At 51.2% G+C, this 282,144-nt stretch overlaps 7 protein-coding genes and 1 pseudogene across 14 annotated transcripts; 5 read left to right on the top strand and 3 right to left on the bottom strand.

Annotated features, from left to right (window-relative positions):
• The first annotated feature begins 11,999 nt into the window (after positions 1–11,999).
• RHBDD2 (rhomboid domain containing 2) lies at positions 12,000–23,042 on the top strand. The gene is made up of 4 exons (XM_082671415.1): positions 12,000–12,241; positions 14,313–14,720; positions 19,452–19,602; positions 22,068–23,042. The coding sequence occupies exons 1-4, from the start codon at positions 12,064–12,066 to the stop codon at positions 22,423–22,425; spliced, it is 1,095 nt and encodes a 364-aa protein (XP_082527541.1). The 5' UTR covers positions 12,000–12,063; the 3' UTR covers positions 22,426–23,042.
• Positions 23,043–43,084: 20,042 nt separating this feature from the next.
• POR (cytochrome p450 oxidoreductase) lies at positions 43,085–110,187 on the top strand. 4 transcript variants are annotated; one of them, XM_082670931.1, is made up of 16 exons: positions 51,811–51,833; positions 82,262–82,453; positions 97,790–97,838; positions 101,474–101,602; positions 103,154–103,303; positions 103,785–103,909; positions 104,307–104,396; positions 104,774–104,872; positions 105,902–106,018; positions 106,125–106,243; positions 108,079–108,257; positions 108,414–108,563; positions 108,912–109,182; positions 109,270–109,415; positions 109,491–109,576; positions 109,677–110,187. In XM_082670931.1, exons 2-16 carry the CDS (start codon positions 82,275–82,277, stop codon positions 109,819–109,821), a joined length of 2,034 nt encoding a protein of 677 aa, XP_082527057.1. In that variant the 5' UTR covers positions 51,811–51,833; positions 82,262–82,274; the 3' UTR covers positions 109,822–110,187. The 4 variants fall into 4 exon arrangements, with proteins under 4 accessions (XP_082527059.1, XP_082527057.1, XP_082527056.1 ...); XM_082670930.1 differs by having other exon boundaries at positions 108,076–108,257; XM_082670933.1 differs by lacking the exons at positions 51,811–51,833; positions 82,262–82,453 and adding an exon at positions 43,085–43,107 and having other exon boundaries at positions 108,076–108,257.
• Positions 62,300–79,795, bottom strand: LOC309832204 (large ribosomal subunit protein uL6-like; annotated as a pseudogene). Its single transcript has 5 exons — positions 79,785–79,795; positions 79,296–79,516; positions 78,271–78,275; positions 62,580–63,080; positions 62,300–62,361 (listed from the first exon to the last, which is right to left on the bottom strand). The product of its transcript is annotated as a large ribosomal subunit protein uL6-like (transcript).
• A 144-nt stretch (positions 110,188–110,331) lies between the features above and the next one.
• On the bottom strand, positions 110,332–116,202 carry TMEM120A (transmembrane protein 120A). 2 transcript variants are annotated; one of them, XM_082669557.1, is made up of 12 exons: positions 116,017–116,202; positions 114,277–114,395; positions 113,903–114,019; positions 112,204–112,263; positions 111,892–111,987; positions 111,725–111,814; positions 111,450–111,515; positions 111,290–111,351; positions 111,091–111,183; positions 110,903–110,967; positions 110,742–110,810; positions 110,332–110,592 (listed from the first exon to the last, which is right to left on the bottom strand). In XM_082669557.1, exons 1-12 carry the CDS (start codon positions 116,095–116,097, stop codon positions 110,554–110,556), a joined length of 957 nt encoding a protein of 318 aa, XP_082525683.1. In that variant the 5' UTR covers positions 116,098–116,202; the 3' UTR covers positions 110,332–110,553. The 2 variants fall into 2 exon arrangements, with proteins under 2 accessions (XP_082525683.1, XP_082525682.1); XM_082669556.1 differs by having other exon boundaries at positions 110,338–110,667.
• A 1,392-nt stretch (positions 116,203–117,594) lies between these two features.
• On the bottom strand, positions 117,595–181,038 carry STYXL1 (serine/threonine/tyrosine interacting like 1). 3 transcript variants are annotated; one of them, XM_082669917.1, is made up of 9 exons: positions 181,000–181,038; positions 170,283–170,386; positions 150,871–150,932; positions 147,156–147,297; positions 143,315–143,460; positions 137,181–137,326; positions 128,706–128,803; positions 126,991–127,103; positions 117,595–117,809 (listed from the first exon to the last, which is right to left on the bottom strand). In XM_082669917.1, the coding sequence occupies exons 2-9, from the start codon at positions 170,383–170,385 to the stop codon at positions 117,678–117,680; spliced, it is 942 nt and encodes a 313-aa protein (XP_082526043.1). In that variant the 5' UTR covers position 170,386; positions 181,000–181,038; the 3' UTR covers positions 117,595–117,677. The 3 variants fall into 3 exon arrangements, with proteins under 3 accessions (XP_082526043.1, XP_082526042.1, XP_082526044.1); XM_082669916.1 differs by lacking the exon at positions 181,000–181,038 and adding an exon at positions 171,530–171,550; XM_082669918.1 differs by lacking the exons at positions 147,156–147,297; positions 150,871–150,932; positions 170,283–170,386; positions 181,000–181,038 and adding an exon at positions 150,155–150,198.
• A 60-nt stretch (positions 181,039–181,098) lies between these two features.
• Positions 181,099–194,724, top strand: MDH2 (malate dehydrogenase 2). Its single transcript, XM_082669915.1, has 9 exons — positions 181,099–181,288; positions 185,066–185,234; positions 186,766–186,849; positions 187,343–187,452; positions 188,832–188,957; positions 191,579–191,656; positions 192,491–192,590; positions 192,932–193,083; positions 194,409–194,724. Exons 1-9 carry the CDS (start codon positions 181,223–181,225, stop codon positions 194,538–194,540), a joined length of 1,017 nt encoding a protein of 338 aa, XP_082526041.1. The 5' UTR covers positions 181,099–181,222; the 3' UTR covers positions 194,541–194,724.
• Positions 194,725–232,003: 37,279 nt separating this feature from the next.
• SRRM3 (serine/arginine repetitive matrix 3) lies at positions 232,004–267,364 on the top strand (the record flags this gene model as incomplete). Its single annotated transcript, XM_082670523.1, is given in 16 exon segments — positions 232,004–232,236; positions 240,069–240,170; positions 248,039–248,167; positions 248,262–248,342; positions 248,825–248,854; positions 249,310–249,372; positions 249,502–249,537; positions 251,408–251,458; positions 252,036–252,140; positions 252,489–252,666; positions 262,141–262,511; positions 263,036–263,260; positions 263,341–263,478; positions 263,864–263,909; positions 263,911–263,943; positions 265,070–267,364. Coding segments are annotated over 16 exon segments (2,157 nt in total). The 3' UTR covers positions 265,406–267,364.
• Positions 267,365–274,669: 7,305 nt separating this feature from the next.
• Positions 274,670–276,338, top strand: HSPB1 (heat shock protein family B (small) member 1). The gene is made up of 3 exons (XM_082670387.1): positions 274,670–275,179; positions 275,870–275,933; positions 276,024–276,338. Exons 1-3 carry the CDS (start codon positions 274,828–274,830, stop codon positions 276,211–276,213), a joined length of 606 nt encoding a protein of 201 aa, XP_082526513.1. The 5' UTR covers positions 274,670–274,827; the 3' UTR covers positions 276,214–276,338.
• Positions 276,339–282,144: the final 5,806 nt, after the last annotated feature.

The raw sequence follows: 282,144 nt of genomic DNA, 5'->3' as shown, positions 1-282,144 counted from the left end.
TTAAGCCAGGTCCCCAGCTGGTGAGTGGCAAAACCAGGATTCAACCCCACTTCTACTTGGCTCCAGCATCTGTGTCCTCTCCAGAGGGGAAGCTCCTGGGGAAAATGGAGACCTAACTGAGGACAGCACAGTGGGAATTTAGTGCATGTGGAGGGGGCAAGATGTAAGTCCTCGGGAATGCAGTCTGGGTTGGCTGGTGATCCTCAGGAGGGACACACAGGGGAGGGGTGTAACTCCAGTAAATTATTTTTGGATAGCACGTTATAAAACTCTTCCACAAATATTAACTTGTTTGTTGCTCTTCACAGATTTGAGAAGTAAATCCTATTATCCCCTTAAATTCAGGTATTCTGATTCAAAAGCTGATGCGTGTATTCCCACCTTCTCACCCTCCCACCCACTACCAGCAGCACAAACTCTAGGGAATAAACTCCTATAAAGGAGATTTGACTCTTAGCTGTGGTGTAATTTTGGGTAAGAGCAGTGGCAGCTATAACAGGGTGGGCAGGATATTTTCCATCCCCCCAGACACACCCTCCACCCTTCTCCATCCTTCTCTGTGGAGTAGGCTGACCTTTATGCGTCATATCAGGGGGCTCCGTGGCCATCTGGCTTCAGGGGCGTTGACCAATGCGGGGCACCAGGAAGTTAGCTCATCCGTCTCCTGGTACAGCTGCCCTCATCAGGCCCAGGAATGACACCCTCCTCTTACCCCTCAGGCCCCGGAGGTGTAATGACTCTTAGTCATTCCCAGCCCTGGGGTACCTACCAGCCTACCTGGCCCACACCTTTACAAAGAGTCCCTTTACTAAGTTTCCCTCAAGGACCCCATTTTGAGTGCGTCTACCATCCTTTTACTCCAGGGCCTTAATAAGAAAGATAGACCTGCAAATCTCAGTGGCTTGACCCAATGAAAGGTTATTTCTTGATCATGTCACAATCCATTGCGGGGCTGTGTATGTGTACACATGTATAGGAACTCTGGGAAGGAGATGGAGGAAGTTGGGTTAGACAGTATAGAAGAAAAGTTGTGGGTGGAGGGTTTGTTTCTCTGGAAGGCTTAGGGCATGCTGACCCAACTTGACATCTGGCAATAGCTCAGAAAGTGAGTTTGCAGGTCAATGTGCGTTCACTGGAATGAAGGTTTGTCAATCACAGAGAAATAGGAACCTCTTGTCAGCATTAAGCTGTGGAAATGAAAGAGTAATTGCCCTAAAGGTGCCGATGTTTGCTCAAAGAAAATAACTTTGATTTAATAATCATTTACTTTAATCTGCAACTTCTAAGCATAAAGCAATGTACTCACCTCTCTGGGAATTATCAATTTGATGCAGACATAGGGTCTACCCTCAAGAAACTTGAAGTTTCTTCACACTTAAAATTTATTTTTAAATTTACACAAAGGAAAATTCATTCTTTTTGGCCTACAATCCCATCAGGTTTTTAGTTTATTTTAAAATTTGTATTCTTTTGCACATATTTCCATTGCAATATAATTCACATACCATAAAATTCACCACTTTATAAATTTATTTATTTATCCATTTCTTGGCTGCGTTGGGTCTTCGCCGCTGCACACGAGCCCTCACCAGCTGCGGCGAGCGGGGGCCACTCCTCGCCGCGGTACACGGGCTTCTCACTGCGGTGTCCTCTCCCGTTGCGGAGCACGGGCCCCAGGCCCGTAGTTGTGGCTCCTGGCTCCAGAGCGCAGGCCCAGCTGCTGTGGCACAAGGGCCCAGCCGCTCCGCGGCATGTGGGATCCTCCCGGACCAGGGCTCAAACCCCTGTCCCCTGCATTGGCAGGCGGACCCCCAACCACTGCACCACCAGGGAAGTCCCAAATTCACCATTTTAAAGTACCCGGTTCAGTCATTTTTATTTTGTAATTATTTTAATTTTTATTTTTTTGGCTGCGCTGTGTGGCTTGTAATCTTAGTTCCCTGACCAGGGCTAGAACCCGGGCCCACAGCAGTGAAAGCACAGAGTCCTAACCACTGGACCACCAGGGAACTCCCTCAGTCATTTTTAGTATATTTGGAGTTAGGCAACCATCACCACTAGTTCTAGAACATTTTTATCATCCCCAAAAAGAGACACCATGCCTGTTAGTACTCACTCTCCATTCCCTTCCGCCTCCGCCACCCCTTTGCAACCTCTAGTGTATTTTCTGTCTCTGGATTTGCCTACTTTGGGCTTTTCATAAAAATGGAATCATACAATATGTCCTCCTTTTGGACTTGTTTCTTTCACTCAGCGTTATGTTTTCAAGGTTCATCCATGTTATAGCATGTTTCAGTACTTCATTCTTTTTTTTTTTTTTTTTTGCTGTGTTGGGTCTTCATTGCTGCACACGGGCTTTCTCTAGTTGCGGCAAACGGGAGCTACTCTTCATTGAGGTGCGCGGGCTTCTCGTTGCGGTGGCTTCTCTTGTTGTGGAGCACAGGCTCTAGGTGCGCGGGCTTCAGTGGTTGGGACATGTGGGCTCAGTAGTTGTGGCACACAGGCTTCGTTGCTCCGTGGCATGTGGGATCTTCCCAGACCAGGACTTGAACCTGTGTCCCCTGCATTGGCAGGCAGAGTCTCAACCACTGCGCCACCAGGGAAGTCCCAATACTTCATTCTTTTTTATGGCTGAATATTTCACTGTGTATATACACCACATTTTGTCTATCCATCCATCAGTTGATGGACATTTGGGTTGTTTCCACTTTTTAGCTATTATGAATAATGCTGCTATATACATTCCTGTGCAAGTTCTTGTTTGAACGCCGGTTTTTCAATTCTCTCAGGTTTGTACATAGGATTAGAATTTCTGAGTCATATGGTAATTCTACGTGTAGCTTTTTGAAAAACTACTGCTGTTTTCCACAGTGGCTTCAGTATTTTACATTTTCCCCAGCAGTGTATGAGGGTTCTGACTTCACATCCCCACTAACACTGTGATTTCCTCTTTTTTCTTTTCTTTTTTTTTTTAAATTATAACCATCTTGGGGAGTGTAAAGTGGTATCTCATTATGGTTTTGATTTGCATTTCCCAAATGGTTAATGATGTTAAGCATTTTCTTATCATCCATTTGTATTCTTCTTTGGAGAAATGTCCATTCAGACACTTTGCCCAGTTTTTTAATTGGGTTTTCTTTTATTGTTGAGTTATTTATATATTCTGGATACTAGACCCTTGTCAGATATGTGGTTTACAAACATTTTTTTCCCATTCTGTGTATTGTCATTTCATTTTCTTGATGGTGTCCTTTGACACATAAAAGTTCTTAGTTTTGGACTTCCCTTGTGGCGCAGTGGTAAAGAATCCTCCTGCCAATGCAGGGGACACGGGTTCGAGCCCTGGTCCGGGAAGATCCCACACGCTGCGGAGCAACTAAGCCCGTGCGCCACAGCTACTGAGCCTGTGCTCTAGAGCCCGCGAGCCGCAACTACTGAGCCTACATGCCACAACTACTGAAACCCACGGGCCTAGAGTCTGTGCTCCGCAACAAGAGAAGCCACCGCAATGAGAAGCCTGTGCTCCACAACGAAGAGTAGTCCCCGCTCACTGCAGCTAGAGAAAGCCTGCACACAGCAATGAAGACCCAATGCAGCCAAAAATAAATAAATTAATTAATTAATTAATTTTAAATAAAAGTTCTTAGTTTTGATGACTTTCAACTTATCTATATTTTCTTTGGTTGCTTGTGCTTTTGATATGAAAACTAAGAAATTAGTGCCAAATCAAAGGTCTCAAAGATTTACACCTATATTTCCTTCAAAGAGTTTTCTCCCATTCTGTGGGCTGTCTTTTCACTCTCTTTACAGTGTCCTTTGTTGCACAAAAGTTTTATATTTTGATGAGGTTCAGCGTATCTATTTTTTTTTTTTTTGCCTGTGCTTTTGGTGCCATATCCAAAAATAACTGCCAAATCCAATGTCATGAAGATTTCCCCCGTGTTTTCTTCTAAGAGTTTTGTAGTTTTAGGGTTTTAACCCAGTTTGGGTTAACTTTTGGATATGGTTTTTTGTATAAGGATCCAACTTCATTCTTTTGCACGTGACATCCAGCTTTCCCAGCATTATTTGTTGAAAAGATTATTCTTTCCCCATTGAATGGCATTGGCACTCTGTCAAAAATCAGTTGACCGCATATCTGAGGGTTTATCTATTATGGGATCTCTGTTTTACACCACTTGTCCACATGCCTGTCCTTATGCCGTACCCTAGTCTTCTTCTCGGTGAAGGCCTCACTCTGTAACCGAACGCAGGTTCAGCCCCTCGCGTCACTAAACAGCCAATTAATCGAGGGACAAGCTTTGGTAGAGAAGAAAGGTACTTTATTCAGAAAAGCCGGCAATCTGGGGAGACGGTGGACTTAATGTTGAGAGACCAACTCTGAAGGTTCTGCTCAGCCATGACAAGTTTTGAAGGGAAAAAGGGGAACGATCTCAATTAATCATTAAGGCAAAAGGTCAGACTCTTTGTCATCTTTCCATTGCGTGCAGACCTGCTGACTTCTCTTGGTCTTACTTGGGATGCGGTCTTGTTCACGTGGTCTGCCTGCAAGTTTACTGAGGGTAAGCTAGGGGCAGAGGGTCAGTCATTCTTTAACTGCTTAATTCTTTATTCTTACTCCTTCTAATTCAGGAAAGGACTCAACAGGTTCCTTTCAGGAAACAGGAAAAGTGTTATATATATATTTTTTCTTTTGGCCACGCTGCATGGCTTGTGGGATCTTAGGTCCCCAACCAGGGATTGACCCTGGGCCACAGCCGTGAAAGGGCCGAGTCCTAACCACTGGACTGCCTAAAATGTTGTATATACCCAGTAAAGCAGAAGTCAGGAGCTAAATTAAATGTTTTCTAATGCTCTCATCTCCTTGATTAATGTCTAAAGAAAACAGGGATGATCAAACAGAAAAGAGGCAAAGGAGCTGCTTACAAGTCGACCCCTGGGCAGTTTGAAGCTGCCATGATCCTTCAGAACTGTCACAAGTTGGGGTGCGGGATGCACCTTTATGCTCCCAGTTTATGTCATTGAATGTGGGCCACCCAGGAAAGTGTTGTGACCTCAAGCAAGGCAGCTCTCTTTAGCTGAGCCAATCTCCATAGAGCACCCGTAGTGGAGGGCTTTCTGCAGGTAGCATCCTAGCAGCTGGGAAAATAGGCCTTCGTTTCTAAAGGGCGATCTGAACGGTGCATCACTGTGTCCACCACATACACCTGTCCTCCACTCCTAGATATAAATACCCAGTGCAGATGTATACACACACACACACACACAAATCATGTATAAGAATGTGCATTGACGCTTCATTTATAATAACCAAAGGAAAAGAACAAAAAAAAAAAGGAAAACAACCAAATGTTAATCAACAGGAACATGGAAACATAAATTATGATTTATTTATACAACCCAATATTACACACAGCAGTAATAATAACAACAGGACAAACTACTGCTACTTAGAACAATGTCAATGAATCTCATAGATAATATATTGAATGACGGAAGCCATACATAAAAGCATACTACTATATGATTCCATTTTCATGAAGTTCAAGAATGGTCGAAATGAATTCATGGTAACAGCTGTCAGAATAAAGGTTATGGTGGGGGTAGGAGGGAGAGGAATGGCTTGGCGTTGGGCAAGGTGGAAACTGAGAAAGGGCAGGAGAGGACCTGAAGGGATGCTAGAAATTCTCTTCATCTGGGTGAAAGTCACATGAGAGATATACATACATATATATGTGTGTTAAACTTGCCAATTATACTTAAGATTAACTTTTTACTGTAAGTTAGAGATGCTTTCATAAAAAAATAATTGAGTAAAAACATTTCCTTAATTTTATTTACTTTTTAAAATAGTATTACTTGCACATATGTCTTCGTCCATTTGGGCTGCTGTAACAAAATACCATACACCATGGGGCTTAAACAACAAACACTTCATGGGACTTCCCTGGAGGTCCAGCGGTTAAGATTCCATGCTTTGAATGCAGGGGGCGCGAGTTCAATCCCTGGTCAGGGAACTAAGATCCCACATCCCTTGGGGTGCGCCCAAAAACAAACAAACAAAAAACCCCAGACACTTCTTTCTTAAAGTTCTAGAGGCTGGGGAGTCCAATATCAAATTGCTGGCAGATTTGGTTCCTGGTGAGGACTCTCTTCCTGGCTTGCAGAAGGCCACCTTCTTGCTAAGTCTTCACATGATTCTGGTCTCTTCCTCTTTTTATAACAGTAATCCCATTATGGGGTGACGACTCTCATGACCTAATATAAACCTAATTACCTCCCAAATGTCCCACCTCCGAATACCATCACCTTGGGGGTTAGGGCTTTAACATATGGATTTGGGAGGGACACAAACATTCAGGCCATAACAAAATTTTAAATGTACAAAAGAGATTACGAAAGAGCAAGCCTTCCCAGACCTACTCCCCAGTCACTCAGTTCCTCTCCCTGGAAGCCTCAGAATTATTCCGCACAGAGTAATGTATTATTTTCTCCCCACCTCTTTATATTTATTGTAGCACACTATATCCACTGACAATAACCTTGCTTCTCCACTCAACAAAATATTTTAGGTATCATTCCATATTGATACAGAGCTTTCTCAGTTTTTTGTTTCTTTTTATGACTGTGGAGTATTCCTTTGAAGGGATGTACCATCATTTATTAATCAACCCCACAATGACGGACACCTGGGCTGTTTCCAGTATTTACTATTGCAATCAACACTGCAATAAATAGCTTTTTACATAAGACATTTTCCACAGATGCAAGTATGTCAGTAGGTTAAAATCCTAGAAGTAGGATTGCTGCCTCAAAGATATGTGCAGTAGTCATTTTGACAGATGTTGCCAAACTTCCTTCTACAGAAATTGTACCAATATTCAGTCCTCTCAGCAATGTCTGAGGGCGCTCATTTCCTCCACTTTCGAAACCATAAATGGTTGATGACACTCTGGCATAAGCCCTCTTTCCACTTTCTTGGAATAACATCTGCATTCCTCACCACAGCCTGCAAGGGCTTCCACTGTTTGGCCACTGCCACCCTTTCTCCCCAGGCCCCACTGAAGCCAAGTGTTGGGGGAGATCCAAGGAGGATCATTGTAGAAAATGGGATGCCAGCCAGAAGGGTCAGGGAACCGGCATTCCTTTCCCTGGGGGATGTGTGTTTAGGCAGCGAGCTTGCTGCCGTGCACCCCACGCTACGAGTGTGGGAAAAGAGAGCTGGGGCGAGATGGCATGGCACCCGAATGCCACGGAGGACTGAAGTTACATTGCTCTGGGGGTAGCCATCCAGGATTTTGGACCTACTCAGCTGTCCCCGAATTAAAACCATCCGTCTAGATGTGGGCTGCTTCCCAGGACAGCCAGCAGGGGAGCAGTATTCTGCTCTGGGACGTGGCCTCTTCGCCAACAGACTAGAGGAACCCTACACAGGGTTGTCCACCAGGGGCCAGTAAGGACGTGCCTTGGAGGCTCCACAGCAGCTTATTGAAGCTGGAGTTGGGAACTAGTTAAGAAACGTCATTCTGCACCGCTGCCATCCTCGGTGGAAATGAGGAGGAAAGAGAGGGACTTACGGGTCAGGAAGGAGAAGCGCTGCTCAGTGGGGTCCGCCCAAGAGGAACCTGCTCTTCTGCGCCTCTGGAACTGCCCTTGGGGATGGATGAGGTCCAGTCCCCACCCTACCTCTAGCCCCCCAGAGCCCTTTGGTCATTCTGTACCTTCTGCAGATGTGCACTGGGGGTGGGGGCGGTAAATCCAGGAACACCCCTGCCCCATCAAGTTGGGTGGTTGGCACTGGTCCCAGTGCTGCCTCAGCCGTGCGAAGTGCGACAGCTGGTGTTTGTTTAGCACCTCCTCGAACCCTCCACAGCCTTTCCTTCCCCACACCAGAGACGCCAGCTGTGGAGAGCAGGGACTAAACAAGTATTTCTGGGTACCAACTGTGTGCCAGGCTCTATCCTAAGTGCTGGGATATGGCAGGTCCCTGCCCTCAGGGAGCTTGTAGTCTAGTAAGAGTGACAGTTAGATAAGTAAAGACACAAACAGGGGAGTGCACTGAAAGAAGTAACAGGAAGAGGTGACCTGGGAAGGCCCTTATGAGGAGCAGCATCTGAGCTGGAGACCTGATGGCTAAGAACATGGCCACTATACTAAGAGCCAGGAGAGCATTTCAGCAGATGAAAGAGCATGTGCAAAGGCCCTGAAGTGAGAACAACTTTGGCTTGTTTGGAAAACAGAGACCAGTGTAGTGAGTGAGGGAATGAATTCATTTCTTATCGTTGCCATAACAAATTACTACAAATTTAGTGGTTTCAACAATGAGAAGCCCGCACACCGCAACGAGGAATGGCCCCCCCTCACCGCAACTAGAGAAAGCCCACGCAAAGCAATGAAGGCCCAACGCAGCCAAAAATCAATCAATCAATAAATAAAATAAAAAAAAAAACTTAGTGGCTTAACACAATACAAATTACCACTTTGCACCCATTAGGATGGTTACTATCCAAGAAATAGAAAATAACAAGTGTTGACAAAGATGTGGAGAAATTGGAACCCTTGTACATTGTTGGATGGAATGTAAAATGGTGCAGCCACTGTAAAACAGTATGGAGGCTCCTAAAAAAATTAAAAATAGCATGACCATATGATCCAGCAATCTTACTTCTGGGTATATACCCCAAAGAATTGAAGGCTAAGTCTCAAAGAGCAGCATTATTCACAATAGCTAAAAGGTGGAAACAACCCAAGTGTCCATCAACAGATGAATGGATAAAGAACGTGTGGTCCATCCATACAATGGAATATTATGCAGCCTTAAAAAGGAAGCACATTGTGACACCTGCTACAACATGGATAAGCCTTGAGGGCATTATGCTAAGTGAAAGAAGCCAGTCACAAAAAGCCAAATACTGCATGATTCCACTTATATGGGGTACCTAGAGTGGTCAAATTCATAGAGACAGAAAGACACATAGTGGTTGCCAGGGACTGGGACGAGTAGGGAGTGGGGAGTTATCATTTGATGTGTACAAGATCCAAAGAATTACAGAGATGGCTGGTGTTGATGGTTGCACAACATTATGAATGTACTTAACACTACTGAACTGTACACTTAAAAATGGTTAAGATAGTAAATGTGGTGTGTACTTTCCCACAATGAAAAAACATTGGGGAAAAAACCCACATACATTTACAATCTTACAGTTCTGGAGGTTAGAAGTCTGAAATGGGCTTTGCAGGGCTACTTCAAGGTGTCAGCAGAACTGTGTTCCTTCTGGAGGATCTAGGGGAGAATCTGTTTCCTCACCTTTTCCAGCTTTTAGCGGTACCCTCATTCCTTGACTCGTGGCCCCCACCTCCGCTTTCAAGCCTCATAGCTCCACCCTCTGCTTCTGTCATCACATTGCCGTCTCTCCCTCTGACCCTCCTGTTGCTTTAAAAGGACCTTCACAATTCCATTAGGCCCACTCAGATAATCCAGGATAATCTTCCCGTCTCAAAATCTTTAGCTTAATCATACCCACAAAGTCCCTTTTGCTACATAAGGTAGCATATACATAGAATCTGGGGATTTGGACGTGGACAGCATTGCTCGTGGGTTTCATCTAGAAATGTCCACACTGGTATGTGTGCCCCCTGAGAAGTCACCCGTCCCCCAGCCTCCAAGTCTGGCACGTGGAAAACTAGACACTCTCCAAGGAGGAGGATGCTTGGTGGAACCGTAAACAAAGGCAACTCCAGGTAGCACATTTGAGGCCTGGAAATGTTTGCAGACCAAGAGTGAAAAGACAGGACAAAAAAGATTCATGGTACTGGGTTGCCCCCTCCCTGCGCCCATCTGCTGAAGAAGGCTCTGCTTTGCTCGTGACAGTCCTCTGTCACCTGAGCTGAAGAGAAGGTCTTGGGGTTTTCTGGGGGCATAATTGGAAAAAATGAGAAGAGGGAGGCAGAATCAGAGAGAAGGGAAACCATTGGGTGCTCCCTGCGTTAGACTACACAGCCCTTGGCTGTAGGATATGTGATGTCACCACAACTCTCATCCTGCCAGGAATCCAAATGCAATTATCCCCAACCCCCCGGTAAGTGGCGAATGTATCAACACTCCATATATGTTTGTTTGTTTATGGAGTCTTAGAACTGAAGGTCCAAAAAGATTTTCAAAGGCATCTAGTTCCACCTCCAAACTGATGCTTGAATCACTTCAGTTTTCTCATCAAGTCCCCAGATTGCCTCTGCTTGCACACTGTAGTCACAGGGAGCTCACTACCTATTAAGGCAGCTCATGCCACGGATAGACAATCCAAACTGTCAGAAAGTTCTTTCTTTTTTAAAAAAATTTACTTATCTATTTATTATTTTTTGGCTGCATTGGGTCTTCGTTGCTGCACACGGGCTTTCTCTCTAGTTGCGGTGAGCAGGGGCTAGTCTTTGTTGTGGTGCACGGGCTTCTTATTGCAGTGGCTTCTCTTGCTGCGGTGCGTGGGCTTCAGTAGTTGTGGCACTCAGGCTCAGTAGTTGCGGCTCACAGGCTCTAGAGCACAGGCTCAGTAGTTGTGGTGCACAGGCTTAGTTGCTCTGCGGCATGTGGGATCTTCTGGACCAGGACTCGAACCCTTGTCCTGTGCATCAGCAGGCAGATTCTTAACCACTGCACCACCAGGGAAGTCAGAAAGTTCTTTCTTCAGTCAAGTGTGTCACCCTATCATTTCCAGGTCTCCCCTCTGGAGTAACACAGGATAAGTCTACTCCCCCTCTTCAGGAAAGCCCTTCACATAGTTAGAGCCAGTGGTCTGGACCACTGAAGCTTCTCCACGGAAGTCTCCCTGGTCCCTTTAATTGTCCCTCATCAAGATATGATTTGAAATTTCCCCCTTTCCTCCCAGTCCTAGCCACTTTGTGTTGGACAAGCTCTAATTTTCTACATCCTTTTTCAGAATATATGTCTGAAAGTAGACCCAGAACTCCTGGAGTGGTCTGATGGGCACAGAGGAGATGGGACCATCACCCCCTTCCTCTTTCCAAGGCCCAGACTTTGGTTCCAGCAGCCCAAGTCCCCACTCGCTATTTTTAGCTGCTCCACCACACTTCTGATTCCCGTTTTGCTTCCTGTTGAGTAAAACCTTAATTTTCATGCCCACTGCTGCGTCGTGAGCAGCATTAGTTTAAATATACATAGCATTCATTGAAATATGTCCCATTGCTGTATATTTATATCCAGAAAATTATATGGTTATATTTTAGTACTAAACACAAAAGACGAAAAGAATCTTAGGTTCTCTTCCTGAGGTTCATGGGCGCACAGATATTGCCAGAACTACTGAGGGGGGCAGACTAGGGCTGGGAACGGATCTGAATGTCCAGCACAGACAGTGAAGCATTTGTTTATTTTTCAGTAGTCGAATTTACATACATGTAGCAGTAGGCAGGATATTAGAGGGAAGTAGTGAAAAGGGAAGAAAATCGGGGCCTAGCAAATAGGAATTCAGATCCTAGTCCTACTGCTTCCCACTTGTGACCTTGGGCAAGTCACCTTCCAAAGTATCTGTAATCAGGGGAACCATGTTCCAGTTGGCTACTTTAAATAGCTGTTCTCTGGTGAAGGTGCTTTTCAGACTTTAAGGGCTGAAATAGACCTTGGTTATCACTGTTGCTTCATTACATCCCTTCGGGGACTTCAGTAGAATCCCTCCTTCCTCTCTCACCCCTGTTTCTCTAACCCAGGCACCTTGCCAGTAGCCAATTCCAGGCCATAGCACCTGGGGGGAACCTGAGTTCTAACTGTCTTTGCCATTTAACTGCATTACCCTGACACCAGTTTCTTCATTGGTATAATGGGGGTAAACACAGAAAAGGGGGGTGCTGCCGCCAGAGGGCGCTGTCCTACGCTCGGGGGAGACTGGCCAGCGCGACCGGATTGGGCAACTCTGCACGGGGCGGGGCGTCGGGGAGGCGGGGCTTCCGGCCACCTCCTCCGCTGTTGCCATGGGAGACAGCCGCAAGGAGGCGGAAGGAGCCGAGAACCTGCCGGAGTCGCCTAGGGGAGCGGGAGCTTTGGCGGCCATGGCGGTCTCGGAGCCCGGGTACCGGAGCTGGTCCTTGTGGCCCGAGGTGCCATCCGCCACCTTCTTCACCGCGCTGCTCTCGCTGCTGGTGTCTGGGCCTCGCCTGTTCCTGTTGCAGCCTCCCCTGGCGCCCTCGGGCCTCTCGCTGCGGTCCGAGGCTCTGCGCAACTGGCAAGGTGAGCAGGGCGGGGCCGGACCCCGGGTGCCAGCCCTTTTCCTCCGACCTCGCCAGGCCCTGGGCTCTGGCCTCCCAGCATCCGCGTCACCCCGCCTCCGTCCGCATCATCATTCTGCCCACCTGGAAGACCAGCCCCATATTCCACGTCTTTGTGCAGAGCCCCATCTTCGTCACCACTGTAATGCTTCCCTACCCAGATTTGTTCCCTTACCTGTCTCCATCCGACTGGTCAAGGCCCCCATATCCATTCGTAGCAAATAGGTTTCATTCACCCCTGCTCCATCACCAAGGAGGATTTTTCTGTTCCCCTCCCTTGTCACATTCACACCTACGTCTGCTTTAAGGGCCCAACCCCCCACTGAAAAATTTTTTTCTTTCGCCTTCGTCAAGACACTTGAACTTTATCTGTGGCCACCCCTATAAGATCCTGGCTTCCTGGGGTTTAGAATTTATTGTGCTTCTTCGTTTTAATCTTAATCCACTCCGATTCCCTGCTCATGGCGCGAGGGGGTATCTTCTACCTTTGGGAGAGGTGTTTGTTTTCTCGGGGAGGGTGAGAGATTTTGCAGACCAATTAAGTATAAACATCTGCTCATAAAAGATGTTCTTAGTCTCTGTTTCTTACCCATTCTTTTATAGGGAGGAAAATGGGAAATTTGTATGACTTGTTTTCCAAAGCACATTCACATGCATTAATCTCGTTTAATACTCACGGTGATCCCATGACGTAATGTAGGCTTTATTGTTGCGCATTATTTAGATGAAACTGAGGCTTAATGCGAAGACTCGCAGAGCTATTGAGTTATATAATTGACACAGGAACCCAGATTTTTCTTTTTATCGTGTGATGTGTTGGGACTGGAACCTTGGGGTTTATGATCCCCAAATTATATAGAATTGCTTCTAGAACCTTCACATTTATACTTGGGATTTCAGTGTCAGAAGTACTCAGCAAGCAGTGACGTACTCTTCAGATAATGAAGCCTTACAGAGATGGCCTGACTGAGGTACATGGTTCATAGCCTGCCTCCCTGCTCAAATCTAAAACTGGTCCCTCCCAACCTCACCTGAGATACACACAGCACATCTGTCTTCAGAGGCAGATGGAAAATGCCAGCCTAAACTGAGCTCCCTTTTTTTTCTTTACTTCACGGCTTCTCTGAGGCTCACAGGCAATGTGAGTATTAAACATGTAAGAGACCTTTGAGGGCCTCGAGTGTATGCCTGTTATTATACAAAGAGAGAACTGAAGCCGATAGGGCCTGTGACTTGACTGAGCTCAACCGGCCTGGATGTGATAGAGCCAAGATTCCACTCCAAGCCTTTAGGCTCCCAAGTCCACTGTTACTGCCACTTCACCAGTCCCCCTCCTTCAGTTTAGTATTTTGGCCTGTGGGGATGTAAAAGTACATAAGAGAGAGGACTGGTTCTAGAAAAATAAAAGTGAGATTCTTTGCTGTCTTATTGCATATAAAGCATGGCTCTGCCTCGAAGACTAGATCAGCACTTTCAAGAAAGACTTCTGAGTTCTGTATCTACATTATCAGTGATAGTTTTCTAATCTTTACAGGTGCAAAATAATTCATGGTCCCTTTTTTCTTCCTCTGAACAGCCACTATGGAAGGAGAGGTCAGGATTACAGCCGAGGAGACGGGCACAAAGAGTGTTAAGTGACACCCACTCAATCCACCTGAAGCCGTTACAATTAATTAACCCTCAAACTGCCCGGTGAGATAGGTCAGTATTAAAACCTAAAAAAGGATTATAAAACACATTGCAAATTTAAAGACCATCCCACGCTAAAAAGTGTTATTTTTTTCCCCACGTGGAAGCCAGTCACAGATAAGACTTGCTCCAGGTCTGGGAAAGAGCGAAGATTAGACATCCACGCCTCTACTTTGAGTCCTGGGTATTTCGTTGTTGCCTCCCTCTGCTTATCCCACTGGCTCCGGGCTGATTTTCACTGGCAATGAGAGCCAGCTGCTCCCCGTTTCCTAGGTGGGTTGTAACCTGGCTTTCCCTTCTTGGAACAACCCACCGTTGGGCCTCTAACTCAGTTCCCTCTGCAGTTTACAGGCTGGTGACTTACATCTTTGTCTACGAGAACCCAGTCTCCCTGCTGTGCGGTGCCATCATCATCTGGCGCTTTGCTGGCAATTTTGAGAGAACCGTGGGCACCGTCCGTCACTGCTTCTTCACCGTGATCTTCGCCATCATCTGCGCCATCATCTTCCTGTCTTTTGAAGCTGTGTCATCGCTGTCAAAGCTGGGGGAGGTAGAGGATGCCAGAGGTTTCACCCCAGTGGCTTTTGCCATGCTGGGAGTCAATTCTGTCCGCTCTCGGATGAGGAGGGCCCTGGTGTTTGGCATGGTTGTGCCCTCAATGCTGGTGCCGTGGCTTCTGCTCTGTGCCTCCTGGCTCATTCCCCAGACCTCTTTCCTCAGTAACGTCTGTGGACTTGGAATTGGGCTAACATGTATCCTTCCTAGAAGGTAACTGTAGAACAATGACATGCCAAAGGGTGAACCAAGTTGTGGGGCCTGGGGGTGTCAAGTAGATAGAGCTGTGAGCTCAGATGTAGGTAATCTGTGTGCTAGCTTCAGCTTTGAAAACCGTGTGGCCTCGGGCAGGTCACTTCCCTTCTTTAGGCCAGAGTTTTCTCATCTGGAAAAGATCACCATAGCTTACTCCTCACACTGGCTCAGCACTGCCAGTTAGTAAAATATTCTGTATTGATTTTTTCCAAGGTGTAAACCTACATTTGACTAATTTTTTTTATTGGAGGAACCTGAACTACCCATGGGCTGGAGATGTTCCATGAAAGGAATAGGAAACAGGTTTGTTTGTTTTTGTTTGGCTTAATCTTTTTCTCAGAAGAAAAAAAAAATTTTTTTTTATGGTAGGCTTTTACCATATGGGTAGTTAAAAACTTAGGATAAGCCTCATATTCCTTGTATAAATATTCTGGCAATTAGGGGAAAGTATTCTAAAATACAAAGTGGTTCTTTTTTAAACATCAGAATGGTAGTGTTTGGAGTTGGACAAGGTGCATTCCTGACATATCTTACAATTTGTGATTCTGTGAGCTGTTAGTGTGGGTAGTGTATAAATCCACATTGATAACATTGTTCTTATGTATCTTATTTTTAAATTCTAGTTTAATTTCATTGGTTTTAAACTTTTTTTCCTAACATGAAAATTTAAAGCTATACACTCCCCATGTAAGCACTACTTTAGCTGTATCCCACAAATTTTGATATGTTGTGTTTTCATTATCCCTCAGTTAAAAGTATTTTCTAATTTTCCTTGGGATTTCTTTTTTGATCCAAGGGTTATGTATAAGGGAGTTGCTTAATTTCTAAATATTTGGTGATTTCCCAGATTTCTTTTTGTTATTGATTTCTTATTTCATGTGGTCAGAGAAAATTCTTTGTAAGATTACAGTCCTTTTAAATTATTTCTGGCCCAGCATTTGTTACATCTGGGTGAGTATTCTGTGTGTACTTGAAAGGAATGTGCATTCTGCAATTGGTGGGTATAGTGTTCAGTATATGTCAGTTAGGTCAAGGTATTGTATTGTTCAAATCTTCTATATCCTTATAGTTATTCTATTTATTACTGGGAGAAGACTGTTGACATCTCCAGCTAATACTGTAGATCTCTCTTTTTTGCTTTCAGTTCTTATCAGTTTTTGGCTTCAAGTGTTTTTGAAGTTCTGTTTATTGGATACATACACATTTGGGATTGTTATATCATCTTAATGAATTTACCCTTTACTGTTATGAAATTGACCCTTTAAATCTCTGGTAATATTCTTTGCCCTAAATTCTTCATTGTCTGATATTAATTTACTTATTCCAGCTTTCTCCTTTCTTAGAATTAGGATTTACAAGGTATATATTTTCCCATCCTTATATTTTTAACATGTTTATGTCTACATTTAAAGCATCTTTCTTGTAGATGGAATATAGGTGGTTCTCTGTCTGACAGTCTGCCTTTTAAAGGCTTGTTTAACCCATTTGCATTTAGTGTAATTATTGATATAGTGGGGTTAAGTCTACCAGCTTGCTTTTTGTGTTCTTTTTGTCTCAAATGTTCTTTGTTCCTTTTTACCTCTTTTCCTGCCTTCAATTGCATATTTTCTTAGTATTTCATTTTATCTTCTTTGCTTATTAACCATGCCTCTTTGTTTTCTTTTTTAGTGGTTGCTCTAGAGTTTAAATATGCATTTTTAGTTTATCACAGGCTACATTTAGATAATATACCACTTTGTATGTAAGAATCTTATTCCATTGTATTTCTGTTTTCCTTCTTTCCATCCTTTGTGTTATTGTTGTTCTATGTTTTACTTCTACATATGTTATAAACCTCATAATACATTGCTGCTTCTCTTGCTACTCTTAAACAGTCAATTATATTTTTTTAAAAAGCAACATTTACTCACATATTTATCATCTCTATTTTTCTTCATTCTTTTGTGTAGATCCAAATTCCCACCTGGTATCATTTTCCTTTAGCCGAAAGAACTTCCTTTAACATTACAGTAGGTATGCTGGTGAAAAATTCTCTCCATCTTTGGTTCTTTGAAAATGCTTTTAGTTCACTAAATATAGAATTCTAGCCTTCTCTGATATCCTTTCACTTCTAAAGATGTCCTTGCATTACTTCTGGTTTGTATTGTTTCTGATAAGAAATCAGTAATCATTTTTATTGTTTCCCCATATAATTCATTGTTTTTCTCTGGCTCATTTCACAATTTTTTCTTTATCATTGGTTTTTAGCTATTATCTTGTGCCTTGAGGTGGTGTTTTTGTGTTTACCTTACTTGGAGTTTGTTGATCTTGGATGTGTGAGTTTAGAATTTTCATCAAGTCTAAAAAAATTATCGTCATTATGCCTTGAAGTATTTTTTTTCTATCCTCTTTTCTCTTCTCCAATTATATATATATAAGCTACATGGTATTGTTCAGTGGGTCACTAAGGCTGTTGTATTTTTTTTTAATTTTTGCCTTTTTTACCCTCTACATTTCAGTTTGGATAATTTCTGTCACACTGCCTTCAAGTTCAGCAATCTCATCTTCCGCAGCGTCTACTCTGCTGTTAAACCTACCCAGTTAGTTTTTTATTCCTTGTGTTGTATATTTCAGTTCAAGAGGTTCTTCTTTATGGTTTTCATTTCTGCATTGCGATTCTTTATCTGTTTGTTATGTTTATGTTTTCCTTTAAACACATTCACTTACACATTTATAATAGCTGTTTTAGAATACTTGTCTCTTAATACCATCATCTTTGTCCTTTCTGGACCTGTTTCTTTTGACTGCTTTTCCTCTTGATTATGGACCCTATTTTCTTGCTTTGTCCCTTGTCTTGTAATTTTTTATTTTTTGATAAACATTGTGAATACTGTGTTATCAAGGGCTGAATATTGTTGTCTTCCTTTAAAGAGTATTTATTTTCCTAATAGGTAGTTAATTTACTTGTTAAGGCATTGCCTTTTGGGGGTCTCTTCTGAATGTCCTGGGTGTTCAGTGAAGTCTCTTTACTCTGGTTAGAACTTGAGCGTGTCCCTGTCCTGTGGGAGCTCCAGGAGTTGTTAATCTTACAGCTCTTTGATAGTTGTTGTTTCTTCAGTAGCTGTTCTTTGCCTGACTGGAGGAGTCTCAGCCTATGTACGTCTACATTAGTGTTTAGCTAAAGACTCGGGGAACCTCTTCGGGCCCAAGGGACTTGTGGCCCCATCCAGAAGAAGAGGAGGAGCTTCTTCTGCCTCCTCTCCATTACTGACCTGTAAATCGCAGGCATTTTTTCCTCCCTGAACTCTTTGTCTCTCCAGCTCAGGAGCACTGTACTCTGCTTGGATTCCCCGTGCTTGCTTTGGCCGCACGTATACTAAAGTTGGAGTGATACTTGGATTGTGCTGTGGTTTAGAAAGTGCCTCCGGGCAGAAAGCCAGCTTGATCTTGAGGCTCACTTACTTTGTGTCCCTTTTCTTAGGTATCACAGTTTGGTAGTGTTTGTGGTCCAAAGTCTGAAAGCAATTGTGTGAAATGTTGTATCCTGGTTTATAGTTATAATTGTGGGAGGACTAGTCTAGTATTGTTACCTCATCAGAGTCAGAAGCAGAACAGATTCTTGAGATCATTCTGAAGTCATCAGCCATGACACCTTTTGACTTCCTTACAGCATTGCTTACCACCTGGAATCAGTATTTGGAAGCATACTGTCATCCCTGAAAGAATTTAGACATAGCAAGGGTGTGTTTGTTTATCACAATGACTAGGTACTACCACCATTTGGTGGCTGGTGGCCAGGAATGCTAAATGTCCTATAATGAGTGGAACAGTCTAGCCCAGCAGAGAATTATCTCGCCAGTAGTAGTCTAGTTAAGAACACTGCCGCAAGGAACAGTGCTCTTTTGGTGCTTCTGTACAGTCTTCTCTCTGCCAGCACCCCTCTTCTAGCCAGCACCCCTCACAATTTAGGCTTCAACATCCTCATCACATCCTTAGAGAAAAATTTCTCAGACCTACCTAGGCTAGCTTACGGTCCCCAGCGTGGTCATCCATAGATAAGCTTTTGCTTGTGGCCACTTATTCTACCCCAGTACTTGGTACATACTAGATGTTCAATGAATATTTGTCGAGAGGACGGATGGATGGTGGGATAAAGGCTGACTCTTTTTGGCTGTCTAGGCAGTGATGGGCTGACACAGGTCGGATGACCAGAGTACCATCACATCCCTGGGACCTCCCAGGGCTGCCACAGAGGCCCACAGGAAGCTCAGTTGGTCACACTGAGACAAGGTTCCTCCTATTTGGGACAAAGTACAAGAAGATGTCAGTCCTCCCAGAGGGTATTAGGATAGCCTCCTGCTTCATCCCACTGGAAAGACAGAGATGTGTGCTGGCTTCTGACTGTGATTGAAGGGGCCAGAGGGGCTCAGGAGACAGGATGGGTGTGTCTAGGGGAAGGTGAAATGTTAGCACCTGTCTGCCCTCTCCTGTTGCTGGGTCATGTTCCCTCTGAGGTACAGGGGATAGAAACTCAACTCTTGGTTTCCCCTGAGCTTGAAACTCCAGTCAGATATTATGGTGGAATAAGCACTTACTTCCCCTGTACAATCAATGTGGGCACCTGTGTCCTCTGGGGAGTGTTCAGCCCGCCTCCCTTTAGCTGCCTCCAGTTTTCCTTAATATGCCAACCTCAGATGGCTTCACCTACTGCTACTCCATCGACCTCCCAGAGCGAGTTGCACTGAAGCTCGACCAGAAGTTCCCCTTCAGCCTGATGAGGAAGATTTCGATGTTCAAGTACATCTCCGGCTCTTCAGCTGAAAGAAGGGCAGCCCAAAGCCGGAAGTAAGTTATAGAACTCTGTGCTTTATTCCTAAAGCAATTCCTGGGCCTCTAGGGGGTGTGACTCGTTCACTGTCCTGGGGAATAGGCAAGAGGGTGTGGGCAGCCTGGGCCCAAAAAAATCTGTGCACAAATTTCTCCCGAGCACCCTAGATTCTGCCCAGCTGCATCTGAAGTAGGGCCCGAGCAGGAAGGGGCTCTTGTGCATAATCCCGAGTGACTTGTGGCCCCATCCAGTGGCATTAACAGCCCTCAGCGCCGACAAGCACCCTGTGCAGGTGGGATTGGGCTCCTGCGTGTGACGCTGGTAAGAGGCACAGTCCACGCAACGGACTGGGAGCCTTAGGAGGTGGCATGGCCCGAACCTGAGAGGGTTTTCTTGGCCACCTGGCAGGAGAAGGCGAAGCTTACTGTTTTCCAGTCTAGGCACGTTAACTCTCAATGGAAAGTCCTGGGCAAGCCGCCAGAGCTCACGTAGCCTGACTCCCTCCTTTCAGAGAGAGGGCCCAAAGGGGACAAGAGTCTGTCTCCAGGTAACACAGAGTCAGAAGAGCCCAGTCTAGAGCCAGGGGCTCCTGCTTCCGGGTCCTACTGACTCCCTGTCGCTGGGGCACACACTGCCGGCCTCAGGTGGCCTTCACTGGTTTTTGCCGATGCTGAGAGTTCACAATGGAGGAGGTTTCCTTTCCTTCAAGTCCCTCCCAAAGAACGGATTCAGTACAAAGTCAAGGTGCTTTGTCAGTGGCCCTTTTCTGCTTCAGCTGTGCAGTACATCTTGCCCCCGCGCTGCCCTGGAGGCAGGACTTCGGCTGAATTGGAGTCTGCTCCTTGTACTTTATTTTAGGAGGTGGACACTCCAGCCTTCAGCAGCTCAGAGCCCTCTGACCATTTCTTTTTTATTTTTATTTTTTTCACCAGGCTGCATGGCTTGCAGGATGATCTTAGTTCTCTGACCAGGGATCGAACCCAGATCCCCACAGTGAAAGCGCTGAGTCCTAACCACTGGACCGCCAGGGAATTCCCCACTCTGACCATTTCTTAAAGGCAGGGACAGGTACTGGGAAAAATAGAAATGCACACTCACCCATTTTGTTTCAGGCAAGTAATTCCTGGAGTCTAAATGGGTGGGAGGTGTTTAAATCTAGAATTAGGTGTATTGTAGCTTTTTGGCTCTTAATTGCTGTTCTCACAGAATCTAGAGAGAACTTAAGGGTCCACGTTTGCAAATGCTCTCTCCCCCGCCCTCTCCCGTGAAGGAATCCCCTCTAAGACAGCTGCCGATGTTCACCCCTGGCGGCTGGGGGCTGGCTCTCCAAGGCAGCCCCTAATGAGAAAGGTCTTCCATGCTGAATCGCAGTTACTTCTCTGTAACTGTGACACCGTGGTGCCGGGTGATCCTGCTTCACCATGACGCGCTGATCTGGCCAGGGGCCATGGTGACCCTCTCAGCTCCTTCTGTGTCCCTTGCATGGCGTGGTGTTCGATCCCTCATTATCCTGGCCTGCTGTAGGCACCCGGAACAGAACGTGATGTTTTGGATGACCTGACAACGGGACACAGGTAGTATTAGAACACGCGTGTTTGTTTCGGCAGCGGACCTGACTGCCCGGACAGCCTTGCCTCCCTGGAGGCTCTTGTCAAGCTTCTTATCGGCCAAAACCTCTATATTTTTAAAATGCCGGAAGTGCTGTTAAGCGTCCTGTATCTGTACTTAAGCAGCTGATGTGTAAGCTTAGGTTTGGACTGAAATGTATACAGGTTTAGTCTAGTTGCCTAACACGGGTATCAGTGGTGTTGACACTTGTTCTTCATATTTGGAACTCTGCACGAAGGTCACAGGCTAAAACCCTTAGAATGTGTCCCCCTTTGTGGCCCCAGCCGCACGCGTCTGTGGTGGGGTCTCCAACCTCAGCACAGACAGCTCCCCGCGTCTGTCATGTCGGTTCCTGCCTGCCAGGACTTGGAGTTGTGAGTCTTTATTCCTGAAGACGTGGGTAGAATATCTCCCAGCAGACAAGGCCTGGGCCCAAGCTCTGTGTTACCCGTTAGAGCCTTCCCCTCCTCCCTCCCACAGAGGGGGATCCATTCTCTCTGGGTCCAGTTGCTGAGCCGACCACAAACACTGACTGCTGTGATCTGTCCCCATCTCCATCCGGTCCATCCAGTTTGCAAGCTGCTCTTACACCTCAGCGTGTCTCAGGCATGGGCCTGATACCCCTTCTTCCTGCTGACTTACTGCAGGACCGTGAGTGGGCCCTGCCCCCTCTGGGCATATGTTTTCTGTCCAGTTGAGATTGACCTTCCTCCCCGCTTGGCACTTTTGCAGCTGGTTATGGGAACCGTCCACAGCACGTTGTAATAGAAAGCAGTATAGCGACCCACGCTTCGCGCCTGCGGATCGCCCGCTGGGCTGCTGTGTGCCCCGGCATGAGTGGCTGAGCGACCGTTTTCTCTCTGTTCCTTTCCAGGCTGAACCCTGTGCCTGGCTCCTACCCCACACAGAGCGGCCACCCTCACCTGGCCCCGAACCACCCTGTGGCCCAGATGCAGCACACCAGTGGCCAGAAACTGGCCCCCTGGCCGTCCTGGGTCCCTGGGCACACGGCCAGCCTGCCTCCGTACCAGCCCACGTCCGGCCTGTGTTATGTGCAGAACCATTTTGGCACAGTTCCCAGCTCCTCTGGTGTCTACCCGGCTTCTGCGGGTGCCTCCCTGGGGGTCCAGCCCCCCGCCCCCCTCAACTGCCCCGGCACAGTGCATTCCGGGGCCCTGGCCAGTTCAGCGACTACAGGCTCTAAGGAGTGCTCAAGGGTCCTGATCCCCTGAGAGAGAGTTTCCAGGGAAGCGATCTCCCATCTCGGCCTTCTGAGGAAGGTCCTTTCTGAGCTGAGATGTTCTTGACAAAAAGTTACTTACTGAACACCTCTATGTGCCAGGCTCTGTGTTGAGTATTTTGATATGTGTCTCTATTTCATTCTCATTCATCCTCGTGACAACTTGGTGAAGTACAGCTTGTCGTCCCCAGTTTACAGATGCAGAAAGCGTGCAGTGAGGTCACGTGGCCTTGTAGTGGCACAGCTGGGGCACTTGGCTCCAGGCCCAGGCCCTGCCCACCCACTGTCCCGCCCCCCACAGGACACCTGGGAGAAGAGGGCATTGGTGGTCAGTGGCTCGTTTCAGCTCTCCATTCCCTTCCTGTCCTCGTACGTCATGCTCGTGGTTATGCCGTGTTCGTGTGACTGCGTGTGCCCTTTGGGAGCTCCCGGCTGGTGTGCTCGCCAGTCCCCAGGCCTGTGCGGTGTTCCTCCCTTGCGGTGACCCCCCAGCCCCACACCCAGACTTCTGCCCCGGAAGTGGTGCGACGGGCCAGCGTGAGCCGCAGCCGCATGCTTCTGGATCCATAGTGCTGATTACCTTTGTATAAAGAAACAGCCTCCAGCCTGCCCTCGGTGTGTGGTGTCTTTGTGGTCAAGTCAGGCAGACGACTCCCAGCGGGCATCTGGCGTGAGGGCGTGAGTTGAGAAGGTCCCCAGAGAGCTGAAAGGACAAACGGGAGAGTTTGGCAACCCTGAGATTGGCAACAGCGGGGAGCCGCTGTGGTGTTCCCAGGGCCCCAGGCTGGGTCACCACAAGAAGGACTGCCTGCGGGACCTTACGCCAGGGAGTGACACAGGCACCGGCCGCGGTGGCCTCTGAAGCAAGAGGCGGGGAGGAGAGCCCTGGCGGCTTTGTCGCCTGATCTACCCGCAGGGTCTCCTGTGGGCCATATTAACCAGGTAACCTTTGGCAAGTGAGCCCGGGAAATGTAGTTTGCAGAGGTCAGGCCCCCCACACACCACGCAGGGCGGGACAGGGACAGGGATGTGACTGAGCCTACGGGCGCCCGACCAGGCCGAGGGGAGCTCCTGGCTCCTGATCAGCCTTCAGCTGAGCTCTTTGAAGTGGGCTCACGTTGAGAAGACACGCCACATGCAGGTGTCCTCAGAGACACCAGCACACGCGGCCTTCGTTTACTCCTGGAGCTGCATGGCCTGCTCGGGGCTGGCTTTTTGGGAGGCCCTGGGTATTGGAGGTGGATAAGACACACCCACAAATCTGCAGCAGTGGACAGGGCAGTGAGTGGCCTGCACTGGGGCGGGGGGCAGGGCATGAAGCTGAGACAGTGGCTCCTGAGCGGGATTGTGAAGAGGATTCACCAGCCGAGGAGCTGGGGCCCAGGCTGCAGCTGAGCCCTGTCTGCAGTCCCAGAGCCTGGTGTCTCCAGCCACACCCAGCATCTTTCCCATCATGTTCACTCGCTGAGTGCAGGCTGCTGTGTGTCCCTTGGACATTTTCCCTCCAGTCCCAGCCTGTATCCAGAGGCAGGTGAGGTGGCCACCTGCTCCCAGTGTGGCACAGTCACCTCCCTCACGTCTGGCCTTCCTGCTGGGCTGTCTGGCTGGAGCTGTGGAGGCTTTGGGCCCTCATGCGACCCCGAGTAGAAAGCCGAAGGGCCCTCAGGGGTCATTCTGTTCAGCCGTCTCCCCCACCCCTGCTTTCCTGAACGGAGTTCAGGGAGGCAGGGTGGGTCTGGCAGAGCAGCTGACAGCAGCGGCTGCCTGGGCTGCGGCCACAGCTGCTGCGCTGAGACTGGCCCTTAGTCCGTTCCCCTGGACTTTGCTTGGGCCACAGCAGGCAGCCTGGAGCCAGGTCAGAGGGGGCATTTCTCCCCTGAACACGCATATGAGAGGACCTGGAGGGGCTCCCAAGCCCCTCCCCAACTTGCTGTTGAATGATCCGCCAGTGTGCCCCCTTCCGCAAACACCAAGTGTGTGTCAAGCCTCAGGCTGGGCCTGGAAACGGAAAGGTGAGCTCCGTGGGGGCAGAGAACCCCCTACCCCCCTGACACGCGGTAAAGATCTGTTGAGCAATTGAATGAACTGGGATCCCTGCCCTTGGGGAGCTCAGTCTGGGGGTGGGGGGAGTGGATGATTAAAGAACTGTAATTCAGCAATGCTGTTCAGGCGCTCCCAGGAGGCGCCCAGACCAGCCTGGAGAGCTGGGGGTCGGTCTCGGATACCCAGCACACACCCTTCCACGGGGGCGAAGGGGTGACTTTGGAGGGAGGGAAAGAGGAAGACCCTAACCACTGGCTGTTAGGAGGATGAAGAATACAGCAGGTTTGGCAAAGGGAAGGCCATTATTCCCCGCGCACCAGAAACCTCTCTCTTATCCCCAGGCCAGGAGGGAGCCACTGTAGCCAGAGAAGCTTCCAGACTTCATCCAGTTTCCCCTTTTTCGTCAGCAGGGGGCAGCAGAGAAGCAGCCCCTTGGCTGCCTCTGAAACCTTCCCTGGGGCCGGCACTGGGGGAACAGGAGGAAGAGGGATCGCTCCCGTCCTCTGAGGAGGCCCCTCCCGGGAGGGAACCAGCTTTGTGGTTAACCGCGACTCAAGTTAAGGGCCTTGAGAGGCATGGCCGCCCTGCCCTGCGAGGCGTCCCTCCTTCACACACCTGCTCCTTCATTCTTCCATTTAACAAACGCTTCGTGAGCAACTGCTGAGTTCCAGGCCTGTGCTTGGCTCTGGGGACGTGAAGATGGAGAAGAACGAGTTGAGCCTTCAATGCACTCACAGTCCATTAAGGGAGACGTGCTCTATGGAGTGAGAGAGAGCAGCCAGGTGCAGAGGTGAGGTGAGCCCACCTTGCGGCGAGGGTGTCAGAGAGGAGACTTCCAGGAGGAGAGAGTTACCCAGCAAGGGCAGGGCCCGGAGGACGCAGGGTGACGGTGTGAGCCAAGACAGGAAGGCGGGGATCCAGTAGGCAGGGTGGAGACGTGAGCCTGGAGGCTGGGAGGGCAGGTAGGAAAGAGTTGGACGTGATGAGAGCCCGTCCTGAGGCCCTGGCCGAGGGGTGGGACAGGCAGAAACAGCCTAGAACGCAAAGTGACTTTCCGGGGTCACACCAAGCGTGTGGCCGAGCTGAGAGCGTGTGCACAGCTCTCCCATCCGAAGTCCAGAGCTCCTGCCCTGCCTGAAGGTGCCCGCTCGCCCTCAGGTGGTGGGATGGGGGAGGGCCCCGGGAAGGGGTGGAGGCAGGACAATCCTGTAGGATGAGGTTCCCCCAAGCGTGGAATGAGGGGACTGGGGAAGGGCAGAGCTGGCCTCGGAGTTGGGTACTGGACCTTGGACTCCTGAGACCCGCAGGGGCACCTCCCCTAGTCTGCATCCCAGGATGCTCCCTGGCCTCTGCTCTGCCCATCTGTGCCTGGACAACCGCCAGCTGCAGGAGCCGCGTCCCCCCACCTGGACCCAAAGCTCGGCTCCTGAGGCGCCTCCACACCATCTCCAGATCCCAGGCCACCCAGGATCTTGCTCTGTTTTGAGCCTGGAGCCCCTCCCCAAGAAAGCTTGCCTGTCCAAGTCACATCCCAAGGCTGCTTCCTTAACGGAACTCCTCCTGGGGGCCTGTCTTCAGCACCCCCAGAGCCAAGGATCAGGTGGGCTACCCATAGAGGCGACACTGGGACAGCTCAGGCCTTCCCAGGGCCTGGGGCAGTTGGGACACAGAGGGCCCACACAAATACACACACACACACAAACACACACACATACCAACACAGGCACGTGTAAACACGGACACGACACTTGGAACTCACAAACCTGGGCCCTTACCCACACATAAATTCAAGTTCAATTAGGTAGGTACCCACCCACAAAAATGCACACATATGTGGTTAAGTCACACACCTATGTGTATTTGCACACGTACACGCACAAAATTGTGCATAGGCTGGTCTGTGCCCCAGTACATGCTGTACATACATGCATGTGCACCTGACACGTCACAGAGCAAGGCAAGCCCTTGGGTGGGAACCCCTAACCCCCCCTCCTCGACCTTACCTGACGTGACCCTAGCCTCCCTCCCCAATCTCATCTCCCACCACCCTCCTGCTTTCCCCAAACAGACTGCTGCTGGCACGACGTGAGATGACCAGACAGCTGGCAGGAAGCTTCTGGAGATGAGTGAAATCTTTAGCAGCAGGGCAGCAGGAAAAGCCCAGCGGGCTGAACCTCCCTTCCAAGCGCCCATCACACACTGCCCGGAATTCCACCATCAAAGCCATTCCTGTGGGTTAGGCTCCTCTGACATTGAGGTAACCCTGGAAAAGATCCGGAGTCCAGCCCTCACATTGCACTTGGGAACGTGAGGCCCAGAGAGGGGAAGTTACCTGGCTAAGGACACCCAGTGAATCCATGACAGGGCCAGCACCGAACCCGGGTCTCCTCACTCCTGTTTGCTCCGCTGTTCTGGTCGGTGGGTGGAATGGGCTGGCAGGCAGCTGGGATCACAGGCAGGCCCAGGCAGCGGCTCTCACCTGGCCCAGCTGAGCCCACTCGGCTGTGCTGACGCCAGGAGTGGTGGCAGGGGGTCTCGGTCCTCACAGGGTGTCCTGAAGCCCCCTTCAATCAGACTCTGCTGCCGAGGCGGGGTGGCCTCGGTGTACGAGAGCTCTCCGAACCCTTCCAGGACAGTGGCACCTCTCCGGAGAGATCAGGCGCTCAGAAGAGCAGGTGAGACCCCTTCTCCCATCAGGCTGGGCCAGGCCATGGAGGCAGGACACGCAGGACCCCTTCCCAGCCTCATCTGCAGCCTGGGGTCTCCCTGGGGAGAGGAGAGCAGAGAGTCCCCACCCGCCCCTACCAGGGCTGGACGGGACGGACCTCCACCTCTCCTGCAATCTCATCCGCACCTCTAGGGGATTCCCTGGCGGTCCAGTGGTTAGGACTTGGTGCTTACACTGCCACAGGCCTGGGTTCAATCCCTGGTTGGGGGACTAAGATCCCGCAAGCCGCAAAAAAAAAAAAAGCTTACCATCCCCACGTCTAGCTCCCCTCGCCGGGACCACACCCCCGTACACTCATCCTTCTGAAGGGAGATTTCGGGGGAGGCTTTTAGGGCACAGGAGAAACGCTCCCCCCCACGAACCCCAGTGCGGCCCCTTGCCCCCTTACCCTCTGCAGTGGCCAGGCCTCGCTGGGCCTCACCTGGGAAGAAGTGGGTCAGGGTGACGAGGAAAGCCCCCAGCAAGGTGGCGCCCCACAGCACCCACACACGTGGCCACAGCAGCGAGCCCACCACCTGCGCTGCACCCCGGAGCGCAGCTTGGAGAGCGATCGCCCCTCCCCAGGGCTCGCACCTCGGCCCTACCCCGTCGGGGGCAGCAGCCTCCCGGCCCAACTTCGGTCATCCGCAGGGCCTCCCACTCCGTTGCGCACCCTTTGGTTAGGGTCATGGGTTGTAACGTGTCCTCCCCACCAAAATATGTTGAAGTCCTAACCTCGGTACCTGTGAATGTGACATCATTTGGAAATAGGGTCTTTGCAGATGTAATTAGTTAAGATGAGGCCATACTGGATTCAGGCGGGTCCTAAACCCAACGACTGTTGTCCTTATAAGAAGGCCACGTAAAGACACAGGGACACAGAGACCCACAGGGAGAAGACAGCCGTGTGAAGACGGAGGCGGAGAGGGGGTGGATTTGTCTATCAGCCAGGGGGCGTCAAAGATCACTGGAAGCCACCAGAAGCTGAGAAGATGGGAGAAAGTGTTCCTTCCTAGAGCATTCAGGGGAAGCATGGCCCCCTGGACACCTTGATTTTGGACTTCCAGTCTCCAGAACTGTGAAAGAAAAATGTCTGTTGTTTGAAGCCACCCAGTTTGGGGCATTTTGTTACAGGCCCTAGGAAGCTAATACGGGCAAGGTCGTCTCCCCAGACGGCTACATTCAGTACATCACCATCCCGCTCAGAATCCCAGGAGCCCATCACAGCCGGCTCCCCCACCCCTACCCGGGCCCCCGGACCCCGCCCCTCGCCATCTCTCCACCAACAACGTGGTCAGTTCCACAACATCCTGTGCTCATTCGGTGGCAAGGAACGGGGGGAGGTGAGTAGAAGAGAAATGACATTTTGAACTCAGGTGACTGAGTCCCTACTGGAAATAGGGAGGCCGGAAGAGGGAGGTGGACTGCAGGCAGGGGTGCGAGTGGGTGTGCCATTTAGGGCCGTGTGATTTTGCGGTCACGAGGTCACGAGGCAGAGACTGCTTGAGGCCTTGGAAAGAGATGGTGCTAGAACCCAGATTCTGAAGAATATAGACTTCAGCCCCGGGCCCCAGGGAGAGGGAAGGGAAAGCTGGAATTATAAATTGAGCCCAAGGAAGGAGCTCTGATCAGAAGGCAGAGGGGGGCCTCCAGGCTCCAGCTGCCTCTCCTGGCTATGAGGCCTTGGGCAAGTCACCTGCCTTCCCTGAGCTCAGGGAGACTTGCCTGCGCCACACAGGGAGATTATATAGGTAATAAAGAGGGAGGGGGGTTCAAACCATGCTTCTTTCTAGTGTTTGACCTGGGGGCAAGGCACGCATCCTCACCTGAGCTTCCTTCCCTCACCTGCCAAGTGGAAACAGTCATCCCTATCTTCAGGGAGGTTGTCAGAGGCACCTGACATGATGTGAATGCAGCTTCGAGGGGTGGGGGAAAGGCTTTTATCAACTGTGGCAAATTGCACCAATTCAGGTGGCCTTCTCCAAGCAGGTGCCTGTGTATTGCACCTCAGACTCCGTGAAAACGGGAGCTGTCTGGCTTGGGCTCTCATCCCCAAAGTCTGCATTCACTCATTCACTGAACATCTACTGAGTACCTACTAGGTGCCAGGCTCTATTCCAGGTGTGGAGATGCAGCAGAGAGCAAGGTAGCCAAACGCCTGCCTTCAAAGAGTTTAATAATCTGTGTGTCAGGGACAGGGAGGAAGAGAAAGACAATTAGCAAACAAAAATAAACAGAAAATAGTAGCTAGTGATAGGGTGGTGCAGAGCATTAAGACAGGACAATGAGGCATAGAGAGGGGTAACCTTAGATCAGGGAAGGCCTCCTGGAGGAGGTGACTTTTCTGCTGAGACTTGATGGAATCCAAGGAGCAGCCATGAGAGGATCAGGGTGCAAGCATTCCAGGTGGACAGAGGGACAAGAGCAGAGGGCCAGGTGGGAAGGGTGGAGCATGGAGGAGAATGGCCTGGGGTGATGCACACCGTACGCGCTCAATCGATGCTGGTTGCCCTGGGAATCTGCATGTGGGCATCCTGGGCTGGGGAGGCCACACCCATGCTCACGGCTTGGTTCTCTGAGCCCAGATGACCTGTCCACCTGGCCCACAGAGAGCTCATTGTCAAGGGCCATAGATCCTGGGAGCCTGAGCCTTCACAGTGCCCACCCTCACTCATTTGTTTCATTCATTCATTCATTCATTCCCTTACCAAATAGTTACTGAGCATCTGCTACATCCTGGGCCTCATCCCAGGGGCTGGGGCACAAAGAGGACCACGGTCCGCTCCCATCGAGGTCTGATGAGGGAGACAGAAACCACAGTAACCCCGGGAGGCCCCAGCTCTGGGAGAGACATCTGCTCACCCCTGGCAGAGCACAGACAAGGGAGCAGCCAGCCCTACAGCACCCAGGGAAGGTGTCCCAGAGGAGGTGATCCCCGAACCTGGCCTGGAGGGCAGGACTCCCCAGAAGAGAATGTGGAGAAGGACATTCCAGGAGGAGAGGACAGCCTGGGACCAGATACTTGGCCAGCCCAGAAAGTGTGGTATGGAAGGGCCCATGGGGCCAGCACCGAGAGATCGATGTGGAGAGGCCGTGGTGGCCAGGGTGAGAAGGGCCCTGAGGGCCAGCCTAAGGAGTCTGGACTGGATCCTGTGGGTGGTGGAAACCTCCGTGGGTTTCCCTGCTCGGGTCACTGTGGGGGGGTCTGAAGGGAGCTGCACACATTCACGTGGCTGAAGCCGGCTTCTCCCCTGGGGCTGCCCCTGCCTTCCTCGTGTACCCGGGGCTCATGGGGCTGGAGGAGGACATTTAAGTGTGGGCAGAGCTGGCCCTTCCATGTGCCTGAGCTCTCTGCCGAAGCCGGCTCTCGGGATCTCCCTGGCCATGTGATGGGGCGGCCCCTCCCCCGTCCCACCCCCCACGCCGTCTGGGCATTCCTGTGGCTGGCAGAGAAGAAATCTAAAACCCCTGAGCCTTCTCGTCTGTTCTTTGTTGTTCACTCCCAGCTGTGGTCCCTCTTCTGTTAACTCCCAGGGCTCCAGGTGCACAGAAGTGTTACCTGCCATTACAGGTGAGGTAGGGCAGAGCTGAACTCCCCACATGGAAGGATGGAGCCCAGGTGTCCCACTCCGCAGATCCCACCTGCCCCCAGTTCCTCCTCTCTCCGCTGTCTGAGGAAGTGGGCAAGTGGAGAAAAGGAGGGTTTTTCAGCCTCACTTCCTGAGGGCTCTGCCAGGGTGAGGCAAACTCTCCGCCATCCTGGCCGTGGCTGCTGGGACAGCCCCGAGCCCACGTCCCTCGAGAAATCAGCTGGCCTCAACTGCAGGTGTCAAATCCTGCTAACCCAGTATCCCTTCTCCTTATCTGGGATGTGAGGAGGGACAGGAGAGACCAGGACCTCCCCTGGGGCCTGAGGGAGCGGGCGGTAGCCCCAGTAGCAGCATCCCGTCCCCGTCACTCTTCCTTCCCTGGAGGAACCCAGGGATGGGCGGAGGAGCAACGGAGTGTGTGTATGAGTATGGCGGCTTGGGCAGCTGGAAGGTGGATGCATCGTTGTGTGTGTTCAACGTGGGAGCAGGTGGGTAAGTTTGAAGGTGCGGGTGACACTGCCTATTAGACATTTCTCCAGTGGAAAAGGTCCTTTCCCAGGCTGGTTCGGCCTAGGGGCACTGATGGCTGTGCGGGAAAGGCCCTTAGATCCCCTCTGGTCCTGAGAGGAAAGAACCCTTTCCCAGGGCTGCACAGGGAGTAGAGGCAAATCCCACACCCCAGCATCCCATTCATCCCCAGAGACTTTCTCCCATGAGTGAAAACTGCCCGGGTCCTGCCCTGCCCTGCGTCGGCCTCCACCCAGTCCTCTCCAGTCAGTGTGGCTCAGTCCCCCTTGGTGTTCAGCCAGCCCTCTGGGATGTTTGAGGTGGAACTCTCTGCTTGGAGTCTAGCCTTAAGCCTTCATGCTGCAGTCCCAAGTCCTGATGGAAGAAGCCCGGGTCTCTCCGTAGGGCCTTGACCCCTCCCTTCTCAAGGGTGCCAGGCCCTTCTGGTGGCTTCTGCACCTGGGAGAGGGTCAGTTTTCCTGAGAACCAAGGTCTGATGGGGTCAGGTTCCGACTTTCACTGGGAGGCTCCGGGTGGTATTAGGTAACAGTTCCAGCCCTCTCCAGCCTTCGGGAGCCGGCCCATCCCCCTTCACCTGTCCCGAGAGGCTGAGCTAGGTCAGAATGAGGGCAGAGGATGGTGAGACCTGGCTTCTTTTCCCCCCACCGCCCTGCAGGGCCCCTGAGCCTGGCACCCCACACTGGGAGGCAGGGACTCTCACTCCCATTTTATGGATGAGCACATCGAGGCTCTGGGAAGGAAGCCACTTGGCCAGTAAAAGCAGAGTCTTGCTGAGCCCCCAGGTCTTCAGCCCACTGATCCTGCCCTGCTCACAGCCAGGAAGGGGGCTTGCAGAGAGGGTGGCCACAATGCCTGCTGGATGTGGCAGAACGGACCTGGGTCTTCTCAGAGCTCTGTGTGTGTGTATGTGCAGGCATGCGTCTGCATGTACGCGTGTTTCTGTGTGCATTTGTGTACATGTGTGTATGCGTGTGAATGGGGTGGGGGACCAGATTCCTCCATGAACCCCTCCCCTGCATGGAGCCCACTCTCCCCCTTCCCCTCACAGAAACTCGCTCCGCCACCCCGTCAGAGAACTCCCTCCCCTCCCCCGCTCAGGAGCCCCTCCCTTGCACAGAACCCCTTCCCAACATATATATAAAGTTCCATGAGGGACTTCTCTGGTGGTCCAGTGGTTAGGACTCTGTGCTTTCACTGCCAAGGGCGTGGGTTCCATCTCTGGTTGGGGAACTAAGATCCCGTAAGCTGTGCAACATAGCCAAAAAACAACAACAAAAAAAATTAAGTTCCATGAGATCAGAGCCTTGGTTTCATTCACAGCGTTATCCCCCGTGCCCAGAACTGTTCTTGTTCTGCCAGTCCTGGCACACGGCAGGCACTCAACAAATATTTGCTGGATAAAGGTAGTAACTCGTTTAATCATTGCAACGATCCTATGAGGTAGGAATGACTCATCGCTGTCGTCATATAGTAAAACCGACACGCAGAGAAGTAAAGTAAATCATCACAAGTCATACCATTAAGAAGCGAGGATTGAACCCAGGAGACAGATGCCAAAGCTCTGGGTTCTAACCTCCGTGCCAGCCCGCTGGGTACAGCCGAGGTCCGCTCGGCTGCAACGTGGCGGCGCTGGGAGTGTCGTCATCAGCTGGGGACACAATTCCTGGCCGGTGCCCAGCCTGCTGAGCCTCTCTTGCGGGTCCGTGGGCCCCTCCTGGTCTCACCCCTCCTCTGCAGCGAGAGCCTAGCTGTGCTCCCCCTTAGAGTGGATAGGGCTGCGCCCAGATGGGGACACAGAGAGACAAAAGGAAAAGTCCTGGGGAGAAGTCCAGAAGGTTCCTCGCAAGCCTGTGGAAGGCAAAGGGCCAGCTTCTAGTACAGGACAGGGAGAACCAGAAAGGTAGGCCAGGGTGTCTGCTCCTTCCGCAGCAGAACTTGGTGCTGGAAGTGTGTGTGTGTCTTCTGTTGGGAGAGGTGGAGGAGGGGCTGCCCAGGCGGGGCTGAGCTCTGGAGAGGGAGGGACCACAGGGGTGCTGCCCGTTCTCTCGGGTGTGGGGGGCACCGGCATGGCCATCAGGAGGCCGGCTTCACTGTGTGCCCTTGGCCTCCCAGTTCAGGTCACTCAACTGCAAAACGAAGGTCATGTTGCCCACCGCGGAGCCTGCTCTGGGAGCTGCGTGGACTGGTACAGCGGCCGGGGGGCCCAGCTGAGGATGAACCGGCTGCCTTGGAAGACGGTGAGGTCCCGTCACCGAGGTGAGCGGACAAGGGGTGCTGTGAAGGCTGAATCTGATGTGCTGTAGGGTCCTGAAGACCATTGACTCTCTGAGAATTTGGGCAGAATTGGGGCAGATCACAGGCTACCTGGGCCTCGTCCACATAATGCTCGGCTTCTGTCTATACCCTACTGTGTGAACTACACCTAGAGCCAGGCTGTCTCTCCTCTCCTCCCTCCCCGCCCCACACCCGATGTGGTGTGCTCCAAGGACAAAGAACAAGATAAACTCAAGGGGCCAGTATTGCCTGAACAAAGATTTCCAGGACTCCTATCACTGTGTCACAGTGTGACCACTGCCATGTCCCAGAGCCCTCCCAAGCAGCATGCCCTGTCCCTTTCCCATCCCATATAAGGAAAGACATTTGCCATGTTTTTCTCCCGCTCAGCACACTGAAAGTATACATACTCTGCCTAGTCAGCAGATGACTTGCAGGTTCCCTGGCTATAAAGCCAGACCAGCAACCCATGCTCACTGTCGACCTTCCCTGGCTACCAGAAAGTCGGCCCGCTGTTCTTGCAGCGACGCTTCTCTTTAATAAACTCTATCTTCCTTACATTCTGCCTTGTGCCTGGAAACTCTTTTCCAACCCCCGCTGGGACAACGACACCCGAGTCATCCTTTGCGGGCTGTACTCCCTGAGGGCTCTGGGAGGGTGGTAGGTAATGGGGGCAGTGGTGTCAACAGACCTCACCTCTCCTGGGGTCTGGATCACTGCTCGGAAGCAAACACAGCTGCAAGGTGCCACCCTTCTTCAGGCTCTGGTCCCTTGTTCAGGGCTTTGCTGGGAATTGCTGGGTCTCTGAGGATGGAGAGTGGGCCCCACCCTGGACCCGCCGGTGCAGTGAGAAAGCTGTGTACACAGGAAGAAGGCCCACTCGAAAACCATGCTGTCCCTTTCTCGGCCGCCTTTGCCCCAAGCTGGCCGGGGAGGGGGCGGCTGCGTGTTACCATCCTCTTCCTGCAAGGAAGAAGCCAGATGCCCAGAGATGAGAAACACCAGGGGGGAATCAGATCTCTTTTTGCCTCATTGGGGGCCCACCCGTACTGGTCTGGGGTCCTCAGAGGCAGAACCAAAGACCCGAAAGTATCCTATCTGGTCTCCCCTTTCCAGCCTGCCTGTACCTCATCCCCCATTCCTGTCCCCTCTGATCAGTGGACAATGGAGTGACCAGAACACAAGGAAACAAGCCACAGCTCTTCCCAGCTCTCACCCCTTTGATGCCGCCCCTCCCCCTCCCCCCTCCCCCCCCCCCCCCCCCCGCCATCACACACGTTACCCTTTGTTCATCAGCTCATTCAACAGATGTTTAGGAAGGGTCTGCTATGTGCCAGGCGCAGGTGCACAGGATCAGCTTACAGGCTGGAGGGGAGAAAGCCAGTAATCACACAGCCACACAAATGAATATCTAATTACCAACCGCGGCAAGTGCTCTGGGGTAAATGAACATGGTTCAGTGGGGGGTTTAAACCGAGGACCCTGGCTGGCCAGGTAGAGGAGCAGGAGTTCACAGAAGACCCTGAGCAGGACATGAGGAAGAGAGCACGAGAGGGTCACAAGCCACAGAAGGCGAGGGTGGAGGGGCATTCAAAGGGGCCAAATGCCGCTGAGACATTGAGTAAGATGACAGAAAACTGTTCTTGGGGTAAAGCACAAACTTCTTAGTATGGCCATCAAGACCCTTCAGGATGGCCTCACTGAGAGCTCCACCCACCCCTGGCCGCAGCAGTCACCATGCCTACCTTGCAGTTATTTGCACTGTCCTCCCTGCCTGGAATTCCCTTCTCCTCCTGGCAAATGCCTAATGATCCCACAAGTCTCAGCTCAAAAGCCACCTCCTCCGTGAAGCCTTCCCTGACTACCACCCCTCTGGTAGAGCATGTCACTACATCCTTGGGTGTTCCCTTAGCACTTAGTGCAAACCTCTGTTGGAACACATGGCAGACCAGTTGGGCCTGCCCAATGCCCTCTCCCCTCATCTTCCTGCGGGGAAGCAATGGTCCCAGCCCCAGCAGTACATTGGGATGGATCTAATCTGATTATGATAATCCTATGGTCTACTTTTCCAGCCTCCCTTGCAGTTAGAGGTGGCCGTATGACCCAGTTCTGCCCAATAAGACATGAATATAAATCTATTGCAGCAGGCAGGGTTGGAAAACCTTTGCCTTCCACTCTTTATTCCATCTTGAACACAGCTATGATGGCTGGAGCCATGGCAGCCATCTTGAGGCCATGAGGGAAAAGTCAAGGACATTACAGAAATCTTGGTTCTGATACTATTGAACTGCTGAGCCAAAGCTAGCAGCAGACATACTTGGACTTCTTGTTTTGTGTGAGAAACAAAGCCTTCTTCATTTAAGCCATTGTTGATTGGGTTTTTGGTTGCTGGCAGCTGAGTGCCTCCCTAATAGCCAGTACTTTACAATTTATTTGGTTGCATGTCTCCTTTCCCTACTTGAGAGAAGGGATCCTGCCCCATTTGTCTTCAGGGCCTTCCAATTTAGCAGGGTGTTTGGCAGTGAGTCGGGGCCCAGTAAGGGTCCATTAACTTAAGATTTCTGAGGACCAAGGCCACTCCCAGGTGGAGGTGGAAACAGCAGTAACTTCAGAGTCTTAGTACTAGAGTTGCCAGGTAAAATACAGGATACTCAGTTAAACTGAATTTCAGATAAATCATGAATAATTTTTAAGTATAAGTAAGTCCCTTGTAATATTTGTGATATACTAAAAGCTATTTATTGTTTATCTAAAATTCACATTTAACTGAGTAGCCTGTATTTTTATTTGCTAAATCTACTTGGGGCTATTTTCCACAAAGCACCCTCACCTGTGTTCAGGGGCTCTTCAGTGGGCGTGGGTGGCAGGGCCTTATCCACAAGGGGAGAGGCTATTCCTGGGGCCAGAGCTTGGACAAAATGGGATGAGATGACTCTGGGAGCCTCACCGGCTCTCTGGCTGCAGAATGTGTAAGAGTGAGGCTGGAGAGAAGCCCCACTGTGAGTAACAGCCATCACCAGGAGGACTAGTGGGATATATGGAGATGTTGGGAACAATGGATCAGACTTTCCAGAAGGGCAGTGCTGAGACCAAGCCCTTCATGTCCCCTGGCAGAGGCAAGCACGGAGCCCTCCCCACACTGGCCTGTGGGTTGGAAGTACTGACGAGTTGGCGTCGGGTCCACCCTGCTTCTCCCACTCCAGGGCCTCTCATACAACCCACAGCACCTCCTGTCCTGCTTGGCAGGCTGCCGGGTGTCTGCCTGTCTCCCTGTGTACCGGCCAGTCCCTTGAGGGTTCTTTCTTCATGGCCCCCCATCTGGTGTAAAATAAAGGGCTCCGTGATGAAATGTGGAACTTGAGGCCAAGGCAAGGGATGCAGTGCCAGCTGCCTTCAGCCCCAGCTGAGGATGCTCCTGGGCTCCCTCCCTGACTCCTTCATTGCTCACGCGGTTCTCAAAGGGTGCGACCAGCCCCTCAGTCCCTGGCCTCAAGGGCTCCTAGGCCTGGAGCGGAGTCTCAGAAAGGAGAGGAAGCTGGGTTCCTTGAAGAGCCACCTAATAATACAGGGGTTGCCATCTGACCCAGGCAGGCCTTCCAAGATCATTGTAAATGCCAGGGCTACCACTAACAGAGCCACCATCCTGGAAATGTCCTGGGAGGCTGGAGCAGCTCCCTCAGCGCAGGCTCCTGTGGCTGGGCTCTCCAGCCTTTTCACCTGGCCAGCCAGGTCCCAGGCTGTGCTGAGGGCCTACTGTGTGCTCACTGTTGACCAAAAGAAAAACACACAACCTAAGAGTTATAAGTTTCAGTTTTTATTCAGGGGGCTTACTGAAGACTATAGCCCGGGAAACAGCCTCTCAGTAGTTTTGAGGAGACTGCTCTGAACGGGTAGTGGGGAAGAAGCCAGGATACGTGTATATATGATTTCGACTGCAGAATACATACAATCAAGTATACCTTTTGGTAAAAGGTCACTGCTAGTCACAAGAAACAGGTATCTCAGTTAATGGTTTTAGTGCTTTTTCTATGTCTGGGAACGTGCAAGAATCTGGGTCCATTAAAATTCTTCCTGAGATGTATCTAACTATCTAAGTGGCCTGTTTTTTCAAAGAACAGAGTGCCTCATCCTGTTCTTGGTGTTGAATTCCTTTTGGGCTGCACTGTAGGTCAGCGACTGCAGTGGCTAATGACTTGATCCTTGAAGAACTGGATGGTGGGCAACATTCTTTGTTTTACATCAGGTAGGATGTGGATCCGCTTAGAGCCTGGGAACAGACCTGGTTCTGGTCCAGGCCCTGCCACTGACAACCTGTATAATCTTCAGCAAGTCACTGCAACTCTCTGAGCCTCAGTTTCCCCCTCTGTAAAACAGGGATTATAACTACCTCCTGGGGTTGGTTGCCACAGTGAAAGGTTTGCTCATGTAAAAATAGTCTGTAAGCTGTAAAGAGAGGTGGATGAAGGCGTGGACCATGTGGGCTGGGGAGTGCCTCTCCCATTGATAATAATAGTCTTCCCTCACTCTAGGAAGGACAGGTAGGAAAATAAGATCTCGATGGCTTAAGTCCCAATATTATCTATTGCTGTATAACAAATTACTCCCAGATCTAGCAGCTTAAAATAACAAATATTTATTATCTCACAGTTTTTGTGGGTCAGAAATTTGGGAGCAACTTCACAGTGCGGTTCTGCTTAAGGCCTCCCTTGAGGTTATAGCCAAGGTGTCATCTGAAGGTTTGACTGGGGCTGGAGGATCTGTTTCCATTTCCCACTCACATGGCTGTTGGTGGGAGAGCCCAGTGCCTTGCTGGCTGTTGGCAGAGGGCTCCATCCCGTAGCACACAGGTCTCTCCATGAGGCTGCTTGAACGTACCCACAATGTGCCGGCTGGCTTTTCCCCCAGAGCTGGTGATGGAAGAGAGAGTAAGGCAGAAGCTATGATGTCTTTTATGACCCAGTTTTGGGAGTCACAAATCATTCTTTCTGCATATTCTACTGGTCACGTAGGCCAGTCCTGGTACAGTGTAGGTGGGGACTACACGATGACATGAATATCAGGACGCTGGATCATTGGGGGCCATCCTGGAGACTGGCTACCACAGTCCCCTGCTCCAAGATTTATACAACCACCCCTTCTCCCTCGTATACCAGGAATCTGGCCATCACGTTCCCCTCCCCCTTCACCCTCACTCTCTCCTTCAGTCACCAAAGCCCAGGATTGGGCCTCTACAATACCTCTTTCACCAGTTTCCCCATTTCTCCCCTCTGTTCCCACCCAGGTAAGATCCTTGTCACTTCGATCCTGAACACCCAGGCTCTTCTAATCCAAAATGTACATATTGCATAAAACTTTTGTTGGCTCCCCAGGATACACAGATTCCTGGGCGAGACACTCAGCCTCTGCTCACCACTCCTCAATGGACCTAACTTGAGCTTCACCAATGTTCTCTAAGCAAAGTTGTACCCCTTCATTGACCTTGTTAGCTCTGCCTGGAACACATTCTTTTTGTCTGTCTGTAAAACCCCTAGGCATCCTTCAAAACCCATATCCCATAACCCTTCTCTAACTTCCCCGGACAGTTAGTCTGTCCCTCCCCAGATACCCTCAGCCTCTGCTCACAAGCTTGCAACCATCTATTGATAATTACCTGCCAGGCTCTCCCTTCACAACTATGAGCTTCCCCAGGGGAGGCACAGAGTCTGGCTCATCTCAGGGTCCTTACAACAAAGCCCAGGACTGGGCACATCTGCTGACTAGTGCTGGGAATGATGCAGGTAGGGGCTGGAGAGAAGATCAGACAGGACACGTTTAGCTGTGAGTAAGAAAACCCAACTCAAATTGGCTTAACAAATGAGGACCTTCATTATCTCACACAGAGAGAAGTCCAGAGGCAGGTGGGCAGTTGGTGTGGTATGACCAGCAGTTCAGGAACTCTCTGCTGTACGATCCCCATCCGTGGCTTTGTCCTCGGGCCAGTTCCCCTCATGGCCATAAGAAGGCTGCACGAGTTCCTATGTCACCAGTGGACATGACTATATCCGGAGGCAGAAAGGGGCCATTTCCTCTAGTATCTTTCTCTTGGGAGCCAGGAACTCCCTCCCTGCAGCCTCCCAAAAGACCTCCCCTCCTGCTTCATTGGCCAGAGCCAGGTCATGTGTCACTCCTAAGCCAGTTGCCATCAGGGAAACCACCTGGGCACAGGGGCTATTGGGAGGCAACCAGCCAGAGCGAGAGGGAGTCACAGCCTGACCATGAGAGGATGTGGGGGACGGTTACGGATGGAGCTGGGAAATGGGGAGAGACTTCGGGATGTTTAGATCAAGCAAGGTGAGAGGTTGAGGAAATAAAGTTGCTAGGGATGGGTCTCCAGACCCCTCCCAACCTAGTCATCTTTCTATTCATTCATTCATTCCTTCAAATAGTGATTGAGTAGCTATGTGCTAGGTCCTGGGTCAATCCTATGAAGTGAGTATTATTATTTCTATCTTAGAGTGAAGAAACTGGGCCCAGAGATGGCATAATTTGTTCAAGTTCCCAGAGTATGTGGGAATTGTCATATCTGTCTGGCCCCTGATGCAAAGGTCTGAGTCCCCCGAAGACAGGACCGCAGGGGGCTGGGGAGGGTGTGTGTCCCGAATGGGCCTCACTCCCCGGGGCCCTGACCAGCCCCCCAGGAAGCCCGGGCCTGGCTGGATGGGGCTTCTATGCTGTTTGTAAGGGGCCAGGGCCTCAGCCAGGGCAGAAGCTGTCTGGGAATCAGCTCCAGCCTCAGCTGCTCCTCACAGGGGCACTTGGCAGGGGCGGGGTGGGGGGCATTTCTCAGATACGATACAGATACACCAGGCTCCACCCCTAATCCCTCACGGCATACCTCTCTGTCCCATAAAAGGCCACCATGGGCTCAAGCCCTGGGAAGGCAGGACGGTCCTCAGCCCAGGACCTGCCCCAGGTGGTTGGCCCTGCCCAGGGCGCCCACACCTCCAGCTGCCCAGGTAGGTGCTTTCTCAGCATGGGGCAGGGTAGGGTGGAGGGGGAGGGGGCCAGAGGCTAAGCGCCGGAGGCGGCAGTCTTGCTGCTCCACCCCTCCTTGGCCCTCCTGGGAAGCCAGGTTCAGGGCAAGGAAGGCAGAGAGCAGGCTGCCTGCTCCTGGAAGGTCCACCAAAACTGCGAGTGAGAGCGGCTAAAGGCAGGAGGCGTTGAGGATGCAGAGCCGCTGGCTGGGCTCTGCCCTGCCCTCTGTCCTGTCCCAGTCTGGGGGTGGGGGGCCTATGCCCCACGCGTGTCCAGACCTAGGGGTGCAGCAGGGAACGTCCTGGATACGGATGCTGAACCGAAGGCTCTAGTCACAGCCCTGCCATTCATTTACTCTGTGACCTTGGGCAAGTGCTTCAACCTCTCTGGGCTGAGTTTTCTCATCTGTACCATGGGGAGGGTGCCTGTGATGATCCTGAAGGCTCTTCAGGGCTGACCATCTCTGCTTTAAGTTCGTGGTGGGACTGGGTGTGGGTGGCCCGCCCTCCTCCACCTTCTGCCCCATCTGCTCTCACCCTCATCCCATCCTGCAGCCATTTCTGACTTCCAGCCTTGGGCCTCCAGGCCAAGGACTGGAGACTCTGGATAACTTTTCAGGGCCTTGTGGGGCCCAGATCTTCATGGTCATCTTCTCTCTTCCCCGGAGGCAGGCTGAGCAGGCATTTTTATCGGAGAGAAGGGGAGCGGAATGCCCAAGGCTGCACGGCTGGGGAGGCAGAGGACTGGCCTGTGAAGGGCGTGGAGCTGAGTCCCTGGAGAACCACCCCAAATTTCTCTAGCTCTGTGCTTCCTGGACCACCAGCAGCATGCAGATATGTGCACCTGCCCAGCGCCTGGCCTCCTGAATGGGACTCCTTGGCATGCACGGTGCCTGGGGGATTCCTCTGCCGAATAGCTTGGAAGCCACTGCTCTGGAAGACCCAGGAAGGGGTAGGTAGTGAGACTGAGTCTCCTTTGCAAGCAGCCCTACAGAGATGGATGGGGGTGCCACTTGCAGCCTGGGAGGCTCCTGGACTCTCTGGGAGGTGGGCACCAGCAGTGTCTGGAACTGGGGGCCCCCAGGTACCCGGCTTAGGCCAGGAGTTAGGGTGTTCTCTGGAGACCTTTCAAAAAGGGGAGGAGGGAACTTCCCTGGAGGTCCAGCGGTTAAATCTCCGCGCTTCCACTGCAAGGGGCGCAGGTTCAATCCCTAGTGGAGAAACTAAGATCCCGCACGCTGCGTGGCATGGCCGAAGGAAAAACTATTTTTAAAATAAAAATAAAGGGGAATAAGTCCTCAATAAATATTGATCGAAAAAGATAAATAAATAGAAAATAAAGGTGGGGGGAGGATGACCTCGACAAAGGAGGCACCCTCTGCAAAGCAGAGCCAGTGGCCACGTGCAGGCTGGGCAGCCCAAGGCGAGGAGGGAGTTTCTAGGGCTCCTTCCTTCTCCTGCTAGACACTCATCCCTCTTGAAAAACACGTTCTGGGGAATGAGGCCAGAGTTGTTTTAATTTCCTGACCTACCACATCCTTTTCTCTTGGCAGACTTGGCAGAGCCAGTGTTGCTAAAATGATTAAAATAATCCTGTTATCATACCCCTGGCTCCGCACAAGAGGCTTTCCTTCCTTGTGAGACACTACCCACCAGAAGCGAAGGGTCTCTCACAGGCCCCGGAGAGCTACCTCTGGGGTCGAAAAGTCTCTCTGATACCAAATGTGGGCAAATCCCCTCACCCAAGAAATTGCATTGAGGCCCATTTTGCAAAGAATCCTGTGAAAAATAAGCCTGAAAAGCAAAACCCAAAAACAGTGATGGGCGACAAGGGGATTGTTCCATTGGCTTTTTCTAGAGAGCTGTCCTCCAAACTCACTGGTTCTACTGGTTCTGCCCCAGAGCTCCAGCTGGGGTCTCCCCCAGGCAGAATGCTAAGCTGGGATTCACTTCTGCCCCTCTCCGCCTCAATAGAAACAATCAACCAGTTTCCCTCATACCCAGACTCCAAGCATTCATCTTCAGAAATCAGAGAACATAATAATATCTCAACAGATGATTTCCCCTCCCATTAGCTTGTTTAATTCTCGGACCCACTTTGGAAGGTGGCTAGGTTCACCCCCATTTTACAGATGAGAAACTGAGGCCCAGAGTCAGAGGCAGATTTCCACGAAGCTAAGTCGCTTAACTTTCAAGATTCCCCATTTGCTGAAAACAGTAATATATGTGAAATGATCACGGAAGATGCACTAAGTGAGTTTTACCTTTCTGTCATTACAAACCATCCAACTGTGAATTTATTCAACAAAAGAAACAAGTTCTGGAAAATCGTATTCTTTTTCTTGAAGGGGACTCCTGTGAAAACTGCTGAGGTCCTGCCAGTGTCTCTTGGGGAGGAAGTGGCAAGACGGAGGCTCCACGTCAGCGATCTTTCCCTCCACCACCTCCTGTCCTTCCTCCTGCCCCTTTCTACTTTCACCTCATCTTGTTGTTCCTACTGTTTTCAAGGCAATGGGTTGGTATGTTCTACTTGCCTTGTTTATCCGCAAAGGTGGGTGGTAGATTCATGGGAAATAATTGGGATAGATATTCTTACTTTAAAATAAGCCTGTAATCTCTGTTACGGGGGATTAGACTAACTCATATTGTAAAAGGTGGAAATTACACGGGGATGGATGTCAGCTCATTCAAAGGGAAACTTAAGCCCATCAGAGCTTTCACAGATGGATGGGCTGCCTGAAAAGGCAGTGAGTGCCCAGTCACGGAATGTGGGCAAAGAGAGGCTGGAAGTCATTCGTTGCTGAAGAGGTGATTGCAAATTTAGGGAGGCAGGTGTTCAGGCAGATGCTGTGTAAGAGGGGACCCTGAGAGTCTGCAGGGGGCAAAAGCGAGGAAAGAAACCAACCTAGCGTGCAGGTGAGTGAACACAGGAGAGGAGGTCTCAGGATTGGGGTCGGGCTTAGAAGCCTGGATGGCCTCGGCTGGGGGGCATTATGTCAGCCCAGTGTCCCCACATTTGGGGCAGGTGGTTGTCGCCAGGGCTGCTGCTCTTTCTGACTTTACTCCCAGCTCTTCTCTGCTCCCGTTGTAAGGTTTTCATTTCTGTCTGCATCGTCACTCTACCCCGACCCTGCCGGACACAGTGTAAGATACCTCTATGTTTCTCCAGCCAGGATCCAGGAAAAAGTATATCTGCTCATTACCTTATCACAGGTGCTACACAGGTAGAATTTGACACCGGGAGGGACCTGATAATCCAAACCCTTCATAAGCTCTCAGCTAGTCTGCACACAGAGCAGGACAGAGCCTCCGTTCCCTCATCTGTGATACAGGAACAATAGACCCCAGCTCTTGGGATTGGGTGAGGTTTTAATTAGATCTGTGGTCCTCAGACTTCAGCCTGCGTCAGCATCACCTGGGGGGCTTTTGTTAAAAGCCAGATTTCAGGATCCCCTCTCCCCCAGAATTTCTGATTCAGTAGACTTTGGAAGGAGCCTGAAATGTGGCATTTTGAACAAATTCAAAGGTAATACTGATGCTCCTGGTTTGGGGACCATACTTTGAGAATCATTCAACTAGACCAGTAGATTCTCTGTCTTGGCCAGGAGACCACCAGCCCCTTAAAGCCAGGGACCAGCTCTAACTTATTTCCATTTCTGCTAAGGCCCATGGTAGGTGCTCTCAGGAAGTGCTGTTGCACTGAATGTAGATGGAAGCCAAGCAGGCTCCTCCTCAGAGGCTCTTTCTCAATGGCTGTCCCTGGGTTCTGGTTGCTGTGTCAACAGCTGGAGCAGCAGGCAGGCGATATGGGGAACGTAGTCACGCGGATCTTTGCAATAGTGAGGAGGGGGCGGAGGGCCTGACCTAGCAGCACGTGGACAAGAATGCGGAGGTAGGCAGGGAAGACGTGGCTTCCAAAACCTCCCATTACAGAGCCACCCTCCCATTGGCTTTGCAGCGGCCCCAAACCCAGGAATAATTTAAACTTTCGTTGCATAACAGAGAAAGGAACAAAGGGAAGGGGGCTGGGCGGGGGAGGGGCTCATATGTAGGAAACAGGAAAGAGGAAGGAACCCTGGTCCCTGAGAACCAACAGACGCTTGGCTACTTCATGCCCATTAACTCATTTAATCCTCACCCAGACCCCAAGGGGCCGCATTACAAGGACCCACAGTACCCGTCCAAGGTTACACAGCTGTCTGGGCCTTGGCGGTGTCCAGATTGGAAATCCAATCTGCTGTTGCCAAGGGATATGTTTGTTCTTTCATTTCAGGGCTGCCTCTTTGAAACTGTTGAACTTTGGACGAGGTTAGAGCACTAGGAGTGTGGGGTGGCAGGGAGGCTGTGAGGAAGGTCTGGGGACATTTTAACACCCTGGGGGGGCCAGGCCAGTCATCATCTGAGCTTCTCCTTCAAAGCAACCACCCCCTCCTCTTTATCTGTTTTTGTGTTTGGATCCACCTGAGGTGTGCCTTGCCGTGGACATGACACCCTCACCCCTATTCTGGCCAAGTTAACCCCATAAGGCAGTGGTTCTCATATTCCAGTGTGGATAAGAGTGAAGCTTGTTTAAAATGTCAGTTTCTGCCTTGCCTCTGGAGAGTCTGGTCCAACGGCTGGGGGTAGGGATGACCTAGGAATTGGCAGTTTTAATAGGCCCCAGGATGATTCTGATGTAGGGGACCCGTGAACTGCCCTTTGAGACATCCAGCCAGGGCCTCCGCTATCTCCTGTACTTTCACTGTCCCTTCTGGAAGGCCCCAGGTTTCAGTGACTTCTCGTTCTAGCTCCCCGCTGCCCCTGCCCTCTCGTCCTCTCAGCTGTTCCCTGGGAACAATTCACGTTGTCGCCAGACACTGTCTCCAGACAGGATATCCACAGCTGCCCCCCCGCTGGCCAGCTCACCCTGCAGCCAGCAGGCCCCCACGCACCCAACTGGCTTAGTAAGCCCCGCAGCCAGGGCCTCTGCTCTTTCTCATAAGGACCTGGCTCCTGACCAGCCGGGGAGCCTTTGGGCAGACTGAGCCAGCTGCCCCTGACATCAGAGGGAACTAGGACGTCTGCCCTTTGTAAAAGAGGTTTGGGCGGAGAACCATCCCATCAATGGAGAAAGAACAGACTTTGGGTGCACCAGCCAGATGGAGCTGCTTTATTTCGCTGCCTTAGTTTCCTCATCTGTAAAATGGGGGCAAGACCAAGTGCTCATCGGAGAACTTCAGGAGGTTCAGAGTCCCCCTAGGCACGAGATCAGGCATGAGATTTGGCCAGAGCTTAGAGGTTGGGGAAGTGCGTCTTCAGGCTCCCTCCCTCTGCTCCTCTCTGACAATAAGTCTCACCTGGGTCCTTGCCTTCGGCCCTGCCGTCACAAATACATCCTTTGGTCATCACCACGAACCTCAGAACACCTGGGAGAAGGGGGGCGGGACAGGGTTTTTCTCCCCATTTTGCTGATAAGGAAACTGATTTCTTATCCAGGGAGGCCATGCATCTGGTTAGCAGTCAAAGCAGAATTTGGCTCCTGATTTCCAGATGGAGGTTCTGTGCTCTGTGACTCTGTGCTCTGGTGACTGCCGCATCCCTGGCTCTATAAGTAGACAGGGCAGCCCCTTTCAACACACCTGGAGTGAGTTCCTGCTCAAGGCAAGGGGTTTTGAAGCAGATCTTGGAGACTGTGCACCTGAGAAGGAGGAAGCCGGAGTCAGAGGGAGCAGGGAAGAGTCAGGCTGACTGGGACAGGGGCCCTGAGAGGCTGAACCCTCCAAGGCAGCACTGCCCTGGGTGGGGCTGGGGGGAGCCTCCACCAGCATGAGAAATGGTACCACTCCGAAGCAAGAGTGGCACAAAGCCCCCCTCCTAGGCTGGGTGAGTCCTCCTGGGGGAAAGGACGGCTCCCAGGGTTGGGGTGAAGTGGGAAGGGTTTGGATGTGCTTGACACGCTGACCGGTGGGTACCAGGCCCCAGTCACAGTTTAAACACTTACTAGTTGTGGGATCTTGGGGAGCTTGGGACACATCTCCTCACTTCTCTGAGCCTCTGTTTACTCATCTGTCAAATGGGAATCATAGAATATACTTTTGAGAGAAGATTTGCAGTAACACCTGTAGACTGCTTAGTACAGCGCTCGGGATCTAGTTGGTGCTCAGTAAATGGTAATTAGCTCCTCCCTTCTGTCCCATAGCAAGTGGGAGCCCATTGCAAGTGCTCAGTGAACGTTTGGTTCTATAGAGCAAGGAGAGGCTTCAAGGGATCATGGCAATCAAGAGGTACGGATACAGGGTACAGTCCTTAGCTTTGTGGGATGTTATATGTGTAAAAGCTTCTGCTGTGGAGAGGAGCTTTGCTTTAGGGGTCAGTTTCTGGCCCCCCAGCCCCTGAGCTTTCTGTCTGTTGTAGGTGCTCTGAGCTTTCAGGCTGTTCACATTCAGAAGAACCTTGTGGGAAGAGGGTGCGGGATGGCAGAGAAAGGCCCTATCCTGATGGCCCCCATCCCTCCCTTAGAAGACTACATCTTCCTGATGAGCCCTTAATGCAGTGGTACCCGCACCTTCACCTGGACAAACCTTCTTCCATTCTGTTCAGTGGAAGGACACAGCCCTTCCAAAAGCAACAAAGCAGTGGCCTGGACAAGTCACAAAGTCCTTGTTCTGCCCAGACCACAGTCCATTTCCCTTCTCTCCCTCTCATTCCAGCCCTGGCTCTGGCATCCCTGCCCCTTGGACCCTCATTCTCGTTCACCCAAGCCCAAGCCCCTCGACTCCAGGCTGCCTTTCCTGAATCCTCTGTGGCTCATCCCGCAAATGCCTCCATGCTGCCTGCATCTGGCAGAACCTGGGGCTTGGGAGGCAGAGAGAGAAGAGGCTTCTGAGACAGACCTGCCCCGGAGACACTTAAGACTGACGAGACATGATTTAAAGTAGGAAATACTCTGGGCCTTGGAGAGCTGGACAGTAGTGAGGGAGCCATCACTTCTGGAGGGATCAGGGCATCTTCCAGAGGTGGAAGCATTGGTAGGAGATGGACATATAAACATGGAAGAGAACAACATTCCTAGTGGCTCAGAGGAATAAAAATGCACAGCGTGTACAAAACTGGATTCATCCAGTCTTGCTACAGTGTAGAATTTGTGGAAGAAGGTTATAAAGATCGAGCTGGAAAGATACATGGGGGCCAGATTTTGAACGCTCTTCCTGCATTCCAGACTAAGGCAATCCACTCATTCCACAAACTGCTGTGCCCCTTTATGAGACCCGAAACACAGATAGGAATCAGCCTCGTCCTTTATAGTAACCAGTGTGGATGGGGGTGGGGTGCGCCTGAGAACCTTGGAGGGAGTCTCAGGAAAAAAGCTTGATACACCAGATCCCTGGAGAGATTGAGGATCTGTTTCTTTTAAATTGTGCCGGGGGGAAAAAAATGAACTTTCAGAAAGAGGACACACAGCACGAGCCCTGTACTCATAGGGGTGGTTGGTTTGGTTGTGCATCCCCTGTACAATGTGACAACAGTCGGTGCTGCTTGACAGCTGGACTTCTAGGCTCAAGGGACAAAGCAAAGAGCATATGTACAATGCAAATGTTGTCAAGCTCAATAATGAAAATATGGAAGTTCAGACAGCTAAGTGGGGAGACAGAGGCTGGGGGACAGAGCAAAGGGAAGGGCAAGGATGCTGAGAGCTTCATGGTATGGCGTGAAAAGATACTGCTTGCAGTGGATGGCTCAAGAAATAAAGGTCCAAGGCTATTATTTCAATTATAAAAATGACTAACAGAGGAAGTAAAATAGGTATATAAATAATTATGTTGACATGTGGGCAGGGGAGGAGGGCTGTGGTTTTAATAACCTAACTCATCATTAGCAGGACTCTAGAGGTAACTCTACAGGTAAAATTTCGGACAACAGGCAGCCACACAAACATTTCTTTACCAGCATGGAAATAAGGACCAGAAGCAAGTGCAAAACGAGGTAAGAAGTGATTCTTTCCCGGCAGTGAAGACGAGGCGTAACCGAGGGGAGTTGGCAGGAAACTGTTGTCTGTAACCCCACACGTGCTGAATTTTGATTTAAGAAAAATGAAGCGGATAGTCACTGTTCTTTACCTATTGGGAGCCAGTAAAAGAGTTGGTTCTTTGGCCAGCGACAAGGTTGTTTGAGTATTTTTAAAAGTATTTACGTATTTGACTTAGAATAAATAAAACATTCATAAGGCACAAAATGTGAAAGATACAAAGGGTGTACAGTGACGCTTCCTTTGCCCTTGGTCCCAGTTCTCCCAGTCCTCTAGAGACAACCAATGCTATCTCTTTTTTTCTTTCCACAGAGGTCACACACATACAACCAAATATATATACACAGTATGTACATTGTTTCCACCACTTTCCCCCACTGCAATGCTTTTAAAAACACCAACAGTAGCATTCTCTGCCTTGTATTGGCCATCGCCTTGTACTTTTAGTTCATCAATTTATCTGAGAGATTGTTCTGTATCAGCAATGAGCTTCCTTATTTGTCTTCTTTATAGCTGGATGATATTCATGTTTGGATGGGGAAACAATGAATGACAGTGTCTTTTTCCACACAGCTCCACCGACCCTGTGTCATCAGATTTTGTCATCATTGTAGGTGAAAACCAGTATCTTGGTCAACTTTTTTTTTTTTTTGCGGTACGCGGGCCTCTCACTGTTGTGGCCTCTCCCGTTGCGGAGCACAGCCTCCGGACGCGCAGGCTCAGCGGCCATGGCTCACGGGCCCAGCCGCTCCGTGGCATGTGGGATCTTCCCGGACCGGGGCACGAACCCGTGTCCCCTGCATCGGCAGGCGGACTCTCAACCAGTGCGCCACCAGGGAAGCCCTTGGTCAACTTTTAATTTGCATTTTTTCTACGTGTGGGGTTGAATAACTTTTCATATGGTTAAGAGCCATTTGTATTTTTTCTTCTGTGAACTGATGATTCCTATCTTTTGCCCCTTTATATTAATGTCTTTTTCTTATTAATTAGTAGAGGCTGTTTATTAGGCAAATATTTCCTCCTGGGTTTGTCCTTTGCCTTTGGACTTTGCCTGTAGATCTTTGTCACACATCAAGTTTTTTTTTTTTTTTTTACACATCAAGTTTTGATTTTTAATCAGTTTACCTTTTAAAAAAAATTTTGGCCGCTTTGGGTCTTCGTTGCTGTGCGCAAGCTTTCTCTAGTTGTGGTGAGCGGGGGCTATCCTTTGTTGCAGTGTGCAGGCTTCTCATCGCGGTGGCTTCTCTTGTTGTGGTGCACAGGCTTCTAGGCACGTGGGCTTCAGTAGTTGTGGCACGCAGGCTCAGTAGTTGTGGCATGTGGGCTCTAGAGCTCAGGCTCAGTAGTTGTGGCACACGGGCTTAGTTGCTCTGCGGCATGTGGGATCTTCCCGGACCAGGGATCGAACCCTTGTCCCCTGCATTGGCAGGCGGATTCTTAACCACTGTGCCACCAGGAAAGTCCCAAGTTTTGATTTTTATGTAGTGGTTTTCTCAGTCATTTATGGCTTCTGGGGTTTGTAGTAGTTTTCTGTCATTTATGGCTTCTAACTCAGAAAGTCCTCTTGGAGATTAACACAATTCTCCCATGGTTTCTTGTAGGACTTTTCCTTTTTCTTCTCTTTTTAAAAATTGTTTACATCTTTTATCTATCAGGAGTTTATATTAATGTAAGGTGTGAGATGTGTCTCCAACTTACATTTTTTTTCCCCAGCTGGCTAGTGAGAATATGTTTTGAGGAGGAAAGCTTAAGGGACAGGAAGGTAGGGCACTGAGCAGAGCAGTATAAGAGGAAGTTTCCCTGGTATAGGTATAGAAGAAACTGGAGGTGGCATTCGAGTCAGGAACTGCTGAGATCAGCCAGGTGAAAGGTGAACCCAGGTAGGCCTAAACTAGGGTAGGGAGAGCAAGAAAGATGAGAAAGGGGGAGGGTGGTCCTGGAGACAGAATCCCTAGTACTCAGCTACTGGTTTAATGGTAAAAAGTAAAAGAAGATGCCTGTCTCCTGCCTCAGAGGTGCTATTAGCAGAGAGAGAGAATTCAGTGGTATGTGTTCTGGCTTCACAGAAGCAGGGTGCAAGGATTCAGAGGCAAAGTTTGAAGCCTCTCTGGGACACGCAGGGAAGATTGTTCAGCAAGGTGGTGAAAAGGTGACAGGGAGTATCAGAGATCTGGGGGATGAATTTCCCTACTGCTCTCTTGAGGGCCTAGCATAGGAGTTACACATTCAGTCGCTTAGTTAGACAGGGGTACGCCCCACCCTGAGGGCTACTGCATTCATCCAACCTGTTGGAGGGACTGATTCAATGGGGTGAATCAGACATGTTCCTGACAGACTGGAACGATGGAACCCTAAAACTGGGGCCATGGGAATAATCCTCTCCTTATATAGGCCTTTAGTATTTTCAAAGTAATTTGTTGTCGTTGGTGGGTCCCATTTTTAAAGATGGAGAACGGGTTCTGAACGAAGTGAGTTGCCCACTGTTCCAAAAGGAATTCGCAGCAGAGCCTGTAATAATAATAACAACAACAACAACAACTTACATTTCTAGAGCACTTACTATCGCACTGAGCTAAATTATTTATGAACATGAGTTATATCATCTAATCCTCATAATCCTGTAATATAGGAACCACGGCAGGAGGAAAAGGTGAGCTTCTTACCCCCGACCAACACAGCCTATCTTTCCAAACCTGAAGTGCCTTCTGCCCCCTCCTGCCTCTTCGGTCCAGTCCTTGTCCCCTGCCTGCTCACTTCCTGCCCCCCGACCCAAGCAGGCCAGCATTCCAGTCCCAGGCTGGAGGGACCCCGACACTCTGTTCATGCAGGTTCGCCATTTTCAGGCGAGGGCACTGAGGATCGTGGAGGAGCAAGAGTCGCGAACACACGCGAGCGGCGGCCGGCAGCAGGAGGCCAGAAGCCGCGGCTCACGGCTACTGCCCCCACGGAACTGTCAAAAGCGTGAGGGCACTCCCGCCCCCTCCGGGACTAAGCGCGGAGCTCCGGGGTCCCTCTGCTGAGCTGGGACGCTAAGGGGGCGTGGCCTTCAGGGCCGTACCAAGAGCGCGGATTCGCAGGGGGGAAGCCTGGCCCCAGAAACAAGCGCACGGCCGGGTTAGGCGGAGCGGCGCCGCCGTCGGCCACGCTCCCACCCCCGCAGCCGGCGCGGGCGGTGGTAGCGCCTCAGTGGTGTGGGCCTGCGTCCTGCTCAGGTGTCCGTACTGCAGCCGGCCGACCGTGGTGAGTACGTGCGTTCGCTGGTGCTGGGTTGGCGGGGTCCGGTCGCCAGGACTTTGGGTGCCCGGGCTCCGGGGCCCGACGCCTTCTGGCCGCCTCGGCCGCCCTGGCCCTCGGCATGGGGGCGGGCTCTTGGACCGGGTCACTGCCCAATTCGCCAGACGCGGAAAGCGCGGCTCCCATTTCGGCCCTTCTTAGGGTGGCCCTTCCCCTCGAGCTGACCTCTCGCGGAGGCTTGAGGGTCGTCGTTTCCACAGCCGAAGGCGCCCTACCGGCCCTTCGGCGGAGGCTCGGGTCTCGGCGTGAGAGGGCTCCAGACCCCACGCCGCCACCCTTGGGCTAAGCCACTTTTCCTCTCCGAGCCTCAGGTTCCCCGTCTGTACAGTGGGCCTCAGGAGGCGGCCACTTATTGGGTTCACTCACGTAGGACGCGCTCGATGAGTGTGGGTGGGACCCGAATCTGATCTCGCAGCATCAGGTGGGTTCAGTCGAGCCCGCCAGCCCGGCCTCTCCTGGGAAACGTTCTGCGTGTCGGCGGCATCCCTGGGGGATAGTGCTCCTCGCGGGCAGGTGCCTTGGCAGGTGCTCTGCCGGGCTCTGCTGGGCAACCGTGACACCCTTAGCTCGTGGGAGCAATTGGGAAAGAGGTGGAGGTCTTCTGGGCGGCGGGGGCACTTGACCTCGACTTTTTGCTTTTCATTTCTCGATGAGAGTCACCATTGCGTGAGCCGGTGACCAGTACTGAGAAGTTTGGGGCCATTTCAAAGAACGTGGCTGCCTCCTCTCTTAGACCGACAAAATACAGCCTTCCTTCTGAGCTTGGCCGAAGTAGGGAATAGTGCTAAGACCAAGGGAGACAGGTCTGGAATGGGTAGTCCTCGGTTGGAACGTTGGCATCTTGGCAGGACACAACTTCTTGGAGCCTCTGTTTCCTACTCAGTAGCCCAGATGGTGATAACAGCCCACCCTGTAGGCCCCCACAGGGTTGAGGTTCAGAGGTTCAGAAGAGAGGGTCTCGGAGGGTGACATTGAGAACTGTGACATTCCACGTAAGCTGAGCAGTTAACTAACCCTCTGGGATCCAGTGTCCTCACTGTGCAATGCTGTAATTCACAGGCCTGCCTGTTTGGGGAGAAAGCATTGATTCATCAACCACTGACAAGTTCTGTCTACACAAGTCCCCTTTGAGTGGTTGTGGGCTTGGCTTGATCAGGAAAAAAGTCCAAACGTCCCGGTTAGTAAAGCAGTGCACCCAGAAGAAACCACTTTCTTTTCTTTGTGTCCCTCTACGGAGTTCTCATTTTCCTTTCGAGAGAATGGTCAGTTCTGGAGCTTCTCATGACTTTCATACCACCTAGTTTAATCAAGTCTAAAAACGTGGTCTGCATTTCAGAGAACAGAATATTGGCTTCCAGTTGGGTTGTAGTGTTGAAAACTTCAGAGTGATCGTAACTCTCCCAAATCCTTCGTGTCTAGCACTTGAAAACGTTACAGGTAGGTTTGAGGTGAAAGGAATGTACTTCAGCACCTGGAAGTAGCAACCTTGACTGCAGTCAGCATGAGTAAGGCAGGCGAAACTCCTGAGTGGCATGAGTTTGTAAACAATTCATGAGATGTATGAGGTGCTTGTTGCCAGACAAGCCTTACATTTTAGGACATGCCGGTGACTCTGAATTGATCCTTCCTTAACCCTTTGAACATTAGGATCCGAGTTCAATAAAGTTCACGCGTACTTAGGAGATAGACTATTTGAAATCAGAACTGCTTGGCAAATCCAGAACATTTACTTGTTAAACTCATGGAACATTTCAAGTTCATAAAAATGTAGCTCTTAAGCAACTTTTTTTTTCCCCCCTAATAGAGGCTTCTGTAATTGTGGGACTTTTCATGGTTCCAGAGGGCCCAGCTGCCCTGGCAACATCTGCTTCCTCATGCTTTAGGAAGGAGGAGAGCCCTGGATGGGGTGGAGGGTGTGGTGTCAGGGGCCCTGAGTCCCAGCTCAGGCACTAGCACTGTGTGCCTTTCACCAAGGCACCCCAGGCCCAGGGACCTCAGGTTAGTGCTGTGGGATTTAACTTACATGTCAGACTCATTTAAAAATTAAAATGAGAAAAAAGTGAAATGGAGAAATGACTTTTTATAAAAATAGATTTTATTCTGTTTACAAAATTACTAAGTGCTCATTATTTTAAAAAATACTCTTATATCAGAAGGAGAAAAACAGATACCGTATGCTAACACATATATATGGAATCTAAAAAAAAAAAAATGCTTCTGAAGAACCTAGGGGCAGGACAGGAATAAAGACACAGACGTAGAGAATGGACTTGAGGACACGGGGAGGGGGAAGGGTAAGCTGGGATGAAGTGAGAGAGTGGCATGGACATATATACACTATCAAATGTAAAATAGATAGCTAGTGGGAGGCAGCTGCGTGGCACAGGGAGATCAGCTCGGTGCTTTGTGACCACCTAGAGAGCTGGGATAAGGAGGGTGGGAGGGAGACACAAGAGGGAGGGGATATGGGGATACATGTATACGTATAGCTGATTCACTTTGTTATACAGCAGAAACTAACACAACATTGTAAAGCAATTATACTTCAATAGAGATGTTAAAAAAAAAACTCTTATAGAAATACTCAATATAATAGTGAACATTCCTCATAGCCTTACACTGAGACAAAAAAATTACTGCTAGTGGTGTAGTATATATTCTCCAGATATTTTTCTTCACATATAAAAACATTTATTACCTAGATTTTTTTTTTTTTTACTTAAAATAGCAGGAATTTTTTACTATTTAAATTTAAAACACAGAATTAAGATGAAACTAGTCATGTTGTTCTGAGTCTTGCTTTTTATAACTTAACATGATGTCTTTCTATAGCACTATGTAAAGATCTACCTCATTCCTTTTTTAAAACCTCATTCTTTTTAAAAATGACAATACCCCAGTATCCAATATTATTGAAAAAAAATTGTGTTGTTTGCAGCCTTTTACTGTTTTGAATTCCGCTGCAATGATTAGCCTTGTTCTTTATCTTTCAGCGATTAGACAAATATTTTTGCATAATGAATTCTTAGAAGTGGAAGAACTGGAACATTTTTGAGCTTTTAAATGTATTCATTTAACAGATGTTGATTACCTGTGATATATCAGGCACTATTTGAGGTGTTAGGCCTATAGCAGTGAACATAACACACAAGTCCTCCATGGCTCTGACACATGGTTTGTCAAATGATGATATAATTTTAGATTTAACTTTTTACTATATGTCAGATTCATTTGAAAATTGAAATGGAGAAATGACTGTTTTTTATAAAAATGTATTTTTTCTGTTTACAAAATTATTAAATGCTCATTATAAAAAGTCTCTTACAGAAATGTGCAATATAGACAGCGAATGTCCTTCATAGCCTTACACTGAGACAGTTTCCAGATGGAGAAAAATAGTACAGAGGAGTATGTGTGTTTGTAAAAATGGGGTGACTTTAAATGTCAATAGATATTGCCAGACTTCCCTCCAAAAATGATAATCTTGTTATGTTCCCACCAGCAGAGACTCATCATTTTTTTAAAATTAATTAATTTTATTTTATTTTTGGCTGTGTTGGGTCTTCGTTGCTGCACGCAGGCTTTCTCTAGTTGCGGCAAGTGGGGGCTACTCTTTGTTGCGGTGCATGGGCTTCTCGTTGCGGTGGCTTCTCTTGTTGCAGAGCACTAGCTCTAGGTGCGCGGGCTTCAGTAGTTGTGGCTCGCGGGCTTAGTTGCTCCACAGCATGTGGGATCTTCCCAGACCAGGCCTTGAACCCGTGTCCCTTGCATCGACAGGTGGGTTCTTAACCACTGCACCACCAGGGAAGCCCAAGACTCATCATTTTTTAATTCATAATTCTAGGGCCAGTTGCTAACTGCTAAGGGCAGAGATGCTTTTTGTTTTTTGGCCGCACCATGAGTGCCATGTGACCTTAGTTCCTGGACCAGGGAATCGAACCCTCACCCCCTGCAGTGGAAGCACAGAGTCTTAACCACTGGACTGCAAGGGAAGCCCAGAGATGCTTTTATTTCAGGAAAATTTATGTGAGACTCTGTAAGTTTGTATTAGGTATATATATATATATGGCACAGAACAGTGTATTCTTTTCTTAGGTTTTCGGACTTTCTTACTTCTCTCTGGATGAATTCATCATTTAGGAATCTTACTCTGCCTAAATCTGTGTCATACCATTTTAGAACTCTACATCCTAAAAGTGTTTTTCCTTCCCCAACCCCCTCCCCAAGTGAGGTGTTTACATTGGTTGTGCGCCTGCTGGGATGTGTGTGTGTGAAGGTGGCGGAGGAGGCCCATGGCGCAAACCATGGCTCTTTGCGGACTGGTGGCTCCTGTTGATTGGGTCCACTGGAGCCAAATTCATCAGCCTGTGTTATGCCTGTTGCTCATTGGCATGGCAACACGCTCGGGGATGTTGTGAACAAAGCAGCTGGGGGACCTGGTCCTTCTTCTGGGTGGCTTAAGGAGAAAGCTGCTGACATAGGGGCTTACTTGTTTTACTTACAAAGAGGTGATGTGGTGGGGGAACATCTAAGAATTATCCTTTAATTGGAGTGCTGGAGGGTGAGGCATTCTGGTCTGTACGCAGCTGAGAGAATAGTACACGTGCTTCCCTGAAATTAATGTTTCAAAGCTAAACTAGAATAAAATGATGAGCCAGACTGTGGTGCCATCAGCCGTAGACTGTTTCTCAGAGAACTGGATTCTTTGGGAGTGACCTGTAGTAGGAAAATAGGACGGAAAAAGCTGAGTTTTGTCCCCTGGTTGTAATCACGGAGAAGATGGACTCTGTGAGGATACTCTGATGTGGGGTTGTGTAATCTGCTTCTAGGTGAACATCAAGAATGATGTTTAGTCATTTTTTTAAAAAATCTCCCTTAGTTTTTTGTCTTCAGTGCCTTTTTCTGTGGCCCTGTGTACCCCATTCCTTTTGCCAGAGCAGCCTTTCATATCACTTCTTCCTTTGACGCTTAGGTAAGAGCACTGTGACTGAGATAACTTTGATCCTCACGGCACACACCGTCACTGCGCCGGGTAGGCTGGGTCTGTACAAAGGTTGGAGGACTGGGTAGGAACACACGAACTCATGCTCAACTTCCCTGAACCCGATGTGCTGACTCTGTATCTACAGGTCACTTGGGGTCTGTTTTCAACACTGAAAACAGGGCTTGCAGTTCTTGAAAACACAGGAAAATGGATCAGCCAGTTGTGCCCGGCTTCTTTCAAAAGTGGGGTTTCGGGTGGGACTGTGGTCTTTTGAAGAAGGGCGTTTGTTGGTTTCAGAACCTTTGCGGTTAAGAAACCACATGGCATTACCTGGACATGTTGGACACCGTCCCTTATGTAATGTGATTTGCAAACTCTAAAAGGTCATTGAGCAAGACCGTCCGGCCTATCTGAAACCCCCACCAGCAAGGTCTCTGCCCCTGCTAGTGACCTTGCCGTCCCCTGGTCCCCGAAGCTCTAAGGACAAAAGACATTTTCCACTTTCCCCTTGTCTTCACGCTGGGGTGCCTCCACCACACAGTCCCAACAGTGTTTAGTCTTTGAATCTCCTTCCACTGCTGTGGTCTTATTGTGGCCCCTGTCATTTTCTGCTGTGCCAGCTCTCGAATTGGCCTCCCTGAGTCCAAAATTCTCCCTCCCTGCCCCACCCCATCACTTCTTGTGATCTGTCCATGGTACCATTGCTCATGAAGCCCAACTCTTATCAACCCTCCTTTGCTGAAGAATTTACAGTCGGGCTTCCCCGGTGGTGCAGTGGTTGAGAGTCCGCCTACCGCTGCAGGGGACGCAGGTTCGTGCCTCAGTCCGGGAAGGTCCCACATGCCGCGGAGCGTCTGGGCCTGTGAGCCATGGCCACTGAGCCTGCGCGTCCGGAGCCTGTGCTCCGCAGTGGGAGAGGCCACAGCAGTGAGAGGCCCGCGTACCACAAAAAAAGAAAAAAAAAAAAGAATTTACAGTCACTCTTACTGTTTTCTGTTTATTTTTCCTCCTTCTCCGTCTGCTTCCACCCAGAATATGGAAGTGGCTTATAATAAAATGAGTCTTATTCTCCCCATCTCTAATGGCAATATGGGGGTTGGAGAGGAATGTGGATTCGTTGAGAACAGAGAAGTCCCTTCATTTCTGCGAGTGTAGGCCAGCACATAGAATAGTGCCGGGCAGGAAGCAGGCCCTCAGAAACACTAGCTGGATGAGTGGCGCGTGGGTGCTTATGGCTTCTTCTCCCAGGTGTACTGCCCAGCTTTCTCCTGCATATTGACTGAGGTGCCAATATCGGGTCTGATCTATGTTTTTAAAGATTATTCTAAGATACAATATGAACTTTTTGTAGGATTTTAGTTTCCATCTAGGTGTGAAATTTTAAATGTTTCAAGTTCCTCCTGCCACTGATAGTTTATTCAATAATTATTTTTTAATTGAAGGAGAGAAAGAACTTGTGTACTGCCCTTCCATCATAGTATACTATGTCTTTCTGGATATTTCTAGATCAGGTACCTGGATGCCAAAAGCATGAATAAATTTGTTTATTTAAAAAATTCTCATGAAATGAATAAAAGGGATCTAATCTGACCTTTGAGTGTCTGTTGTATGTCAGGTGTTTCATATCTCATGTGGTGATCATATAACAATGTGAGAGGATGGTCAGCAAGGAGACCGAGGCAGAGTAAGCGACGTGCCCAGGGTCCCGTGGTGTGGAGGTGGCACATCTGGGGTTTGAACCAAGGTCTGTCTACCTACAAGGCCCATGTTCTTTTCATGGCTCAACTGGGTTTTATTTTAGGTTGGTTGAATTTCAAGGCCCACACCCTCCTCAGCAAAACCAAGAACCTAGTAATTGAGAGAAGGCCCCAGGAGGCAGGTAGTTTTACCAAAAGACAGTCAAGGGAAGTCATTGTGATGGAGCACAGAATTCATCTCAGAGCCTCGTGGAAGGCAAGGAAAGAAGGACAGGATTCACAGCAAACGTGATGGAAAAAAGGAAGCACTTTTCCTTGGGGCTTCGTATAACGGTCACTGAGTAAGGCACCGGACAGCAGCCTCCGTACTCAGCAGGCGTTTGAAGAGCCCCTCGTGTGTACCAGGCCCCCTGTGAGGTGCTGGGACTGCACTGTGTGTGGACAAGGTCGACAGGATTAGATAGGTGGCTTAGGCCAGGGTGGAGGGAATGTTCTAAAGAACAGAGGAGTGTGACCACAAGTCACCCTTTCTGGAACCCACTGTGGTAAAGGCAGCGAACTTCAGACTCCCTTATAATAGTGTCAGGGCAGCTCTTTGGAGATGGGAGCCAGAGAATAGACCCAGAGTGGTCTATTTTATCAGGCAGGGGTAGAGCAGAGGAGTCTGGGAGAGCGAGCGCGGAGAGACCCTTTGCCAGAGGTGGAAGGCAGGCAGTCCACAGTGGAGGCCCCGAGGCTCTCAGCGCATCCTCCACGCTGTGTCCTCCAGCTATTTTGCCGTGAAAGTTGGAAAGCCTGGCTTGGCTTCTTGCCCCTGATCGGGTGACTGTAGGCAGAGCCGGGAGTTCTCAGAAGGCAGCACTGGTTATGGTTCAGTGCTCCCAGCCAGCATTCTGTACCACCGAGTGGGGAGCAAGAGAGATCCTGGAGCTTTTGTGGATTCAGTCGTGCAGCAGGTACATGGTGAGCACTGTGTCATGCCAGGCCTCCTGAGCATGAGGGCTACTGAAATGCAGGGCAGCCCCAGCCAGACACCAGCCCAGCAATGCTGTCACCTGATGGTATAGTCAGGATCTTAAACTGCCAGATGAATCCCAGGCCAGGCAGTGAGGCGGCTTCTGTCTACAGCTTGGCCTTGTTCTAAAAAGGTGGTGAAGGGCATGCAAATGGATGATTGAGTGGCTCTGACGCCAGTGGGTCTGGGTTTGAATCCTGCTTCTAACGCCTATCAGCTCCCTGACTTTGGACAAGGCACTCTAATCTCTGTGCTAATTACAGCTCCTGTGCCTCAGAGCGTTGCTGTAAGGAGAACATTAAGTAGTAGAAAGTCATAGTGTGAATGCTTCATACCTGGTAACGGCTGTTACAATTAGTATTTATTTAGAAAAAAGTAGATACGATGGCAGGTGGGGACCTAGGGATAAGATAGCATATGGCTGCTCAAGGCTGTTTGGATTTGTCCCGAGTTTCCTGATGTCCAGAGCAAAGAGGGGGTGGGGCACATCAGGGGTGGGAGTGGCTGCTGATGGGTACAGAGATTTCCTTTGGGGGGCGGGGGTGATGAAAATGTCCTGGGGTTAGCTAATTGTGCTGCTTGTGCAATGGGTGAACATAGTGAAAACCACTGAATCGTGCACTTTAAAATGGTGAATTTGGGGTGGGGGGGGCATGAATTATATCTCGATTTTTTTTTAATATTTATTTTTTTGGCTGCATTGGGTCTTCATTGCTGCGCACGGGCTTTCTCTAGTTGCGGCGAGCAGGGGCTACTCTTCGTTGCAGTGCACAGGCTTCTCATTTGGGTGGCTTCTCTTGTTGCGGAGCACGGGCTCTAGACGTGCAGGCTTCAGTAGTTGTGGCACGCTGGCTCAGTAGTTGTGGCTCGTGGGCTCTAGAGCGCAGGCTCAGTAGTTGTGGCACACGGGCTCTGTTGCTCTGTGGCACGTGGGATCTTCCCGGACCAGGGCTCGAACCTGTGTCCCCTGCCTTGGCAGGCGGATTCTTAACCACTGTGCCCCCAGGGAATTCCCAATATATCTCGATTTTTTAAAATCAGGTTTATCGGTCTCAAGTCCTTGAGCAGCTAGACTCTCACTAGTTCTGCTACTGAGTCCCCATCACCTCGAGCAAGTTGTGCACACCTGCGGCAGACACATTCACTGCTCACGGCGTATTTCTGTCCCCACCCTCCCATCCCTTAGCCCTCTGGAAGTTAACCTCAGCTAACGCCCTGTGAGTGGGAGCATGGTGTGTCCCCTCTGCCCTGAAGCGTTTAAGGTCTGGGACCAATCCCTCCCAGTCTTCTCCTCATCACAGAAGCCCTGCAAGTTACATGTTGAGTTGGTGGCATCACAAGGAAAAAGCTGCTTGAAGCACCAAGTCCCCTTAACGAGGCCAAGAGCCTGGCAGAGACACCTGGCCTCCACTGGACATCGTGTAAACTTATGCATTACATCACTTGGGGCATAAGGCAGGGCTGGGAGGAAGACACCTTTCCCCGGTGCTGTGGCCCATGTCCTCATAGCCCCTCCCTCATGCGTGCTGTGTGATGTGGGTCTTTTCTAATCGAAGCCACAGCCGATGCACTGGGACCCGAGTGTGTCCCCACTGCTGGCTGCAGCCGAGTTCACAGCCCTGTCTGTCAGCGAGAGCATTAAACTCAGCCTCTGGGAGCATGTCGAGTGATTGAGTGTACCTGCCTCAAGTGACAGCGTGGTGTAATGTCAGGCCAGCATTTTGTCTTCCTCCCCCCCTAAGAGAACATGGTCAGGCAATCAAAAGCTCTCAGCAGCTCCTGGTTTAGTGTGGGTGGCGTAATAATCGTGGACACTTTTACAGACGCCATGAGACAGTCCTCTATCCCCATGGGGTCTGGTTCTTACCGACTCGCTCATGCTGTTCTGTTGTGAACTTCGATAACCCCACTGCCCACATCCTACCGTTGAAAAGCATGGTGTGACTCGGCAGGCAGAGATCGCGGAGATGACCTTCAGTTGGTGCTCAGACACACTTGACTGACACCAGCCTTTAACGCATGGCAGTGACCTAATGTCAAGGCGAAATGCAGGCAGAGCTGGGGATCAAAACAGTGCCATCCAAGGCCCAAGCCTGACGGCAGTCTGGCCTGACCGCATGATAAAAGCTGGCCCCTGGGAAGTGCGTGGCCACGTGTCTCTCTGCCGTCCTCCGTCAGCGCCTCCATCACTGTGTGTAGCTGCTGGCTGCAGCAGCCTTGTGCGGCTCCTGTCCTCACCACCCCCCCCCCGCCATCCCATCCCCCCACCCCCGGCAGAGACTCCATCTTCGCTGAAGGGCACCTACTCCTGCTGGCCAAACCTGGGGTGACAGGCCAGCCTGGGAACCAACCGGGACGATGATGAGCCAGGAGTTGGGCCACCCCGTTGCTCGTCTGCAGGTAGACGATGACTAGAGCTGTGACAGGAAGTGACAGAGAGGGTCTCGTATGACCCTTAAATCTCCCTCTTTGAGTTGCTGGCTGTGGGACTTTCAGTGATTTTCTGGTTCCTTAGGTCTTCGAGTACGTGTCTGTAAAAATGGGTGAAATATTTATCTAAACAGACTAATCAGTAGATCAGTAGATCTACTGGACTTGCCAGCCTGCAGAACTATATTAAGTGTCTGTTGTATAAGCTACATAGTCTGTGGTGTTTGTTATGGCAGCCTGAGCTTAGACACAGACTTGTTGTTTCTGTAGCTGGATAACTTAGATCCTATTCATCAGTCTGCTGAACTGTTCCTTTTTCAGAAACATAGATACCATCCAAAAATTTTTCTGATATCCTTGTTTTTTTTGGTTTTTGGTTTTTGATTGTGGTACGCGGGCCTCTCACTGTGTGGCCTCTCCCATTGCGGAGCACAGGCTCTGGACGCACAGGCTCAGCGGCCACGGCTCACGGGCCCAGCCGCTCCGCGGCACGTGGGATCTTCCCAGACCGGGGCACGAACCCGTGTCCCCTGCATCGGCAGGCGGACTCTCAACCACTGCGCCACCAGGGAAGCCCATGGTATCCTTGTTTTTAACTGTTGTGGCTCGTGAATCCAAGCAGCTGAGTTTGATACATGTTCACTGCCACTTCCTTCAAGAACTAGCTCATCTTCCTGGGCTTGAGGTAGTGAACATGCAACGCCTGGCCTCATCCGAACCCTGCGGATATATTTTTTGCCCAAGAAAATTTGGATTTCAACGAGAAGACTATTCTTTTGAATGATAGTGTGGACGGGGAAGTGAGAGTTCAGAGACCACACCTTGTAACGGGAGCCCCGTGTGACACCCGTGATCGTGTTCTGTATGTGACTACGGATAGTGCCAACGATAGCCAGGTCCTTTCTGTTTCCCCACCATTCGTCACCCCGGAGCCTCTTTCTCTTTCCAAGGAGGCCGAGTTCTACATTAATGTGATTGAAGACCCTCCACAGGGTGCCCCTGGGGCCCTTCACAATAACCGTGTGTCCCTTCAGAGTGATGTCCACGTTTTCTGGAGTGTTAATAGTCTGCTAAAACTGGGCTTCATCCCCACAGTAGATGCAGAGAGGACACAGCTTTTTTTTGGCCACACCACACAGCTTGTGAGATCTTAATTCCCCAACCAGGGATTGAACCCAGGCCCTCGGCAGTGAGAGCACGGAGTCCTAACCACTGGACCGCCAGGGAAGTCCTGACATGGCTTATTTTAACCTGCTTCTGCCCTGAAGAATACGAATGGGAGAGAGAAGTAATCCACCAAGGTTCTTTGAGCGCCTACCATGCATTCTGTGCAGTTTTACCCATATTATCCTCCCAGTAGCCCTTTCAGAGTTATCAGTGATGATGATTCTCCATTTTAGATAGGAAAGCAGCTGAGGGAAGTTGAGTTTTGCCCAAAGTCATAGAACTGTAAGTGGCAGAGCAATTTTGAACTCGTTTTTATTTTTCTTTAGACCTGTGCCCCCATTTTCCCTTTAGGCTCTTCTGGATCCTCTTCTCCCCCCGCCCGCCCCCATCTCTGCCATTTTGCACCCTCTCCCATCAAGAAGCCATCCTAAGCCAGCCTCTGCCCAACCGTGAGCTGTACTGTTCATTTTGGCAAGGAAGTAACTGTGTGTCTCGTCTCTTTCCATAGAAGGGCAGGGGACATCCCCTGACCTAGTTTGTCTTCGCCCGTTTAGGTGGCAGGGTGCTGGGCACGTGACCTACCTGATGAACGTGGAAGAGCCACTCTTGATATGAGTGGAGTGTTTCTCCTCAAGGCGATTTCACTTTGGACAGTTGTGTTCAAATCAACATCACCATCAGTATTTCTAGGATACTTTGCGGAATGCTTCCACAAGCATCATTTGTGCAAAGGCCAAACAGGGATTAAAAGCCCACCTTGTTGGCTGAGGCTCAGTGAGAAGTAATTTGCTAAGGTGGTGGTCAAGCCGGTCCCCAAGTTCGGTTCTCTGAACTGCTGCCAAGTCCCACACCCTTTTCACTATGTCCCCCTGCTCCAGGTTTTCTGTTTTATAATCCAGTGGAGTGGAGAGAAATCAAAGAAAAGATGGGGCTCTTTGGTTCCCCTCAATGTTATGGTCCCTTCTCTGTGAAACCACTTCTAGTTAGAAAACTCATGATTTTTAGTTGAAATTTGAATATTACTTTCGGAAAGTGGTCTTGGTTTCCTATGATATGACTGAAAAGTAGAGTCACATTTCCAGAGTCAACAGATGATTAAAAAAAAAAAAAAGTAGTCACTCCCTTTCTCTAGGGGATACTAAATGGAGGCGTTTGGAAATTTGAAATTTGATGTAATACTATCATTGTGAAGGAATAAATAAATAAAGGTAGGTAGGTTTTTATTTATTTTGTTTTGTTTTATTTTCCTGTTAAGATGGTTTGGAACAAGGACAGGTTACTCTTCATGCCAGAGCAGACAGGTGAGTTTGGATAGAGGGGCCATCACCTTTCCATTCTGGCCGGTGGAAGTTGACAAAGACTGAGCTGACCTTGTCTGCTGATGGTAGAAAAATGCGGACAGAGGCGCACTGGGGTTTGGCAGGGGTTCCAAGTCCTAACCTGTGTGTTCTTAAAGCCCAGAAGATCTGTTGCTGTGCCTTTTTGAGTCATTTCAGACCTTCCGAGCTCTCTTCTGACCTGCCCTCTGCCAGGCATCGTCTCCTGTCTCCTCTCAGTAGCTTCTGGGGCCTGTGTCCACCCCCCGACCTTCCATCCCTTTAGTTAGAGGACTTGTATTGCATCAGGTATAAGGACCCAGATGTAAGTCAAGGTGAGCCCATCAAGAATGGTTGAAAGGTGATGAATTGAAACTCAACGTGCTCCTGTTGGCAGGGGCTGGGGGCAGGGCAGTGGGGGAGGGAGGGGTGGTGGTCCTTCCACTGCAGCTCAGCCTGAGGCAGGTCTCTGGATGAGTCCTCTGATGGCTCAGGTTCCCTGAAAGGCGGGATGGGACAGACTCTGGGAGCTCTAGACGTCAGAACCCAGATGCTTACTTTCCTCTCCGTAAAGGCCGGGTTTCTCCAGAGCCTTTGGGTGTCTCCAGACCATATTTCTCTAAACTCTTAAGGAAATCTAGGAGTTTCTGGGAGTCACCCAGACTGCTTTCCCAGGACTCTGGTTCTTTCTTTCCGAGTCACCCACTGCTCTGCCTTGATGGTCTCCCCTCCAGCCATCACACCGCGGCAGGCTCAGGGGACTAAGGAGCAGGTGATGAGTAACTCACAGCAGGAGGAGAGCTGAGAGGTGGAACTAGTGTGTCTCCAGGCTGTGGTCCCCAGGTTGGTGTGTGGTTGTGACCCTGGGCCAGCACCTCCCGCTGCACACCTTTCCCACTTATTACCACAGAGGGTCTCCTTTACTGGGTATGGTTTCCGTGGCGGAGAGGGCCCATCTTTTTTTTTTTTTAAGAACAGGAACCCGTAGGCAGTTTCCTTTTTTTTAAAATTAATTAATTAATTTATTTTTGGCTGCGTTGGGTCTTCATTTCTGCGCGAGGGCTCTCTCCAGTCGGGGCAAGTGGGAACTACTCTTAATTGCGGTGTGCGGGCCCGTCACCGCTGCGGCCCCTCCCGTTGCAGGGCACAGGCTCCAGACGCGCAGGCTCAGTAGTTGTGGCTCACGGACCCAGTCGCTCCGCGGCATGTGGGATCCTCCCAGACCAGGGCTCAAACCCGTGTCCCCTGCATTGGCAGGCAGACTCTCAACCACTGCGCCACCAGGGAAGCCCAAGAGGGCCCATCTTGTCTATACATCCATCTCTCCAGTTTCTTCTCTTTGCCCGTCCTTCTGGGGCACAGGTGTTCTGGCCTCCCTGGAGTGCTTATTGATTCTTATATGTAGGGGTTTTTCTGTTTTCGTTTTTTAAAGAATCGATTTTATTTATTTTTGGTTGTGTTGGGTCTTTGTTGCTGCGCGCGGGCTTTCTCTAGTTGCGGTGAGCAGGGGCTTCTCTTCGTTGCGGTGCGCGGGCTTCTCATTGCAGTGGCTTCTCTTGTTGTGGAGCACAGGCTCTAGGCGCACGGGCTTCAGTAGTTGTGGCACATGGGCTCTAGAGCACAGGCTTAGTAGTTGTGGCGCACGGGCTTAGCTGCTCCGCGGCATGTGGGATCTTCCCGGACCAGGGCTCAAACCGTGTCCCCGGCATCGACAGGTGGATTCTTAACCACTGCACCACCAGGGAAGTCCCCATGTTTTTGTTTTTTTACCTTGCTTCCCTCCCAGGCTTCTGGGGATGCAGTGATTTGTGGGTTACTCTCACCTCCCCAGGTTAGCAATATGTCTTGCAGAGGGAAGGCTGCAGAGAAACGTTGAAAATAAATTGCTTTTTGGAAAATAATTTGACAGTGAGTCAAGAATCCTAAAAATATTTATTCCCTTTGATTCGGAAATATTTCTAAGATATATTCAGAAACTCAATAATCAGAGGTGCACAAAGATTTATCTTGAAAAGATATCAGTCATCTTGTTTATGGTGGTGTTGTTTACAATAGTGAAAATATCCAGTAAGGTGCTCTATATTCGTAGGCTGGAAGAACATTTGAGATTTTTTAAGCTTCGCAATTTAATAAATGAAAAAAGCAGGACAAGATTATATGTAGTATAAAACCAATAATGTTAAAAATAAATATATTTTACAATATACACGTAAAAATGGGTGGGACAAAAACAAATAGGTGTTTGGGTTATGTTTTCTTTAACTTTATGGTTTTAAATTTAGCATATTTTCTTCAGTAAGCATGTATTTATTTATTTTTAAATTTATTTATTTTATTTATTTATTTTTGTCTGCGTTGGGTCTTTGTTGCTGTGCGTGGGCTTTTTCTAGTTGGAGCGAGCGGGCGCTACTCTTTGTTGCAGTGTGCCGGCTTCTCATTGCAGTGGCTTCTCTTGTTGCGGAGCACAGGCTCTAGGCGTGGGGCTTCAGTAGTTGTGGCACGTGGGCTCAGTACTTATGGCTCGCGGGCTCAGTACTTGTGGCTCGTGGGCTTAGTTGCTCTGCGGCATATGGGATCTTCCCGGACCAGGGCTCGAACCCGTGTCCCCTGCATTGGCAAGCGGATCCTTAACCACTGCGCCACCAGGGAAGCCCGACATGTATTTATTTTTAACTTTTTTATTTTGAAATAGTCTCAGATTCACAGAGAAGTTACAAAAAATAGTGCAAAGAATTTTTGAATACTCTTTATGCAGATTCCCCAAATATTACCATTTTACCTTATACTCTCTCTCTCTGTCTTTTAAAATTGAAGTGTAATTGACCTATAGGTGTATATTAGTTCCAGGTGCATGACATATTCTATACATTACATAATATTTCTATACATTACAAAATGATCATCATGATAAGTCTAATTGCCATCTGTCGCCGTGCAAAGACATCACAGTGTTATTGGCTCTGCTCCGCATGCTGTGCATTTCGTCCCCGTGACTAGTTAATTTTGTAACTGGAAGTTTGCTCCTCTTAATTTCCCTCAGCTATTTCATTCATCCCCCCTCCACCCACCCTCTCCTCTGGCAGCCACCTGTTTGTTCTCGGAATCTGAGTCAATTTCTGTTTTGTTTTTTAGATTCCACATATAAGTGAGATCATATGGTACTTGTTTCTCTGTCTGACTTATTTCCCTTGGCACAGTGTCCTCTAGGTCCATCCATGGCAAGATTTCATTCTTTCTGATGGCTGAGTAATGTCCATTTTATACATATACCGTCTCTTCTTTATCCATTCATCTATGGATGGGCACTTAGGTTGCTCCCGTATATTGGCTGTTGTAAAAAATGCTACAGTGAACAGAGGGGTGCATATATTTTTTAAAATTAGTGTTTTTATTTTCTTTGGGAAAATACCCAGTAGTGGGATTGCTGGATCATATGGTAGTCCTATTTTTAGTTTTTTAAGGAACCTCCGTAGTGTTTTACACAGCGGCAGCACCAGTTTACATTCCCACCAACAGTGCACGAGGGTTCTCTTTTCTCCACATCCTCGCCAATGCGTGTCTCTCTCTCTTTTTATCATGTCTTGTCCTGACCTTTTTGAGAATAAGTTGTACATATGGACATAGGGATTACTCTTAAGTACTTCAGTGTTTCTTTTCTAAAATTCAAGGGCACTTTCTTACATAGCCACAGTATAATAATCAATATCAGGAAATTAACATTGATATACTATGTTGTCTAATCATAGCAGTTATTCAGATTTCCCATTAATGTGTCTTATAGCAAAAAAAAAAAAAATCTTTTTATTTTTCCCTTGGTCCAAGATTGCACTGAACTGTAACCACTTTTCAGTTTCCTTTGATCTGGAGCAGTGCCTCCGTCTTTTTTTATCTTTCATGACCTTGACATTTTTCAAAAAGTCAGGCCATCTCTTTATAGAATGTCCCTCAGTGTGGATTTGTCTGATGTTTCCACATGATAAGATTCAGATTATATGTTTTTTAGGGAATATCACAGAAATGGTATTTTGTCCTTGTCCCAGTATTGGACTTTGATCCCTTGGTTATGGTGGTGTTAGCCAGGCTCTCCACCAGGAAGTTCTGGTTTTTTTCGGATGGAATCAATAGCTTCTCGTCAGACTTTTACCCACAGGTTTTAGCACTCATGATTCTTGTCTGAAAGTTATTACTATGGTGGTTGCCAACTGGTGATTTTCTAAGCCCTTCATTCTTTCTGCATTTGTTAGCTCACTTTCTACTCTAAGGAAGAACTTTCCTTTCTCACCGATGTGTTTATTTATTCATTTATGTGTTTATAGCAGTATTGACTCTTGCATTATTCTTCTATCCTTTGGGTTATAGTCTGTTGCTGACGGTGTTTATTTTAATGCTCAAGTTGTCCCAGATTTCCCAGTGGGAACCCCCTCATGTAGACTCTTATGTTCTTTAGCCATGTACCTGTCATTCTTCAAGCCCTTCCTTACCCTTTGGTGCACAGCAAGGTGATCCAGGTTCATCCACTACTTTTCCTGCCCTTATTCTCCAGTCAGCCATCTCTCCAAAGAGCCCTGGTTTCTTTGGATGGAGAATGATGTTTAGAAACCAAGATTTGGGTGCTTGATGGCTCCTTGCTCTTAGGGTATCATTACTTCTATGCCCTCTCAGCAGACAAAACTAGGAAATACACACAAAACATATGCATTTCTATGTCCATCTTTATATATTAAGAGACCATTGTGTATTCTGATATCTGCAGTTTCAGTCCAGCCCCACAGCGTTCATTCCCCAGTCTCTCTTCCCATATTTGTACCTCCCTCCTTCAGCAGTAAGAAATCCAGCTCGCATGTATTTAACTTCAGAAGTAACACATGAATACCAACCATCTCCTTATAAAGAACAGACAAAGCAAAGGTCCCTTTAGACACCCCAATCATATTCTAGGTGTTTCCTAGAGGAAATCACTATTGTATATATCTTCCTGGATCATATTTCTGGAGAAATACCTAATTTTTCTTTTATTTCATTAACGGTTTCCTAATGAAAATATAACTTGCTTTTTTATTTAATATATTTTGTCAGTCTTGCAATGAGAGTACCATTAGCTCCACGTAACTATTTTTTAACTGTTGCATAGCATTCCATTACTTGGAATGGAAAACAAAGCATCCAGTTTGGGGCTGGTACAAGCAGTGCTGGGCTCAGTGAGAGGCACAGTTCAAGAAGAGAGTCACCAGACCCAAGGATCTGGGCCTTTTTTTTTCCCCATAAGAAAACAGCTTTAAAGATATTTTTCTGATTAGATAAATAGCCATTATTTTAAAAGAAGCAAGTAATACATTAAAAATAAAATGGGGGGCTTCCCTGGTGGAGCAGTGGCTGAGAATTCGCCTGCCAATGCAGGGGACACGGGTTCAAGCCTTGGTCTGGGAAGATCCCACATGCCGCAGAGCAACTAATCCTGTGTGCCCACAACTACTGAACCTGCGCTCTAGAGACTTTGAGCCACAACTACTGAGCCCACGTGCCACAACTACTGAAGCCCACATGCCTAGAGCCCGTGCTCTGCAGCAAGAGAAGCCACTGCAATGAGAAGCGTGCGCACTGCAATGAAGAGTAGCCCCCGCTCGCCACAAGTAGAGAAAGCCCCGCACACAGCAACGAAGACCCAACACAGCCAAAAATAAATAAATAAATAAATTTATTTATTTTAAAACTAATAATAATAAAATAAAAATAAAGTAGGGGATAAAATTAAAATCTCACCCCTGAGATAATATTTTGGTAATCCTTTCACATATCATCTTATGTATGTACATACATGAATATTTTTACATCATTGGGCCATAGTACCCATGCTGTTGTATTGTGGATACTTATCTTGCAGTGTGACTTACATACAGTGTATATACTTATAGACAGCACGATCTTTAATGATGAATTCTTACGTAGATAAACTCCCCTGTAACTACCACCACAGATAAGGTACTGCACATAATCCAGCATGCCAGAACCTTCCCTTGTACCTCTTCCTCCACTTATGACCCTTGACCCAAAGGTAACTACTGTTCTGACCTCTATCACCGTAGACTTTTTGCCTTTTCTTGAAGTTCAACTATAAATGGAATCCTACAATAAGGTACTCTCCTGTGTTCAGCTTCCCTTGTTCAGTGTTACGTCTGTGAGATTCATCTGTGTTACTGCGTGCAATAGTTCATTCTTTTTCATGTCTATGGGTACTTAATACTTCTTCTTGTTTACTTCTTGTTGTTCAAAGAATTTTTCATAGTAGTAACAGCTACATTTATTACAGCACATACTCTGTGCTAGGCACTGTTCTAAACCCTTTACAAGTTCAGCTTGTTTAATCCTCACAATAACCCAGTGAAGTGGGTACTACTATTATTATAATAACATGTCCATGACTCTTTATCAGGTTGATGAAGTTCCCTATTATTCCTAGTTTACTGAATTTTTTCATCATGAATAGATGTTGAATTTCTCCATCCATTGATGATCAGGTGGATTTTTTACAAACCTGTTTATATAGTGAATTACATTGATGTTTGGATATTGAACTAACCTTGTATTCCTGGAGAAAACTCCATTTGATCATGACATAGTATCCTTTTTACATATTGCTGAATTCGATTGACTAATAGTTTAAATTTTTGCATCTGTGTTCACGAAGCATGTTGGTCTGTAGCCTTCTGTTTTGTACTGTTGCTGTCTGGTTTTGGTATCAGAGTAATACATACCTCATAAAAGAGTTGGGAAGTCTTCTATTTTCTGAAAGAATTTGTACAGAATTGGTATAATTTCTTCCTTAAATGTTTAATTTAATTCACCAGTGAAGCTGTCTGCTCCTGGAGTTCACTTTTTTTTTTTTTTTTTGCGGTACATGGGCCTCTCACTGCTGTGGCCTCTCCCGTTGCGGAGCACAGGCTCCGGACGCGCAGGCCCAGCGGCCACGGCTCACGGGCCCAGCCGCTCCGTGGCACGTGGGATCCTCCCGGACCGGGGCACGAACCCGCGCCCCCTGCATCGGCAGGCAGACCCCCAACCACTGGGCCACCAGGGAAGCCCCCTGGAGTTCACTTTTGGTGAAGGTTTTAACTAGTAATTTGAATTCTTTTAGAGAGCTCTTCAGCTTATCTATTTTTCTCAAATGAGCTCTGACAGTTTGTATCTAAGAAATTTGTCCATTTCATCTAAGTTATCAAATGTTGACATAAAGCTGTTCGTAATTTCCCATATTACCCTTTTAATGTCTATAGAATCTATTGATGTCCTCTTTTTCATTCCCTATATTGGTGATTTATGTCTTCTTTTCTTCCTGATCATTCTGCCTGAGATTGATCTATTTGAGAGCAATGTATGTGTCAAGAGTTCTAAGAATTCAAATCTAGTCGAGAATTTAAGGATTTTTTTAATTTTTTTTTTTTTTTTTAATTTTTGGCTGCATTGGGCCTTAGTTGCTGCGCGCGGGCTTTCTCTAGTTGTGGTGAGCGGGGGCTACTCCTTGTTGCGGTGCATGGGCTTCTCATTGCGATGGCTTCTCTTGTTGCAGATATTGGGCTCTAGGCGTGCAGGCTTCAGTAGTTGTAGCACACAGGCTCAGTAGTTGTGGCTCGTGGGCTCTAGAGCACAGGCTCAGTAGTTACGGCTCACAGGTTCTAGAGCACAGGCTCAGTAGTTGTGGCACATGGGCTTAGTTGCTCCGTGGCCTGTGGGATCTTCCCAGACCAGGGCTTGAACCCGTGTCCCCTGCATTGGCAGGTGGATTCTTAACCACTGTGCCACCAAGGAAGCCCTAATTTTTTTTTTTAATTTTAAAATTTATTTTATTTATCTATTTTTGGCTGTGTTGGGTCTTTGTTGTGGTGCACATGCTTCTCACTGCGGTGGCTTCTCTTGTTGAGAAGCACAGGCTCTAGAGCGCAGGCTCAGTAGTTGTAGCATGCGGGCTCAGTAGTTGTGGCTCGCGGGCTCTAGAGCACAGGCTCAGTAGTTGTGGTACACGGGCTTAGTTGCTCCGCGGCAACGTGGGATCTTCCTGGACCAGGGCTCAAACCTGTGTCCCCTGCACTGGCAGGCGGATTCCTAACCACTGCGCCACCAGGGAAGTCCTAAAATTTATTTATTTTGGCTGCGCCGGGTCTTAGTTGCGACACGCGGGATCTTCACTGGGGCATGCGGGATCTTTAGTTGTGGCATGCAGACTCTTAGTTGCGGCATGCATGCGGGATCTAGTTCCCCGACCAGGGATCGAACCCGGGCCCCTGCATTGGGAGCACGGAGTCTTACCCACTGGACCACCAGGGAAGTCCCCAAAGATTTTTTTTTTTTAAGAGAAAGATTTTTGTTTAAAGATACTTTTCTTAATAGTATTTAGGGAAGAAATCAGAATGGACGTCAGTAACAGACACATTTTAATTCAAACTGCACCCCTCACCAGCTGTGTGACCTCAGGCAAACCACTCAAACCCACCTGAGTACTGATGTCATCGTTATAAGGAGATAATAGTAATTTCCATGTAGAGTGGCTGAGACATTGATGTACACCCCAAAAGTGCCAGGCCCCGTGCCTGCTTACATGGGCACCTGTGCATCTGTTACTCAGAGTGAGAAGTTGGAGACGACCCTGCCAAAATCATCCCTGTGTGCAGTGTGCCCGCGTTTCCCTGGAGCAGCTCCTCACTTCTCCCCTCTGTCCCCACAGCACTTTGTAAACAGTGATTTTATAGCATTTCTCACATTTGACCGCAGTGTCTTCTGTGCTTCCTTGACCAGATTGCGCACTGCTGCACAGCCGGGCCATGTTTTTATCTTTTCTCTCTGTTGCCCATATAGATTTAAGTGCTCAAAAATATTTTAATAAACGTAGAATAGGAAAGTACGTCATAATGGTACGTCAAATCAGTGGACCGTCAGGCAGCCAAAGAAAATATCATTATAAAGGATTCTTTAGCAACGTGAAAAACTGTGTTACAAAGTAGAATACGTTTTATCTATTTTTGTTAATGAGTGTATGTAGATGCGTGTGTATGATGTATTTATATATGGAAAAAATGAAAGAAAACTCTAGAGAGAAAGCAGCTCTGTGGGCAGTCAGCTTCTGCCTGACCTTTCATCCTTTAAGATAACCATTTGAGTGGGGTGAGACTGGGATGGGAGGTGCTGAGTCCCCTGTCGCTAGAGGCTGTACAGGCACAAAAGAAATCACTGGAATCACGGGGCACAAAGGGCTGTCGAGGTGCCTGGTCCAGGAGGCCTGAGGCAGGCATTCCTTCCCTGCCCCGGTTTACCAAGTCCTTCCTCTTGGGGCCAGAAGGAGCAGTGAAGTCCCATCAGGGAGCAGCACTTGTGTCTGTGCAGAGGGAGTTGGGTTTGAAAAGATATCATACAGACATGATGGCCGTGTGCTTGGAGGCTAAGAGACTCATTTACCCCTGAAGATGCTCCTCCTTAAAAGCCGAAAGCCAGGCTCTGTGGGAAGCACGGACTGTTCTTGGGACCAGTTTCTTAATCGGAAGAGTTAGTACTTCCCCCTTTTTTCAGAGTCTGCTGTGTGGCTCCCCGTCTCTCTTCCTATTTCCTGAGTCCTTAGGATGTGCCACGGACCACGTGTCACAGCGTCATTGTCTGCTTTCACTTTCCATAGCTGCTCTTGTTTAACATGAACTAGAAGCGTGTGTGTGTGTGTGTGTGTGTGTGTTTGTGTGTGTGTTTCAACACGCTCAGGGAAAGAAGGTCCAGGAATCAGTGTTGGAGTATTAACTCAGGTCAGAGACTAGCGGTTTTTCCTCCTAGCATCGTCACCAATCAGCCGGTTCAGTTTAATGATCATTACTTTGGCAGGTCTGTGTCCCAGGCCCCTGGGGTGGCAGGCACTCTGTCATTAAGCACAGTTCACCTAGCCTTGTGTTGACACATCCCCAGTGATGGAGGTGGGGGGCCACGCCTCACAACAGCTCATTTTCTTTCTACATATTTTTGTCAGAAAGTTCTTCTTGGAGAGTGTGTGAACCTCTGTCCTCCGTTACCGCGCAGGGTAAGGGCTCAGTCCCTCAAGACTGCTCCCCACACCCCGCTTCAGATGCCAGTCACAGGTCCAGGTTGTCACCTGTGCTTCTGACCAATCAGCTGTAAATGTGGACTCCCACAGCCTGCTACTCGGGTTTGGTGAATTTGCTAGAGCAGCTCACAGAACTCAGGGAAACATTCACTTATGTTTACCAGTTTATTGAAGGATATGATGAAGGATACAGATGAACAGCCAGATGAAAAGATACATAGAGCGAGGTCTGGGAGGGTCCAGAACCCAGGAGTTTCTGTCCCTGTAGTGTGAGGGTCACTCTCCAGGCACATGGATGTGCTCACCAACCTGGAAGCTCTCTGAGCCCCACACTTCTGGGGTTTTAGGAAGGTCTCCTCATGTAGTCATGATCAGTTGTTCACTCCATTTCCAGCCCCTCTCCCCTCTCTAGAGAAAGGGGTGGAGGCAGGGACTGAAAATTCCAAGCTTCTATTCATGGCTTGGGCTTTCTGGTAACCAGCCCCTGTGCAGGAGCCCACCCAGAGCTGTATTTGAACAAAAGATGCTCCAAGTGCTCTTATCACTTAGGAAATTACAAGAGTTTTAGGAGCTCTGTGCCAGGGACTGGGGGCAGAGACATATATGTGTGTGTGTGTGTGTGTGTGTGTGTGTGTGTATACATATATATATATGTGTGTATATATATATATTTTTTCTATTATCTCACAGAACTCCTGTGCAGTCTCTTGTACCCATAAATTGCCTTGTGCTAACTTTTAGTAGGGTTACTAAGTTATACCCTCAGAATGCCCCAGAGTACATTGCCTTAGGGGATCTGTGGGTTTGCCCCACTTGGAGTTGAGGCCAGGTGGCTGGGGCCCCAGAGAGGCTGATAGAAACAAGCCCACGTGGCTGCCCACGACCGGCTGCAGTTCCTGTGGTCAGCGCCTGTGGGGCTTTGTCAGCTCCATTTGTGCTGAGTGATGCTAGGTCTTCTGCCTGCTTCTCGCCAAGTCATGCTTTCACAGATCCAGCTCGCCTGGCTGCCTTCCTCTTTCACGTCATTGCATCAGACACAGTGCCAGTCATGCGTCTCCACATCCCACCCGTAAGCCCTGTTAAGTGGGGGAGAGGTCGTCAGCTGGGGCATTTGGGCATCTGCATAGAATGTTGGCCTGAGAGTGTTCTAGTCTAGGATGCCTTGGTCATAGCTCCATGTCTGCATTGATCCTTTGGGTGTGACCACTGTTCAGGGTTACCACCCTATGACATGGTTCTCATCATGCCACACCCTCGCCCTGTCATCATCTCCAACCAGGGCTCAAAGACTTTAGACACGTAGAGGGCTCCTGGGCCCTTTGCAAACTGGTCTTAATCTGTTTTTAAAGGCCATTCTCTTCCTCACCAGCCTTTTACCCATACATGCATCTCCTCATGCCACTCTTGAGTCACACTAGGTTCTTGTAACTACTGCTCTTTTATCATGTACACCTTGGCATGTGCTTCCTCTGTCTGGAACGACTCTTACCTCCTTTTCCTTTTTTCTTTTGGCTGCATTGGGTCTTCACTGCGGCATCGGGATCTTTTCATTGTGGCTCACGAGCTTCTTTCTAGTTGTGTGTGGGCTCTGTAGTTTGTGGTACGCGGGCTCTCTCTCTGAGGCATGTGAGCTCAGTAGTTGTGGCTCGCGGGCTTAGTTGCCCTGCGGCTTGTGGAATCTTAGTTCCCTGACGAGGGATTGAACCCACGTCCCATGCGTTAGAAGGCGGATTCTTTACCACTGGACCACCAGGGAAGTCCCAACTCTTACCTCCTTTACCTGACTGTTGGAACCTGGTCACTTTTCATCACCCTGCTCAGAGGTTGGCCCCTGGGTGACCCTTCTTTGACTGTTTGGACTATCTGACCTTCTTCTTCCTCAGAGCTCCATTTTCCCCTACGCCTGGCCTCCCCGTGGTGTTGAAACCATTGGGATATGCCTACACAGCAATGAGTTGGTGCCCTGCATCTCCCACCAGCGCAATGGTGGGAGAGGCCTGACAAAAGGGAGAATTTAAATAAGATTTAGAGTGTTATAATACCCAAAATGTTCAGGATACAATTTTTAAAATCACCATAGTGAGAACTAGGAAAATCTCAACTTGAGTGAGAAGAGACAATCATACAAGATATAAAGAGAGCCAAACAGACATCTTAGAACTGAAAAATACTATAACATAAAAAAAGAAAAGAAAACCACAACTCAGTATATGGTACCATGGCAGAATGGAGACGGCAGAGGGAGTCACCAGTGAACTTGAAGATAGAACAATAGAAGTTACCCAGTCTGAGTCACAGAGAGAAACGAGACTGATAAAACTGAACAGATCCTCAGGGACTTGTGGGACTAATAACAAAACACATGTATGTCATCGCGGTCCCAGAAGGAGAAGAGAAAGAGGGTGGGGCTGAAAACGTATTTGGAGAAATAATGGCTGAAGAGTTCCTAAACCTACAGATTCAAGAAGCTGAGTGACTTCTAAACAGGATAAACTCAAAGAAAGCCGCACTGTCTTGTCTCGGTTCAGGTGATTGACGAGGTGGACAACAGAGGGGAATGTGTGCCAGCTGCAGTGCTCTCAGCAGGCTGCCTTGGGGAGGCACTTTCCCCTGAGTATCTCTCAGGCCATGGAGGATGAGCTGTTAGGCAAGAGCAGGCTTGGTTTCCCTGAGGAGTTTCCCCTGTCTTAAAGCCACTGAACCATGGACGAGTTTTGTGACTGAGCAGGCCCTGCTCCCACTGCAGCTGGGGGGTCTGGGCTGCCTGGAGGTGGCAGTGCCTGTTCGCCTGGGCTCTGTGCTTGCTAAAGGGGCCGACTGTCTTACTCGCTGGCTTCCTTCCCTCCTGTTGCTGCATCCATGGCCGGCTCACTGTGACGTCAGTGCCAGCTTGGTTGATCAGTCATTTACTGACCAGAAGTTACGTACAGCGGAGGCAAAGCCACAAATACTTCCTGGAGGATGATTTTACGCCCCAGTGTTGTAAACAGTCCGATGGAGAAAGAGCCCTTCTGTTCTTGCCTCATTCGCCCTTTCAGAAGCTGACAAAGCTCCCATCATGCTCTTGGCCTGGGCGACCAGCAATTTGTCCGCCCTGCTCTGCAGGGTGTCGGGCTGCCTGGGGACTGGAGTGGCTGCCTTTGACCTTCAGCATCAGTGGGAACTGGCTAATCAGTGAAATTCAGGAAGAATAGCCCCTGTCTCTCTACCTATCTTATGTATCTATCTATCTATGCCCGTTTCCAAATGTACATTGTCTTTATGATAAAAGTGAAAACCTACTTACAGACCTACTTTGTAATAAAAGATCGAATCAGACCTGCTCTGTTTGGGGTGGGCGAGACCTACTTGGCTAGTCTTTTGATGTACCCCCTTTTTCTGTGCCTAACCTTACAGATGAGGACACGAACGCCTACTGCCAAGTAAGGGATTTGCACAGCTGGAGGCAGAGCTGTGGCAAGAGCCTGGTCTAGTTAAGAACGTACTCTACTTGCTCACGGCCCTTTTGGGTTGGTTGGTTGGTTGGTTTTCTGTTGCTGACAAATGCTGCTTTGGGCCCCATGAGCTCTGTAGTGTTTGGCGTTCCTCCTTTCCACTAAGTGTAAAAGAATGGATGATTAATGGGCAGAAGGATCACACAGGGCTCCCAGAGGCTCCTGGGAGGGCCTGTGGGGACCTCAGACTGTCTCATGGTCACCCTACCACACCTGAAATGGAGGGACACTCACCAAGCAGGGTGGTCAAAATTTTCCCATCAGAATATTTCACACAGCAGAAGAGAGTGATTTTATGTCACAGAGTCTTGTTTCCCAGACTGTACCGAGGTGCCTCAAGGCACCACAGCCGGCGCCCAGAGGTGCTCAGGGAGAGTCCACGTCTGTCCCCGTTGGTGCAGCTTGGGGTGATTCTCAGTATCAATGTGGGATCGTCTGCATTCCTTTGATCTTCTACATTCCTTTTGATACTTTGTGTCTTTGCAAAGCTGGGTTTTCAGGGGTTGTTTGGATCTAACTACTCCTAAATGGAACGATTAGGTATTTCTCTTGGCCTAGGGATACCATGAAAATTTCGCTGAAATGTCAGGGATTCCATGAGCTGAGAAAGTTTGGGAACCTGTGTCCTGGAGGCACAGGCACACTCCCAGTCCCAAAGTTCTTTTCAATCTGCAGGCTTCACATAGTGGTTCATGCAAATTTTACATTCTGTGTGTTGTAGTGAATTCACTGACTCCCTTCATTCATTCCACGGGGAGTTACGGAGCACTAGATTATGTGCCAAGCGCTGTGCCAGGAAAGTGTGATGCCCGGAAGTGACGGTTGAGCCGAGGTCTGAAGACTGAATAGGAAGCAAGTAGAGGGGGAGCATGCCAGGCACATGTAAAGGCCCTGGGGCAGGGATGCAGTGACGCCGGCTGGAGAGATGGGTAGGCGTGTTTGTGTGCACTTCAACGTGACGATGATGGTTTAACAGCTTGCTCTTGGCTTCAGCCCCCATGCACGCTGCTCCGATCCTAGTGGGAAGCATAGGGTGAAGGTTTTTCCTCCCAGGTTGACTTCCTTCTTGCCAGCCTGCCAATCCTTCCTTCCCACCATGTGCCAGATACAGAGGTGCCTCTGACACAGATACACGTGTCCACTCAGTCTCCCCACTTAAATGGGTAGTGAGCACAGCCCTCCCCTGGGAAGCTGGCGCTCCTTTCTAGTTTGCCGCTTGGGTGAGCTGCTTACCCGTTGGACCCTCCGACTCCCGGTTGTAGATCAGATGTTCTCCAGGGTCCTTTCCACTGCCCTTCTTCAGCTTTTGTCTGTCTGACCTCAGAGTTAAAGCTGCTGGGGACATTCTCAGGTCTGTGGAGACCTCAGGTCTGAGTGCTGGCGTGTCCAGCATGCTGGTGAGGGGCTGCTGCAGGGGGTCAGTCACGTTGCCTGTGCGCAGCGCCTGGTCATCTCTGCAGTGGGGCAGGAATTCGTGGTGTCCTGATTCTGAGCTCAAAGGGAGAGGCCTGGGATTCTGAAGGAAGCAGCAAGTCAGCTGTTCGAGACAGAGGGAGAGGGGAGAAGAGTGAACATAGCCTCACAAACTGCATTGTAATCACGTGTCTGTGTTGTGCTTTCCAGAATCTAAAACCGCTCCATAATTGTATGCCACGCTTTGCCAGCCCAGCTACTCTAGAATCTGATGCTCATTCATTGAACAGTTCTACTCAGTTGCTATACCTGATGCTCATTATCTGCCCTTGTGGGTTGACCCTGTAGTCAGGGAGATGGCCAGTGGGGAAAACGTATAATATAATGTCAGGTAGTGATCAGGGCTATGAGTGGGGAAGGGCAGGGAGAATGACAAGATACTATAGCGAGGCCAGGTCTCTCTGAGATGGTGACCTCTGAGCGGAGACCTGAATGAAGCAAGGGAGAGAACCCTGCAGGTAACTAGAAGAGAGTCCAGGTAGCCGTATTAACATGTGCAAAGGCCCTGGGGTACGAGCAGGCCCGGAGGCTTGAGGAGTAGTAAGGAGGCCAGCGTGACCGTGACCGTGAAGTGTGAGGAAAGGGGAGAGCAGTGAGAATCGGGGTGGGAGTGGTACCCAGGGGCGAGATCGCATGGGACTAATCGACCACGTTAAGGACGTTAGATTTTGTGCTGAGTATGATATGAAGTCATTTGAGGGTTTTGATGAGGGAGGTGACAGAGTCTGACTTTTTCAAAGCCTCCCTCTGGCTACTGTGTGGAGAGCAGCCCGTTAGGCGCCTCTCGCAGGGTCGGGTGTGTGGGAAGGCCGCCATGCAGCTCCCCTTGCTCTGCGCGCCGTCGCCTTAGACGCCTCCTCCAGGGCTGCGCTTTCTCCTCTGATTGCTGTGGTCGACTGCGCGCGTGTCAAGAAACAGTCATTTCGTTTGGTGGGCATCAGTCACCCCTCGGTAAAGTAAGGGGGCCGGGCGGCCTGAATCAGAAAGGTGGCCGGACAGGGAGCGGGCGGTCGTTGCTGCGATGTGAGGGGCGCCAGCTGGGGGCTCTCCGGAGTCAGCACATCAGCCCCGCCCGGAACCCCCAGGCTTCCAGGCGGGCTCTGAGATCATGTGGGACAGGTCCCCTCCCCTCTGCTTCTCCATGGCAGTAGGCTTGTGGGCCAGATGACAGTGCCACCACCAGGGTTGGATAGAAAGATGTGACTAACATTGAATAAATATTCAGTGTGTTTATAAGTTAATGCTTAAATATAGACAGTACTCTCTGGGCACTAGAATTAAGATTGTCCTTAAACGTCAGATATCGCAAAAGGGTGTAAGCTGACATGACTCAGGAACTCAGCATGAGGAAAGCCCCTCAGATTAATAACGAAGCCAAGAGCCAGGCTTGAGGGCCGTCCTGAATGGCCTGTTCCTGGCAGGTTGCACAGGTCAGCAGGACTGATGCCCAGCCCTCGGATGACAGGGTGCTCTGCTGCAGGGCCCACCCTGTGGCTTCCTGGAGGCGGTGACAGCTAAGGGAAGTCAGATGTGAAGTAATCTCCCATTGCCCGAGTTGCAGAGCTGTGACTAAGGCATTCCTGACCGAGTCTGGAGCCTGGTTACAGTGAGAGCCACCCACTCGGTGACAGGGCACAATGCCAACTCCAGAGCTGAGCCCAGCCTCGGTGATAAGAGGCAGAAATGTGCTGCTGGGGTTTTAGGTCCTCTCACCTCGGGTCTTTGTTGACTCATATCTACATACCCGCCAGGTTTCAGTGGTGGAAGGACCAGTTGAGCACCCTGCAACGGAGCTAAGTAGGTTGGTGTGCTGGGGTCCCAAAGACCACCCCCTGGCTCAGTGATTCACCAGGACTTGCAGAACTCAGAAAAGCTGTTTTACTCTCAGTCACGGTTTATTACGGCAGAGGGAAACAGACTGAAATCAGCAAAAGAAAGACTCCGTAGGACAGAGTCTAGCAGGAGCCAGGCAGAAGCTTCCGGCTGTCCTCTGCCCTGGAGTCACGCGACGGTGCTTGATTCTCCCAGCAGCCTCGTGTGGAAGCCCACTTGAGCCTTGGTGTCCAGGTTTTTTATTGGGGGTCAGTCTTGGAGGCATCGGGCGCCCAAGTGCCTAAGCTTACCTCCTCAGTCTCCAGCACCCCAGAGGCGACACCAGTGTGATGTGACTCAGAGCCCCAGGTGCTCCCCTAAATCACATCATTAGCATAAGCTACGTGCATGACCCAAGGTCTCAGGTGTATGGAGACACTTTATCAGGCGGCACATTCCGTGGCCTCAGGGGTGATTTCCTTGGAGCCATCCAAGGGCCAGTCCTGAAGACCTTTGGAATGTGCAGGGTTGGGGGCATCCCAGGCCTGCCACACAGCTGGGGAAAGGGTTTGCTGTGAAGCGGCACCTCTGTCGTGTGGAAGCAGTGCCTCTGCTGTGTCCTTGTGGGGCCGGAGAATGCTGGTACAGGGAGGCTGTGGCTTCCGTTCTCTGTGTTCGCAGGGGACCCAGTCCTAGTTCTAGCCGTAGGCTGCACCCAGGTGTGCCCAGGGCTGTGCAGGCACCGTGCAGGCCACGTGCTCTCTTAGTCCTGGTCCAAGGCTGCAGCTGCTGCCCCGAGGCTCTGCTAGTTGCTGCAGCCCTTGGGGCGTGAGCCCCAGACCAAAGCCTTCAGGGGGCTTCCCAGCAGGCCTCAGATGGACCCTGCTGACGGCTGTCGTTCTAACTCCCAACAGTTTCTCGATCAACATGGGAGACTCCAGTGTGGAGGCTGGCGCCACCGCATCTGACACGGTGGCTGAAGAAGTGTCCCTTTTCAGCACGACGGACATGATCATGTTTTCCCTCATTGTGGGTCTCCTGACATACTGGTTCCTCTTCAGGAAGAAGAAAGACGAAGTCCCCGAGTTCACCAGAATTCAGACCACGTAAGTGACTCGCTCAGGATCCCTCTAGAGCACATCTCTGCCATCCCAGCAGTGCCTGGGCAGGAGCGAGCCGGCTGAGAGCTGCAGGGTCTCTCGTACCGTGTTGGGCTGCGTCTTGGGTTTTGCCTTATTGATGGACTCTGCTTTGGAGCCACCTTCGTAATCCCTTATGTTTACACTGCACTTCACAGTGTTCAGGGTCCTTTGATACCTGTTTCTTATTCAGGCTTCACAGGAACCATTCTGCGTAGAAGGCACCTTGCACAGACAGGTAACCTGAGGCTCAGGGCATTAAAGGTCATCAGCGTAGGGCAAGGTGTGGGGAAGGGGCACAGAGCTTCCATGCCCCCTCTGGGGTGCCACCCTGCCAGCACCTCCATGTGTCCGGCAACCCCGAAGCTCTCCAAACCCCATCCTTTTGGGGTTTTATGAAGGTTTTGTTATGTAGGCATAATTGATTAAATCATTGACCATTGGGGATTAATTCAGCCTCCAGGCCCTCTCCCCTCCCCGGAGGTCAGTAACCCTAAATGAAGGCTCTTGTGGGTGACGGTTATGATGTCACCTAGCCCTGGTCCTGCCGCAAGGCAGCTGCTTAGTCTTTGTGTCAGAAAGTGTCTCGTACCAAGCACTACGCCGGGCGCTACACGTATGCAAAGGTGGCCTTTACATTAAAGAGGCTGAGAAGTCAGGACATTGAAAGATACTTTTGAAAAATGGTTTGTGAAATGCTTTCGCGTGCATGATCTAATCAGGGCCTCTGCGACAGCAGTGCCCACTCGGTGCGGGGGGACGGCCTCATCGCTCATGATGGAGGGAGAGGCCAGGCAGCCGGGACACACTGGCTCTGGGGACTCCAAGAAGGAATTTCCCCTTGGAGGGATCGGGAAGGTGTGCTGCTGGAGGAGGGCCACACCCCGAGGCTTCGAGGACTTTGTCAGCAGAGGGCCAGAGGGAAGCTGGGAGGCTGGGCAGGTGAGCAGGGTCCAGCCTGTTCTCTCGGGGCTGGACAGGTCCATTCCTGGTGTGGCAAAGTAGTTTTGCTGAAGATATGGCACTCGGGATAAGGGGGCCAGCGTCCAGAGCCCAGTTTACAGTAGCCCTGCGTTTCCTTGTCTGTGGGATGGAGGTGTGTCCCCACCCCCATCCCCAAGCGAGGTTGAGCCGCAGGAGAGCATGGGGCCGCCAGCCTCCCCGTCCCCAAGATCTCTGGCCTTGCAAGATGGACTTGAAGCAGAACTCCTGGACTTGTATCTTGTGGATTCTAATTGTTTCTCCTTGCCAGGATGCTGAAGCAATATTTCCCTCTTCATAATCTTAAAATTTTAACCCTGTATGTTTAAATCCGCTTCTCATCCCTTATTATATCATGTTGAATACCCCATGGCCAGGGGTTCTACGTGTACACTGTACAGGGAAACTGTTATAGTGCAGTGGTTACGTTCTAGGCCCTGACACTGGGTAATGAAGGTTTGAGTCCTGACTCTACCATGTATTAGCCATATGACATTTGCCCTTAATATGACATTAATCTTTTGAAGTCTCAACTGTATCTTTTGAAGTGTCCTCAACTGTAAATTGGAGATAATAATAGAACTTACCTTGTAGGGTTGTAAAAATTAAACGGCATAAGCTGTCGTAGAGCTCTTTGCCCAGGTCCTGGAGCCCTCCAATGGTATGTATTTTATGGTGCGTGGGCTTCTCATTGCGGTGGCTTCTCTTGCTGCAGAGTACAGGCTCTAGGGCATGCAGGCTTCAGTAGTTGTGGCACGTGGGCTCAGTAGTTGTGGCTCACGAGCTTAGTTGCTCCACAGCACGTGGGATCTTCCCGGACCAGGGATCGAACCTGTGTCCCCTGCATTGGCAGGTGGATTCTTAACCACTGTGCCACCAGGGAAGTACCTATTCTTATTATTAATACCATATCCAGTCTTACAGGAGCCCTCCAAGAACACCATTATTACCCCATTTTGCAGAGGAGGAAACTGAGGCACTAGCGATTGAGGAGTTTGCCCGAGGCCACCTAACTCACAAGTAGCAGAGCTGCCTTTTGAACCCAGATCTACAAACTCCACACCCCCTGTTTTCCCTGCTTTGCCATGCTGCCTTCCATCTCTTAAGAGGTAGTTAATATCCCTATTTCAAAGATGAGAAAACTGAGACTCAGAGTGGTCACTTAGCTGATACATCTGGGCCACCAGCTAGATGGTGGCCGCCACCTCCTGCTAGAAATCCCGCACTGTTGTCCCTGCCCACTTGTACTTTCAGTGAACACAGGTGGTTTTGGCCATGGCACGGTGCCTCCCTTACCCCAGCAGGTCAGTGGAGGGTGATTAGTGTGGGGACAGTACGCGCCCAGGGTTGTATCAGTTCTCACCACAACCCCCAGTGGCTTCTAGTTGGTCTTTTAAGGCCTTTTCAGGCCTTCACCACCTGGGATGGTGAGTCCAAACCTTGGGGCATGGATGTTTTTTAAAAACCAAGCCAATGGGAACAATTGTGTCTGAGCAGCAAGCATAGGACACACACCTGCAGCCCCCTGACCCTGAACTTACAGGTGCAGGGGATTCAGAAGGAGTCCCTGTGCTCACAAGTGAATCTCCCAGGCACGCTGGCCTCTGGGGCCCTCACCATCAGGCCGGATTTGGCTTCAGAACCTCAGGAGCCCAGGGAGGGCTTAGAGGGAGGTCAGTTCTGGAAGGCCTCCTGGGTTTTTTTCATAAACTATTTACTGAAGTACTGAAGTACATAACAGGCAGACATAAAAGTATACAGATCATAAGCACACAGTTTATTTGTCACAAAACGGATAGAATCATGTAAGAAAGGACCCCTCTTCCCCCTCCAATCCCACCACCCCCAGGTCACCCACTCTCCTGACTCCTCGTGACATAGACGAGTGTTGTCTGTGTCCCGGGATATGTAGTGTTTGGCCATTCTTTCTGAGATTTCTCCATGTCGTGTGTAGTCGTAGTTCTCTCGTTCTCATTGTTGCATGATGTTCTGTTGTGGGAATAAACTGTAATTTATTCATTCCCATCATGATGGCCCTTTAGGTTGCTTCCAGCCTAGGGCACTGTTACCAGCAGTCCTGCAGGGAACATCCTAGTACATGTGGATGTGGTTCCCGTGTGGATGTGGTTCCCATGTGGACGTGGCTCTGTTGGGTATGTGTTGGATGTGGAGTTGGGGGTCAGAGGGAAGGCTCATGTGCAGCTCTGTTAGACACAGCCAGTTTTCCAGCATCCAGTCCCACCCCCAGCATGTGGGGTTTCAGTTGCTGCCCATCCTCAGCAACACTTATTTTTGTCAATTAAAAAATTTTAGCCATTCTAGGGAATTCCCTGGTGGTCCAGTGCTTAGGACCCCATGCTTTCACTGTCAGGGGCCCAGGTTTGATCCCTGGTCAGGGAACTAAGATCTCACAAGCCGTGCAGTGCAGCCAAAAAAATTTTTTTTTTATTAAAATGAAATGAAATAAAATTTTAGCCATTCTAATGGGCATGTGGTGGTAATTGTTTTAACTGCATTTCTCTTATGTCCAGTGACCTTTTCATATGTTTATTGGCCACTGAGGTATCTTTTGTGACTTGGCCCATTTTTTTCCTGTCGGGCTATTGGCCTTCTTGTTGATTTGTTACAGTTCTTTATATATTCTAGATCTGAGTCCCCTGTTAGATATCTATGTATTGTCAATATCTTTCTGTATAGTTGCCTTTTTACTCTCTTCAGTGTCTTTTTGTGATCAGAAGTTGTTGCCTTAAACTGGCCCAGTTTGTCAACCTTTTGGTTGGCCTTCACCTTTATGGTTAATGCTCTGGTGTTCAGTTTAAGAACTGTTATCTTGTGGTCAGGAAGCTTTTCTTTTGTATTTTCTTCTAGCAGCTTCACTCTTATAGTTCTTATCCTTAGATCTGCCATCCAGCTGAAATTGATTTTGGTATCAGCAAATTGTCAAGGCGCTTCGAAAATCATTTTTTCCTGTGGTTATCCATCCACTTGACCCAGCACCATTTACTGAAAAGGGTTATTCTTTTCTCACTGCACTGAAGCATCCCTGAAGATATAAATCAGGTGCCTGTATAGCTGGGGGTTGATTTCTAGACTGCTTGTTCTGTTGATCTGTTTTCCGTCCTTTCGCCAACACCACATGTTCTGCTTTCTGTGGTTTTACAGCAACTCTTGACTTGGTCACTGGTAGTCCAGGTCCTCCAGCTTTGTTCTCTTTTAAGATTCTCTTGGCTTTTTTGGGGCCCTGGGCATTTCCGTATACCTTTTAGAATCAGCTTGTCAAAGTCCACCAAAACAAACAAAAAAACCTTCTGGGATTTTAGTTGAGATTGGGTGGAATCTATAAATTAATTGGCATCTTCCAGTATTGAGCCTTCTAATCAGTGAACATGATTTTATCCCCCGGGGAGGTCTTTTGAATGGTTTATCATAGCAATTAAACACTGGTTAAAGAGGAGCAGTCACGAGCAGCGCATTCTCTTAATCATAATCATTTTAAAAGTCGCTCTTTCATCTCTCCTCCCACTGGCCCCTCAGGCTTTGCTCAGCGTGTACCTCTGGGCAGAGCACTGGGGCCAGGGCAGCTCCTGATGGAAGGGAGCCCCGGGGGATGGTGGCTCCCAGAGGAGTCTGAAGCTCAGGGAGCCTCTCTGTGGCCCGAGGCGCATTGTTCGTGCCTGTAATGCAACACCCTTCTGGCTGGGTGGGAATTTGTTTCTATTTCTGTCTCCCGTAATGCAGAGGGAGCATCCCATTCCTGTCTGGGTCCCTGGCTCTGTGCAGGGCCTGTCGGAGTGAAGATACTCAGAGAAAGGCTGTTGAATTAGTAAATGCTAAACCAGCACGTGTGTCTGCCTCTAAGGCAAACTAGCTCACGGTCTGGGTGTGGCTTATGTTAAAATTTTTTTAATTTTTAAATTAGAACATTGAAAACCCTGGCAATTCCACATAAAAGTCACTTATAGCTTCATTTGGAAAAAAAAAACAAAACAGAGGACCTGACCCCACGGAGCCCACCGTGACACTTGCCAGCGGGGGCTGAGGCTGAGCGGGGCCACCCTTCCAAATGGGGCCTGCACCACAGCCTGTGCCCCCAACCAGCCCTAGCTGTCCTCCTCGGCTCTGCTCACAGCCCCCCACCCCCCTGCAGTCTGCTTCACTTGCAGCGCCTGAGTGCTTTAAAGAAAAACAAAGCTTTTTATTATGGAACGCTGCAAGCAAACACCAAAGCTGGAGCATAGGAGAGGGAACTCCTGCACCTGTCACCCAGTTTCAACAACTGTCCGCTCCTGGCCAGTCTTGCTTCCTTCCCCTTCCCCACTGTTGCTGGATTATCTTAGAGCAAGCATATAATTTCATAATTAATCCTATAATTCATATGAATTATGAATAAAGAAATCATGATTTCATAGGAAATTGGAAATATTTCCTATGAAATTATGTGGAAATATGAACTATGAGAATATTTCAGTCCTCTCAAATGCAGAGACTCCCCTTTTTAAACCTAACAGAGCTGTCCTCCCACCCCTGTAAGTTCACAGTATGTCTCAGTACCATTGGATACTCAGCCGGCATTGTTCGTAGCTCCCTGAGTGACTGATCAATTTTTTTTAACCTTTTTTTTTTTTTTTTAATTCAGGATCTAAACCCACACATTGCAATTGACTACCGAATCTTTTAAGTCTCTCTTTCGGAGGTCAGGTCTATTGAGGTGTAATTTACATGCAGTAAAAGTCACCTTTTTAAAGTGTACAGTTTGATGCATCCTGACAGGTGTGTGCAGTTGTGTAACCAGTGTTGCAGTCAAGATACAGGACACTCCACACCCCAGAAAGCGCCCCCCCCCTCCACTGCCCAGGTCCCATTGCAGTCGCCACCCCCCAGCCCCACCTCTGGCAACCACCAATCTGATTTTTGTCCCTGTAGTTTTGCCTTTTCCAGACTGTCATGCATACGGGGTTATGTCATCACAGCCTCTGGTGCCAGGCTGCTTCCCCTTAACATAATGTCAGGTCTCTCTCAGTCCGTGGGCTTCCTTCCATCCCTGTGATTCCCTCGCGGCATTTTCATTGAAGAACCCAGATCATTTGTTTCCCAAAGTTTCCCACAGTCTAGAATTTTGCTGCCTGCATCCCACTGGGGGTTGCTTCTGAGAAGCCACAAAAGAGCTCATTTTCCTCCGTGACCTTCGTTTGACGGCCTGCTCTTGCCAGAAAGGCCGGGAAAGCCAGGAGTCAAGGCTACCGGCATCATCTCTATCCATCTTTATCTCCTTTTTCCACACCCAGCTCAGGGCCACTCTTTCTAGAGATGGGTCCTTGGCTCTGCCGAGCACGACGATAGAAACATCAATGGGTTTTACAGAGAGAAGAGCGCAAGGAAAGGCCCCTGTGGCCGTGGAGGGTGGACAGTGCCCGAAGTGTCCTGCATCCGTGGAAACGGTGAGGCTGTGGGCTCAGGACATTCACGCCGCCCTGCAAGCACAGGCGTGGGTTTCCTGATGCCACCTGACCACCAAGGGACCTCTTCTGTCCCTTGATGAGACTGGGGTAGTTTTGCTGTTCTAGCCAGTGCCCGAAATCTTGATCGTGGCCTGTCTGGGAAGGTGATGCAGAGCCGAGTGTCATCGGACCTTCTGACCTCTCTGGGCATCACCAGGGCACTCGGTGCTGGCGGCTCCCTCTCTGGGCCAGACACCAGGGCACAGGGACATGCAGCATCCTCGGGGGCTCACATGCAGTTGGGGCGCGTGAGGATGGTACAGTGACGATGCTCGAACAGCCCAGGGCGCCACTGGGGAGGGGGCTATGTCAGGATGGAGGTGCCCCCCGAGCTGAGTCTGGGAGGCTGAGTAGGAAGCTGGGCCAGGGCTGCGTGTGCAGAAGCCCAGGGCAAGGAAAGCAGGGCCTGCTCTGGGAAGGGCGCGTCTTGGTAGAGCCTGGGTGTAAGTCGCCAAGAGAGTCAGGGGTCATGAAGGGAACTGAGAGGCCAGAGGATGGATCTACAGGGCCTTGGGGTTTTATCTGACCCTCGTGGGGAGCCGACGGGAGGGCTGGTGCCAGGGCAGCCCTGAGACCAGCCATTCCTGAATGCAGCTTGGAGTGGATTGGAGGAAGGTCGTCGGGAGGCGTTGGCGCTGACCAGGGCCCGCGGTACAGGCGACAGGCAGGGCACGGAGAGCAGCCGTGCCAGTGGCCCAGAGAGAGGATGTGTGCTGGGGCTTTCTAACACTTTAATTCTTGCATCCCTGTTTTACAAGAGGCAGAGCCGATTCGGGGGGAGGTGAGTAACTTACCCAGGGCTGAGAAGGAATAAGCCCCAGGGCAGGACTTCACTCCCCAGGCCGTGGCCGCCACTCCTGCTAGCCCCCCGCCCGGCCCTGTCGCCACCGCCCCTCCCACCCCACTCTCCTTTCAGGGCCACTTTGTCTGTGACTAGAGCCACGTCATCCCAGTGTCAGAGGCTGTGGCTTTTCCTCTGTCCTGGACAGGCTGGGTGACCCTGAGCAGTTTCTTGGGCCTCGGTCTCTGCACAGTAGCACTAGCCCTACCTGGCACCCAACTGGCCCAAGAGAGGGCAGGCCACCCGGGCCACAGCACGTTGTGGAGTCCCGACAGGCACGGTGGTGAATACGTGTTGAAGGCTGTGTGGGTAGGGGCTCCACCAGGGGAACAGCAGCCCCCTCGAGCCTTGGAGCACCCTAAGTGACAGGGAGGAGGCTTCCTGGGAAGGGCAGTGAAGTGTGAATGGGGCTGCTGTGTCCTGCATCCCGACTGATGAGGTGGCCAGGGGAGGTGCAGCCTTGCTCCGCACAGTGGGAGCAGATGCAAAGCTGCGGGGGCCCTGGGCGTTCACAGGCTTGGAGTTACTGCTTCAGCCCTGAGCCTCACTCCCCTCCGCTGTCAAATGGGGTAGAATCCTTTGCCACTTCACAGGGTGGGGACAATTAAATGAAGTAAAATGAAAAGTATACAGGAGGTACTCAGTTAGTCGTAGTTCCTGTTCCCTTTTTTGTCTTTGACCAGTGGCCTCACAACTGCTTCAAGCTCCCACCTGTCCTCACTGCCTTCCGTTGGCGCTGGTCCCCGTTCCTGGCCCCGTCCGTGGAGAGAGCTGCAGTTTTTTGTTTAAGCTCCAGTGAACCACTTTGTCTTCACCAAAGGCAGCTCTTCCAAACCATTAGCTTTCTGCCACGAGGCTCTGGGCTGGCTCTGCCCCGGTCCAGCCGCCTGCTCAGCTCTCGTCCCCTCTCCTGTTGTGCTGCGCTGGGGACCAGAGAACTTGTTGCCACACACTAGGCTCTGGAAGGGAGCCGTTCAAAAGCAACTGGCCTGTGTGTCGCCAAGGGCAGGGGGATGTCTCAGAAGTCAGTTCCGCTCTGCAGAAAATTTAAATTTCAGAGTAACCCTTATGAGCCCTGCCTGGGACTGGAAACAAAATGAATCGTGCTGGGCCATCGTGGTTCATCTCTGTCCAAGTGACTCAGTGCTTTTGTCCAGCCTCCCTCTTGCTTCCCCACCCGGCGGGCTGCAGTTGACTTCCAAAGCCTGAACCAGAGACACGCCTGCTCCCAATGTGGGAGCCGAGAGCCCTAATTGGAACCACTTGTGCTCCATGCTGGAGCGTCGTGGTCCCTGGGCTCCGCGCCTGGGTCGGCTGCGGCCTCTCCTGATGGGCCGTTTGTACTTGGACGCCTTCGAAGGGGGCTCCTCACTTGCAAACGTCTCAGCAGCGAATGCGGTGCCCACCTTGCTGGGCATTCCCCGCGCTGCGCGACAGGAGGCCGAGATGTGCTGGTTCCACAGCACGCTCTGCCCCCAGGTGACTGGACCCAGCATCGTAGGCTCTGCTACCCACAGTCCTTCTGTAGGGAGGGAGGTGGGAACCAAGTCTAACTTAATATGATCCTGAGGCGCCCCGGCAGCAGGCTCGCTGCGCTCCCTCTATGGGGAAACAGCCCTGCCATAGCAACCTGCACCACCGCCTTCCAGTGTCCAGAGGAGCTTTGTTCCGCCTGCACGACTCACTTTTTTTTTTAATGGGAAAGGGGGAGGATGTGGGGAGAAAGGGCTCTGATATAAACAGTTACCAAGGAGATCCGAGCCGGGGTTGGAGAGGTTTCCTCCTTCCCTCGGTCCATACAGAAGGAGGAGGGGTGTGTGCCAGACGCAGGGGCTCACGGGAGGTTCCAGCCCAGAGTCCTGGTTCCTCCCTGCTGGAGCCGCCAGACGCAGCAGCTCTCCCAGGCTGCGGGGACCGAGGCAGGCAGGGGCTCAGCAGGGCTTCCGAGAGGACCAGGGTGTCCGGGAGGATGTTCAGTGTCTGCGGGCCAGTCTGCCCGCTGCCAGCACTGGTAGAGAATGGACAGAGCCCGACTCGCTAGCTGCTGGCTCCCCGTCCGTTTCCAGGAGAGCAGCAAGCTTCCTTTTCCCTTCAGTCCAGAGTTGAGAGTAAGAAACCATGGGGTGCGCGTACTCATCTCTGCAGGACGAGCCCATCCTGAGAAGGTCAGTTCCAGACAGTGTCCGGGCAGATGGTGTGGATGCCCGCGGGCACCCCTACTCAGTGTGGATGGAACTTCTTCCCCAGGCAGGGATGCCTGGAGGCATGAGGAGGGCGCTGTGTAGAGTTGACCGCAGACTCGGGGGCAGTCCCAGGGGGCTCACCCAGGCACGGCCACCCTGGCTCCTTCGGTCCTGGTTTGCAGGCTGCATTTCTCTGCTTCCAGAGGAAGGGGTTTAGACCGGAAACCAGAAGGGCCCCCATCACCCAGTCCTCGGCCTGTGAAAGATCGGGTTCCGAGTGCAGATCCCGGCATGAAGCTGTCAGGAGGGGTGAAGCCAGCCGAGGGCGCCCAGGTGTGGACCTGCTCGGGCCCCGGCAGCCGGGCGTCGCGGTGGGCAGCGGCGGAACCCGCCTGGTGTAACCGGTGGGAATGTGGGGAGCTGCTCCGCGCCGGGCAGTGACTAGAGGCACGGACAGTGTCTTTCCCCGCCTCCACGGGTTTCCCTTTTCCCTCATGGGGCTGTGGGCGTGATCCTCCTTTTCCCCGTGGGCCGAAGCTAATGACGGGACCAGTGCTGCCTTCAGAAGTGCATGCCCTTCTCAGGAGCACCCTTCCCCTGGGGGCGGGGGGCCCTAGCACCTCCTGCCCGCCCTCTGACACCCCCAGTGAGACCTGCGTGGAGGGCCCCCCCCCCGCCCTTGCTGCCGGCCTGGATCGTCCGCCCCGTGCAGCTGCGTGGGCGCCCCCCAGACCTCCTCCCCAGAGCTCAGCTCCCACCCGCTGCTTGGGTCTCATCCAGCAGCCCCTCAGCTGCCGGCTGCCACGGCTTTCCCTCCTGGGAGCCGTTTTCCTCTCTGAGAATAGAGCCCAGCTCTTCCGCAAGGCCTTTCCTGGGTTCTTCGGCCGCAGTGCCTGCTCCCTCAGAAACCCCGTGGCATGGCGTCCGCTCCGTCCATTTGGTCTTCGCACACCTCACCCTGTTGAAATCACAGAGTGACCCAGACAGCTTTCTTCTGCCCTCCGTATCCTCGAGAGCTAAACAAGTTCCAGGTGCTGAGTGCGACCATGGGGTGACTGCAGACGCCGAGATGCAGTGTTTTCCATAGAGGAACCTGAGGCCTCAAGAGGCCCGACTTGTCCAGTCACAGGCCCATTTGGTGGCAGAACCAGAATTTGAACCCAAGTCTCTGCTCCTGGTGTGTGGCCCCTCCCCTTCCTCCGTGATTCTCCCGGGCTCTTTCTCCAGCCTGGCGATGGGCCCTTGGAAGGTGGAGGCTGCCTCATTTAGTCTCATGCCCTCGGCACCGCCCAGTGCACACGTCACCGGAGATGGAGAAAGGGCAACCGGGCGCTCCCTGGGCGGTGCAGGTCCCTCTGGTCCCTTTCTTCAGCAAGGCCCCAAATCTGCTCAGATGTAGCTTCTGAGGAAACCTCTGCCCTTTGAGAAAAGAGAGCTTTTCTACTGACGTCAGACCCTCTCAGGTGGACAGGGGAGCCTCCAAAGGCCTCCAGGCCGCCTCAGCCAACCTTCTGTTGGGCAGAGACTCAGGACTGACCGCCCGAGAAACCCATACAACGTCGTGTGCTGAGTGCCGGGCACCGTGCTGATTGCAAAGAGTTACACAGATAGCTCCCCCCAGATTGTGAAACCCAGGCCTCAAGTTGAGCAATGAGAATACGCTGAGACAAGCGCCTGGATGGAGTTCCTGAAGACGTACTGAAGACGGTGACAAACAACCTTATGTCTGAGCGGCAGGGAAAGGTGCTCTGGAGAGGAGCTTAGGCCGAGTGTCTTCAGGGATAAGCAGGGGTCGGTGGCAAAGCGTTAGAAGAAGGACACTCTAGGCCACGGCGTGGTGGGTCCAAGGGCACAACGGAACCAGGGAGCGGCGGGCTGGTCACTGTGGCCAGAGCATTTGGAAGGTGGAGGGGGGTGGATTCTGAACCGGTGGGCCCCTTTCTCTTACTTAGAATAGCTTCTCTGATGTGGGTTTCTACCCAGGGTGTAGCTCTTCTAGTCATCCTCACCAGAGCCTTCAAAATTAACCCATCTATATCCACAGCACAGCGTTTCTTAGAATAGCAAGTAATTTGTATCTTCTTAGTACAAAAGCCTTACATTTTCATTGTAGGAAAGAAAAGAGTGGAGGAGTTGGGAATAGAAATTAGCAAGAAAAAGAAACAAAAAACTCATAATTGCTCAACCTGAGGACAGAACAGCTCTTAACACGTCAGCACCTACCCTTCTGTACCTTGCTTTTACACAAAAATGGGATTGTGTCACCTGTGTTACTTTGTAGCCTGCCTTTCCCATTTGACAAGAACATCAGGTGATGGTCTGTGCTGTTCGGTACAGAGCAGCGTGCGTCACAAGGCACTAGACTGTTCAACCTCTCCCCTGTCTTCAGACATCTGAACGTGTATTTGACTATAAAATGTATTTTTAATTATAAAAGTAACAGAAAACAAGAATTTGGAAAATTAGGGAAACCCTCTCACCCATTACCCTAACACTCCCGTGTCCTCTGTCTTAAGATGCTGGTGTGTTTCTCTTCAGGCCACTTTTCTATGAACAACTAATCATGTGCGTTCCACTTCTAAGGACACAGATTCTGCTTTTCCTAGAAGAGGGCAATTGTGAGGGAAGATGCATTGGTTACCTTGCTGGCTTGTTTCTCGCTTGGCTTTGCGTCGTCTGAATTTCTCCTGGAGCATCTGCTGTGGCCCGTCCACACGTGGAGAACTGGCAACGGTCAAGAAATTGACGAAGAAGAGTTCCATATAAGTGAATATTCCAAAACTCAAGCCTGGCCTCTTTTAGGTGTCAACTGAATGCATTTACTTTGTTTTCATTTTTTTAATTGAGGTGAAATTCACACCCCTTAAAATTCACGGCTTTCACCATTTTACAGTGTATAATTCAGTGGCTTTTAGTACAGTCATCCTGTTGTACAGGCATACCACTGCCTAATTCAAAGCCTTTCATCACCCCAAAGGGAAACACTGTCACTCCCCACCCCCTCCCCCCAGCCCCTGGCACCACTAGTCCACCTCCCGTCACTATGGGTTTGCCTATTCCAGACGTTTCCTATAAATGGAAATTGCATTTAGTTTTGACCTGCTTTTTTTCTCATGATTTTTCATCAGAAACATTTGTCTAGGTTGCTGGTATTTAACCATCAGTTTAGATTTACATCTGATTTTATGTTTAGTGGGTAATATATTCTCATGACTCAGAATTCAAAGCTACTCAGTGGTGGAATTCGCGTCATCGTGCGCCTTGCTTCCTTTCCTGATGGTGTGTCTTGGTGAGCACGCCGTGTTAGTGCTCAGACAGACAGACAAGGTTGTAGGTTGTGTTGTAGTTCAGTCTGCACACAGCTAGAGGGTTAGTGAAGACGTGGCCATTCGCGGCTGGGCGCGGGCAGAAGTTGGACACGTGGCCAAGATGCTAGACACAAGACCCCTTTGAAGTGCAGGTTGGAGCTGGGCATGGGAAGATGGAGCTGGGCATGGGAAGATGGAGCTGGGCGTGGGAAGATGGAGCTGGGCGTGGGAAGATGGAGCTGAGCGTGGGAAGATGGGGCCAGGCCTGAGCGCCTCTGCTCATTCGTGCTCCTGCCCTGGCCCTGCTGAGGTTAGGGATGGGCCGGCCCAGGAATGCCGGGATAAATGGGGAGTCGGGGATGGCCTGCTCTGGGTTCCTGTGCAGCTGGGCCCTTGCTGGGTGGGAAAGCCTGGGTGGCCAGCCCCCCGCTGCCTCCCTGCTGCCCCTTGTGGGGCTGTTGCACCGAAGGGACCTCGGGACGGAGGAGGGAGGCTGGAGTGGCCAACCCGGGCACCGGGCCTCACCTTCCCCTGCTGCCTACTGTGATGTCATTTAATGCTAAGACCCTGAAAATAGCATTAGTCCTGCACCTACTAACCTAGTGAAAAACCCAGCGGGGGCTTAGACATGAAACTTCTGATACCCTTATGTTTACAAAATACCTGTCTGAACAGCTTTGCAGGGGCATCCTTAAAAGAAACCTTCAGGGCTTCCCTGGTGGCGCAGTGGTTGAGAGTCCGCCTGCCGATGCAGGGGACACGGGTTCGTGCCCCGGTCCGGGAAGATCCCACATGCCATGGAGCGGCTGGGCCTGTGAGCCATGGCCGCTGAGCCTGCGCATCTGGAGCCTGTGCTCCGCAGCGGGAGAGGCCATAGCAGTGAGAGGCCCGCGTACCGAAAAAAGAAACCTTCACTTACATAAGTTTTTCCACGGACTCCAGGCCTGTAGCCCTGACAGACATTGCTTCATGCTGTTGTGATGAGAGAGTGTGTGTGTGTGTGTGTGTGCGCGCGCGCGCGTGCGTGCGTGCATGCTGGCACTTCACTCTGTTACACTCTACTGTGCACAGGAGGCAGTGGAAAGAGCAAAGAATGTATGTCTTTCGTTCCCCGGGTATGAATGCAGCCTATGGGGCGTGTAGCAGAGAGTGAATTGCTGGGCTGTAGAGTCACAGGAGGTACCGCCAAGCCGCGTTCCAAAGTCACCATATCGCCCTCTCCCAGCTGCGTGTGGGAATTCCCATTGCTCCACAACCTCGCTTGTTTGAGATCTTGTCTGTCTTTTCAGTTTTAGCCATTCTTACTGGGTGTATGATAGATCTCACTGTGGTTTTAACTTCCTTTTCTCCGGTATCTAATAACGTCGAGCACCCTTCCCTATGTTCTTTGGCTGCTTAGATGCTCTCTTTAAGAAGGTACCCGTTCAAGCCTTTTGACAATGTTTCTGTCGCAGTATGTGTCTTTTCTGATCGATTTGTAGGGATTTCTTATATTCTCAACCCTAGTCATCAGTCAGATACGTGTACATTGCAGACACCTTCTCCCGTGCTGGGGCTTGCCTTCCATTCCCTTGATGGTGTCTTTTTAAACAGAAACAACGGTATTTTAGTGTTCAGATTTGTCGCTTGGTTCAGGCCGGCCATGTTTCAAACGTCTTAAATATTTACCGTCCAGAGGTAAATCACCTTGCTGTCTTAGCCCTGAGCGTCCCTGGGGAGGCTCGCTGGGTTGCTTTGGATGGCTCTGCAGGCCTGGGGCAAGGACAGAGAGAAGGGAAAGGACCAGAAGTGGAGAGGGAGGGGCAGGAGGCCAGAGCTAGGAGGTGGAGAGGCCGTCCAGTTCAGGGCTTTAGAAGGTGACAAGGTCACAGAGAGGGGAGCAAGTAAAAGTGGCTCCAGGGCAGGGGAGGACTGGGGGGGTGTCTTGGGAATCCCAAGAGACTTGCTATTCACGTGGGGCCTTGGTGGGGAACAGGGGTCTGTCAGGTGAGGAACTGGAGTGAGGACGCTCTGGGCGGAGACGGTGGTGATGACAGAATTCTAAGGACCATCGTGGAGGGCTGGTGTGTGGAGGGGAGTGGCAGGCGAAGCTGGGACAGGTTCTGAAGGGACTTGTGCACCCCTGTTCCTGCGGGTCATGGGAGCCATGGAAGGTTCCAGAGCGCAGCAGTAGCACGGTCAGAATCTTATTTGGGAAACTCCTGGTTGCCTTGAGGTGGGGACCATTGGCTGTGGGTGGTGAGCGGCCGGGGAGTGAGCTTGACCCTTCGTTCTCGTGAACTCATGTACCCGGGTGGGTCAGCCCAGGCCCTGCGAGGTGCTGGATTTGGACTTACCAGGCCCCGGAGCCTGGGTCCTGCCTCTTCCAGCCCCGGCACTGGACCAAAGGCGGCTGCTGGCGGGGGCACCACAGAGTGGAGCGGGCGGAGCTGGAAATGCCCCTCGCTGCTGCCATGTGCCTCCCGTGCCCAGCAGACACTTTTATTTTTCAGGACCTCCTCTGTCAAAGACAGCAGCTTCGTGGAAAAGATGAAGAAGACGGTGAGTTTTCTCTTTGTGCTCGGCCCTGGTGGGTGTGCGGGGGCATCCAGCAGAAGGCCAGCTTCCCTGGACGGGAGGAGAAGCGCGCGGGAAGCCGGCTCAACTCCCTGTGTGCGTACTTTCTGGGCTAACCAGAGCCTCGAGGCTGCTCTGCTGTTGCTGGGACAGTTTACTCCGCTTTTTGTGTGTTTACTTCTTGAACAAACCAAACTGTAAGAACAGACCCTCCCTCTGACTCGGATGCCGCCCCATCTCCTCCCTCCCAGGCCAGGCTGTGTCCGTGAGCATATGTAAACCTCACATAGCTGTGATCCTAGCACAGCTACAACTTTATCTGTTTGATTTTTGTTTATTTAAGTGTTGAATTTATGACCAGGTGCTTCATTCACATGGTTAAAGTCCAAAACATAAACTGTTTAGTGGAAAGCTCTCCTGTCCCTGTCACCCATCACTGTCCTTAGTATTTTACAGATCCTTCTAGAGCTTTCCTATGCACATATAATAAAAACAAATACAGACTTACACTTTTTAAACACAAAAGGTGGCATATTACATACACTGCTATAGACCTTCATTTTTTTCCCACTTAATGGTATGTCTTGGAGCTCCTTTCACAACAATTCAAAAATACCTCCCGCATTCTTTATTATAGTTGCGTGATGATTCCATGTGTGGCCACAAGCACTATAATTTGTTTTAATACTGCCTTGTTGATGGGCGCTTGGAATATTTCTAATCTTTAGCTCTTACAGATAGTGCTGCTGTGACTGTGTAGATCAGTTTGCATATTTGAAAATACAGTAAAATCCCAGAAGTGGAATTTTTGGATCAAAAGATATATGCAGGGCTTCCCTGGTGGCGCAGTGGTTGAGCGTCCGCCTGCCGATGCAGGGGACACGGGTTCGTGCCCTGGTCCGGGAAGATCCCACATGCCGCGGAGCAGCTGGGCCCGTGAGCCATGGCCGCTGGGCCTGCGCGTCCGGAGCCTGTGCTCCGCAACGGGAGAGGCCACAGCAGTGAGAGGCCCGCGTACCGCAAAAAAAAAAAAAAAAAAAAAAAAGATATATGCATTTGTGATAGAAACTGCCAGATTGTGCCCCACCCCCGTAGAGGTCACGCCGCGGGGCCGTCACTAGCAGTGTGAGAACACCTGCTCCCCAAGCCTTGCCAACAGAGTCTGCTAGCAAAGTTTGGGATTTTGCCAGTTTTCTAGGTTACAAAAAAGATATTTCTGTGGAGTTCTAATTTGCATTTTTCCTATGAATGAGTTTAAGCAAATTTTCATGTTATGCTGGCATTTCTTTTCTCTTTTTTTACAGATTCTTTGTTCAAATCTTTTGCCCACTTTTCTGTTGGGATTGATCTTTCTCAAGGAACTCCTTAAACTTATTAGGGTGATCAACCCCTCGTCTGTGATATGAGTTAAAAATATTTCTCCCAGCTAACAGTTTGTGTATCATTCGGCTTACTGTGTGTTTACTTGTTCGTTTCGCCTGTTAAAGTTCTTTAGTCCATTTAACTATTCTCTGACTTCTGGACTTTGAGTCATCATTTGAAAGGCTTTCCCCCTCTAAAGAGATAAAGGAATTCTTCCATATTTTTTTCTAGTATTTTTATGATTTTGTTTTCCATATTTAAAATTCAATCTGTTGGGAATTTATCCTGGTGAAAGATGTAAGGTATGAGTCCAACAATTTTTTACACAGCTCTCTAAATTCCGTGTAATAAAGTCCATCTTTTCCCCACTAGTTTTATCATAAATGTAATTCCCATGGGTATTTGAGTGTAGTTCTGTATTTTCCTGTTCTGGTACTTTGATCTAGCTGTCTGTGTATAAGCAATATCATACTGTTTAATTATTATAACATTGTTGTATAATTATTATAACTTGTTTTAATATCTGTAGCACTAGGCACTTCCTCCCTCCCCATCACTCTTATTTTTCAGTTTTCCTGGCTATTACTTCATACGTATTCATTCATTTTAGGTAGCCGTTTTATTGAGATATAATTCCTATTGGAGATACAGTTCTCCAATTTAAAGTTTATTTTAAAAAATAAATATACTAAAAATCACATCAGTGATTTTTAATATATTCCCAGTTGTACAAACTATCACCACAATCCATTTTAGGACATTTCCATCATCCCCAAAAGAAACCCTATGCCCATAAGTAGTCACTCCCCATCCCCCACCCTGAGCCCTAAGCAGCCATTCATCTACTTTTTATCTCTACAGAGTTGCCTATATGGCAACTGGACATTTCATGTAAGTGGAATCATACCGTATATGGCCTTTTGTGGCATCTTTCACTTAGCGTAATGTCTTCAAGGTTCATCCATGCTATAGCTGTGTCAGCACTTCATTCCTTTTATTGCCAAATGATGTTCCAGTGGATGGATTCGCACTTATTTTTCCACAGGATTTTTAGGATCAAATTGTTGATGAAAAAAGAGCTGTTCAAGTTTTTATTAGGATCGTGTTACATTTCTGTACTGATAGAGGGAGGGCTGACATCTTGTACGTTGAGTTTTCCTGTGCAAAATCAGAGTGCCTTTCCATTTGGTTGAGTCCTTTATCACTCGGTAGCTTCTCACATGTTTCTTGTATGGCTTATTTCTAGGTACTTTATATATTTTGATGCTACCATAAATATTTAGCTACTGTTTTATATCCTCTTTTGCTCCCTTGACATCATAAGCATTATTTTAAAATACCTTTTTAAATGATTTTAAAATGATTTGTAGAAAATTCAGGAAATGTAAAAGGTATGAGAACACTTTACAGCAATTGTAGTCCCTCCGTTTTATTTTGTCATTTGTACCTGTCAGTTAGGGCTCTGTGCCAGGCCAGAGACCCCTCCAGGCATTTTGGGCACTGGAAGGCTGCCGCAGAGAAACCTCATGTCTACAGAAAGGGACCGGGGAGGTGGCCTGTGCCTTGCTTCCACCTTCCAGATCTTGCAAAGCACATCCAGTTGGCTGGACCTAATTTGCTGCATCCCTGGCTGGAGGCAGTCTGGGGGATGGAGTTCCAGCTTTTCCAGAGCTGCTGCAGTGGGCACAGTAGGAGGAGGGTGGGATGAAGAGCCTGTGAGCCAGTCTATATGGTACCTTTCCCCATTGTCTAGATTTTTATAAAGCACATGCATTACTTTTGTAAACATCCAGAAAAACTCACCCATGATTCCCCATTTAGAGACTTGGTATATTTCACGCCATTCTTTTTCCCTGTGCATTTATATGTATAAACACACACATGTATGTGGAGTGGATATGTAACAAAATTGGATTATGCTATACACAGTCTTTGATCACTTTTTTTTTTTACTGAACGTCATTTCTGCATTTTTACATGTCCTTTAAAAATATGCCCACAGTGTGATTTTGAGCAGCTTGTGTGAGTAGCATTATCTTGATGGCTCCACTGAAGTCAGCTAGGTGGCCTCTGACCCCATCCGCTGCAGTGGCTGTGGCAGTGAGATGCTAGCCCCAGAGCGACTTAGAAAGGACCTGAAGCAGGCAGGAAAGAGGGTGCCCTTGAGGGACCTGCCTGCCCCTGTGGTCACCTAGAGCCTCCAGTGAAGCCTGTGGCTCTTGGCCCCTCACTGATCCCGCGTGTCTGGCCGTCCCTAGGGCAGGAACATCGTCGTGTTCTACGGCTCCCAGACGGGGACCGCCGAGGAGTTTGCCAACCGCTTGTCCAAGGACGCCCATCGCTACGGGATGCGGGGCATGGCGGCAGACCCGGAGGAGTATGACCTGGTGAGCTCTTGCCGCACCCTGCCCCCTTCCTCCCATGCAGTGCAGCCCAGGGCATTAAGGAAGTCACGTCTGGATCGTGGAGACGCTTAAAGGGCTGAGTTAGCCAAAGGGACAGACAGGAATAGGCGTCTCTTGTCATCTGTTCCAGCAGCCAGGTGGCCCCAGTTGTAAGGACATTAAGAACACCTGGCCCCGGTGTGCGCATGTGCGCTCTCAGCAGTGCTCACGCTCAGCCTTCCAAGCTCTCCACGCTGCAGTCTTTGCAAGTGCTGGGCAGGTGCCAGCAGAAGGGACTCAGGCACCTAGTGGATTGGTTGTGGCTTAAAAGATGAAAAGGGTCTCAGCAAGTCAGGAGAGGAACTGTTTCTCATCTCCCCTCAACCCCCACCTGAGAACTGCAGTTCCAGGGGAGCTGGACCGAGTCATCGGGGGGTCTGGGCTCTAGTGCCGCTCTGCCCTGACTGCCCGTGTGACCCTGAGCGAGCGCCCACCGAGGGCCTTCCTTGACTCGTCTACAGAGAGGCAGTGAGGGTGTTGGGTGAGCCATCTCCAGGAACCCTTCAGCTGGGCTTTGAAATGAGGCTGTAAACTCGCATGTGTGGGCTCGGGGAGGGCCAAAGAGAGCCCAGGAATTGAGGGAAGGGCCCCCATCTGGAGCTGCAGGCTCCCCGCCTTCTCCTGTCAGCCATCCTTGGCACGTGGCTCCTCCGGGCCAACACAGGGCTGTCTGCAGGACGCAGTCCCCACTTCCTGGCCCCAGCTGCACCCAGCCTGCCTCTGAGGGTGGTGGGGACCCGCTCGCCTTGCTACCTCTCCTCCGCGCATCGGCTCTTTCGCCAGTCGTGGCTCTCCAAAGGGCAGGAAACTTCCAGCAGTCTGCTTGCCTGTTTCTGAGACAGCCAGGCCAGCGGCCCCACGTGGACTCAGTGGGCAGGGAAGTGGGGAGTGGTCCTTAGGCACCCAGGAGGGGCAGGGCTGGCAGGGAGCAGGTAGTCCTGGGAAGATGCCCCAGGGAGTTGCCTTCCTGCTTCTCCCCTGAAGGGTCATTGCCAGACATCGGGGCAGGGGAGGCAATGTCAGACTCTTGCTGCTCCAACAACATGATAAATGAACTTTCCCTTAGAGCTGCTTCCCACATGTGCCACTCCATCTCCCAAACCGAACCATCCCCCACCTACTCCACACCCCTGCCTTCGGTCCTGGGGACGAGCACCACTACCCATCTGTCTTAGGACCTGGGTTTCGAGTTGGCGGACAGCTGGTTAGGAATTAGTGCGAGCCCAGGTCCTCCTGTGCCCCAGGGACTTGGTGGGATGATGAGGTTCTCCGGAGGTGGCCCAGGGCACCGTGTTCCAAGTGCCAGCCCATAGCCTAGAACCCGGCATACTTCTGTCCACACCCCAGGCCCTCACCTGTGCCCTTCTGGGCCTGCTGTTCCCTTTGCTCTTGAAATGCACCCCGTCCGTGAACCCTTGACTCGCCCATCTGCACCCCTGCTGGGAGCAGGCTTAGTCTTGGTTGCTGGGCCTGGCCCTGCCTTTGTCTCCCCAGGGCGACCTGAGCAGCCTGTCAGAGATTGAGAACGCCCTGGCAGTGTTCTGCATGGCCACCTACGGCGAGGGGGACCCCACTGACAATGCCCAGGACTTCTATGACTGGCTTCAGGAGACGGACGTGGACCTCTCTGGGGTCAAGTATGCGGTGAGTCACCCGTGTGGGCTTGTGCAACCTCCGGAACCCGTGTCCAAGAGGAACTCCTCCGGTTCTCACCTCGTTTGATCAGCTAGGGCAGGCCCAGGTACCAGGACAGAGGCTTCGAGCTGAGGGCCTGGTAGGGAGCTCGTGGCAGGGAATCCCAGGAAGGCCGCTCATGGGGCGACCCTGTCTTGCGCCCGGGCCCGGCCCAAGAGCTCCCCCTCCCATGTCCCAGCCCCACTTTGCTCGGGAGCATGTGCTACTGGAGACTGAAGGCAAGAGAAGGGCGGTGGGCTGACCAAGATTCGGCTGGGCAAGGAGAATCTTGAATGGGCAGAGTGAACCCCCTCTGCTGCCGCCAGGGTCAAGGCCAAGGTGGTTGAGGAGGGGCTTGGACTGCAGGTCACCAAAACAAAGCCGCCTCTGGGGCCTTACAGTGCAAGGTGTCTGGCAGGGACCGCTGACCACTGGCCCCTCATGCACACAGGTGTTTGGCCTTGGGAACAAGACCTATGAGCACTTCAACGCCATGGGCAAGTATGTGGACAAGCGGCTGGAGCAGCTCGGGGCCCAGCGGATCTTTGATCTGGGGCTGGGCGACGACGACGGGAAGTAAGTGACCCCCCTCCAGGGCCCCCGCCCTTGCACGCCCCCCTGGGCTGTCGTGTGTCAGGAGCTACAGGTTAGGGCTGGCCGGGGCACAGGAGGAGAGGGCAGAGCCATGATGTCAGCGCAACTCCGTGACCCGCCTCACCACAGGGGAGGGAAGGCCATCCCCCCATCGCCAGTCCCCACGTTCTTTGCTCATCCACACCCTCCCGGCTCACCCGGCTCAGATGGGGCCTCCCGTGGTTACTGCAGACCCTCTGGACGCTTCCTGATGCCCTGGGTTACGTCACTGGGTGGGCTGGCGTGAAATGAACCCTCCAGCTTGGAGGGGTGATGGGACAGAGTCCGAGCTCTCCCGGCAGCCCCATCTGGAGCCTGGCTCATCCCCTCTCGTCCCCAGCCTGGAGGAGGACTTCATCACGTGGCGAGAGCAGTTCTGGCCGGCCGTGTGCGAGCACTTAGGGGTGGAAGCCACTGGAGAGGAGTCCAGGTGAGTGTGCGCAGGTGGGCCGGGGCCTCGGGTGCTGCCTGCCGAGGGGGGGTACTGGACTGGCGTGTGTGGTGGGGCTGGGGGAGGCTGCGGCAGGGGCGCGGGCCTAAGCGCTTGGGCTGTGCCTGCAGGTGACGGTCAGGGCGGGCTTCCTGGCCTCCTCAGGGCAGAGCCTCGGGCCTGCTGACGGGCCGACCCGCCCTCCGAGCACGCTGTGCTGGCCCCTCCTGCCTCCCATGCTCACGCGTCTCCTTCCTTGTGGGTCACGTCTGGCCCCGCAGCCCTCGCCGCACGTCCCATCGCCTCACAGCCTCACTCTCTCCTTGGGACCCGGCCCCCTCCCGCCCCCTGCCTCACCCTGCGTCTCCCCTTTGCAGCATTCGCCAGTATGAGCTTGTGGTCCACACAGACATAGACGCGGCCAAGGTGTACGTGGGCGAAATGGGCCGCCTGAAGAGCTATGAGAACCAGAAACCGTGAGTAGAGAGCGTGGCTGGGGCCGGACAGCTGCCTGTCCTGTGCGTCCCCGCAGGGCCTGTCCTCCCAGGCCCTGTCCTGTGGGGCTTCCTTACCCCCACATCCAGGAGTGGGCCCGGGTGAGGGCACCTCCATTTCCATCTCCACCGCACAGGAGGGCGTGAGGCCTGGAGCAGAGAGAGATCGGAGGCTGCTCTGACCCCGGGGCCCTGGGGACCCCTCCACTCCGCTCCCAGCGGTCCCTCCGCCCAGGGCGTGGCCTTGGGGGGACTGGCCCTTGCTCAGCTTGTACTTCATTTTCCCTGTAAATACCCTGGGGTGGGGGGTACCCACCAGTCCCTGGACCAGGACAGTGAGTTCAGCTCTGGGTCTAGGTGGAACTTGGGCAAAAGGGCTCGCTTCCTTAAAAATCTGCCTTGACGTCTGGACATATGTCCAGAAACATAGTGTTCTTCTCTGGGGCCCCTGACTTGCCCCTGGGTGCCACCCAGAATCCTGCTGGAGCCGCCCAGGAAAGACCTCCTAGAACCACCAGGCTTTGAGACCAGCAGCCCTGCTGCAGCTGTAGCCGGAAAGCCCGACATTTCAGTGGCTTCACAGAGTGAAAGCCTCTCTCCTGCTCACGTACAGTCCTGGGCACGTTGGGGAGGGGGCTTTGCTCCACAGTCACTCGGAACCCAGGCCCCTTCCGTCCTGGGGAGCCACCTTCAAGGGCCTGGCCCTCCTTGTGCTCTGCTCACCAACGTGTGCAGAGTGTGGAGGGTTCCCCAGGTTTTTAGGGACCAGCCTCAGTTTCCGTGTCTGTAAGAGGGGACACTGATAGCCTAGTTGTACCCCCTTGCGGGTTGCCAGGAGCACCGCTGTGGATTAGGCTGGGAAAGGCCACTACCTAATTGGAGAGGTGTCCTCGTGACCCTTGGAGGCCAGCTCTGATGTTTCCTGTGTCCTGTGTGGCCAGAAGTGTCCCTTGGGGTGGGAAGATTCAGACTGGAGGCCTGGCCAGTCACTGAGCTGCTCTCCCCACCCAGCCCCTTCGACGCCAAGAACCCCTTCTTGGCTGTCGTCACCACCAACCGGAAGCTGAACCAGGGAACCGAGCGACACTTCATGCACCTGGAATTAGACATCTCAGACTCCAAAATCAGGTATCAGCTGCTGCCACCCCCCACGCCCTCAAACCTTTCACTCAGGCCTCCTGTTTGGGTGCAGAGCTGTCTTCCACCCTCCTCCTGAGCCTCGCATCTCCCCCAGGTATGAATCTGGAGACCACGTGGCTGTTTACCCAGCCAACGACTCTGCCCTGGTCAACCAGCTCGGCGAGATCCTGGGTGCCGACCTGGACGTTATCATGTCCCTGAACAATCTTGACGGTGAGTCCTGGGATCCAGGCCTCCCTACCTACCTGGGCCTGAGGTGGCTGGTGGGAATGGGCCCCTTGGCAAGGTCCATAGGTTGAACTTCTGCTTCGGCCTAAAGCCTGGTGCCCTAGAAGCCCTCATAACCAAGACCCCAGTTACAGGCTGTAGAACAAACTCAGGGCTGGGGGAAGAGGTGGCTGCAGGGTCTGGCACTCTCCCTTTTGGGGTTCCCCCATCCCCTCACCGCCATACTCCCTTGAGGGAGTGCGGGTGCCTGGAGACAGAGCCAGCCCGTGCCCTACAGGGAAGAGAGCCACAACTGGCTGCTGAAGGTCCTCTCTGGCTCCAGGGTCTCCTCACCTGTGAACCCAGGGATCCGAGTCAACAATCCTGATGGCCCTCCAGGCCCATTCAGGGTGCTCAGAGTGCAAGGGGCACTACCATGGGGCAGGGCTGCCCACTGACCTGGGGCCCAGCACGGCCTGGCCCTGCCCCGCTCACTCTTGTCCTCAGTGACCTGAGCCTGGGCAGCTCCTTCTCAGCAGCTCCCGAGTCAGCCTCGAGAGGAGCTGCGTGAAAGGGGGCTCATTTGTATCAGATCTCACTGTGCCGGCAGTGCACTCACGGTCGGTAGTGCACATGTGGGCCTTTCTTGCACTGGGGGGCATGTCTCTTGTGCCATCTGAGGCAGGACCTTGCTGGGGGTCAGGAGGGGTGTTGGTGCTCCCTCTGCCCCAGGAGACTCTGGGCCCCTGTGGAGAGCCGTTCACTGCCAAGAGCTGCTTAGAGAGAGGGCTGCAGAGGCTCAACTAGAGGCAGCAGTGGGGCTGCAGAAGCGCCCACACCTGCCCCTGTAGTGCAAGGCCTGAGCCCTGGCTTCTGGGCTCACACAAGAGGGCGCCTGGGCGCAGGGAACACCTACTACTTGGTGTGGGTGCTGGGCACACGAGGACTTTCAGTTCATGAAAATCCATCAGGCATTGCACTGTGACTTGTACACTGTACGTAGGTCACACTTCAGTACCAAGTTCAAACCCCTCCCCAAAACAGACCCAAACCCCTAAAGGCTGAGCCGTCCTGGGCCAGGCCCTCTCCTCTCCATGGGGCTCGGCAGCCTCGCGGTTCCACGGGGCTCATTTGTGCACAGGAATAAACGCCCCTGCAGTCATGCCTCTAAGAGATGGAGTTGCTCCTGGGTCCAGTCCAGCTCTAGCCTGCTTGTGGGGAGCTGTCAGTAAAGCCAGCCTGTTGACTGTGGTAGTGGAAGGACCCTGGCAAGGGCTGGTGGGGGGGTCTGTGCCAGCAGCTGCCCCTGAGTGTACAGGATGCTGCCCCCATAGCTTGGCCCTTGGGTGACCCATGCACAGACCTCCACATGTGTCCAAGCATAAAAACCGACCTGGAGGGAGCTCTGCTGTCACAGCTGAAGGCCCGGTATTGGCATCGCACAGTCATGAGCCTGGAGCGCCACCCCCCACAGTGGACCAGGTCCAGCCCGCAGGCAGGCAGGACACACTTGGGGAGCTCCCCCTCTACAGCCCTGTCTCTGAGCAGCTCTTGGCAGGGGAAGGGTGCCCGAAGGGGCTGATTCTTCTGGGTGGGGACAGTGACTGCCAGGCCTACCCCGGCAATATCCTGCCTCTGATGAAGACGACCTGTCCAGCGTGAAGCTTGAGGGTGGCCGAAGCCTGAGGCTTTGCCCCCAAAGTCAAGGAAGGACCAGAAAGAGCTGGTCTTGCTTCCAGTGAGAGCAGGCCTGAGGCTTTGCCCACCCCATCCCGTGGCACCCCACCCATCCCGGGAGCGGCCACTAACCCCGAACCCTGCCTGCTCTCTCCCTACAGAAGACTCCAACAAGAAGCACCCGTTCCCCTGCCCCACCTCCTACCGCACGGCCCTCACCTACTACCTGGATATCACCAACCCGCCCCGCACCAACGTGCTCTACGAGCTGGCCCAGTACGCCTCAGAGCCCTCGGAACAGGAGCAGCTGCGCAAGATGGCCTCCTCCTCGGGCGAGGGCAAGGTGGGCCTGCCACCCACACCCCAGCGCCCGCCACCGCCTCAGCCCTGCACCGCGGCTCCCAGCCAGCACCCCCGGGCCATTCCCCAGGCTGCCTGGGCCCCACTTCAGCCCTGTCCCCTAGGTCCCCGTGTCTCACCTACGTCTGCATCTCCCCAGGAGCTGTACCTGAGCTGGGTGGTCGAGGCTCGAAGGCACATCCTGGCCATCCTGCAGGACTACTCGTCCCTGCGGCCCCCCATCGACCACTTGTGTGAGCTGCTGCCTCGTCTCCAGGCCCGCTACTACTCCATCGCCTCGTCCTCCAAGGTGTGGGCTCCAGGCCTGCCCGCTTATAGGAGACATAGTGTTGGCTCCTTGGAGGGACCGGGGTCCCTGGGCCACAGCCCCAGCTCTGCCCCCCGTGCCCAGGGCAGTTCACTCGAGACTTCTGGGCTGTGTGTCCAGTAGGCTGGACTGTAAGACTGCAAACTGCTGTCCGGCCCCAGTGCCGAGAGCCAGTCAGGAGAGCTGCCAGGAAGGGGCCTTTGAACAGGTTTGGGCGCCGCGAAGGGTGTAAAGAGGCGCTGAGCAGGGACCCCCCGCGGCAGGGTGGGTGGCAGGAGGGAGGGGGCCTCCGGCATCACCACGCTCACTCCGACCCTGCCGCCCCGCCAGGTCCACCCCAACTCCGTGCACATCTGTGCGGTGGCTGTGGAGTATGAAACCCAGTCTGGCCGCGTTAACAAGGGTGTGGCCACCAGCTGGCTGCGGGCCAAGGAGCCCTCCGGGGAGAACGGCCACAGGGCCCTGGTGCCCATGTTCGTGCGCAAGTCCCAGTTCCGCCTGCCCTTCAAGGCCACCGTACCTGTCATCATGGTGGGCCCCGGCACCGGGGTTGCCCCCTTCATAGGCTTCGTCCAGGAGCGGGCCTGGCTGAGGCAGCAGGGTGAGTGTACGGGCCCTGGGCGGGCAGGCGGGCGGGCAGCGGGGGCGGGACCGGCGTCCCACATTCCCCTGACTGCTGCTGCCCCAGGCAAGGAGGTGGGGGAGACGCTGCTCTACTACGGCTGCCGCCGCTCTGACGAGGACTACCTGTACCGCGAGGAGCTGGCCAAGCTCCACCAGGACGGCGCCCTCACCCAGCTCAACGTGGCCTTCTCCCGGGAGCAGCCCCAGAAGGTGAGACCGCGGGCAGGGCCCCGCAGGGCGGAGGGTGGTGTGACCAGCCCTCCTCACAGGTGCCCCCACCCCCAGGTCTACGTGCAGCACTTGCTGAAGAGGGACAGGGAGCACCTCTGGAAGCTGATCCACGACGGGGGCGCCCACATCTACGTCTGTGGGTGAGTGAGGGCAGAGGCGGGGCGGGGACAGGGCCTACCTGCCCGTGGGGGGAGGGGGACCCCTGCCCAGCCCCCAGTGCCACCTCCTTCCCGCCCCCAGGGACGCTCGGAACATGGCGAGGGATGTGCAGAACACCTTCTACGACATCGTGGCCGAGCAGGGGGCCATGGAGCACGCCCAGGCCGTGGACTATGTCAAGAAGCTGATGACCAAGGGCCGCTACTCCCTGGACGTGTGGAGCTAGGAGCACCCGGGCCGCCTTGCTCTGCTCTGCACGCCCTACAGACTCGCTCCCCAACGTGATCGCTTTCCTCGCTCCCCTCTGCCAGTCGCCTAGCTGGGTTCTGCTGGCCCTGCCACAGGAGGCAGGCCCAGTGACTGACAGAGACTGCTCCAGGCCTGAGCTGTACCCTCGGACCCTGCCAGCCCCAGGGGGCGTGGCTACGGGTGACCGGGCTGATGCTCCGTGAACACCTCGGGCCCTCGCTGGCTGAACAGGAGGGGCTCCTCCTCTCAGCTGAGTGGGGCCTGGGCCCTCCCCGTGATTTTCAATGAGTGTAAATAATTTTAAATAACCTCTGGCCCTTGGAATAAAGTTCTGTTTTCTGTATTTGCCAGGTATTACTTGCATAGATCTGGGGCCTCCACCAGGACTCCTTAATTCAGACCCCAGAGAGACCTCAGGAACCCCAAGACCCCTGTCTTACCAGCAGGAGAACACACACCGAGCCACTCTGAGCCTCTCACCCTTTATTGAGGTCGCTGGCCCCCGGCTCCCGCAGGCGGGGACACAGGCCCGGGTCTTCCTCTCCAGCGCCGCCTTCAGGGCCCACAGAGCCCACAAAACCCAGGGAAGAGCAGACAGACCCTCCCAGACGAGAGGAGCCCCCACCCCCTCAACACATGGGGTTCAGAAGCCCCTTCCAGGCCGGGGGTGCCGTAGAGGGCTGTGCCAGCAGGCAGGGAAGGCCCAGCCTCATTCTTTCTTGCTCCCGTGCTGCTGGTTGTGGAACTTCTGGTGTACAACCCGCAGGGTGGTGAAGAAATTGCCAAGGAAGAGGAGGAGGAAGGGGAAGCCACACATGAGCACCTGGGGGAGGAATCGGGGTCAGGAGAGAAGCCAGGCCCGGCCCTCCCGGCGTCCTCTCCAGGGGCCCGGCTCACCTGCCACTCCTTGCACTCGGGGTCCCGGGCCAGGTTGAACAACGTCAGCGCGTTGAAAAGCTGCCAGAACTGGGAGGGAGGGCGGTTTTTACACACAGTCCCTGTTCGAATCAGAGCTGGGGACAGACAGCCCGATGGACAGGGACAGAGGTACAACTTACGTGTCCAAAGAAGAGGAAGGGCAGCAGGAAGGTGAGGCCCCGCCACATCCAGGACTGGAAGCCCTCTGCAGGGGCCACAACCAGGACAGAGACGACCCCATCACTCAGGCCCAGGTCAAGAGGAAAGGACTTTGCCCTTCCAGCTCCCCCGTCAGGATTCCAGAGAGGGGCGGCCACGCCCGACTCACCCACAGTGAGGTCCATGGTGTGCCTCTCGCCCAGGGCCCGCAGGCGGTACAGACAGCCGCTCTGGTAGTAATACTGGAGGAACTGCACAAAGCCTGGAGGGCGGGGGGACATCAGGACTGGGCTGGAGTCCCAAGTCTCTTTCCCGCCCCTCCTAGGGGGGGCCGGTCCCAAGCTCAGCAGGACCTCTGAGACACTCACTCTGGTACATGGAGAAGGACAGGAACTGGTTCCGGAACTTCTGGTACATGAGGCCCTCGGGCCTAAGGCAGAGAGCAGAGGAAGGGGTCAGGGCTCGGGGATGCCACCTCTCCCTGCCCCGGCTCCCCCGGAGACCCTAGGACCAAGCTGGGCCACTCACCATGTCAGCATGACTCCTGACAGGAACGTGGACACGTAATGATGGAAAACCCACCAGCCTTTGATCCTGCGTCAGGAAGCCACCGTCACTCCTGTCCCCTCAGCCCCCAGGATCAGTGCTCCGGGACAGGAAGTGGGAAGAAACCAGTACCCCAGCCAGTTCCCGCTTCTCAGAGGGCCACGGCACCCGCCGCCCCCACCCCGCTTTCTAGGGCAGCTCCAGTGTCACTCCCCCCACCCCCCACCCCCAGGAGCCAGGCTCCGGCCCTCGCCCACCGGGAGCCGTTGTTGATGAGGATGCTCTCACGGATGGTCAGGGTGCAATAATACCAGACCAGCAGGAAGTTGAAGGCAGCGTCTGTCACCCTAGGGAGGGGTACAGAAGGTTGGTGCCAGAGCCTGGAGAGGGCACAGGGTCCAGCCCCGTGCAGCAGGACACCCACCTGGAGTTGAGGAGGAAGCGGCAGGTGAAGGAGATGAGGATGAGGATGATGGTGAGGTAGAGCTTGAACTTCTCGTACTCGTCTTTGTAGGCAAACCTGGGGAGGAGCGAGGGGTACACACTCATGGGACAGGCTGGGATGATGGCAGGGCCCACCCACGCCTCTGGACACACTGCTGTGGTGGCATGGGGCCAGCATGGGGGAGCAGCCCCTGAACCCCAAGCTTAGCCAGGGAAGCTGGGGCACACTGGAAGGGGCCTGGGGCAGGGGACGGGGAGTAGGGTTGAGACCCCGCCCACGACAACAAATTACTTAGCCTGCTTGCTCAGGAGTGTCACGTTGACATTGCCCAGAACCAGGCTCAGATACAACCTGGGGGAGGGAACACCAGGTGAGGAGAGGTAGCCTTCAGCCCCAAGTCCACTGCAGCAACCCACACCTGTGACCACACCACCCTCCTCCCAACCCAAAAGGGCCTCCTCGGAAACCCTGGCTATATTCTGACCCCTGAGCGCCCAGTCTCCCACCCACAAGGACCCTCTCCCTCACTGAGGCTCCCAGGCCCTCCTGACCCTGGTCTCCCTTCCCGAGCCAGCTGAGTCACCAAGCCCTCCTCCATAACACGGAACCACTTTCTTGCCAATCCTTGCATTGCCATCACCCCACCATCTAAGCTTGTCTCGTCCTTCTCTGCCAGAGGAACTCCGTGAGGTGACTGAAAGCTACAGTCGTGTTAAGCAGCTGTTCCCACAGGGGCTCTTGTTCACACTCGAGCCGTATGCACAGGCTCAGAGGGGTTCAGGGACTTGCCTGAGGCAGCGAAGAGATTATGGGGCACAGCGGGGACTGGGACCAGGCTGCCTCTCAGCATCGCCACGGGCTCCCTCTCCCATTCTCAGCAGTGGCCTTGTCCAACCCTCTCCCAAATCCTCCAACCTGTCCCCGTCCGGGCAGGTGACATCTCCCCTGCCTGCCTCCTCACCCTCATCTCTGCACCCCCCCATCCCAGAAAACAAGGGCCTACACCCACCCTTTCCCACCTCCCCAGGGACTTCCCTCCATTGTTTAGGGCACCTCTTCTGGGTCTCTCCCTCTGCTGGCCCACCTCTCAGCAGGTAGATATGCTCAAGTCTTTCCTATGTACAAACTTACACCCACACACCCAAACACAAGCCACTCCTCAACTCTCATGCCAAGTCCTAGCCACCGGTTTCTCGTTGCCAGTTTCTCCTTCCACTCACAGCCAAGCTTCTGAAGCAAGGCCTAAACTTGGCTTATCCTCAGCTCTTCTGTCATCCCCAGTATCAACTTCCACCCCTACGCTCCTGTGAAGCGGTTCTCTCCAAGGTCACCCTGACTTCCAGGAAACATTTCCCCTTCTGCATTGCATCTGACTGCCTCCCACGCTGCCCCGGGCCAACTGATCGGAGGCTACTGGCCAGGCCTCCCTTCCTTGCCTTCTGGAACACGCTCTCTCCCAGGTGTCTTGCTGCCTGGGGTCTCTGCGGGATTGTTTTCCCTAAACCTAGGCTTCTGCCATGTCCTCTGCTGTGTCTGCAGCTGATCTAAGTGCATGACTGACCTGTCACTCTCCCCTGCCCACTGGGCCAGAGGGAAGCTCTGCAGGCTGGCTCCCCCTCTGGTCTCATCGCAACCTCTCACCTCCTACTGCGAGCTATGGCCGTGACACCTACTATTTCCGCCTTCCCATGTCTGCCTGGCTCACTCCTCTTTATCCTTATGACTCAGCTCAGGCATCACCTACTCCAGGAGGCTTTCTCCGACCTCCCAAGTGGTTAGGTACCCCTCACTGTGCTCCCCCCATTCCCTATACTTCCCTCACAAAGCACTCATTGCAGTGAGCTGTCACTGTCACTCAGGCTGTCCCTGAGCTAGGACTGTGTCTCACTGGTCAGCCCAGAGTGGGTGCAGGAAGCCAAGCAGAGGAAGACGGCGCTTCAGGCCTCCCTCTCAGAAATGGCTGTGAACTGAGCTGGGGGAGGAACCTCACCCATTCTGCTTGGGCAAGTAGGCCTCCATATCAAAGAAAAGGCCTTGGCGCTCCTTGATCTGGTTTTCCAGCTCCTGCGCAGCTTTCTCAGCCTCTGACGGGAGGGAGGGTTTACATCTGCAGGTGCGGCCACAGAAGCCAGAGTCAGAACAGGGGACCCCCACGTGTGAATCACACCTGACACCTGCGCGGCAGGAGAGCAAATGCAACCCAGAGAGGGGAGAAGCCATGCCCAGGGACATCTGGGAGTCAGTGCCAGCTCTCTACCCCACCAGGTCACACACCCACCCCCAGTCCGAGGCCACAGGGTATGGGGGGGTGGGTATGATGAGGTATGGGAGGGCATGGGGGAGTATATGGGGACAGGTCCTAACTTCTTCAGGACAAGGGCCAGCTCCTGGAGCTGCTTCTTCTGCCGAGTGATGGAGCTGGTACAGTTGTTCTGCAGCTTGGTCAGCTCCTCCAGCTTCAGGCGGTACAGCCGGTGGGTCTCCTGAGAACCAGGTCGGGGTAAGGCTCAGGCTGGCTAGTGGGCTCCCGAGCCAGAGCCTGCTGGGAAGGAGGTGGGGCATGGACTCCTCCAGGGCTCCTTGGGAGGGTCTCAGCAGGAAAGGAGACAGCCAGCTGTGCCAGCCCAGGGAACTCCCTGAGGGTACTCTCTCTCCAAGGCAGGCAAGGAGGCAGGGGTCTCCCTGTAAGCCCAGAAGCCCCCACAGTACCGCTCTCCCAGAAACAGGGGAGTTCTCTGAAGCTTTTCTTAGCCTCAGCCCATCTACTAGTTGTTCCCACCCCTCTCTGGCCTGTCCTGAATCCGGATTCTAGGCTCACGGGTCTACCTTCTGGCCCAAGCAGGCTACCTAAAGCCATCCCTGGCCCGCTCAGATCCTCCTGCCCAGATAGCCTGCAAGTGCAGGGGAAGATGAGGTTGTCCAAGATACCTGCTGCTCTGGTACTCCTAGCATCTTCCTCCCAGAGTAAAGGTCATCAGGCTTTAGCCCTTGGACCTCTTGCTATAAGACCATTCTTCTCCTCTTCCCCCAACACCTTTGACCCAAGACTTCCCAGAGCACTTTGCCCCAATGGGTAAGTCTTGAGAAGGAACAGCCTAGAGATGGGGCAAGGAGCAGTGTGAGGAACGTCAGGCAGAGGCTGAGGCCAGGACAGTGGTGACCAAGCTGGGAAGCACTAATGGCAGCAGCTTGGCCAGGCCAGGGGCAGTCAGGCTTCAACGTGGACAGGAAAGGGCTGGAACCAGTCCAGGAGAGGCAAAGTCCTGACCAAGTGCCCAGCTGACCTGGGCTCTACCCTGCCTGGGTCTTGTTTCTCATGCCCAGGAGGGGCAACCTCGGCCTACCCCCAGCCACCACGCTCTCCTATCTGCCTTCCCACAGAACAGCACAGTGGCCCACAGCAGCCAGATCCAGACGATTCCTCCCTTGGCTTCCCACTGGTCTCAGAGAGATTCCAATCCCCGTCGCCCGTGAGGTCTCTCGGCAGGGTCTGGCCCACCCACTTTTCCCCTCACTCCCTGCATCAGCCACGTGGTCCTGTCTCTGGTGGGAGCTGTCCTTCACCCTGGATGGGCCCCGCCCCCATCCAGGGACTTCACCTAAACACCACTTACCCCGACCTAGGCCAGGCTGCCTCCCGGACTGCTCCCCAGCCACACTCAGCCCAGACCGCGCGGCCCGAGGGCGGGGAAGGCGCTCCTCGCCGATCCGGCCCGGCCGGCGCCCACGGCGCATTTGCTCAGTAACTGACACAAGACTGGCCCCGGTCAGCTCGGACTCTCCTGGAAGGGGACCGGGTCGGAGTCGGGGCCTCTTTCCGAGGCCTCAGAGGGAGGCCGGAGGTCCGCCTGGGTCAATGGGGTCACTCCGGGGTCGCGGCGGCCGCGCGGGGAAGAGGTCCCGCTGCCGAACATTCATTTGAGGCCGAGGGGAGGGTCCAACCGGGGACACCAAGACCCGGGGCCTCGCCGCCGTCGGGAGCGACACCAGGGTCCCCGACCCCTGACCCCGAGCTCCCGCTGCCCGACCCGGGGCTAACCGACCCTTGACCCAGAGCCAGATAGACATGGCTCGGAACCAATGGGGGACCGCATCAGCACTTACCTGGATACCGTGGAAGTCCTGCTGGAGCTCCTCCCAGTCCCGCAGGCAGTCGCCCAACGGGCCCGGAGGCGGGGGATGCATTGCTGCCGTTCCGTGAGCCGGACAAGCCGAGTCGAAGACAGAGCCGCAACCCCGGCGGGCTCGAGGCGCCTCCGCCTCCGCCGCCTCCGCCCCCGTCAGCTTCCGGGCTCGAGCCGCCGCGACCACCAATGCGGAAAAGCCTGGAGCGGCGACCGCGCTGGCCCCGCCCCCTGCCTGAGCCAATCCGGGCCAGGGGCGGGGGCGGGGCCACGTGCTCCGAGGGCCCTACGCCCGGCTGCTCCCAGCTCGGAGGGTGGTGGCAGCCCCCAACCGGGGCACTCCTGGTGGCGCCAACTGTGTCGTGCAGCCAGCAGTGTCCTTGCCTGTCAGGCAGGGAGTAAACCAAGGCCCAGGGAGGTGCCACCTGCCTCAAACACTTTCCCCCTTGGGAAGCTGCTCTTTGGCAGGGAGGGGATTCCAAGCCTCTTATCTCGCTTGGATTTTTACAAGGGCCCCTTTACTGTCTGTCTCCAAGTTCACCGCTAGTGTCCCTTACCACACCCACCAGACTGCCCTGACTAAAACACAAGGCGAATCCCCACCATGTCCCTGCTGAACACTTTCCAATGGCTCTGCCCTTCCTGCCAGGAGGTCCCTAAGCCATCGCTCTGCAGCCATCCCAGGCTCTGTTCCAGTTCAAGTCCCGACTAAAGGCTGCACTGCCTGAAAAGCCCTTACCCCTCTGGCAAAACCCCACTCTTTGAGGGCGTGGGCTCCTGTTGGGGCACGGGGGAGTGCTACTCTAACCCTCTGCAAAGAGTCCTAGGAGGCAACATGGCGTTCAGCTGTATGTCCTCAGCCCTGCCCAGGTGTCAGGGAATGTTTGCTGGATGAACGTGGACCGACATGTTAAATTCTCCATCAGTCCCCTTGTCTCCTGACTCCAGGCCCGTTCTGTGGGTGCTGCCAGCACTCAGAAGCGCAGTCAGAGGAAAATTCCTTTTGAGACCCGAGGAATTTCTAGAAACCTGGTTGTGAGGGATGGGAGGGTGAGAGTCTCTTCTTGGTGAACACAGCCAGGCAGAAATGAGTGAGGAGCAAGGAAAGGACATCTGTACAGGTGATGGAGCAGTAGGGATGCTGAAACTGGGGATGAGGCGAGGGTATGCCCTTGTGCCAGGAGCCTCTCAAAGCTGTGTAGCCTGCGGCCTGAGCCAAGGCTGAGCTTGGCATCTCTGGGGCTGGGGGATCTCCACCCATGGGTGGGCATTGTGACATCCCCTGTGGAACAACACAAGGCTGGGGGAACCCTTGGAGCTCCCACCCAGCAGCCTCCAAAGGGTCCACATTATGGGGGACATGAGGGGCAGCTGCTCTGGCACCAGATGCTCCTCCAGAAGCAGCCTCAGGAGTGCAGTGGGGGTGGGTCCACGATGCCCCAGGGATGGGGGTTCTCACTGAGTCTGAGCACCTCCTGTGCTAGCACAAATGAGGAACCTGGGAAGAAGCACTGCGGGAGGCTGACACAAGGCTCCAGGCAGCAAAGGCCTTCTCATTCCTGGTTACACACCCTGGCCCACTACCCACAAAAAGCTCCCAAGGCAGGTTCTTCTGGACCCATAGCTGGGCCACAGAGAAAATCAGTAGAGTGGATCCAAGATGTCTGTGACGCTGTCTCCAAGGATAACCTTCTCCCACTCTGACAGCTGAGCCACCAAAGCCCGATTTGGACGCATGTTGGTTTTACACTTCTTGACGTAGGCCCAGGACCTCTGTGAACCCAAGGAGAGAAAAGCAGACTTCAGGATTGGACCTGGGCCCTTACCACCTTGATCACAGCCAGCTCAGAGGGGACAGGAGGCACTTGCCCAGGGGTCAGAAACATAGCTTAAGGGCAGGACAAAGAAACAGCAGCAGCTTGGGGTTAATAGATTAGGGCAAGGAGTTGTAGGAGCTGGCTCTGCCTGGGGCAAGCCCCTCTGCATTCTGAATATAGACAGAAATCATTCTTATGTCAGATGGCTCCCGTGAAGGTTGAGAAAGCATATGTGAAACCTCCTGTGGACAGGAAAGCACCATGCCCATGCCTGGCACTCAGTGCTGCCTCAACAAAGATTTGCATTGTAAGTGGATAAATGAACGGAAAGGGGAAGAGAACTTCGGCAAATTCTCTGAAGAAGAAAAACTGAAGCTGCCTTCTTTTAGGTGCCCACCCCCAAACGCAGGAAAGGTTATTACATGAAGGAAGGTGACCAGCTGGTCTCCATCTGGATTGAGGATAGAGGAAAAAGGAAAAGGCAAAAGCAGTTCCTCAACAAACTATGGATTAGAAGAAAACTATCTTAACATCATAAAGGTCATATATGGAAAGTACACAGGTAACATCATAATGGTGAAAGACTGAAAGCTTTTCCTCTGAGATCAGGAACAAGGCAAGGATGCCCACTTCCACAACTTCTATTCAACACTGTCCTAGACAGAGCAATTAGGAAAAAAAGAAAAGGCATCCAAATTGGAAAGGAAGAAGTAAAATTATTTCTGTTTGCAGATGATATGAACTTAATGTATGTTGAAAACCTTAAAGATTAAACACAAAAAACTGTTAGAATAAACGAATGTAACAAAGTTGCAGGATACAAAATCAGTTGTGTATCTAACTAACAATGAACAATCCGAAAAGGAAATTAAGAAAATTTCATTTACACTAGCATCAAGAGAATAAAATACTCAGGAATAAACTTAACCAAGGAGGTAAAAGACATGTGCCCTGAAAAATGCAAAATGTTGCTGAAAGAAATTAATGAAGACTAAAATAAATGGAAAGACATCCCAGGTACATGGAATAGAAGATTTAATATTGTTAAGATGCAAATACTACCCAAAGTGATCTGAAGATTTAATGCAATCTCTATCAAAATCCCAACAGCGTTTTTTGCAGAAATAGAAAAATCCATCCTAAAATCCATATTGAATCTCAAGGAACCCTGGAATAGCCAAAACAATTGTGAAAAAAGAGAGACGAAGTTGGGGTTCTCACACTTCGTTATTTCAAAACCTTTTAAGTTATTACACAACTATGATAAAAGAATATAGTACTGGCATAAAGACAGACATTTAGACCAGTGGAATAGAAGAGACAGCCCAGAAGTAAATGCTCACATATATAGTAAAATGATTTCAACAATGGTGCCAAAACTATTCAATGGAGAAAGGAGTCTTTTCAACAAATGTTGTTAGGAATACTGGATATCCACATGCAAAAGAATGAAACTAGTGTAAACTTACACCATGTACAAAAATTAACTCAAGATGATGGAAGATATAAAGTAAGAGCTAAAATTATAAAACCCTTGAAAGAAAACATAGGGGAAAAGCTTCATGATATTGGATTTGGCAATTATTTCTTGGATGTGACACCAAAAGCACAGGCAATAAAAGAAAAAATAGATTGGTTTATATCAAAATAAACAACTTCTGTACATCAAAAAAAATAACTTCTGTGCATCAAAAGACAATCAACAGAGTGAAAAGGCAAGACACAGAATGGAAGGAAACATTTGCAAATCATATACCTGTTTTATATTTCAACCTTATTTCAAACCTTTTAAGTTATTACAAAACTATGATAAAAGAATGTGGTACTGGCATAAAGACAGACATTTAAGACCAGTGGAATAGGATAGACAGCCCAGAAATAAATGCTCACATATATAGTAAAATGATTCCAACAGGGGTGCCAAAACTCTTCAATGCACAAAGTGTTAATATGAGGAATATATAAGGAACTTCTAAAACTCAACAACAAAAAACAAACAACCCAACTAATAAATGGGCAAAGGACTCTGAATAGACATTTCTCCTAAGAAGGTATATGAATGGCCAATAAGCGTGCAAAAAGATGCTCAACATCACTAATCATTAGGGAAATGCAAATCAAAACCACAATGCTATACTTCCTCAAACTGATTACGATGGTACTATAAAGGAAAGAAAGGAAGGAAGGAAGGAAGAAAACAACTGTTGGCAAGGATGTGGAGAAATTAGAACACTTGTGCACTGTTGATGGAATGTATTAAATGGTACAGCCACTGTGGAAAACAGTATGGAGATCCCCCCAAAAAATTAAAATTAGAACTACCATATGACCCAGTAATTCATCTACTGGGTATATACCCAAAAGAGTTGAAGGCAGGGTCTCAAAGAGATATTTGCACAACCATGTTCACAGCAGCATTATTCATAATGGCTAAAACGTGGAAGCAATCCAAGTGTCCATCAATGAATAAATGGATAAGCGAAATGTGGTATATACACACAAGGGAATATTATTAGCCTTAAAAAGGAAGGAAATTTTGACATATGTTACAACATGGTTAAACCTTGAGGACCTTATGCTAAGTGTAATAAGCCATTCATGAAAAAACAAATACTTTATGATTCCACTAATATGATGTACTTAGTGTAGTCAAAATTATAAAGACAGAAAGAAGAATGGTGGTTACCATGGGCTGGGGGAGGGGAGAATAAGGAGTTATTGTTTAATAAATATAGAGTTTCAGTTTTACAAGATGAAGAGTTATGGGGCTAGGTGGTGGTGATGGGTGCACATTAGGAATGTATTTAACACTACTGAATTATATTCTTAAAAATTGTTAAGACAGGGGCTTCCCTCGTGGTGCAATGGTTAAGAATCTGCCTGCCAATGCAGGGGACATGGGTTCAAGCCCTGATCCAGGAAGATCCCACATGCCACAGAGCAACTAAGCCCATGCACCACAACTACTGAGCCTGCGCCCTAGAGCCCACGAGCCACAACTACTGAGCCCTTGTGCCACAACTACTGAAAACCACATGCCTAGAGCCTGTGCTCCACAACAAGAGAAGTCACTGCAATGAGAAGCCCACGTACTGCAACAAAGAGTAGTCCCCACTCACCACAACTAGAGAAAGCCTGCATGCACAGCAGCACAGCAACAAAGACCCAACGCAGCCAAAAAAATAAATTTATTTTTTAAAAATTATTTCAAAAAATGGTTAAGAGAGTAAATTTTATATTATGTATTTTGTTGTTGTTATTGTTGTTTTTTGTTTTTGTTTTTTTGCTGTACGCGGGCCTCTCACTGTTGTGGTCCCTCCCGTTGCAGAGCACAGGCTCCGGACGCGCAGGCTCAGCGGCCATGGCTCACGGGCCCAGCCGCTCCACGGCATGGGGGATCCTCCCAGACCGGGGCACGAATCCGTGTCCCCTGCATCAACAGGCGGACCCTCAACCACTGCGCCACCAGGGAAGCCCCTGTTATGTATGTTTTAATGCAATAAAAAAGGGAAAAAATAACTACGAGATACCACCTCACACCCATTAGGGTGGCTACTATTAAAAAAAAAAAGAAAGAAAATAATAAGTGTTGGTGAGGAAATGGAGAATTTGGAACCTTATGGTACTATGTATGGGAATGTAAAATGGTGCAGCTGCTATGGAAAACAGTGGTTCCTCAACAAAGTAAAAACAGAATTACCATATGATCTAGAAATTCCATTCTGGGTCTATACCCAAAAGAATTGAAAGCAAGTGGCCAGTGGGGCTTGTGTTCATGGGTTTAACAGGACAGTAGTAAACAAACAGTTCTTAACTGGATTATCAGCCCAGGGCTAAGTGCAAAGAAAGCATACAGAAACACCCTTTTTCCATTCTTCCCCTTAAAGAGATATATTTGCACACTTTAAAAGTTGCTGCCTGAGGGTCTGGCTTCCAATCAGCCTGAATCTAGGTGCAGACTGAGATCCTTCCCTTTGGAAGGCTGACAGGTCTTGGCACACCCTCAACTACTGGGAACCACTAAGAACAAAGTAGGCTGCTTGAACAATCACAAAGCTGTGAGAGATAACAAAGAGATAGGGAAGGGTTGGACAATATGGTTCATCTCTTACATGAGACACTAGGAGAGGTGGCTGTTTTATCTAATGCATAGAAACCAACACAGAGGGTTAAGGAAAATGAAGAAACATAGGAATATGTTCCAAATGAAACAAAAAGAGAAACCCTCACAAGAACACTTTAATGAAATGGAGATAAGTGATTTACCTGACAAAAGTTCAAAGTAACAGTCATAGAGATGATCACCAAGGTCAGAAGAATGCCTGAACAAAGTGAGAATCTCAACTAAGAGATAGAAAATATAAGGAAGTACAAAATAGAAGTCTCAGAGCATGCAATAACTGAACTGAAAAATGCAATAGAAGGATTCAACAGCAGACTAGATGAAGCAGAAGAAAGGCTCAGCAAACTCAAAGACAGTAGAACTCATTCATTCAGAGCAGCAAAAGGAAAGAATAATTAAAAACAGTGAAGATATTGAAAAAGAATATATACATGTATAACTGAATCACTCTGCTGTACACCTGAAACTAGCACAACATTGTTAATCAACTATACTCCAATATAAAAGTTTAAAATTAAATTTAAAAATCAGTGAAGATAGATTAAGGGACTTAAGGGACATCAAAAGGACCAATATTCACATTATAGAGATCCCAGAGGAGAAGAGAAAGAGGAAGGGACAGAAAACTTATTTGAATAAATAATGGCTGAAAACCTCCTTATCCTGGGGAAGGAAACAAACTTCCAGATTCAGGAAGTCCCGTGAATCCAAACAAGATGAACCCAGAGAAACCCACACCAAGACATTATACTTAAATTGTCAAAGCTGAAGACAAGGAAAGAATCTTAAAAGCAACAAGAGAAAAACAACTTGGGAACCCCCATAAGACTGTCAGCAGATTTCTCAGCAGAAACTTTGCAGGCCAGGAGGGAGTGCCATAATATATTCAAAGAGCTGAAAGAAAAAAATTGCCAACCAAAAATTGCTTTACACCTGGCAAAGTTGTCCTCCTTCAAAACTGAAGGAGAGGTAGAGAGTTTTCCAGACAAGCAAAAGCTGAAGGAGTCCATCACCACTAGGCCTTGCAAGAAATGTTAAAGGGACTTCTTTAAGCTGAAATAAAAGGGCAGTAATTAGTAACAGGAAAACATATGAAACTATAAATCTCACTGGTAAAGGTAAATATATAGTAAAATTCAAAATAATCTAATGTAAAAGTGGTGGTTTAATAACTTCAGATGTATGGACACACACAGACTGAAAGTGAAAGGATGGAAGAAGATATTCTAGGCAAATGGAAACCAAAAGAAAGCTGGGTTAGCTATATTTATTCAGACAAAAATAGACTTTAAGACAAAGACTGTAGTAGACACAAAAGTAGGTCACTATAAAGGGGTCAATCCAACGAGTGAATATAACACTTATAAATATTTATGTACCCAACATAGGAGCATCTAAATATACAAAGCAAATATTAATAGTCCTAAAGGGAGAAGTAGACAGCAATACCCCACTTTCATCAATGGATAGATCATTCAGAAAAAATCAGTAAGGAAACACTGGACTTAAGCTACACATAGACTTAACAGACATTTACAGAACACTCCATCCAAAAGCAGCAGAATACACTTTCTCTCAAGTGCAGATGGAACATTCTCCTGTATAGACCATATATTAGACCACAAAACAAGTGTTAATAAATTTAAGTTTAAAATCATATCAAGCGGACTTCCCTGGTGGCCCAGTGGCTAGGAATCCACCTGCCAATGCAGAGGACATGGGTTCAAGCCCTGGTCTGGGAAGATCCCACATGCCACAGAGCAACTAAGCCCCTGTGCCACAACTACTGAGCCTGTGCTCTAGAGCCCACAAGCCACAACTACTGAGACCGCATGACACAACTACTGAAGTCCGCCCGCCTAGAGCCCGTGCTCTGCAACAAGAGAAGCCACCGCAATGAGAAGCCTGCGCTTGCCATAACTAGAGAAAGCCCATGCACAGCAACGAGGAGCCAGTGCAGCCATTAATTAATTAATTAATTAATTAATGTGTCCAAAAAAATTTTTAGATCATATCAAGCATCTCTCCTATCTCTCCTAATCACAATGGTATGAAACTAGAAATCAATTACAAGAAGAAAACTGAAAAATTCACAAGTATGTGAAAAGTAAAGAACATGCTACTTAACAACCAATGGGTCAAAGAAGAATTCAAACAAGAACTCAAAAAATATCTTGAGTCAGATTAAATGGAAATATAACATACCAAAACTTATGAGATGCAACAAAAGCAGTTCTAAAAGGGAAGTTCATAGCAATAAGTGCCTACATTAAAAATAAGAAAGATCTCAAATAAATTACCTAACCTTACACCTCAAGGAACTAGAAAAAGAACAAACTAAGCCTAAAGTGAACAGAAGGAAGGAAATAACAAAGATCAGTGGGGAAATAAATGAAATAGCAACTTAAAAGACAATAGAAAAGATCAATGAAACTACCAGCTAGTTTTTTGAAAAGTAAAACAAAATAGACAAAGCTTTAGCTAGATTCACCAAGAAAAAAAGAGAGAGGACTCAAATAAATAATACCAGAAATGAAAAAGGAGACATTAAACTGATACCACAGAAATACAAAAGATAGTAAGAAGTCAGACAACCTAGAAGAAACGGATAAATTCCTAGAAATGCACAACTTACCAGGACTTAGCCATGAAGAAATAAGAAAATCTGAACAGACCAGTTACTAGCAAAGAGATGGAATCAGTAATCGAAAACCTCCCAAAAAACAAAAGTCCAGGACCAGATGGCTTCACTGGCAAATTCTACCAAACATTTGAACAAGAATTAATACCAATCCTTCTCAAACTCTTCCAAAAAACAGAAGAGGAGGGAACACTCCCAAATTCATTCCGTGAGGCCAGCATTACCCTGACACCAAAACCAGACAAGGACACCACAAGAAAAGAAAATTACAGGCCAATATCACTGATGAACATAAATACAAAATCCTCAACAAAATTTTAGCAAACTGAATTCAACAATACATTAAAAGGATCACACACCATGGTCAAGTGGGATTTGTTCCAGGGATGTATGGATGGTTCAACATCTGCAAAACAATCAATGTGATACATCAAATTAACAAAATGAAAGATAAAAATCATATGATCATCTCAAGAGATGCATAAAAAGCATTTGACAATATTCAACATCAATTTATGATAAAAATTCTCAACTAAGTGTGTACAGAGGGAATGTACCTCAACATAATAAAGGCCATATACGACAAGCTGACAGCTAACATCATACTCAACAGTGAAAAGTTGGAAGCTTTTCCTCTAAGATCAGGAACAAGACAAGGATGCCTACTCTTACCACATTTATTCAACATAGTATTTCAAGTCCTAGACAGAGTAAGAAAAAGATATCCAAATCAGAAAGGAAGAAGTAAAACTGTCTCTCTTTACATACAACATATATATAGAAAACCCTAAAGACTTCACAAAAAAACTGTTAGAACTAATAAACAAATTCAGTAAAGTTACAGGATACAAAATCAATATACAAAAATCAGCTGTGTTTCTATACACTGATAACAAACTATCAGAAATAGAAATTAAGAAAATAATCCCAATTGCATCAGAAAGAGTAAAATACCTAGGAATAAATTTAACCAAGGAGGTGAAAGACTTGTACACTGAAAACTGTGACACTGATGAAAGAAATTAAAGAAGACACAAATAAATAGAAAGATACTCCATGCTCATGGATTGGAGGAATATTGTTAGAATGTCCATACTACCTAAAGCAATCTACAGATTGAACACAATCCCTATCAAAATCCCAAAGGTAGCTTTCAGAGAAATAGAATAAACAGTCCTAAAACTTGTATGGAACGACAAGACCCCAAATAGCCAAAGCAAACTTGAGGAAGAAGAATAAAGCTAGAGGCATCATGCGTCCTGATTTCAAACTATATTACAAAGCTATAGTAATCAAAGCAGTATGGTATTGGCATAAAATATATATACACATAGATCAATGGAATAGAATAGAGATCCCAGAAATAAGCCCATACATATATGGTCAATTAATTGAGGACAAAGGAGTTAATAATATGCAATGACAAAAGAACGGTCTCTTCAATAAGTAGTGCTGGGAAAACTGGACAGTCACATGCAAGAGAATGAAACTGGTGGGAATTCCCTGGCGGTCCAGTGGTTAGGACTCCATGCTTCCACTGCCAGGGGCTCAGGTTCAATCCCTGGTTGGGGAACTAAGATCCCGCAAGCCACACAGTGCAGCCAAAAAACAAAAGAAACTGGACCACTATCCTACACCATACACAAAAATCAACTCAAAATGGATTAAAGGCTCAAGTGGAAGACCTGAAATCATAAAACTACTAGAAGAAAACATAGGTGGTAAACTCCTTGACATCAGTCTGGTGGTAACTTTTTGGATTTGACACCAAAAGCAAAGGCAACAAAAGCAAAAATAAACAAGTGGGACTACATCAAACTAAAAGGCTTCTGCATAGCAAAGGAAACCATCAACAAAATGAAAAGGCAACCTAAGAAACGGGAGAAAATATCAGCAAATCATGTAACTGATAATGGGTTAATACCCAAAATATATAAAGAATTCATACAACTCAATAGCAAAAAAACAAAAAATCTGATTTTTAAAAGGGCCAAGATTCTGAATAGACATTTTTCCAAAGAAGACATACAGATGGTCAAGGGTCAAAATGCACCTCCCTTGGAAAACCCTGAACAAACACTGGTACACAGACTGACAGCATTGGGGGACACACAGATGGTGCTGCTGGCCACAGCCTTGCCCAGCCTGAGTCCCTGGGCCTGCCCTGTCTGCCCAGCCTCAGGTCTCTAACCCAGATCTCGGGTTCCTTCCCTTGGATGTGGTATGCTGGGTAAAGCCCTGGACTTGGGGCTCCACTCCCTGACCCTTCCCTCCCAAACCCCCCACCCCCAATTAAGGCCCCAAGTCGGTGCTGGAGACCCACTCCTCTGAGGCGCAGCTCTGACCCCACCTCCTGGACCAGGGAATACATACCTTCAGGGTCTGCTGATTTCGGTGCATAAGGTAGGCCAAGATGGCCGCACAGCTGCGACTGATGCCCATGGTGGAAAAGACCAGGATGACAGAGCCAAGCTCCAGGTGAATTTCTGCAAAAGGAAGGAAAGGTGTGAGGTTGTGCGTGGTCCCCTTCCTTGTGGGTCTGTAAGATGACTGCCCTCAGTGGGTCCAAGAGTAGGTTCAGAACCAGCACACCATGGTCTAGGCAAGTCACATGACATCTCTAGGATACTGTTTCATTGCCTGGCAAATGGGGATCCTCAGACTTAGCTGGCAGTTCAAGAGAATCACGCCTGGGCACTCAGCATTATCATGCAAAGGCCTTCTCTGGGCTATGAAGGCTTCCATCCCAGGAAGGTCTGCTACCAGTTGACCTCCCCAGGTAGGGATAAAAGGACTATACCCCAAGGGCACTTGGGTGCTGATAGAGGCAGTGTAGCCTGGATGTGAATCACAACCAGTAAGTACTGGCTGTTGGGCTTGGGCACCCTAACCCACAGTTTCCTCATCTGGAAAATGTGACAACAGTATACTACCTACCTGATAAGATTTTGCACTGTGCTTAGCCCAGTGCCTGGCACACAAGTGTCAGCTAACCACACTCAATAATGCCCCTGGGGCTGTCAATCTCACCCAGTGAGGGGTGGGAAGGAAATCTAAGCTGGCATCTTAGGCTGGTTGGTAACCCCCAAGAACTGAAGATAAATATACCAAGTGCAAAATCACAGACTGTCAGAGCTGGAGGATGACTCAAATGATTAAGGCCAACTGCCTCATTGTATGGATAAGGAAACTGAGGCACAGAGAAGTTAAGGTTTGGCTCAGAGCCACCCAGTGAGGTAGAGCTGGAGAGGGGGCTTCTTTGGGCCACAGGGCTCTGCCACCCCATGATGGGACCAAGGGCAAGTCTCAGTCTCAGCTCCTAGGCAAGTGATAGTTACAACCTCCCAGAAAAATAAAGGATGTCTGGGCCAAAATGCCATTCTCAGGCTGGGGACTGTGTTGGTGCTGAGCAGGCCGTCCTGGGGTGGGCCTCTAACCGGACACAACCTTGCTCTCTCCAGGGATCTTGCTCTCCTTAGGATGACTGAAAACTCCACCGTCAGGGAGGCAAGCGGCTGGTGGGCACTGCTGTGTGTGGTAGGAGAACAGAAGGGGCACTGGGCCCACACACTGGGGACCATGAAATTTAGAGATGGAAGGGCTCTGGAGTCTTCCTTCTACCCCACCATACTGACCAGAGAGGAAGGTCGGGACAGAGTGAGATTCACCTGCAGGTCACCGGAGCCTAGCCTGGAGCAGGCCTTCATGAACATATGCACCCAGGATGGGCCAGCACCCTCATTTCACAACAGGCACAGTGATGCCGAGACTGGAGCTTGGCCAGGCATGAAAGGACATAGCGATCCAGCCAGGGCCAGAACACAGGGCACTCAATCCACAGTCTGGGGCTCTCATTTGGCCCCACTGCTCCCAAGGTAAACGCATGGCTGCCCATATTTCCAAGGACCCCCCGGGGGCAGGCTTGTCCCAGGGCTTGGCCACACCTGGCTGGGCATGTGCTGGGCCCTGCCCTTTTCCTCCTGAGTGCTGGGAATGGCAGTCAGCAATAGGCGTGTGGATGAGGTACCACAGCCCCTCTGCTCCCTGGACACAGACCAGTTGTTGCCTGGTTAAAGAATGCTCCTTACCAATGAAGTGACAGAGGTGGCGTAAAAAGGGTGTAATGTTGGCTTCCAGGGAATCTTCTATCTGGATGTGCAGAAGCTTGTCGGCGTCACCTGCAAAACTAAATGGAAGAAAAGCACAGGTAATCAGGCAAACTCACACAGAGCCCTACTGTGGCATCCTTCACCCACAGCAATGGGATCATAGGGGAAGGAGGCTGAACTAGCATCAGGGAGATGTGGGCAAATAAATGAACCCCTCTCAAAAAAAACAGCACCTACCTCATAGGGGTGTTGTGTAGATTAAGTCAATCTATGTAGAGCATTCAGCAATCTGCTTGACACACGGTAGTGCCCAATAAATGTGACATTATTATTATTAAACAAACCTGATGCTTTCCTAGAATACAGCAAAGAAAGTGAGGGTGGGAAGGAATATGTAATGAATCTGCTATGTTAAATGGAGGAAGCAAGGTGAGAAGGATGGAGAGTGGTGGGCCTGCTATTTTAGATAGGATGGTCATGGAAGGCTTTACTGAGGAGGTAACACTTGGGCAGAGGTTTAAAGGAGGTGACAGAACAAGCCAGGCAGTTATATGAGGAAAGAGTGTTCCAGGTAGAGAATACAAGTGCAAAGACCCTGAGGGCAGTATGTTTCATATGTTTGAGAAACAATAGGGAGATCAGAGTGGCTAGAGCTTTACGATCAAGGTGGAAAGAGGAGGGAGATGAGGTACGTGGCATGTTTAATGAGAAGATGCCCACAAGGAGCTTGGCACAATGCCTAGTGTGCAGTGCGCACTTGGTAAATGTTATTTATGAAGACTGTGGCCTACTGGTGACATTCATTCACTGTGGTATGCAGAAAGTTGCAGCAGATTCAGAAATGAAAATATCCTGGTTTAGTTTCTGCATGAGCACTTGCTGTGACAAATACAAGCGCAATTCACCCTGCATTCATTCATTCGTCCATCCATCCTTCCCTTCCCCCTCATCCCTCTCTCCCTCCACACCTGACCACCCATCCACCATCCATTCACCCATCTATCCCCAACCATTCATTCTTTCCTCAGATACTCACTCAATGCCTACTGTGTGCCAGACCTTGAGCTGGACCCTAGTGGACACAAGATGAATCAAATAGGGCCCCTCCCAGCTTCAAGGAGCTCCCAGTCTGATGGGGGAGGCAGACGCATAAACAAATGGCCCCAATCCAACTGGCTAGGTTTTAGGATAAAGACCTGCACGTGCTCCTGAAGAGGAAGGCCAGGGAAAAGTCGAGGGAGCTGGGGAAAGCCTTACAATGGAGGAGACATCTGGGTGGAGAAGACTGAAGGATACAAGGTTAATATATACAAACCAACTGGATTTCTATATACTAGCAACAATCAGAAATTTAAATTTTATTTGAGTTTTCTTGGCTATGCCGCACAGTTTGCGGGATCTTAGTTCCCCGACCAGGGATTGAATCCAGGCCCCAGGAGTGAAAGCGCAGAGTCCTAACCACCAGCGAATTCCCAAGAAATTTATAATTTAAATATACCATTTATAATCACATCAAAAGTATCAAATACTTAGGAAGAAATCTGATACAAGATGTGCAAGAACTGTACACTGAAAACTATAAAACATTGCTGAAAGAAACCAAAGAGCAAAGTGAACGAAAGATAGACCATGTTAATGAATCGGGAGATTCAGCATTTTTAAGATGTCAATTCTTCACAAATTGCCCTATGGAATCCATTCAGTCCCAGTCCAAATTCCAACAAGCTTCTGTACAGAAACTGACAAGTTGATTCTAAAATTTATATGGAAATTCAAAGGAAACAACTTTGAAAAAGAACAACAAAATTAGAGGACTAACACTACCTGACTTCAAGATTTATTATAAAGCTACAGTAATCAAGTGTGGAACTGATAATAAGGTCCTACTGTATAGCACAGGGAACTATATTGAATATCCTGTGATAAACCGTAACAGAAAAGAATATGAAAAAGAATATATATCTATAACTGAGTCACTTTGCTATACAGCAGAAATTAACACAACATTGTAAATCAACTATACTTTTTTTTTAAGTAATTAATTTATTTTATTTATTTATTTTGGCCGTGTTGGGTCTTCATTGCTGCACGCAGGCTTTCTCTAGTTGCGGCAAGCGGGGGCTACTCTTCATTGCAGTGTGCGGGCTTCTCATTGCGGTGGCTTCTCTTGCTGCAGAGCACGGGCTCTAGGAGCATGGGCTTCGGTAGTTGCAGCATGTGGGCTCAGTAGTTGTGGCTCACAGGCTCTAGAGCACAGGCTCAGTAGTTGTGGCGCACAGGCTTAGTTGCTCCGCGGCATGTGGGATCTTCCCGGACCAGGGAAAGAAACCGTGTTCCCTGCACTGGCGGGCGGATTCTCAACCACTGCACCACCAGGGAAGCCCCAATCAACTATACTTTAATAAAATTTTTTTTAAAAGAGAAAAACAAGTGTGGGAAACTGGTATAAAGAAAAACATAGATCAATGGAAAAGAACAAAGAATCCAGATATAATCCCGTACACGTATGGTCAACTGATTTTCAACAAAGGTATCAAAGCAATTCAGCAGGAAAAGGATCACCTTTTCAACAGTGATGACTTCCACATACAAAACAATGAACTTTGTTCCATATCAGGCACCATATACAAAAACGGATTTCAAAATGTATCACAGGGGGGCTTCCCTGGTGGTGCAGTGGTTGAGAGTACGCCTGCTGATGCAGGGGACGCGGGTTCGTGCCCCGGTCCAGGAAGATCCCACATGCCGCGGAGCGGCTGGGCCCGTGAGCCATGGCTGCTGAGCCTGCGCATCCGGAGCCTGTGCTCCACAATAGGAGAGGCCACAACAGTGAGAGGCCTGCGTACCGCAAAAAAAAAAAAAAAAAAAAAAACCACAAAATGTATCACAGGGGACTTCCCTGGTGGTCCAGTGGGTAAGACTCTGTGCTCCCATTGCAGGGGGCACAGGTTCGATCCCTGGTGGGGGAACTAGATCCTGTATGCATGCCACAACGAAGAAGTCCACATGCCACAACTAAGACCTGAAGCAATAAATAAATATATTTTTTTAAATGTATCATAAAACGTGAAGGTTAAAACTACAAAACTTTTAGAAGAAAATATAGGAGAAAATCTTTGCATAATTCAAGTGTCCGTATATGCATGGGTCTGTGTTTGGACTCCATTTTGCTCCATTGGTTTATTTTTCTATCCTGCACCAATATCACAATGCCTTACTTGCTGTGGTTCTTTTTAAGTCTTCATAACTGGTCAAGTCAATTTTCCCATTTGTTGTTATTCACTATTCAGCTATTTTTGCCCTTTGTATTTCCATATAAAATTTAAAATTACTGTATCAATTTTCACAAATCCATTGGAATTTTATTGGCATTCCATTGAATCTATAGATCAATTGGGCAAGAATCAACATCTTTACAAAATTGATTCTTCTAATCCACAACTACGGTACATCCTCTGTTTATTCAGGTGATCTTTACTAACATCCTCTAGCTATTTAGATAATCTTTAGTAATTCACAGTAATGCTGTATACTTTTCTGTGTAGAGATCTTGCACATCTTTCAATAGGTATAATCCTAGATATTTAATATTTTTGTCCTATTGTAAATTGTATGCTTTTAAAATTTCAGCAAACTTATTTAAGTCCAATAATTTATCTGCAGGTTGTTTTGGCTTTTCTCTGTATACAATTAGACTGTGTATAATGACAGGTTTTGTTCCCTTTTGATTCCTATTTTATTTCCTTTACTTGTCATATTTCACCAACTAGAACCTCCAGTACAATGTTAAATAGAAGTGGTGATAGTTGCATCTTTGTCTCGTTCCCAGGCTCAGAGGGAAAACTTTCAACATTTCATCATTGTGATGTTTGCTATAGAGATTTTTGTAGAATTTTATTTTTAGATCAAAGAAGTTCCCTTCTATTCTCAGTTTGCGAAGATTTTTTTTTTTTTTTTTTTTTTTTTTGCGGTACGCGGGCCTCTCACTGTTGTGGCTTCTCCCATTGCAGAGCACAGGCTCCGGACACGCAGGCTCAGCGGCCATGGCTCACAGGTCCAGCTGCTCTGCGGCATGTGGGATCTTCCCGGACCGGGGCACGAACCCGTGTCCCCCGCATCGGCAGGCAGGCTCTCAACCACTGCGCCACCAGGGAAGCCCTAGAATCCCCTTTTACAGATGGTTATTTGTGCTTTCTCTCTTTTTGGCCAAGGGTTTATCAAATTTATTATTTTTGTAAAACTATTTTGACTTTCTAGATCCTATTTTATTGTTTCTAGTTCATTTTATCTGCTTTTATTATTCCTTCCTTCCTTATTTGAGTTTAGTTTGCTGTTTCTTTGGTAATTTCTTGAGATAAATGCGTAACTAGTTGATTTTTAGCCTTTCTCCTTTTTAATAGATGCATTTAAAGCTATAAATTTCCCTCACAGCTTAGCTACACTCCACAAGTTCTTATATATTCTATTTTCATTATCATATAGTTGAAACTATTTCATAATTTCCATTGTGAGTTCTTTTTTGATCCATGAGCTGTTGTAAAATTAATTTCTAAGCTTCTAGGAATTTCCTAGTTATATTTGCAAATTATTGTTTTCTACATTAACTCCACAGTGGTTGAAAGCCAACTCTATATGATTTGCATCTCCTGAAATTGGTTGAATCTTGTTTTAGGAACTATCATATTGTCAGTTTTTATAAATCTATTTCTTTTTAAGTAAGCATTGGTAGCTTGAGTCTTCTGAGGAAACTGTTAATTTTTCAAATGTATTGACATAAAGTTGCTCATAATCTTCCAAATTATTCTATTTTTAATTAAAAATTTTATTGAGATCAGTGTAGATGATCATTTATAGTTTTTATCAAATTTGGAAAATTCTGGCCATTGTTTCTTCAATGTTTCCTGTCTCCCCATTCTCCTTTCCTTTGGAGATTCTAATTACACATGTTAGGCCACCTGAAGCTGTCTCAGTCTCACTGAAGTTCTACTCTAGTTTATTTTTTAAAGTCTTTTTCTTCTCTATGTTTCATTTTGTATACTTCTATTGCTGTGTCTCCAAATTCAGCGATCTTTTCTTCCACAGTGTCTAATCTTTTAATTCTATCCAGTATATTTTTCATCTCAGACTGTACTTTTCATCCCTAATATAGGGCAAAGTTTTTCCTCACTACTGAAGCAGTAGTCTTCTAAGTACTCTGTTTGATGCACTGTATATTGTGAGTTTTGTTTAATCTGACTGGAAACACAAACTACTCCTGGCCCCACATAATCTCTGGGGATTGTACCACCTGTTGATTTCTGTTGGTTTTTCTCCCTGCCTTGAGTAGTTTTTCACATGCATGTGCTTATTAGTACTTAGCTGAAGACACAGGAGGACTCTCTGCAGATGTCCAGAGTCTTTCTTTGTACTCAGCTCTCTATTCTCCATGCAGGTCTCCTGCAAATTCTAGCCAACTCAACAGCTCTGAGTCCTCAACTCTGTACCCTCAACTCAGAAAGAATAATAGGATCTGTGTTGTGACCTGCAAACAATCTCCAAGCAATAAGCTGGTTCGATTGTGGAGCTCACCATTTTTTTTCCTCTCAGGAATCATTGTCCTGTGCTGTCTGTTGGCCATTGTCTGAAAAACCCTTGTTTTAGATGCTTTGTCTGAGTATTTTTAGTTGTTTAAGGTGGGGTTGTACCCTATCATGGCCAGAAATGGAAATTCTTCTCACTTACATTCTTTTTCTTAAATTTATTTTTGGCTGCACTGGGGCTTCATTGCTGCACGTGGGTTTTCTCTAGTTGCAGTGAGCGGGGGCTACTCTTCATTGCAGTGTGTGGGCTTCTCACTGCAGTGGTTTCTCTTGTTGCGGAGCACAGGCCCTAGGCACATGGGCTTCAGTAGTTGTGGCACGCGGACTCAGTAGTTGTGGCACGTAGACTCAGTAGTTGTGGCTCACGGGCTGTAGAGCACAGGCTCAGTAGTTGTGGTGCACAGGCTTAGTTGCTCCATGGCATGTGGGATCTTCCTGGACCAGAGCTCAAACCTGTGTCCCCTGAATAGGCAGGCAGATTCTTAACCACTGCGCCACCAGGGAAGTCCTCTCACTTACATTATTGAAGGATATATTCTCTGGGTACAAAATTGTGGGTTGGCAGTTATTTTCTTTCAGTGCTTTAAGGTTCTATTATTTATTGCTGGATAACAAAATGTCCTAACACTCAGTGGCTTAAAACAATAAAAAATTATTATCTATCAATTTCTATGGATCAGGAATCTGGGGGCAGCTTATTTGGGTACCATTGGGTTAAAATCTCTCATAAAATTATAGACAAGCTGTTGTCATCTGGTCTCATCTGAAGACTCAATTAGAAGCTAATTCACATGACTATTGGCAGGATTCAGTTTCTCACAGGCTTTTTGACTGAGGGCCTCAGTTCATTGCTAGCTGTTGGCTGAAGACTGTCAGGTCCTTGCCATGTGGACCTCTCCATAGGACAGCTCACCACATGGTAGCTGACTTCCTTCAGAATGAGTGAGCAAGAGAGAATGAGCAATACTGATGCCACAGTCTTTCTGTGACCCAATATCAGAAGTGACAGCCCATCACTTTTGCTTTATTCTATCCATTAGCACACATCAGTAAATCTAGCCCACATTCAATGCTGTGAATGGTAGGAGGTGGGGAATCACCAGAAACGTTACCGACTACAAAGACGCATTCCATATTTCCTTCTAGTTGCAGTGATTTCTGTTGATGAGTCAGCTGTTAGTCTAATTATTGCTCCTTGGAAAGTAATGTCTTACTTCTCTGCTTCTTTTATTTTTTTGTGTGTGTGTGGTATGCAGGCCTCTCACTGTTGTGGCCTCTCCTGTTGTGGAGCACAGGCTCCAGACACACAGGCTCAGCGGCCATGGCTCACGGGCCCAGCCACTCCGCGGAATGTGGGATCCTCCTGGACCGGGGCACGAACCCGTGTCCCCTGCATTGGCAGGCGGACTCTCAACCACTGCGCCACCAGGGAAGCCCTATTTTTATTTTTTTAATTAATTTTTTTTTTGGCTGCGTTGGGTCTTCATTGCTGCATGCGGGCTTTTCTCTGGTTGCGGCGAGCGGGGTCTACTCTTCGTTGCGGTGTATGGGCTTCTGATTGCGCGGGCTTCTCATTGCGGGGGCTTCTCTTGTTGTGGAGCATGGGCTCTAGGCACGTGGGCTTCAGTAGCTGTGACACACGGGCTCAGTAGCTGTCACTCGTGGGCTCTAGAGCGCAGGCTCAGTAGTTGTGGCGCATGGGCTTAGTTGCTCCGCAGCATGTGGGATCTTCCCAGACCAGGGCTCAAACCTGTGTCCCCTGCATTGGCAGACGGATTCTTAACCACTGTGCCACCAGGGAAGCCCTCTGCTTCTTTTAATATGTTCTCTCTTTCTTTGGTTTTCAGCAGTTTCACTAAGTACCTATACGCAATTTTCTTTAGATTTATTGATTTTTATATAGTTTTTTTTTTACCAGATGCCTTACTGAATTCTTGTGTTATTTATATAAATTCTCTCTGAACTGAATTTTATTAGCTTTGATCAGGAGCTAGAAGAGGTAGGTTGTACAGTGCGGGGGCCTTGGTGATCATGAGTGGACACAGCTGGGAAGACACAGGCTGACAAGCAAGGCTGTGCAGAACTTTCCTGCTCTTTGAACAATGATGAGTGAGGGTGTGTGTGTGTATCTGTATGTTCCTAGCACCAAGGAAAATCTGACATAAAGGTTGCTGTATCAAATGTTTCTGTCCTCTCAAAATTCATATTTTGAAACCTAATCCCCAAAGTGATGGTATTTGGAGGTGGGGCTTTGGGGAGGTAATTAGGTCATGAGGATAGAAATTGAAACCCCTAGGAGCAGGATTAGTGCCTTTATAAAAGGGACCCTAGAGAGCTTTGCCCCTTCTGCCACGTGAGGATGCCATCTATGAACCAGAAAGCAGGCCTTCATCTGACGCTGAATCTGCCAGTGCCTTAATCTTGGACTTCCCAGCGCCTTAATCTTGGACTTCCCAGCCTCCACACCATGAGAAATTCCGTTGTTCATAAGCCACCAGTCTACAGTATCCTGTTACAGCAGCCCAGATGGACCAAGAGAGGGGTCACTTCTCAGAGGGCCTGAGATAGGAGAAGCAGGGTAAACCAGGGTATTTTGCATCAGAATGTTAAGTACCAAGAAAGTATTATTTTGGTAAGATTTAAGTATGGGGTATGGGGCAAGTGTGGGGTCTCAGTCAGGGGCAGAGGATGCCATGGCCATGCCAGGCAATGAAGTGCAGGCCAGGAATAGATGAAAATAAATGCAGACCCTACTCCAGTGTATGCTGATTTCTAAAAGCCCTTTCAATTCTGTCAATGCATGCCACTAGGAATCTTATATAAATAAATTATACTAATATAAAAAAAACAAAAAAACAATGGTTTTTCTACTTACAATGGCCCTGTCTCCATGGAGACGTTGACATGTGCTTTGATTTTCAAATCCTTCTGAATTTTAGGGTCGCAGGCTTGCCTGAAATTTCCCAGGTAGATCCTGCCTGGCATTATCTCAACAGGGTACGGTTGGAAGGCATCCAGTTCCTGAGGTGGAGAAGGAGAAAGGCTGCTATGATAACAATCCCCAGAGAAGAAGTTGTTTTTGTTTCATCTCTTGAAATGTGGCTCAGCAAACAAGCTTAGAAAGACAAACTGGGACAGTGAATGAGACTAACCCAATGTTTATTGTGGCACTATTTATAATAGCCAAAACATGGAAGCAACCTAAATGTCCATTGACAGAGGAATGGATAAAGAAGATGTGGTACATATAACACATGGAATATTACTCAGCCATAACACATGGAATATTACTCAGCCATAAAAAAGAATGAAATAATGCCCTTTGCAGCAACATGGATGGACATAGAGATTATCATACTAAGTGAAGTAAGTCAGACAGAGAAAGACAAATATCATATGATATCACTTATATGTGGAATCTAAAAAGGTGATACAAATGAACTTATTTACAAAATGGAAACAGACTCACAGACATAGAAAACAAACTTCTGGTTACCAAAGGGGAAAGGTAGAGGGGGGAAGGATAAATTAGGAGGTTGGGATTAACATATACACACTACTATATATAAAACAGATAATCAACAAGGACCTACTGAATAGCACAGAGAACTCTGCTCAGTATTCTGTAATAACCTATATGGGAAAACAATTTGAAAAAGAATGGATATATGTATATGAATAACTGAACCACTTTGCTGTACACCTGAGACTAACACAGCACTGTAAATCAGCTATATCCCAATATAAAATAAAAATTAAATTAAAAAAATTAAAAACAGGGACTTCCCTGGTGGTCCAGTGGTAAAGAATCCACCTTCCAATGCAGGGGACACGGGTTCAATCCCTGGTCAGGGAACTAAGATCCCACGTGCCGCGGGGCAACTAAGCCCAAGCACCACAACTACAGAGCCCACACGCCCTGGAGCCTGCATGCCACAACTAGAGAGAAGCCCGCGCGCTGCAACGAACAGCCCACGCCCCAATGAAAGACCTCTCATGCCTCAACAAAGATCCCACGTGCCGCAACTAAGACCCGACACAGCCCAAAATAAATAAGTAAATTAATTAATAATAAATAAAGCTTTTTAAAAAAAATTAAAAACAAAACTACCCTTTGATCCAGCAATCCCACTTTTGGTATATATCTGAAGGAAATGAAATCACCATCTTGAAGACATATCTGCACACGCCCCCCCGCCCCAGGATCATTTGAGCATTATTCACAAAGACATAGAAATGACCTAAGTGTCCATCAATGGATGAATGGATAAAGAAAATATGGCATATATACACAATGGAATATTGTTCAGCCATAAAGAAGAAGGAAATCCTGTCATTTGTGACAACATGAATGGATCTTGGGGCCATTGTGCTAAGAGAATAAGTCAGAAAAAAACAAATATTGCATGATTTCACTCATATGTAGAATCTAAAAAAGTGAAAGTCGGGACTTCCATGGCAGTCCAGTGGTTAAGACTCCACACTCTCAATTCAGGGGGCACAGGTTCTATCCGTGGTCAGGGAACTAAGATCCCACATGCCACACAGCGTGGCCAAAAATCATAATAAAATAATAAAATAAAATAAAAATTAAAAAGCGAAACTCATGGAAACAGAGTAGAGTGGTTGTTGCCAGGGGCTGTGGGGGTGAGGGAAATGGGGAGATGTTGGTCACGGTTATAAACTTCCAGATATAAGGCAAATAAGTTCTGGGGATCTAACGTACAGCATGGTGACTACGGTTAACAACACAGGGCTTCCCTGGTGGCGCAGTGGTTAAGAATCCGCCTGCCAACGCAAGGGACACAGGTTCAAGCCCTGGTCCGGTAAGATCCCATACGCTGCGGAGCAACTAACTCCTTGTACCACAATTGCTGAGCCTGCGCTCTAGAGCCCACAAACCACAACTACGGAAGCCCACGCGCCTAGAGCCCGTGCTCTGCAACATGAGAAGCCACTGCGATGAGAAGCCCACGCACTGCAATGAAGAGTAGCCCCCACTCGCCGCAACTAGAGAAAGCCCACGCACAGCAACGAAGACCCAATGCAGCCACAAATAAATTTATTTTTTAAAAATACAGTATTATGTACTTGAAAGTTGCTAAGAAAGTACATCTTAAATGTTCTCATCTCACACACACACAAAAAATGGTAATTACCTGAGGTGACGGATGTGTTACTCTTATGGTAATCATTCTGCATATATGTGTATCAAGTCATCTTGTTGTAAACCTTAAATTTACACAATGTTATATGTCAATTATATATCAAAGCCAGAGGGAAAATTACAAAATTTGATTGTTTCCAAGGAAAGATTATTAGAGCACCAATCAGGTGTTTAGAAACAATTATCATCAAATAATAAGACTCATCTTACAAACAAGTTGGAAAACAGCCAGAAAAGCATGCCAGTCGAAGACTGTTCTCAAAGCATGCCTCCAGGAGACTGAGAACGAATGGGAATTCCCCTAACGGTTTCTTGGGTGGCCTATTACGGCTCAGATGTCCGTAATAAAACAGTGGCTACATATTTGTTGTTGTCATGGATTGAAAACTTACCTGTTACGTTTAGTAAAATAAAACCTAGGCATAACCCCAAAAGAAAAAAAAAAAAGAAATCCACTAACATTGTATGAACTGATGTTTCTAATATGATCTGTTTAGAGACCCCTTTGTTCCCATCAGTTTTCCATGGGAAATGCTAACCTATATAATTTCAAAGGTCAAACCAGCTCTAAAATGCCTCTGGCTCCAAGTCTGACTCAGAAATAACATCTTAAGTACCTCAAGCTCTTTTGCTGTCCACTTGAGCCTTTCAGAGCCTTCTGGCTTCAGCACATCTCGCCTCACCGTGAACCTACCACAAGCCCGCATTCCTCCCAAACTGTTAGCCTCAAAAGCCTTTATCAATGAGCAGACACCACGCTGAGCCAACCCTCAAGTTTGTGAGACACACGGCCCTTCTACATGCAGGCAGGCCCACTACTTGCGGATGTGACCCAAAGCACTCCCCAGGGTTCAGGGTGATCCCGCCCAGGACGCTCAGCTTGCCGGTGGCCAAATGAAATCCTTCCGGTTTCTTTCGGAAAATCTCACACAATACCCACCACAAATCTGTCAACTCTTCCTGACACTTTCAAACCAGCTTCCTTTGTGGTTGTAACAGCTGTGCGGAAGAGGGTGTGGGACGGATAAAAGAAGCTCTGCTGTTAATTCTAGAGGACACGATTTTGACAACCACATTGACAAATGTAAAAGAAACTGGTGTCACAAATTAACATGCCCAAACCGAGCCCACTGCCTTCCCCTGACACTGCCACCGCCTCCTCCTGTGTCCCCTTCTCAATGAGCCACACCACTGGCCACCTGTCACCCGCACCTGAACTGTGGCATTATTCTAGACTCCTCCCTCTCCCATACCCCCTGCCCCATGTCTAATCGAAGCCGTTTCCTAAGTATTTCTTGAATCTGTCCTCTCCTCTTCATCCCTGGCTCCTAGCAGGTCTCCCCAGACCCACTCTGCCTGCATTGGTCTGGGCTCTGCTCTGCAATCAGAGTTGACCTTTCTAAAGGGCAATCTAACCAGGTGCCCCTCCCCGAACTTAAAACCACTTGGTGGCTAACCAGCATCTCTCTCTAGTGTGGTCTTCACACGTGCCCTAGTCACAGAACCCCTTTGCTCAAAGTGAAATCTTATTTAAGGGGTACCACATATAAAACGGGAAATTAGAAATCACTGTGTCTAAAGGAGAGGGGCAGTCTCAGAGCCCAAATTCTGTGCCTCCATCTCCCCTCGCAGGAGTTCCTTGGGGAGCAGTAGGGACACTCCTGCTTTACACTGTGTCAGAACACGTAACAGGAAGGGAGTGGGGCTCTCACTCTTGCCCCTGAATTAATAACAAAGGTCCCAAAGTAGGGAGTGGCAAATACTTGGAACGTACATTCTAAAGAGGGCCACATACAAGCAGAGTAGAACTCACCCATCCAGGCCCTGCTAGATACCACCAGCCACCACCCTACCCCTCTTCCCGATCTACTTAAGAAGACTGGGGGCAAGGACAAGTCTCAGGTGCATACACGTCAAAACTGACCAAACTGTACATTTTAAATAGGTGCAGTTCATCCTATGCCAATTCCACCTTCCTAAAGCTTTAAAAGAAAAATAAAGAAGGTGAGGTATCAGCATGTGACGTCTTCAGATCAGAAAGAGTCCCTCCCATCACTGCAAAGCCAGTAAGGGTGCTCCTCTAGGAGCGAGGAGGAGTGCCTGGCAGGACGGGGAGGCTGGCTGTACACCTGTTGAGCTGAACATCATAGCTCAGTGGAAGAAGGAGAAGAAGGCCTTTGGAGAACTTGACATATATATAGCCTGCATTTGGCAACAGGTATGACCCCAGACACAGGTCCCTAGCTTTTCACACAGGCCGACTGGAGCAGCCAAGCCAGCAAGGCAAGAAGGGGCCTCCTTCCCTACTGTCACACTCCCCTGTGGCTCATTCTGGGATTCAGGTGAAAGAATATGGACGTGGTGGGAGGTCATGAGCTACCAAGGGAAGGGAAGGGCATTGGGGGTACTCCTGTCAGGAATTCTCAGCTGGCTCTCTCTGAAAGATGCTCAGTAACAGACGGGGCCCCCTGAACACAGCCCCAAGAAAATCAGCAACAAAGGCCAGCAGCAGCGCACAGAAGCTGGCTGGGGCAGAATGAGAAGGCACTTCCCCACCATTGACAAACAGGCAGCCACACAAGACAGGGCCCACGCTGGACCCCCAGCACCAAAGGGACCAGACCCAGAAGAGGGGACGTAAGGAGATGCCCATAAAGCTATCCCACACCCCTCCCCACTCCCAGCCCTCAGCCCCCAGCAAATGGAAGGCTGCCCAGCTCTGGAAGATGAGAAGAGAGGAGATTTGAGTTGAGATTGGAATGTTAAACTAGCCTAGATTGTACTGGACTATTTTTATGCCCTTTTCAAAAAATTACTTCAAAAACACACAAAAGTAGAGAGAATAGTATAACAAACCTTGGATCTATCACCCTTCTGCAAGCATTATCAACCAATGGCCCATTTTGTTTCATCTATACCCCTGACTCCCCAACCCTCCCCAGATTATTTTGAAGGAAATTCCAGACATCATATCATTTTAATTATAAATATTTCATTATGTATCTCTAAAAGATAGGGACTCATATTTTTAAAAACATAGCCATAATAATGTCATCACAACCTAAAGAAATATATAACAATAATATAATATCATCAAATTCCAGTTCATAGGCGCATTTCCCCCGCTGTTTTATAATATGACTAGACTGAAATTGTCCATAACCGAAAGCGGCCAGAAAGTATGGAATCTGCCCATGATGCTGCAAAGGGCAAGAATGAGAGCACAGTTGAAGGCAATTGCTGGAAAGAATGAAACCTCTGCAGGTTCACATTCCATTACATTCAGACCCTTCAAGAAACCAGATACTATAAAATGCCCCCAGGGACCAGTCCCTGCCTGCCTATCATTGCCACCCAGTTTGGCTCCAGGAAGTAAGTGCTCCTCCGGGCTCCAGACATCTGGTGCATCCCTTGGCCACACCTTATTACAACCCGTCTCCCAATTTTTACTGTATCCTCTGGACCCAGCCAGGGTTTGAGAGGCCAGACGGCTAAGGATGGCGAGGCAGCCTCGAATCATGATGGCCCTGCCTGCCCGTGTGACTTTGACCACGACCCACCATCCAGAACACGCTGCCCCGGCTCCCTGCCCTCTGAACTAACCTCATGTATTAAACACCGCCCTGGATTTTGCCTGAACCTGGCGATTATAAATTCATCATACTGGACTGGACCTCCTGGCTGCCCCAGGTTCATTCCCAAGCCATCTTTGACATCTCTTCCATCTTTTCCGTGCCATCTGTCTCCTTCTCCTCTTTTTCCAGCCCTGCTCCCTGCCCTCGGTCCCCAGGGGAAGGCCATGCTCCCATCCAAGCCTGCCTGTGCTCAGCTCCTTGCCTTACCTGTGGCATCCAGATGATCTTCTGTGTCCGGAAGAAGTGGTACATGGCCGAGAAGCTCTCGTAGCCTCCTCTCAGGATACGGATGGGGTGGCGGGCAAGGTGAGTCAGGGTTCTGCCACACTCAACGGCAGCTCCAAGCACAATTCCTAAGAGTAGAGACCAAAGAGATCAATGTCCCCTGTGTGCTCACCATTTGCCTAAAGGCCCAGTGGATAGGCACTCCATTCTGAAAAGCAATTGTCTAGAAAGCTGAAGCAAATATAAATAGAGGTGAATGTTACAATTAAAATTTAAAAAGCAATTCACCACCAAGTAAGCTGATCTTTTTCTATAAACTCCGAGATTTCATTTTTTTTTCATATTGTTGCAAGGAAGGATGATTCAGCATGAGGGGAATGTGTGTGTATATATACAATATCACATATTATATACCATACAATTCATCTATTTAAAGTATATAAATTAATGTTTTTTATTATATTCACAGTTGTGTAACCATCACTGCAGTCAATTTCAGAACATTTTAGTCACTCCCAAAAGAAACCATGTACCAGTTAGAGGGTTTCATTCCTCATTTCCCTCCAAACATCCAGCTCTAGGCAACCATTAATCTAATTTCTACGGATTGACCTATTCTGGACATTTCATAGACACTGAATTATACGATATGTGGCGTTTTGTGTCTGGTTTCTTTCACTGAGCATAACGTTTTCAAAGTTCATCTATGTTGCAGCAAGTGTCAGCACTCCATCCTTTTTCATAGCTGAATAATATTCCACTGTGTGGCTCTCCACCTTTTGTTTACCCATTTATCTATTGATGACTATTTGGATGTTTCCATTTTGTGGCTATTATGAATAAGGCTGCTATGAACATCCATGTGCAAGGTTTTGTGTGCACATGTTTAATTTCTCTTGGTATATACTGTGGACAAAGAATGTTGCTTGCCATATCAGTAAACAAAGGATGCTGCGGCCATCAAGCCATCAGCCACTGCAGCTGCCCCCGACTGTGCAATTTTCCATGAGCAGGCAAATTATATGCGTGTGGTTTTGGGGTTTTGTTGTTCTGTGGTTGTGATTTCTTACCAAGTGAGGTTGGGGGCTCCATAGCACTAAAGTGAGGTCAGGTATAGACTGCAGACGGCGCTGTCTTTACTGACCAACATTTCCTAGGATTTCAGGGTCCAGCCGACAATCCTAGGATTGCAGACTGGAGACCAACAGGATGAGCTTAGGAAAGAGGGGACAATTTCCTGGCTAAGGACCTCCTGAGAAGACTGGTTTTATTAAAGGTGGAAGCCTAGCGCCACCCAGTGACCGCTGGTGTGAATGCCCAACCCATGGAACTCCACCCATATATATTAGTCACTGAGCCACAAGCAGCAGCAAGGGGTGGTCAGCCCAAAGCAGGGGCTGAATGGAGAATGCAGTGGAGCCTCAGTGAAGCAGATTAGAACTGACCACGCTCCAGCGTGTGGCTGGAGTGACTGCACTGTTCTCCAGCATCACTACCCTGGCCTTAGGAGACCAGACAGAGCCAAACTGCCCAGGTTTGAATCCTGGCCCCAGCACTTGCTAGGTGTGGTGGTTTAAAAACTCTCTCCACAAACCTAGAAAAATGGTACAGATGAACCGGTTTGCAGGGCAGAAGTTCAGACACAGATGTAGAGAACAAACATATGGACATCAAGGGGGGAAAGCCGCGGGGAGTGGGGATGGTGGTGTGATGAATCGGGCGATTGGGATTGACATGTATACACTGACGTGTATAAAATTGATGACTAATAAGAACCTGCTGTATAAAAAAATAAATAAAATTCAAAAAAGTTCTTTAAAAAAACTGATACTAAACTTTCTTTGGGTTATTTGTATGGAAATATGTTAATATAAATGTTTCAGACATTACATGAAATTCATAAAAATCTTATATGTTCTGGTATAATATTATAAGTCATAATTCTAGTTATTATTTTAAAATGTATGTCTCAGAAATAACTAAATTTCCTTGTTAACTGCATTATTATGAACTTCCATCAACTCTTTAACCGTGGTCATTTTTAAGTCTTTGTCATTTACAGACAGTTCTGGGTGTACTGTGATGCTTTTGCAAAAATGTTCCTGTAAAAGGGTTTCATCTTCAACGAATTCATGGAAAAGACTCTGACAAGTACAGGTTTCTGGTAACTGACTATACTGCTGAACTGAATGAATAAGCGTTTTCAGAACTCTAATGGAAAACTGATGAATTCATAAAAGTGCTAACAAAAGATCAAGATGAAAAAAATTAATTACATGGGACTGAGTGAACTGATGAGGATGATTATAATTTTTGTGACTTTCCATTTGAATAAAAAAAAAAAAACTCTCCACAAATTCTTTCAAACACCTCCCTTTAAAAGGTTGAGTTTAGGGACTTCCCTGGTGGTGCTCCCAATGCAGGGGGCCCAGGTTCGATCCCTGGTCAGGGAACTAGATCCCACATGCATGCTGCAACTAAGAGTTCGCATGCCACAACTAAGGAGCCCGCCTGCCAGAACTAAGATGGTGCAACCAAATAAATAAATAAATATATATATTTTTTAAAAAGGTTGAGTTTTAATTCCCCTCTCCTTGAGGGTAGGCTGTACTCAGTGACTTGCTTCTAATGAATAGAATGTGGCAAGAGTGACTGTTTAAGTCCCAAGACTAGGTCATAAAGGGTACATGGCTGTCCCTTTCTCTCCCTCTTTCTTGGATCACTTGCTCTGGGGTATACCGGCTGCCCTGTCGTGAGGCCATCTAAGCAGCCCCATGCAGAAATCCATGCAGTGAGGAACTGAGGACTCCTAGCTATTCCCATGTGAGTGAGTCATCTCAGAGGCACATTATCTTGGCCTGGCCAAACCTTCACAAGACAGCAGTTCTGGCTAACGTCATGACTACAACCTTAGGACAGGCTAGAACCTCCCAGCTAAGCTACTCCTGAATTCCACAGAAACGAATATATAATTAATGTTTATGGTATTAAACTACAGAGTTGGGCTTCCCTGGTGGCACAGTGGTTGAGAGTCCGCCTGCCTGCCGATGCAGGGGACACGGGTTCATGCCCCGGTCCGGGAAGATCCCACATGCCACGGAGCAGCTGAGCCCGTGAGCCGTGGCCGCTGAGCCTGCGTGTCCGGAGCCTGTGCTCCGCAACGGGAGAGGCCACAACAGTGAGAGGCCCGTGTACTGCAAAAAAAAAAAAAAAAAAAAAACTACAGAGTTTTGGGGTAATTTGTTACACAGCAATAGATACCCATGGTCTCACACCTGGGGAATGAGTTACTTCACCTTCCTGGACCCCAGTTTCCTCATCAATAAAGTGGGGATGTTACCTATTAGGGCACAATTCTCCATGGTCTTTCGTGTTTCTACATAGCCTCTGAACAAAGGCACTGGCTTTTCAAGGATATGTGTATAACAAACAGCCTTGGATGACAGAGACAGTTTCTGCCTCCAGAGCCAAGGGCAGGCAGGCTTTCTGCCCATTTGTTAAAAAAGATTCAAGCCCCCTAAGCTCAGAGTTCTCCATAATACCACCCACTGCACTCTGGCTACTTTTACTGCTCTGAGAAATAAAGCCCTTTGTCTCTGACCCAGGAGCCTCATGTCTTTTGCCAGCATCCATGAACCACGGCAGGCTCACCTGTCATCTTGCACAGGAAGGAAAAAGCCCAGGCCCTTCCCAGTTCCTGGCATTGCCATCCTCATCGGGCTGCTCTGCAGACTGCATGAGGTGACCCAGGCAGAGCTCCTGGCACGTGACAAAAGTGCTCAGTAACTGAACTCATATTCTTGCTGCTGTTGTAAAAACCCACCTTGATCGCCTTCATCAGCGTTGTCATCGTCGTTGTCGCCTTTTAGGATGACATTCAGGGAGCTGGTGTTGTTATCATACACCACACAGTGTTCCACACACTCCAGATCCACAGACTCCGGGATAAGATATTCACCCGCCCTCTAAAGAAACCACAAAGGAAGGCTGCTGGCAGGAGGGTCCAGCTGAACCCGTATTCCCTGCACGCCAGCACCGGGAGGAGCCGGAGCTAGGACGGTGTCCACCTCCCTGACTACACACAGGCACGGGAGCGCTGACAGTGGACAGAGAGTCTGCTGAACTCCAAGGACCTGCCACACCCATATTCCCTCCTGGGGGAAGCTGACCACAGCTGACCGGGCCAGAGATAACTGCCGGGTCAAAGAACAGTGGTCTATGGACCAGCCCACAGCCCTTTAGGTGCCCTGGCATGAGTGCTATGAGAGCAGTCGTGGCCACCTTAACTAATGACATTCTCTGTCTGGGGGAGAGTGTTGGCGTTGGGGACCGAATCCAAACTCTGCCATGAAGAGGGCAGTGAGCAGAAGGCTTGAATGCACAGAAGTCATAAGCAAGCAGGCATCATGAGGCAGGCTGTAAGCTCAAATGGAAGCTCTGTGAGAGCAGGAACTTTTGTCCCTTTATGGCCACTGATGTATCCTGAGCGTCCAGAACAGTGCCTGGCACACAGCAGGCCATAAATATGGTTAAAGGAAGGAATGGGCAGACAGCAGCAATGAGGTCATGAGGAGGAGCTGGGGACTGGCTGAGTCATCATTATGCTGGACCACAAGGGCAGCAACAACAGGTGTCTTCTGCCAAGGAGGGGATGACCTCTCCCAGTACCAGAACTGCCCAGGACTCCAAAGGGTGTCCCAGAGCTCGGGAAGGCCCAGCTGGCAGCAGCAGAGAGGTGGGTCTTCACTTGTTCGCAATGCTTCCTGAAAGCCCCCACTACTCAGGGGAACCTGAGCCTGGCTCTGTCCCTTGTGACCTGAGCTGACTGTCGTAGAGGCCCTGACAGAGGACATTCAGGTGGGATAGGACGAGTGTGCATCTACTGTACTGCAAGGCAGAGCAGTAGGGCCCCTGGAAGTACAGACCCAGGACGTTCTCCAGGATTCTAAGGAGAGAAATCATATTCGTCTAACAGAATTGGGAGACAGGTGGTGCTCAGAGGACGAGCAGGACTTAGACAGGTGACAATGAGGGGGTAGAAGGCTCTGGGTATGGAGAAGAGCATGAGCAAAAGGGAAACGGTGAGAACAGCCCCTAGAGGCTTGAGCAGGTGGGAGCACAGGAGAGTTGTGGCCCAACATCCATTTTCACTTAATAAACATTCGCTGAGGACTCACTTGGCACTCACACTGTGCTAGGTTCTGAAATACGGAGATACAAAAAAAAAGAAAAAAACAAAAAGGGAAATGCCTGAGTTGGCCTGGAGGACTCAGAAGGGTCTCATGGGACAGGAGGCATTTGAGATGAGACTGTGAGGGCAAGTGGAAATTTGCCAGATGGACAAGGGCTGGGGGAGCATTCCAGGCTGAAGGAACAGATACCCGTCATTCATTTTTAGTTAACAAATAGGTCCCAAGCACCTCCCAGATGCCAGGGACCAGAGTGAGCACCCGGGATACAATGATGAACAAAGCATACACGTCCCTGGGTCACAGAGAGCAGTGTGTCCAAGGGACCACACATATTGTCATTTCCTAGATTGTAAGAGACCATTGGTTGTAAGATGCACCACCAATTTCATAACATTTGCAATCAGGAGTCTACACAGAAGGAGAGGTGTGTTGGCACATAACGCTACTTCAGGCAGGGCGGGGAGCAAGTGGTCCTGGGAAGACCTGAATCGGTGATCTAAAGCCCAGACCTCCCTCCTGGGCCCTGTTGCTCTCTGCGTCCCCTGCACACTGGGTTCACCTTCTCAGACCACTTTGTCCTGAAGCCTTAGTCACGACCACCAGCGATGCTCAGACTCCCATCCTCCAAACCCCACCACCAGAGCAGCCTTCCCTAATGCCAATTCTGATTTGCTGTTTTCTTCCCAGGCCAATCACCGTGGCCAGGGCCTGGATCCTATTCTAAGGAGCACCACTAGACCCCCCATGATTTAAGCAGAGAGAGGAGGAGTTCCCCTCAAAAAAGTGGAGGTGCCAGGCAGAAAAACAACAGATGTTGTGGCCACATTCATTTTCGGGGGAAAAGACTTTGTCACTTTAAGGTGCAAATCAATTGTAGGATATATTCCAACCTCAGAAGTGTTAAAATACAAGGACAAATGAGCATCTTAGACCCCAGGAAACACGGCAGGACAAGGTTGTGGAGGTGTCAGGGGAGAGTGGAAGCATGCCGGATGAGGCTGGAGAGGGAGGTGGAACCAGATCCGGTGTGTGAACACTGACTTGGGGGCTGTGTGTCCTGCTCATGCTGGGGTTCCCTTCCAGCCTTCAGGCCTGTAACCTCCTGGCCAGAAAGTAGGGGAGGGGAGGTGTGAGGTGTCAGCCTGGCCGAGGGGCTGAGGCAGAGGGAATGCCTCTTTTCCAGAGCCGGGGGTACTGCCGGAATCAAAGGAACACACAGATTTGAGAGGTGAGTTGGAAGCTGAAAGCCATACAGGACGAAGGGGCTCTGAATCAGCTGCAAAACACCAAGGAAGGCCTGAAATGGAGATGAAGAGCTAGAGTATGGAGCCAGAAAACTGAAAATCCAGAGAGGAAAAAAGCAGATAATGACACACTAGGGCGGGGAAAGGGAGGTGTTAGGAGCAAGCTTATCCCAGAAAAATACTTGAGGCAGGGCACAGGCTCCCTGGCCAGTTGTGTGGGAAAGGGCCAGAGGTGGAGTGCGCAGCAGCACGTGGCAGTGGGAACAGGGAGAAGGGGGAAATATTGCAAGACAGAATCGTGGAAGTAAAATTGACAGGATGGCTAACTGCACGTGGACAGCTGAAGCTGTAAGCCTGGATGAAATCTCTGAAGAAAGTACACTGACCAGCAGATATACAAGAACAGGGTAGTGGTTTCTTCAGGCGGCAGCAGGAGAAAATGAAGCTGAACCAAAGAGGTAGAGAAGAAACCAGGGAAGCAAGGGAGAACCTGGAAGTCAAGGAAAGAGAATGTGGTCAGGATGGGAGGGGTCAAGGTAGAGCCCAAGTGAAGGCTGCCATGCTCAGCAGTGACGAGAGAGAGAAGACTCCCTACGGGACTGGAGGGAAGGGCTTCACTGCAGGAGCGAGGCCGGTGACTGCCTGCAGGGCCCAGGCATTATAAAAGCTGGGCCGGGAATAGGAAGACAGGATGGAAACGGAAGGGAGGGTAGGGAAGGGGCTTCTGTCTCTGGGTTATACTAACTATTTCTATGGCTTGTTGTCTGTTGCCCAAGTAGAAGAGATGCTCCATGAGGCAGGGAGAATGAATTAAGGGCATCTTATATTCTGTTGTATCCCCAGGGTCTGGAACATTGCCTGGCAAGTCAAGGAATTAAAGCAACATTTGCTTAATGAAGCTGTTGACCGTGGGGGGCAGTGGGGAGACCTTAAAGAGTGTGAAACAGTGTAGGAGACCCTCATGGTGGACGCACAAGGGCAGTCCTGTCTCTGCCGCCCACAGTGTCCAGTAGTAAGTGCTGCCTCCTGGACCTCAGACACAATCTCCCATTCTCCCCACCCCCCTGTAAGGTAGCCCCAGATTCTGACTCTGCCCATATACCTTCTTCACAAGACGGGCTGTAATCACATGGCTTTCATCATACTCCCGTTTGGAACGCACATCTGAAAAGGAAAAGTATTTAACTAATAACTGCACTTGCAAAGGAACACATGACCAAACTAGAGCACTTACATCAGCATTAACATATATTTGTTTGGCAGTTAGGCAACACTTGTTGTGAATTTAAAATTCAAAGCGTGTAGCTGTCCTATTCTAGGCTACCCATATAACTCCCCTGCCCCCTCATATCCACACCCATATCCCCCCGTAAGGAACAGTGAGACTCCGCATCTATGATTTAGGGGAAGTTCTCTCTGAGGTCGAAAAAAGCAGGGAGGGGAGAAATCAAAGTCAGAGTAGCCTCATACTAAATGCTCCATGGAATTTTAGACAAATTCAGACTCTAGAGCCTAAGAGTTGAGGTTCTAATGCCCCTGTGAGGACAGAAGTTGTGGTACTGATGTCCTCTAAGTTGGGAGGAACATGGAACATAAATCCTAAAAAGAACCGTTATGCATAAATCTTAAAAAGGACTGTTATCAAAAAAAAAAAAAAAAAAAGGACTGTTATCCAAAATACACCAAGGATTCTTAAAATACAACAAGAAAACAATCAACTCAATTTTTAAAATGGGCAAAAGATATGAACAGACACACCATACCAAAGATAAATGGCAAATAAGCATATGGAAAGATGCTCCACATCATATGTCATCAAGGAAATGCAAATTGAAACACGAGATACCACTACATGCCTATCAGAACGGCAAAACTTCAAAACACAGAACACCAGATGCTGGTGCAGATGCAGGGCAACAGGAACTGTCATTTGTTGCCGGTGGGGATGTAAAATGGTACAGCCATTTTGGAAGACAGTTTGGCAGTTTTTAATAAAACCAAACATTCTCTTAACAGCAACTGTGCTCCTTGGTATTCACTCAAATGAGTGGAAAACGTATGACCGCAGATGCTTATAGTAGCTTTTTCATAACTGCCAAAACTTGAGAGCAGCCAATATGTCCTTAAGTAGGTGAGCGGATAAATAAACTGTGGTACATCCAAATAATGGAATATTAATAAAACTGAAAAGAAAAGAGCTATCAAGTCATGAAAAGATATGGAGGAAAGTTTAATGCATATATGTGACAGAAGCCAATCTGAAAAGGCTTCATTTCACACTGTCCGATTCCAACTATATGACATTCTAGAAAAGGCAAAACTGTAAAGATCAGTGGCTGCCAGGGGTTAGTGACAGAGAGGGATGGACAGGCAGCACATACAGGATTTTTAGGTCAGGAAAACTATTCTGTGTGATATTATAATGATGGACATATGTCATTATATATTTGTCAAAACCCACAGAACGTATCAATACATCAACCCTAATGTAAACTGTGGGCTTTACGGGATAATGATGTGTCAATGTAGGTTCATCAACTGTAACAACTATACCACTCTGGTTTGGGATGCTGACAGTTGAGGAGGCTGTACCTGTGGGGTGTGGCGGGAGTCAGGGGTTATACAGGAACTCTGTACTTTCTGTTCAATTTTGCTGTGAACCTAAAACTTCTCTAAAAAACATCTATTTTTTTTAAAAAGACATAAGCAAGCACTAACCACAAAAGAAAACATTGATAAACCTAATCCTATTAAAATTTAAAACTTCTCTTTTCATTAAAATACGACATTGAGGGGACTTCCCTGCTGGCACAGTGGTTAGGAATCTGCCTGCCAATGCAGGGGACACAGGTTCAATCCCTGGCCCGGGAAAATCAACTAAGCCCATCCGCCACAACTACTGAGCCTGCACTCTAGAGCCCGTGAGCCAAAACTACTGAGCCCACGTGCCACAACTACTGAAGCCCGCGTGCCTAGAGCCCATACTCCGCAACAAGAGAAGCCACCGCAATGAGAAGCCCGCGCGCCACGATGAAGAGTAGCACCCACTCGCCGCAACTAGAGACAGCCCGCATGCAGCGACGAAGACCCAATGCAGCCAAAACATAAATAAATAAAAAATTAAAAAATACAACGTTAAGAAAGCAAAAGGGCAAGCCAGAGACTGAGAGAAAATATCCCTAATACAAATAACTAAGAAAATCTCGTATCCAGAATTTATAAAGAACTTACAAATTCAGGCATCTGAAGACACCTTCATCTGAAGACACCTGTATTATGAGACACATTTAGAAACAGCTCAAGACCACATCCCTGGGCTGACTCCAGCCCAGTAAGGTGCCTGCCTGAGGAAACTCAAGGCTTCCAAAGAACTACCTGAAGATAGGGCCCCTGTCTCCCAGGCCCTGTGGAGGGTAAGAACCTAACTCGGATAAGCACCAGTTAGTAAACCCCCCTGGGTTTCACATGGTCCAACTCCCATCCCCTTTTCGTAGTTTTTCACTTCCCTGACTGAGCTCCACTCATCTCCCTCCCTACTCCCTCACTCTCCCTTTGAAAGGCCCAGTTGCCTCTGTGCAAATTGAGGTGGAGTTCCATTCACACTGGACTCTTCCCTATGGCAAGAGTATACTACCGATTAAACTCTGTGTTCACCACTCTGACTAGTGTCTGGCTTTGTTTATCTTTAACATGATTTAACAACAAAAACGAACAAACTACAGTATAGCTACATACAACAACATAAGCGAAACTTAATCATATAATTTTGAGCAAAGGAAGTCAGTGACATGGTCTATATGGCTTAAAAACAAGTGAAACTGACTATAGTATATTATAAGCTTGTTTCACTCATAAATATAGCTGCGAAAATCTGAAATGAATAGGAAGCTAAACCTAATCGTGTTCACAAAAAATAATATAACATGATCTAGTAGGAATTCTGTCATACTAGAAAATAATACTAGAAAATCTTTAAGATATTAAAGAAGGCACTTCCCTGGTGGTGCAGTAGTTAAGAATCTGCCTGCCAAAAAGTTAAAAAAAAAAAAAAAAAAGAATCTGCCTGCCAATGCAGGGGACACGGGTTCAAGCCCTGGTCCGGGAAGATCCCACATGCCGTGGAACAACTAAGCCTGTGCGCCCCAACTACCAAGCCTGAGCTCTAGAGCTCACAAGCCACAACTACTGAGCCTGTGTGCCACAACTACTGAAGCCTGCAAGCCTAGAGCCCATGCTCCGCAACAAGAGAAGCCACCGCAATGAGAAGCTCACGCACCACAACGAAGAGTATCCCCCCGCTTGCCGCAACTAGAGAAAGCCCGCGTGCAGCAACAAAGACCCAAAGCAGCCAAACATAAATAAATAAATAATTTTTTAAAGATATTAAAGGAGAAAAACTATGTTCATTTTAACAAATTAAGAAAATTTTCAATTCATGTCATGAAAAAAATTCTTAGTACATTAGGTATATATGGTAACTTCCTTAATGTGATAGGTAAATTACTCAGTATCTACAGTAAACATCATACTGATTGATAAAGTGAGAAACAAGACAAAATGCTCACTATCACTGTAACAGAGAAGAACAAACCTGACTCCATATTGGATCTATTCCTTTATCTCTAACCTTTGTGCTCTGTTGCCTGTGCTTAGTCATGCTGGCTCTACACCTTTGTAAAGGAATGTTGCCTATAGCATGAAATATATATACTAGCCCTTTCTCAAGGTTCTGACTCCCAGGCTTGACCTTTAAAAGGTATAACATTTGTCTTGTTGGAGGTTTACAGGAACATTGTGACCAGACCTATGTGGACAGCTGCAAGAAGGATTATTACATACCCTCTGGAGTCTGGCCAGCACCAAGAAGTTTGCAATAACCAGCCACATGCCCTCCCCTTTTAGTATAAAAGGGGCCTGAATTCTAACTCAAGTAGGATGGTTCTTTGGGACACTAGTCCACTATCTTCTCAGTCTGCTGGCTTTCCAAATAAAGTCACTATTCCTTGCCCCAACAACTCATCTCTTGATTTATTGGCCTGTGGTGCAGTGAGCAGTACGAGCTTGGACTTGGTATCATCACTGTTCCTTTTTTTTTTTTAAACATATTTATTGGAGTATAATTACTTTACAATGGTGTGTTAGTTTCTGCTTTATAACACACTGTTCCTTTTTAACACTGTACTGGAGGGCAAAGGGTATAGCAATGTAGTGAGACTTAAGAATTGAAACAGAAGAAATAAAACTTTTGTTATAAGCAGATAAATGATTGTTTTACATAAAATCCAAGAGAATCACAAACAATTAGCATTAGTAGGAGAGTACATCAAGGTTGCTAGATACAATATATTTTAAAAATCAATAATGGTCTGAAAGTGGAGAAAAAAGAGAATGTTCTAAAAGAGAAAAAGGCTTATAGTAATGTCTCAAAGATCCAAGTGTCTACCAAAACTTGCAAATCAGCAACAGAGACTAAAGAGATGGATGTGCATACCAGCAATGATTCAGAAATCCTGTAAAACCAAGAAAAGTTACAAGAAAATAGAAGCTGAAGCCCATTCCATAAATGATCCTGTGAATGATGAAAAACCTATGACAAAAAAGAAAAAGAAAAGCTTTCTACCAAAATAGTCAGGAAGTGCCAAAGGGTGACAGCAAAGTAGAGGAGAATAAAAAGAAAAGTACCTGCATGAGAAAAAAAAGTAAAATGATAACTCTGGAAAGTAAATCAAGTTAAAAACAGCAAGACTGCTCAGAAGGGGGCTGCTCGGGTGAAAACAACTCCTTCTACAGATCTTCTTCTTTACATGGGGCCAATTCCCAAAAATGTCTCCTTTCCAAAAAGATAACAAAAAGGAAAAGTCCAACATGCAGAGTGAACATAAAGTAAAATGCAGCATCTCTAGGAAAGTGCAGGTGCACAGGGTCTCCTACCACCATCACCACTGCAGCCAAAGGAAAACTTAAAAGAGGAGGCGTCAAAAGACCAAAAATTACTCTCCAAAGGGAAGAAAACAGGCTCCCCTTCAGAAAATAGCAGCAGAAGGGGCAGATAAGAGTCTTGCTGGTTTTGCTGCCAGTATAAAGGAATCTACTGGTACTTCATCCTCTGAATAAAACCTGAATTTCACCCAGAGGGTGAAATTTCAGATAGTTAACAGGCTGACATTATGCACTGTAAAATGGAAAATGATCAGAACACAACAGAGAACCTCCCTGGTAAGAACTCAGCAGGTGGAGAACCAATTTCACCACTGTTTCTTCTCCCACCAATAGAAAAATGTGGAGCAGTGTCTAGAACCACACTGGCATCACCTCCTGTTACCATGTCAATAGATGAGTCTCAGGATACTGATGAAGATGCATGCATCCACAGTCATGATGGAAGTGACCTAAGTGACAACATGTCAGAGGGTAGTGATGATTCTGGACTGCACAGGGCTCAGCCAGTTCCACAAGAAACTAGTAGAAGAAATGCAAAGGAAGTCTTGGCAGTCTAAGGGACTGAAGGAGATTTTGTTTGTATCTTCTATGCTTCTTTTTTTAGAAAAGAAAAAGATCACAGCAAACATTTCAATCATCCTTTGGTTAGTGTACACGTCCTTGAAAAAGCAGCTAAAGGGAGAAGTAATTAAACTTTGGACAAGGCTTTAGTTCCTAGTTTGTATATCTATTACATTTTATATTCATTCACAGTAATAGACAATCTTTTATTTTGAAAATTGCTTTGATAGTTTCCAATGTTGATTTTTAAGTGGTACTCTTTTCCTTAGGACTTTATGTATACCTATTGATTGTTGTATAAATTTTAGCAAATCCAAGGGAGTTAGTACGCTAAACCAGCAGACATCTAATCTGTTAGCTCATGCGTTTAACTGAAATGAGGAGGCCAAGATGGCATTTTATTGCCTTGTGCAGTTACAACTTGTTTTTCCCCATGTCTATCTTTTCCTGTTTCACCTTAACTTATTCTCAGTTCCTTGTTTAGCTCTATAAAAATTGGCATACTTAATAGCAAATTATTTGAAGAATTTGCCTGCTTTATATAATATTAACACTTAAAAAATTTTTAGAGATGATAAGACATTTAAATTGAAGTAAACGTAAACCAAAATGTGAGAAATGGAGACCTGATTGAAACAAAAAGGTGTTTATTTGGGCTTTGTTAGGACCGCGGCCCAAAAGACACCGATTTAAGAAGCACTTGAATTGTGTTCCGCCAGATTACAAAATGGGGGAGGCTTATAAAGGGCAAAAAACTTCACAAGGTTACGTACATTGTTTGTCAAGAATCAGAACTGGAGTTGGCAAGAAGTAAGGGTGCTTGTTAAGCAAGGATTGGTTGGGGATTGAGATGTTTCATAGTTTCAGTGCGGGAAGAGGGGGCTCAGACTTTGATACTACAAGGTTGAAGCTAGCAGCTGCTAGCAGATACTGCTTTGAAAATGGCTGGTGGTATCCATGAGTTTTATACGGTTCAGAAAATTCAAGCTCTCAGTGATGTAGGAACATGTCTAAAACCACATCCACGTGGCCACCCAGATCCATTTTGGATGCCTGAACTCCACTTTCACTTTTAAATGATCTTAAATATGTCAAAAAGTTTTTCCAACAACTGACATCCAGGCATTTATTTCCTGAGTTTTGATCAGTATTTCTTATTTGGGTACGTTAATCACCATAAAAAACAGTGATTTTGATCCATTTTTGCTGTTGTTGCTGTTGCTGCTGCTATAATGGCTTAAGATGTTGCACATTGTCATAGTTTTAACCTATGTAGTTTTTTCTAGAAATAACATGTGTTGAACAGTAACACTTTATACCTATATACACACGTTTACTCTGGTCTCTTTGGAGGAATGCTTTTAGACTATTTGCAAAAGGTCATTTTTCTTTGCTGCAATTATCTTTTGCAGAATATTAGTGTGTGCAAGTTTGAGCAATGAAACACGAAATCTGCAAGTTCAATCCATTGAACTGATTTTCACATCCTTTCTCTATGCCAGAGTCTGTATTTTGTATGCTACTTATTTTGAATGGATGTAGTAAATTCACAGCTCTCAGCTTTTATTTTGCAATAACTCAACCCCTAGGCTCTATAGTGAAAGGATTTTCATCTCAAATACCAGCCATCAGTAATTTCTTTTTTGTGTTTGTTTCTTTTTGGCCTGTTTTGGTACAGCTACTTCCTAAATGACAGTGTTAAGTCAGATATTTGAGAAAAACGGTTGGTGTCTATATGGCTACTCAACTGAATAAAGAACTCTAAGTGATATTTGGAAAGTGCAAACCTGGAATGAGGAGACATGATTATTCCTTCAAACTATACAGAATCTCACTTGTATAATAGCTACCTATGGCTTCAGAATTTCACAACAAACTCAGGATAAGAGAGACAGTATGACTGCTGGCAGACCAGCTGCAACTTCCTATGAACACAATGAAAAAGACTAGTGAAACTCAAGTACATTCTAGATTAAAAATCCACACTTTCCCAGGTATCTCCCAGTACGTGTCCTGGTTGTCCCATTGAGACAGGCTGGAACCAGGGACCCTTTGCTGCAGTACTTGCACCTGGACAAAAGTCTCCTCCAGCAATAAATACAAAGAAACTATAAGGGACTAAAAATAACTACATGCATGCCCAGTTGGGAAAATTATGAACAACAAAATACAAAAAGACCAACAACCCAACTGCCACTTCTGAGGAGTTGAGAGCAAAAGCAGGGTGCTACACATGTACCCTGCACACAGCACTACCAAGGGGGTGGGCAGACCACCTTATTATTATAATTCAAATATATACTCTCTTACTGACAGAGTTGACACAAAGCAGAATTACAAGCCAAATATAGAAGATTGGTTCAAGATGGCAGAGTAGAAGGATGTGCTCTCACTCCCTCCTGCGAGAGCAACGGTATCACAACTAACTGCTGAACAATCATCGACAGGAAGACACTGAAACTCACCAGAAAAGATACGCCACATCCAAAGACAAAGGAGAAGCCACAATGAGACGGTAGGAGGGGTGCAATCACAATAAAATCAAATCCCATAACTGCCAGGTGGCTGACCCACAGACTGGAGAACACTTATACCATAGAAGTCCACCCACTGGAGTGAAGGTTCTGAGCCCCACGTCAGGCTTCCCAACCTGGGGGTCTAGCAACAGGAGGAGAAATTCCTAGAGAGTCAGACTTTGAAGGCTAGTGGGATTTGATTGCAGGACTTCGACAGGACTGGGGGAAATAGAGACTCCACTCTTGGAGGGCACACACAAAGTAGTGTGCACATCAGGACCCAGGGGAAGGAGCAGTGACCCCAGGGGAGACTGAACCAGACCTACCTGCTAGTGTGTTGGAGGGTCTCCTGCAGAGGCAGGGGGTGGCTGTGGCTCACCATGAGGACAAGGACACTGGCAGTGGAAGTTCTGGGAAGTAATCCTTGGCGTGAGCCCTCCCAGAGGCCGCCATTAGCCCTACCAAAGAGCCCAGGTAGTCTTCAGTGTTGGGTCACCTCAGGCCAAACAACCAACAGGGAGGGAACCCAGCCCCACCCATCAGCAGACAAGCAGATTCAAGTTTTACTGAGCTCTGCCCACCAGAGCAACACCCAGCTCTACCCACCACCAGTTCCTCCCATCAGGAACCTTACACAAGCCTCTTAGATAGCCTCAACCACCAGAGGGCAGACAGCAGAAGCAAGAAGAACTACAATCCTGCAGCCTGTGGAACAAAAACCACATTCACAGAAAGATAGACAAGATGAAAGGGCAGAGGGCTATGTACCAGATGAAGGAACAAGATAAAACCCCAGAAAAACAACTAAGTGAAGTGAAGATAGGCAGCCTTCCAGAAAAAGAATTCAAAATAATGATAGTGAAGATGATCCAGGACCTCGGAAAAAGAATGGAGGCAAAGATCAAGAAGATGCAAGAAATGTTTAACAAGGACCTAGAAGAATTAAAGAAAAACAAACAGAGATGAACAATACAATAACTGAAATGAAAAATACACTAGAAGGAATCAATAGCAGAATAACTGAGGCAGAAGAACAGATAAGTGACCTGGAAGACAGAATGGTGGAATTCACTGCCATGGAACAGAATAAAGACAAAAGAATGAAAAGAAATGAAGACAGCCTAAGAGACCTCTGGGACAACATTAAACGCAACAACATTCACATTATAGGGGTCCCAGAAGGAGAAGAGAGGGAGAAAGGATCCAAGAAAATATTTGAAGAGATTATAGTTGAAAACTTCCCTAGCATGGGAAAGGAAATAGCCACCCAAGTCCTGGAAGCGCAGAGAGTCCCAGGCAGGAGAATCCCAAGGAGAAACACACCAAGACACATAGTAATCAAATTGACAAAAATTAAAGGCAAAGAAAAATTACTGAAAGCAACAAGGGAAAAATGACAAATAACATACAAGGGAACTCCCATAAGGTTAACAGCTGATTTCTCAGCAGAAACTCTACAAGCCAGAAGGGGGTGGCATGACATATTTAGAGTGATGAAAGGGAAGAACCTACAACCAAGATTACTCTACCCTGCAAGGCTATCATTCAGATTCGATGGAGAAATCAAAAGCTTTACAGACAAGCAAAAGCTAAGAGAATTCAGCACCACCAAACCAGCTCTACAACAAATGCTAAAGGAACTTCTCTAAGTGGGAAACACAAGAAAAGGACCTACAAAAACAAACCCATAACAATTAAGAAAATGGTAACAGGAACATACATATTGATAACTACCTTAAACATGTATGGATTAAATGCTCCAATCAAAAGACACAGGCTTGATGAATGGATACAAAAACAAGACCCATATGTATGCTGTCTACAAGAGACCCACTTCAGACCTAGGGACACATACAGACTGAAAGTGAGGGGATGGAAAAAGATATTCCATGCAAATGGAAATCAAAAGAAAGCTGGAGTAGCAATACTCATATCAGATAAGATAGACTTTAAAATAAAGAATGTAACAAGAGACAAAGAAGGACACTACATAATGATCAAGGGATAAATCCAAGAAGAAGATATAACAATTATAAATATATATGCACCCAACATAGGAGCACCTCAGTACATAAAGCAATTGCTAATGGCTATAAAAGAAGAAATCGACAGAAACACAATAATAGTGAGAGACTTTAACACCTCACTTACACCAAGGGACAGATCATCCAGACAGAAAATTAATAAGGAGATACAAGCTTTAAATGACACAATAGACCAGATAGATTTAATTGATATTTATAGGACATTCCATCCAAAAACAGCAGATTACACTTTCTTCTCAAGTGCACACGGAACATTCCCCAGCATAGACCACATCTTGGGTCACAAATCAAGCCTCAGTAAATTTAAGACAATTGAAATGATACCAAGCATCTTTTCTGACCACAACACTATGAGATTAGAAAAGAATTACAGGGAAAAAAATATAAAAAACACAAACACACGGAGGTTAAACAATACATTACTAAATAACCAAGAGATCACTGAAGAAATCAAAGAGGAAATCAAAAAATACCTAGAGACAAATGACAATGAAAACACAACAATCCAAAACCTATGGGGTGCAGCAAAAGCAATAATAAGAGGGAAGTTTATAGCAATACAATCCTACCACAAGAAACAAGAAAAATCTCAAATACACAATCTAACCTTAAACCTAAAGGAACTAGAGAAAGAACAAACAAAACCCAAAGTTAGTAGAAGGAAAGAAATCATAACTATCAGAGCAGAAATAAATGAAATAGAAACAAAGAAAACAATAGCAAAGATCAATAAAACTAAAACCTGGTTCTTTGAGAAGATGTAGTAAATTGATAAACCTTTAGCCAGACTCATCAAGAAAAACAGAGAGAGGACTCAATCAATAAAATTAGAAATGAGAAAGGGGTTACAACAGACATCGCAGAAATACAAAGCAACCTAAGAGACTACTACTACAAGCAACTCTATGCCAATAAAATGGACAACCTGGAAGAAATGGGCAAATTCTTAGAAAAGTGTAACCTTCCAAGACTGAACCAGGAAGAAATAGAAAACATGAACAGACCAATCACAAGCACTGAAACTGTAACAGTGATTAAAAATCTTCCAACAAACAAAAGCCCAGGACCAGATGGCTTCACAGACAAATTCTATCAAACATTTAGAGAAGAGCTAACACCTATCCTTCTCAAACTCTTCCAAAATATAGCAGAGGGAGGAATACTCCCAAACTCATTCTATGAGGCCACCATCACCCTGATACCAAAACGAGACAAGGATTCACAAAGAAAGAAAACTACAGGCCAATATCACTGATGAACATAGATGCAAAAATCCTCAACAAAATACTAGCAAACAGAATCCAACAGCACATTAAAAGGATCATACACCACGATCAAGTGGGGTTTATTCCAGGAATGCAAGGATTCTTCAATATACGCAAATCAATCAACGTGATACACCATATTAACAAATTGAAGGAGACGAACCATATGATCATCTCAATAGATGCAGAGAAAGCTTTCGACAAAATTCAACACACATTTATGATAAAAACCCTGCAGAAAGTAGGCATAGAGGGAATTTTCCTCAACATAATAAAGGCCATATATGACAAACCCACAGCCAACATCATCCTCAATGGTGAAAAACTGAAAGCATTTCCACTAAGATCAGGAACAAGACAAGGTTGCCCACTCTCACCACTCTTATTCAACATAGTTTTGGAAGTTTTAGCCACAGCAATCAGAGAAGAAAAGGAAATAAAAGGAATCCAAATCAGAAAAGAAGAAGTTAAACTGTCACTGTTTGCAGATGACATGATACTATACATAGAGAATCCTAAAGATGACACCAGAAAACTTCTAGAGCTAATCAATGAATTTGGTAAAGTAGCAGGATACAAAATTAATGCACAGAAATCTCTGGCATTCCTATACATTAATGATGAAAAATCTGAAAGTGAAATCAAGAAAACACTCCCATTTACCACTGCAACAAAAAGAATAAAATATCTAGGAATAAACCTACCTAAGGAGACAAAAGACCTGTATGCAGAAAATTATAAGACACTGATGAAAGAAATTAAAGATGATACAAATAGATGGAGAGATATACCATGTTCTTGGATTGGAAGAATCAACATTGTGAAAATGACTCTACTACCCAAAGCAATCTACAGGTTCAGTGCAGTCCCTATCAAACCACCACTGGCATTTTTCACAGAACTAGAACAAAAAATTTCACAATTTGTATGGAAACACAAAAGACCCCGAATAGCCAAAGCAATCTTGAGAATGAAAAACGGAGATGGAGGAATCAGGCTCCCTGACTTCAGACTATACTACAAAGCTACAGTAATCAAGACAATATGGTACTGGCACAAAAACAAAATATAGATCTATGGAACAGGACAGAAAGTCCAGAGATAAACCCACGCACATATGGTCACCTTATCTTTGATAAAGGAGGCAGGAATGTACAGTGGAGAAAGGACAGCCTCTTCAATAAATGGTGCTGGGAAAAGTGGACAGGTACATGTAAAAGTATGAGATTAGATCACTCCCTAACACCATACACAAAAATAAGCTCAAAATGGAGTAAAGACCTAAATGTAAGGCCAGAAACTATCAAACTCTTAGAGGAAAACATAGGCAGAACACTCTATGACATAAATCACAGCAAGATCCTTTTTTTCCCACCTCCTACAGAAATGGAAATAAAAACAAAAATAAACAAATGGGACCTAATGAAACTTAAAAGCTTTTGCACAGCAAAGGAAACCATAAACAAGATCAAAAGACAACTCTCAGAATGGGAGAAAATATTTGCAAATGAAGCAACTGACAAAGGATTAATCTCAAAAATTTACAAGCAGCTCATGCAGCTCAATAACAAAAAAACAAAAAACCCAATCCAAACATGGGCAGAAGACCTAAATAGACATTTCTCCAAAGAAGATATACAGACTGCCAACAAACACATGAAAGAATGCTCAACATCATTAATCATTAGAGAAATGCAAATCAAAACTACAATGAGATATCATCTCACACCAGTCAGAATGGCCATCATCAAAAAATCTACAAACAACAAATGCTGGAGAGGGTGTGGAGAAAAGGGAACACTCTTGCACTGCTGGTGGGAATGTGAATTGGTACAGCCACTATGGAGAACAGTATGGAGGTTCCTTAAAAAACTACAAATAGAACTACCATATGACCCAGCAATCCCACTACTGGGCATATACCCTGAGAAAACCATAATTTAAAAAGAGTCATGTACCAAAATGTTCATTGCAGCTCTATTTACAATAGCCCGGAGATGGAAACAACCTAAGTGCCCATCATCGGATGAATGGATAAAGAAGATGTGGCACATATATACAATGGAGTATTACTCAGCCATAAAAAGAAATGAAACTGAGCTATTTGTAATGAGGTGGATAGACCTAGAATCTGTCATACAGAGTGAAGTAAGTCAGAAAGAGAAAGACAAATACCATATGCTAACACATATATATGGAATTTAAGGAAAATAATGTCATGAAGAACCTAGGGGTCAGACAGGAATAAAGACACAGACCTACTGGAGAACAGACTTGAGGATATGGGGAGGGGGAAGGGTGAGCTGTGACAAAGCGAGAGAGAGGCATGGACATATATACACTACCAAACGTAAAACAGATAGCTAGTGGGAAGCCTCCGCATAGCACAGGGATATCAGCTCGGTGCTTTGTGACCGCCTGGAGGGGTGGGATACGGAGGGTGGGAGGGAAGGAGACACAAGAGGGAAGAGATATGGGAACATATGTATATGTATAACTGATTCACTTTGTTATAAAGCAGAAACTAACACACCATTGTAAAGCAATTATACCCCAATAAAAATGTTTAAAAAATAAAATAAATAAAAAATAAAATAAAAAGAGATGCCTGGATGGTACACGGATTTCTCTAAAAAAAAGAAAAAAGATGCCAAATAGCCAAAGCAGTCTTGAGGGGGAAAAAAGGAGCTGGAGGAATCAGACTCCCTGACTTCAGACTATACTACAAAGCTACAGTAATCAAGACAGTATGGGACTGGCACAAAAACAGAAAGATAGATCAATGGAACAGGATAGAAAGCCCAGAGGTAAACCCATGCACCTGTGGTCAACTAACCTATGACAAAGGAGGCAAGGATATACAATGGAGAAAAGACAGTCTCTTCAATAAGTGGTGCTGGGAAAACTGGACAGCTATGTGTAAAAGAATGAAATTAGAACACTCCCTAACACCATACACAAAAATAAACTCAAAATGGATTAGAGACCTAAACGTAAGACCAGACACTATAAAACTCTTAGAGGAAAACATAGGAAGAACACTCTTTGACATAAATCACAGCAAGATCTTTTTTGATCCACCTCCTAGAGCAATGGAAATAAAAACAAAAATAAACAAATGGGACCTAATGAAACTTCAAAGCTTTTGCAAAGCAAAGGAAACTACAAACAAGACCAAAAGACAACCCTCAGAATGGGAGAAAATATTTGCAAACGAATCAATGGACAAAGGATTCATCTCCAAAATATATAAACAGCTCATGCAGCTCAATATTCAAAAAACAAACCCAATCCAAAAATGGGCAGAAGACCTAAATAGACATTTCTCCAAAGAAGACATACAGATGGCCAAGAAGCACATGAAAAGCTGCTCAATATCACTAATTATTAGAGAAATGCAAATCAAAACTACAATGAGGTATCACCTCACACCAGTCAGAATGGGCATCATCAGAAAATCTACAAACAATAAATGCTGGAGAGGCTGTGGAGAAAAGGGAACCCTCTTGCACTGTTGGTGGGAATGTAAATTGATACAGCCACTATGGAGAACAGCATGGAGGTTCCTTAAAAAACTAAAAATAGAATTACCATATGACCCAGCAATCCCACTACTGGGCATATACCCAGAGAAAACCATAATTCAAAAAGACACATGGACCCCAATGTTCACTGCAGCACTATTTACAATAGCCAGGTCATGGAAGCAAACTAAATGCCCATCGACAGACGAATGGATAAAGAAGTTGTGGTACATATATACAATGGAATATTACTCAGCCATAAAAAGGAACGAAATTGGGTCATTTGTAGAGACGTGGATGGATCTAGAGACTGTCATACAGAGTGAAGTAGGGCAGAAAGAGAAAAACAAATATTGTATGTTAATGCATATATGTGGAACCTAGAAAAATGGTACAGATGAACCAGTTTGCAGGGCAGAAATAGAGACACAGATGTAGAGAACAAATGTATGGACACCAAGCAGGGAAAGTGGCAGGGGGGGGGTGGTGGTGATGAATTAGGAGATTGGGATTGACATGTATACACTGATGTGTATAAAATGGATAACTAATAAGAGCCTGCTGTATAAAAATTAAATTAAATTTAAAAAAATAAAATAAAAATAAGCCAAATATAGTATGGGCACTGAGGCTTTTCCCTTGTCTGTAGCCTCCCCAATCTGTTACCCTGAAAGGGCCTTTCCCACATCTAATTAACCAATAGCTGCTCTCAGGAAAGAATCTCATCCACCACTCCTTGGGAATGTAACACTTAAGAATTCAGTGTATCACTTATTTTCTTGAAAAATGATAATAAACTTCTTGAAATTCATGACCTGGATATCTATTCATTCTCAGAGGGAATTATCATGTGTTTACTAAAATATAAATGTTTTAGGCTGAAAATAAAAAAGCCCTGAACCTGATACATTCACTGGTGAATTCTACCCAACATTTAAAGAAGAATTAATATCAATCCTTCTGAAATTTTTCCCAAAAGATTGAAGAGAAGGCAACACTTCCTAACTCATCGTATGAGGCCAGCATGACCCTGATACCAAAGTCAGACAAAGACACAGCAAGAAAAATACAGATCATATTCCTTATAAACACTGATGCAAAAATCCTCAACAAAATGCTAGCAAACCACATTCAGCAGGATTATACACCATGATCAAGTGGAATTTATTCCTGGAAGGCAAGAATGGCTCAACATTCAAAAATCAATTTAATTTACCACTTCAAACGAATGAAGGAGGAAGAAAAACTACATGATTATCTCAATCAATGCAGAAAAAGTATGAAAAATTCAACACCCTTTCAAGATAAAAACACTTGACAAACTAGGAATAGAAGGAAGTTACCTGAACATAATAAAAAAACATATATGAAAGACCCACAACAAACATTATACTCAATGGTGAAAGACTGAAAGCTTTTCTTTAAGGAACGAGACAAGGATGCCCACTTTCACTACTTCTATTCAACGGAGTGGTAGAAGTCCTAGACAGAGCAATTAAGCAAGAAAAAGAAACAAAGGGCATCTAAATTGGAAAGGAAGAAGTAAAATCATCTAAGTTCACAGAAGATATGATCTTATATGCAAAAAAATCCTAAAGATTCCACACAAAAAAAACCTGTTAGAACTAATAAATGAATTCAGCAGAGCTTCAGGACAGAAAACCAACACAGAAAAATCAGTTGTACAGTTGACCCTTGAACAACATGAGTTTGAACTGCATGGGTCCACTTACACGCAGATATTTTTCAATAATAAATACTACAATGCTAAATGGTCCATGGTTGGTTGAATCCACGAATGCAGAAGAACCACAGACACGGAGAGCTGACTATAAGTGATACACAGGTTATTCCCCACGTTGTTCAAGGGTCAATTGTATTTCTATATACTATCAATGAACAATCTGAAAAGGAAATTAACAATTCCATTTTCAATAGCATTAAAAATAATAATATACTTGGGAATAAAATTTAAACAAGGACTTGAAAGATTTGAACTCTGGAAACTACAAAATGAATTAGAGACAAAAAAAAAATTCTGTGTTCACAAACTGGAAGACTTAATATTAAGCTGTCAATACTACCCAAAGCAATCTACAGATTCAATGCCATCCCATCAATATTCCAATGATGTTTTTTGCAGAAATAGAAAAATCTATTCAAAATTCATGTGGACTCCCTAGGGACCATGAACAAGACAGTCTTTTCAACAAATGATGCTGGGAAAACTGGATATCCACATGCAAAAGAATGAAATTGGATGCTTATCTAAACATCATATACAAAACTCAACTCAAAATGGATCAAGGACCTAAATGTAAGGCCTAAAAGTATAAAAATTGTAGAAGAAAACATAAGGCAAAAGCTTCATGACACTGGATTTGGCAACAATTTCCTGGATATGACAAGCAACAAAAGAAGAGATGGACAAGTTGAACTTCGTGAAAAATTTTAAATGTTGCATATCAAAAGACAATATCAACAGAGTAAAAAGGTAACCCACGGAAGGGGAGAAATTATTTACAAGTCATCTATCTTGTAAGGAATTAATATCCAGAATATATAGAGAACTCCTAAAACTCAAAAACAACAACCCAATTCAAAAATGGGCGAAGAACTTGAATAGTAATTTCTCCAAAGAAGATATACAAATGGCCAATAAGCACATGAAAAGATGCTCAACATCCCTAATCATTAGGGAAATGCAAATCAAAACTACAATGAGATACCACTTCACACCCATTAGGATGGTTACTAAAAATAAAAATAAAAACCCAGAAAAATAACAACGTTGACAACGATTTCAAAAAACTGGAACCCTTGTACACTACTGGTACAAATGTAAAATCGTACAGCTGCTACAGAAAACACAATGGTGGTTCCTCAAAAAATTAAAAATAGAATTACCACATGATCCAGCAATTACACTTCTGGGTATATACTGAAAATAATTGAAAGCAGGGTCTCAGAGAGATATTTTGTACATCCATGTTCATAGCAGCATTATTCACAACAGCTAAAAGGTGGAAGCAGCCCAAGTGTCCATCGATGGATGAATGGATAAGCAAAATGTGGTATATACATACAATGGAATATTATTCAGCCTTAAAAATAAAGGAAATCCTGACACGCACTACAACATGGATGAACCTGGAGGACATTATGCTAAGTGAAATAAGCCAGTCACAAAGACAAATACTGTATGATTACACTTATATGAGGCACCTGGAGTAGTCAAAATCAGAGACATAAAGTAGAATGGTGGTTACCAGCATTGCAGGGAGGAGGGAATGGGGAGCTATTGTTTAACGGGTGTAGGGTTTCAGTTTTACAAGATGAAAAGAGCTATGGAGATGATGGTGATGATGTACCACCGAACTGGACATTTAAAAGTGGTTAAGATGGTAAATTTTATGTGTATTTTAAACACGATGTTTTTAATTGTGGGGAAAAACATCATAATACAAGTTCATGCCAATCAGAGAAAAAAATTTAAAGGGTGACAAAACCAGGTATTGGTAGGTATGTTTCTTACACTGCTGATTGGAGTATAAAATTGATACAATGTCTTCAGAGGGCAATTTGACAATAATGTAGTGAAGGTGAATGTGCAACTTGGTACTTCCATTTCTGGGAATATATTCTGAAAAAATTCTTGCACATGAATAGGGAGAGAGATACAAACTGTTCACTGCAGCACTGTTCATAATAGCAACACAATGCAAGCAACACACCACAATCAATTAGGAATGGATATATATTGCAACTACCAGTTAAAATAAACTAGATCTTCATATACAGAAATGGGGAAACAGATGAACCAGTTTGCAGGGCAGAAACTGAGACACAGATGTAGAGAACAAACGTATGGACACCAAGAGGGGAAAGCAGCAGTGGGGGCAGGGGGGTATGATGAATTGGGAGATTGGGATTGACATGTATACACTGATGTGTATAAAATGGATAACTAGTAAGAACCTGCTGTATAAAAAAAATAAATTAAACTAAATTTAAAAAAAGTAAGTTGGGCTTTCCTGGTGGCACAGTGGTTGAGAGTCCGCCTGTCGATGCAGGGGACACGGGTTCGTGCCCCGGTCTGGGAAGATCCCACATGCCGCAACGGGAGAGGCCACAACAGTGAGAGGCCCGCATACCGCAAAAAAAAAAAAAAAAAGTAAGTTGCAGGATCACTGTACCTTATGGTACTGTTTATGTAAATGTTTGAACCATACATTACTTTGGGATGCCTGCCTATGTCGTAAACGTGTAAAAATACAGAAGCAGTCATCTTCGGGGAGGGAAAGGAAGAGGATCAGGATGGAGTACAAAAGAGGGGTACCTTTGTGTAACTTTTTATTATGTTAAATCTGAACGGTGTGTACATAAGCGCTTATGTGTATTACTATGTGTTTGTTAGACGTTTAAAATATTTCACTAAAAACAATAGTAAGAGGACTCAAACATGAGTCTTCTGGGAACTTTTCTTCTAGATTTATTTAATCTGGCAATATTCCAAGTCACATGACAGTTAATAGTAGCATTTTGAGCTATGCCTAATTAGTTTAATAGTTTTCTAAAGTAATTTATTACTCTTCAAAGTTTGTTAATTCATGAAAAATAATCTTTGAAGGACACTGTTCACAACATTTTTTAAAGTACTTACCTAATAAACAGAGATAGTTGGGTTCAGTTAATCTGGATAGTTTTGTGACCTGATTCAAGATGTTGTAAAGCTCTGTTGGTTCACACAAAACCAAACCACTCATCCTACAGGGAAGAATCAATCATGTAAAAGCTTAGTGCATCTTTCTATTTTAGATGAATGACCACAAAGTAAGATAATTCAACTCTTTCTTAACATGCCTTCAAACAAAGGTGAAAATAATCATGCATGTGATCAAGGAAAATTCCAAAATTGATAGTGAAATGTGTGTAGGGGAGATAATCGTTGCACACGACATATCTGAACCATATAAATACAAAACAGGCTGTAAAACAGTCACCAATTCACTTTCCTTCAGTAAATAACTACTGAGCACTTACCACAGGCCAGGCACTGGAAATAAGTGTGGTAAACTAGACTTACCCTCATGAAGGTTACAGTCTAGCATGGAATGCAGACACTGGACAAAAAAATACATTGTGAGTAGGAAAAGCGTTTTTTTTTAAAAGAGTCAGCATCCAGTGTCATGGGAGGTGCTAATAGGAGGGCCTCACCTAGCTGGGATCAGAGAAGGGCTGTCTGAGATGTGATTGCTAAGCTGAGACAGGAGGTTAGGCAAGACCTAGGCAGGTAGAGGAGAGGGAGAGGATGGAGGAGGTAGAAACTGACAACAGGAGGGAACTTAGTATCTGAGAGATTTCAAAAGGAGCCTGGTGTGGCAACAGTGGGAAGAGAGTAATGAGTGAAGACCCTGGGGAGGCCAACGCAGGTGCCCTTGTGAGGGGCCTTTAGGGTTATGATGAAGATCGTGATGGTCTGTGGAAGGAGGAGAATGGCTCAGTTGTACTGACAGAACTGCCCAGCCAGCCTGGGCTCTGGTTCCTGATTACAGGGCTGCTCTTGGGACACTGGTTCCTTGGCACAACTGTCTCTGGTGCCCCATGGACACTGAGGGGGAAGGCTGGGCCTGTGCGGCAGCTTACTGCAGGGAGGCTACCTTTTAGCTGGGGTGGGGGCAGCCAGAAGACCTCTGAAGGCCAGTCAAGTCCAGGGGTATCCTGCTCAAAACAGTTAGGGTCCACTTCAGAATTACCAGAACAATGCTCCCCAGAAAGGCTAACCCCTTGACTTGGGCCCTGGATCCTTCTCACTTCCTCAAGGACTTCAGCTCTCAGCCTCCCCTCCAGCATCATCAGTTTCACCCTCCATACAGGTCATTCCTAGTGGCACGCAAACATCCTCTGTACCAGTCTCTGTTCTCCTTTACAGCCAAGACTTCTCAAAAGGGTGGTGTTGGGCTTCCCTGGTGGCGCGGTGGTTGAGAGTCCGCCTGCCGATGCAGGGGACACGGGTTCGTGCCCTGGTCCGGGAAGTTCTCACGTGCCGCGGAGCGGCTGGGCCCGTGAGCCGTGGCCGCTGAGCCTGCGCGTCCGGAGCCTGTGCTCCGCAATGGGAGAGGCCACAACAGTGAGAGGACCGCATACCAAAAAAAAAAAAAAAAAAAGGTGGTGTTAACACTGCCTCTATTTCCTCACCTCCAAACTCTAGGTCCAAACCCCTGCTGTGCCACCTACTATTGGCTGCCTGACTTGAGGGAATAATTAGCCTCTCTGTGCCTCAGTTTCTACCTCTGTAAAATGGGGGTAAAAATAGTATTGCCATTTCGGTAAAACAAGGATAATAGTACTTGTTGTGTGTGGAATAATGAAATTACACATGTAAGACATTCTGAGCAGGGAGGAAGTGTTCAGTAATTGTTAGCTGTTGGTACAACCTTCTCCCCTGGAATTTCTGACCCCAAACCACAGAAACTGCTCCTATCAAGGTCATCAAAAATACTCCTCTTGCCTAATCCACTAGTCATTTCTCTTTGTGCTCAAACATGGAGCCTCAGTAACCCAGTTGAGCGCTCCTCCTTCCCCACTCTCCACTCCCAGGACACCCCACTCTCCAGGCTTCCCTCCTACCTCTCAGACAGTTCCTGCTCTAACTCTCTCCATGAGAATGCCCTTGGGCACAGTCATCTCTTTTCTTCTCTATCTACTCTCACCCTGGGACAGAGCTTCTCAACCTCAGCACCACTGACATTTGGGGCCAGATAATGCTTCGTCGTGGGGCCGACCCGTGCGTTGCAGAATGTTCAGCAGGATTCCTGGCCTCCACTGGGTGGATGCCAGTAGCAACCCCACCCTCCAGTTATAACAACCAAAAATGTTTCCAGACTTCACCAAATGTCCCCTGGAAGAGGGGCAAAGTCACTGTCAGTTGAGAACAAGCATCTAAGACCTAGAGTCTAGGTGATTCATCTAGTCCCTTGAATACCCCATGTATAATAACGACTCCCCAACTATGGCCCCTACTTGACCTCTCCACTGAGCTCCAGGCTCCACTTGGACGCCTGATGGACATCTCAAATAAAACATGGCCCAAAAGGAATGTTTAAATTACACGTGCCCTTACCTCCAATATGTCTTTTAGTCTTCCCTGTCTCAATAAACAGCACCATTTAGCCACCTAGTTACTCAAGGTCACACCCCTAACCTCTCTTTCCCTCAGTCCCTCACATCCAATCTATTAGCTCTACTACTTAAATATGTTCCAAACCCGGGTCCAGGGCTAGCATCCTAGACCAAGGTACTAGCATCTCTCTCCTGAGAATGCAGTACTTCCCAACTGGGCTTCTTGCTTTCTCCCTACGGTCTGATCTTCCCATGGCAGTCAGGGTGATCTTTGCAAACTACGAGTTTGTCTTCACCTGCATTATTGCACTCATTTGTTTGCTTGTTTTATCATCAGTCTCCCCACAGTGGAATATACGGCTCCTGAGGGTACGGACCTTGACCTTCTTGTTCACTGCTGTGTCCTCACCCAGTGCCCAGGATTTTTGATGCAGACTAGTGCTCAGTAAGCACGTGTTGAATGACTACATTATTACTAGTCACCATTCCTGCCTTCACCAATGGGGCCATCCTGACCTGAGGCCATACTTCTAGATGCTACATAAAGATCCTTCCTGAGGACATCCCAACTCGTACCCTCAGGTCCTCTGCCTCTGAAAGTCCTGATCTCAGGCCATTCTGGAGGTGGTGAGCATAGGGGAGAGAGGATGAGTTTTGTGTCTAGTCCCACAACTTTGCTAAGTCAACCTAAAAGCTGGCTCCTAACCTATCTGGTCTATTGCTCAGAGCCCATCCTCACACTCCCACCCACTTTCCCCATTACAACCTCCATCTCTTTATTCACTAGCCAAGGGATTGTCTCTGGGCGTTCAGGTAAAAACCCAGTCCAGCCCCAGCAATCAACTCCTTCAGACATCTCCTTCCCAAAGGGGGCACTCTCCCTTGTCAAGCAAGAGCTGCCTCACTGGGACTTCCCTGGTGGCACAGTGGTTAAGAATCCACCCAATGCAGGGGACACAGGTTTCAAGCCCTGGTGCAGGAAGATCCCACATGCCACGGAGCAACTAAGCCCACGCACCACAACTACTGAAGCCCACGCGCCTAGAGCCCGTGCTCTGCAACAAGCGAAGCCACTGCAATGAGAAGCCCGCACACCGCAGCGAAAATCAGCCCCCACTCGCCGCAACTAGAGAAAAGCCCGCGCGCAGCAACGAAGACCCAACACAGCCAAAAATAAATAAATAAATTTATTTAAAAAAAAAAAAAAGAGCTGCCTCACCTGCTGGTAAACTTCAGGAGGGTAAGTACAGTCCTGAACCTAACGGCACACTGCTGAGAGAAGACGCACCCCTGTGAGCCGTGATGAGGAGGGCCACTAGCCCCGGTGGGTGGAGGACCGGACGTAGCTAACAGCCCTTCCAGCACTACTCCAAATTCTGAAAGGTGGAAGACGTTCTTGGCTCCACCATTTGGGCCCTAAGAATATTCTGATGTTGAGCTTTTATATAGAACCATTAAACAAATGTCGATGAGGTTTTGCAAAAAGTATTTTTCTTAGATGAATTCCACTAAGCCGATTTAATCCCTTAATTGATTTCCTATATTTCACAGTTAACCAATTCCAATTTTTTTCACTTTCAATTTTGTTTAGCCAAAATTATTTCTCCCAAGATCAAGTCTTGTTTCCCTGTGAATTTTACAATAAATATCTGATTCCTTAATCAGATTCTTATTGTATCGGATTTTACTGAGTATGGTTTCTGCCACTGTGAGTTTCATTTGTAATGATTATTTCTACCAAGTCTCATTTCCTGGTGATCTATTCAAAACAGTGGAGCCAGGATGGCAAGTTTAAGACATCCCCCTTTGGGCTCTTTTAGCACAGCACAGCTCTTAAGAGACTTTCAGTGCATTTAGTGCAATAGCTCTTGCAAGGGTGATGGGGCAGGCAGGTGGGAAGGGAGGTCAAAGGGAGCACCTCCTGGGGATCTGGCTTCATAGGGTGAGAGGATACCAATATTCCTATGAACTGACCCATCTGGGAAATCCACACAGATTTTTGGGTGGCGAGGAGCCACCTACTGCCAGGAGAGCAGGGTGCCAGCACAGGCCTCATCTCTGCACACTGGACACCCACCAGCAGGAAGGTTCTTCACCCTCCCTGTAATGACCTGGCCTGAACTTCAACCTAGGGGGCTTGTGTGGGGCTCTCTCTCTGGTCCAGACACAGCTGGGCTGGAGAGCTCAGCTCCAGTAAAAGACCGTGTCTATCTTTGAGAAGGGATGTTTCATTAGGGGTCATCATAGCCTGAGACTAAGGGGAAACTGGCCAGATCCAGGCCTTCTTGCCTCCTTATGCCTGACCAATTCCATTCTGACTGATGGCGTCACTGCCAGAGGCTGGGCCTGACCCCATCCTTCTCACAGGTATTCCAGGGTCCTGAGAGCTTGGTCTAGTGCTCAGGCCCAGACAGTCCAGGTGGACACAACTGATGGGCATTTGCTTCTAGTGGAAAAGAGGCATCACTCAACACTCCTGGAGAAGTCAGACCGTAAGCTTTACTCTGGGTTCCTGGCTCAGGCTGAGCAGGGACCAGAGGACTGCACAGATATGAATCAGGGTCCACAGCCAACCCCACTATGCCCTGGTTCTGTGTGGGAAACTGAGGCTGTGCCAGGATGACCCAGGCTTAAATACAGTGACAGGCATCAATGCTCTCACCTGTAAACTGAGGCAATAATACACCCTGGAAAGGCTGTAGGAATGTTATGTTGAAATAACAAACATAAATTGCCCAGAACTGGGCCCAGCACAGAGCAGGAGCTTAGGAAACAAATTCCTTTACTCCTACTTTCTCTCTCTTTTCAATTTCATCTAGGAGTCTCCGGATGTCCAGTAGACAGAAAGCACCATTCAGAGAAATCTCAGGCCAAAGACCAGAGCAGGAGCTGGCCAAGTTTGTAAGCGGGGGGATCCAGTGATGCTGCCTAAGGGTCAGGTTCCTAAGGGATCTGGTAGAGTCTTTCCTCAATCCCAATCAGACACCTTCCTTGTGGCCTGAACCCTGACAAAGCTAGAGGACACAGTCACAGGCCGCAGCACCCCAGAGCTGTGGAGGCTGCAGAAGTGGTCCTGAAACCATTTCTCAGCTCAGAGAAGCTCCAGGTCCTGTAGCTAGTGAGCACCAGTATCTCCAGAGGCCCAGACTCAAGCCACCACATCCCTGTCCCTTGTCTATCTTACCTTCATTCCCATCGCCCCAAACCTAGACCCACTACACCCCCAAGAGGTACCCTAGTGGTCCTGGGAGGGTGACAGGCCTACCCATGCAGCAATTCACATGTCAAAGGTAGCGGCTAGCGAACTGCTACACAAAGGCTGTGTGGCCACCAGGTCTGGTCTCACCTCCTCCAACTCTGTCTCCAGCACTTGCTTCTCCTCTGCTCAACTGGGCTAGCGCCCCACCTTCTGCACCTGACATGGGTTCTTGGACATGACCAACCTCTGGATTCAGCTTTGTTCTCACTTCCCTGACCTCCAGCTGGCCTGGAGGACTGCAGGCTTTGCTCCCGACTCAGATCTGCCACCATCGGCGACTCTCAGCTCTTGGGAGCTCCTTGCCAGCAGCTTCTTGCTGCCTCTGCTGTCACCAGTCCACCATCTCCTAGTTGCTCTGCTGGCATGTATCTTGGAAAGCCACACCCTTTGACTTCCAGTTGGGCCACAACTGAAAGTTAAGCTATATATCTAAACAGTTCTGTTTTAAAATTTTATGTCCCCATTTGCCGATATTCTAGAGACCCTAGAGGAAAATAAAGCAAACTCTCAGGCAGGTGGGATGATTACCACCTTTCTAATTCTTCATTTTATCTCCAGGGATCTGAAAGGAAAGATTTGAAATACTGCACTTTGAGGTACGATTTTAGGGTTGAAGAGAAGGTAGGTTAGCATAGAATATGTGCACCTAAGAGCAAAAACCTGACAGCTCGACTGTGGCCCCAGCCTATTGTAAGGAACAAAATGGTCAGTATAGGTGCACGTGTGCGGCTTGTGTGGGGGTGTGGCAAGGAGGACATCAATGTATTTCTAGACTGTGTATGAAAACATGCAATGAAGAACTAGTGAAATTAATCTATGGTGATAGAAGTCAGGAAGTAGCTGTCTGGGGAATGGGGCATGAGGGAACTTTCTGGAATAATGAAAATGCTTCTATAGCTTGTTTTGGGTGGTGGTTAGAAGACTGCAAACTGTCAAAACTATCCAACTGCACACTGAAGATCTGTACACTGTACTGTATGTAAACTATATGGCAATAATTGCTTTTAATCCCCCGTATAGAACCATGTGTTTGTGTTCAAGGATACAAATGTGTGGGTGTGTGGCCCACCCGTACATCCGTGAACTTGGTGTGGGGTCTGGGCTGTGAGAAGCCACATGAGCTTGGGCACACAGAAAGGACACACTGCAAACCTTCAGCTGGGCCCCCAGAGCTGCCAATGAATCCTTTCTCACCGTTCCTGATTTTCCCAGCATTTCCCCAATGGCTACAACTGTTATCCAAACCTCCTCACCATGCAGCAACCTCTCTCATTTTCTACGTCTTGGCTGGGAAGGCTAAGGCCACGGGATGCAAACCGCCCTACCTCACCAACTGCCCGCTGGGTGCCCTTCAAGTTTCTTCCCAAAATCAAAGGGATAAGTGTCCTCTGACCTCATCTTTTCCCACCTAATCCTTTTCTCTCTTGACTTCTAGCATCTCAAAGCTCTTCACCTCTATTACAGCCTCTTTCTCCCTGATTTCAAATATTCACAAGTCTCAGCTTTCTTGAAGCAGTTCACGAAACCAGAAAGAAAACCCCTAGAATAGCTTGGCCTGTGCCCTCTGAAGCTTGTGCAGGCATAGAGGCTGGTGGTGGGCACCTGCCTGGAAAAATCGGAAGCTGGTTAGCTGTTAGCAAAGAGCAGCAGCTGCATTTGAAACAGCCTACACCCCCAGAATTTGATGGGGTGAAGGATACCTATGTGTCTCTTGTAGACCAGATGTGGGCCAGGCAGGAGAGAGGGCCAACTAGAAGCAATCTTAAAGGGACTTTGCCCAAGAGGGCCACTTGGACAGACAATGGACCAATCTCAGGTACTGGAGGATTCCAGAAAACAGGGGTTGAGGGAGCAACTGGAAACAGCAAGGCTGAGGTGTAACCACCCAGGTCAAGGGAACTGCAGGTAAGAGAGACCCACAAAAGCACCACATGGAAGTGTCAGCCACAAACTCCCATCAAGCTCAGAGAATTCTTACTAATGCCAAATGGACCCTTCCTGCCCCTATCTTTATTCTCACAACCCCCTCCACCAACACTGATGGGCCTGAAGCCTCAGTCTTCAGGGATGAGGGGTAGTGAGGAAGTAAGATGGAGAAATGGAGAAGACAACCACTCTCCACTCCCAAGGTGGGAGCCTGAAGCAAGCTCAGGAGGGGAAGGGGAGCAGCTTTAACACTGACTTAAAAGTTCAGAGTTTTGACTATTAATGTGAACAGGACATTTAGGCTATTGCAACAAGTCTGTCCTGGTGGCTTGATGTAATCCAAGGGCAAGCAAAGATTTAGAGGAAGAATGGGGATGAAGACATACAGCCATTTTCTGACTGCACTAGGCTTCCTGAATGAGGCTGTGCATGTTCCCTGTTAACAGTTACACTTGCAAAGCAGGGCATGGTGCCTGGTACAAAGTCAATGCTTGATACGGTAGCTGCTAAGAGTGTTATGAACCATTTTGCGATTTAAAGGGAAGCAACTAGGAGCTGAATGTGAGGACGTTTTTCTAACAGTCAAGTGGCTGGGATGGCCCGAGTAGAGGACTTGGGAGGTAGTGACTCCCCGCCGTGGAGATGCTGACAGGGGCTGACTGACTTGCCAGGGGGGTGGGAAGGAGTTCCAGCCCCAGATGTGGGAGTGAGCACATGAGAATGTGACTCTAGTTTCTCTCCCCTGGCCTCAGCTCTCCCCTGGCCTCAGCTCTCCCCTCTATAGGGATGACTTCAGCCCTGGCCTCTCTCAGGGGTTTCAATCCCATATTTCCCCTTGGAGTAATTCCCCAAGTGTCCACTGATATTTCTATATGGACAACTCACCATCACTTCCAATGTAGCCCATCTAAAACAGAACTCTTTACTTTTTCTCCAGCCAGCTCTCCTTCCACACACACCCTGAATTCCATTTCTGTACATATACAGTTCTCTCAGGCTGGTTTCCCACATCACTTCCATTTGTTTCTTAAACCCAGATGGGCACAAACGCTTATCAATTCTTCCCTCTCCCTCATTTGGCCCCACTTCACCATTTCTAAAACCATCACAGTAACTCAGATATTTATCATCTCATTAGATAGCCTCCTGAACAATCTCCCTGCCCTGCACATTTTTTCCTTGGAACTTTTTTTTTTTTTTCCCCTTGGAACTTTTAACACGCCAAAGTCAGTCTAATCTTCCTCAAACACCGTTCTGGTGGCATCACAAAAGCCTTTGATAAACACCTGCTTCCCGAGGAATAAAATACAAACTTCTCAGCTAACATTCAGTTAAGTCCTGCACAATCTGGGTTTTCCAGCCTTGTATCTAAAACCACTCAACTCTCCCAAAATTCAGAAACCCACTCTCAGCCTGGTCAGATGCTGGACAATAAAGAGATGAAAGAACCTGACTGTAAGATGCTTTCAGTTCTAGTGGTAAGATAAAGGGGTAAACAATTAGAGAGAACACAGTGATAAGATAAAGAACACTGTTTGTCCTCATGTCCCCTCTCCAACAGAAATTATCTGTTCACTGTCCCTTCCTCCAGGTTTGTCTTTGGGCTCTCTTCCCTTTCTTTCTCATCTGGACACTTCCCATTGTTAAACGCCCAGCTCCTAGTGCCCCCGCTTTGAGAGGTCCAAAGCCCAGGCAAGGATCTCTCCCTCCTGTGGAGGTGAATGGTCCCACTGAGAAACTCCTGCTCTTCCTTTACATCTCAGCTTAGATGTTTCATCCTCCGAAGTCCTCTCTCACATGGCCCCCACCTCCACCCCAAATCTGGGGTAGATGGACCTCCTTTGTGTTCCCACAGCCCCTCGTAATTTTCCTGGTGTTAGCCATACCATGCTGCTTGCAGTCTACCTGTCTCCCCACTAGACTCTGAGCTCCCGGAAGGCAGAAAATGTCTGGATCTTGTTCATAGTTGAACACCCAGCTCCAAGATTGGACTGGCACATCTTAGTAGCTCAATAAACAAGTGGAAAGGAGGGAGGAAAGAGTAAGCCAGCACCATGCACTCCCTCCTACGGATAGGTTCTTTAGCACCTGTGCTAACTGTTCTTTTCACCGCTGGTTCCCTGACCACTGTTCCCAGGGAAGCGGTCACTGGTCCCCCCCACTGGGTTTGTACACTCCTCTAAGGTTAACAACCTGCAACACACCTCCCTGTCCCACTTGACCCTGAACTTTTTGTGGGCAAGGAATTCTCTGTATGCCCAGAAAACAGCAGTGGGGCACATGAAGCTTATAAGGATACTGATCAACTTAAATACGCTTCTTGTGAGGAGAAACCGTATCTTTACTTTCTTTCTGGTAGACTCTGAACGAATCCACTTAACTGAGCTCAGCCATGGTTTCTTGGTCCCTAAAGCAGAAACAGTGTGGCCGGGTTCACAGCACGGCTGGGCAGACCGGAGGGGCAGGGACTGGGTGACTTCGCAGGTTATCACCTGTATACCTGTTTCCTCATCTGTAACGCGGGACTGCTTTCCTGTAAACTCGTAGAACAGTGTCTCGCGCCACGTCAGTGCTCAGGGTCGGCCATTCTTGGTAGAGGTGTCTCTAAAGCTTTGTAAACTCTACTAGAAGGTCCTGGGCACCAGGAGGGACGACGACACTGGCGGGTGGACGGGGTGTGTGCGACCGGGGTGGGGAGGGGTGCACGGGAGTGACTGAGTAGAGGAGCCTTCATCCTCCACCCCAACCGCGGGACTCTCAACCTCCCCTTCCCCCTTTCCTTTCCAGAGCTTTCCAAAGCTCGGAGCCCCTCCCGCCTCCAAGGACAGGAGGGGTGGGTTGGGCTGAGCTCGGGGGGGCTCGGGCCGCACCCATTCTGTCGGGCCTGCGGCGCGACCTCAGCCGGTCTCCCTATCAGAGCCTCTGTCTGGGGACCCCACCTGCAAAATCGCTCCTCTAGGGCTCTTCCAGCCTAAAGCCTGTCTTCTTGCACCTCTCGGGTGCTGACTCTCCCTCCCACTCCGACCGCGTCTCCCCGACAGGCCGCACGGCACCCGACCGCACAACGACCCACCCCACGACTGCGCACGGAGAGCGTCCCTCCGCCGGCCTCCGCGACAGTCCGGATGTGGCCGAAATACCGCGAGATCTAGAAGGTGGGGTGCCGGAAGCCAGGCCACTCTCGCGAGGCCAGGTGGAGCAGAGCCGGGAGGCTCGGTGCAGCGTGGAGGTCGTTGGAGTCACTGTCTTACTGCCAGCTCCTTCGCCGACCAGTCCGCACCCCGCCCGTCTCAGCCATGCTCTCCGCCCTCGCCCGGCCTGCCAGCGCCGCTCTCCGCCGCAGCTTCAGCACCTCGGCCCAGGTAGGTCCTGCGAGGGGCTGCCTGCAGGTGGAGGCTCCCCGACCTAGGCCACGTGTGCTCCTGGCTCGCGAGCAGCCTTGACCCCCGGGCCAGCCTGGACCGCAGGGCCACCCGGTGCTGGTCCTCGGCTGTGGCGTCCTGGGCCGGCCCTGATACCGGGCAGGAGGTGCGGGGGAGAAAGCCCAGGAGTCGGGGGTGGGGAAGTAGCCCAGCTGGATTCAGGACCGGGGCGCTTCTCCGAGTCTCCCAGTTCGCCCCCGAGCCCCCCAGAGGGTCTACTCTTGACCTGTGCTCCTTCAAGGTGGAGAAGCCAGGGCTCTAGGGCCGAAAGTAACTTATTTTCCATAGTATTTTGAGAGACTAACCTCGTTCTTGCAGCGTCCGTACAAGCACTGTGTAATTTTTTTGTTTGTTTGCGGTACGCGGGCCTTTCACTGTTGTGGCGTCTCCCGTTGCGGAGCACAGGCTCCAGACGCGCAGGCTCAGCGGCCATGGCTCACGGGCCCAGCCGCTCCGCGGCATGTGGGGTTTTCCCGGACCGGGGCACGAACCCGCTGGACTCTCAACCCGTGGACTCTCAACCACTGTGCCACCAGGGAAGCCCCTACACTGTAATTTTTAACTCCATAGTGCAGGCAGGCAGAGATACCGAGGGCAGAGCATTGGTCCAAGGTTACACAGTGTTTTGGCCAGAGGATTAAAATTCAGCTCTCCTGACCACTGTCAGTGACTTTTTGGGATCATCAAGCCTTTCCTCTAAGAACCTGAAGACTCTGCTTCCGCTTGAGGACCTTTTGAAGGCTCCTTCCTGCGGTGGGCGGACTGGGCCTGCCCCCGGGTGTTGTTAACTGCGCGGCTTGGCCTGAGACTACTTAAGCCTAAGCTATTTTTAGCCGTCTTCTAGGGCAGCGATTCTCAAACTCTGTTGTCGGAATCACCTGAAAGCTGGTAAAGATCAGAGGCCGAGGCTCATCGAAGGAGGGTAGGACCTGGGCCTCCGTGTTTTTTTACCAAGTTCCCCAAGTGATTCTAATACAACCAAAGTTAGAATCCAGGAGATGCCCACATTGCCTCTTGAAGTGCCACACCCTAAAAGGGAGGTGATTATTAAATGAGGTTCCACATTTCTTACTTAGCTTTTGTTCTTCAGATCAGTTTCCTGTGCATTCAGTTCATTCGAAAAATAAATATACGAATGAGTACATTTGAGTATCCGTGTTGCCCAGAACTGTGCTGGGTGCTGCAGGTGATACCAGGATGAGTGAGAAGTGGCACTTAAGCCAACAGTGAGTAAACAAACGTAGGACAGGTGGAGGTGATGAAGATTGATGCTGAGGAGTGGGGGAAGGGAGATTAACTGCAGGTAAGACAGTGGGATTTGCTGATAACGATTTCATGAGGTGTATGGAGAGAAAGAGGAACATGGAGAAAACCAAGGCTTTGGGTTTTGGAGTTGAGATTTGCTGAGGTTAGGAAATACTGCTAGAAGAGAGTGATTGTAGGGGGGTGGGTATCAGGAGCTCAGATTTGGATGTGTTGAGTTTAAAATGCCTATTGGACATAAAGGTGGAGTTGTTGAAGTATATAAGTTTATAAGTCAAAAAGATGAGCTTGAGCCAGATGGTACATTGGCCTAGGGAGACTTCAACCTCAGTGTATCTATGTCTTTCCGTATGTACTAATGTACTAATATGTATGACACAAAACACAGAAATTTAAAAACCATAACAGATTAAAAAAAGAAAACTTAGAAGTGAAGGAAGTGTTACTATACATCCATTTTCAAAGCCCCGTTGCTAAACAGTGTGCTGTTGACAGCCACTCCTCAACGTGGAAGAAGATACGGAGTTTGGAAACAGCTTGTTTACAAAGAGATCATGAGCTAACCTGCAGTACCAAAGATTCTCATCTCACTGTAAAGATATCGCCACTTACAAGTTATGTTTTTATAAATATTAACTAAGTTGATGAAACCTTATAATATACAAACAATAACATCACCTCGTCACACTGAGAGCAGTCCCCTCTTCCCTCTCCCTGTGTTGGGTTCATCTTCTGTGTCACGTGGGACTGATTCACTTAAGGACCCTAATTGAGAGCACCAGGTCAGTCTGTTTCTTGGTAGAGTTTAATTCTTCACTGATTGATGAAAATAAAGACACAGCCTTGACATTGACATCCTGCACACCAAGGGAACTGTCTTATGCTCCCCACATTGGAGCCCTGGTCAGCCTTGGGAGCCAGGCTGAGTAATCTGGGCATGAGGAACTTGAGAAGATTTTTTACCCAAGGAAATGATTAAAACTTTGAGTTTTTGGAAGGGTGGTTTAGAGGTGGAGCTGAGGACCTAAGTTAGATGATGGAATCAGGATGGAAATCGGGGGGCAGATTGGGAAGATGTTTGAGATGCCAAGTCCTTTCGTGTCCTAACTGGGTGTCTCCAGTAAGGGAAGAAGCAGAAGATAGCTCTAAAGTTTTGAATTTGGGTGAACACGGATGCCATTTGGGAACAGGGATGGGAGAGGTAGTAAGGACAAATTTATTTACACAGTTGGGTTTGTGGGACCAGTGGGTATGCCTACCAGAACTGGGAATGTGGAGTTGGAACTTGGGAGTCCCTAGGATTCGGGACAGGATGTGGGAGTGATAATTGAAGGTCTGGAGACGGGTGAGATTGCCAGACCTCAGGTTCTGGGTTGGTCCAGCTAGTTTTCTATGAAGTCAAGGGTCCACCTTTAAAGCACCAACTTAAAAACAAACAAATGAAACCTGAATTCCAATCTTAGATGTAATATATGCTTTTTAGAGTTTTAGTTTCCTCGAGCAGATTACACTGTGTGGTTGTTTTGGTTTCGGCTTGAGTTTTGGTTTGTTTGGTTTGATTTTTGTTTTTGATAACGGAAGCCTGTTATTACTAGCATCCGTTGCTGTGGAACACAGTGTGCAGTGATAATGTAAAGACCCAGAGTACACGGCTGCCCTAGAGGACCACACGCCATGCTTTGCGTTCTTGTGGCTGCTCTTCTCTCGGTTTGTCTTCTTCCCTGGCAGCTCCCTGCCTGCTTGCCTGGGATAGGCTCCCCTTCTCATTTGTGAGTTTAGGTTAGAAACAGCCTCACTTGCAGTGGTTAAGAATCCGCCTGCCAATGCAGGGGACACGGGCTCGAGCCCTGGTCCGGGAAGATCCCACATGCCACAGAGCAACTAAGCCCGTGCGCCACAACTACTGAGCCTGTGCTCTAGAGCCCGCGAACCACAACTACTGAAGCCCGTGTGCCATAACTACTGAAGCCTGCGCGCCTAGAGCCTGTGCTCTGCAACAAGAGAAGCCACCACAATGAGAAGCCCGCACACTGCAACGAAGAGTAGCCCCCGCTCACCGCAACTAGAGAAAGCCCCGTGCGCAGCAACAAAGACCCAATTCAGCCCAAAATAAATAACTTTATTTAAAAAATAATAAAACTGCACATTGAAGGAAAGCCTTCTGTTACCAGTCCAGGTGGCGGTTGAGTGAAGTTTGTTCCCCTTTCGGAGGGTACAGGAGTATGCCCCTGACTGTCACAGCATCTAGAGACATGAGTTCTCCCCCATTTTCCTAAGGCAAACCTCTGAACTTCAGAAGGAAAGGGGGTCTTTGGAATGGTAGGAATACGATTGCATCTTCATTTGGTACTGCTGCAATAAAAAAGACCCAGCACAGTACTCTGCAGTTTATTACCATGTGAATCCTTTTAATGCTGATTCCATCTTCACAGTCCTCTCTGTGCCTCTTTCTAGAACAATGCTAAAGTAGCCGTGCTGGGGGCTTCCGGAGGAATCGGGCAGCCGCTCTCACTTCTCCTGAAGAACAGCCCCTTGGTGAGCCGCCTGACCCTCTACGATATTGCTCATACGCCCGGAGTGGCCGCCGACCTGAGCCACATAGAGACCAGGGCGACAGTAAAAGGTATCGAGCACGCCGGCCCTGGAGAACTTACACCTGTCCTCCCCCGTCGGCCAGGATTCAGGTTTAGAGTGAGATGCTTGAGTGAAACTAGGTGTTCAGACACTTGGGGTTTCCATGTTCATTTTAGAATTAAATTTTATATATTATTGCACCTTTTTTGACTTGAGTGTACAAAAATTTAAATAGTGTCTTTGAGAATAACAACGGTGGTCTCACCTTCCCATTTTTAATTTTTTATAATTTAACAAGTAATATGAGGATGGGGAAGAGGCAGCCTCATGCAGGGGCGTGGGGGCAGTGAGAAATGCTGCCAGCCGCTCCCCACCTTGGGCCGTCCCTCCACCCCAGGGTTTCCTCTGCCAGCTTCTTCAGAGCATGGCCACCTTAGGAAAATCCAAGGGACATCTAGCTATGTCATCCAAGAAGTCACTCATAATTACATATAATTATATATATCCTGTTTATCTTACCTTCACATTATAGCAGCATTTTTCCATGTCACCAAATTGTTGGTAAAATCATTTTTAAAGGTGTACTATAATTTATCACTTACTTATTATTATACCCACAGTGTTGTCCATTGGGCTGTTTCCTGTTTTGCTCTACTGTAAATAGCTAGGCTGTGTAAACATCTTTATCTTTACATCTTGTTTCTTAGAATCCTTAAAAAAAAAAAGAATCCTAAAAGTAGAATGAGTAGGTATGACTATTTTAAAGCTTTTACTATAAAGTGTCAGATTGCTGTGCAGAAAACTTGTACTGCTTTCCGTCTCTGCTGTCAGTGTGAGACTGTTGGATGGTGTTTGCATGTATCTTCATCTGGCGTAGCCAGCACAGGAGATTGACTGACTGTCAGATCGTTTGTCCGTGTGCCTTCCGTGGTCCCTCTGAATTAGTTCGCTCATTTTCTTTTGGGCGGTATATTTGCGTTTCCGAAAGCTCCCACAATAAGGGAGAAGTCAAATCAAAGCAGATTTCGGCCGATTACCCCGAGATCTTTGAAAGTGGACCTTTTATTCCTCGGATGATAGGAGTAAACAGAATGGATGCTAATATTTCGTCCCTGCTTCTCAGCACGGGGCTTTTCTCTCCTGGCCTCCACCGTGCCTTCTGATCTGACTCCGAGAGAGAGCTTTTGTTAGGATGACCGTGACGTGGAATAAGCAGCTCTTACTGGGAGCCGAGAAGGACTGAGAAGTGCTGGCGAGTTGGGTTGGATGAGGAAAAGCAGCCGACTTGGCTGATTCTGTGGGAACCTGGACGGTTACTCTGTTCCGAATCGGGGCTGGGCCAATGAGGCTGGAGGAAAGTGGAGTGAAAGAGACTGTCCTGCCAGCCGGTGTCATCAGGCCCACAGTGGTAGTTCTCCAGAAGAGGAACCCCTTCGTGGGCGGTCCTTCCAGCCTGTCTTGAGGCCTGTGGCCGGCCTTGGACTCAGGTGGGCCCGTCCTACCCGGGCTCTGTCCCCACAGACGTGCTGGCCTCTCCAAGTCGGAAGTGGTGAAATTGCTCACGTGGGTGTTTTTTCCAGGTTACCTCGGACCTGAGCAGCTGCCAGACTGCCTGAAGGGCTGTGACGTGGTGGTGATTCCAGCGGGAGTCCCCAGAAAACCAGGTGTGTGTTGAACTCCTTGCCTAGCATCTCCCCACAAGTCAGCTGAGGATGTGGTTTTCCGTGGAAAATGGATCTGGTCAGATCTCTGCTGCAGAAAAAATTCCAAAGGCTCCCCAGTGCCTGTGGGGTACAGATGAAGCCCTCCACCTGTCCCTGGGTCCCCTCGCCCAGTCTCATTGTGCTCTGTGTGCACTTTTTTTTTGCATGCAAGGCCCTTTCCTCCACCTGCCTCCACCTTGGAAGCTGTACTGGTCCTTGGTGATGCTCCTCGGGTATAAGCCCCCTCATTCCCCTCCCCACGCTCCACCCTCACAGACCTCTGTCTTGGCACTTATCACACTGGGCCGTTTTCCCTACAAGATGGATTTACTTGAAACAGGAACCCTGTCTCACTCATGTTTGAATTTCCCATGACAACAAACACACACAATGTGGTACACGTTTGGAAATTCGTCCTGTGCTTTATGAACACCTCGAATTGGATTGTTCTCAGGCATGACCCGGGATGACCTGTTCAACACCAACGCCACGATTGTGGCCACCCTGACTGCTGCCTGTGCCCAGCACTGCCCCGAGGCCATGATCTGCATCATTGCAAATCCGGTGAGTGCCGGCTGATGCCGCGTGAAGGTCCACAGTTAGCAGAAGTGTGCTTCTGTGCTTAGAGGGGGAATAATCAGGTTCATGTGCTGAAATGGATAAAGTGGATGAGCTAATAAAAGGCCCTTAAATTTATTTCCTAAGGATTCCTTCTGGCATAGACCAAGTGAGTTTTAACCTGGTTTTCCCATCGACCGTGTGCCTTTGGGCAGATCGCTTCCCCTCTCGGTATCTTAGTTTTTCCACCTGGAAAATAAGCCCATTCCTGAGGCTGCTTCATCCGTGACTGTGGTAGCCTGTTAACTCCTTTTCCTGTGTTCTACTCGGGGGTTGCAGTTCCTGCTTCCTGGCGCCCCCTCCCTCCTCACACTCACACATGGTCCCGTACGCAGCCCCCCAGGCCCTGTTTGCTGCTTTTTGCAGGAAGCTAGTTCTTCAGTTCAGAAACTCCGGGTGCTGTGTCCCTCCTGAGAAGTTGGCTGTGGCTCCCACGCCCGCCCTAGCAGGGCCTCAGGTTGCATTTGACAGCAGCCCTTCTGTTCCTCCCTGCTGGTTGATCTGGTCTCGCGAGTACAAGAAGGATCTGGGTGGAAGTGCAGTGACACTGATGTGGACTCAGGAACGTGGCCGCTGATAAACACGCAGAGCTTGTGCCCGTGGCCTCTGAGAAGAGGATCCTGCCCTTTCCAATCAGCTAACCTTTCCTCGGGGGCAACTGGTCAGAAGATCTTGGGGGGCTGATTAACCGGTGCCTAATATAAATCTCGCTGTTGTTGTCTTGTTTTTATTCTTTCTATGTACCAGGTAATGTGTTAAGCCCTTGCCATGTATTAAGTCACTTAATCTTCACAACGACCTCATGAGGTAGTTGTCTCCCGTTTTAAGAAACTAAGTTCTAAGGAGTTGAGGTAACTTGGTCGGAGTTACGACACAGAGTGACAGAGCTGGGACTGAGCTTGTAGCTTGTAGCTTCTTGCTAGGCTGTCTTTTTTTTTTTTTTTTTTTTAATGGCCATTTGGGCTAAGTCCCAGCTGGAGCAGAAGGTGCCTTGTGGATCCTCCATCACATTTTTAAGTTGATAGTCGAAGGGTCACGTGCATGTTTGAACTTTGGGCTCGGAGGCCGCCAAGGAGAAGAGTGCCTCCCCCAGCGAATGGTTTCTTCTTTCTCGTGGCGGGGAGAAGCCGCAGTCTTTTAGAGTAGGGGGCCTTCCATCGTGAGGGTCGCTTATCAGCTTAGAGCTTGTTCATGGTCTGACGAGAAGATTTTAATGTGACAGCTTAGAGCTTGTTCATGGTCTGACGAGAAGATTTCTCCTCCTGTCGCGAGGCTCTGCTCTCAGAACACAGGCAAATTGTGCCCCTCTCTCTTGGATTTACTAGGTTAACTCCACCATCCCAATCACAGCAGAAGTTTTCAAGAAACACGGAGTATACAACCCCAGTAAAATATTTGGGGTGACAACCCTGGACATTGTCCGAGCCAACACTTTTGTTGCAGAACTGAAGGTAAGAGCTGCCTCGGGCATCTTTCAGGTTCCCTTTCGGAACCTCTCTGGCTATTCTTGGCTCCTTTACGGGCCTGGAGGACACCGGGGCCCTTACAGGCCACATGTAACTGGAGGGTTTAAATGTCTTTATAGCTCGCCTCCTTGGTGGGAAGCAGCTTGCGCGGGGAACGCAGACAGCAGGCCCCTGCGGGCTGGAACCGGCCAGGCTCGCTCTTCTCCCTGCTGTAGCAAGGGTTCGGCTTTCCCTGAGTTTCTCACTGGCTAGACTGGGTTGTGCTCTTCGTGTTCATCGGCTCGGCTCTGAAAACTGGTCCTAACAGGTTTTACCCGCTAACCATTAGACAAATGATAAAATCAGCAAACACGAAGAACTTGGGAAAGTCCCTGAAATCATGTCAGAATTCTTGTCCCTGGTCTGTGTTCTGACTCCCTGGGTGCCTGCAGTGACTTACCTCAGTTCTGCTCCTGCTGGCTGCCTGCTTCTTCCTGAGCCACCAGGCTTGTCCCGAGGTGGGTGTGGCACCGGCGCCAGGTCTGGAGTCCTCGGTACCTTTCACAGTTCGCTGTCTAGTCTGTTGGGTTATGGACCCAGCAGAACCACTTCCTCTGGCCCAAATAAGTGTCCCTCCTGAGCTTCAGGCCATTTTTCGTGAACTTGTGGAAGAGGGGGTCCTCCCAAGTCGGGAATAATTGTCGTGCACACAGCTTAGTGAGAAGGGCGCACGCAGGACCGTTGACCTTCCTCTTCCTCCCCTGCACCCAGCACTTCTCTTCTAGGGTGTGGACGGTACGGTGCCCCGCTGCAATTCACGCTCTGGCGTGTTCCTCAGGCTCTGCTCTCCGAGTGGGGTAGGATCCCTGAGATGTGGCCCCGGGGCCTGGGAGCTCTGTGAGTGAAGCGGAAAGAGACACTTTAATTCCAGAGACAACTGAATCACCGTTTCAGTGCACGTGTGTTTAGACTGTGGTTGGCTTTGAGTCAGGAAAGGCTTTGCGGAGCGGGTCTTGGTGAAGCCGAGTCTGAACGCACCCAGGCCGGGAGGCGGGGGTTCCAGCTTCCCGAGGCACACGCCCCCGGTTCCTGGAAGGAGCAGTGCTCGTTCTCTTAGGGCTCCCGTGGTGCTGCCAGCTCCAGGGGGAAGCACGCGTTTCCCCTGGGCCCCTGATCCTGCTGCAACAGTAGATACCTGTGGCTAGTTGAATTAATTATAATTAAATTAGAAACTGTGGTCCTCTGTTGCACCAGCCACACTTGAGATGCTCCAAAGCCCCGCGTGGCTGCTGTGTTCCCACAGAGAGTTTTGTCAGACCATGGAGGCTTGGCCTCGAAGCTTTGCCATGTGAGGTGGGGAAGCATGTCTCCGCCCTGGATCCATCAGTTAAGGAGTGCACCCTTTACCTCAGGCTGCCTGGCATTCTGAAAAGTTCCTGGATTTCATGGAGGGTGAAAGGCTGCCCTTAACCTCGCAGCCTCTGGCTCCCCCCTCGGCCGTCTCTACCCCCGCCTTCCACTGCGCTTGCCCTTTGCACTTCATGCTCTGCTGATGGTACCTGCCCTGTGAACCCCCAGGTCTTTGTTCTTTCTGCTCCTTTTGCCTAGAGTACGCTTCCCTTGGTGGAGTCCTGCTCCTTCCCAGATGAAGTTAGGTCTGCCCCAGGAGGCCTTCTCTCAGGCGCCTTCCAGAGCCACCCTGTGGCTGGCTGCACCCTTCGCATTGGAGCGTCTGTTTGTATCTGTCTCATTTTGGACAATGAGCTTCTCAAAAGCAGGGGCCCTTTCTGTTCGTGCCTGTGTCCCTGGTGACCGGCGTGGTGCCCTGGCCTGTAGACACTGCCGTGCATGTCCGTTAACGGTGCTGCTGGGTCTGCCCACCCTCGTGGCTGGGCTCCCCAACCTAGGCAAGGCTGGTTCCTAACTTACGGTGTCTCTCCTTAGCAGCTGCAGCATCTGGGGAAGGTGGCAGCATCTGGGGACTGCTCGCGCCCTCCCGTTACTCCCACCAGCTTCTTTTTTTGGCTGTGTTAAGAAATACCTGGTTTGCAGATTCTTGGGGGCCTCGTGCCTCCGGTTTAACAAATGAATCAGCCGCCCAGCAAGCCCCACTTAACGAACCTTGGCGTTGTGACCCCTTTCAACTTGGCTTCCTTCTTTCTGTTCCAATCACTGTTTGAGTTGACGGACTTCTCACCCCTGGGTGTTCTGGAGTCTTGCTCTGATACGAGGTGTTCTCTGTAACAAAGTGTAGGCACGTAAGTCTGAGCCAAGGCATGGGGATGACATCAGGTGTGGGAAAGAGGATTTGTCATCCTCTGATTCCAAGAAGCTGTCGGACTGATGGGAACCAATTGGGACCCTTCACGAAGGCAGTTTTCAGCACATTTTGAAGGGAAAGCCTCGGAGTGACCTCACCAGACACCGAGTTACTCACTGCATGTGTTGAAACTGCAGGGGGCGCCTAGTGGGACATGTGAGCACGGCTGGAGTCAGGCGGCCTCTTACCTGGTTTCCAAGTTCTGTGGATTTTTCCGGTATTGGTGCTTTAGGTGCATATGACGTGTTTTACACTCAAAGTGCTTGTTAAAAGTTAATCAGGCTTTCTTTCCACTTTCGGTGACCAGGGTTTGGACCCGGCTCGCGTCAGCGTTCCTGTCATTGGCGGCCATGCTGGGAAGACCATCATCCCCCTGGTCTCTCAGGTGCGTGTGTCACCCTGCCCGGAAGCCTCAAGACCACGAGCACAGTTCAGAGGTTCACTTTGGGGCCCTCGGATCAGGCTGACACGGATCTCACCATCTGTTGTTACTTTGAAGCGTCCACAGCTGTGGGAGTGAGTGTGGTCAGAAGGTGTTCAAAAGGGCCAGCTCCTACGCAGTGAAAACTGCTGGTGGAAACATCACTGCCTTCCTGATTAGGTCAGAGCAGGCAAAGCTGCTTTGTTTAAAAATGAGGAGAGACAAGGTAAACACCACTGAGAATAAGATAAATCACCTCATAACCTCAGGAGAAAATACTGAGGAAGCACCTTTTAAACCTAAGTTGATGGACATCCTACAAAGCGAGCATTCAGTACCCTTGACAGATGTCCTGAAGGCCAGGGGAGGACTGAGGAAGCAGTCAAAGGCGAGATCCCTGGGTGCTGGTGGGTCCTGGGCAGGACCCTGAACAGAAGGGACGGTAGTGGAACAGTCGGTGACACTTGAGTAAGGTCTGTGGTTTAGTTAATTTCCTGTTCTTTATAACTGCACTGTGGTTATGTAAAGTGTTATCAGGGTAAGCCGGGTGAGGAAAATCTTTCTGCTATTTTTACAACGTTTCTCTAAGTCTAAAATTAGTCCAAAATAGAGAAAGTTTTTTTGTTTTTTTTTAATGAGTAGAGAACTCACTACACCTCCCAACAAAGTCGGCTTTTTCTTTAAGGAAAAGGTCTTGATTTCCCACGTGGCAGCGATGCCAGGGCCCGCCGGGCGTGGGGCTGGGAGGTGACCGGAGCCTGGTCCTGCTCACGTGAGCCCTGTGACTTGCACTTGCAGTGCACCCCCAAGGTGGACTTCCCCCAGGACCAGCTGACCCCCCTCATCGGGCGGATCCAGGAGGCCGGCACGGAGGTGGTCAAGGCTAAGGCCGGAGCAGGTAGGCGCCCAGGTGGCCCCAGGCTTTTAGAGGCAGAGCCGAAGACTCGTGAGGGCCCAGCAAGGAGCGGGTCCTTTTCTAAGCCTCACGTCCGTCTGCTCGATAAGCAGCCCCCGGTCAGAGGGCAGCGCGGCTTGCTGGGGGGCGTGGAGTAGTGTTTGAGGTCAGCAGAGCTAATTGCGTGCCGTCTGCGGGTCTGTCACTTCAAGGGATGCTGACCTAAATTCCTGATGAGACTGGAAAGCTGGAGGTCATGCAGATGGGGTTTTAGCTGGCGGGGAAGCTCGTCTGGGTCTTACGGTCGCAGCGCTAGCTTGGGTGACCTGCCTTTGTCCTCCTAGGCTCTGCCACCCTATCCATGGCGTATGCTGGAGCCCGGTTTGTCTTCTCCCTCGTGGATGCGATGAACGGAAAGGAAGGAGTTGTCGAATGTTCCTTCGTTAAGTCCCAAGAAACGGACTGTCCGTACTTCTCCACACCATTGCTGCTGGGGGTATGTATCCCAGAGGCCAGGTCTTGGCCGGAAGGAGGAGCATTTTCTGTAGCTGAGACTCAGCAGCTGTACTCCGTGCGTTTGCTCCATGGTTCAGATTTCCTTGTGCAGTAACTGCATCTCACTGCCTGGCCTGTGCTGGACTTCTGAGGGTAGAAGCATCCCAGAAGCAGTGGCGGGGAGAAACCTCAGTCTGCGGGGGCTGACAGGAATCTCACGGCTCCAGCAGCCGGTCAGCAGCGGCCGCCTGGGTATGTTTCCCAGTGAGACCCTCGCTGTGTCCTGAGGCGGCCCACGGACAGCCCTCACAGAAGAGGCTTCCCCGCACCAGGCTGTGCTGGTTCCTTCTCATTCTGACCTCAGGGCCTGCCGGGGCGTGCACACGTGTTAGACCTTCCAGCTCAGGCGTTCCTGGGCCCTGCTCCTCGTCTCACTGCTTTTCCTCCTTGAAATGCACTGGGACGGGGCCCTTCTAGTCACCTTGCTGGCTTCAGCCAGCCTGGTTTGGGGCAGCTCTCTGGTCTGCTTGACTCCTACGGAGTCTTCAGTGAGCAGGTTTCCACGTCTTAGCCGTGGGCACCCGCTGGAATCAGGCAAATGTGTGCTTGCCTTCCTCTCGTGCCCAGAAAGAAGCCCTTCCCACAGACACCCTGGTGTCCAAAATCCCTGAGACCGACACTGGTCTCCAGAACTACCTGTGGTTATAGCTCCAGAGCCAGCTGAGCGCAGGTGTGTGCAGCGTGGTGGGGCCTGTAGGAGAGGCCCCCAAGGCTGATAGTCCTGGTCAGGGAGGCTCCGAGGAGGCAGCCTGGGCGCCAGCCTGCTGTTTTCCTAACGTCCGACGTGTAACTCCTTAATTACGTTGGATTCAGGTGGCTATGAAAGTGTTTCTTCAGTCCTTTACCAACTTGGGAAAAAAACTAGATCCCAAAAGTACGCTCCGTATCAGGGAGAATAACTCAGGTGCTACTAATTATTGAGTTCTTTGTGTGCCAAGCAACCCACATGTGTCCTCACAGCCTCCTGTGGGGTCGATAAGGAAACACACTTGGCGGGTGCGTGACAGGTGCACACACAGTGAGTGCCAGAGCCCGGCTCCCAGCCCAGGGCTGAATGACAGAAGCTGAGCTCCTGGCACGGCTCACACCCGTCCGGCCCCGTCCTGCCCCGTCCCCAGGGTGTGCGGCTCCCTCAGCAGGCTGCCCAGGAGCCACCGGTTAGACAGGCGAGGCAGGGCTGATGAAGTTACAAGTGGGATTTTCTGTAACAAACCCATTCATGGAAACTTTCTTGTAAAATCTTACCACCTCCCCTCTCTCCTTCAGAAAAAGGGCATCGAGAAGAATCTAGGCATTGGCAAAATCTCCCCTTTCGAAGAGAAGATGATCGCCGAGGCCATTCCTGAGCTGAAAGCCTCCATCAAGAAAGGAGAGGAGTTTGTAAAGAACATGAAGTGAGAAGGCGGTTAACGAGCAGGCCGTCTCCGTAACTTATTAAGGCATCGTGTCGCTGTAAAGCCACTTCAGACACCGTGGTCTTCTCAGTTTGCTTTGATGATGAGTATTGTATTAGCAAACTACCCCTTCCAAATCGCGGGTCAGTCTGTCGGTGCATCAATAAAAGCAGGCTTTGATTTTCTTTTCCAAGGTCTCCAATTAAATACTGTGCTTTCAGAACCCCATTGGAGCTGACTGCAGAGTGTGTGTCTGACATCTCTTCCATCACGAATTAGAATCAGGTGTTATTTAAAAAGTAGCCTTGGGCTTCCCTGGTGGCGCAGTGGTTGAGAGTCCACCTGCCGATGCAGGAGACACGGGTTCGTGCCCCGGTCTGGGAAGATCCCACATGCTGCGGAGCGGCTGGGCCCGTGAGCCATGGCCGCTGAGCCTGCACTTTCGGAGCCTGTGCTCCGCAACGGGAGAGGCCACAGCAGTGAGAGGCCCGTGTACGGTTAAAAAAAAAAAAAAAAAAAAAAAAGTAGACTGAAACATCATGGTCTCATCAGTAGCTTCAAGCCTGTAATCTTCATCAGTAACTGCTCTCCCAACCCTGCTCTTTGCACCATCGTGTCCCTCAGGTGTGTGAGCTGAAGGAAGGGCCAGCTTGGGTCTGATTCCACGGCGTCCTCTCGCCTGTGCGGGTGGCAGCTCAGTGGCCGACGCTGGGCCGCTGTCTTCTGTCGCAGGTTCTCTCTGTGTGGTTTTTCTGGCCGAGCAGACAGCACCACTGGCTGGACTTCGTCCTCTTCTGATCGAGCCCTGATATTCAGTGGCAATGACTAGCCAAAGCCAGAAGTGTGAGGAGGGCTGGGCAGGGGCAGGAACAACCAAACCAAAACACCAGCTGCAGCCACAGGGCTGAGGACACAGGGGAGGTGGCTTCGTGTCTTCATCAGTGGCCAGAAGGGACTTTGTTGCATTAGCTGGGCTTAGGATACATGTGGGGAATTAAAGGAGACCTGATTCCCTTCGGGTACAGTTTGCTCCCCAGAAGCCGTGGCCTCTGAAGTGGAAACCGAGAGCTCAATACCTGAGAACTTTGTGACAACAGGTGATGACCTTCCGGTGAAAGGGCAGGTGGTGCTCGAGCTACGCCCAGTAGAAAGAGACCCATTTATCTGCAGCTTTTTTTTTTTTTTAAACTGCAGTGGATTTTATCAAGTATGACATCATTGTGTTCTTATATAAGTGATCATGTTCATCGTTTAAAAACTAAAATGTAGCCAAACACGGGAAATTATCTCCGATAATAGTATTTGTGCTCCTGATTTTGCATATTTCAAAAGTTGAGATAAAGCTGCTTGGGCCATTTTGCAACCTGTCCTGGTTAATTACTGTGTAACACACACAATTTAGTTGCTTTTAAGCCAGTATTTTATTACGTCTCACGATTCTGTGGTTGGCAGGGTTCCGCTGGAAGTTTCTGTTCCTCCAGGTGTGGGGGACTGGCTAGTCAGGCACGTGCAAGGTGATGGCTCCGGCGCATGGCTGCTGTTGAGGGGGTGGTGGGACAGCTGGGCTCCACGAGGCCCTACAGCAGGGCACGCAGATTTCTTACTTGATGGCCTGGGGTTCCCAAAAGTGCAAAAGCAGAAGCTGCCAGGCGTTAAAGCTTAGGCTCAGAACCGGCACGGCATCACGGTTGCCAGATCCTCGTGGCTAAAGCGAGTCACCAGGCAAGCCCAGGTCCATGGCGGGAGGGGCCTCAAGGGTCCTTTGGGAGCCAGCTCTGGAGATTCTCTACCACACGCACACAATTCCTTAAGTGTATCCGTGTCTTCCCATATCGCCTGTTTAATAGCTGGATGACCCTTAGGGTGAATGTACTATAAAACGTATTCCACTGTTGGATCATTAGGTGGTTTAGGTTTTCACTACTATGAAGACCATGGCTCTGAACGGCACGGTGCTGTTGGACTAATGCCTCCTGGAGGTTCTGTACTTGAGGCACTGTGCCAGCTCTGGGCTGACAGGCAGGACCTAGTGCGATGACTCCACAAGTGGTCTTGGTTTAGGGTGGTCAGGTCGGCCCCGGTCTCCATACACCAGCAGTTACCGCATAAGGCCCGTCCAAGGGGTTTGCTTAAAATGCAGCCCCCTCCTACACTGTTGGTGGGAATGTAAACTGGTGCAGCCACCGTAGAAAACAGTATGGAGGTTCCTCAGAAAACTAAAAATAGAATTACCATATGATCCAGCAATCCCTCTCCTGGGATATATCCAGACAAAACTATAGTTTCAAAAGATACACGCACCCGTGTGTTCATAGCAGCACTATTCACGATAGCCAAGACATGGAAACAACCTAAATGTCCATCCACAGAGGAATAGATAAAGAAGACGTGGTACATATATACAATGGAATACTACTCAGCCATAAAAAAGAACAAAATGCCATCTGCAGCAGCATGGATGGACCTAGAGATTATCATACTAAGTGAAGTAAGAGAAGGATAAATACCGTATGATATCGCTTATATGTGGAATCTAAAATATGACACAGATGAACCTATCTGTGAAACAAACAGAATCACAAACAGAACAGACTGGTGGTTGCCAAGGGGAGGGGTTGGGGGAGAGATGGAGTGGGAAGTTGAAGTTAGCAGATGGAAGCTTTTATGTATAGAATGGATAAACAACAAGGCCCTCCTGTATAGCACAGAACTATATTCAATGTCTTATGATAAACCATAATGGAAAAGAATGCATACCTATGTATAACTGAATCACCTTGCTGTACAGCAGTAAATAACACAACATTGTAAATCAATTGTACTTCAATTTTTTTTTAAGTTTTTTAAATGCAGGTTCCTGTGCCCACCCCTCAGAAGTTCTGATCTAGCAGTCTTGAGAGGAAGGACCAAGAACCTATAATATTCCAGATCCCTCCAGATTATGCTGAGGGGGCATGGGGTAGTCAGTGACTGCACTTTGGACACTGGCTGCCCCAGAGCTCTTTTCACTATATAAGCCTCCTGCCTTTCAGGACTTACAGATAAGTCAGGGATGAGAGAATCAGAAAAATGCAGATCAAGTACCACAGGACCCAGAAGAGGACTAGGTTACTTCTGGACATCTTGGCAGAGGCCAGGATCAGAGGAGACTGCTCCATCAAGATAGCCAGGAGGGAAGAGGAGGAGAGGCCATTTGAGCTGGCCCTGCAGGAGGGGTAGGATTCCAGCCGGCGGGAGGGCAGGGTGGTCACGGCGAGCAGGCAGCCGTGGCAGAATCAGGCTAGGCTTAGGAGAATGGGCTCCAGAGGGTTTGAGGAATGGCCAGTGTTCACACGATGAGGGGAGTGAGGCCATTTGGGGTGGGAGGTGGGGCTCTTCCATGCAGGCTGCAGAGCTCAGACCTCGTCCTGTGGGTAGTGGGAACAGGGAGGGTAAAGGCGCTGAGCAGGCAGGTGACACGATCCTAGGCGGGGGCTTGTTAACATACAGATTGTGGCCCAGGAGCCTGGGGAGGGGTCCAGGTGATGTCCTTGCTGCTGGCCACACTTAAGTAGGAAAGATGTGGCAGCGGGGACTGCTCAGGACGCTTTGACAGCAGAAGGGACAAGGGCCCAAAGCGGGGTGGCAGTGAGTGGGAAGGGAAGGATGACGGAGAAAACACCAGCATCTCCCAGCCCCACCTCTACCGCCCAGAAGTCCATCAGCCCATTGGCAGCATGGGTTAAACTAACCACACCCCCACTTTCAAGCTCCAATTATACACCTCCCAGTCTGTGAACTGGCTGTCATCCCTACCTTCCGGTGGCCTCCTGACACACGACTCCTGTCCGCCTCAGCAAGGAACAAAAACCCGGGGACTGTGGGGATGGTGTTAATGACCTTGATGAGCTGGCTGAGCCTTTGCCGGGGGAAGCCAAGAACCAGGGCCAACTCTTCCTGGCAGCCCCTGGAAACCCCTATCGACTAAATCATCCCCCAAGTGTGCAAGCTGTGTCCCCCTGTCCAGGCCGTGAGCACTTTTCCCTCTCTCACATTTGCTGAGCACTCACTACTTCCCAGGCCTCCTAGCAGAGGCAGAATAATGGCCCCCAGAAATGTCCATTTCCTTATCCCTGAAACCTGTGAATATGTTACCTTCCGAGGGACTTTGTAGATATGATGAAGTTAAAGATTTTAAGATGGGGAGATTCTCCTGGGTTATCTGCATGGGTCTAATGTAATCACAATGGTCCTCCTAAGAAGGAGGCAGGAAGAGCGGAATCAAAGTCAGAATCAAAGCAGTGGATGTGATGACAGAGGTGGTCAGAGCGAGAGAGATCTGAAGATGCTGCTGTCTCAAGCCTTGAAGAGGGAGGGAGGGAGGGAGGGCCCACAAGCCAAGGAGTGTAGGCAGCCTCCAGAAAGGCAGGCAAGGAAATATTCTCCCCTAGAGCCTCCAGAAGGAAAGCAGCCCTGCTGACACCTTGATTTTAGAAAGTCTGACCTCCAGAACTGTTAGATAATAAATGTGTGTTGTTTTAAGCCACTAAGCTTGTAGTCATCTGTTACAGCAGCCATGGGAAACTGATACACCCTCCTAGGCATTTTGCACACATATTCCCTTTTATCCTCATCACAGTCCTCTAAGGTGGCTACATTAGCAAGAGAAGTGATGCCCAGAGAGGTTGAGTAACTTTCCAAGGTCACACAGCAGGTGAAGGGAGCTGGGACTTGAACCTAGGCATTCTGGCTGCAGAGCTTCCCCTGCCCCAGTCAGCAAGGTGCCTGCAGCCTTGGGGAGGGCAGGGCTGTCTGAATGTGGGGCGGTTCTGTGCCACGAAACCAGACCCTTGGATTTCTTGGGTTCTTGGCTCACCATGCTCTGATGTTTTATGCGCTTTGGGAGTTGGGGGGTTGCCCCGTGTGCCCCTCACTGCGAGACAGGATCTTGGGGGCACTCCACAGAGGATGGGGGGAACATTGACCCCAGATCGGGAGCCTGAATGGAGGGGACCAGCCATTCACAAAGGAGCTGGTGTGCCCTCAGGAAGTCACAGACCCTGCCACTGCCCAGCTGCTCTCAAGGCCTGACGGAGAAGCCCCGCCCTGCTCCCCCCCTGTGTGTCTGCCTGTGGGTGGGGGGAAGGGCTGTCAGCTCATGCAGAGCCTTCTCCCCATTTTAGAGCCATTTCACATTCTCCCAGCTGGCAACCCAGCCCAGTGGGACAGCTCTGGTAGGAAGGCTTGGCAAGTCCCTCCTTCCTTCTCTCTGTCCCCTCCCCTCCTTCCTAAGAGCTGGCCTGGTCCCTCTTAGGAGGGGCCACAGCCAGGCTGCCTCACCCCCTGACCTGAGCCCTCCATCACTCCGTGAAGACTGCCCCCTGCCCCCTCAGCCACCAGCCCAGCTCAACTACAAACCCCACCTCCGTTGCCTAAAAATAACTCCTCCCCGCCCTGCTCTCTCCCTCCCAGGCTCCTGCTGATGCTAATATGCTCCCAGCCAGGCTGAGAGCCCTTGCCAGGCAGACGCAGGCCAGTAATTAGGTTAACTCCCTTCCTGCCAGAGATGGAGGTCGCTGGTTGCGGCTGGGGTAGGGGTGACTGGGAGTGCTTCTTTCACGGGCCGGGGTGATTCTGCGTGATGTGTGTATGTGTGGGCAGTGTGTGTATGCGGGTGTATGTTTGGGGGGACTGTAAGCTCTGAAAGCGGTGACCGATGCCAGATGTACCCGGCCTGGGCTCAGGGAAAAGCTCTGGCTCAGGAAAGGGGTGGGGGGCCATGGGACCCTCAAGTGCCTCCCACTGAGCGCTTGGAGCGGACCAGGCAGTGCCTGTTTGCATCACAGAGCATCTTGTCCCCACCTGGAACCTTTCACATCTCACAGCTGTTACAAACGGGAAAGCAGGGAGGGGCTGCCCAGGAGCACCCCCCATTCCCCTGCTCCCGATGCGAGCCCAGCGCAGCTTCAGCCGCCTTTACTGGACGGCTGCTCTGTCCCAGGCACCTCCTGGGCACAGGTACGTGTAAGATAATTAACAGACTGAGGCTCGAGTCAGGTGACCAGCTGTTGGAGGGGGGACTGTCCCAGCAGCTGTGGGAGAGGCTGAAGGAGGAGGCCACTGCCCAGGCCAGGCCTCTCCCAGGGGCCCCGACCTGACTTAGGGACGTTTATTGTGACGAATGTCTCAATGTCGGAAACCAGCTCATGAAGCCTGCCACACCCTGGGCAGCACGGCTCAGACAAGGCTGAGTACAAACAGGAACTGATTTCAAGAACGAGTTAAATAGCACAGAAGGTACACAGAGGAGCAGAAATGTGGAGACAGGACAGGAATTGCGGAAGTTTCGGTGGCACCGTGCTACGTTGCAAATTTGACTCCACGCTTCCCAGTGCGACAGAACCTTCCAGAAGGAGAGTCCAACAGGGCTGGAGTAGTCTAGAAGGACAGCCTGGGAGGTGAGGCTGCTGAGGGCCAACAAGGAGTCACCTCACTCCAGACCCCAGACCTCCTCCCCATGCCCAAGCCCCCAAGGCTGTGCAGCCTTGAGCAAATCACTTAACTTCTCTGGGCCTCGGCTTCCTCACTAGTAAAATTATGCCCATTCCCAGGCTTGCTGAAAGGATTTAGTGTCTAAAATCCACAGCAAGGACTTCCCTGGTGATCCAGGGGTTGGGACTCCGCCCTTCCCTTACTTCAGGGAAGTAAGATTCCACGTGCCGCGGGGTGCGGCCAAAAACTCTTTTTAATTTAAAAAATAAATAAAGTCCACAGCACACAGTAGGCACTCAATAAATAGTGACTATCCTTGCCATGTTCCTCACTTGGAGGTCAGGGCCCTGCTGGGGCTCCAGGTCTGAGGGTGAGGGCTACTGGGAGGAGGGCTCTGGCCAGAGATAAGGAAGCCGGGGTCCTGGGGACAGCCCCAGGCAGAGCACATGCGCAGGGCCCTCCCACCCCGCAGGGCTGGGCCAGCCTGGGCTTACGTCTGAGCTGGCCTCAGCTCAGGAAGCAAATTTAGCCTGCTGGGGTCCCCGGAGGGATCATTAAACACGGCCAGGGGAGAGAAGGAGGGAGGCTTTTGGGCAGTGTGCAGTTAAATGCATCACATTTATACCAGTCTCTGCATGTGTGTACACACACAGGTGCAGGCCTCTCCCAAGCAGCCTGCTCTTTCACCGTCCCCGCCTGACAGCCTGTCCCAGGCCAGCTGCCCTTTCCCCAGAGCGGTCGGAGTGGGCAGGCCCAGGTTGGTCCAGTCTAGGACCCCGGAGTTCCCCAGCTGCTCCCACCTGGCTCTGCCTTCCAGCCCTGGCCCCAGCTCTCTCTGGCTGCCACTCCAGCTGGGGTGGGGCTGGGGGGCTTCTCTTGGGCCACTGAACAGTCAGGAAAGTGCCCATGAAAGAGATGGCGCCCAGGTTAAGACCCCCCTAAAGAGACCCTCAGTTGATCGCCTCTGGGTGCCTCGGGGGTCAGGTTCAGTGTGGGTGCACGCCTCCTATAAGCCGTCTCTAGCCATCTCTGTCCCAGAGTCTGATGTGTTGGTGGGAGTATTTATGCACGGACGCACATGTGTGGGGCCCATGTTGATGCGGGAGTGTGTGTGTGCTGTGTGTGTCTGAGGTTTGGGTTGTCCAGGTGTAGAGATGTAACAACGTTCCTGAGTGTGTGTGTGTATGAGTGGATCTGACATGTGTATGGGGCTGTGTATGGGACTTAGTGTATGGTGGGGTCAGGTGACTGGGGTCACTTCTGCTGGCAGACGAATGTTGGAGATGAAACTGGGTCACAGCCTCCAAGACAGCCTCAGCTGCCATCTCTGCATCCCCTCCCCACCCGCCCTGTCCTGATCGGAACACATGGACCCAGGTGTGGCGCTCAAGGCCTTTAAGAAGAGCTCACTGCACACTCCTTGGGGATGGGGGTTCCCAGGACAGGGGACCTGCCCACTGGGACAACCTGGATTCTTCCTGGACCTGGATGCAGTAGGTGCCCAGTGTAGTATGGAGAGACGATGGGTGTTGGGTGAGGGACTATGGTGACCTGCCAAGAAAAGAAGGGAGGCGTACATCCCAGGCTACAGTGATAGGTGAAGGGGCAGGGCTGCCCTCTGCCCACCTGCACCCCTCCTGTCCCTCTGCTGACATTCCCCTGTCTTCTTTTACTCTTTTTGTCTCCTCACCCTAACCCTCCCTTCTCCTGGGCGTTTAAAATTTTTTATTAAAATACAATAATACATAAAGTATGGAAATCATACATATACAGCTCAATGAATTTTCACAAACTGAACACAGCCATGGACAAGCAACCAAATCGAGAAACATAACCAGCCCTCCTATACCCCTTCTAGTCATGCCTGCCCCAAGGACAACCACGGTCCTGACTTCTAATACGATAGTTTTGTCTAAGTAGTCACTTTTATTCCCAATACCTGCCTGAGTCCCTCCTCCAACCCCAGAGCAACATTAACTCCTCCCTGAATGGGAGAGGTGAGAAGAAAGCTGTGAGGTCACACTGTCTATCCCTACCACCAGCAGGCAAAGGACGGAGCCCCTACTGGTCCTTGTCACAGATGCCTGTCGAGGGTCTCCCCAGCCCCCGCCTAAGTGTTTCAGGGACGAGTTCCATAGCTTGGCAATGAATAATTAGCTTCTGTGAGCGTGTCACTTAAGGAAACGCTAGCTGCTATAACAAATAAATCCTAAAATTTCAGTAGCTTATCGCTACTTATTATTTCTCGTTCTCTAACGGTCCTAGGCTGATGCTCCTGGTCAGCAGGCAGCTCTCTTCCTCATGATGATACAGGGACTCAGGTTCCTTCCATCTCGTGGCTCCCTCTCCCCTCCCCAGGGCCTTGGAGTCCTGTACAACCTGCCAGCAGATGGGGGAAGAGAGGGGAGAGAGGAAGGAGAGCGCACACCTGCTTCTTAGGTGCCTCTTCCAGGAAAATGGCACTTTGCCTGCACATCATTGGTGAGAATTGGTCACATAGTCTATCTGTGTGCAGGGAATGCTGGGAGATGTAGTCCCTGGATGGGCGGTCACATCCCATTGACAACTCGGTGGGCATCTCCGTCACAGTGGGCCTCATGGGGAGGCAGAGCCCAGAGAGGACACAATCTCTTTGCTCCTGCCCTGACCTTGCCTGGTGGACGGAGTTCACTGACTCAGTGCCTCATTCACGGATCCATTTGAATCACTTCTCATTCATTCACTCATTTGCAAATGTATTCACTCAGTTACTCACTCATCTATTCCCCAGGCCCTTGACACACACTGTATCCACCCACCTGTTCACACACATATTTACACCTCCTGTACACCTGTAAGACCCCAAGGGGCAAAGTAGCTGGGCCAGCCAGAGTCACACCCACCATGTGGACAGCTCAGGGTGGGTTTAGGCTCTGGGGTCCCAAAAGGTCCAGGGGGAAAGGGGGACGCACTGAGGAGCCAGGGAGTTGGCAACCTGGCTCTGGGAGGCCTGTCCCTCCCACAGGGCCCACACTGGAGGGTGAGGTGCAGCCTCAGGGAAGCGGAGGAACTGTGGGCCCCGGTCAGGAGCAGGAAGAAGGAATAAGACTGTGCTCAGCTCTGAGGTCAGTGGTTCAGGGACAAGCTTGGCTTTGCATCAGACAGATGGTGGCTCAAGTCATCGCCCAGGTCACCGATGGGCTGGGTGGCTGTGGGCAGCGCTGAACCTCTCTGATCCTCAGTGTTGCCATCTGTGAGATGGGACAGTGATCCCCAGCTCATTGTGAGGATTAGAGGTAATGAGGCGGAATGCAATTGCTGGGATAAGGCAGTGTTCAAGGTGCGGGTCCCTCTCACTCCGGCGCTCAGGCTGAGTGGGACCTGGGTCTGTGAGGGACTTGATTCCGAGTACCCAAGTGGGTGAGGCCTAGGCTGCTGCTGACACCCCCAACTGCAGCCCAGGATGGCTTTGGGCCAGGGGTGGGGCTGAACCATTGAGACAATTGTGAGGCCTCGGTGGGAGGGGGATTCTTGTGTAAAGCTCTAAGGCAGAGGCAGGCAGGGCCCACAGCCTCAGAGTATACCCCCCTCCCCTCCTATACCACTTCCTCCCGCCCCCCTCCCCCCCCACCCCGCATCCCAACAAAAACTTCCCTCCTTCGCACTCGCACAGCCCAGGGATTTGCACCCTCTAAAAGGACCCTGATGAAGGCGATGCTTAACCCAGAGCAGTAGCCCCTTACGGTAGGTTTACAGAGGAAGGAGAGGAGAGCCCGGGCTGGAGGGAGGAGGGGTGTCAGGGGAAGCAAGCTGAGGAATGGGGGAGGCTGCTGTCTCTGCTCATTTTTTATTAAAGATCTGCTTCAAGGTCAGCCCTGCCCGTCTGCCACAAGGGACTCCTCAACTTCCCAGGCTCTGCAGAGAAAATGAGAGTGATGCGCTACGAGGACGGGAGGGAAATGGAGAGGAAGAGGCCTGGAGTGGGCCAGGCAGAGAGGCACCGAGAGAAAGAGGCCTGGTGTTTCCTGAATGCAGAGTGGACCCAGCAGAGTTCTGGGCTCTGAGGGGGCCCCCATGCAACAGGGAAGGGAGCGAGGAGACAGACAGGATAACAGGAGGAAAACACTTTTGGGTTGAACCAGGGGAAAGGAGTGAATAACTAAGGTCTCAGGACCCTGACGCCCAGGTTTTGTCATTTTCCAGATAAAGGACAGCAGAACATCACTGGCCTGTCACCTGCATTACCAATTCACTGCAAGCTATGACCACGAGATGATCGATAATAATTAGCAAAGGAGCACAACCCTCAGAGACAGGTATTACTAGCCCCATTTTACAGATGAGGAAACTGAGGCTCAGTGAGGCCTAAATCACTTTCTCAAATCCACAGTTAGTCAGCAGCACATCTGGGCATCAGACCTGGGTCCTGACTCCAGAACCCACTCCTCCCACTGGGTCAGTCATACCTTCCCCACCCTTTGGACTCAGCTCAAGATTCTCCCTCCCAGGTTGCTCCGGTAACCGTGAGGCAAAGGAACAACCCAGGGGATGATGAGTACAAGTTCTAGGGCAGATGGGGGCCATAGCATTCTTCAAGTTCAGGGGCATGATTGTGGGTCTACCCCTAAGATGTGACTCAGTAGGTATGGCTGATTAAATATGGCCACCAGGACTTCCCTGGTGGTGCAGTGGTTAAGAATCCGCCTGCCAGTGCAGGGGACACGGGTTCGAGCCCTGGTCCGGGAAGATCCCACATGCCGCGGAGCAACTAAGCCTGTGCAACACAGCTACTAAGCCTGTGCTCTACAGCCCACAAGCCACAACTACTGAGCCCGCGTGCCACAACTATTGAAGCCTACATGCCTAGAGCCTGTGCTCTGCAACAAGAGAAGCCACCGCAATAAGAAGTCCGCTCACCACAACGAAGAGCTTGTAGCAACTAGAGAAAGCCTTCACTCAGCAACAAAGACCCAACGCAGCCAAAAATAAATAAATTTATTAAAAAAAAAAAAAAAAAAAGATGGCCACCAACTCCTTGCCCCTCCTCCCATCAAGAGCAGGGGATCTATGTCCCCTACCTCTGGATATGAGTGAGGAAGCACTACTTTAAATGGAGTGGGCTCCATAACTGCTTTGACCGCTAGAAAACGGGGAAAGTGCTGTGCCTCTGAGCCTCGGCCTGCCTTAGGAGTTTGGTAATGTCTACTTTCTCTCTTTTGGAGCACTTGCTCTCAGAGCCCTGAGCTGCTGTGTAAGAAGTCTGACGACTCTTCTGGAGACCCCATGTGGAGAGCCCTGAGATGACCCAGAGAAGGAGAGAAGCGGAGCTGAGCCCAGCCCTCCAGACATCCCCACCAGGGCCTGAGACATGTGAAAGAAGGCATCCTGGCATCCTGGACCTTCCAGTCCACAACACATCCATCAGCTGAAAAGCACCTAGTGACCCCATTTAATGCCTCGTGGAGCAGAAGAATCACGTAGTCAAGCCCAAATTTCTGACCCACAGACTTGTGAAATACAGTAAAATGGTTGTTGTTACGCAGCAGTAGATCACCCTTAGAGTAGGTCTGGAGGGGCTCAGATACCAGCACATTCAACAAGCACTTCCGGTGGTTCTGATGCAGAGGGTAGAGGAAACACTTTGAGAAGTGCCAGAAGAGAGGGGCTGACTCCAAGGCCAAGTGCCCCAAGGTGCATGTCTACATCACATCATACAGAAGGATAGGCGGAAAGAGACAGAGACAGAGAGAAAGGGAGGAGTCGATTGTCCGAGGAGTGGAGAGGCAAAATAAAAAAAAAGTGGGAGATGGGGACGGAGAACGGAGAAGAGCTTGGAGGCAGGCAGAAATCCCAACAACCCAACTCAACAAGCAAAGATTCTTGTCTCCTCTGTGCTAGGGTGGGAGATGGGAGGTAGGCACAATGCATCCCCGCCGTCACGGAATTCACATTCTAGACACAGGTTGGCACAGAGAGAGGGTATCAGAGACAGGGCAGAATAAGAGAGAAAGGGAAGGGCCAATTCTGAGGTCAAAGCCACTGTAAGCCACTCTCTGGGCCTGGGAACTCTGGTGAGTGAAGCACCCCAGCCTGGCCCGGGCTGGTCTCTCATCACAGGGTCTTTCCTGCCCTTGCCTCTGGGCATGAGGCCCCTAGGAGGGGTGACCAGGCACGTAGGAGGGTGGGCGCCTGGAAGGGGAGCTCCCCCTGGAGCTGAGTGTTGAAGGACAGGGGAAGTAGGGAAAGGTGCTACCGTTGGGAGGACAGCAAGTATAAAGGCCAGTGGGGAGGCAAGTGTTGCTGGGGAGGTGGGCAATGTCAAATTCAGTGACAGATTGAAGGCCAGGGAGTCTGGTTATGCGGGGAATGGGAAAATATGAATCTGCTGCAGGTGCAGGGCTCTGAATCAGACCCTGGATCCCGTGTCTGGAAAAGTTTATTCACGGCACTATTGTTCTCATAATACAAATGGCAGAATGGAAGACAGACAGAATTTTGTTGGTGAGGCTCGGCAGAGATGGATAGAGAAAAGCATCAAGGGGAGAATTTAGACATTTGATCAACAGATATTTATTGAGCATCTACTATGTGCTGGAGCTGGGAAGACAGCAGTGAGCAAAGGCCTTCCCTCGTGGAGCTCAAGGTCCAGAGTGTGAAAACAGGAAAAAACACAAGTAGATGAGTCATATGACAGCTGGGGATAAGATAAAAAATAAGAGAGGGTACCCCACAGAAGACAGATAAATAACCAATAAGCACACAAAAAGATCACATCACTGATCATCAGGGAAATGCATCAAAACCACAAGGAGACACCAATTCACACCCATTAGGATGGCTATCCTAAACAACAACAGAAAGTCATAAGTATTGACAGGAATGTGGAGAAACTGGAACTCCTGTGCAATGCGGTGGGAATTATAATGGCGTAGGTGCTGTGGAAAACAGTATGGCAGTTCCTCAAAACAATTAAACCTAGAATTACCATATAAGCCAAAAAGTGAAAACAACCCAAAGGTCCACTGATAGATGAATGGATAAACAAAGTGTACTCCTTCCATACAATGGAATATTATTCAGTCTTAAAAGAGGACATTCTGACACATGCTATGACATGGAAGAAACTTAAGGACATTCTGCTGAGTGAAATAAGCCAGACACAAAAAGATAAATACTGTATGATTCCACCTATGCGAGGCCCACAGAGCTGTCAGATTCATAGAGGTAGAGAGTAGCATGGGGGGTACTAGGGGCTGGGGGACTTTCATGGGTACTAGAGTTTCAGCTTGGGTTTGGGTGATGGTTGCACAACATTGTGAACGTACTTAATGCCACTAAGCTGTAAACACTTAAAATAGTTAAAACGGCCAATTGGGCTTCCCTGGTGGCACAGTGGTTGAGAGTCCGCCTGCCGATGCAGGGGACATGGGTTCGTGCCCCGGTCCGGGAAGATCCCACATGCCGTGGAGCGGCTGGGCCCGTGAGCCATGGCCGCTGAGCCTGCGCGTCCGGAGCCTGTGCTCCGCAGCGGGAGAGGCCACAACGGTGAGAGGCCCGCATACCGCAAAAAAAACGGCCAATTTATGTCATGAATATTTTACCACAGTAAATTTTTCTTAAGGAGAATAAGAGGGAACAAGAGTGCTGGTCTGGGAGACGTTATTTCATGAGGTTCATTGGAAGAGTTCGTTGATCGAGTGCTATCCAAGCAGAGATGTATGTTTCAGGGGGGAGTGAATGGGGAGTGAGCAGGCACTAAGCTGGGGTCCAGGACCAAGGCTTGGGCCAGGCAGACACCCTGGAGGTGAAGAAGAAACACAGTTCCAGTAGGTGGAAGGTCTGCAGGGAGAAGGGGGAATTGTAGGGCTCAAGGACACACAGGGCTCTGGCTTGGAGACTGGACTTGAGACGGAGGGTGCATGGGCCAGGGACCCAGAATGAAGTCGACAGCACCTCCAAAGGTTTAACAGAAGAGAACCTGATGAAGGGATTATGCACTGAGATGGGGTGGGTATACGAGAATGGACCACCAAGGGATAGAGAAGCACCCAAAGACTTATAACAGCAGGAGCCATTACCACCTCTGGGCCTGAAGTGTCACAGGGAGGAAACTTAATGCCAGAGCTTGGCTAGAAGAATGGAGCCATGGATGAGGGGACACTGGACCAGAGATGGAGAGGAACTCGGCAGGAGAATAAATACTTAACTTCTTTCTCCTCCCGCCCTTCATTCTCCTGGTGATGCTTCCCCTTGGATGAACCCAACCAGAAGCCAAGAGCAGGGGAACCTGGGTAATCAGTCTGCAGAGGTCAGTCTCCCAAGGCCCAGAACAGGGCAGAGAAGGATGGGAATGGACCAGAGGGGCAAGTGGAGAAAAACCAGGGCAGATGGTGATGCCATTTGTTGAAATATGTAACACAAAGGAAGGAGCTCTTTTTGGAAAATTAGCAGGCTGGTAGGGAAACCAAGATAGAGGTCTATCCCTCTGAGCTAGGGCACAAGAGTGCAAGGGGTGAGGGGGCTACTGGGGCTGAGAGCCTGCCTAGGCTTCCAGGGCTCCCCCATCCCAGGTCCGGTAGAAGAGAGGGCCCAAGGCAGCTGGGGAGGTTTGCTTGCAGCCAGCTTGCAGGCCCCTCTCCCCTTCTCCCCTAAAGCAGCTCCCACTGTGAAGCCAGGGAGCAGGGGTTGCAGAGGCAGATGAGGAGAGGGCAGGAGGAGGTGTGCCCAGCCGGGGCAACGTGTTCCCAGGCACTAGTCCCAAACAGAGTTGAGGTGGGGGCTGATCAGGAACCAAATCATGCGGTGAGGTTTCAAAAAACTAATTTGATCTCATTTAAGGCATGGGCTTCACTCTGGGAGGATGCCGCCTCCCTGCACCTCCTCTGGCCTCCTCCCCCACCCCCGCCCTCCCCTCCGCACACCCAGCCAAGGCTCCCCAGGCAAGGCGAGGCCACAGGCCCTCCAGGGGGCCCTCTTCCAGCCCTTGATCTGCCTACTACCCCTCTGCCTCGGGAGGCCCAGCCAGGCAAAGGGGGCAGCCCCTCCCAGGCAGGGGGAGCAAACACACTGGTGCTAGGCCAGCTCAAGGCCCCAGCATATGAAATATTCATGCAGCCAGACGGCAGGAGACCAGCAGAGGACTCACCCCTGGGGCTATGGGGCTGCAGTAATGGCAGCAGCAGCTGTAGCCCAGCCCTCTCCCCCACCCCAAGCTTTGTTCTGCAGACTCAAAGGGCCTGCAGTGCCAATATCCCAACCACACACACACACAGACCCCAAGATACACTCCAAGGACACAGGTAGGTGAAGAAACTTGGGGGAAAGGAGAGAGGAGGGGAGGAGGACACACACAGACGAGAATATAGAAACAGACACACGTATATATGGGTGCACACACGCATAAACACGCGCAGATTCATAACAAACATTCACTTGAATGACTCCCAGTGTCGTGCAAAGGCCTTCTTATAATCTGTGCCCCAGGTGCCTCACTTGCTTCATCCTAGTCCCTGCTCTGCCTCAGGTTTGCTCTAGCACTTGAGCCCTGCTTCCTGGGACAGCACAGGGATACCACTGGTGGCTCCACGCAAAGGCCTCCTCGTTCCTGGCCTCCTTCCTACCACAGAAAGGTCTCTGTGCTTTCAGTGCTCCTTGCACAGCCTGCCCCACCTGAGGTCCCTTCACTCCACCGGCTACACTGTCCAGCCAAGGAAACGGAGGCGGGAGCTGCAGGACAACAGGCTACCAAGGTCCTGACTCGAACTCAGGACTCCAGACAGCCAATCCAGCACCGCAGAAGGTTCAGAGATTCCAGTCTCAAAATCCTCACCCCTTTGGGATGTCTCTCACCACCCCGCCTGGCCTCGGTCAGGCCACCAGGATGCACGATGAAAGAGGGCATCCCAGCGGGATCCCTTGTCCCAGGCGCCTGCCCCCACCCGCTACCCGTAAGTCGTGGAGCAGGTCACTGCCGTGGAGGTTCCGGCCCCCGACAGACGCCCAGTCCCTTGGCTTGGCTGCCGTCGGCCTCCAGGACTATAGGGGACGCTGTGGATGCCGGGCCGCTCTGGCCGGCAAGCGGGCAGGGAGGCCGCCTCCATGGTGGTGCGCTGTCCAGCATTTCAGCAATCGGCGGCGGCGCCCGCGGGGAGACGGAGGGCGCGGGGCCGCGGGGGCGGCAGAGCTGCCCTGCCAAGCCGAGCCGAGCCGAGGAGGCGGCCCGGAGGCCGCCCAGACAAGCGGGGCCAGAGGGCCTGGCTCCAGCGTCCGGCGGAGCGCAACGATCAGCAGGGAGGTGAGAGCCCCTGGCGGGGCGGGGGCATTTCCCAGAGGGGCTGGGGCTGGGTGGAATCCTGGGCCTCCCCAGACGGGCCGGGGCCCACGGTCCACAGATCCCAGAGCAGAGGGTAGAGGTTGGGGGACTGTTAGTGTGTTTGGTCGTGGGTGCGAGGCACCTGGGAAACAGAGATGAGAAACGTTTTTCATTTCGCTGAGAGGGATGGAGAAAGTGAGAACCCTGCCGGGTCATGGGCAGGACTCCACTGAGCATAAATGACCATGGCCTGGCCCATAAGGATGCTAGAGAGGCACCCAACTGCAGTCCAATTGCCCTCCCCCAATTGAGGAGAAGGACCTTCTCCCTAGGGAAGGGAAAGACCAATGAAGGACCCTGTGGAGATGCTGGTCACTGGGAGGGATGGAATGAGCAGGCCCCCACCTGAATGCTGGGCTTCTGTCCAGCACAGGGTGGCAGCATAAGGGACAGTCTGGCCCCTTTCCCAGCTGTCCAAACACCCCTGGGGAGGCAGAAGCTGGCAACGAGAACTGGGTCTCACACAGGATGGCATTTACTCTCTCACTGGGGAGAGAATGGAGGGCACAGAAGAGATAATAGCCACTAGGAATTTAGGGGGGGTTCTACGTGGTCTCTCTGGATGCCCAGGGAGAGTTTCTGGAGCTCAGAGTGGGCCCAACCAACCCCAGAGCAAATTCCTGGTTACAAAAAAAAAAAAAAGGAGAGATAGAGAAGAGACGCAGCCTCTTTCTCGTATCCTTCTCCCCCTCCATCCCAGAGCTCCTGCTTGGACAGTGCTGAAGCCTCCTGCAGTTCCTGCTTCTGGCAGCAGGTCCACTGTGGGGACTGGAGGGGGAACAAGAGGAACGCACCCAGCTCTGACCTGGTACTCTAATGCCTGTTCTCTATCCCAGCCATAACTTCTCACTCTCCTAAGACCTCACTCACTCATCCACTTCTGGCATCAAGGGGCCTGGGCTGGTCTTTCATCCTGTGACAAGAGAAAAGGCAGGTACTTTGGTGGAGAGCAGGGCAGGGTTTGGAGAGTTTCTCTGTCTAGGGGGCATCTTAAGGTCACGGTCCCAGCATGTGCCAGCCAGATCCTTTCCCAGGCAGAAATAGGACCAAGCTGGCTAACAAATTGCTCCCACACATCAGCTTTTTGTTTCCTTAACTTTATGCCCCATCCCACTCTCCCATGAGGGATGGAAGAGGAATTCTTGAAGAGCGAATAAAGAATGGTTTGGATTTTAAAAGGTGGGGTTGAATGGGTAGGGAGTCATGGACTTTGAAGTGTGAAAGACATGGATTCATATCCAAGCTATGTGACTTCAGGTAAGCCACTTAACCTTTCTGAGCCTGTTTCCCAATCTGTAAAACAGGTATAGCGTTAACAGTATCTGCTTTGGCGGTCAAAGAAATACTCCAGCTATTAGATAGGAAACTAGCTGTCAGCTGTAAAATGCTGAGCAGGTGTTAGCAAATCCAACACAAGTAAGAATTTCTTATGGCGGAGCTAGACAAAGGTGGAAAAGTTTCCAGCACTGTTTCAAGTACGTCTTTCTCTTCCCAGAAGGAGGTGGACATTGGCTGAGGGCCTCGTACAGGCTCCATAATGGGCACATAGGAGGCTACAGTTAACTCAGTTCATCCTCACGAAAACGTGCCCAGGAAGCCATCAATGTCCCTATTTCACAACTGAGAAATGAGACTTGAATGACTTTCCCAAGGTCACGAAGCCACCCAAGCTGTCTTCCCTGGGGCAGCTGTGGAGCTGATAACCTGTCCTGGCCCCTTGATATCAAGACCCAGTTAAATGCCAGTTTCTTGATTCACGAGGCCAGCTTTCCAGGTGAGGAGCCTGTAGCACATGGGTGAGGGTGTGCAGTGCAGTGAGGCGCTGACTCCCCCAAGGTCACTGGGATATTTGGAGGTGGAATGTGCTTTGAATTATCCAGCTGGGTGCTCCCATCACAACCCACCCCCGCCACCATCATGCCTGCCAGAGGGGGAGTCTGGGTCTGGCAGGCCCCGTCTGCTCACCTCCGCACCCACTCTCACCTTCTCTGCCTGCCAGCCTCTTGCTGACCTTGGCAAGCCGGTCACTGCCTGTTCCTTTCTGAGCAGTTAGCCCTCACCCTCTGTGATGGGGCCACAGGCACAAGTAACTGCCAGCAATGCTGGGGTCAGCCTCGCCTACTGACTCTTCCTCTGCCTGCTTCTCGCTGCCAGTGGGGCAGGATCACAGCTCCTCCTGTCCCAGTAGCCAGCCATCGGTGCTGCTGCGGAGACGGGGGAGAGCCCACCCTCTCTCTCTTAACTCCTACACACACTCTGAGCCCCTGCCATGGGCCTGTCACTTCACATACGTATCTCATTTCATCCTCACATAACCTGGTGCCAAAGGTGCCACTGTCTCCCTTTCACAGGGGAGCAAAACAAGGCCTGAAAGTGACATGACTTTCCCAAGGTCACAGAGCAAGGTCTTGGTGCAACTCTAGCCCTCTGCCTCAGGGGCCCAGTGTGGCTTCCACAACACCACTCTGCCCTCGATTCTCCAGGCTCTCCTGAGTGAGGATGAGCCAGGGCACTGTGGGCCAGTAGGGGCTTGAGGGTGGCATGAGATGGAGTCCCAGGACCTTCTTTCTGGGCCCATCTCTGACCCTGGCTCCTTGTGTAACCTTGAACAGGTCTCTTCCTGTCTCTGGGCCTCAGTGTTCTCAACCATAAAACGATGGGGCTTGATCAGATGACCCCCCCAACGGCCCTGCCAGCATTAAGGTTTTAAGATCTCTCTGCTCCACAAATCTGTGCGTCAGGAAGCCTGTGGTCCCGTCAGCAGAGATAGAATTCACCTCCAGTGTTTGAAGCTTAGGTTTATTCATTGCCGCTGAGATTTAAAATTCACCCATCCCTCCTAACTACAAACTTGTGGTCTTAACTCAAAATGGGAAAATGTGGCTTGGAGAGGCCCAGTGGCTCACCCAGAGATCCCAGGACTCTATGGCAGAGCCAGGATTGAGCGCTCCTGGCCCAAGATTTAAGGTGACCTGCAGGGACACTGAAGATGCCTTCCACGCACCTCCCAGCGTTGTTCAGCAATGTTCAGGAATCCCCCAGGACACGTATGCTCAGGTCCCACATCCAGGGAAGCAGCAGCGGTACGGTGTTGGAAGCTTATTCATAGAGTCTTGGGGAGAGGGAGGGATTTTTGCAGCTGATGCTCTAAAGAGAAGATGCAGGGCCCTGCCACGGGAGTGGGTCGGTATGGACACTAGTCCAGGCTGTATTGGGGGAGGAGCAGCCAGGCAAGAAATGGGGAAGTTCCTGCTCAATTCTAACACCTGGGCTCAGGGAGAGGGGGAAAAGCTTAAGGAAAGAAAGGAAGAGGTCACTCGCTGAAGGAAGGGGCCCCGTGGGGTCTTAGAGGCTCCGGGAGGGGAAGGAGCTCAGGGAGGTGGTACTCAGAGAAGGGCGGGCAACCGATGAGTGGAATGGAGTTAGAAAAGGGTATGGGGGCTCAGTAGGGGAGAGTGAGCTCAGAGAGGACGAGGCCGAGGCCATTAGAGAGGAGAGACAGGAGCATGAGAGCGTGGGAAGCCCAGAGGAGCCCGTGACAGGGAGGGACCATTACCAACAGTTACAGACCCCAGCCTGGCCCAGCCTAGGTCTTCACTGTGGCTTAGTGCCTGCTGACACCTCTAGGTTCCTGTCTCTTCACGTTCTTCTGGGTCATGAGCACAGGGGGGTGACAGCTCCATCCCCAGAGGCCAAGCCCTGTTGACTCTGTGTCATCCAGAACGGGGCTCTCAGGGGGCCTGGGCAGGTGAGCCAGGCCCAGGCTGCCCACTGATCTGGGAGAAAGGCCTCAGCGGACACGTGTGCCTGGGCTCCAGAGCAGCCCCCAACCTCCAGGGTAGCCCCCAACCTCCAGGGTCTCCCCGCTTATAGCCAAAAGCCGCCAGCCCATCCGTCTGTGGCGCTGCTTCCTAGGCAGTCAGCCTGGCCTCAGCATCCTGCCGCCCCCGCCCTGGCCTCCTGCCCACTGCAGAGGCTGCTGTGCCAGCTGGAGCTGGCGGGCAGGACCACAGCTCGCTCAGCATCCTGCCGGGGCCTGTGAGGACTAGAGGGGGGCCTGAGCCCAGGGAAACAGACCCTGAGGGCCAGGCAGCTTACGGAGCTGGGGCGTCAGTGTTCGGAGTAGCCCGTGGTTCTGAGACCTCTCCCTGTACTGAACCCCATTCCCACCACCGTTCCCCAGAACTCCCTAGGATGGAGACAAGTGAGGTTCATTGAATTCTGTTGATTTTAAGAACGGCACATCCTCACTGTGTTAGACTTGGGAAATAGAAAACAAGGAGAAAAAAGTCATGTGTGGTCCCACCACCCAGAGACAGCCACTGTGAACACAGAGGGGTGTTTCCTACCAGGATTTTGTCCGTGCGTTCACAGATACATAGCATTAAATAACTGGGAACGCCCTGTAGAGGGAAGTCGGCATGCTGTTTTTTACTCTATAGTGAGAATTCTCTGATGTCTTTAAAGACTCTGCAAAAAGCATACTTTTCAAGGCCATATGAACACTGGGCACAGGTGGACCAGCTTCCCAGGGAGCTAGTGAGAGCTGGGGGGAGAACTCGCCCCTCCCCTGCCCTCTTGGGTGGGGCACACCTTGGGGATCTGCTGTGGGCTGTGGGTTTCCCTTGGAGAGGATGGCTCTGAGGCCTGTGACAGGGTTAGCCAGGGACTGAGGTGGGCCTGCTTCCTCAGTACACCCCTCTGCCAGGGACCAAGGTGGGGAGGGCCAAGGCTGCCAGGGGAGGGGAAGCACGAGGGAGTCATACATCCCCTGGGCGGGGTGAGAACTTGGACCCACCCAGACCTTAGAAGAAGGAGCTCAGAGCTGGGAATCAGGCGATTGCCAATCTCCTGGCCTCTGATCACATCTAGGCCCCAACCTCCACAATCAGATCTGTTTCTCCCTCCTGTGAGATGGCCATAATAATACCCACCTCCAGGTGTGCACTGACAAATGATTCAGGTAATGAGTGTGAAGACACCCAAGAAGAGATGAAACCCAGTGTGCTGCCCAGAGGTGGCGGTCATTTGAATGTGTGAGGTCACACCGTTAACATCTATTGAATGCTTCTGATTTTCCGGGCATTGTATGAACACCGGGGACATAGACGTGAATCAGACACCAGCCCTGACCTTGAGGAGCTCCCAGACTAGTGGGAAACGGAGGCGTGAGTTAACTGACAGTGATGACCACTGAGGTTCTGCTAGGACTAAGATGTGACGTGGGCAGCCAGAGGAGACTGGGAGAGAGACCTTTAAGCTGGGCTTTGGAGAATGACAGAAAAGGTGCCAGACAGAGAAGGTAGAGGCAGGGCACTCCAGACAACAGCGTGGGCCGCGGCACAGGGGTATGAAAAGTCCTAGTGAACTAAGGGGATAGTCAGTGATCTAACAGAGCCATGGCACAGAGGGCGTGCCCAAGGATAGAGCGCAGCCCCGGCGGCGTGGTGAGCCAGGTCAGGTCTTGAAGGACTTCAAAAACCACTGTAAGCGCTGGGAGTTTATTTGGAAAGTGATGGGAGCCAAGTAGCCTTTGGAGCAGTGGCATGAGATGATCAGATTTGCGCGTAAGGAAGCCTACGCTGGCCGCCTTTGGGAGGAAGAGGATGAAGAGAAAGAGACCAAGGGCGAGAGGCCAGGGAGGAGGTGATGGCACAGCTGCAGGTGAGACGGGTACCGGAGATGCAGCGCTGGGAGGTTTGACAGGTCATGTGCACGTGCTCCAGGCTGGGCTCACCCGGGGCAGGGGCAGGGTGAGAGGTAGCGCAGCTTTGGCACAGCCGTCCGCACCAGAGAACCAGGTTGGGGAAGTGGGCTTCAGGACGGGCAAAGGGGCCCAGCCCCCTCTTCTCCCAGCAGGGGGCCAGAGGGGGCCTCCGGGATGGAAGGGAAGCTGGCACACTCAGCAGGTCCTGCCTCCGGGCAGCCCTGTCCCCCCTCCCTACCTGGCATAGTCTAGCATATGCTTCTCGGTCCCTGTGACCCATACATTATTGTTCCCAGAACACCTCTCTTATCTGCCTCCCGAATTCTCTCTTCCTCTGTCCTCTGCTCCTCATACATCAGAAAGCAGAGACGGCCATTCCTTCATTCATTAAACATTTGCTCAGCAGCTCCTCTAAACTGAAAACTCAATTATCCCTGTCATCCCCAAGCCCTGTGCTCAGCGCTGGAGAAAGGGAGGAGCCGCCCTCAGTCCAGTGGGGAGCAAGGCCCATGAGCTGGTGAATGTTTAGGGATGGAAGGTGGGTTATGTGGGACCATCCCGGGGGGCTGCCTGGACACTGGTGGTTGGGGGTGGGTAGTTGCCTGCCTGATTGACTTTGGAGCCAGCATCACAGATGGTCCTCCTAGGATGAGTACAGGTTTGCCAGGGGGAGAAAAAGGGGAAGGGAATTTCTGGCCAGAAGGAACAGAACAGGCATTAGCAGAGTCACGGAGGAGAAAAGAGCCCCGGCACTTAGGGAATAGTGCGGCTGGAGAGTCCGAGGAACAGAGGAGCAGGTTGGAGAGGGAGGCCTCGTGAGGCGCCTTAACGCCAGTCAGGGGAGTCTGGCCTTTCTCCTGAAGGCAGCAGAGAAACCAAGGGATGTTTCCAGCAGGTAAGCACACAGCCAGAGCTGTTTCAGGAAGGTCACCCGTGAAGGGCGAGCATGATTGGACAGATGGAGAGAACAGGGGGGCCTGTGGTATGCTTTCGGGACATGGGTCACATGGCCTGGGGCCTCTCCTGATGCAGCTCTGCTCCTCCCAGCCTGGGACACCCAGAAACCACGGCAGCCACGGTCTCTAGGTGCAGAGTACCTACCTGCCTTGGTATTTCCAAAACAGTCCATGAACAGCAGGTTCCTGGGACCCACCCATTCAGAATCTGAGTGTAGGACCTGGGAGGTCAGGATTTTCGAAAGCTCCCCATGCTAGCAGGGAGAATTGGTGCCTCATTGCTTTGCAGATGCTGTTCCCTTTGCCTAGATGCCCTTCTTCCCTCTTCCTCTACCTCCTTGACCTTCAGCCTCTACTCCCACGTCTTTTGTGCGATGCCTCGTTCCAAGCTCCCTCTGTGTGCCCCAGGTGCCTGGGACCACCTCTTTCTCAGCCGCTTTCATACTCTGTCCTGATGGTTGCTTACCCTTCCATCTCCCTCGGTAACCATCACGAACATTTGGAATCTCCCGTGTGACTGGCACCGCTACAAGGGCTTCATGTGTCCTAACTCATTTAGTCTTCACAACATCTTATGACGGAGCCAGGACACAGCAGAGGATATTGAGGCCCAGAGAGATGGTTAACGTCGCTGGCGTCATCCAGCTAAGATGCAGTAGGCTGCACTGTTCTGTGACGCCCCAGACGAGGAGCTCCTTGAGGGCAGCCCCCCGGGGCTGATTATCGTTGCTGGTGCTCAGTGCAAGCACAGGGCCCGGCATAGGAGAGGTGCTGTTTCCCCATCTGGGCTTAAGGATGACAAGTCCCCTCCAGGGCTGCTCTGCAGCTTGGGAAAGCCCATGGCCCTGGTGGGGGTGGTAGGCTATGAGGTGTGCGGTCTGGGCGGGGGGTTGGGATGGCAGCAGGGGCAGGGACTCCTCGCTAGGATTTTGGGGTGGAACAACTTCCCAAACAGGAGGCCTTTCTCCCTCCTCTGCTGTGCTGAGATTCAGCCTTTCTCATAGAAATCAGACCGTCTCAAACCTGGTCAGGCGCCGGGGAAGGGTTTGCGGCCGGGGTGGGGTTGGAGGCCCTGATGAAGATTCTGGGCCTGATGGCAGAGCAAGGCAGACACTCAGAGAGGCCACAGCTGCACGAGTAGCCCCCCACTCTCAACCTGAACTTAAGGGGCTCGCCTCTTCCCGAGCAAGGAGGGCCCCCGCCCCCTGCCATTCCTACCGCCCACCCACAATCCCTCGGGAGCCATAGGTTATTGTCAATGATGTTGTTAATTAACTGCTTAATTAACTATTTAGGCTAATCAGATTAATTGACATTAATTGGTTACCATTTGTCAAGGACCCTGGAAAGCTATGCCTCTCAGAGTTGGAGTGTGTGACTGGGTCTGGGCAGGGGAGGCAGAGAGGAATTGTCATTGCGCTGTGGAGCTGGGGGAAGCAGGTGGCAGGCAGTGGCAGGACCGAGGGCACCAGGACGGCTGCCCAGGGACTGTGCATCTCCCAGCAGCTCTCGGGGCTGGGTCCTCAGACTCCTGAGTTCTGGGTCTTTATGCTTTGGGAAGTGCATCAACTCTTCCTATCCCTTAGCTGCATTTTTTAAAGAAAGGTCTGATGAGGGACCAGAGGTAAGAGTGAGATACTTTCCATCCCCAAGGACTGTAAAGACCTCAGAGAGGGGAGAGACCTTAAAATCCTAAATAAGCCACGATATAAGTAGGTCACCACATAACAACTGTGGGGATGACTTGCACACACTCAGTTTTTTAAAAAGAGAAAGATGAGCAGTATAGGGTAGATCAAATATGCAAAATATTAAACTGTGATAAAATGATCTGCATTATTTAGTCAATTACAGCCCCCAAAACCCACAGTACATTTTGATGCCTGTTTTAAAATACAACTTACAGTTTTAAATTACAGCACTTGAAACAAAAAAGAAAAAACTACTATGAAATGCATCCTACGTTTTGGAAAAAGAAAAAAAAAAAAGCCAACCCACTCAAAACTGAGAGTGTGAATTTGTCTTCAGTGCCGTTCTCTCAAGATTACATGATTCCCACATCCAGTCCAATGCTGGGCTGGAAGACGGTAGCCTGCAGCCCCATCTGGACTTTTTCACTGACTCCTACCCCACACCCCCAAGGGTCCCTTCCCCTCTCTGGTGAATCCCTGGCCCGTCTTCCTGATAGAGTGCTTACATGGGACATAGGAGGTGTAGATTTCGAGTATTCTGGAGATGAATACAAATGTGAGGGGAGAAAAGGGGTCTGTTTTGGTGGGAGGGTCAAGTTCCCAGGATGGGGGGCCCTTCCTGGGCAGGAAGAGGGCTCCCGGCTTGGTGACAGAGATCTCTAGCTTGGTAAGGGGAGAGCTAGAGAATGAACGTGGGGTCTCTCTCCCCCTTTACTGCCCGATCCTGCCGCCCCTGGGGGAGGAAGGACCAGGAGAGACTGGAGACTGTTGCCTAGCAACAAGAGGCGCATCTGGATCGATGGGAATGGCAGATGAGGCTCTAGCCCCCAGCCCGGCTCTCTCTTTGATCTCACCCAGCCCAGCAGAAACCTGGTGGGGGGGAAGCCCAGGGCAGCCTGCCTGATTAAAGCTGAGTCAATAGAGGGAATTTTCCATAATGAGATTGTGTGGGCAGTGGAGGCAGCTGCCCTGTCTCCCCACTTCACCCTCCCCAGCGGGTGGAAGGGGCTTGTCTGTCTGTCCAGCACACACCCTTCCTGCTGATAGCTCCTGGGAGGGCAGGCACATCACCACCCAACTTGGATTCTTCCAAGAGTTGGGCTGCCAGGGACTCAGAGCCCAGCCCTACTCTGGCCCCACTAGTAACCAGGCCCTGGCACTTAGTCCAGATGGGGAAACTGAAACCTGAAAAGGGAAAGAAATCTGGTCATACAGCTTCTAGCCCATCTTCCCCTTCCTCAGCCCAGCTCCCGGGTGTGAACCTGGGTGGGTCTGATCTTTTCCGGGAGAAGCGGGTAAAGGACGTAATGAAGCTGATGACAGCACAGGGCCCCTCTGATTTTACTCCAGCCTCAGCCCTAGAGGCCAGCTTGGGAGAGTCCTCAGAGAGCAGGACACCTAGGGCGCTCTCTCTAGGACACCTCCCCAAGGCCATCTGGCTTGGCCCCTCCCCAGGACACAGAGATCACCACCTCCCTGGCAGCCCAGGCCATCAGTGACAGCTCAGCCATGAAAATGTTCTTTTGCAGTCTTCTCCCCGCAATCCCAAATCTCCACTGGAGCTCAGGCAACCACAGGGAAGCTGCCTGCTCCCTAGCTGGAAGGCTACAGCTCCCTGAAGGCCACTGAGGGCCCTAAAAAGGAACAGAGTGGGCTGAGTGGGTGCAGGGATTTCTTTGTTCCACCAGAACGCAGGGGAGGGGAGACTAAAACACTGCTTGCTGTTTGATATCAGTACTGGTCTATACAGGCTGCCTCCTGAGTTAAACTGGTCTGTAGTATTTTCAATGACCAGTACTGTGTGTTCTGCTCTATTCCACTGGTCTAGAATACTGGTCTGCATTGGTCTGTGTGTTCCCTGATGTATCCAGTCTGAATTCTTGGTTCCTCTATGGCCTGTCCTGGGCTGCAGTGGGCTGCACTGGTCTCATTTAGGCCATATTGCCTATACTGTGGGCCCCCCTGTAGGGAGCAGACAGCTGAGGCCTCTTTGTCCCTGGGGACCTGCCATCCAGATCCTCTGCTCTGGGAACCCAAATCAGAGCCAACAGGAATAAAGACAGGGCCCTGGCTTGATGGGCAGGAACCTAGGTGCCAGGTGAGTCCTTCCTATCCATTCAATGACAGAGCTGGACTCCAGGGCTTACAAAGTATATGACAATGTGGCCTTTGCAAATATTAACACACATCAAGTCTGGGCATATTGAGAGCGGTAACCAGGGACCTTTCCCACTGAGGTCCCCAGAGATGGAGGTGGTTAAAAAAATAAGTAGTGAGCTCCCCGTCAATGCAAACACAAGCCGGGTTTCAATAAATATTCACAGATGGCTGCTTTGTGCCAAGCTCTGTGCTAGGCCATAGGGACACAAAGATGGACACAGCCCAGTCGCTGCCCTTGGAGAGCCCTCACTCGGCTAGGGAGCAAATAGTCACAGCAGGACAAGGGGAACACCGAGAGTGGTAACCAGAAGGTAAGGCTCTGGAAGCAGCGTGGAGGCACATCCCACAGTGGAGGTCAGGGAGAGCTTCACAGAGGAGGTGATGCTTGAGCCGCGTACTGCAAGATGAATGGAAGGGGAAGGGCATTCCAGGCAAAGGGAGCAGTCTGGGCCAGCATGTTCTTGGGTGAAGCCGAGTGCCGTGTTTCTGACGTACAGGGGGCTGGACAGGTTGCCCAGGACGCAGGTGCCAGCTAAGCTGCCTGGCTTTCTCCTGTGGACGGTGGACAGGCCCTCCCTCCCTTGCCTACCCCCAGACACCCCACCTTGGCTCTGGGAACTGGGCCAGCCCGCCCCCACCTCCGTTCCACAGCACAGTCTGAGTCCGCAGGGAAGGGGATCGCTCCAAGCCTGCCCAGGCACGGCTGCCCCCCGGCCAAACCCCGCAGCCCAGGGCTGGGGGCATCGGGGAGGAAGGGCAGGAGCAGGCCCAGGCTGTGTGCAGGCCAGGCTGCCCGTCCCTCCTGCAACCAGCCCTCCCCCCAGCCCAGCCAGACCCAGCCTGGGGGCTCTGGCCAGGGCCTTCCTCCGGCTCCATCCGGGCGGCAGGAAGCTCCGGATGCTGAATAATTGAAAAGAAGGCTTTCAGCTTTCTCCCTCCCCACTGCAGCGTCTTCTCGAGGGTTGGGTAACAAACAGCAGTGCCAGCGCCTCCCGAGACAGACTCCAAGAAGGCAGGGAGGAAGCTTGCTCTGCTAATCCTCTCTGCCGGCCTGCCAGGCCTCTCCCCACAGCATCTTCTGACCCGCGAATACTGGTCTCTATGGGTCCGTGGGGGTTGGTATCTACTAGTCTTCACAAGTTGGCACTGATGTGGTACATTATCTACCTTATGTGTTCTGATTTATACCGATCTATACGTCTTCCTGGTTAACTCATGCCTGTAGTGGTTTAGACTAGCTGGCGTTGTTTATGAGTAGTACTAACAGTTAACACTTATACACAGAACTTACTACATTCCTGGGCACTGCTGCACTGTACATATGTTAATTCCTTCACCCCTAATGGTGGGGGTACTTATATTAACCCCAGTTTACAAATGAGGAAACTGAGCACAGAGGTCAAGTCACTTTAGGGCACACAGTAATGGATTTGAACCCAGCCTGGCTCTTCTGTCACTTGCTGATCCGTACAGATCTGTCTTGGTTAATGTGGACCGGGCTATCTCTGAGAGGCGGACCTTTCTTCAGGGCAAAGGCCACCAAAATCGAGGGCACCAGGCAGCAAGAGAGATCTTTTTGAAATGCAAAGCTGACTGTGACCTCCCCAGCTCAGCAGCCTTCACTGGCTCCCGATTGCCTGCAGGGTGTGGGCCTAGCTCCTCCAGCCCCTCCTGGCCCACTCTGCCTACCTGTGCATGAGCCCATGCTCTTCCTTTTTTCCTCTCCAAACCTTCTTCCCACATGCCCCACACTCTGTGCAAGACACCCTTCCTCCCCTTCTACATCTACCAGCTCCTACTTACGCTTCAAGAGTCCTCCTCCAGGAACACCTCCCAGCTTTGATCCTCCCCAAACACATTCCAGCTCAGTTGATGTCTCTGCTGCATGTCTACCATCCCAGCACTTATCTTGCTACCTCACAGTGCTTCTCCCCCTGCATCTCCTCTGGTGAGCCTCAGACTGGCCACTCACCGAATAGCTGTGACATGAATGAGTGACCTGCCCCTAGAGCTGAGGGGCCATCTCCCAGTCCTGTGGCCCTTACTCCCCAGCTGCACCCCCTTGGGCAGGGAGCACAGGGAGGGCTTCTAGTTTGTTCCAGCCATGACCTGATTACCTTTGCCACCTCCCCACGCTTGTGTTCATGGGCTGGAGGTCTGGAGAAGGGTCCCCCCGGGAAAGGGAGGAGTTGACAGGAGAGCCCCCTCCCCAGGGTGCTCTGGGGACACATCCTCTGTGGTCAGGAGTACAGCCTGGCTTCAGGGCAGGGACTGGGGTGGGAAAGGGCCACACCCAGATTCCTTGGACACAGTGGAGATGGGTTTTCTTTGCCAGCTTCATAAAATATCTTGACAAAACCATTGTTGTTACACACTTATTTTTACAAAGACCCAGACTTAGTTTCACAAGCTAAGTGCCTGGTTTCACGTGTGTTTGTCAGTTCCATCACGTTTCTGACAGTTACAAAGAACTCTTTCCTCCAGGAAACTCCGGAGGCACGTCCCTCCCCAGCCCCTCTCCCCACACTGAGCTTTTTCTCTGGGCGGGCTCACCCTGTGTTAGTAGTCCCCACCTTCACGGGAAGGCTGCTCTCCATCATGCATCCCACTCCACCCTGACCCTCTTAATCCCAGGTCCCTGGACCTCGCCATACCCTTGCCTTCAGCCCGTGCCATCCCCTGCTTGGACTCCCCCTTCCTTAGACTCATCCTTCAAAGGACCAGTGTAAACACCCTTGCCTTTGTGAAGCCTTCCCTGACCATCGCAGGCAAAGGCAGACCCTCCCTGGTCTCGTTTTTGCTCCTGTAGCATTGGGGGGGGAGGGGTAATCAGGATCTGTCTTCATAACAAGCTTGTCACTGAAAGAATGAACAATCCCACCACCTTATGAGCTAGGGAGTATTGTCCCCATTTTACAGATGAGAAAACTGAGGCTCGGGGAGGTTTGGTGACATTCCCTGATCACCCAGGGAGAACTGGTATAACCAGAATTCAAGGTCAAATCTTCTGATTCCCAACCCAGTGCTCCTTGTTCCTGAGCCAGCGGGAGCAGCAGAGGGACCTTAGTGCCAAGAAGGTGGTTAAATTGTGTATGACCACAGGTCAAGAGTTTACTTGAAGTTGTAGGAACCTGTACCTTTGAGGGTGCAGAGGCCCCGAGTCCTGACATCATCACCGGGTAGGTGGGTCTCTGGCAGGCAGGGGTGGGGAAAGGAGCCCCCAGGGGAGTGAGTGCTGACCCTGGGGGAGACAGGTTCCTGAGCCCCAGGAGCAAAGGGGGCCCCTGGTTTGGTGCCATGGGGGCTGGAGGCTGAGACACTGAAAGTGAGTTGGGAGGGGTTTGCTGAGGCCAGTGGCGATGGGGAAAGGTGGCCCAGGTCATCCTTGCCCTGGGCTCCGGCCTCTGCCCTCTCCTCCCTCCACAATCAACAACCTTGCTTACCCTTGGGTCTCAGTCCCCAGCTATGTGATGACATCCCCCAATCAGACCCAGAGCTCAGCCATCTGGACATCTTCACATGGATGTCCAAGGACTCCTCACCCCCACCATGTCCAAAAGAGGACAGTCACCACTGACAAATAATCATCGCCATTTATGGGACATTCATTGTGTGCCAGGCACTGTGCTAGCATTTCACATGCATTAGTCCTTTACCACGACCCTACGAGGAGGGTGCTGTTATTAGTTCCAATTCACAGGCAAGGAAACTGAGGCACATAGTTTAAGCCACATGATCAAGGTCACTCAGCTCATGAGTTCCCAAAGAGCACGGCCCTGTCTCCCCGCCTCAAACCATGTTCCCCGTGGCACAACGCAGTCTCCTTCTCAGACACATATGTGGTCCACTGTTCCCTTTCCCCAGACCTGGTCCAGTCACTACCACCCTTAGCATCCTACCCCTCTGAGCCCCGAGGTGAGTGATGATCTCATTAGCTGAGAGGCCTCTGTGTCTGTCAGCAGGCTGGACCCTGCAGTACAGATGGGCTATTTCCCCTTCAATTAATCTCTACCAGCAGGACTGGACTTGCAGGTACTGGCAGCCAGACTGTGTTCCATCCTGTCCTCAGCCAGGCCTGCTCAGGGGACCCAGGCTTGGGACTGAGGGAAGGAGGCAAGCCCAAGGACTCGGGAGTGAGGCTTGGAAGTCAGGGCTATGGCCCTTTAACCACTTCCTGGCTGTCAGAAGGGGAGATGCAACCCCGCCGCGCACCCCCGCCCCACCAGTCAGACAGCATTAAATCATGACTTAATCTGCGCATGGGTTTGACTGGCCCAGCATCTGGGCCTGCCCTTGGGACCTGACCCAGTGCTGGGGACAGCCTCAGGCTGAGCTCTGGGGGGAACTGGTGTGGTCCTGGCCACTGGCTACAGCAGCAGGAAGGAGGTGGGCTGAGGGCTTGGCGGTATACATACATAGTCAGTATTACCTAGATTTCCAGAGCAGGAGAAGACCTGTGGGGTCTTTGAGTCCAGTCTCTCATTGTCCACTGGGAAAACCAGGGTCCAGAGATGGGAAGAGACTCGCTCAGGGTCTCACAGCCAATCAGGGGTCAAGAAGAGACTTCCCATGTGCCACCCTGCCTCCAAAGAGACACAGCACCAATGTCCCCAAGGACCTTAACAAGTCAGGGTCAGTGTTATGTCTCCAGACCTCATAGCTGCCTGCTTGACCCCCAGAAGCCCCTCACCCTGAACACAGCCCAGTTTGCCCTCCATATTCCCCATCACAGTAAATGTCTGCACCATCCCCCTGGCCGCCCAAGCCAGAGACCCAGTGTTATCCAAGGTGCCTCCCTCCACCCCACACCCAGTCCGCCAACAGTCCTGCCCAGTCTGTCCATTTATTTCTTGAATCCTGGCCAGGGCCCAGCTGCTCTGGTGTCCCTGTCTCCAGCCCCCCTCACCCCTTCTGGGAAGCCTGCCCTGACCAACCAGGCGGAGATGCAGACACTCCTCAAATTCTCTCTTATCACACTACACCGCGATAACTACTGGTTTCCCAAACTAGCCTGTGAGCTGCCAGAGGGTCAGGATGGGGTCTTGCTTGTCTCCCAATCTCCAGCATTTGTTGCTGGGGGAGGCGGCGAGTAGATGCTGTGCGAGTGTCTGTTGTGTGAATATAATAGTTTATCTCCTATTTGAGCAGTTCCTGTAATGGGGAACTCACTCATCCTGGGATGAACTGCTTAGTTTTTTTAAAGTTTTGATGGTTAGGGAAAAAAATCCTACCTTGGACTTAGCTGAAGTCCACTGGAGATGGCTTCTCGGCAGGAGTCCTGGCTTTGTCTTCTGGAATCACCCAGATTGGCTAGGCGTTTGCTCCCTTTAGTGTGGGTCAAGGTCCAGCACAGGTGAAACTTGTTAGAAATGCAAATTCTCATTGTTAGAAATGCACATTCTCAGAGCCCACCCCAGATCTACCCAATCAGAGATTTCAGGGGTAGACCAGTCATCTATGGTTTAACAAGCCCTCCAGGTGACTCTGCTGCCTAATAAGATTTGAGAACGGCTGCTGTAAAACCGGCTCCCAATTGCTGGTCCACAGATGGTCTATATCAGAATCACCTGGGGAACACTGACAATTTCACCCCCAGGGATTTTGATTCAGTAGGTCTAGGTAGGAATCACATATAAAATACAAGACACCCAGTTTAATTTGAATTTCAGATAAACAATGAATAATTTTCTTTTAGTATAAGGATGTCCCAAATATGAAATCCAAATTCATTTAACTGTGCATCCTGTATGTTTATTTGCCAAATCTGGCGACCCAACCTACTTCTCTTTTATTAAATAAATTTACTTATTTTATTTTATTTATTTTTGGCTGCTTTGGGTCTTCGTTGCTGTGCGCAGGCTTTCTCTAGTTGCGGCGAGCGGGGGCTACTCTTTCGTTGTGGTGCACAGGCTTCTCATTGCGGTGGCTTCTCTTGTTGCGGAGCACAGGCTGTAGGCATGCGGGCTTCAGTAGTGGTGGCACACAGGCTCAGTAGTTGTGGCTCACGGGATTAGTTCCCGGACCAGAAGCTTGAACCTGTGTCCCCTAGCATTGGCAGGCGGATTCTTAACCACTGCACCACCAGGGAAGCCCAACCCAACCTACTTCTAACAAGCTTCCCAACAGATTCAGCCAGGTTTGGCCTAAATCCTTTACAATCCTTCAAGTGTCTGAAGATCGGGACTCTGACCGCTTGGATATTCTTATCATCACCTCCCCATTCTGGACATATTTTTGGTGACGTAGCCTAAGATGGCATGTACTTTTGGCAGCCACATCATGATACTGACTCAAATTGAGCCTGTGACCACTGCAAACCCCTAAATCCTTCCTAAATATGCTGCTTCTAAAGTATGTCTACCTCATTCCAATTTTAGAAAGTTAATTTGGGACCCAGCTTCAGGATGTGGCATTTCTCACTGTCCTGTTTCACCTTCTTAGACTCCTTCCATCTTTTCAGTCTGTTGAGTCCTTTCAGATTCTGACTCTGAACTTATGAGCCTTCTCAAGTGGTGTCCTCAGTGAATCTGATCATCAGGTTATCAGAGTTCCATCCAGTCAGTGGTGAACATATCAGATCAGATGTGGGTGAAGACAGAGCCCTGTGGTCTTCCACTAGATACCCCCATCTAATGTGACATTGACCCATTAATCAGCTCCCTTTGAGCATAGGTTAATCTATCCACCAAATGAAACACTACAGAACGTTAGTTCCCACCAGCACAATGTCTCTTTCTTCTTATGAAATCTCACAAGGATTCCGTAATAGATAATATCAGATACCCCACAGAGAGACTCGGTGCCTGTCGTAACTAACTCCCTGGTCTGCTGGTCCAGCAACCCTGACTTGGAAAGAAGTGGGCTCAGTGTGCAATGACTTATTCTTAGGGTCCTGGGCTCTCCTCTAGGGGTTCAGGGGTCATTCTTTCAACAACGTGCTTCTGATTCCTGCCTGGCACCCTCCATCACCAGGTGAAATTGCTAGAATCCACCGTCTGTCCTAGTGAAAATCCAGACAGCATCTGCCCTGTCTTCACATTCCTCTCCTTTCCTTCAGTCACTCCTGAAAGATTGCCTTCAGCAGCCTAGCCATCTTACCCAGGCATTCTCCCAGTGCCAGGGATAGGATTTCTCAGGGTCTGGAGATCTGAGTGCATTCAGAACTGCTCCCACCAGCTTCCCCTCCCCTGCCCTCAAGGAGCTCAGGCCAAGTTTTAGGCTGGGGAGCCTCTCCCACATCAGAGGGAAAGCATGCAGAGCAGCATTACTCAGAACCTGGCTCCATGGGCTCTCACTGGGACCCAAGCACTTTGTCCCCACACCCTCAGTGCACCTCCTGAGTTGCCAGGTGCTGGGTAGGCTCTGGGGAGCCAGAATGAACGGATGGTCCCCTTCACTCAAAGGGCTAGAACAGTGGTCAGATGCAAACAATAAATTGAGCCTCAGTATCTAAAGAGATGAGGACAAAAGCTGTGGGGGCACAAGGAGGGAATGACTCATCCTTCCTCAAAAGCAGGGAAGGCTTCCCAGAGGAGGTGACATTTGGGCTGGGCCCAGAAGGCTGTGCCGGAGTTCCCCAGGTGGACAGAGGAGGAAATGGAATTCCAGCACAGGGGAACCGCATGGGCAAAGGCACAAAGGAGTGAGAGCACATGTTTGGGGGCAGATGACCCAGGCTGAGGGGCTGGATGTTGGCTACAGGATGCGGCGTGGCACGGGATGAAGTTGTAAGATAGCCTAAGGCAAAATGCAAAGATGTCTTGCAGGCTGTATCAAGGACTGCCCAGCATTCCTCTGTCCCACCTCCCTTTTTGCCTCCTCCTTGTTCTACCCCGGGGCGCTGGGCTCCACATGTTTCAGGCACTTTGCTGGCCCTAGGAGTTGAGGCTAAGCTGCCCTCAGCCCTCAGGGGGAGCCAGACCTGTGTGCCCACAGTGAAACAGTGAGTGGCTAGAGCTCCAGGAGGGTCACACCAGCCAGAGCGGGGAGGGGGAGCTTCCAGAAAGTGGGGAGGCCAGTGAGCAGTGATTTTGAGGTCATGCAGGAGTCAGGTGCAGAGCATCCCAGGGAAAGGGAGCAGCAGGAGGAAAGGCCTGGATGCAAGAGGGTTGGAGAATCTGTGTGGGAGCAGCAGGGGACGGCTAGTCCAGGAGACAGGCCATGTCACGACTTGAAGCCAGAGTGACAGGAAGCCACTAGAGGCTATTAATCAGGGCATGATTTGCTGACTTGCTCCTGGACCAATCTCCCAGGTTGCTGTTGGAAGATGAACAGAAAGAGGTCGGGGAGGGTGGGACAGACAGGATGCTGAGGCCAGAGTGGACCAGAGGGAGAGGCTTGAACTGAGGCGGTAACGAGAGAGGAGGAGATGGATAAACGTGAGCAAGGTTGAGCAGAGGGAATGAGGGACCAAACTTGATGCTGGTGAGCTGTGGGGGGCCAGGACAATGGGGTTCTCCAAGCTCCACGCGTGTCCCTGGCTGGAGGCCGTAAGCTATGCACTGGAGCCAAGGCAGGTAGCAAGCAGGGATCCCAGAGCTTTGTGTGGGGCTTGGTGAGTGGGTGATGCCTGTGGGGCACCCTAGGAGAAGGCCTGGTGGAGCTGGGGTGCAGGGCTGGGCTGGGGACAGACGGGAAGCAGGGTTAGAAGAACAGCTTTGCTCTGTAAATCCCCGAGAACCCTCCTCTTCTGAAGAATCTGGATGACGCTTCCCGGCACAGGTCGGGAACAAAGGCTCAGAGAGGAGCAGTGACGTCGTCAGGGTCACAAAACAAGGAGTAGAGAAGCCTGACCTAGAACTCAGACATGTGCGGGGATGGACATATGAAAGGAGCTTGTGTTCTCATTACCACTGTCACCTCCTGTCACTGTCCCCTTCAGAGCCTTTTTCCTCTCACAGTCCCCTTCTCTTCTCTGCCTTTCAGACTCCATGGCTCTAAACACCCCTCACCCCCCAGCACTTTGAGGCCAGTGAGGGGAGTATGTGTTTGGGCGGGGGGGGTTGTACCGAGGGAGGGCCCCATCTGGGATGTCCAGACATGCCCAGTTCCTTCTCTTCTCACCTCCCTCCACCCCTTCCCTCCCTCCCATCCCACTCCCTGGGAAGGAGGCCTCCCTGTTGCTTAGCAACTAGCAGAGCCTTGGAGAAAGGAAATGGAAATAGCTCAGGAGGTGCCTCCCCTCTGCTAAGATAAGTCCTCGGAGTGTGTGTGTGCGCGCGCGCGCGCGCGCACGCGTTTATACATGCGCAGGGGGCATGTAGGCACATGCTCTACTTTGGGTCTAGCATGAAGCCACAGCTTCTCACCTCCCAAGCCATGCTGCCTCCTACCCCATCCCAAGCCGGCAGGAGGATGCGGCTGCCTGGAGAGTTAATGTCAGTGCCACTTTTGGTCACATCCTCAGAAGCAGTGTTCCCAGAACAAAGGAGGAGACAGTCCTGTGGGCTTCAATCAGGCCCCTACCTGGAATGGACTTTGGAAAAGTTAGCCAAATCCAAGTGGGAACTGAAAACTGCATCTGAGGTGGGAATGGAGTTGAGCCTGGAGAAGGTTCCATCTTCCTGTCTCGGCAGGGCTCTCCCAGAGCAGCCTGGGAGGGGGGAGCACATGTGGTCTGTGACTCCAGGGACCAGAGCCAGGAGAATGGGCACTGGGGAGTGAGAGGAGGGTGTTAAACTGAGCCTGAAGGAAAAACAAGAATAAAACCAACAAATTTCCCCAGAGACCGACTTGGTTGCCTGGGGAGCTGCCAGCAGGCGTGCAGGCAGGGGCCAGGCATTGGTACAAGGCAGAGAGGGTTGTCCTGAGTGGTACTAGGTCCCTGGAGATGAGAAGGTTACTTAGAGCCCATCTAGTCCGGCCTGAATCCACCCGCCTTACAGATGGAGAAAGCCCAGTGTCCGTCCGATTCCCCCTCATGCCCTGGGGTGTGACCCAAAGGTGCAAACCTGCCACCAGCCCGGCTCTGCAGCATGAGGCGAAGCGGATTAGAGCCGTGAGTGGTCCTTTAAATCTCCAGGATTAACCCGCGCCGAGAGGAGCTTAGCAGGTGGCCGAGAAGTGACCATCCCGCCGGGTGTCTGTTTCTACCCCGCAGGGCCGAGGCCAGCAGCTCCGGGAGCAGCCACCATGTCCTCCACAGTGAACAACGGGGCCGCCAGCATGCCGTCCCCGCCCGACGCGGCGAACGGCTTTCCGCAGCCGGGCGCTTCGTCGGGGGCCTGGCCGCGGGCGGAGGAGGAGCTGCGCGCCGCGGAGCCCGGCCTAGTGAAGCGCGCGCACCGCGAGATCCTGGACCACGAGCGCAAGCGGCGCGTGGAACTCAAGTGCATGGAGCTGCAGGAGATGATGGAGGAACAGGGGTGAGTCGTGAGGGGGCGGGGCCGGGGCGGGGCACTGGGGGCGTGGAGGGAACCAAGGGCGGCGCCGGGGCGGAGCCAGCGTTGGGACCCGGGAGCCTGTAAGGTCAGAATCTGAACCACTGCAAGCCCAGCCGAACTTTCATTCATTTATTAGTTTATTCTACCAGTAAGCCATCTTGAACTCCTGCTCTATGTCAAGCTCTGACCTGGGCTCAGATTCGGAGAAGCCAAGGAGACACAGTCCATGCCTTCCAGAAATATCCAGCCCAGTGCAGGAGAAAGGCCTGTAAACATCAATGATAAATCAAAGCCTCAGTTTCCCCTTCTATAAAATGGGTGGATCGAGCTGCCTGCTCTCTGCCAAGCAGATGCTGCAGCCAGGCAAGAAAGTACAGTGGGCCCCTACTGTGCGTGAGGGCTGCCTGTGGTTTCAGCAAAGAAATCCCACCCTGGAAGCTTAGGTTTCACCCTATCTAGTTCAGAACCAGCCACAGGGGCACACAAGTGTGCCAGGCACTGTTCTGGGCAACGGTGGACCCCAGAGCCGAATCAGAGTCACTTCCTCAAAGACCACCCTTCCAACCCCTATTCCTTCCCCATCTCAGAAGGGAAACAAACATGTTAACAACCAACTCCACCATAAGACAGATTAGAATCATGGTTATAGGACAGGACAGGAGAGGGTCAAGTGCTTCAGGAGCTCAGAGGGGAGATTATGAGAGAAGACATTTGAATGGGCCTTGAAGCACGTGTAGGAGTTCGTCAGGCTGAGAAGGAGGGGCTGCGCATTCATCAGTAAGGATTTAGGGACCTCCCCCTGAAAATCCAGTGGAGACAGGACAGCCCTCACACGTGGAGCTGGAGGCAAAGAAACAGAGAACAAAGCCATTCCCGTCTGTGCAGCTCCAAGGAAAGCTGGTATTCCCAAGCCTCCCTTTTGCATCTGCCCTGAGTACTTTGAAACTACTGGGCCGGCTGTTGAGGGAGTCAGAGTGGGGAGCAGGGCCCGCCCATCAGGCTTGCACTGTCAGTGAGCTGAGAAATCAGAAATGCCCAGTGCACTAGGGCCTGGAGCCACATGGGGACAGACAGCCTGTGGACGGCAGTCCTTCCAAACCACATCTTTGTCTGTTCATCCAGGCCTCCTGGGCTCCCTAAGAGGCAGCCAAGACAAGGCTCACTGTCCCTTTGGAGCCCAGAAGACACTGAGGCTCAGACAGAGATAGTCACCACCACCCAAGGCCCTCAGGAAGGCAGGGCCAAGGCTGCCAGGCAGGGCCGCTTGTAGGAAAAGAAAGGGGCACGGGGACTTGGTGTTCACCGCCAGGTGGGGACCAGGTGGGGGTGCGGAGGGTCCCTGCAGAGAGGGATGGATGGGTGGAAGGCTGCTGAAGACAGACAGAAAGGAGGCTTCCAGCTGGCAATGAAAACAGGTTTGATGAGCTGTGGATGTGGCCAAAGAAATGAGATCCCAAGGGGCAGGGTGGAGTAGCGGGTGGGGAATGGAGTATCCTTCTGCAGAGAAAGTCCCAGACCTTAATTAAACCTGCAATTCCTGCTGAATTGGGAGACTCGAGAAGTGGAGGGAGTGTGGGAGTGGCTGGAAAACAGGATTACTGGGACAGCAGAGAACCAGCCTTCCCTGCTTCATTCTAGGAAAACACCCCTTTCCCCTCCCAGAGCCCCGCCCCTTCTCCGTCACAGGGCCCCGCCCCCTTCCTAAGCCCCTTCCTCTTCACTGAACCTTCCCCTTCGGAAAGGCCTCCCCCTCACAGAGCCCCAACCTTTCAGGGGCCTTCCCTCCCCAACCGCCCCACCCCGCCGGTTGAATCTCCCCCTGCACTGGGAGGCTTATTATCCGACGAGGGCAGCCTCGGTGGAGGGGGACGGCATTTGGCCGTGTCCTTGGTGTCCGTCCCCTGGCATCAAGGACTTACGCCTCTCTAGGAAGCACCCATCAGGCCTCCAAATGTTCCGTCAGGGGCCCTTCCCCCACCCAAGCTCTCACTCCAAGTGGTCCTTAGACTGGAGTCTCCCACAAAGCTAGCTCTCAAGTTACCATCCACCTCCCCTCCCCATCTCTTAGCGGCTGCGCGGTCGGTAGAGGGCACAGCCACTCTGGAGCCCAGCAGTCCGGGCTTCCAGCCCTGGCCTGTGACCTTGGGCAAGTCACAGCTACTGGCCTGTTAAATAGGGAGTTGTTCTGGGAATTCCTTGGCCGTCCAATGGTTAGGACTCCACGCTTTCACTGCTGAGGACCCAGGTTTCCATCTCTGTTTAGGGAACTAAGATCCCGCAAGCCGGGGCAGGGGGTGGGGGTGGGGGGATAAATAAATAAATAAAAATAAGAATAAAAAGTTTAAAAAGGGCTTCCCTGGTGGCGCAGTGGTTGAGAGTCCGCCTGCCGATGCAGGGGACACGGGTTCGTGCCCCGGTCCGGGAAGATCCCACATGCCGCGGAGCGGCTGGGCCCGTGAGCCTGCGCGTCCGGAGCCTGTGCCCCGCAACGGGAGAGGCCACAACAGTGAGAGGCCTGCGTACCGAAAAAAAAAAAAAAAAGTAAAAAAAAAAAATTTTTTTAAAGGTGGGGGAGAGTTGTTCCGAGTGTCCTGTGGACTAAGGAACATGCAGGGCTCCCGCATGCGGAGCCAATCCCCAGAAAGTGCTCCACAAACACTAGAGACCTTTGCTCTGTTATAAAATCCAGCCATTAATATCCATTCCTAGAAACGCTGGGTCATTCGCATTTATTTACCAGCTTCTCAAACATTTGACAAATATTCCCACTAGTCACAGGAACACACATTCTTTGGCCCTGTTAAAAAGAAATCCCTTCCTTAATATTGATGGATGGCAGCTAATTCACTGGTGATTGACGCTGCCTTCGGAGTCATCTTCCTGGGCAGCCTCCACGTGCAGCCGGCAACCACCTTGGGGGTGGGGATAGCGCCCCCAGCCTTTGGGACGTGATGCTCCAGCTCCGGCCCCAGACATCCCCCCACATCCTACCCATGCCCCTTCCTATGAGGACACTCGAGGTGGACAGAGCACGGCTCCGCCCCTAGCTGGGTTTGGAGCTTTGAATCCTCCCTTCTCCCTGTTCTGTTTCCTCATCTGTAAAATGGGAATAGTAAGGCCACCCACCCCCCTCAGAGCTGTGGTGAAGATCAAATTAATGACTGAGGAAGTAATTATCTAGGAAATGCCGGATCTGGGCAAAGACAGGCAGAATGAAACATTTTCAACGCTGGGACCCTCTTTTAAAATGCATTGTCGGGGGCTTCCCTGGTGGCGCAGTGGTTGAGAGTCCGCCTGCCGATGCAGGGGACACGGTTTCGCGCCCTGGTCCGGGAAGATCCCACATGCTGCGGAGTGGCTGGGCCCGTGAGCCATGGCCGCTGAGCCTGCGCGTCCGGAACCTGTACTCCGCAACGGGAGAGGCCACAACAGTGAGAGGCCCGCGTACCGCAAAAAAAAAAAAAAAAAAAATGCATTGTCGGGATTTCCCTGGTGGCGTAGTGGTTAAGTGTCCACCTGCCAATGCAGGGGACACAGGTTCGAGCCCTGGGCCGGGAAGATCCCACATGCCGCGGAGCAACTAAGCCTGTGCGCCACAACTACTGAGCCTGCGCTCTACAGCCTGCGAGCCACAACTACTGAGTCCACGTGCCACAACTACTGAAGCCCGCACGCCTAGAGCCCGTGCTCTGCAACAAGAGAAGCCACCGCAATGAGAAGCCACGCACTGCAACTTAGAGTAGCCCCAGCTCGCCGCAACTGGAGAAAGCCCTCGTGCAGCAGTGAAGACCCGACGCAGCCAAATTAAAAAAAAAAAAAAAAGAAATGCATTGTCCCCTCCCCCCACCCCCAGAGGGCAACCCAGGAAGTCCCCAAGCAAAAATGAATTTGGCACATCCTTTCCGAAGAGTGAAGCGGCAACGAGGGAGCCAGATCGGCTTGGGAAGCAGTGGAGCCAGTAGGCTGCAGCGCTGAGACAGGCAGCCTTGCCCTGCCTACCCGCTTCCCCTGTCCAAGCCCTTGACTTTTAGCCGGCCAGGCCTCCTGCGTGGCCTTAAGTTGGCAGGTGCTGCCACATCCTCAGGGAGTGGGTGATTTGGATGCCGGCCTCCCTCTCCTCAGCCTTTGCCTCCTGGGAGAGCAGAGGGGAGAGGCCCAGGTGATTCCTGACCTGGGACCACGCTGACCTGGGAGGGGTCTAGGGTAGAAAAAGGCAGGGTGCCTGGGACGACTAGACCCTCTGTCCCCACAGCTCTGGGACAAATAATCCTCAATCAGCTCCATTTATGGGCACCTACTACGTGCCAGGCACTGCGCAAAGTGCTTTATACGCACTATCTCCCTTAATCCTGTGACGACCTTGAAAGGCAGGTTACTGTCCCGTTTCACAGATGGAGAGGCTCAGGCTAAGAGAAGTATGCGGACTTGTCCAAGGTCACAGAGCTAGAAAGTGGGGGCGCTGGGATTCGAACACAGGACGGCCTGGCTCTTCTGCCTCTCCTCGTAACGCCTGTGGCCTCAGCTGAGAGGTGCGAGGGGAGAGGAGACTCCAGGTGGTGGTGACACTTGAGACCGCTTCGCCCAATAACCAGATGTCCTCCCTGGGTCCCAGCTTCTCCCAGCAAGAGACCCCGGCACATAGAGGGGTCCTACTGAGTCAGTTCAGTCCAGCAACAGCGGCCCCCCCAACAGCAGGTGCTGGCGTTAGTCACCTCGCCTTACACCTGCCGGCTCTGGGATGAGACCTAAGTCCCTGCACACGTCCTGCTCCGGGTCTTCATGAAATCCTGGGCTTCGCTCCCACCTCCCAGCCTTCACGTGCTCTGTAGATCCCCGGGTGTGCGGCTTGGACCCTGGCCTGAAGCCCCTCCCATACAGCTGGGGGTCTGGCCCAGCCTGGCTCTCGGTCCACCTCCTTCCTGACCCTGCCAGGTCCCAGGCCCCCTGCCGATGGCCCAGCCAGCTGGTGTCTCCCTCCCAGGGGTCTCTGAGTTTGGGGCTTGGCAGTGCTGAAGGGCCAGTACTGTTTTTCTCTGTGCTGGTGACAATGACAAGCTGGTCTCCTGAGGAGAAGGTGAGATGGAAGCAGTTCCTCTGAGCCTCCACTGCTCAGAAAAGGACCAAGGATGTGACTCAGGGGATGTTTACAGCAGGAGGGATTCCCTCCTTCAGAGCCCGGTGACCAAGGGCTCTGTCCTGTCCAGCAAGCAAGGCCTAGGGACCTCCAGCTGAATGCTAAACAGGGACCAAGGCGGACACGTACAAGCCAAGGCCCAGGGCTGGTGAAGCTGGGCCAGTGGTGTCCGCACAGCAGGACCTGAGACACACACACTCCTGCGGAAATGGTGGGGGTCGGAAGAGACGGGCTCCTCCCCCTGCCAGGCTGGACTCCATCCTCCCTATGGGGAGGGATAAATTAGGAGATTGGGATTAACATATACACACTACTATATATAAAATAGATAACCAAGGGCTTCCCTGGTGGCGCAGTGGTTGAGAATCTGCCTGCCAATGCAGGGGACACGGGTTTGAGCCCTGGTCTGGGAAGATCCCACATGCCGCGAAGCAACTGTGCCCGTGAGCCACAACTACTGAGCCTGCGCGTCTGGAGCCTGTGCTCCGCAACAAGAGAGGCCACGATAGTGAGAGGCCCGCGCACCGCGATGAAGAGTGGCCCCCGCTTGGCGCAACTAGAGAAAGCCCTCGCACAGAAACGAAGACCCAACACAGCCAGAAAAATAAATAAATAAACAAATGTGGGGTTTAAAAAAAAAAAAAAAAAAGATAACCAAGAAGGACCTGCTGCATAGCACAGGGAGCTCTACTCAGTGTTTTGTAATAACCTATAAGGGAAAAGAAGCTGAAAAAGAATAGATATACGTGTATATATAACTGAATCACTTTGCTGTACACCTGAAACACAACATTGTAAATCAACAATAGGTCAATTAAAAAAAAGAAAAGAAAAAAAAGGTTAAAATGGTGAAAATAATCCTCCCTATAGTGGGCCGCAGAGGTGCCCAAACCTATAGAGGGTGACACCCCAGCTGGGGGTCAGGGGACACATGGTTAAGAAGCAGGTAGTGTTCCTCTCCTAACCCCCCTACCGACATATTCAACCGGTTCCGAGTCCCAGCCATTCTCCCCACCAGATGGTATTGCGTCCACTTCTTCCCCTCCAACCTCACGCCCACGCTCTAGCTCTGACCTCAGCACCTCCCCCCTGAACCCCTGCCGTAGCCCAGGGCCGGCCTCCCTCTCCTCCAGCCACACGGCCACCAGAGCCATCTCTCCAAAATGAAAATTCCACCTTTGAACTCTTCAGTCCTCTCCATCACCATCTACTCATTTATCAAACATTTTTGGATGCCACGTGTGGCAGGCAAGGTGCCAGGTGCGAGGACACAACAGCAATTCAGACAGACAAGGTCCCTGCCCTCAGGGAACTCCCAGGCCAGTGCAGGCTGCAGAGGAGTCAACGGATGATGACTAGCACACGAACCACCTGCCAGGAACCGGGAAGCTCGGTTTGCTATGGAAACACAAACACAAACGTTGACACCTAACCTGGTGGGGGGGGTGGGAATCCATCCTGCTGTAAACATGCCATGAGTCACATCTTTGTGCTTAGCCACGGTTACTCCCCAGAGCAAACCTGGAAGTTAATTTATGAGTCAAAAGCTGTATTCATTTTCCTTTAAGCCTTTTGAAAAGAATTGCCAAATTGCTCTCCAAAAGGGTAGGGTCAATCCCAAATGCTTGCTGAAGGAGAGGAAGGAAGGAGAAAAGAGATGGGGTCCCTGAGAGGGAACAGTGTGGCATTTTCATGGACAGGCTGAGTGGGCCGGGCTGTGCACAGAGGGTGGATGGTCAGATGACAAAGAAGACGGGACCTCGGTTCCTATTTGGTCACCATATTTTCTGTCCAGGACGATGACCTGCAGCCCAGGAAGGGGAGAGGGTGGGAGCCTGGGACCCCAAGACTCAACCAGCAGCGTCCACTGGATCCAGCTGCGTGTGCTGGGCCCAGGGCCGGGGGCTGGGTGAGCACAGAACCCCCCCACCCCGGGAGCAGCGTGGACATCTGTCACAGTGGTGGTGTGAGAGAGATTACAGCCAAGCCCAGGGTGTGGGAACAAGGATGAGGGGTAGATAATTCTGGGCTTTGGTCCCTAGCCTCAGGGAGGGAGGGAGAGCGGAGTAGAGAAGTCGGGAGCTTCCATCCAAGGCCCAGACTCCATCCACCCCCCATCCCAAGTTGGGAAGCAATGGATCTACCCCTGGGATCCTGGGCCAGCCACCTGGCAGCCTAGACCTTACCGAGGCGGGGATGCGCTGAGGATCTCCCCAGGCTACTGTGAGGATCAGAGGTCCCTGAAGCAGGAAAGCAGAAAAGGCCATGTATGTGTCCAGGCCACGGGTCTCACTTTGTCCCCTAAAATGTCTCCAGAGAGTGACTGCAGCCGGGACGTGGGAGGGAGGCCTGCCCTGGGGTGGGGGAGGGCCAGGAGGAAGGGCCCCGTCTCCCCTGGTGGGTCTCCCCACTTCTGGGAGCAACACTTCCTGTAGTTTATGTGTTTGTTTGGCTGGTAGTTTGTTTGTTTAGTTGATTGGTTGGCTGAGTTGGTGCAAAACGGGTAGGCCTTGAGCCTCCCCAGCACTGAGAATCTTGGTGGTGGTGTGACCTTGGACAGGTCGTTGCAAGCTGGAAAGTGCCCACGTGACTGAGGGCTGGGGGGATGGGCTGGGGGGCAGGCAGCTGGGGAGGAAACCAAACCCAAGACAGCAGTTCTCATCTTCCCTGTGCCCCACAGGTACTCAGAGGAGGAGACCCGGCAGAAGGTCAGGACTTTCCGGCAGATGCTAATGGAGAAGGAGGGAATGCTCACCAGGGAGGACCGGCCTGGGGGCCACATGTGAGTGCTGCCTGGGTGGGCAGGGCACAGAGAGAGTGCAGGCTCAGGCAGCAGCTGGGGGCCAGAGGGGCCTTTCCCAGGGATCCCTAAGTTGGTCGGGGCTGGAGAGGGGAGAAAGAGGAGAAGGAGGACAGGGCATGGGTCTTGCCCACTGGAAGCTCTGGCCTGGCCCGGGGCACGAGCAGGAGCCGTTGGGCACCTGGGCATCCCCGAGGCCCTCTCCCTGGGCCCTGGGTTCTATCTATCGCCCAGCGGTAGGGGAGGCACCCCAGATCTCAGCTCAGGGAAGGCTGCGTGCGAATCAGGAACTTGAGAAATGTTCTCACCCTCGTGTTGTCCGTGGCGGGTAGGCTAGTCCCTCTGCCCCAACTACTACCACCTATGAAGTGGCCTCCGGAGCAAGCACAGACTCTGGAAAATAAGAACTAACGCACCAATGCCATTGCTGGCTTAGCCAAAGGCTAATCGGGTACAGAGAGCATGGGCTCTGCGGCGGTCACATCTCTGCAGCTGTCACAGGACAGGAGGAGCACTGAGGTGCTGTGGCCCCCCGGGGGGGCTTTGGATCAAACAGGGAAGTTACAGGGAGGCAGACTTTGTCTCAGATTACAGGAGAACCGTCAGCCACTCAAAACCATATGAAAGGGAGCAGCTGCCATAGGAGGGCGGGGACTGCAAGTGTCCAGGCCTGGCTGGATGATGGCATCTTGCTGGGTCCCTAAGTCCCTGTGCACCTTTACTGGCACAAAAATAAAATGACAGCAGCACCTTCTGAGCGATTTTCCTGTTGCCGTTGTCTTGAGGGCAAACGGCATGCCAGGAGTAGATGGACCTCGACGGGCAGCGGGGAAGCCCTTTCTGCAGAAATTCTGGACTGCTGGGGGATCCCGGGTTGGGGTGTCCCCTCCTAACCCCACTCAACCTCACCTCTCTGGCTTGAGTAGGAACATAAGCAGAGTCAGGGGGACTTCCCTGGTGGTCCACTGGTTAGGACAACGTGCTTCCACTGCAGGGGGCGCGGGTTCGATCCCTGGTCAGGGAACTAAGATCCCACGTGCTGCACAGCGCGGCCAAAACGAAAAAAGAAAAAAAGAAGCAGCAGAGTCACGGCAGCCTCGGGTTTGTAGGGGGCCCGTGGGTGATCTGGGGGAGCCTGGCTCAGCGGGCCTGCTCTCTCCTCCCCGGAGGTGGGAAGAAGTCATACCACCACCACCTCCTTCTCTCCAGCTTCCCAGAACCCACAGCACCCCTCAACAACGGCTGTGCCCACCTCACTGATGCCCGAAGGTCCCCACCACCACCCAGCAGGGCGAGCCCCTCCCTCCCTTCCCTTCTCAAACTTCCCGACAACCAGATTCTCCCGCTGCTGTCCGCACCACCTCCAAACCCACCAGGTCCTGCCTTTCTGACCTGTGTCCCCCCAGATCCCCCCAGGGCTCCTCTGGAAAATCAGCCACCCTTTCCTCTTCCATCCAGTGTGAGGGTGGGAGGCCTCGTCCGGAATCTACCTTTGCCACCTTCTCTGGGCACTTCCAGCGATAACCGCCCCTCCAGCCCAAACCTGCCATCCTGCCTGCCCTCTCCTGGGCTCCTTCTTAATCTACTCCCTGTCCTTCCTCCCGCTTCCAGCCCACATGTGTCTCTCCTTTTTCCACCACATTTCTGCAGAGCACGTGGTACACGTTGTCTCCACTTCCTTAAGCCATGGAGGTCTGGCTTCTTGCCCCCATGACTCCGGTGACCTGCCTGGGCCGTGGCTGCCTGAGCCCTCCTTAGCATGGCCCGGGCTCCTCTGCAGGCCTGGCCTCTCTCTGGCGCATGCCACCACTGTACTTCCCCAGTGGAAACCTGCTTTTCCCCCTGGCTTCCAAGATTCAGTTGTGAGTTTCCTCCTACCTCTCTGATGGCTTCTGCTCCTCCCTCACTTCTGCCCACTTCTCAGATGTTGGCTCCCCCCAAGGATCTGTCATGTCCTCAGGTCTCTCCCCCAGGTCTCCCTTCCCTCTTCTTCCTGGGGAATCTCATCCATCCCCCAGCTGGAACGCTGCGCTGGTAGTGGATGACTTCCAAGTCTTTTCCAGAAGTCCCGATCTTCTCTTTCCTGGAATGAATGAATGAATGAATGAATGATGCAGTTAAGAACTGGGACACATTAGGAAGGATGTCATGGAGAGGTTGCGGTGTCCATCATCAGAAGGAAAGTCCTTGAAGGTCTGTGCTGGACGCCGAACCCTGCGCTGAGGGGGTGCTATGAGGGGGGCGGGGGTGGGGGGAGGGAAAGACTGCCCCTGCTCCCTGGGTGGAAACACAAACCTCCAACCTGAAACCAGGAATTACTGGCAGCCGTGGAAAAGAAGAGACAATGTGGCCACTTGAACAACTTAGTCTCAAGCTCTGTGCGTGTTTGGTGGGGGAAGAGAGACAGGCTAGGGTGGTCGGTCAGGAAGGGTTCCTCGGAAGAGGCAGTGTCAGGAAGATTTGACAGTCAAGGAGGACTCCTGCTCTGGAAGCAGAGGAGAATATAGACTTGGCAGGGTCCTGGGATCCTACTAGAATATTAGAAGACATTGAGGACAAGTTCGTTACCAGTTTTGTTTACTGCTGTATCCCTGGTGCCTAAAACAGTGCGGTTTGCCCAATCTCCCCCAAAGCCTCAGTTTCCTCCTTTACACAGGGAAGGGTTGAGACCAGAAGCCGCCTTCTAGCTCACACAGCCAAAATGGTGTGAAAATAGCATTGCAAACAGTGACTGCAGCAGTGATGGTGGCCTGGATTACTCTCGGGCTGGGAAGAGTTGTCTGTGGTGCTGAACCCAAGGCCAGAGGCAGAGAGGTGACAGAGGGCTAGCAACAGATTGGTCATATGCCTTCCTGTGGACCTGGCATCCAACCAGGTCTTCAGTTCTCAGTTCAGAGTACAGGCTAGTGGAGGGAGAGTGTGTGCTCTGGCATCAGACACCCCACCTGTCTTAACCTCTAAGTTCAATATTAACCCCCTGAGCTCTGTATCCCAGCTGCACCACACCCCAGCTGTGTGGCTTGGGTAGGTCCTTGATTTCCGTGGGCCTTCAGTTCTTTATTTATAAAATGCAGATATTAGTACCATCCTCAAAGGATTGTAGAGGAAATTAATTGAAACAGTGACTGTCAGTGTGAGGGTTAGCGGCTGGCACACAGCAGACGCACATCACCACTGGATGAGTGCCACCACTGTCTTAGGCACCTCGGGCCGCTATAACACAGTACCGTAAACTGGGTGCCTCGATCTACAACAGAAACTTATTTTTCACTGTTCTGGAGGCTGGAAGTCTGCAATCTCGGAGTAGTCCCCTCCAGTCTACTCTCCACACTGGACACCAGAACGTCATACTGCGGTGTTCTGGGTGTGACCCCATAGACGGTAGGAGCCAGTGGAAGGCTCTTGAGAGGTGGGATGTGGTCAGACAGGTGTTTAGGGACTTTCTCCTTTGGCAGATGGATCAGATGGGTAAAACCACAGGGAGAACAGTGGGGCAGCTGGCACTCTAATCCGGCAGGGAAGTGATGGAGAGTGTGGTCCCAGAGACACTGAGAGAGGACATGCTTTTGTCTGGAAACCGATTCATGTGGGGAGTCCTAGTTTGCCCCAGAAAACTTCTGTGGGTCCCCACCCTCCAGGCAATCATATTTGGACTCCCTGGCCTGGCGCTCAAGGCTCTCCACACTCTAGACCCACCCTGGCTTCCCACTCCTGGTATCACGCAGTAGCCAGCCCGACCTGCTGGCAGCTCGCAGCCACGTCCTGCACGTTCTCACTTCCACGCCTTTGCTCATCCTGGGCCCTCAGCCGGAAACACCCTTGTGCACGGGTTCAAATATACCCCATCATTCAAGGCTGCCTCTAAAAACCACTTTATTCCTGGGATAAAAGTAAAATCTTCTCCTCTTTGGGATATATACAATGTTTTCTTTACTTCTATGTCTGTTATCAGTTCTTTGTTTCACTTTAATAGACAACCTTTAAGAATAATTGTTTTCATCACTATATAATGCACCTCCCATATATGGACATAAGATTATATTGCATCTTGGTTTGCAAGAGCACAGAACCATTCAAGTTTACTCCGGATACTTTAAAAAAAAGAATAATTGTTTTCATAGTTATGTAATATAACAAAATGTTTGGGAGAGAGGGTTTCTGGAAAACAATATTCATATGCTACTTCCTAAAACAATGAGCAAATGCCGGTGTTTTTTTTTTTTCCATGTGTCTAATTTTATACATAGTGTGACCTCTCCATGCCTCCTATTTTTGCTATGAGGATATCAGTGATGATACCCACATCAGAGGCTTGTTGAGTATTAAATGACTGAATGAGATAAATATATGTAAAGTGTTCAGAACAGCACGCGGCACCTGCCTTAGATTAGTATCATATGCACCTGTCATATTTTTGCCCTGTGCCATGAGGAGCTACAGGAGAGGCCCTTGTTCCTGCCACCCCTGCCCCTGCCTCCCCGCCCCGGGCAGGCCTGGCACACAGGCTGAGTGAGTGAATGGAGAGGGCAGCCCCTTTGCCTGGAACCCTCCTCCTCTTCTGTCTGGATTCATTCATCTGTCAATTGGCCATCAGGCTCCTGGCAAATGGGAAACAGGACCAGTTAATTAGTGAAACTCTTTTCAGAGGGAAGAGCGTGTGACACGCAGTCTCTTCCCAGGTCGGAGCCCTTCCTGGGAAGCCTGTCCAACAGGTGTTCCCTGCGGTGCTGGGTTCAACCTCGATTTGCCCTTGGTCCCTCTGCAGTGGACTCCAGCTGGGCTTACTTTGGTCAGCTCTGTGGGGTTCCGTTCCTTCTGTCACAGGGGAGGAACACCTCCCCTGCCTATTCCACCGTCGTGGTGAGGAGTAAACTAACTAACAAACGTGAACTTAAGAGCAGGAAATGCTAAACAAATCTAGAATTCAGTGCACACACCCACAACTGTGCCTACAGAGCAGGGAGGGGACAGCTGAGCTAACATCCACAGCAGGGAAGCCCAGCCAGCAGAGGCGAGGGCCGTCCTGTTTGCACATGAATTCTCAAAGCCAATTGCACAGGTGAACTTACATTCTTAATCAAAGGTCCCACAAAATAGGACATGTTCCTCTCCCTCTCTGGACCTCAGTTTTCTCATCTCTGAAGTGGGGGCGTGCAAATGTCTCTAAATCAGGAACTGGTTCTGAGTGGGATTTGAACTGTGGAGAGCCATCTAATCATTAGAGAACATTCTTATTAGTGATATTATCAGCCAGGATGGTCAGGACAGGAGAACCCAGTGTTCTAGCCCTGGGAGAGCCTGCAAAGTGGACATAAGGGTACCAGCTGCACAAAACCAGCAAGAGAGGCCTCAGCATAGGCCCATTTATACCCCTGGAACTGCCAGGAAAAGTCTTACCAGAAGGTTCTGAAACCTTGTGCATCTCCCTGAGCCTGGATCTCCCCACGCCTGTCTTCCGGTGCTCCCAGCAGACAAGGTCATCCTCCCAGAAAGGACTAGAAAGTGAGAGAAGTCAAATGATAAGGTCCCAGGGAGGGAGGATGGGGCAGACGGCAGGGAGCTCTGTCCCTGGGACAGAGGTAGAAAGGAAAGATGTCTCTAGGGGTGCAGCCAGCAGAACGAGGAGGGCTCAGCGAGGGCCTGTATTCAGTGGCTAACCCACCTTGGGTATTAGGAGGCGAGGAAGGAGTCCTGCAGAAGGCAGGGCCCAAACTGAGCTGTTTTCATTTGTAAATAACCTTCGTCATTTTTGTGTTAGGATAAACGGAAGCTCCTTCCTCCCACTGGCTCACCCACACGATGTTTGTGGCGCCCTTCAGTTTTGCTAAAGACTGTGTTTTATGTGTCAGGCGTTTGTAGGGCTGAGGGCTGTGTGGGGGCAATGGGCCCTGGGACAGGCCCAGGAGTTGGAGATTTCAGGGACGGGAAGTAGGAGGCCACTGGCTTCAGGAAGAGGAGCACGGGGAAGAGCAGAGAGGTTTGAATGAAGGGATGTGTGGGCTGTGCAGGGTCAGGGGAACGACATGAGCCTCCAGCACCCCAGAAGCACCTCCCATCACACCTGTGTGACTTCTAGGCTGCCAGGGCCAGGATAGTGTTTGGGATCCAAATGGCATTCTTGACACGAGCCTCAAGGCCAGCCAACCCTGTCAGGTATGGGTTACATCCTTTTTTTTTCAAATCCAAAACTCAGTCTTCCAAGAGCTGCTTAGCGGGTGCTCTGCTGCAGATCTGTCCCTGAAAATCCTTTCACCTTGTAGCTGTGATCTGCCTTCCTTGCTCTGTTTCTCTTTCATGTGTCAAAACCACTTTTCTCCCTGGAAGAGGAAGTGTTGGTGTGTGAGTGTGTGACAGAGGTCCGTCCACCTAGCAATGGTGACCGTGTGTGCATGACCAGGCCTCATGTCAGGAGCTTCACAGAATCTGACTTAATCCTCTCCTCAAAGCTGGGATATTCTTTTCCTCGTCGTATAGATAAGGAGTTGGAGGCTCGGTGAGCGTGGTCACGCCTGAATTCAGACCTGTCTGTGTGAATCCAAAGCTTATGTCACGTCCTTAACGCTCTGCCATCCAAGCCCTGGCCTCCCTCGCTCTGGGCAGGAAAAAGATGAGCCCGGTGAGACCAGGGCTGAGCCTCCATCTGGGAGGGGCACCGTCTAAGCCAGCACAGAATGAAAAATGGAAGATGGAGGGGGCACATCACCCTGGAGCTGGGCCTTTGGAGGGTTATTTCCGGGCGTGTTCAATAAAAAACAAAGTTACACAGCATCTGGGACCTCCGTGAACTGTCCCAACACCGCTGTAACGTAATTAGCGTTCTCATCTTGGAGAAGAGGCTCAGAGAGGGGGCATGACAGGCACTGGGTCACACAGCGACTCAGGGACAGTACATAATGAGGGCACATCTGCAGCTTCAAAGTTCCTGCTCTTGCCTTAAGCCCAGCGGCCTTTAGGGAAAATCTCCACTCTTCCAAGTGCCCGCAGGGAGCAAACACCTGTGGCAGAAGATGGCTGGGGGCTCCTAAGCCCGTAGCTGGGACAAGATGACGCGGTCCCCGCTGAGTGAAGCGGAGAGCTCGGCAAGACGGATGGGGAGCATCGGGGCGGCAGAGTGCAGAGGCCTGTGCCGACTGCCACTGGGCAGTGATTGATGACAGCCTGGCAGCGGGAGCAGAGCCGCCAGGCCTCCAGAGGCTGCAGAGAGGAGGGCGAGGAGAGGATATGAATATTTCAGAGATGCAGCAGGGGCTGGAAGGAGGCACTCCGGCAGGGGAGGGGGCTCAGGGACCGTGGGATTAAGGACGGACAGTTATCAGAAAGGGGGCAGCTAAGAAAGGGGGAAGGGGCTCTCTGAGAAAGCGGGGCTCAGTGTGGGAAAAGGGGAGCGGGGAGGGGATGGGGCCTCTGGAATAGGACGCTGGGGTTAAGGCTGCAGGGATCAGTGAAAGGGGCTCAACGAGGGAAGAGGGGGCTCAGTGGGGGGGACTGGGGCGCACTGAATGAGACTGAGGGACAAAGAATCAGTGTCGGGAGGGGCCTCGGCGAGGGGAGGGGCCTCACTAAGGAGGAGGGGTCTCCCAGAGGGTGAGAACTTAGAAGGAGGACGGCTAAGTGAGGGGGGAGGGCTCCGTACTCTTTTCTCTTTTGCAAAATATGGCATCGTTGAGGCTGGGGTCCTGTAAGGGAGGCTCCCGGTCGGGTTCCCCAGATCCCCGCCTGACCCTCTAAAGGTCGGTGCTGGCGCATTCGGACCTTGCCGCCCGGCCAGGCCCCGGTGCGCCGCGCGGAGAAAGGGGCCGCCGGAAGGCCGGGCCGCGGAGGCGGCTGCTCAGCGTCCCTGTCGCCGGCAGCGTGGCGGAGACCCCGCGGCTGATCGAGGGCACCGAGCCGGACCTGGAGTACGCGCCGTTCGACGAGGACGACGGCCCGGTGGACTGCGACTGCCCGGCCGCCTGCTACCGAGGGCACCGGGGATACAGGTCAGCGCCCGCCGCGGCGGGGGGTGGGGGCAGATGGGGCCACCCCTCCCCCCTCACCTCTGCCCCACCCCACCCCCCGCCCCTTCTCACCCAGGACCAAGCACTGGTCCAGCAGCTCGGCGTCGCCCCCTCCCAAGAAGAAGAAGAAAAAGAAAGGCGGCCACCGGAGAAGCCGGTAAGAGCTGCCACCGGCCAGCGTGGGATGGGAGGAGAACGGTGGGGCCCCCAGGTGCCCATCCCTCGGCTGGCAAGGCGCCAACGCCTCATTGTGGGCCCCGCCCCTCGCTGAACCCCTCTGCCCTTACTGAATCCCTCCCCCTCACTGAGCTGCCCCCCCAAGAGCCCCTCCCCTTCACCAGGCCCCTCGCCCCACTGAGTACCCACCCCCACCAGTGGCACTCACCTGCCCCAGAACTGGGCAGCCCCCCACCACCACCTCGGTCCACCTGCTCTTCATCCCCCAGCACCCTCCCCAGGGGTCCTGCCTCCACCACCAGCTTGAGTGGCCAGGGGAGGAGGGGTTTGGCTGGTGTCAGCTGTGGTTCCCCGTCTCTATGTGCCTCTCCCCGGTGCTAAGTGAGACCCTGGCCAATGTCTGGGGCCCCAGCTAACCCCGCCCAATTGTCTGTCTCCCCTTCTTTCTCCCCCGGCCCTCAGCAAAAAGAGGAGACTAGACTCCGAGTGCAGGTCAGTAATGAAGGCGGGTCAGCGATGGACGGGCTGGGCCTGGAGAGGATGTCTGTGGGTGGGAGAGAGTCCAAGGCCATCCCCCAGAGGCTGGAGACCTGCCACCTCAGGGCCTGGACCCTGGACAGGGCCAACATGCCAGCTTTTCCCCACAGAGGCCAGAAATTCCATCACTGGAGCCTCTAACCTTTGGGTTTGAAACAGTCCTCACTCACAATGCCCGGGAGGCTGGAAAGTGACGAGGGGACAACACAGGCAGCTCCACCAACTACCCTCAGGGACCTTGTGGACCCTCAGGGCCTCGGTTCATTCTGTACAGTGGCAGCCGGCTTCAAGCCCTGGAATCCCCTTTCCAGCTTGGAGGCCCCAGGCGCCCGGGGTTCCCCAGCCATTTCCACCGCCCCTCATCCCAGGGCCCCAGTTCACTAGACCCCCCACCACCACTGTGTCCGCAGCTGTGGGAGCTCCTCACCCCTGCGCAAGAGGAAGAAGAATGTGAAGAAACACCGCCGAGACAGGTACCCTCGGCCTCCCCTGGGGCCTCCCCTCACTTCCACTGCCCCACCCCCGCCATGACCAATGCTGTGCAGATCCCGTCCTCAGGCCACCCCAGGCATGCTCAGGAGAACCCTTTTATGGCCCTACAGGTCTGATTCTGGGTCCCGGAGGAAGAGACGGCACAGGTGAGTGGCGCCCTTTGGAGGCGGGACAGGAGGATGTGGACAGAGGCCAGTGCCCCCCTGCAGGGACCGAGGAAGCCATGATGGGAGGGGTGTTGCCAGGGTCCTGTCCTGCTCCATCTTCCCACTCCAGGGACTCCTCCCCAGAGCCAGACAGGGGACTGGAGGGTGGGGGGCGGAGGAGGAAGGCCAACTGCAACCCTTGCTTGGCCCATGAGTCAGCCTCACCTTGGGGGCCTCAAGAATTTCCAGACAACACAGTATACTGGTCCAGTGTGCAAGGGGTGCAGCCGTGGAGGTGCCAGTTGGGAAGGCAGAAGCATCAGGACCCCAGGTTTGCAGGGAAAGGGCATGACAGGCAGAAGGACGTTCTTGAGCTAGGAAGGCTCAGTGGATAGGAGACAGAGTGAGCGGGCTATGCCTACAGGTGGAGTTTCTGGGGGACAGGTATCAGCCCCCAACAAGCCTGACTGCCAGGCTATGAAGCCTCCACGCAGGTGGGGCTGGGAGCCAGCAGGGGGCTCTGAGCAGGACAGTGACTTGTTCAGGATGGACTGCAGAGGGGAGAGGAGGTGTAAGGCCGGAACCCAGGCAGAGGTAGGGGTGTGGAAAGTAGTAGAAAACTCGCCATGGAGGAAAGGACGATGTGGGGCAGTCACATCCCCACTGTTGACGTTGGAGCCAGACCCCCTCCCAGCAGCCCTGGGGAGGGGCAGAGTCCCTGGTCCCATTCCGGCAGTGAGAATTTGCCCACGGCCACTTGCGAGGTGGGGGAGGAGCCTAAACAAACACCTCCTCCTGTCCCTCCAATTTCCCGTCTCTCCCCCTTGTAGCCCTCTCCGGTCCTTCAGGGTCAGTGTGGGCCCCTACTGCCCCCCAGTGGTCACCAACCGCTTGCACAGATCCTCTGTCCCGCTCCCATCAGTCCTGGGAAAGACCTAGAGGTGAGCTAGGGCCAGACCAGCTCCAGAGGGGGAGACTGAGGCCCAAAGCAGGCAGCATGAGTTCTAGAACCCAAACCTCTGGACTCCTGGGCCTGCCCCCGACCCAACTCTGCTCTTGTGTGAAACACATTCTGGTGTTTCTTAGCATCACCTCATTTTTTGGTCAGAAGGAGGCATCTGTTCAGCACTAGAGGGATTGAGCAGGAATCTGGTGGCATCAGGGAGGGTGAGGCTGAGAGACCTACAGGGGTGAGACCTTAGAAGGCTGATCAGAAACTTCTCAGTCCATTTGTCAAAGGCAGAAGGAGCTGGGCTGTGGGGCTCGCCCCAGAGAGCTGGATGAGGTGAGATGGGGTTTGAGTAACCCCAAAGCAGGAAGGTCATCATGTCCAAGGGAAAGCATTTCTTTCCTGAACCCCTGGTGAGCTGGCCCAAGGCTGGGCCACAGTCTGAGGGGACAGAGAGGCAGGAGGCCTGGACCCTACCCTAGAGAGCCCCATCCGAGGGAACCTGGGGCACAGGGGACGCAAATGAGGTGTGGAGGGGCCACCCCCACCATGGCAACTCATCAGAGGGGCCTATCCCAAGACCAATGCCAGAGGAAAGGGCAGGTCACCCCTCCTTCTGGGGCCAGAGCCACATCGCCTATGGCACTGCCAGAGGGAACAGTAGTTGGGGCCCAGGCAGGAGGCGATCCAGGCCAGGACTTAGAGGAGAAGGAGGGAATAAGGCCTGGCAGAGTAAAAGGGGCAAAAGCAGTGGGGTGGGGTGGGCAAGCCCACGCCAGCCAGGGAGTCTCAGGTACAAGAGAGGAACACATCTCAGATCCACACCTGGACACAGCCAGCTCCGGAGCTCGAAGGCCCCGCCCTCCCCTGGCCAGCTCAGGGCTCAGGCTGTGCTGTCACAGTAGCCTCTGCTTTCTGTAGATCTCGAAGCCCCAAGAGCAAAAGAAAAGAAAAGAACAAAGAAAGGAAGAGGTGAGTACCCTCCACCCGTCTCCAGCCCCTCAGCCCACTCCCCTTCTCCCCCACCCCCCCACCCCCGCAACCAGAAAACCTGGCCTTCTAGAATCACAGAATCAGGCCCTCGAAGATAGCTCATGTCCCCGCTGCCCAGAAGGAAAAATTCAGACCCAGAGAGGAAGCCAAGAGCCCCCATGAGTCGGTGGCAGAGCTGGAACCCAGACCTGTGGCCTCCCAGGCCAGGGTCCTTTCAAGTTCAGTCCTTGTGACTCCCCTGCATCCCAGTCACAAGAACACCAACTGAGGGGCGAGTGGGGTCTTGGGGGGCTGGGACTGTCTACAGAAAAGGATGCCTTTTTCCTAATTCTGACAAATGACCACATGGACTAACTCTGTGCCCAGCATGGACAGGGTTTGTGTTATTTTTGTATGAGGCTATTTTCTTAAGAGACTATTTTGGGGGGCTGGGGGGGAGACTATGGGGGCAGCAGCGGCGGGCAGGGAGGTCAGCAGAGGCTTCCATCAGGGCTTCACAGGGATCCCCCCTGGGGAGGTGGGGCAGAACTTGAGTACAGCCTGATTTCTCTCCCAGGCCACATGCAGAGTCCCCAGGCCGGAGGTCGCATCGCCACAGCAGCGGCAGCTCCCACAGTCCCTCACTGTCCTCCCATTACAGTGATTCCAGATCACCTAGCAGGTAGGCCCCGGGCCACTGGGCACGCTCAGGTGTGGTTGAGCTCCCTTTCCGCTGGAGGGAGGGGACCTGCAGTTTAAACACTCCCCCATCCCCAGGGCTGGGGAGCGGGGCTGACAGACAACAGCTCAGCAGTGGGTAGAAATTTACCAGGGCTGAGCTGCTGCCCATGCCCAAGGGCGCCCCAGACCCTGAATGGAAACCGAGGCAGTGTGAGGGCTGGGGCCTTGCTCTCTCCATGCCAGGGTTTCCCGGCGCAGTGGGGGGACGGGGGTGGGGGTAGGGCTACCTTTCGAGCCTGGCACCGGCCGCTTGCACACGGGGCGTCCCAAGCCGGCTCCCCCCGTGTAGGCTGAGTCCCAAGCACCGAGACGACGGGCGGAAGACGGGCAGCCAGCGGTCCAGCGGGAGCCGGTCTCCTTCCCCGTCCGGCGGCAGCGGATGGGGGTCACCCCAGCAGAACGGCGGCAGCAGGCAGCGGAGCGGAGCTCACGGGGGCCGCCCCGGCTCGGCGCACAGCTCGCTCGATGTACGTACGCTTGGCTTTGCAGAGGGTTCCCGCGCCGCGCGGGCTGCGCCGAGCTGGGTCGGGGCGGAGCTGGGTCGGGCCGGGTCGCCGCGGGGCAGGGGCCAGTGAGTGCGTCACGGGGGCGGGGCCGGCCGCTCCCCCCTCCCAGGCGCCCCTCCCCGCACCCGAGCGGCCAGAAATGCTGGTGTCAGGGTGAGGGGCTCCTGCACCCTTGACCTTGGCAAACTGAAGGCCAGAGAAGGTTGACCACAGGGGCGCTCAGCCTGTTGGGTAAAGAGCTGGAAAGGAAACAAGGCCTCCTGCCTCCCTTCCGCCAGGCATATTGGGGTGGGAGGGAGCATGGACATTGGTAGGAGTCGCAATCGGGAACAGGATTCAAGAGTCAGGACCTCCCTGGGGCATCACTTGGGCCCTGAGCCTCCCTCTCCCCACAAAGTCCTTTACCCCCATGGAAAGCCCGCCCTCCCTCAAAACCCTCATAACCCCTCTCCCAGATCCCTCCCCCATCTCAGTCCCCTTGCTGCCACAGAGCTGCATTTCTAAAGTCTGTCCCTTCCCGGGCACTGCCCACACTTGGACAGGTGTCTCAAACCTGTGGGCTCCACTTCCCATGGCCCATCCTTCCTAAGGCATCTCCCAGCATACTCACTGCTCCCTCAGAGATACTGTCCCCACACACCCCCACCCCCCAGGAGGCGAATAAACTCCTGGAGACCCACAGGCAGGTGTGGTGACCTTAGGAGCTGGCGGAGCCTTTCCCAGGTAGATGAGCTGGGCCAGGGTGGGAGGCTCTCCCAGGTCCTGGAGGTGGGGGCGGGGGAGGCCCACATCCCCTTTTGTCAGTCTTAGAGTCTAGGGTAGAGTCCCCTCAGGGAGAGGGGACTGCAGTGCTGGCAGGGGCACTGGATGGGCAAGTGGGCACAGGGGAATGGGGATGAGCAGGCCTGCAGGTTCCCCCCCCAGATCTCCAGGCTGCCCCAGGAGCCTCAGCAGGAAGGGGGGAGTCTGCCCCTCCCCAGACCTCAGGTCTCAGCAGCAAACATGTACGTGTTGGTCAGTTTCATTTTGATTTCTGGCTGTTTCCTTTCACTCCCTTTCTTTTCTCAAACACCCTTACTCTCAAGGCCTCAGGGAGGAAAGTCAAGGGCAGCTGACAAAAAGCTCTGAGTCTCAAGATCAATTTTTGTTTAACGACATTACCTGTCTTGAGACTGCCCCACCTGGACAGGGTGCCAGGCACCTGAGCTCCAAGGGACCTCGTTGGGCCACATGGGGAGGATCCCTCCCATATCCCTGGACCTGTCTTAGGAGTGGGAGAGGGCTCACAGAGGTAGCTGAGGGCGGCCCGGACAGGGACTGGTGCCACACGCCACAGAGATGATGCCCAATCTGGGCAAACCTAGAAGACATCGCCCCCGACCCCAACCCCATGGGCACAGAGCTGGAAGAGCACAGTACCCCAAACACCTTCTCGTGGGAACTTCACATCCTCTGAGAGGCACAGAAATGCAGGTTCTCTCGATCAGGGCCGTCCCGCAGGAGAGAGCAGCCAGGGAAGGCGGCCTAGCTTCTGGCCTCAGGGAGGAAGCCTCGGCAGCCATCTTGTCTCCCTCCCCAAAAATGGGACCAAATTTGGCATCGCCCTGGGAGTTTTCTAGAAGACAGCACTTTGTTACTCTTCTCACAAAACATGCTCCCCAAATCCTCTCCCTACCCTTTGGGCCCTACGAGATCTGGGACTTCAGAACATCCCAGGCCTCTCACCCTCACCTGATCCCCTCTTGGCCTGCAGATCCTTTCTGAGGAGCAACATGAGACTTGTTCTCATTCCAGGGAGGTGAGATAGGGGCTGGGGTCACAGACTTGGCCATTAACCAAAAATGTCTTTGGGAAAAAGTACTGGAGGGTGGGGTGGTATTCTTGGACGCTACCATTAAAAAAAGAAAAAGAGAGAGAGAAACAAATGGGAAAAGAAAAAGCTCACCGTTTTTTAACCCCGTCTATGTTTTTGTTTGTTTTTTTTTAGCCTCCCATTTGAAACGTGGTAATATTGTGATTCCATTTCTTGTTTAGCCGGAAGGGAAGAGGGTGGGGAAGTTTATGTAACTTTTCCTGTTATTTTGTTTCTGTTTGTATTTCCCTTTTTTTTCTTTCTTTTCTTTTCTTTCTTTTTTCCCTTTTGTAACATACAGAAATGCAAAGTATCTCTGTTTTTTGTTTTTTCTATCTTCTATGTTGTTCTAGAATTTTGCTTTTGTGCGTGTTACTGTGAGAACTTCTCCTCCTAATGCAGAGATGGTTTTTGAATCTCAAGTGAACATTAGTCATATACATGTCTCCCTATATTTTTTTTCCTTTGTAATCAGAATTTAAAAGGGAAGATAACTTTAAAAACACGACTCCCACACCAAGAGCTCCTGCCAAATCTTCGGCAGCAGCCAGCCCTCTCCTCAACACCGGGGCATGAGCTGGGACTGCTTCAGCTTTTAAATTAACAAAAGTGGTGCAGATGGTGCTTCTGTGTCTCAGTCTATAAGGAACCTTGGAGAGAAGCTGGGAGACCCAGGGAAGGGGAGAGACTTGTCCCAGGTCACCCAGGTTGCTTCCCAGAGCCCTGAGCTTCCTCAGTTCCATCTAGAATAAGATGGCTGCTCAGGCCCTTCCTGCCAGCCCTCAGATCCTTGGGAGGCCCCAGAGGAGGGAGCTGAAGGCACCTGATAGAGTTTAACTCAGGTGAGGGCTTCAAAGCCAGATATTCCCGGGCAAGAGAAAAAGTCCATCCTGGGCTTGAGACTGAGGCCAGCAGGGTGCTAGCTCCCAACACATCTCTTAGATGTCCCATCCCAGGCCAGGGCTGAGCCCCAAAGGGATTTCTGGGTTCTGCTGCTTACTGCTGTCTGTGGCTCAGAGAGGTCAAGTGACAAGCTCAAGGTCACACAGCTTTTTAGAGGTAGATCCCAAGATGTGGGAGAGTTGTCAATAGAAAACACACTCCAGGAGCCCTGAGCAAGGGGAGGAGGACGCGGGAGGTGGCTGCTGGTTGTCTCAGCTCCTAGGTTCCCCCTGAGGACCCCGCCAGATGTCAAGGGCACGCTCCCAACTCTCCTGGTTCTACGCAATTGCTGCCTCAGAGACCCAGGGAGCCCTGCGCCCTCACAGTTCACACACTACGTAGGGAAATAAATAGTGAGGCACAGAGAGGAAAGGGAGTGGCTCAAAGTCACACAACGTGGGACGGAAGAGTAAGATGACCTCACGGGACAAGTCCTTCCATCCGGTCTCACCTGCCTCCCCCCACCCCCAAGAACACAGACTGGTGCTAGCTTGGCCCTCCCAGCACATAGGCCAGAAAGGCTGTGCAGGGTTTGCACCTGCCTGGCTGCGCCTGCCCCTGGCATCTGAAGTGTTGAAGGAATCCTCGTTGTTTGGTGAGGATGGCGGAGGAGGTTCCCGAGCAAGGCCCCCGGGCTGTCTCTGGTGGCTGCCTTGGGCTCAAATCTCATCACTTAATGGGGAGCCTAGAATGACCCCAAGAAGAGGTGCCCGTGACTCTCCCTGACCTGCCTCATCCCAGCCTCCCTGCTCCCGACCCCCAGGAAAGAGCAGTGACCACGGCTGCGGTGGGGCAGTCAGGATAGGAAGGGGCATCTTGGCATTTCTTCCAGGATGAAGCCAGAAGACAGGAAGGATACATTTTGCTAAAATGATGCTGAAGCCGGGGTGGGGGGGGGGCGGGGAGTTGACTTGAGGCTGACCCAATCCTCCAAATTCGATCTGCGGTTGCCTTCCCTTTTAAATGCGTGATTCCCTTTCACCCCATCTGTCCAGTCTGATAGCCCTTGTTTAAACAGCTTTTCTCTCTTCTGTCTGGGTCCACCTTCCCCTCTGTCTTCCTGCCTCTCTCTTTGTTTCCTTCTGCCTCTGTTTCTTTGTTTCTCTGCTGTCTGTCTGTCTCTCTCCCCGTGTCTCTCTGTCTCTTCCTGGCCATCTCTCTCCCCTGACTTGGGCCTCTCGCCCCCTGCTGCCAGCCCCTCCTTCACCCATGCTGTGGTTCTGTTTCCATCAGCTGCTTCCTGCATGCCCTCTGGAGGTTTTCTGTTGTTTGAAGGTTAAAGAAAGGTTGGCTCTTGGAGCCTGTGGGTTTAAAAAAAAAAAAAAAGAAGCAAACAGAAATGGCTGGGCAGGAGCCCCCTCCCATTCCGGGGACTAGACCGAAAGCCGTATGGCTGCCCCGTGCTGATTCAGAGGGGGAGCGCAGCTTAGAGACACTGTCTTACCCCGATTCTGCATTCCCAATGCGGAGACCTTCTTTTCTTTTTTATTATTGCATTCCCGTCCCTGACCACTGAGAAGGTAGGTATCCCGGCTCCGCTGTGCGCCGCTCCCATCTCCAGATAAGCCCCGCCACTCTGCTTGGTTTGAATGTGATTTTCTTTCTCTCTCAATCTCGCTCTGGTTGGTTTTCTCCCCCTCCCTTTTTCTTTCTTTATTTTAATGACTACTCATTTGTAACTTGCATTTTCTCCAAATGAGCTACAAAGCTGTGTTTCCTGGTTTGTCGTTTAGTTTTCTTGACTTTTCCTGACAACTTTTCTGGTTCATTCTTTCCCCCCTTTCCCACCTTCCCCTTCTCCTTCTTCTTCCTCTCCATCCCCACCCCATCCCCCAAGCCTCCCTCACGCCCTCTCTTTCTCATTTTGTTGTCCGAATGCATTTCTGTGTGGTTTAGCATTCCGAGTTTGTGTTCCCTTCCTGAGCTGTATGCTGCGGTGAAGCCAGTTTGATTTCTATTGTCTGGAGTAGCCGCTAAGCCCCTCACCCTCACGCCTGCCAGTCCCCTGGGCCACCTTGGGCAATAAGTGATGGTGAAAGGGCCTGTGCTGGGCCTCTTGGCCTCCAGATCTTGGAAGAAGTTCTGGCTGAGGTCAGGCCTGAGGAAAGAGCTCTGTCCCCCGCTCCAGGGCCTGCTGGGCTCCCACGGTCCTGCCCTGGTGGCAGGTGCAGCAGCTGGCACCAGGACTGAACCTCACCGCTCCATCTTTTGGGCGTAAGGGTAGTTGAACTTCAGGGGTGATGTGAGCTGGCCAGGAACAGGCACCGGATGTAGATGACCTACTTAGCAAAGTCTCTGTGGGGGCAACTTGAGAGATGGAGGGGATGCTCAGCTCTCCCACCCCCCTGCCTGGACCACAACCCAACCCAGTCAGGGGCTCCCTCAGTCCCCCAGCATCCTTCCATCTTCCAAATGTGGGCTAAATGTGGTCCCTCAGTGCAGATGATCCGGAAGGGACAGTCAGTAGGGGCCAGGGGCCCTCAGGATGTTGATGGAGAACCAGGCCTGGATCCTGAGACTTGTGACCCCCAGCCCGGTGCTCATCCAGCCACACTGAGGGTATACATGAGGAGTAGGTCCTCAGGGGCCCCATCTCCCCGTCCTTGCCCTTTAAACTGTTCCCTGTCCCACCTGGGAGCCGCTGCAGAAGTTTGACACCCCAACCCTCGTGAGGCCTCGGTGGGCCTCCATCCTCAGCTTTGAAAAGAAAAAGGCTGGCTATTCATCCTCTCCTCCCCCCATGCTGGCCCCAGGGGCAGGTCCCAGGGAGCTCACCCACCAGAGCATCCCTCATCCCTGGGTGGTGCTGGAGGGCAGACAAGGACATCGTTCAGGGAGGGAGAAAGTGCCGCTGGTCTGACGGAGGAGACTCCATCCCAGCCTGATGCGGGAGTGGAGGCCTTGCCTTCGAGGAGTACCTGATGTGACCAGGGCCCCCGAAATAGGATTTTCAGATGCTGAGTTAGAGGGGGTAGCTGTTCCAGATGCTCACTTGTTCTTGTCCTTAAGGACACCAGGACTGGGCAAGCACCCTGTCCCTTGCTACTCTTACCTTTCCCCTCAAAAATGTCTTACAGAAGCAAAAGATGTCAGGTAGCAGGTGGTACCAAGGAGCAGAGGGGCTCCTGGGAGCAGGGCTCAGAGGCAGGCGAGGTCCTTCATTCACGCACTCACTCATTCATTCATACATGCACACACTAGGCCAGCACATGCTGGCACTCCTCCGTACCAGACCCCATCTTGGTGTCCATGCCAGGGGAGAAGCAGGCAGGCCTGGGTTCACAGCCCCCATCTGTCAGGCTGGAGGACTGATGAAGATCACTCAGAACGATGAGAGGGAAGAGCTGAACCGTGGATGGGGAGCTCCCGCTGGCCACGGTAGCCCCAGCCCTGGCACAGCCTGGCAGAGTCCATACTAAGGGAAGGAACAAGGGTCTGTGGGATCATAGCGGAGAGCACCCGACTCAGGGTGAGGATCAGGAGAGGCTTCCTGGAGGTGGTGACCTCTTGCTAGGGTTGGGGGGCGATAGGCATTAGCCAGGGGAAAGAGGCAAGAGGGACAAGAGTCACAGAGAGCAGGCTTCTGGGGATGTTTGGAGGTCCCTGGCCACCACAGTCCTGTCCATCCATGAAGTTCCGTGGTGTCTGGACTCGGATCTCCCTCAATTCCTGGGAAGAATGAGACCCAAGCTGGGGAAGAGGCTCACCCTCTGGCAGGATCACGGCGACTCTTTCTCCAGGGCTTCTGGAGGCATGGGTGGATAAGGGTGAGATGGGCTCTAGAAGTCTCCCCGGGGAGGTGCTATCTGCCACCCTACCCAACATAGCCTTCCTCCCACCCTCCTCCATCCTGGCACTTGGGAGATACCCATGGGGCCCCAGGCCTTCCTGCCCTGCTCTGACCCTGTTCATCTGTAAGGGGACCATGAGTAAGAGTTGTCCTCTGAAAAGAACCTCTCAGCCCCTATACAGGCCCACCTAGCAGAGACCCAGCTATCCCCCACTTTACCAATGGGGAAACTGAGGTTTCCAGAGTTGGTCACTTCCTTAAGGTTTCACAGCAAACTCATATCAGAGCTAATCCCAGGGTGTTCCACTTTGCCAATTACTATCATCTGGGGCTCTAACAGCCATTTGGCTTGAAGGAGATGAGAGGGAAGTAGGGAAGAGCTTGGACTTCAAGACATGCTAGGCAGGAAGCATCCGGCTCAGCACAGGGCGTCTGGCCCGGGGGCTTGGGTCTCAGTGCCTAGGATCCTGGAGGTTTCTTTCTCATTTGCCTCCTCTGGAGGGAAAAGGATGCTGGATGACAGAACCTAGTTCTGGGGGCTTGGGCGCTGTGAAGCACTGGCCACCTGCTGGGGTGGAGGGGGTTATGTGTTAGGGAAGACAGGTGTCTCCTGGTCTACTGAGAATGGACTGCCATTTCAGAGGGGCCGTGGCGGAACAGCCCAGCGTCCGTCTCTCCTAGCAGAGGTGAGCTGGTGATCAGGAAGGTCAGAGTGCTCAAGGGACACCTTGGTACCCAGTGATATCCATTCTGCCTGCCTATGTCTGCCCCTGCCCTAAACAGAGGGCTCTCCCAGGTCTTCATGGCCCATTTGGCTCTGGACAGCTGCTCTCCCTGCTATGGCTGGTGTTCATTGGCTGCTGCGGCCACCAATCATGAGCTAGCTGTGCCCTGCCCCAGAGGGAGCTGACTTCTTCGTCTAGGGATTCAGGCTTAGCACAGAGAGGTCTTAACGCCACACCCCCACCCCCTCCAGGAAGCACCCAGGGCCATGCCAAGGAAGCCACGCCCCTTCCTGTCCCTGGCAGCAAGGTGCCCTGAGGCGTGGCAGCTGGTTTTGCTCTCTCCTCCAAAAGAGCTTGACCCAGACCCTGCCCCTTTCCTAAGACTCCCTGGTTTGGCCCTGTCCCTTGCGAGGGCATTTCTTCCTCAGCAGACCGCACTGAGGCCCTACTAGATGCCAAGTTCTGTGATAAAAACTGAGGTTACAAAGCTGAACCCAACACCACATTGGCCCTGGAGGTGCTCCAAGTCAAGTTGGTGCTGGTGATTGGGGGCTGGGGAGGGATGGGGGACAGACTTACAGACAGACAAGTGCAATCAACTGTTACTGGAATGGAAGCCTAAGGACAGGAGGAAGGGTCAGTTCTGTGGAGGGTGGGGGATGGAGAGGGTGGTCAGGGAATCCTGGAATATTTGCTCTGGAAGGGACATCCCGAAGCAAAGCCTGACCGTCTCATTTTGTGGATGGGGAAACTAAGGCCCAGACTAGGGAAGTGACTTGGCCAGGGTCACTCAGTGAGATTGTGGCAGGCTCTCAGACCCCTGCTTCCCAGCCAGGGCCCTTTTGATGGTACCAGGTGCCCTTTCTGGTTTTCTGTAGCCCGATGCTTGTGTCCTGACTCCACTTTTGGAAAAACATTCGACATCTCTATCCAGTGGTCACCCAAGAGGTACCTGCTCAGGCCCGAGGAGCTGGGCGCTGCTAACCCTTCCTCCAGAGGCGGCACGGCCTCCTCTTGGCCTAGAATGGGGTGGTTGCGTTTTTCTCTCTCTCTCTCTATGTCTCTTGCATTTTTGTGAATCTAATGATGAACTTACGCTACCACGCTTTTCCCTTCTCTTACACACCTTACCTACTAAAGGAGGAAGTGCCCCTTTATTGGTAAGTGGACGTTAACCAAGAGGGACTTAAACAATCAGAACTTAAAAGAAAAAAAAAAAGAAAAAGAAAGAAAAAGAAAAGAGAGAAACAGAAAGACAGTCGGGTGCTACTGACAGCTCCACAGATCTCTGCAGGGCCGGAAAACAAAGAAAGAAAAAATGTTAACAGAAAAATGTCAGTTCCCCAGGAGTTCAGACATTGTTTTTGATTTCGGTATCTAATGACATTTGTGGATTTTGTTTTTTATTTCGTTTTTCCTCCCTTTCTTCGGTTCAGTTTTGAGTTCAGTTGTCCCGCCTCGCTCCCACCCCCATCTGTGTGCCGTGTGCCCCCTCCATCCCCTCACCCACCCCCCAAGCGCTGGGCGGCCTGGCCTGGTGGGCTGGCCCTGGTCCGGCCTCCCGGTGCCCGCCCTCTCTCTTCTCTCTGCCGGGATCCTCCGTCCCGTCGAGGGGGGGGCAATGCCAGCCCCCGTGCCCGTCCTGGATTCCCCCTCCCTGACAGCCCACCCCCACCCCCACCGCTCCGTCCCTCTTGTGTTTTGCATGCCGAGAACCTTGCATGAGCTGCACTGTTGAGGCCAGAAGGTGGACACTCAGGAGAGGCAGAGGCAGGGCAGGCGCGGGGAACCGTGTGTGCGATGCTCCGGGACTGGCAGCCCCCGGCCTGGGCCCGGTGAAAGCCCCCTCTCCTTCTCTCCCCCCACCCCGCCCGCCCGCTCTCTCCCCCTCGGCCTCTTGCTCCTTCTCTGGATCTGTCCTCTCTCTCTGTCTCTCCTCCTTTCCTGTCTCCGCTCTGTCTCTCTGCTTCTCTAACCTCTCCCCGTCTCTTTCCTCTCGGCTCTGCCTCTGCCTCTCCCCCTCTGGATTCTCCGTCTCCTCTCTCTCTCCGTCTCTGCCCGCTTCTGTCGCCCTCTCCGTCCCCTCTCCACCCCCTACGTGCCCTCTCTGCCTCTCTCCCCGTCAGAAGCCCAGCTCGCCCTCGCCCAGGGCCCGCGACCAGGCGGAGGCCGGCGTAGCCACGCCGCCCGCGCGGGGGAAGGAGAGCCCGAGCCCGCGCTCGGCGCCGTCGTCGCAGGGCAGAGGAGGCCGCGCGGCCGGCGGGGCGGCCAGGCGGCGGCGGCGGCGGAGGCGGCGGCGGCGGCGGAGGCGGCGGCGCTCCCGGTCCTCGGCGTCCGCGCCCCGCCGCAGGGGCCGCCGGCGCTCCCGGCCCGCGCCGCCCCGGGGCTCGTCGCGCTCGCTCAGCAGGGCCCGCTCCAGCAGCGACTCGGGCGGCGACGCCCCCGGCCCCGGGCCCGAGCCCGGCTCCGAGCGAGGTCACGGCGGGCACGGGAAACGGTGAGCGGGCTCGGCCCCTGGGACCCGCACCGGGCTCCCCTCCCCGCCCCCTCGCCCCACCGAGCCCTCTCCCCTCCCCGGTCATACCCCCTCCCCGCGCACTGAGCGCCCCACCACTGACCCCTCTCCCCGCAGCGGACCTGTCCAGCCGCCCCCGCGCTAAGATCCAGATCCTCCTCGCACAACACAGCACCCTCCTCCCGTACTCGCCCCCCACCCCCATGATCACTCTTTCTCGACAGCACGGAACAGCTTCTTCCTCACTGATTCCTCTCCCCCCACCAGAGCCCCCTTCTCTCCTCCGGGAACCTCTCCCCGACCGCCAACACAACAACCGCTTCGTCCGCACTAACCCCATACAACCCCTTCCTCTCCTGAGTCCTTTCCCCCCCAGGGCTTCCACTCACTCTCTCCCTAAGTGAGCCCCCTTCCCTGTCACCGGGCCCCCCTCCGCCCGCTCCTCCCCTGCCCGGGGCCCACTGTCTCCCAGCTGAGCCCCCCCTGTCGCCGTGCCCCTCCTCCAGGGCCAAGGAGCGGCCCCCGCGCGCCCGGCCCGCCAGCACCTCCCCGTCCCCGGGTGCGCACGGCAGGCACGGCGGCCCGGAGGGGAAGAGCTCGTCGCGCAGCCCGGGCCCGCACCCTCGCTCGTGGAGCTCCAGCCGCTCGCCCTCCAAATCCCGCTCGCGCTCCGCGGAGAAGAGGACCCGCAGCCCCAGCCGCTCGCCGTCGCCCAAGAAAACCGTGGGCCGGTAAGTGCGGGCCCAGGGGTGGCGGCGGGACCGGCCGGGGCTGCTGGGCCGCGTCGCTCATCTCGGGCCGGGCCCCGCAGGGACAAGGACGGCGAGGGCCGCGCGAGGCACGCCGAGGCCGAGGCCGCCCGCGCCCGGCGCCGCTCCCGCAGCTACTCGCCCATCCGCAAGCGGCGCCGGGACTCACCCAGCTTCATGGAGCCGCGGCGCATCACCAGGTACGGAGGGGCCGGGGCCGGGCCACGGGGACCTTGGGGGTCCTCGACCAACCGCACCTGGTGCGGGGAGGGGAGGGCGCCGAAAGAGAGAAGGTGAGGGTTGGGAGAGGGAAGAGGGCGCTCAGGCTAGGACTGAGGTGCTGGGGAGGGGTTGGGACCCGAGAGGCAGAGGTGCAGGCTCACTTGCGGGGAGGGAGGCCTCCAGAAGGGAAGCGTCCTGAGGGCCATGGAGGGGAGGGGCTCGGTTCTGGGGTCTGGGTACAGCAGCAGGCAAGCAGTTCAGCTCTGGAAGATTCCAGCCATCCCTCTTGGAGCCCCTCCCTCCTCCTTCCCTCCCCACATTCATCTCCTGGCAATGATGTGTCCTTTTCTCCTTCATCTCAAGGTCCAGCCTGCTGAGTGGCCTGTGGCCAGCCTGGGGGCCGGGTGGACCCCCTCTCCACAGGCTGCAGGGGAGATGCCCATGTGAGCTGACTGGCTCTGTTCGGCTGTCTGTCTGCCTCTCCTTTTCTCACTAAGCTCTCTGCTCACTTCCCAGTCCCCTGGGGAATTTGGAGGAGGGGGCACCGGCAGTCTGGTCTCTGGGGCAGCTGTGAGGGGAACCGGTCCCTCCCACTTTGCCCACACAGTCTGCCGGGACTGGAGGGTCTGGGCCTGGGTCTCCAGGTGAGATGATGGTCTGCATTTGTGGAAATCACCCTGCAGCCCTAGATCCCCGACATGGGGTAGAGGGCCACAGGCAAAATTCTGAGCCCAGCTCTGCCCTGGCCTTGCTGGGCAGCCATGGGAGATCAGCGTGCCTCTCCGGGCCTCAGTTCTCACATCAGAGCTAGAGGCCAGGCTGCCAGGCTTGGGACACCCCCCCCGCCAGATACCCCCATAAGCAGGGGGTCCTAAGACAGCCTCCACACCTTCCACCTGGCACCCCCTTCAGCCCCTCCCAGGCTGCCTCCTCCTCCCACTAACAGACACCTGTTTTCTTTCTCAGAATTAACCCCACGCAATGGGGCACTGTCGCCCCCTTAACTCTGTTTTCTTTTCTCTGGGTCACAGTCTCCTGGCTTCAAACTAACTCTGGGCCAGCGGGAGGTAGCTGAGTAAGGAGTGGGGGCCGGCAGGCCTGGGCCAGGGCCTTGGGCATGGGCAGCAGTGGCCAGGGGGCTCCTTTGGTGCCCTCTGAGTGACCTGAGAACCAATATCCTCTGTCCTGTGGGGAACAAAGAAGCAGGAATGGGCCATATTCACAAACCCTCCCGTGCACAGAAGCCACTGCTTAGCTTGGCTTAAAAGTTGCATTTATTCAACAGATTTTTATTGAGCACCTACTCCGGTCAAGCAGAGACTTGGTCCCCTTTCCCTGCAGACAAGTGAGGAAAAACAAAGTGATCAACATGAAATTGGACCACTGCATGTCCAGTCTTGCTGGGGCAGGGGTGGAGGTGGGGAGAATTCCAAGGTCAAGGCTCAGGGGAAACTGAGGCAGGGAAGCCCTGGCCACTGCTGGGGAGGGGCTCAGGGCCTGAGTGAGGGCCCAGGACTGGCACAGATCAGGGCCTTGGCTGGCCTGTAATCAGCTCTTCCCTCCCGGCAGTGCCCGAAAGCGTCCCATCCCCTACTACCGGCCCAGCCCCTCGTCCTCCTCCAGCTGCCTGAGCAGCGACTACTCAAGCCGGAGCCCCAGCCCTGGCCACAGCCATGGAAGCTACAGCAGCCGCAGTCGGACCCGCAGCCGCACTCGCAGCCCTTCCAGGACCCCCAGTCCCAGCTACCACAGCCGGAGCAGCTCAGAGAGCGGGGGCTTCTGAGCCCAGCAGACCCAGTTTCGTGCCCCCTGGCACAGGGAGAGGCGAGGGGTCAGGACCCAGGAGCTGCAGGGGGCCTGCACCCCACTGCTACAAGGAGGTCCCGGGTCCAGGGAAGACCTTGAGGGCGGGGGCCCTGAAGACAAAGAGGATCTGGATTCTGCTGCTTCTAGGGGGCCCCCGCCCTCACCTCCCGCTCGCCCACCATGGCCAGGGAACAAGAGCCGTTTCGAACACAGGGACCACCCTGCCCCGCTTCCTGCTTGAGGCCAGCTCGCCAGGCTGGGGACCTCAGCTCAGTGGACCCAGGGACACCTTTGACGGTGCCAGACCTGGGAGCCTCCCCTGCCACTCCATAGGACCCTCAGCTCCTCTCTACCCCTGGGCGGACACGGCGAGGGGACAGCAAGCGGAGCTAAGTTAGACAAGAAGAAGAATGGCCTGACCTTGGTGCACCACCATCCAGGCTGAGGAACCACTTCCTTCGAGCCGGCTGCAGGAGGACCCTGGCTGAGAGCTGGAGGCTGGCCCCAGAGCCTCCCCAGATGCCTCCCCTGGCCCAGGAGTGCCCAGACTGGGTGGGCCCCTAAGCCCCAGCCTGAGGGTCCAGGGAGCTCACCCTTGGTCGCACCTCTCCAGCCCAGGCTCTCCCCTCCAGCCCTCGCCCCGTGCCCTGGGCCGAGGCCACACCAGCCAGGCCTTCTGCATGACGAGAGGTGGGATATACAGACCACAGCTGCATCTGACCCTGAGATCAAAAGGGGTTCGGGTCAGGAGGTGGAAGGGAGAAGCGGTAGACGGAGGAGGAGCCTGTGAGGGGAAGAGCAATGCAGTCGGCTGACTGAGCGGCCTCGGGGAGCCCCGGTGTGCCCAGTGGCTGGGACCTGGGCCGGATGGCAGCAGGCCTAGGGTGACGTGCCCTTTGGGGCTGCCCAAGGGAGCAGGGAGCCAAAGGGAGCACTTCCTCCTCCTCTTCCAGAGAGGGGCGCTACACCCCTTCGAAGAAAGGGTAGAATCTAGACGGAGGGCCTTGGCCTGGGGCATGGACGGGGAAGCAGCGGCCCCCAGCCCTCTACTGCTGCTCCCAGCCCCCTCCTCCTGGGGCCCTCAGGGATCTCACGAAGTCTTCCTTGGCCCAACAGGGCAGATGCCCTGGGCTCCGGTGGGGGGAGGGGTCTGGGGTCTGGTCCGGGTTCCCCCTCTCTGTTTCCCCGTCCTTCTCCGCGGTGCGGATAAAAATTGGACTCTAATAAAACACTTGGTGCCCGGATGGCAGGTGGTGAGACCAGGCCTCTGTGGATTTGGGTACCTGGGGAGTGTGGGGAAGGCAGAGGGTCCTGGGGTCCTTGCCTCTGAGAAATGAGAGGGACTCAGACTCCAAGGGACCAGGACCCAGCACGTCCACCTCGTGTCTCCACGCGTGAGTCTGTGGAGCCTGCAGCTTGGTGGGGAGAAAAACAGGGACCCAGAAAGGCCTTCTCCCTAGCCGGGAGGCCCTGTGGGCTTTGAATACCCCCATTCCACCCGACGCCCAGACACCTGGCCTTGCTTCAGCAGTGAACAGGGGATAGGACGGGCCCACGTGCAGGACCCTCCATAGCGGTGGAGTGTTCAGAACCGCTGGAAAACAGCGCAGAGCAACGCCGGCTGTGAATCCAGGCTCCACGCGGGACTGTGAGGAAGCTGAAAGGGGATGCTGTCCTAAGAGTGCCCGGCACAGGGCCTGCCATAGAGCGAGTCATAAGTGGCCACTTAAAAGAAAACACCATGTGTCCAGCCCCGGATGGGTGCTGGGATGGGGATTGGAAAGGGAGAGCTTGGCGTGGTTTTTACTTTTTAATAGCTATTCACACTGTATTTCTTCCTTTCTTTTTTTTTTTTTTTTTTGCGGTATGCGGGCCTCTCACTGTTGTGGCCTCTCCCGTTGCGGAGCACAGACTCCGGACGCGCAGGCTCAGCAGCCATGGCTCACGGGCCCAGCCGCTCCGCGGCACGTGGGATCTTCCCGGACCGGGGCACGAACCCATGTCCCCTGCATGGACAGGCGGACTCTCAACCACTGCGCCACCAGGGAAGCCCTGGATTTCTTTCTTTTATAGAGACCTAAACAAATGCACACACTCTCCTCTTCCTCCTCTCCTCATCTTCCTTATCCTTTTCTTTTAGTGGTAGATGTTAACCTTGCTTTGAATCAGCTGCTCTTTGGGAATCTGATGGAAGTTGGGAACCCTTTCCTCGAAATAATGTGCACACGCCCACCATCTGCAGGCAACTTCAGACCTCACAGGCACTCTGCAATCCTTTAGGGCTCCACAGGTCAAGAACGCTGACCCACCTCTACTGAGAGGGCAGTGGACGTGGCCACGGCTCTGGGCTGTGCGTGCCACGACACAGGAGATGTCCTTGGTCTGTTCTGGGCTGCAGAGCGGGGGTGCCGTGCTCTGAAGGCTAGGGCTGTGTCAGCACATGACCTCTCTCTACTTTCTATTCCCTCAGACCGGAAGGGGCACCTGAGGAGGCCTTTGGCCAGTGGCTCTGTTTCTGATCTGAGGAAGCTGGTCAAAGAAGTGTCAGTGATCTCTTTAATGCTTTACACAGGTTCAGCAAAACTAGGCCTCAGGCTGGGAGTTCCCTGGCGGTCCGGTGGTTAAGACTTCACGCTTCCGATGCAGGTGGCACGGGTTCGATCCTTGGTCGGGGAACTAAGATCCTGCATGCCATGTGGCACGGCCAAAAAAAAAAAAAAACCAGCTGGGTAGGGGTTGGGGCTCCAGGGAAAGCAGGCTTGGCCCTGCTCTGGAGACGCCGCCTTTTGGAGGGGATGGGGGCATGAAACACACCCCAAGGTGGGCATGGAAGTCCAGCCTGTCTCACACAAGCCCAAAGCTGCCCCTTCCCCTTCCCCCCTTCCAGTCCCTCACTGCCCAGCTGGACCGCCTTCCTCATCTGCACCCCAGAGCCAGGCTGCAACCAGGTGACCAGGCAGTGCCACTTCCTTTTCTGCCCCACCCCCGCTCCTGGCCTCTAACCACAACCCCTCCTAGGCCCACCTCCTCACCAGCTGGCCTGCCTGGGTCTGGCCCGCTCCAGTCCATCCCACCATATCCACAATTCAAATCTGACCATTCCCTCCCTCTTTCCATACATGCTTACTCAACACCTACTATATGCCATGCCCAGTTCCTGGCTCTGAGGACACAGTATTGAATTAAGGAAACAGAACTCCCCATCATAAGGATCCCGTGACCATGTCCACCAGCTCGTAGCACTTGGAAGGCCTTCCGAACGGCGAACGGCTCCACCTGGAATTGCCATCCTCTCCCGCCGCCACCCTCCAACCTCCGCTCCCATCACTGTCCTTGACTCCAGCGGACCCTCCTCCCTGGGCCCCCCTCGGCCCCAAGGCATGCCCTCTCCACCTCCACAGGTTCCTGAGAGCTCATGGTTCCAGGCCCAGCTCAGCTGCCCCCTACTTCTAGGCGCCTTCCCGATCCCCAGCTGCGGTGGCCACTCCCGCCTCTGGATTTCTCCAGCCCTAGGTCTGTTCCTGCCTTTAGGGTATCGAGCTCTTGATCCAGTTATTTGTTGGCGGGTCTCTCTCTCCCTAAATCTGTGAGCTTCTGGAGCCCGGGCCATGCCTTCTTATCTCCGCATTCCCCGAACAGGCACCCTTGAGATGTTTGTTGAATGAGTGAAGGAGTGAACGAGGCAACTATGGCGTGAGGGGTTCCAGCAACCGTGGGGGAGGGTGGAGACCAAAGGCATGGTGGCAGCAGGAAGACCCTAGAGGGCGACAGAGAGAGAGGAAAAAAAACTGCTGGCTGGCGGCGCGCCAGAAGGGATACAAAACAGGCCTGGACAGAGAGGAGAGCTCCCCGGGGGAGGATCCGTGGCAGCCTGGAAGCCCGAAGCTCTTGTCTTCAGCACCTCCCTGGCTACTTGGTGCCCGTTCCGCTGAGAAGGACAGGGAGGGTACCAGGCCCCTGTCCCTCCCGCAGACGGAGGGTTCAGACTGAACTCTTCTGCTCTTACCTTGGGAAAAGGGAAAAACACTGGAAGGCAGGCAGGAAAACAGGAAATTCCAATTCTATGTCGGGTAACAAGAGGGGGAGACGGGGGCAGGGGTGGGGGAACCTTAGCAAGATGTGGCATTTGGGGTGTAGGACGTCCTCTCCTCACCTCTCTCTCTGCACTTGGGGCCTCGGGGGCCCCTCCATCCTTCCCCTCCCTGCACACACAGCAGCCAGGAGGCTGGACAAGGCTTGCCTGGGTCCTGGCAAATTCGCCCCCCTTTCTTAATCTGTTTCCTACAGCCCCAGACCCAGGGTAGCAAGTCACAAATGCACATGCCCAATTTGGGCATCCCAGCTGACTACCCCCCTCCCCTGCCCCTCTGAGGTGCTCTTCAAGCCCCCTGGCCTACTCCCCCAACCCTCCCACCTCCGCCTCTCTCAGCCGAGGGCATACTCAGCAAACCGGCCTTATCACCAGGCGCCTACCCTTCCTTTGCCAAGCCCCCCTCCACCTGAGAAAGGCTCTCGGGACGCCCAGCACAGGAGGGTGCTCCAGCCACAGGGCCTCCCGCCTCCACGGCCACCGCAGGGGTTGCCCCATCCCCACGCCCTCCCTCATCCTCTGCGTCCACTCACCATATACACATCCCTGGGTGGGATGGGGGGTCGTGGGGGATGGGGAGAGTAGAGAGTGGAGGAGAAACTGTTGATTCGCCAGCGCTGGAAGGAGCCTTCGAGAACATCCAGTCCGATGGTCTCATCGTACAGATGAAGAAAATGAGTCACGGAGGCCGGCTGTTAGCCAAGGTCACAGAATTAGAGACGTAGACGTCCCCAGACTCCCAAGCTGGACAGATTCTTTCTACTGGACAGCAGGGTGGGAGGGGTAGGAGGATGGATCCCCAGCCCTCCCGCCCGGCCCCTCCTTGGCACCCCTCCAGCAGTGATGGAGGCAAGGTGACCCCAAGGCCAGCCAGAAGCCAAAGGCCTAGAAGATGGGTTTTGGGAAATGGACTCCCGGAGGGGCAGTGTCTAGACACTTCCAGAAAGACCCAGAGCCCCCCCGCCCCCATGCGCCCTCGTTACGGCTGCCCACATTCTTAGTTCCCAGCAGGCCCAGCGGCTGGCGCTTCATCAGCTGTCGGGCCTCTCCCGGGAGCTCGGGCAGCTGCCTGAATGCTCTCGCACTTTCTGAGGCTGGGCCAGGGAGGGAAGGGCTGTGGCAGCTGGAGCTGGCGAAAGCCTGCCAAGGGAGTGGCTCGTGTGGCCAAGTGCTCAGGCGAGGGCCAGGCCAGGAAGCTGGGAGGCTGTTCTCCGAGCTGCGGCAGAGTAACCCAGACGCTGGGGCTAGGGATAGGGGACGGGCCCCTCTGATTAAGGAATCCCTGCAGTGTCCCCCTGCTCCCCACCCGCTTGGCTTCTGGGAAATCCCTGCAGGTGGAGTTGTCCTCTTAATCCCAGAAAAACTACCCCTGGGAGCTCAGTACCCTAGAGGAAGGGTGCTTGGTCAGGGCTGGAAGTGAACCCAGAGAGGCTAGCCCAACCCTCCCCGTCCCACAGGTAACCCTGGGCTGCACACCTCACCCTGGGCCTGCAAGCCACAGCCCACAGCCCTCCCTGGACTGCCTGGGAAGTCTCCCCCCTGCCGGATAGAGAGGCAGGAGGCCTGGGTTCCAATCCCTCCATCCTTCACCAGCTTTGTGACCTTGGGGCAGTTGTGACTCTCAGTTTTCTCATCTCCAGGATGGGACTCTGATAAGATACCTGAACGTGCTATAAAGCACATACAACCAGGTAATTCTCATTAATCTAAGCCTCAATATCCAAAATTAAAGGCCCTCTTTCCTTAATAACAATGAACACTTCTGAGCACCAGGCGCTTCGCAGGAGTTACCGTGTTACAGATTCACCGCAGCCCTGCAAGATGGGTGTGTTAAAAAAAAAAAGATGGGTGTGTTATTAGCTACGTCTTGCAGATGGGGACGTGCCAGCTCAGAGAGGTCACCAGGCCAGCAGCAGGTTCAAGCCCAGCCTTGTCTGACTCCAAAACCCAGTTTCTCCTCCACCCCTACCCGCGCTTACTACCACCCAGAGCTACCCAGTTCCCCTCCCTTATGATTGGCAGCTCTGATCTGAGACTCCCTTGAGAAGTGACCCATTGAAGATGGATGTGGGGAATTCCCTGGCAGTCCAGTGGTTAGAACTCCACACTTTTGTTGTAGCAAAAATAGAAATTAGACTTTTCTGATAAACTGGAAAATAAGGAAACAATGAACAGGCTGGGGAAACAACATAAACAGGCCTGAAAGAGTTAAGCAATCTTAGTTATTCTTTAGCTGTTACTACTAACAAACACTTGTAGCTAGACTTGTCCTTCACAAAGTTGATTACTCTCTGACTCCGTACAAATGACCCTTTGCACCTGGCATTCCTTCTCCCCCTACACTCCCCTGTAGCACTCTTCATTTCAGAAAGAAGGTCATGGGCCCATAACTTCAGGGACATCAGACCCAGTTGCTGAGCTACCTGATGCCAACTTTGGCCATGAATTTGCAGAAGAAAAGAAATGCAAGACCTCCACTACTTTTGATCCTTACCATATACCCCGGACTGCGAGCCCCAAGTATAAAATCTTCTCCGATTCCCCAAGAAGGAGGGACAGTTCTTGAGGCGTTAGCCTACTGTGTCTTCCCTTTGCCTGGCAAAGAAAATAAAAAGCCTCTCTATTTCTTATCTTCCAATTCTCTGTCTCCATATTTTTATCCAGCATCGGTGCCGAGGGAGCCAGATTTGGCAGTATTTTCACTGCAGAAGGCCCAGGGTTCAATCCCTGGTTGGGGAACTAAGATCCCACGAGCCCCCCAAGGCGTGATAAAAAAAAAAAAAAAAAAAGATGGATGTGAATTCTCAGTTCTGCTGCCTCCACCTCCATGGGCTGGGTGCTGGGGGTGGAGCCCTGGGTTGCACAACTTCCCCAAGCCGGGGCAACAGGGATGGATCCTCCCCACCTTGGTTTCAGGCAAAATGAAGGGAGCTCTGAAGGTAGCTTCTGTCTACAAGGTGCTGGCGGCCAGGCAGGCAGCCCCCACCCAGAGCATGGCTGGGCCACACTTGAAGGCACCCATGATTATATTTGACAGCTCCCGCTAGGGTGGGGCACCTGGGCTCCAGTCTGGGCCAAGGTGGGCAGGCAGGGACGGATGAGGGCCCTCCCTGGCTCCTGACCTCACCCTGACTTTAAGAGCTGGGGATAGGTGGGGTTGGGAGTGCCAGGGCGTGAAGGCCTGGGGCTTCCTGAAGCTGAGACCCTTTGGGGGCAGCGAGTAGCTCCCCATGGAGACTGGGCTCCTGATGTGATCCAGCAAGAGGGGCGGGGCAGAGGGCAGGCACCCTGTCTGCCTCCTCTCCTTGGCCCATGAGAGCCCCAGGTGCTTAGAGGCCTTTCCAGAGGCGACCTCTGGCTGTGGTCCAACCCCAGCTCTTTCCCGATGGGGAGCAGGTGGGTAAGAAAGAAAGACATCTAGGAGTGCTCTCTTGAAGAGGAAATTGAGGCTCAGAGAGGGCATGAGACTTGTTGCTACCCCAGCTCATTTTTCTAAATTAATTAATTTATTTATTTTTGGCTGCGTTAGGCCTTTGTTGCTGTGCGCAGGCTTTCTCTAGTTGAGGCGAGTGGAGACTACTCTTCCTTGCGGTGCGCGGGCTTCTCACTGCGGCGGCTTCTCTTGCTGCAGAACACGGGCTCTAGGCACGCGGTCTGCAGTAGTTGCAGCACGCGGGCTCAGTGGCTGTGGCTCACGGGCTCTAGAGCGCAGGCTCAGTAGTTGCAGCGCGTGGGCTTAGTTGTTCCACGGCACGTGGGATCTTCCAGGACCAGGGATCAAACCCATGTCCCCTGCATCGGCAGGTGGATTCTTAACCACTGCGCCACCAGGGAAGCCCTACCGCAGCTCAATGAGGTGAGTGGACTGGAGTCTGGCTTTCAGCCCCTCAGGTGTCCTGGGCGGGGCAGGGCAAGTCCTGCGTGGAACTGGCAGGAGTACAGCCTCAGCCCAGCCCCAGGAGAGGGGCAGGAAACAGAGTGGGTCTCGGAAGCAGAGGAAGTAAGGGACTCCAAGGTGGGAGCCCCATGAGGGTAAGAGCCCTGAGCACTAGAGAGGCAAGAGCCTTACTCTGCTAGTGTCTTAAAGGAGGCCGTAGGCCAGTCACCTATTCTCTCTGAACCTCAGTTTCCCCATCTAAAAAGGAGGGATAAAAAGACAGAAGTCAAGAGAAGGAAGGCTGGACTGGGGTCCTGCCAATGAAGGCAGGAGAGAGAGGGAACGTTAGGATTAAGGCAGGACCGTAGGGGCAGCATCCTCTCCCAGAGGTGGGAGCGAGGGCGTGGATCCCATAGGTGGTCAGATAGGAGGTGGGGCAGGCTTCAGGCTTCAAGCAAGTTTGAAGGAGCTGTACTACCTGGAGCCCCCTCTCCCTTTGTGCTGTGGGAATATTAAACAAAAGGGGCTTTGAGATCATAATCTGCAAAGAGGAAAAGGAGGGGCCTTGGCCCAAATCACACAAAAAATCAGTGGCAAAACCCCTATGAGATTCAAGGTTGCTGCATTTCAAGTTCCCTGTCCAGAGCTCCTCGAGAAAAACAGATATAATGGGGAGTTTTGACAGTAACCTTTCTCCTGACCCCCCTCAGCACGGGGCCTCAGGGTTCGTGATCTGGGTCTGCCCCACTGGGAAGTCAAGGGGAAAACGACCAAACCTACACACGCCACAGCCTCTGCGACAGGGAGACATACACGCTCTCTTTCCTCCCCCCTCTTTCAACTCCAAGGAGCTAATAATAACAATAATTCATTATCATGTACCAGGTCCTGGACTAAAATGTTTACTTGCATTAAGTGGCTGAATCCTCACACCAACCCAGTGATGGAAGCATTTTCATCATCATCATCATCATCCCCATTCTCCCGATGGGTAAACTGAGTCACAAAGACTCTCATTTGCACAAGTTCATCCAGTGAGTGGCAGGACCTGGATGTGAACTCAGGCGGTCTGGCTCCCGAGCCCACACTCCTAACCATGCTGCTTCTTAAGACATTATTTCAGACACCCTGGGGTCCAAATCCCGGCTCTGCCAATTCCTAGCTGTGTGGCCTGGGACAAGCAGCCTGACCTCTCTCTCGGCTTTATCCTCCTAGACTGTCCACAGATCGCGGCCTAGCGCTTTAGCACCCAGGCCTGCGAGCGTCCGGCAGTGAGTACTGCACCAGCATCGGGGCTCCAGTCATTTGTTTACTCAAGCAAGAGAAGGTTCCAGATGTGGGTAGGGCCTTCCTCGCCCCGCCCCGCGCCCCGGTATGCAGTGGGGGGAATGCAGGGGGAGGGGCTGCTCCGGCCCGTCACTGCCATTAATAGCGACCTGAAACACGCCTGCTAAAAATACCCAGCTGGAGGCCCATAAAAGCGCTGCTGGGGCTGGCGCCCGACACTTCTCGCACTACTCCGAACCTCAGCCAGACGCGCCCAGACCAGCCAGCATGACCGAGCGCCGAGTGCCCTTCTCGCTCCTGCGGGGCCCCAGCTGGGACCCTTTCCGCGATTGGTACCCGGCCCACAGCCGCCTCTTCGACCAGGCCTTCGGGATGCCCCGGCTGCCCGAGGAGTGGTCGCAGTGGCTGAGCCACAGCGGATGGCCGGGCTACGTGCGCCCTCTGTCCGCCGCCGCGATCGAGGGTCCCGCCTACAGCCGCGCGCTCAGCCGGCAGCTCAGCAGCGGCTTCTCGGAGATCCAGCAGACTGCCGACCGCTGGCGCGTGTCCTTGGACGTCAACCACTTCGCCCCCGAGGAGCTGACGGTCAAGACCAAGGACGGCGTGGTGGAGATCACTGGTGAGCCCCCCCGGGGACTGGGGCGCCGGCCTCCGGCCTCTCGCCGGTCCTGGGGAGGAGCCCTGGTCAGGGACCTGGGTTGAAATGCGGGGCGGGGGGCGGCGGGGCGGGGGCTGGAAAGTGAAAGCTTAGCCGAGGACCCGGGGGCAGAGCCCAGGGCGCGGGGCGGGCCTCCTTGCCCTGCCCCTGGCCTGTATACACTCCTCTGGAGTTGGGGGGTGCTGATAGCTCCTAATGGATCTTTTAGCCCTAAAAAGTCTACGCTAAGGGAAGAAACGCCCCCTTCCAGCGGAGACCCCCCCCACGGCCCCAGCCCCACCCCCAAGGGACCAGGTCTCCCCGCCCCCACCCGCGCGCGCCTACCCACCTCGGCCGGCGGTTGGTATGAAGAGGGCGTCGCCGCCCGCCCCACGCCGTCTCCGCCCCTAGCCCGTGTCCGCGGAGGGGGCGTGTGCGCGTGCCCGGCGCTGCGGCCCCCCTCACCGCTCCCAAAGCCCCTGAACCGAACTTTCCAGAAGCTTCTGAGATTCCGGGACGGCCTGGGGCACACAAATCCCTTAGTCAGTCTTGCCTGCCCTGAGTCCTGGCCGCCAGGTGGGACGCGTTTGGATGTGCGCCAGCTGGAGAGGCCGCCCCTCCCTGCCTCCTCTGACCTCCTACCCGCCCCCCCCCCACTCCCCTCTTCCTCAGGCAAGCACGAAGAGCGACAGGACGAGCACGGCTACATTTCCCGGTGCTTCACTCGAAAATACACGTGAGTCCTGGCTCCAGAGCTGGGGGGACGGGAGGAGGGCGCAGGGACACACAGGTGTGTAATGCTTCTCCTCCCTTTCTGCGTGTCCAGGCTGCCCCCCGGTGTGGACCCCACCCAGGTCTCCTCCTCCCTGTCTCCCGAGGGCACGCTCACAGTGGAGGCCCCGTTGCCCAAGCCAGCCACCCAGTCGGCAGAGATCACCATCCCTGTCACCTTCGAGGCGCGTGCCCAGCTTGGGGGCCCAGAAGCTGGGAAGTCTGAACAGCCTGGAAACAAGTAAAGGCCCTAGCCTAGTTGCCCACCCCACAGTAGCCATCACTGACCGTCCCCACCCACCAAACCTCTGAACTCTTTTGATATCTTTACCTTCTGTTTTTCTCAAATAAAGTTTGAAACAACTGCCTGCCCCTGCCTCGGACCCTGGTGTGTTTGTGGAGACATAGGGGTTGTTGGTGGTTCACACGTTCATCACCTTTGCTGAGGTCCTGCGTGTGCCAAGACCCACGCTGGGCCCTGTGGGTACAGTGGTATCCATCACAGGGCACAGCCCTGCCCTCCAGTCCCTTGTTTAGTAAGAGAGAAACAGTCATTGTTTACGGCAATAAAACCCGCAGGGCTGGGCTTCCCTGGTGGCGCAGTGGTTAAGAATCCACCTGCCAATGCAGGAGACATGAGTTCGAGCTCTGGTCTGGGAAGATCCCACATGCTGCGGAGCAACTAAGCTCGTGCACCACAACTACTGAGCCTGCGCTGTAGAACCCGCTCGCCGCAACTAGAGAAAAGCCCGCACATCAAAGGCCCGATGCAGCCAAAAATAAATAAATTTATGAAAAAAACAAACCAACCCAGAGCCAGGTGTGGGATCAGGGGAAACCAGGAGATGCGCCTGGCCCAGGCTTAGGCATTCAGGAACACCTGGGCAGGGGGCAGGTGAGGGGGGACAGGGCAGGGTCTGGGGAGGGGAGCTTCCTGGGAGCTCAGAGTTCCTTCCTGCCCTCCTCATAACTTCATTAATCCTGGGGAAAAGGGGCAGGACCAGGTAGATGGTATGGGGGGGGGGTGGCCACCCCAGGTGGCATTCTGAGGGGAGATTGGCCTCGTCAAAGGACCTTTCCCGCCAGGCCAGGCCGTGCAGGTAGCAGGGGGCCTGGGCCCTCAGGCCTGAGGGTGCCCTGCAGAGAGCGAGGGCAGGTGTGGCCTAGGTTTTGGTGGAAGAGAGGCAAAGACCTGCCAGGGGAAGCAGTGGCTACAGGAGGGCCTGCCTTGACTGTCGCCGGCAGGAACACCCACACCTACCTCGGCCTTTGTCCTTGTCCTGCCCTGACCCTCTCCCCTGCCCGAGGAGGGTTCGGGGCGACCTAGGGGAGGGAGAAGGTAGATGGGGGCTTTTGAGACCCCACATTCTCCCCACCAGCAAGGTCCCAGAGCCGGGGGCTATGGCCAGACGCTTGCGGGTGCACAGCCCTACTGTGTCAGGGTCCCTGAGAGGAGCAGAACCCGCAGGGCGGGGGCCTGGGGCATCCACACACCACTGCTCACGCCGTCCAACTTCTCAGTTTCTCCTCCCTGGTGCGGGCTCCCTGTTGGGACAGCACATCTGGAGCAGGCGTAAAGCCAAAGGAGGTCCCAGCCCTTGAGGGCCCCGCCGAACCTGGAAGGAGGCCAACAGGGAAGAAAACACCTGGCACAAGGACGGTGCTGGGCCAGCTGGCAGCACAGGTCTGGGCCTGTCAGCCAGGATGCCGCCCAGTCCACCCGCCCTCCCACCTGGTTTCCTGAGCTCTGATTGCCTAAATCTTCCACCCTCTCCCCGAGACGCACACCCCCCCACGTCTCAGATGTCTCCTGGATGCCTCCACGCTCCCTTGGCCATGACCCAGTCAGCCTGTCCAGTTCTCACCCTCGCTCTGCTGGCCAGTGCCCTTGTGGTTGGCAACAGGATGGCCCTGACCTCCACGGGGGTGGCCGGGTGCCCAAATCTGGTCGGAGAGAGTGACTGCAAGCCTGCCGGGCTGCCAGCTCCTCCACTGGTGCCCTGGGCGTGTGGGAGAGCTACTTCTGAGCTTTTGACCAGGTAATCCTCACATCAGCCCCGAGAAGAGGTGCGGTTACTGCTGCTTGACAACTGGGCAGTGAGCCTCAAAGAAGTGAAGAGACTTGCCCAGGTTCACACAGCTCATCCTGGAGGGAGCAGAGGGCCATCTGCATCGCCCCAGACACGGGAGGTCAGATTAACTCAGACACAAGGCTGGCGGGGTGGGGGTGGGGGCTCCACAGCTGGAAGTGCTGCCGCATCAGGCTCCGTGGGGCCTCAGGAGAAGGACAGGGATGCAGCTGAGCCTGGGGGCCAGGGCCACTCGAGGGGGCGAGGCTGCAAAGTGGCCCAGAGAGAGCTGCCAGGTCTCAGGCCCAAAGTCCAGGGCCATGGCCTGGGGTAGGCAGGGGTCAGCGCCTGGGTGCTGTCGGTGCTATTGGAATGGAATATAGATCCGGGGGCTCAGGCCAACACTGGGGTCACAGCTGGGGCACGAGGGAGGTAGGAAGTGAAGAATTCAATCCCTGCAAAGGAAACAGGCCGCAGTCTCCGTGGGAAACCAAAGTAGGAGGTGAGGAAGTGGGGGGCGGGGCAGAGGCAGGAGGGGAGCCTGGGGCTGGGCTGGCCCTACGCCCAGAGCTCATCTCCGAAGACGTGGGATCTGGGCAGCACCTCTGGGCGGAGTGGTGGGTGGGGCAGGCTGGCTCAGGTCCCGGGGTCTCCACGGGGAGAGGCCAGTTCTGGGCATTGAGATGCCTGGTGAGTCCCTGCCCTACTGCTGTCCCCAGCCTCGCCAAGCGTTTCCCTGATTTTCAGTGGGTCCCTCTCTAAACGCCTCTGATGACATTCAGGTCTGCAGACTCAGACACTGGCCTTGGTTCAGTGAATGCTAGCATCTGGGTCCCTCTGCTCAGCCGAAGGGTGCCTGAGGGGCAATGCCCCCTGCTGCAGGCCAGTGACAAAGGCGCCCTCAGGGACTTCAAATCCCTGTGGCAGCTGCTCACCTCTCACCAGCTCCAGCTCCCCTAGGGATCCGTGGAGTGCACAAGCCGCTCTCAGTTCCAGGCTGATCCCTGGTCTCTCCTTTTCTCTCTCCCTCCCAGTTATGGAATCTGCCCTCCCTGTTGGCACCTTCTCTGGGCCCAGCACCCAGCCCGTAGGTCCAAGTCCCTGCTTGAGCTCAAGGGGGCAAGCGGAGGACACAGCCCAGTGACGAGCAGCATTCTACCACCAGAGAGGGCCCAGGACAGCCTGCGGAGTCTTAGTGGAGTGGGAAGGAGGGATTTCCAGAAGTGACCCTTGTGTGACGGGCAAGGGGGAGTTGCATGGGCGAGGGCTGGAAGGCTGGTGTGGTCAGGCTGGAAGAGGGGCTGCAAGCAGGGAGGGCAAGTGAAGGAGTGCGGGGGCCCCATCTTGGAGGGCACCGAAGGCCACGCTAAGTGCAGGCTAAGCACAGGGTTGAAGCATCCCTGCTTCAGAAACAGGGTTCCAGACCTTAGAGGAGAGTGGATGGGAGGGGCAGCCGTGAGGCAGGGGCAGTGTGCTGCTGAGATGTAGTGGACATGGGTCCTGCCAGGGAGGGGGGAAAGGGGGTTCGCACGCCAGATATGGCAGCAGCAGGCTCTGCAGTGTGGGGTGACACACCGGATGGCGGGGTGCTGGGGGTGGGGGAAGGAGGGGACCTCTAAAGTCCTGGGCTCTCTGCCTGGGGCTTGCTGACTTCACTCTATGTAAGGTCAAGCAGCCACCAGACCTTGGCTGCTGGGGGAGTGAATTGTTTCCAGCTGCCCTCATCTTCCCTGCTACTGAATCAACCTAGGGTTTGCCAGAGAGACTGCTCTGTGGAGAGGGTGGGGTGGGGAATAAAAGCCGCCCAGAGAATGGCTGCGGAGGACCCCAGTGCTGGATCCAAAGGGTACGGCCAGAGCACCTTTGTGATGGGGGAGGGGCAACCAAGCGAAGGGAGAAGAGGAGGGTAGGGTTGGACTGGAGCCCCCGTCCAGGGTTGACCAGGAGGTTGACCATTAGAGACCCCAGACCCCTGGCCGGCTGGCAGCCACACAAGCCCTACGTGCCCTGGCAGAGCCCAGGGCAGGGCAGAGATCAGCCTGGAGGGGGTTCTATCTGCTGGCCTTACCCCGGACCCCCTGCAACTCTACACTACACCCAATCCCCACATGCACACAGTGGGACCTGGGGGTTTGGGACAGCCCTGCAGCCAGGACTCAGCGCCGCGTCCAGACGTGCACAGCAGCGACTGAGCTGCAGCTCAGGACCAAAGCAGGGAAGGAGGATGCAGCATGGGTGAAGGCAGCTGGGCGAGCCTGGGCTGGTCTTAGCCAGAGTCTGCCACTGGGCCCTGCAGCTCAGACCCTGATGAAATGGGGGCTAAGCCCTGCCCTCATGCTGTTCTCCTAGGGAAGTGGACCCTGGGAATGTGTGCCCCCCCCACCCCAAGGTGTGTACTGTCTGTCCATCCATCATGGCCCAGGGCTGGAACAGCCCTGAAGAGCACAGGAGCCTGGAGGCGGGAATGACTCCATCCCTGGCAAAGATCCTCTTAGTCAAGGGCTCTGGATCCTCCCCTCCCTCCTCCACCTGCCCAGGTGACTTTGACTTCATCATATGCATCTAATCCTGCCTCCTAAGGATGAACCATATTCTCATGGGCCTCTTATGAGACAGCTCTGCCAACAGCTAGTTGTGCAGGGAAAGCTGGAAGCATGAAAAATACCAGGAATCCCAGGCCTGGCTAAGAAGAGACGGCTCCAGATCAATAGCAAAATCTCTGGATGGTCTCGGGTACGAGCGTGGAGGGCGGAAGAGCCTCACTGGCCAGTTGGCCACTTCCATCTCTTCCGAAGGGCAGACTGAGGGCAAGGGAAAGTCAAGTGCCCAGACAGGGCTCCCAGCTTGCAGCCCAGGGGGAGAAGGTAATATGCGGGGACCCTGGGGAAAACTGACCTGCCCTAGGAGAGGTCCCTGCAGTTTAATGACCCCCTCCTACCCTTCCTTCCAGCCTTGCACGCCTACCAGCTTGGAACACCTTCCTGCCCAGCCTAAGTGGCAATGGTTGGGTCAAGATGCAGCACTCGTGGTCCAGGGGCTGTCTCAGCGGAAGGAAGTCTACCCTCACTCCCACTTCGGGCTGAACAGGGTGGAGCCTGCCAGGAAGATTTAAAGAATAAATAGGGGTTGGGACTTCCCTGGTGGCGCAGTGCTTAAGAACCCGCCTGCCAATGCAGGGGACACGGGTTCGAGCCCTGGTCCAGGAAGATCCCACATGCTGCGGAGCAACTAAGCCCACGAGCCACAACTACTGAAGCCCACGTGCCTAGAGCCCGTGCTCCGCAACAAAGAGAAGCCACTGCAATGAGAAGCCTGTGCACCGCGAGGAAGAGTAGCCCCCGCTCGCCACAACTAGAAAAAGCCTGCACGCAGCAATGAAGACCCAACGCAGCCATAAATAAATAAATTTATACATATATAAAAAAAGAATAGATAGGGATGCAGGAGCAGCTCTGTGTTCAGGAAAAAGCACTGGGCTAAGGCCAGCTCTAGGTTTGCGCCAGCTCTGTCCCTTTTGGAGGCATGGCCTGGGGTCCAGCCCCGCTCTGGGTTCAGTTTCCATTCTGAGGGGTCTGGGGGGCCCCTGAGGCCCCTCCTGCCTTGATTGTCAGTGTTGTCAGCTCTGTGCAGACCGGAAATCAAGGGGGAATCGCCAAGACTGGCAGCTACCCAGGGTCCCCTAAAAATAATAGGAAGGGGCTTCCCTGGTGGCGCAGCGGTTGAGAGTCCGCCTGCCGATGTAGGGGACACGGGTTCGTGCCCCTGTTCGGGAAGATCCCACATGCCGCGGAGCGGCAGGGCCCGTGAGCCATGGCCGCTGAGACTGCGCGTCCGGAGCCTGTGCTCCACAGCAGGAGAGGCCACAACAGTGAGAGGCCCGCCTACCGAAAATAAATAAATAAATAATAGGAAGGCCAAAGTCCCAGAGATGCCCAAGGGTATAAGACAACTTTCTGCAGGACCAACAAGGGCCTGACATGAGGAAGGCCTTCAGTCTTGGCTCTGACCCCAGGGCAGGTCTGGACGAACTTTTTCTTCCCACGTCATTCCCCCCTCATCAAGATGGGTTCATGAAAGTCCTTTTGAAAGTCCCTTACCAAAAACAAA

The sequence above is a fragment of the Grampus griseus genome, assembly GCF_964374135.1.
Source record: "Grampus griseus genome assembly, chromosome: 14".
Classification (NCBI taxonomy): domain Eukaryota; kingdom Metazoa; phylum Chordata; class Mammalia; order Artiodactyla; family Delphinidae; genus Grampus; species Grampus griseus.
Note: the sequence above shows the minus strand (reverse complement) of the source record. Positions and strands in the feature narration are given on the sequence as shown.

Excerpts from the sequence above, each read along its gene's own strand:
- HSPB1 (XM_082670387.1), top strand. The coding sequence starts at position 274,828 with ATGACCGAGCGCCGAGTGCCCTTCTCGCTCCTGCGGGGCCCCAGCTGG. Across the intron at positions 275,180-275,869 it reads CGGCGTGGTGGAGATCACTG|GCAAGCACGAAGAGCGACAG; the intron begins GTGAGCCCCCCC and ends CCTCTTCCTCAG. Across the intron at positions 275,934-276,023 it reads TGCTTCACTCGAAAATACAC|GCTGCCCCCCGGTGTGGACC; the intron begins GTGAGTCCTGGC and ends CTGCGTGTCCAG.
- STYXL1 (XM_082669917.1), bottom strand. The coding sequence starts at position 170,385 with ATGAGTGGTTTGGTTTTGTGTGAACCAACAGAGCTTTACAACATCTTG. Across the intron at positions 147,298-150,870 it reads CAGCCCGTCTTGTGAAGAAG|AGGGCGGGTGAATATCTTAT; the intron begins GTATATGGGCAG and ends TGGTTTCTTTAG. Across the intron at positions 143,461-147,155 it reads CGCTGATGAAGGCGATCAAG|GAATTGTGCTTGGAGCTGCC; the intron begins GTGGGTTTTTAC and ends CTCTACTCTTAG.
- MDH2 (XM_082669915.1), top strand. The coding sequence starts at position 181,223 with ATGCTCTCCGCCCTCGCCCGGCCTGCCAGCGCCGCTCTCCGCCGCAGC. Across the intron at positions 187,453-188,831 it reads TCTGCATCATTGCAAATCCG|GTTAACTCCACCATCCCAAT; the intron begins GTGAGTGCCGGC and ends TGGATTTACTAG. Across the intron at positions 188,958-191,578 it reads CTTTTGTTGCAGAACTGAAG|GGTTTGGACCCGGCTCGCGT; the intron begins GTAAGAGCTGCC and ends TTCGGTGACCAG.
- TMEM120A (XM_082669556.1), bottom strand. The coding sequence starts at position 116,097 with ATGCATCCCCCGCCTCCGGGCCCGTTGGGCGACTGCCTGCGGGACTGG. Across the intron at positions 112,264-113,902 it reads TACTTGCCCAAGCAGAATGG|GTTGTATCTGAGCCTGGTTC; the intron begins GTGAGGTTCCTC and ends TCCCTCCCCCAG. Across the intron at positions 111,988-112,203 it reads CTCCTGAGCAAGCAGGCTAA|GTTTGCCTACAAAGACGAGT; the intron begins GTAATTTGTTGT and ends GCTCCTCCCCAG.
- RHBDD2 (XM_082671415.1), top strand. The coding sequence starts at position 12,064 with ATGGCGGTCTCGGAGCCCGGGTACCGGAGCTGGTCCTTGTGGCCCGAG. Across the intron at positions 12,242-14,312 it reads GGCTCTGCGCAACTGGCAAG|TTTACAGGCTGGTGACTTAC; the intron begins GTGAGCAGGGCG and ends TTCCCTCTGCAG. Across the intron at positions 19,603-22,067 it reads AGGGCAGCCCAAAGCCGGAA|GCTGAACCCTGTGCCTGGCT; the intron begins GTAAGTTATAGA and ends GTTCCTTTCCAG.
- POR (XM_082670930.1), top strand. The coding sequence starts at position 82,275 with ATGGGAGACTCCAGTGTGGAGGCTGGCGCCACCGCATCTGACACGGTG. Across the intron at positions 104,873-105,901 it reads AGCTATGAGAACCAGAAACC|CCCCTTCGACGCCAAGAACC; the intron begins GTGAGTAGAGAG and ends CTCCCCACCCAG. Across the intron at positions 109,416-109,490 it reads CCCGGGAGCAGCCCCAGAAG|GTCTACGTGCAGCACTTGCT; the intron begins GTGAGACCGCGG and ends CCCCACCCCCAG.